Source organism: Populus trichocarpa, chromosome 13, assembly GCF_000002775.5.
Source record: "Populus trichocarpa isolate Nisqually-1 chromosome 13, P.trichocarpa_v4.1, whole genome shotgun sequence".
NCBI lineage: Eukaryota > Viridiplantae > Streptophyta > Magnoliopsida > Malpighiales > Salicaceae > Populus > Populus trichocarpa.
Window position 1 is genome coordinate 3,379,282 of NC_037297.2, and position 245,118 is coordinate 3,624,399.

Consider the following 245,118-nt stretch of genomic DNA (forward strand, 5'->3'; position numbering starts at 1 on the left):
GTTATTTGATTTTTATATTTAGATCATAAAAATTCATGATACTGAAAGAAGAAAGATAAAGATTTTGAAAAGAAAGATGAGAGAAAAAGATTTTAGCGAGTAAATTTTCAATCATAAAAAATTTGATTTTGGTGCCAATGCATTAATCTTGAAGATGAGAGTTTAATGTAGGTGGTATCATGTCAAGTGAAATGATTTTAGACTTGAAAAGATTTGTTTTATTAGATTTGATTAAAGAGTGTTTCAAGATTATAATAAGGTTATTGGTTTTCGTAGAATCTGTAGGATCTTTTTGAGATATTTTTAGATTAAAATAAATTGAAATTTAAATTTTTAGGGTTCAAATACCAACCTGAATTTCATGTCACCAAAAGTAGTTATAAATTATTGTAGCGGATAACATATACGTGCCGTCCAGATAGATAACATGTCATCTATTTATTAAAAAATTAAAATTAAAATGCAATTAATCTTTTCTAAAAACAAAACATGCAGGCCTGAACTTTTTTCACGAGCCAAGCACGGATCTTATTGTCAAGGCCTATGAACATCTAATTAACCCTGCAGACACATGCACAATTGAGTCATCCTTTCAATCTCAAGTGCCCCTAAGCTTGATTGTTTTATCCCTTCATATTTTTTTTATTCAACTATTTTTTATTATATTTTAGAATTGTTTTTTAAAAAAATATCAAGATGATTTTCAAATAACATTAGAGTTTTTTTATGGTTATATTAATAATTACTTTGTGAAGTATTGTATAGAAAACTAATATGCAAAGTTTTTAAAACAAATAAACCACATGAATATTTAATAATAATAAAATATTTATTATTTTTTCATATAACCACGTATAAATTATCAAGACATATGTTTTTTAATTGAACTCTACTTTCTAGAACATGATAACTTTTAATTTGATTTTTTTTTTAATAAAAAGACATGTTTTATGTCAAAACAAAAAAAACAAAAAAGAAATACAAGAATAAAGAAAGAGATTTTTTATTTAAAATTATAGTTTCTTTCCTCTTTAGTTTAAATCATTAAAATTCTTAAAAAATATAAATTTTAATAGTATTGAGTTTTTATTAAAAAAACTATGCAGCTAATAAAAAAGACATGTTTGTTTTTAAATAATAAAATGAGGTTTTTGATGAAAGAATACATTTCTCTTTCGAATTTAAATCATTAATTTTTTATTTATTTTTATTATTGTTGAATTAAATAGAATTAGATTTTAAAAATAATTTTATGGCATCATGACTATCTTTACTAAATAGTCAATATTCTCTTGTTATAATGATATGTTTTTTAATTTTTTTTTGTGCTGCTTTTACTTGAAATTTTAGTTATAGTTAGACTTAATAAAAATATTATGATATTGATTATTATATGCCACAAAAAAATTTCATGGATGCAGAGAGAATATATAAATTCATAAGTTTTGAAAGTAAGATGTTTTTGTTTTCGGTTAGAACCAATTATTTTATGAGAAAAGCAAATGAAAGCATCCATTAATTATTATTTTAGTATATTTATTAAATTTCATTTATTATTGATTTATGTTAAAAAAATAAAAATCAATGATATTTATTAAAGACGCTAAATAAGTGTTATTTTATATGAAAGTTTTTATAATAAATTTTAAATAAAAAAATATTATGATTAATTAGATATATTAAATGATTTTTAATAACTCTAAAGAGATTTGTTTGCAGATTGTTGTTTTTATATATAAAAAGAAATACATCCATCCATAGAAGCATAAAACAAATCATAAAAAAAATTCAAATCAATAAGAAGAAAAGTAGGGTAAAAATTATTTTAAAATTATTTTTTATTCAAAAATATATTTTTTATTTTTTAAAATTTATTATTGATACCACCACATCAAAATAATTAAAAAAACAAAAAAAAAAATTAAAACTAAAAATATAATATTTTTTAAAAGTATAATTAAACTGCAATGTCAAACAAATTTAAAATCTCTAACTTTCAATGCAACTATAAAATAATTTATAATCTTGCATCAATATAAAATGAAATCTTATAATTCTATGAACAAACAAATATAATAAATATTTATTTTCATATTAATTTCTTATCAAATCCCTCATTCTTTTCTAATATTTTTTTTACTATATAATTTTTTTTTTCTATCCATACTAGAAACACATATGATTTTTCTACATATATCTCATTTATAAAACTATTAGTAAAAAATAAATAAATCTCATTTTCACTGCTGTCCTTCAGAATGCAGTGTCAGCATCAAGCATCATTGGATCTCTCAAACAGTAACATTAGTACAACTTAACAGTGGCACAAAACCGTAAATATGTAAAACGTCAAGCCCAGTTCCGTACTCTCACTCTAAAAAACAGTACAAATAAGAGTAGAATCCAAACTACTGAAGTGACCCACCAATCAACTGATGAAAATCCAGTGAAGGACCAGGTAGCCAAGTGGAGAAAGGTAGCAATGGCATAATCGTAATATTTTAACACATCAAGGGCAATGCTGTATTATTCTCACATCCTGAAGAAAAAAATTTTGCAGATAGAGAAAAGAGAGAGAGCGCATAGAGAGACTGTTAAAAGAACCAAAGCAAAAGAAAGGAATCAGAGAGAAAGAGATCTAACTGAGTTCGTGACCGAGTAAGGGTCACGTCAAGTTACTGAGTTAACACTGTTTGGCAGAGTCGATCGTAACCTATAGATCGCATCAATATCAATCGTCCGGTTCTTCTTATCTCTCTCTCTCGCGCTTGCTCGCAGTTTCTATTTGAAAGAATTTGAAGCGAAAAGTTCTCTCTCTCTCTCTCTCTCTCTCGCTTGCTCGCTGTTTGTATTTGAAAGATTTTGAAGCGGAAAACTCAAAGAAGAGATCGGGTCGTGTTTGGCGGTTCTTCTTCTGTTGTGATTTCGAGATTTTCAGGTAATTATACTCTTTGGTTGTGAAAAGAGTGTAGTTTTACTGTTTGGTTACTGAGAAAACGAAACAAGACTGGATTTTTTAGTTTTTTGTAATTTTATTAAATTTTTTTATTATTGTTGGAAAGTGAAAATAAAATTGAGTTCGTTAAAAAACGGTTATATATTTGATTGATTGTGTTAGGTTTCAGTAAGCAAAAGAAAAAAAAAGGAATCTTTTTTTTTTTTCAAAGCCAAACACAAAGGATATTGATCTTTCACGTTTAGCAGAAATTTTTAGTTTTTTTAGCTGGTAACCTAGAAATTTTTAATTAAATTTGGGGTCTAATTATTTTATTTTAAATTATTCCAGATTTGAGCTTTTTGAAAGATTGATGACAGTATAATGGAGTTTTACTGAAGTGGGCTTTGGTGTTTTGGAAGCTAAGAAAATGGAAGACATTTGGGCAAGAAAATGAGCCAGGATTATCTTTTGTATTCTAAATTTTGATAATTTTGTTGATCTCTTTCAATTGGGTTATTTTGGTTCTCCTTGAAAGAGCTACAAGTTTATTGTTGGAGAAGAAGAAGAAGAAGGTTGAACCGTGCAAAACCCTAATTGTGCAGGGTGAAATGAAACCCTAGAATTTTTGGAAGAGAAATAGAGATTGAAATGGAACAAACTATAGCTTAGAGATTGAAAGAGAAATAGAACAGGAGAGAAAACCTATGGAAGATTTGTCCAAGTTTGCTCATAGTCCTGCCCATTTGGCAGTTGCATGCCGAGATTATGCTACCCTTAGGCAAGTTATCTCAGCCCTCCCACGTCTTGCCAAGGCTGGTGAAGTCAATACTGAAGAAGAGTCTCTTGTTGCTGAGCAACAGGCGGATTCTGTCTCTGCTGTCATTGACCGCCGGGATGTTCCTGGCAGAGAAACTCCTTTGCACCTTGCTGTCAGGCTGCGGGATCCAATCTCCGCTGAGATTTTAATGGCAGCCGGTGCTGATTGGAGTCTGCAGAATGAGAATGGCTGGAGTGCACTTCAAGAAGCAGTTTGCACGAGAGAGGAGACAATCGCCATGATAATTGCTCGGCATTACCAGCCTCTTGCTTGGGCAAAATGGTGTCGAAGGCTCCCGCGGATTGTTGCTTCAGCAGCTCGTATTCATGATTTTTATATGGAGATAACTTTTCATTTTGAGAGTTCTGTCATCCCATTTATTGGTCGTATTGCCCCGTCAGATACTTACCGCATTTGGAAGCGTGGTTCTAACCTCCGTGCTGATATGACTCTTGCTGGCTTTGATGGTTTTCGCATTCAGAGGTCAGATCAAACATTTCTATTTCTCGGGGAGGGATACTCTTCAGAGGATGGCAATATATCTTTGGCACCAGGTTCTTTGGTTGTTCTTGCCCATAAGGAAAAGGAGGTTACAAATGCTTTGGAGGGGGCTGGTGCCCAACCAACTGAAGCAGAAGTTGCCCATGAAGTGGCTTTGATGTCTCAAACTAATATGTATAGGCCAGGCATTGACGTCACTCAAGCAGAGCTTGTTCCACATTTGAATTGGAGGCGGCAAGAGAGGACAGAAATGGTTGGAAATTGGAAGGCCAAAGTTTATGACATGCTTCATGTTATGGTCAGTGTGAAGTCAAGACGGGTTCCTGGTGCTATGACTGATGAGGAGCTTTTTGCGGTGGATGATGAAGAGAGATTAGGAAATGTTGCTGAAAATGATGAGTTTGATGATGTGTTGACTGCTGAGGAGAGGAAACAGTTAGATTCTGCACTTCGTACGGGGAACTCGGATGGTGTTGGTGATGATGAGGAACCTAGTGTTGAGCACCAAGAAAATGGCCCTGGAGGAATCTTTGAAAATGGCGACTCTAATGGTTCTATTAAGGAGAAGAAGAGTTGGTTTGGTTGGAAGAACAAAGGTTCAAAGAACACTAGTGATGATCCTGAAGATTCAAAGATCTTGAAAAAATTTTCAAAATTAGCACCAGAAGGTGGCACCCAGAAACCTGTTGATCATCAAAAATCATCTGAATCTGCTAGGGAGGATATGGCTGATGCCAAGAAAGGAAAAGATAAAAGCAGCAAGAAGAAGAAGAAGAAAGGGCCCAGTAGCGAATCTAAGCATGAGAGTGAGTACAAGAAGGGTTTGAGACCTGTCTTGTGGCTCACACCAGATTTTCCTTTGAAAACTGAGGAGCTCCTGCCTTTACTTGACATATTAGCCAACAAAGTCAAGGCTATTAGGAGACTCAGAGAGCTTTTGACAACAAAACTTCCCCTGGGAACATTTCCTGTCAAGGTAAATCAGATTCCTCAAATCTCCTCTTGCTTTGTTTTATTGGTTGCACATCCTGCACCGTCATTTATATCTTTTGTTTAGTCAATTTACATTTTCTCCTCCCATATTTACACATGTTATTCTCTGCTTCCGTCATGATACTAAACAAATTAGCTTTTGTTTCAGATAGTACATGGATTTCTTTTACCCTTTGGTGCTTTCTTTCTTTGTTTCCCTTTTGTTTTGTCTGGTAGGAGGAGATGATTTGTGAGAATTTTGGGCCATAAGTTTTTTAAGATTCTTGGTTGCAATCTGCTCTTTTGTTCTGGGATTCAACAGGAATAGCACTAAACCATTGTTCAACAACTCAATTGTTGGAACTTTTCAAATGGACTTGGCATTCCTTTTGCTGAAAATCTTAGTGGATAATCACTTTTGGCTCACAGAAAAATCTCTATTGGTTTTCCTTTAAGCATTTTGGCCTTTTCTCCATGCTTTAATTTCCCTTTACTGGCTTATCTGGTTTAATTTTTTGCCAAGCTCATTCATGTTAGTTAATTGGACCAGAGTGATTTAAGCAATATCGACTACCTTTCAGGGAAGTCTCCATTTTTCCTTTTTAAAAAAAAAACTGAAATAAAAATCTTGTTAGAAGAGATGTGCTATTCCTTGTGGCTTGAGGCTGAGGAAGTACTAGTGGACTACCATAGCAAAGCTTTGTTTTTTTTGGGAGATAAAAATAAAACTTGAGGAGACTTGAGTTAGATTGTACTCAGTTAAGCTTTCAGATAGTAAAAGGGAAAGTTAGAACTAGCTGACCTGATAGAGATCTAACCTAGAATTTATGATTGAATTAGTTCTTTACATTTATGAAATCAGAAAATAGATTTCAATAGTCTTGTATTGAAGTAATCTAACAATCATTTGCCTTTATATGATTGTCTTTCTCATCGTTGCCTGTCTTATATCCTTTGTCCAGGAGTGCTTCTAGTGCTCTTACTACGCAGGTGTTCGGCTTTTAATGATCCTTTTTAGAATTAATAATTATCACAATTATGTCATTCTAATTGATGCATCTTGCACATTTTTTTTAGTTCATAATAAAATCTCTTTTTAGGCGCTTCATGTCAGATACTTTGCAAACAGGCAAAAGTGAAGTGCTTTGGTCAAAGATGGGTTATTATGCTGACTTTGACATTTCAGAAATCATCTTTTTTGCATTTGTATTTCTGATTTGGCCAGTGGATCTGCCTGATTTATTTATTGTTGTTGTGCTTTCCATTGATAAAAAAAGTGTTTTTTCTCATGATTTTTAGTCTGTCATCTCAAACCACAAGCTATGTGTAGAAGGGATTAAGTTGGCACTTAAGCTTGTGGTAATGTAATGGTGCCTTCTACATGTTAGCCGATGTTTACTGGACTTTGATACCTTTGTATTAAGTCATTGGTAAATGTTCAAGATCTAAATTACAGAATATTTTATGAGACTCAGATTCGTGTTATTGCATGGCTAAGTGCATTTATAACTGATGGCAAGCTAACAAAATGAATCTGAAATAATTTGCTTCAGAATTTTTCTCCTTTTTGTTTTTTGTTGAAAAATTTCTTTGAACTGATATGATGTGAATTATATCAGAAAGAAATTTGTGCATGCACGAAATGAATAGATCCATACCTTTTGCATTCAATTATTTAACTGTTGGGAGCATGATTAATGTTTCATTTTCTTTACTGCAGGTTGCCATCCCTATTGTCCCAACTATTCGGGTGCTTGTTACTTTTACAAAATTTGAGGAGCTACAGCCATCAGAAGAATTCTCAACACCTCTCTCCAGCCCAGCTCATTTCCAGGAGGCGAAGTCCAAGGAATCTGAAGGGGCTTCATCGTGGATTTCATGGATGAGGGGGAGTCGAGGTGGGCAATCAAGTGATAGTGATAGTCACCGGTACAAGGATGAGATTGATCCTTTCCTCATACCAGCAGACTATACTTGGGTTGATGCCACTGAGAAGAAACGCCGCATGAAAGCCAAGAAAGCCAAGAACAAGAAACACAGGAAACAAGCTGCAGCCAGAGGTGAGGAAGGGCGGGCACAACATTTGAGTGAAGATGTGGAAGAATAAATGGACCAAATAGTCCAAGGTTCTTTGCCACTTGAAAATCATTTTGCATGGGCAAGGCTCTGCTTCGCACATTGACCAATCTTCGTTTGAATGAAGCAGTGGATGAATCCCAGGATATTTGTTAGGTGATTACTTCATTAGGAAGACTGTTGTATTTTTATGTGATGTGAAATTGGAGAGGAACAAGATCTCCGTCGCCTTTAATATATAGCTCACTCTCATTCCCCTTCCCCGCTCCCCTCTTTATTTTTTCAGACATCAATCTTTGTATCTATCTAAGCCTCAGCTTATCAAGTTTACCTTTTTTGTGATTGTCAATTTGCCATCCTTTCCTCTGGGTTAATTTGATCTTTTCCTGAAGCCTATCAAGTTTACTGTGGTTCCATGTTACAGTTCCCGCATAATTCAATATTTCTTTTTTATTTGGTCATAGAAGTTTTTCATCTTAATTTAGTCTTTTTATGGTTAAATTGATTACCAATTGACTCTGATTTGTTAAACAAGTGTAGGATTGAAAGATAGAAATTCAAAGACAAGGAAAAATAGATGGCAACTTTAAAGTTTACTTTGATTCTTGTACTTTTAATATTTTTTCAGCCCTTTTGATTTTTAAAATTTTAATTTTAGTTCAAATTTTTATTTTTTTAGTTCATGATTTGAGAGACAAAAAAGTTTCAATTTACATCGATTCAATTATGATCAATGTTGATGTTAATGAATTTCATTTGATAAAAAAAATTTAACCTAGATATTCTTTAGCTTTCCCATCATCTTAGATGGCAGATCTAAGTATAGAGAGGTTTTTTATTTTGGATTTCTAGATCAGTTTTTGAGTTTTTTAAGGTCGTATATAAGTTTATTATGGTATTTAGGTGTTTAATAGATATTTTGAGTAAAAAGTTGGCTTGGAAAATGAATTTTTAGGTAAAAAAATCTTTATCCTGGTTTTCAATGTGGCTGAATTCTTGTTTTTTTTCAGAACATTAAGTGACCGACAATCATTAAAAAATAAAAAATATATATATACAAGTCAGTTTAGATGCGCGAGTCTAGGCTAAAAGGCCAACGTATATAGGTTTTTTTTAAGCCTAGTCATGTTGGACCACCCAAGCTAGCCAGACACGCGTGAGGCTTTTTTTTTAGTCTATTAATTTTTCTTTGTTTTTTTCCTTTCAATTTCATAATTCAATATTAGATTTTTATTGGATTTGTTTTTTTAATTTTCACAAATTTTTGTAATGTTTTTTTTAATAGAATATGATTTAATTTTTATTTAGTTTACGAATAAGTTTTCAATATTTTTTTTATATTAAAAGACATTCTTTTTGTGTAACTTTACTTTAAAAAAACTTTTTCCGTTGATTTTATTTGATCACTTTCCTATGCATGCCTTTTTTTTTATAAAAAAAATAAAGTTATTAGATACAATCAAGTTTATAAACTTTATTTCAAGATCATATATATACATTCACATTTATCTCTCAACTTTCTAATTTAGACTTTGGTTAAATATTATTTAGTGTTTACTTAGTTTTCACATAAAATAATAACATTTGTTTTCTAGTATCTACAACCTTACATAATTTATTTTTATTTTATTCAATTGCTTTCATGTGTATCTATTTTAATTAAAAAATTGCTTTAATGTGTGTCTATTTATGTTATCGCTTGATTAAAAAAAATATTTTTAATAAACAAAGTTATTAAACAAAATCGAGTACATAATCCATATTGCGAGATCAAATATCTTAATTTATATATATTTCTCGATTCTTTACCTTTTTTTCATTATTAGCGCAGATAATTCTTAATTATTTAATTAAATGGATGCGTAAGCCTTTTGATTTACAATTAAATCTTTTTTAAGAAAAAAACACATTGAAAAAACTTATATATTTATGTTTTTATGTTGAAAAAAATATTCCAATCCAACACGAATCATAGTTAGTAGGTATCTGTTATATATTTATGACCTTGACTTGGGGGAGATTTAGGAGGTGTTTAAGAGTGTGATGGTAGTTGCTTTTCAAAATGTTTTTTACTCGGAAATTCATCAAAATAATATTTTTTTAAAAAATATTTTTAATATCAGCACATCAAAATAATAAAAAATATTAAAAATTAATTTTAAATAAAAATAAATAAAATTTTGTGAAATACCATTTGTGCGCGTCCCAAACAGCCCTTACCAGCCAGGAATAGTTTTATAGCAACTTGGGCTTTCTAGACGGCTGCATCATCCTTTTTACAGGCTGGACTTTGGAGGGAGAAGACAAGAAAGGAGTATGCGAACCCATTCTGTCATTATATCTTCCACTAATTTTCTTCCCCTTTTCTGACGAATATACTGAAATAGTTCAGAGCACAGTTTTATCTTGATTTTTCTGAAGAATGATTATAGCTGAATCTGATGAATTCTGCATCTCAGATTGTGGATCGGTGAATATTTAAATTTCTTGTTGGGAACCTTTGCAACAAATTGCTATATCCAAAAAAAAATAATAAAAAAAATTGCCCTAGTTCAAGTGCAGAAGATCACTACTTTTGGACATGAATTACTGGCCACCCAGCTTGATAACAAAATTCCACAATCATCATTTTACGGCCACTGCCGAGGAGATGGTGTGAGAAAAGGCTGTCGTGAGCTTTCTACATGCGCCAGTCTCTTCCATGCCTCAATGTCAGCACCCTAGGTCACCATTGTGGATGCCGTTGCTATTGCCAGACAACAGTTGTAGCCTGCAGGTCCCAGGATGGCAGCAGCCTGCAGGAATTTGATTTTGTTCATGGAGTCCATGCTGGATTCTGGGTTTTAACTTGCAAGTGACTTGTCAATGCTCTAAATGACGCATGATTCAGAGTCATTTACTGTTTGTCCCTCTTCGACGGCCGGGATCCTTGTCGTTCAAGGAATATATATATGTTTTTTTTAATTTGGAAGCAGTGAGGTATTTGTGAGTTCCTTTAAATTCCCACCAGTCCTCCATTGATTGGGATGGCTACGCCCAGAAAGCTATCTTGTTTTGGTTTTCTTGTTGAGACTTCGTGTTTGGTAGCCCACAATAATTATTTACACAAGCTACAGGCTTTCCATGGGTGCCCTTGAATAGACTTCCTCGGTGTTTTTTTTTTTTTCTGTTTTTTTTTTATTAAAAATTAAAATTTTTAACCTTTTAATATGTTGATATAAAAAATAAAAATAAAAAATATTATTTTAATATATTTTTTTAAAAAAAACACACTTTCAAAAGTACAACTCTCCTAAATAAATTTAGCATTAAATGTTTTTCGCTAATACATCAAAATAATATTTTTTTAAAATTTAATTTTAACACCAACATATCCAAATAATTTAAAAATAATAATAAAAATTTAGAGTTAATTGAAGTGCAGAAATTTGCGTCCTTGTTCAGACAAACACTACATTATTTCATCACACTACTATTTGTACATCGTACAAGTGGAACATTATGGTGCAAAGATTAAAACTCATTTACAGATGAACTCATTCCATTTTTACTTACAAACCTACTTTGGATAGATAATACCTACCAGAACCGATCTTTGTTGACGCTCAAGTAACCTGCCATTACTTTCCCTCCAGTATTCCTCATGCCATCTATGAGAAAGCACCATGTTGAACCCAATGCTCCGACGAAAAAGTCAGCTTCTGCTGCCATCAAGAAATTAACAAGGGGATAGTTTGTGCTGGTTTTCCTGCCCAGACTTGCCTCATATGCGGCCATTGTCGCGTTCCCAACTTGGCGTGTTACATTCGTGTAGTAGAAATTCCAGTTCGTGTATAGCTTCGACTTGTTGATAACTTCCTGAAAATGTATCAGATCGTTGATAATGATAAGGGGAGTGTGTGTGAGAAAATAAGATACAAAAAACGCATCAAGTATCAGGCACAAACCTGCATTTCAGTTGATAGCCAAACGCTCTTGAGTTGTGGGAAACGCTGCCTGATCCGCTCAGCAAGATGCATGTAACCTTCAAACTCAACTACCTTCATCTCACATGCCTTGTCTCCCATTCTTACATGCATGCTCAACAATGGCCTAGGAATCCATGGTCTGTGATTGGACCATACAAACTCTTCAATATCTGACCTTCTCTTGTTCCCAAAATCCTATTAGAACATGTTCATTATGAGAATCATTTGGAAAAATAGTTCATTTTAGGTGATATAGTGAAGATTAACAATGCAGCTAACTGAGGTTCAAGACTTTAGATTAATGTTCTCTATAACAGGTAAATGCACGAGATTAAGATTAACAAAACCTTTGGCCATTCCTTGCCGAGACTTGTAAGAAACATCTTTGCAACTTCCTTCCCAAAAGCAGCATTTCGGGCAACATTCATCAAACCGCACATATACGGAGTTTGAAATCTCATCAAGTAGCGTATTGCCTGATGACAGCTATACAATGTCTCATTTGCAAACTTGTATAAATATAAAAGCATCTGCCTGACATTAACTGAGAGGGAGAGGGATGCTTGTTCCATGAGAGGAGTGGGTGTCAAAACTGCTGCTAAACATCATGGAAGCATATACAAGACACAAATGGCATGTTGGTTGAGGTGCCAGAACATGGAGGCCAGCGGGCTTTAATTCTAACAATCTATATGTAAAATAAAAGCAGAAGCAAGGCACCGCATACAGGAAATTTGCTCGCTGCCCATGGCCTCCATCACCCTCATACTCCCATTTCTATATGATTGTGGCTAATCATCTCTCACTGACATTTGTTGCATCTGAATTAACATCATAAACTATTTTCTCTAGCCGCAAAGTAGTAAAATGAGAATTATATAATAAGAGAAAAGTTGCAATTTGCAACTCCATGGTAACAAGATGGAATTGCTAAGGTTCCAAATTTGCATTTAAATTCTGTTGGTAAGAAAGTAAAATCTGAGAATGCTAACAATTCTAAGGAACAGCACGAAAGTGCAGGTCTCACTCCCTTCTCGGTAAATTTTAAGTATTACCTGTGCTCTCCACCATCTTCGATCCATTTTACGATGAGACGCAACCAAACTCCCATTTATTTCTGTTGTTGGTTGCAAGAACCTCCACGGTTCGCCCCATACCCTGTTATACAAATTGTGCAGTCATTTGGGAATAAAGAGCAACAATTATCTCCAAGGGTTAATTCTAATTACACATGCAATGATCACTTGCCTTGGAGTCCGTCCAGTCCATATTTCTTTTGATGTGTAATTGTCTTTTGTAGTTACCATTCCCCTTTCCAATGCTTCTTTATTACCCATTAGCTCAAAAGCATGATCTCGACATTCTTGGGATGTTTCTGGAAAAAAGTAGCAAGACCAACTGGAGCGCAAAGAACCTATAAGAACAAAGTGTTGACGGTTGTTTATCAATAACAACATTGTTGTCTTCCAACTCTTACCTTTAGTTATCTCTAAGGCTTCACACCAAATAACACATTCTTGACATGTAATAACACCAGGTAAAAACTAGGTGATTAGAACTTAGAAACAACACTTGCCCCTTGCGGCTTTGAGTTTCCTTGGGGGGAGACATTTATCATGAAACATTAAACATTGAACGGGCAAATTCATAACTTTTTATGCAAGGAACAAGTAACTCATCTGAGGATGCTTTTACACACAATCATATCCTTATCCATTTAATACAACTTGGAAATAATTATCAATTAGAACAACTTCTATTCATTAAAAAAGAATCAGAAGAAACATGAATGATTTGATTCTTCACTCCTACCTTTACAACCATCATGGTCGGCTCGATTATAGTAGCTGGTAACAAGGACTCTTTTCTCATTGATTGCAATAGCAAGAAGCCCACACATTCCAGCTAGCTGAGCTCCAATACCAAAACCAGGTAACCTCTCCCACTCAGCAACCAGAAATCTTATATTAGGATCCCTGCAGTTCTCAGGATGCTGATGGAGCCATATGTCACGCTGCACTTTCCTAGTAAGAGGATAGTTTTCTTCATCCGATCCAGTAATCTGGGAATCATAACAATAAGCAATGAAGCTAAAACCTGACAACATTATTAAGTAAAATTATGATGGAAAGAATGGAAAACTTTGAAATAGAAACAAAATATTTGTAGGATGCAATATTATAGATCACTAATCATGAACGAAGTGAGAGGAATGCAATGTGTGGACAGTTTTTATAGATCATTATTCTATGATCATCGCCTGTTTGTTTGACCATGCTATGATCCGTGTCCTTGTTTGATTATAGAACTCAAGCAGGATTTCGAAAGGTAAAATGAGATTTAGAATAATCAGTCATGTTCCAACTTGAAATCTCTCTTCTCTACTCATCAAATTATTCTCTCTACTTCGCCTCGCTCCATCTCTCTCAAATCCAAACAATGTTGAGCATGATTTACAGAATTAAATGTTCGCCAAAGATGAATGGAATTGTTCAGTTATAATGACATTCTGATCAAGTACACCAGAAACATACCCAGGGAGGATAAGCACCTTCAGGTATTGCTTGATGCCTAAAGTACCTCAGTTGCTCAGTGGGCATAGATGCAGGGTGTGCGTTTAATAATCCCTTCCAAGTTGTCCAAGGAGGAAGCCTCTCATTCTCAGCACGCTTATCAAGATGTTCATTTATTTGTTCACTCAACTTGCAGTTCTCCAAATGAGGGGCATTTGGCACGGCAGATTTCCCAAGTCCGGAACTTTGCCAGAATGCAATTTCTCCATCTACTGATTCGGATAGTAAGGCACTCCAAGCTGAATGTAATAATGAAACTCTCTCATCATCGACCCCATTTTCACTTCTCTTTGAGTCAACCCACCTCTCTGTAAAGATTTCCTTTCTTTTAAATTTGCAGTCTGCACTTGTAACTGTATCTGCAATTAAATCAATCCAAGTGCTTTTAGTTATAAAATTAAAGCTTTAAATTACATGAGATCCACAATTCATCAACAGCTCAGGGATGCAGTTGACAGCGATTGTTTAGAAGACTGACTAAAACAGAATTAAGTAAGATACTTCACTTCGTCATGAAGGCTAACTTTTGAAGAGCATAATTATTTCCAAAGCATCAAAACTTATCAATCATTACCTCAAGAACAGTAGGGTTATTGGCCTCAATTCTAAGTATACTAGAGAACGAGTGGTTGGACTAATTATGTTAAACACTAGCAAACAGTGATCTAGAAGCTCTGATCAAGGTCAAGTGGAGAAGTAACCAACAAAAGTATCTAACAAGTCACTTGAAGTTTATGTTGCTTCACATGCACCCTTTGATCATTCCTGGCTTTACTTTTCATGCATGAATTTCTGCCTTGTCTTCACCAAAAACCAATCAAAATTACTCTGATCAACTTTAACAATCAGTCAAGACTTGAGAATTCAACAGTAAAACTTTTTGGACTAAAAACCCTGTTCATAAATCCAAAACCAATTAAAACTTGCAGGAATTTTACAAATGACAGTGCCAGAAACAAACAGCAGTTGAAGAACAAACAGGGTTAACTTATACTCACTGAAAAACCCAGAACTTGAAGAATTCAAAGGAGAATTTCCCAGAGAGATGGAAGAAAATGAAATGCCACCAAACTCAAAAGTCCCCAGTGAAGTAAGAGCAGCCAAAAACAAAGAGGTGAGACAAACTCCACTAAGAAAACCCACCACACAAATTTGACATGGAAATGAACTGCCAATTTGTAAAGCTTTCTGTGACACCACTCTCTCAAGAGATTTCTGGTTCAGTGGCTCCGTATTCATTTTTTTTTTGGGTCCAAAACTAGAGAGCCCCAAAGGATACTTGAAACCTTTGCTGTGGCATACCAACCAACTACTTCAAACAAATGATTCGCATGGAAGTGTACTACTAAACCAAACTTTTCCTGCTCATGGCAAGTTTCTTTCTTCTTTCTTTTTCTTTCTTTAATTTCTTGTGCAAGAAAACTCGGGTATGGGCTTTGTCCAAAAGTCCTACAAGAAAGAACAAAGTTTAAAGAGCTGTCCCTCCCAAGTCTCAGCCATTCATATTCACAGTTTCGTAACTTTTTCTAAACTTTCCTGTCCACTTCTATACCCCTTCCAGCTGCAAAATAAATAAGAATACTGATTAGTACTCGCACAAAAATATTTGAAAAACTGAGAAAAAAACATATTTGGGCTAAAAGACAGGCATAAATTCTAAAGAATTAAAATCCAACATAACCCCATTTCAACACAAGTTCTTTCTTCTTTAAGAACATGCTGAAAAAATAGAGAAAAATGGTAGGCATCATATCAGAGCCATTAATTATTATTACTACTGTTTTGTTTCCATTCCTCTTGGTTAGCCAATGGTTTCAAGGGAGAAAAAAAAAATGAAATGCTTACATTTGGATAATAAAGGAAAAGCAGAAGAAAGTCACAAACAGCTGGGATGAGTTCCTATTAGAAAAACCATGCACACAGACACATGCCATGCTGAGATAAAACACTGCAAAAATAGTTTTCCACAAGAAAAAAAAACACTTCGCAGAAATCCCAAAACAGTATATGCAGTCTTACAAGAACAACACAAAATTCAAACAATCTGAATGATAGTAATAAAATATCAAAGAAAAGGGCCATTTTTGCTGATCAAAGCCATAAGAGGAAGAAAAGTGAGAGAATTGTCAGAGAAAGAGAGGTACAAAGTACATTGGGAAACTGACCACTAAAATTTCATTTTTCAGTTTCCCAAGAAACAAACAGACATGCCTTCCCTTCCCTTCCCTTCCCTTCCCTCACACTGACTAACTTTTTAGACCACACACGCACACAGATGGTTGTGGTTCGGTGCATGCACTCATTCTTTCTTTCAGAAGTGCTAGATTGTTGTGTCACCCTTTGGCTCAGTTTCTGCCGCCAGCCACTGTCCAAGTCTAGCAGCAGTGGTAGAAGTACCTCATGGATGGATTATCAACAGCTGTCAATATTTAAATTATTTTATATATATATATATATATATATATATATATATGTGTGAAGATATTTTTATATATATGTATAATTAGTTATTATTATTTAAAAAAAAATAAAAAAGAGAAAGGATTCATGTATCTTTCGTGATAAGAAAATAAATTAAATTCTTAATATTTATATCAATACTATTTTTATTAAGAATTGAATAGGTAATCTCTTAGTAAATACTTGAAAGACTATTACCAATGAACTACAGTGCCATTAATGGGAGAGCTTCGCATAATTATAAAATCTGGCTCAAGGTTTGACTACATTCAACACTTGATTTGCATGGATGGATCAATTTTTTAGTTGATAAGTTAATTTAATTTTCTCAAAACCAAAATGATATAATGTTAAGTTTTGGTTTTAAAAAATTAATATTGTTTTTTATCTAAAAATATATTAAAATTATTTTAATATACTAATATACTAATATTATTTTAATTAAAAAATATTTTTATAAAAATATCCTAAACCGCATTATGAAATATACATTAAAAATATTTTTGTTTTTGTATTTTAAAAATATATATTTTTAAAATATATATATATATATGATTGAGTGACTTGTCCCATCAACAAGAAGAGATTGTTGCTTTTTCATTTTATTGGCTACAAGTAATAATCATGCACATGATGATACTATTGATGTTGTGTTTTGAGCATTATTCACAGCTAATTATTTCCATGCATTTATTAGATCCAAAGAATTTGTGTTTGGTCCATTCAATATGTACGGATTGTTTTTTTATATTAAATTATGTTTTTTTCCCTGGAAATACACGAGTTTTAAGTATAGATTGATGCGATAGCATTCCAAATAATATTTTTAAAATATTTAATTTTTTTTAAATTATTTTGATGTGATAATATTAAAATAATTTTTAAAAAATAAAAAAAGTTATTTATGTTCTTGAATCTCATCTTCTCTTTCAAATATTTAAATTTAAGATTTTTCAAGATATATCAAATCTTACTCATTACTCACTAGATTTTTGGGTCAACTTAGTTAATTCAAATTAATTCTGTTTTTATAAAAATAATATTATTTTATTTTTTAAAGAAAAATCTTGGTTTTTACGCTATAAGTTTGGACTAAAATTTAATTGAGTCTCAAACCAACCTATTAAGTCATCTAAAATTTGAATGAATTAATATCAAAATTATTTTAAATTATATTTAAATCAAGTTCTGAATCATGAATTTATCAAATTAACTTATTTAACGATAAATTTAATATCTATTTTTGTATAACTTTTTGAAGTGTCAATTTTTCCTTTACATCCTCTAAATTATTTGATTTAACCTCAAATTATTTTGTCAAAAAGCTTCATGGTTTTGGATTTAGACATACTGAATTTTATTTTATTTTATTTTATCATAAAAATATCTTGAATCCAAATCATTTTTCACTCCCCCAGGGAAAAAAAAAAAAAAGCAGTAGAAATCCCTTGTCACGGGGTGTTTGTTGAGATATAGATAATGGTATCGTGGCTTGATGGTAATCTTAGAGCTTGACAAGTGTTTTGAAACACGTGGCTCTTTGCTAGAGCGAGTAGTTAAGTATTCCCACGGCTCCAAAAAGTAAATAAGATTAGTAAAGTAGCAGACAAGCAAAGCTATGAATAATTAATTAGGCACATAATTAACGAAGAAGACCATCTCGTTTGGCTTTTAATAGATCGTTATTAGCACTAAAGTAGGAACTTGTGGTGGTGCGCTTCTTAAGGCTGTGCTCTCTCTCTAATCAGAACCGTTCATTGTTCTGATCATGAATACACAATAGGGCCCCATCATATGGATTTAGATTCCAGCAATTTCCAAAGTAGTTCACGGGCCTTTACCGAGGTAGTCGGTCGGCCATCAGTAGAGATGTTCTCTCGAGTCATTCGTCTTCTCTACTTCTCTTCTCTTGGATCATGAAGAATTGGTTTTCTCATCATGAGGCAACCGAGGTTTTGTTTTCCTTTTTTTTTTTTTAATGAATTATAATCCATAATTTAATCTTGGCAATTTTATAACCATTTTGAAATAGTTGTTTTGGAAGGTGGTTTAAATTAAATTTTTATTTTTATTTTTTATATTTTTTTTTATTGTTTTGATATACGGATATTAAAAATAAATTTTTAAAAATAAAAAATATATTATTTTAATACATTTCTAAAAAAAATACTTTGAAAAACAACAACTATGATATTTCTAAATACTTCATTAAATTTTTATTAGGAAGGAAATATCTATTTAAAATGGATTATATTACCCATTTTCATAATTAAATAGTTTTTTTAAATTACGTTTGAACCAACTACAAGTCCAATCAGAATACCAAAATGCAAATTAAATTGATGGGCAGTCACAATTTTAATTATCCATTTTTAGACAATTCAAAGATGTGGGTAAGAATCAAAGAGGCTTGTGGAAGTCAATTGGGGGATTGAAATATATTTTTTTAAAAATAAAAGTAAAGTTACATTAGGTTATCAATAAAGAGGTTAAATTATTATATTCACTCTGTTTTAATCTAATAATCAACACGAGAATAAATGTTACACAACCTAGTTTTTTATGCTAGTAATTTTTTTAAAAATTATTAGTATTCGAGTTAATTTACACGTACCTCGATTAATTTTTTAAGATCCTGAAATTAACAATTATGTAAACCTTCAATGGTCTTAAAATTTATGAGATTCAAACTGATAATTTCTGAAAAGTAAATTCAGAATCTGACCATTTAAATATCACCCCAAAAATAGCTCCTTTTTATTCATGAAGAAGAGGTACATTTTGCAAGCATTGTAAGGCTAAAGGCCATTGAGACAAGGGCAATCAGATTAGCTTAGAATGAATTAAGAGTTGTTTGGTGCTGGTGTTGTGTGTGTTTTTTTAAAATAAAAATTGATTTTTTTTCTTTTTATTTTGCATTTCTAAATTGTTTTAATAAGATAATATAAAAAATACTTGAAAAATAATATATGCTAATATCTTAAGCACAGTAAGTATGTGTTAGGTTTGTAAGATTGTGGCTTTGGCTATAATTGTGGATAGAAAAAAAAGTGCATGCTAAAAGTGTACTTAGCAGTGTATTTAGCAATAAAACTACAAAAAAGAATATTAATTATTTTTATTTTTTATTTTGATAATAAGTGTATTGTTAATAACTTACATATCAATCAAAATTAAGTTCTTTCAAGCATTTAAAGAAATTTAATGAATTCTCCCAACAAAGCTCCTGTTTGGTATTGTATTTTAAATTGGATTAGGTAAAATTTGAATTTTTTTTTTAATTTAAATTATTTTTTTATGTTTTTTTTATCGTTTTGATGTGTTGATATAATTTTTTTTAAATAAAAATATATATTATATTGATGCATTTTTGAGTAAAAAACACTTTTAAAAATAACCGCAACCATACTCTCCAACACCTTTTTTTTTATTCGAGGAAACTCCACACCTTGAAAAGCGTACTTTGTGAGCTTAAGTGAGCGAGTAAAACTCCAGTTGTCACAGGTTTTTACAAGAGGTGCATATCCTAATTCGAACTCGAGATTTGCTATGCAGATCTCAAACCCTTTGCCATCACATTACGCTCCTTGAAAACCTCTCCAACACCTCCAAAGTTAAAAAAGAAAGCAAACTTTTTTACCCATTAAGTTAACCCTTCATGGTTGAAATTTTACCTTGATGATACAATATGTCTTAATAAAGTGTTCATAAATTCCATTGGATGCTAACCCTAAATTAATCCATTGGGTTTGAAATCTTACTTCGATGATACATTATGTCTTTTTTTATATATATAGTTTAGAAGATTTTGTAATTAATAAAATAATTTATTTTATCTAACATTATATATGTGATTATGCATACATGCATGTTTCTTTTCCATTTTAGATAGCATTATGAAATTTAATTCATAAAATATTTAAAGATAAATGAATTATCCTTCCTTGTTTGCAACTGAACCTTTCAGTTTGAATGGATTTATTTTGATCCCTTCCCCTGTTATTAGCAAACTACTAGATAAATGCATTATTCATCCTTTCATTTTACTATATTTATACTCCTCTCGATCCATCCTTCCATACCCTAGATTCAACATAGATGTATTTACAAAATAATTTTTTATTTTTTAATATTTTCAATATAACAAGTAATATTTCAAGACAGATTTAATGCATAAGAATAAGGATTTACTTGGGAGTGTGATTGATGTTGTTTTTTAAATTGTTTTTCACTTGTAACTGCATCAAAATAATATTTTTATTTTTATTTTTTAAATTTATTTTTAACATCAGCATTTCAAATCACTAAAAAAAATTAACTTGAAACATAAAATAAATTTAAAATTTAACAAAAAGCTGGTTAAACCGCATCCTTGAACAGAGTCTAAATGGATACATTTTCCTTCTTTTTTTCCTTGTAAAATTGTTTTTTCTGATTCAACCCTATATAGAGATTAAATTATATTTTACTATGTTTTAATTTAACAACCTATATGAGAAGAAATGTCACACGACCTTTGTTTTGATGCTAGCTCCTACTTGTTTCTCGAAGATTTTCGGAGCTTGGGCTCATCGGAGCCCCTTTCTACCTCCTAAGAGCCGAGACACCACCCCTCATTTATGACTAAATGGATTTATTTTTATTTTTATTGTCTAGATGAATTATCCATTAAATTGCTATAGCCTATATACTAGATTGGTCTCCGAATTATGTTGCGGGCTGGATCAAATTTTTTTTAATATAAAAAAAAAGATACTCAGATAATTTTTTTTAAAAAAATGAGAATCGAGTTATTGATTTTATTAGATCCAATAAGCTCGGTTAATTTAATAATATAATAAAAAAGCAACGATAATAGATAACTAAAAAATAGCAATAATTAAATATATATAAAAAAATAAGCTGTTAATATCATACCTAGAAGGAGAAGAAAGAAAAAACCATTGGAGACTTACTGTCGCTTCTCTGTGGACAGCACCTCGTCATAAAAAAAACTTACCAAGATTGTTTTATTAACACTATGAAAAGATTGCTCCTAACATCAAAAGAGGTTGCCCACCCCATCAAAGTAACAACTTAGAAAGCAAACCAAATAAAATATCATGAAATGAATATCTTATGCTTATATTTAATGAATTAATTTAATTTAATTAAAAAATAGAATTTCTTTAAAAAGCTAAATTTAACAAAGAAAAATAAAGAAAAAGATTTGAGATAACCCATAATACAAGTTTTTTTATATAAAAAAATTAGGATAAAAAAAAATCCTGGACTAGTTAAATTTTAAAGATTGTATTAATCTCAATAGGAAGTTTAATTTTTTTTTTAAAGCAATCCATATTAAAGATTGTATTAATCTCAGTAGAAAGTCTAATTTTTTTTAAAAAAGCAATCCATAATACAATAAGAGTATGTTTGGCAGTGTGATAGCGGTTGTTTTTCAAATAACTTTTCGTGCCGAAATACATGTCAATGATGTTTTTTTTGTTTTTAAAAAATCATTTTTGACATCAGCATATCAAAACGATCTAAAATATATAAACCATATTAAATTCTAATAAAAAAAAATTTAAATTTTTAGAAACGCAATTTGCACAGTGTTCCTAAACGGTTTCTAAGGCTACTTCTATGATTCACCGATACTTTTATTTTATTTTTTAATTGTATCCCATAAGCAAAGAAAAGGTGGCAATAAAATAATTAGTCTTTTTTTTTTCCTCTTTGTATATTTAAATCTATTATCATTGAAGGGAGTGACTCCCTCTTGAGTTCAGCACCACCCACCAATAATAATACGGGATGAATCCATAATTGTTTTTTAAAAAAGAGAATCCTAACGGTCAAATTTTCAAGCCCCTGGAATCAGATTCCTCAAATTTCCCTCACCGTTTTCTTCTCCACCTCCTAACCTCTTTATACAAAACATCTCTCACTCTCATGAAGACGACCTTTCTCCTTTCTTTTGAAAAACAAAAGCAAGAAACTTTTACATACAAGTCAGGTCAATAGTGCCTAATAATGGGCTGCTCCCTTTTCGCTTGTTTCACTGCTTGTAAGCATAGAAAATGTAGACATTTGGTGAATGTAACTCCATCTAAACCTCATGTGAGTCCATTTTCAAGCTTCATCCTTTATGTTTTCTTTTTTCTTTTTTTTTCAATTTTAGCATTTAGCAGTTATATAGTTTCTCGTTGACAACAGCTACTGATCCCTTGGTTTGTTGCAGGATGATGGAGCTACTGAACCTTCGAAAGTTCATGAACCCAAAAAGCAAGAGGGAGTTCCTCAGGTGCCCATTGAGCCCATTTTGGAATCAAAGTAAGCTATTCATTGTTTTTGGCTTGAGATCTTGGGTAGTTTGATTTAGTTCATTGGATTTGTGGTTTTAGTTTTTTTTTTAATTTATGCATTAATTTGTTTTATTCGTTGATGCTGTTAGAGAGAATCTTGAGGAGCAAATGAGCTGCAATGAGAAAAAGAAATTGACTTTTAATTTGAATGTCGAAACCTACGAGGGTTTATTTACTGATGAAGAAGTTATCAACAACGTAGTAGAGTACAAAGAAGAAGAGAGAGAGTCTGAAAACAAAGAAGAAGAACCATCAAACGTGAACAAATCAGTTACTAACGTGGTTGCATCAAATGTCGGATGTTATCCTCCAAATAACAGATATCAAAATCGTGTTGACGAAGAAGATTATGAAGATTTGGACTTGGAAGCTAGTGATTTGAATGATGCTGTTCAAGTATTGATTCAAGAAGAGTCATCCGAGTCTTTGTTTTCATTATCAATTGATTCAAGAAAACAGGTGTATGGAGCTGAATTGGGTGAAAAGGAGGTTACTAGTCCCATGCCAAAAGGTGAATCACCACCTAAGGAGGAGCCTAAGCTAGTGGGGTCCAATCAAAATGCTCGAGTTAGGAGTCGGCTTGATGACAACGTTCTGAATCCAGTAGAAAATCTAACTCAATGGAAAGTAGCCAAAGCAAGAGCAACCTCACCATGGCAGCATGAAGACAAGGAAAATGTCAATGTAGAGCAAGATTTTGACAAGAACATTAGTCCGGAGACTATTTTCAAGTTGTACAGAAAAGATTCAAAAGAGAATCCCAAGCAGAAGAAGCTGGTGGATCAAGAAATTGCAGTGGATACTAGCCTATCAAGTTGGTTGGCCACACCGCCCATGTCCAAGGGTAGCCCTAGTTCTGTTGGGAACTCACCATCTGCAAGGAGTTGTTCGCCAAGAAGTCATGAAGATAGGCCTATTTTAGGAGCATTGACAGTTGAGGATCTTGAACAACATTCTGCTTCTAATACTCCAAGACGGTCGAGGAGTTTGACTCCTGTCGAAACTCCTCTTACAGGGACTGTTGGAAGCTACTGGATTCATACTGGACGGGTTGTGGAATCAGATTCAGGCTCTTCCAGCAAAGGAATGCTTAGAACAAAAAAAGTAGAGGTAATATTGAATCGATGTTCATGGCTTTGTATTCTTATAGTTTTCATGAAACAATAACGATTTCTTTCCGGTTTTTGCAGGATGAGAAGATGAAATGGAATTCTATTCCATTCGAGGAAAGATTGGACAGAGCTTTGGAAGGAGCCATTGCTCAAGTGTAGGAGGCGGCGCCTCATGCAATTTTGCTTGTTGCTTTGATGTTCTGTACGTATGTGTATGCACATGTTCTGTGGATTTGTCTAGCAGGTGTGTTGGCTTTGCCCCCACTTTGGCATGCAGTATGCAATAATCTGAGATGCTTGTTAATAACAGTAGTTTTGTTGAGGAAGAGGAATTATTCAAATACTTGTTACTTCGTTTCCCATTTGAGATAAACTGAATTGAATGAATTTGAAACTTGGAATCCAATGCTTAAATTGTTTTTCGGGAGTTTTTTTTTTAATTTATTTTTTATATTAACATATTAAAATAATATAAAAAAATATTTTTTAAATATTTTTTTTTTAAATTTTCGCAAATGTCACTCCCGAACAGGTCTGACATTATGACAACTGATTGACAAAAGTACCATAGTTGGATAAGGGAGACAGGCAAGCTATTGCATTGCAGCCTAGACCACTTAGAAGTTAGAACTCGATTGTTTTTATATTTTAAAAATATTTTAAAAAAAAATTAATTTTTTTTATTTACTTTAAATTAATTTTATTTTAATGTTTTTAAATTGTTTTGATATATTTATATTTAAAATAATTTTTAAAATAAAAAATATTATTTTTATATATTTTCAAAAAAACCACACTCTGAAAAATAGGCCATTTAACAGGGAGCCTCATGTTTTTTTTTTTTAAAAAAAAACAAAGCAGCTGAAAAGGTGCTCTTTTTAGTGGTAGTTGTTGCAGTTTCTGGAGAAACAAAGCCACTTTAGCTTCCGGAGGACAGTGGACATAATACCGTGTCAAGATTATATGGATGAAGCCCAACAACACGGTTGTAAATTAATCAATAGATGCAGAATCAAACCTTGTTTAGCACGAGATTGTTGAGATACAAATCCGTGTCAAGATTATATGGATGAAGCCCAACAAGACGGTTGTAAATTAATCAATAGATGCAGAATCGAACCTTGTTTAGCACGAGATTGTTGAGATACAAGTCCAGAGTAAAAAAGAAACAAAGAATGGGAAAAAAACTTGTTAGTGTACAAATTTAAATGGGTGACATCTATGATGGGTCAAGTGCCGTCCTGGTAGGACTACGTCACACGGATTGCTGTCGAAATGAACGGGGTTCAAAACGAGTGCAAATTGTACATTATTTTGCTGCTTGTAATGGCTGTCTGCATCTATGTCTTGTTCATCGATTCTTTCGTGAAAAATACATGGATTATCTCCTATAGCATCTCTAGGTCTCTACATATCATGGAACAACCTCCTTATATGATCAACGTTTGCTGGCATCAATGTGACTGGGCAGCGGTTATACTGTGGCATCGCAACAAAATGGCATCTTGGGATTAAGAAATAGATTTTGGCCAAGTAGGGTAGGAGAATCGAGAAAAACCAAGCTTGGAGTAGATATTGATGGAGTGAAATTAGATGCCTTACCTGAGATACGTATTTGAATATGCAAGCATAACAGAAAACAAATCCCGAGATCGTAACAACAGAAGGATTTGCACGCATCTGGGAGCACAATGGGCAGATTGTTCTATCAGGTGGCAGTGGAATCCCCTCTTTGGCAACCTGTTCAATTATCAAGAGAACATTACGTAGCTTTGAACCTTTTGGTTTTTGACATCTGACAGAATCTATTGCCAAGATCATGAAAAGCTGAAATTTATTTGACAATTTGTCCAAATTTAACATTGAAGACAGTTACATGAAAAGTAAAGATTAACTTCATCTCAGTAGCAAGACAACCTTTTATTCTCTATCAGTAAAACATCATATCTCTAACATGAGTGTGTACGTTTGTGTGTTGGCAAGAGAATAATTATGAAATCCAAGATTAAAAAGCTCTTCACCTTTGGGGGTGGAGGTGGTGGGGGTGGAGGGTACACTGTTGGAGCTGACATTCTCTCCTCAGCAGATTGGTACCACCACTCCATCATCTGTGTCATTCACATTCAGAAAATGTTAAAGCTAGTCTATACTTATCATGAAGAAAGAGGAAGGATGTAAACAGAAAAATGAAAATTAATGCATGACACAACATAAACAGGGTCAATAAATCAGTTCTATTGCATGAAGCCAACTATCTTGACATGAAAATGAACATGGTATAATAAGATGTAAGCTTAGTTCTAAGAGCTTAGGATGCTGAAAACAAGAACAAAACTTGGAGACGAGTGCAATGGATCTTTAGGGAGTGTCAAATTTCATATTGTTCAGAAGAAATATGTTAAATAAGGCAGAATGCTGACGTCAAAAACATTTCAGCATTGTTTTGTAAAAAGAATCCAGTTAAAATTTGGCTATAAAGGTAAAACTTTTTGAAACAGATAGCAGTGTTGAGCAAATGATCACAAAAATCTGCAACTGTAAAGGATCCTTGAAAGTGGTAAATGTTGATCAGGGAATGGAGGGGAGAGAATTGGGCATTGCTTGCAGTTAGAAACAACAACAAGAAAAACATAGAATTAAACATCCACAGGCATTTATAGTTTTTGCAGACAATACTAATTGAGAGTGGACAACTCCTGAAGCAGGAAAACCACACTCACTTTAAAGATGAACACTGCTGCAATTAAGCCAGTTTGTGCATAGTCAAGCATTGTATATGCACAGCTCAGCAATGCACCTTGAAATGTCTGCACATTAACGATGTTGAGTCAATATTCTACAATGGAATACCAGCTATACAACTGTGCTGTCAATTTCTGCAAACAAATACTGAATAGCAAAAAGTTCCACATCAAGTCCCCAAAGCAACTAAATAATTTAAATTATTATACCTTCAGCCATGGGGGGCCACGAAGTCTATCACGTTCATTGCTTCTTATCTTAGAAATTCTAGAAGAAGTGTCCATCTGCCTTGACATCAAAAAAATTGAACAAAGCACTAGGATATGTATAATTTGTCAAGGTATTTATAGGACAATAAAATAGCAGCATGCACTATATTTGAATGGTTGAATTTGTGTCTAATGAAATACTTGTTAACAAAAATAAAATGTAAATTCTCTATTCTGGCCAAATCTAGTACCAGCTCTTGCCCAGTAGCTCGACAAACATGAATCCCAAGTGCATGTAGTCCAAACGAATAGAACCCAGTGGCATCCAGCAAATATAAGAGCTGATATGCAAATGACATTCCTGCATTGCAACGCTTTAGGTCAGATTGGACATCTTGACAAACAGAAACCACTTCCAACCAAGCATGAAGACAGAAACCAGTTTGGCACATAGCAGCAGACTATAGAAATTTCAGAATTTAGATTAATGAACAGGATCCTGCACTGTCATACTATAGATTAGATTTGAAAAGACTGCATTGTTGGTCCAGAGCTTTACTAAGGGTCCAGTAAGTAGCTAAGGGAAAGAACATTCCAATTGACCAGTAAAATAAAGAGTGACTTCAGTACCCAATACTGGAAACATGGCACAAATTTGTCAAAAGACACCGTAATTGGATTGCTTAACATCAGAATTTCCTCACAACACGAAAAAGCTACAATGGCATTCACGCTTGTAAATTTATTTAGTATCAACACATAATGAAATTATGAAACATGAGGAAATAAGCTAATGTTAACGAAATAGGTGAAACTTGAATACAACAAATTCATGATTGATGCTTATGTTCCAAGAAGAATGAAACAGACATGCAACCTTTACATCATCATGTCGAATTAACTCATCCCCACTTTCCTAAATTGCATGCTCTTACATCTGACTTAAAAGACTAAATTAATCAGTGTTATCCAAATCAAGAAAGAACCAAAACATTACCTTCACTACTAGCATGCAGCCATGGGTAGCAACTAAATACAATTTTCTGAATTTTCTTTGTCAAACGTGCTCTAATAGTTGCTTCTGCATCCAATGTTTCTCCAGAAACAAGAGAAGCATCCCCTCCACTAAAATATTCAGCATCTTCAACTGTTTCATCGCCATTTCCCCACAAACTTGCTTGGAGCCTGGCTTCCCTTTCTTTGTTATATATTGAATGCAATTTTGACTTAAAATAAGGCAACACAACCTAATCAGACACATAAATTCACAAGTCATTAACCTTCATCACAATGGGTTGAAAGCATTGTAACTTAGTATGATGCCATTCATAGAGTGAAACTAGGTAGCAGTTTGTGAACCATTGTTTATAAACTTGGTTTTCCCTACACTTTACAATCTTATTAGGAAAACTACTTCAGGGAAGAAAAATTTATCAACTAAAGGAAGCAGAGGATGGTACCAAAAATACAACTGAAAGAATTCTTTGGTGCTTTTCTAAACCAGAGTGCTGAATTCCATCCCCTGATTTTGGACGTGCATCTTCCTTCTTTACTCTTATCTTCACTGCCCTTCTTCGCAATCCATATAGAGATTCAGCAAAAGAAGCATCTGAAGAGGAATATAAAATACAAAAGAATGATCCTTATGCAACAAATATAACGGTAGTAGTCCAAATTAAAGAAACACTATACTCAGATTTAGAGATACAGCACAGCAATGAAAAAAACAAGATTAAATAAAACCATCACCACCATGCACCCAGCAAAGCCTTGTTAAAAGCTTCCACACACACACACACACACACACACACACCATCCAATGTGAACTGGAAAACACCCCTGATCCCGTTTAACCAAATGGGGATCAGCCTCATCATCTATTCTTGAAAAAAATTGAGTTTCTCTAATCTTTACTTTCTATATCTCCAAGAGAGGTTATTAACTCCAACTAATCCAGGGAGGGACAGACAAAGGAATTAAGCACGTTACCTGATATCATAGGGCACATAACATTTCAAAAAGAAAAGGAAATGGGTTTAGTTCTCGATACACGGGGACACGAAAGGCAAGTTATTAGTAACTCCAAATCATAATCCATGAGGTGTAGAGGTTCAACATTCAATGTATGACAAACAATTGAATAGAATAAAAAAGAAAATTTTGAAGTACACAAAACATGAGCATATAAACCAGAAGGCTAGAATTTCCAATCAAATAAGAAATATGAGACTACATATTCGATCACTCCCTCACCCACTCAGTAACAATGGCAACAACATTAAGAAATAAAAAAGGCAAAGTTAAAGCTAGAATGCACTTGAGTTTTTTTTTTTATATATATATAAAAAGGCAAATGGAATTATGAAAGAACAGTAAGGTCATAGGCAGAAGGAATTAAACCTATTCATAAAAAAAAGAATTAAACCTGTAGTACGCAAGCTATGAGTCTCAAGGACCAACATAAGCAACGAAAAGAATTCATCTTCACAGTCCAACACCTTATGCAGAAACGGTCTTCTTAATGCCATTACCTTCGAGACCACAATCCACAATATTAAATCACGCAGATATTCAAATTATATTATAAGCACAAGCCAATCTCTTCAATCAAAGTAAGTTAAGTAATTACATCTTACAATGCACAAAAAAAAAACCCTATTAACACTTCAAAAAAGTAAAATCAGGCTTGATTCATTTGCCAAATTCGAGACCATTAAGAAAAACCCAAATTAAAAACTCACAAAAAAATGAGCTTCCCATCCCTTAAAACCTTGAAAAATGATATGGGCAAACAATTATCATATAGAAAATGAGAGGTGTAAGTAGCTTACACCAATGGAGTAGGTAAGGGCAGCACGGAGACTGGCGGGGAGTTGTTGGGCAGCAGCCATCTCGAAGAAGGTGGGACGTGTCCCTTGTCCTCCTACTTGAAATAACATCTTCTTCTTCTTCCTCCTCCTCCTCCTCCTCCTCCTCCTTTTCGATTTCTTTGATTTGGTTTCTGTTTCCGGTTTCTCAGTTCGGGTTTTTTGAGGTTTTATTTTATTACACCATGTCTTCCTTATCCTTCAGTTTAGCCTATGCCCTTAATCATAAAATAAAAAATTAAATTATATATATATATATTTGGGGGGGGGGGGGGTGGAATTACATTTAGTTTACTATAATGTTTTTATTTGTGTCATATTTATAGAATACAAAAGTGTAATTTTTTAAAATATAAAAATAAAATGAAAAAAATCTCCATATAATTTCTTTTTATTTTTATTTTTTTATGAATGATAACAGTTGAATTTCTAACATCATGCGATTCATATTGGTCATTGGAAATTAATATATTTATTGATAAGAAAAGTAAATCTTATAAGAAGTGAATTTTATGGTTTTTGTCATTAATAAAGCAATTTTATTCCCAAAAGCAAAAATAATTGGATTACGTTTGATTATTCTTTTTAAGATAGAAAAAATAAGTACATAATTCTTAAAAAAGACACATATAAAAGTTAAAAATAATGTTTATCTCGAGATAATTCTTGAAGAGATCTATGTTTCTCTTGGACATAAATATGGCTGTTGTATTGTATCCATGGGCGGAGCCAGAGGGGGAAATTGCCTCTTTCATTTTTTTTTCAAATTTTTTTATAATAAAATATTAATATAACAGACTATATCTTGCAATAAATAAATAAATAAATAAAAATTAACGTGACTAGAAAAGGACCACAACTTGGATTTATATATGAACATTTTCTATTTTCTTGTTATTTTTTTCTCTTCTTTTTATTTTTATTTTTTTTCTTGATTTATTTGTATTGACGTGATATATGTTATATTTATTTTTTTGAATTTCATGATGTGAGTTTCTTTTTCAATTCTTTAAATAAAAAATTTAGTCGGGGTTATTTTACTTTTTCTTTCAAGAAAGTTTAAGAATTTTAGATCTAAGTTTTAATAAATAGTTAACAAAAATTAAAGTTTTAGGGTTTATATTTTTTAGCCACGAGACTAAGAGTGTGCCAAACAAAAGCTATATAGATGACTTGTTATTTTTGAGATGCAAACGCATAATGCTTTAATATGTTTTGTTAGCAATTCTAAGATTACTTAATCACTTGTTATTTCATTATTTATTAATTAGGGACTGAAAAAATAATTGTCAAGTTTATAATTATAAATAAAACTCAAATAGCTTGGATCTAATTTTTTTTTATTAATCTCTACTTTTTGTATATTATTGCTACCCATTATTTATAAAAGAAAGCTACTAATTTGAAAATATAACCTCAAAAACATAATTAATGATCTAAAAAATATTAGTTACATGCTTTAATTTACACCACTACTAATTTTATATATGAAAATAATACAACCGAATATGAAATCTGGTGTAAAAATATTACAGTAAAATATTAATTATCATAATTTTTCTATATGAACAAACTTTTCATGCAATATATTTCACAACAATAGATGAAAACAACTTCATGCTTAACACATGTTTGATTTATAATTTTGATTTAAGATTTACCTTATTATCATTAAATAAAATAAATTGTACTTAGGTAAATATATAAGGCTGATACACACACACACTTACACTTTTTGTTACTTTAGAATTAAATATAATTAGATTGTTTGATAATCAAATCAAATCCATATGATATCTTAATAATTATTGTGTAACTCAACTGATTTTTATTTAATAATAGATTATTGTGTAATTGTGTTAATTGTTTAATAATATCATTGACATGCAGCTTAATAAGTTAAGATGATCGTTTTACCAGACGAGTATGAAGTTACTTCTTTGTGTTGCATGTTTAAACCTAAGTGACTCTTTCTCTTTTTTCAACAAAGAAACACTTATTCACCTTACTCATTTTTATCCCCATAAATTCTCTATAGTGGACCTTGTAGTACTTGGTAACCAACTTGATATGTATATTTTTTATATACACAATGATGATGAGTTCTCTGGTATTGAAGGTACATATGCTTATCAAATTATCATTACTTCTATCCGTTGCAATTGTTAAAGTAAAGAGAGTTTTTTTCGTTATGCATATTATCAAGAGTAGATTACGGAATAGGATGAGAGATAAACATATAAATGACAATTTTGGTTGTATACGTTGAGAAAGATATTTTTGATGCAATTGATAATAAAATCATTATAAAACGGTTTTAAAATATGAAAACTTGAAAAGAATAATTATAATTTAAGTTTTCTTATTTTAAAAATATTTTTAAATTAATTTTATTTGATATGAATTAGTACATATGTTTCAAATTAATTTTTTTTTATAACACATGTTTATATAATGTCAAGCATTTATTAGTAATTTGCTTTTTTATTTAAAAACTTATATCTGATTAAGAAGCTGGAACTTAATTAATGAATCAACTTTCTAGTTAATGAATTAATCATAGATCACATTAATTTATCATAAATATATTATTTATGTACTTGCATCATAAGATAGGACATTGCAAATTGTCACCTTTTTTTTCTTATCGAGTTTAATTATTCAGAAGAAATCTAAAACATCTCTAATACTGTTAATCCCCTCATAAATACTGCATACTAGTATACTGACTTGTTTATTTTTTGTTCTGTTTTTTTTCGATTTAGTTTCTTGATATTGGTTATTAGAGACTAGGCTTTGTTATTTATTTTAATTTGTTTTCTGCATATTAGTATATTACTTGACATATTCTATAAAAAAGATGTTTATTTATCGGGGAGATGCTTCACTAGAGGTACTTCAATCGGAAAACTAATGAATTGGGATCAGCCATTGGAGAGATATCTGGCAAAGGTAGATTTTGAGATGCCCTTGTAAGTGATTCTGATCCAGAAAGAGATAAGGAAGCTATGAAAAGAAGTGGTATAATGCAGAACCTGTATTTTCTGAACTGGCAGAAGTAGATGATCTTCAGTGGAAAGTCAAAAGAACAAGGAAACCAAAAAACTAGCCTTGAGATAAAATATTGAAGGCAGGTGAGATTTCAACTAGTGCATCTGTAATCATTTTTAATTATGCTAGAATGTTTATTGGGATCATCATCATTACTGGGATAAAAGACTAGCATTTCTCGTCGATGTTAAGCCAAAAAATCAGAATGGACGCAGTCCAGCACTTGGGGCGGAACTCTTCCTGTGAATATCTACGAACATTTCTTGGTCTTTCACTGCTTGGCCATATGCATTATTACAAGTACAGCTTGGATGCTACAATGGATAATAACTACTCTGGTGAGGAGTTGAGATAGGTGTTGGTTCGATGTCTGTCGCTTTTCTAATTGTTTTTTGCTGGGATTGATCTGGGTGGAGTTGGTGCAAATGGATTCAAAAGTATCAATGTACCAATGGTATTTGAGTTTCTGCAGGTGAGATGTTTGGTCTGCAGAACGAGATTTTTTGGCCAAATGACATATTTCTTGCGCCGCCTTCCCATAACTAAGGTAAGTCTCTCTAGATCTCGCTCAACAGTATGCATGGTTATTGCTTTGTAACCTGTTCTTATGCAGGTCATTTGTTTTAAACATGCAGTAATATTCTTGTCTAATTATTTCAATGCCAAGAACAGTTTGCATTGCTCTTTGTTTGAAGCAAGCTAACTAAGCATGATTCAAGGTTTCTCCTCCTAGTTATTAGCCAGGACGAAAAATGTCCTTAATCGTGTTTTATAGTCATATATAATTAAAGAATTAGATTACATGGCATTGCTGTCATTGAACTAATAGAAGTGTGATAATTCTGTCTCAAGAGACCGAACTTCTTCAGCAGTGTTGATCTTTAATGGCTGAAGCCCTACTCTTTTTCCTTACAATTCAATTCTGTATTTCCATTATCACACAAACCATTCTCTATTCCTTGCTCTTTTGCATTTTCTTCAGGTGATGAGCCCTTTTCTCTTGCTTCTTCTTCAGCTTTCAATCTGGCGTCCTCTTTTGCCTTCTCAAGCCCTGCTATTAGTCCCTCCAAGCAAACCTTGCTGTCTCCAGGTAGAGTCTTTGGCATTAAATGCTCCGCAACTTCAGCGGGAGTCATTTTGGTCTCTCCCAGCAACTCTTGGATCTTGGAATACAAGTGGTGTGTTTCAAGCCGAAGGTAATTCTTAGCCAAAACCTTGAATGCTTCAAAGCTACAATAGGACAATTCTATGTGCTTGTCCATCCTTCCTTTCCTGATGAGAGCTGGATCGAGTTTCTCAAAGAAATTAGTTGTGAAAACAACCAGTCTTTCTCCTTTACAAGCTGACCAGAGTCCATCAATAAAATTCAAAAGCCCAGAGAGAGTCACCTGACTCTGTTTGCCACCTGTTTCTTCCTTTGGCAGCTTCAGCTTTGGATCCTTCTCATCTCCCCTTCCCTGTTCTTCCTTTTTCTTCTTCCTTTGACCGGTTAGATCAAGAGAACAGTCAATATCCTCGATCACAATAATGGATCTGCTCGATGTCTCGATCAGTAGCTTTCTCAGCTCAGTGTTATCTTTCACGGAAGTCAATTCGAGATCATAGATATCGTAGTTCAAAAGATTAGCCATGGCTGCGATCATAGTGGATTTACCAGTCCCTGGGGGGCCATAAAGAAGATAACCCCGCTTCCAAGCCCTTCCAATTCTTGCATAGAACTCTTCTGCCTGGCTGAATGTGATGAGATCATCCATGATTTCCTTCTTCTTATCAGCCTCCATTGCAATCGACTCAAAACTAGCCGGATGCTCAAACACTACATGCCTCCAGCATGATCCACTATTAGTGTAAAGCTTCCTTTGCCGGTTTTTCACCTTGATTGCATCACCCTCTTTCAAGACATGACTCAAGTAAGTCCCGAGTATGAGATTCCGGTGTCTTTTATGGAAAGTGAGCGTGTAGTACATTCTCTCATCCGTTACTGGATAGAAAGAAAATGGTTGTGTCTTGGAAATATGTTTCCCAGAAGCCCACCGTAGTTTGACTCCTTGGAACTCGTCAGTAACCTCTTCAAAGTCATCCATGCTAAGAACAAGGGACTGGGTGCTGTTCTTGACGACATCAGCCTTGAGCCGCTTAGCCTGCATAGATGAACTAGAACCAAGGTAGTTCTCGATAGCAGAGTAAGCTTCACTCCGCATGAAACGATCTCCAGTGAATTCATTGAACGTAATTTGAATGAAAGGGTAAACAAAAGTGAAGACGCTTTTGGAGTGTTTCTCGAAATAGTTTTGCAACTGATATGGACAATATTGCTTGAACATAGCCCAAAAAAACATGACACTCGCAATTACAGATCCTAACTGAGTAAACATATCTACTGTCTTCATTCTTTCTTTCCTTTTTTTTTTATCTGTTCCCCTCCTTCCCTTATCTTGAATGAATGTTTTGCGGCAACAATTTTATAGCCCAGGGAGCAAGGACAGAGATGATCTTTATTTTTATATTAAAATATTAATATAATAGTCTATATCTTGCCAAAAAAACAAAAACTGGCGTGGCCAGATAAATACCATAACTTGCTCAACATTTCTATTTTCTTGATATTTTTTTGTCAATTGTTTTGTGTTTTTTTGTTCAGGTAGGTTGGTCCCTTTTTTTTTTTTCTTGATTTATTTATGTCGACAGGATATATGTCACATCTACTTTTGAAATTATAGAATTACTATAGTTCTTGAATTTTCAGTGTAAGTATTTTTTCTTTAATTTTCTAAATAACAAATCTAATTGAATTTATTTTACTTTTTCTTCTTCTATCTAAATTTTAATAGATAGCTAACAAAAATCAAATTTGTAGGGCTTATGTTTTTTAGCAAGAGTCTACTAAACAAAAGCTATATGAATAACTTGTTTTATACAAAAAATTTACATATAAAAAATTTAAAAAATCTAATAAATATATCTCACCACATTAGGTGAAAATAACTTTATGCTTGGCACATGTTTGATATATAATTTTGATTTAAAATTTACTTTATATATATATATATATATATATATATATATATATATATATATATATATATATATATAATTGGGATTGTTTGATAGTCAAATCAAATCTATGTAATGTTCTAATAATTATTGTGTAACTTAATTTATTTTTGTTTAATAGTAAATTATTTTGTAGTTGTATTAATTGTTTAATAATATCGTTGACATGCAATTTAATGAGTTAGGTTCATAGTTTTAAAATATGGCCCGGCCCGGCGGGTCGACCTGGGACCCGATTGACCCGGGGCTGGAACCGAGCCGGGTTGATGAAAAAACCGGTAAGGAAATTGGCCTGGAAAAACCCGGTCGACCCGGCGGGTCAATCCGGGTAAACCCGGCTGAGACCCAGCTAGTTTATATATATAAAATGTTACCGTTTTAGTTTTTTACTATCAAGTATCAACTCATTTGTAATATAAAGACAGAATCACAAAAAACCTAATCACTTCTCTCATCTTTCTGTTCTTTCTTTCGTTCGAGTTGCTAAAAGGGGTTGTTTGTTCCGCTATCCTCATTGGTCTGAGATCTGCCGGGAAAAGAAAATCTCTTTCTTTTCTTATTTAGATTCTTAGTTTTTCTTAGATGAGAGAAAGAGTAGAAACAAAGGGTACACTCTCTAGAAAATGGGGGCTGCTAAATTAGAAAGAAGGTCTAGATGAGAATGATAATGGTCAAACAAAATGGATGTGTTATGTTAGATTCTGTCAGTGGATGTTTCCAAGTTTTTCTTTCCTTTGCACTTGGCTTTTGAGGGGAGATTTCCAGTCTCAAAAGGGATAAGAAAATAGAGAATAAGTCAGGATCTCGATCGATGAAATGGAAAACAAGTTGATTCAACTTTGAGAGTTGGGAAAAGAGAGATTTCAGATCTGCTTGAGGTAGGGTATGATCTGCTATTTGAAAAATTTATCCACCAATTGTGATTGTTTGAATCAAAGTTTGATTGTGTTTTTGGGTTAATCTTGAGTTTATGGAGACTAAGGTTGCTGCTTTGAGAGGAAATAATAGTTGTGTTTGAAAAAATCTTTTTTTTGGTTGACCCGGCTCAACCCATCTGACTCATGACCCGATCATTAGACCGGGTCGGGTTTAAAAATTATGATTAGGATGATCATTTCACTAAGGCGAGTACGAAGTTATTTATGTTTAAACTTAAGTAACTCTTTCTCTGCTTTCAACAAAGACAAGCTTATTCACCTTGCTCATTTTTATCCCGATGAGTTCTTTATAATGGACCTTATGGTACTTGGTTACCAATTTGATATGTATATTATTGATCTACACAATGATGATGATTTCTTTGGTATTAAAGGTATTGCTAGTCTTGCGGAGAAAATAGTAAAAATAAAGAATGACAGTTTAGAGAGAGTTTTTCAAATTAGTATATATGCTTGGTATATATACTTTTCAAATTGTCATTACTTCTACTAGTTGCAACTACTAAAGTGAAAAGAGTTTTTTTTTTTTTATATGCGTATTATTAAAAGTAAATTGCAGAATAAGATGAGAAATAAATGGATAGATGATAGTTTGATTATATATGCTGAGAAAAATATCTTTGATGTGATTGATAATGAAGTCATTATAAAGAGAATTTAAAATATGAAAACTCGAAGAGAACAATTATAATGTAAGTTTTTTTATTTTAAAAATATTTTAAAATTAATTTAGCTTGATATGAGTTAATACATATATTTCAAATTAATTTCTCATGTAATACATGTCTATATAATATCAAATATTTATTAATAATTTATCTTCTCGTTTAAAAAATAGAATCTGCCACTGGTTATATCTGATTAAGAAGCTGGAGTTATAAAGTTAATGAATCAACTTTCAGTTAATGGATTAATCCATAGATCACATTAATTTATCATAAATATATTATTTATGTACTTGCATCATAATATAGGACATTGCAAATTGGCACCTGTTTTATCTAATCGAGTTTAATTATTAAGAAGAAATCTAAAACATCTCTAAGACTGTTAATCCCCTCATAAATACTGCAAATTCCATGGCATTGCTGTCATTGAACTAATACAAGTGTGATAATTCTGTCTCAAGAGACCAAACTTCTTCAATCTGAAATGCTGCAGTGTTGATCTTTAGTGGCTGAAGCCCTACTCTTTTTCCTTACAATTCGTTTCTGTATTTCCATTATCACAGAAACCATTCTCTTTTCCTTGCTCTTTTGCATTTTCTTCAGGTGATGAATCCTTTTCTTTTGCTTTTTCTTCAGGTGATGAATCCTTTTCTCTTGCTTCTTCTTCAGCTTTCAATCTGGCGTCCTCTTTTGCCTTCTCAAGCCCTGCTATTAGTCCCTCCAAGCAAACCTTGTTGTCTCCAGGAAGAGTCTTTGGCATTAAATGCTCCGCCACTTCAGCGGGAGTCATTTTGGTTTCTCCCAGCAACTCTTGGATCTTGGAATACAAGTGGTGTGTTTCAAGCCGAAGGTAATTCTTAGCCAAAACCTTGAATGCTTCAAAGCTACAATATGACAATTCTATGTGCTTGTCCATCCTTCCTTTCCTGATAAGAGCTGGATCAAGTTTCTCCAAGAAATTAGTTGTGAAAACAACCAGTCTTTCTCCTTTACAAGCTGACCAGAGTCCATCAATAAAATTCAAAAGCCCAGAAAGAGTGACCTGACTCTGTTTGCTGTCTGTTTCTTCCTTTGGCAGCTTCAGCTTTGGATCCTTCTCATCTCCCCTTCCCTGTTCTTCCTTTTTCTTCTTCCTTTGACCGGTTAGATCAAGAGAACAGTCAATATCCTCGATCACAATAACGGATTTGCTCGATGTCTCGATCAGTAGCTTTCTCAGCTCAGTGTTATCTTTCACGGAAGTCAATTCGAGATCATAGATATCGTAGTTCAAAAGATTAGCCATGGCTGCGATCATAGTGGATTTACCAGTCCCTGGGGGGCCATAAAGAAGATAACCCCGCTTCCAAGCCCTTCCAATTCTTGCATAGAACTCTTCTGCCTGGCTGAATGTGATGAGATCATCCATGATTTCCTTCTTCTTATCAGCCTCCATTGCAATCGACTCAAAACTAGCCGGATGCTCAAACACTACATGCCTCCAGTATGATCCACTGTTGGTGTAAAGCTTCCTTTGCCGGTTTTTCACCTTGATTGCATCACCCTCTTTCAAGACATGACTCAAGTAAGTCCCGAGTATGAGATTCCGGTGTCTTTTATGGAAAGTGAGCGTGTAGTACATTCTCTCATCCGTTGCTGGATAGAAAGAAAATGATGGTGTCTTGGCAATATGTTTCCCGGAAGCCCACCGCAGTTTGACTCCTTGGAACTCATCAGTAACCTCTTCAAAATCATCCATGCTAAGAACAAGGGACTGGGTGCTGTTCTTGACGACATCAGCCTTGAGCCGCTTAGCCTGCATAGATGAACTAGAACCAAGGTAGTTCTCAATAGCAGAGTAAGCTTCACTACGCATGAAACGATCTCCAGTGAATTCATTGAACGTAATTTGAATGAAAGGGTAAACAAAAGTGAAGACTCTTTTGGAGTGTTTCTCGAAATAGTTTTGCAACTGATATGGACAATATTGCTTGAACATAGCCCAAATAAACATAACACTCGCAATTACAGATCCTGACTGAGTAAACATATCTACTGCCTTCATTCTTTCTTTCTTTCTTTTTTATCTGTTCCCCTCCTTCCCCTTTCTTGAATGAATGTTTTGTGCAACAATTTTATAGCCCAGGAAGCAAGGACAGAGATGATCTTATTGGCCAAGTAAGTTAGTAGTGTGATGGAAACTCAAGGAACAAGAGAGAGAATTTCAGAAAAGTTTGCGTTTGATATTTTATTTCTTTTTTTTTTTGTTTAATGAACACTCAATATTCCTTGCTATTTGTAAAGTCACAATCTAATTCAATATATAATTTAAGATGAATAATCCTAAAAAGAATTTAGAATTTCTTTCATAACTAATTTCATATTGAGCTCTGCCACATGATAGAGAATCTTTTATTTATTTATTAATTTGGATGTCTGGGTTAGTTTACGTGTACCTCAACTAATTCCATGAAGCTCTGCCACATGATAGAGAATCTTTTATTTATTTATTAATTTGGATGTCTGGGTTAGTTTACGTGTACCTCAACTAATTCCATGAATCCTGAAGTTAATGACCATGTAAGTCTTTAATGACCTTGAGGTTTGTAAGACTTAAACTGGTAATCTCTAAAAAGCAAACTTAAAACCTAATCAATTAAGTTATACCCTTCAAATTTACATAAGAAGCAATCTTGATTTCTCACATAGTATCATCAGATGTGACATATATATGTCTTCTTGTAATATTGTTTTGTCTATGAAGTCTTGGTCGTCTTTATAAAAATTAAAAAATTAAAAGGCGTCAATCATTTATTGCAGAATGAGAAAAAGATTTTGTTCCTGAGTTTTTTTTTTTTCATTTTAGTTCCTTAATTTTTTTGATTTAATCTTTTAACATTACATTGATATGGGGTTAGTTTTTATGATTTTTTTTTTATGTTATTGTATGGGGATCTCGTGGTGTCTAGGGAATGTTACTTTGCTTGGTTTGACAAATTAAATTAAATCAAATTTCATTAATTTAAAAGAATTAGAGATTCAAGGATCAAAATTGAAGATTTTAAAAATATTTAATTCCTTATGTTTGCTAACGTTATGGACTGATTTACATGGTTCAGTCAGGATTTTTTTTCCGGTAACTCAACTTTTTTCTTTTATTTTGGTTCTTTTACATTGATTTTATTTTAGATGTGACTTGGTAGTTTGATTTGGTTGTTTGGAGATGGGGTCCTCGCAATGTTGAGGAAAAAATTTGACCCTCGGTTGATGCTCGATTTGGAAAAATAAATTAAATTTATGTTCATATAAGAAAATTAAGTAGTCAAGGATCAAAATTGAATGTAAAACAAATATAGTGGGTTAGGGTAAACATGCAATGCAAAGTGGCCAGCGTATGTGTTGCAGGGGCTAACGTGTGGAGACTAGTCATCGTGTTCTAGCAGTGCATGCAGATTTTTCCGATGAGTCATTCATAGTTGTGTTGGAAATATCGCAACAAGATCTTCTTGATGGTGCAACGCATGTTATTGTTGGTGGCGCGTGACGACTCTTTTTTTTCTCTTCTCTTCTTTTTTTCTCTCTCCTCTCCCCGAGACTCGCGCTGCTTTGCCATAAAAAAATTATCTTGTCATTTTATTTTTGTTCAAATTTGGTTCTTATTCTTTTAATTTATATTCATTTTCTTTTAGGTCTTTTAGAATTGAATTTTTAGTTCAATTCCATCCTTTAACATTGGATTGATTAAGAATTGAGTTTCATGATTTTTTTGATGGAATGATCCTCATGACCTTAGTCACGAGTTTAAAATGTTAACTTGGATTGACATTGATTTTTTTCTTTAACTTTTTATACTAATTTTTTTAATTTTATATTTCAACATTAGATTTATTGAAAATTGAGTTTCGTGATTTTCTTTACTTTCTTTTCAAAAGAGTTATTCTCGAGTTAACATCATGACAACTTTCTATTTTTTAATTCGGTCCATTGTTTTTTTTTTTAATTATCATTATCATACTCCAGTCATTATATCTTACCTAAGTTACAAAATGTTTTTTATATTTTATATTTTTAAAAAAATCAGCCTACCTTGCGACATAGCACAGCGTTACGCCTCTAGTGTATTTCCTCGCCAGTTCCTACAATGAAAAAAGGCAGGGGATGCCTCTGGGACCATCCATGATTCTTGTCTGAAATACTTTTATATGTATATTTTTCTTGGAGTTGTTGGAATAGGAAGAGCACCGAGACGTGCTCTATTTCTTTTATATAAATTAATTTTGAAGAGGCAGCCAGCTGTTTGAGCACATGCATGTATGGTGTCTTCTTCGTCTTCCATTTTCATCATTTAGCGACTTCAAACAATTATTAAGTAACAGGTGTTTGGTTTTCACTGTGTAAAGCTCTGTCATTGCTTATCTAAACACAAGTCGACGTGGATGAGCTGTGCGGAAATTTTTCGTGAAAAATATATTTTGATTTTTGAATTTTAAAAATAAAAAGAAAATCATCTCTACAATGAAATGAAAAGAGAATCAAACATTGATAACGTGCTATAAGTTAAGTTTGGTGAAAAATACATTTTGGTCTTTAAACTTTAAAAATCATGCAACTTGTATAATTTCAGTACCTTAATATTTTTCAGTTTAATTTTGGTACAAAAATTTATTTTTATTATTTTTTAGTCCCTAGTTAAGAAAGGAGAGAGAGAGATCGCTCGATTTCGACAATAAAAAAAGAAAAGTATTGTTGACACTGATTTAGGCCACTAAAATGAAAGATGATTGAGCCAAATAATTTCATTTGATGAGGAGAGTTCATATTAGATGCTTTTTTTTTTTATCTTTAAAGTTCGTGAAAAAACAGATCTGAGCTCGGATTGATTTATGACTTCGAGTTTATTTTGGTGGGTTTTTGAGTTTTTTTTTAAAGCTATACTTTTGTATATATTTTTTTTGAAGAGTTTTTCTTATTCATCTATATTTTTTTATATATTTTGTATGGATGAAATTTAGTTTTGAAAAAAAAATATTTTCATATAATATTTCTAATATGTGCATCTTTGTATAGTTTTTTTCCTTTTTATTTTATTTGATCAATTTGATTTGTGTCTCTATTTCTATTATTTTTTGCTTGAATAAAAAATTATTTTAATAAATAAATTTAGCAAACACAACCGGATAAATATCTTATTTTTCGTTCAATTTTTTAAGTTTTATTTTTATGTATCATCAATAATTATTTATATATTTATTTATTCGTAAACATAATTCTCAACTTATTTAATTACGTGCGAACATTAAATTTTTAATTTGAACTTAATTTTTTTAAACTATAGAAATATATTGAAAAAACTTGTATATATAATATTTTTATAGAAAATAAAAATAATAACTACTAAAGAAATAAACCACGTTCGTCACCATTAACAGTCGTCACTGACTTGAGGATGTAACCATTGAGATCATTTTCTTTTTAACAAAATATTATTCAAGTATATAGCCCAAATGTTATCACTAAATAATTTTTATACCAGTTTTATCTTTAAATTCTTATTAAATCTTAATTAAAAACTTTCATCAATTCTCAAGGTTTTTTATCCATATTTTTATTCCAATTATACCTTAAATTATTGTGGGTGTAAAATTAATAATACTAAAAATATTTAATGATATATTTTATATTATTCCTTTTAAAATTATTAAACCTAAAAAAATAATAATAGAAGGGCTCTTCCAACCAATGCGCTCTTTCAACTAATCAGAAGCTCATTTTTTGCTTTATCTCCCCATATTTGTTGAGTTCTTTCAATGTTAGTAGTGCTCAGCTATCAATTTCTGGCTCCCTTGTCCTGCTATCAGATGATGTCTACAATTATCATCTTCTTCATTTTATGATCCTGGTAGGTTGAAAAACTTCTCACAGTAACAGATGCATTTATGAAAGAGACAAAAAACCCCTGATGGAGTTGGTCTTCTGCAATTTCTTAGCAGTTCCATAACCAACTCCATCAAGAGCTTCTATTGAATTGATGCACCAACAAGGTCACCGTTTACATGAATTACTGTTCGATTGTAAGCTACAAATTCTTTCGATAATTACAATTGCATGAGCATAAAAATAAAAGTCCATAGCACGAGCATATACAGTAAATCCCCTAAACTGAAAAATGTCACAAGTTGAGAAATCATTGTGGAGCATTTGATTCTTGGCTAGATGAGCAGAGTTAACATAAATGTTTTAAGTTCCAAAATTTCCTGGTCCTCAGTGATTGCGACTCATCTTATGGGACACGAAACTTTTATTCAGGGTTTACCACATCATCTCCAGGAGCAGCAAGCTGTCTATTGTTATAAACATGTTCAATTGGATGCAGCCCCGGTAGACAATTCAGCTGTTTCATCTCTTCTTGGTCGTTTTATTGGTGCTGGACTGGATTCCTCATCAATTTGATCAAGGACCTGATCGTTTCTTTCCTCTGGTGCCTTTTGCTTTCTGCTTATACTCTGGGAACTTTCTTCTAGTAAAGCACTCTCATTACTTGTTTTGACAAGGTCCAACTCTGAGGCTTCTAATTTGTAATTTGCAGATGACTGCTCTAACTTTGCTTGTAGAGGGGAAGGGTCGTCTTGGGAGGAGGAAGGAGCCTTGGACTTGTCATCCTCAATCTTTCTTTGTTTCTCAAACATCTCTTGAAGATGCCTCCCCTGCTCCTCGATCCTCAATTGTAAATTTCTCTGGATCTGTTAAGAGGATAAAACATAATTATCAGAACATACCGCAGAACTGTAGTTACAAAAACCATGCACACATATGTTGTATTTCCACTCCATCAATGTAATATTACAGGTTACCAACTTAACTACTGGTTAGCATTACATCTAAACAGTTCTGTCAAAAAGGTAAAAGAAATTGCCATCTAAATTCTAAACCACATACACTGAAGCTCAAATATCAATAGCATACCTCAAGTTGTTCGTGGAGTCGCTTCTGAACTTCCATTTGCAATCGCAATGCTTCTGTGATCCCCATACTCCTGTTTTTGAAGCATAGATCAGCCTAAATTCAGCTTAATAGTCCGTTATTAATAATAATAATAATAATAATAATAAAACCCACTCCAGTTCACATATGAGTGAAGGAAAAATGACGCATGCATATTCTCTGATTAGATACTAATGCATCTTAAGGAGAAGAATATCACCTTCCTTCTTCAAGGGTTCACAAAACCCAATCGACTTGAAAGGTTGACAGATCAGAGGAAAAGAGTTCAAATGGTAGTTTTTATTACTTTCTAGTTTAAACCTTCACAACTACACAGACAGCAAAGGATATAGGAGTTCTCAGTAAAACAAGAACTAAGGAAAAAGCTTTTATCTCTAATGTTCCAGACAAAAAATGTGAATTTCCTTTCCACCCAACTCCTTCTTCACCTCAGCCTATTTATATCTTCCCCTCCTCCAAGACAGTTTTGAGAGGAGAAAGGGTGTTGGGCACATCCTTTGGTTTGTTTTGCATTGTTAAGTCATAAATATTTTGATACGGGGAACTTGAGCACCAAAAATAAATAAATCTAGGCCTTCTCTGTACATTGGTCATAACCACACTATTTATTCTGCTCTCCTTTTGGAGAAAACCTAGTCATTGTACATTGTCTTATCATAAATGCAAGTGGAGATTCCACCAGCCACAGCTGAAGGAGAAATATTAGAAACCAAAGTCAGAACTTAAAAGTTAAAAGGGCTTCTAACCATCACATCATTAAAAATGTACAGAAGTAAACCACAGAGCAGTCGTATAGATGAACTGCTATGATTAAAAATTAAAATAAGGTTAGTATTGGATAAGTTTGATAACTACAAATCATTCAATATGAAGAAAGGTTGATGTCAAATTGAATTCGTGGTAGAGGATAACTTACGTCTTCAAGTCAAGAGATTTCATTTCTTCAATGGGACTCGTTTTTTTCTCTGAAGTTCATGAAAAAGCACGGTTATGTTTTGTAAACCACATAGAAAAGGGAAAAATAAATACAAATAACAACAGTACATGTTTTTCCATGCCTTTCCATAATCTAAAAATAACAAATAGAAGGTAACAAAGACACATACAACTACAAAAGGTTTTGGATAAAGTACGTATGAGAGTTTAACAAAACTTGGATAATGTCAGAAAAGAAAAGGAAGTCAGTTAGTGTTACCATCAGATGACTCTGGTTTATATCTAGCACTTCTGTACTTCTGAAATTCAGAAACGATGATACAAGCTAAATCAGTAAAATATAAAACTAGATTCTTAGGGGAAACAATACAAGGCTGAGGATTTGCATACCTGCAGGTGGCTTTTAACGTGATAGATGGTCAAGCCTTCAACATTCATGTGCTTTAAGACACCCTTCGGAGTAGCTCCTGTAATTCAAAATCAAAGTGATCAAGATTCATGACTAGATGCACTTAATTTTTGCTGACAAAAGGTACGATATAACTAGTAAGACCACTCACTTTCACTACCCCCAAGCTGATTGACAGCTTCCACAAAAGCCTCATGAAGTTCTGGTGTCCAGCGCATTCGGGGTTTTGTTGTGGGTGCAGCGGACAGTGGATTAGCAACAGCACATACTTCTCCACTATGAGCAGTTTGATGCTGATGAATTGGGGGTTGTTTCACTGAGATATTAGGAGATGGCTTCAACTCCTGGTACATTATTTAAAGTTTTAAGGAAATGAAAGTAACAACAGAATGTGAAAAAAAAAGAAAAAAGAATAATCATAAGATGGAGAAATTTACAATATGAACATTAGACACCAAGGAGACATCTTTATGCTGTGTACGCTGTTAATTACCGCATAGGAACAAAAACCATAATTATATGCGGAACAAACCTTCTGTCTGGAATCTGTCTTGTTGACATCATTCAGAATTTCACTCCAATTTGGTTCCAGTTCATCATCAACAGAGATCAACTGATCTGCCCACTCCTGCCAGTCTGTTCTCTTAGCATGATCCTCGGATGCAAAGACACCTGCACTGCTTTCCACCTGACCATTTTGGACATGGACATTTCCAGCAAAATCAAGCAAGTCCTGAAGTGGATCAACAGGCCAGGAGAGATCCTTATTTTCATCAGAGTAAGCAATGAATTCTGTGGATTGCACTTCTGAATGAGAATCATGGGTTGGTGTAAAATTTCCTCTGTCCCTTAGCGACTGAGAAATGAATGGAGAATTATGAGATTGCCTTCCTTGTGGTGAAACTGAAGAGACATGCATATCATTGGAAAATCTAGAAGATGATGAAAACAATGGCCCAACACTCCTGTTACCGGGACTCAATGACGATGCCTGCTGAGATGCAGAATTTCTCATCATTTCCCTTTCCAAAGAAACCTGAAAAGAACAAAGCAAATTGGGATGCTTTTCTTCAACAGCAGTAGGAAGAACTGGAAAAGATGAGGACATAGCCTCAGAAACCCTGAAGTTACTCAGCTGACTTACAACTAAACACTGATGAACAAAGGAAGTGAATGAAACCAGTGCCAGTAACACAAACACTAGTTACAAATTTAAACGTTTCCCATTATGGAAACAATAGAAGACAAGCTAGCAGTGAAATTGGATTCTGGCACATTAAATCCAAAATGGTGAAATTAATTCTGGTCACAGAAGCTTTTTAGCCCACAACATTTCAAAAATTATAAAGCCCACTTTCCATTACTAAAGGACATCAAGAAGGAAGTTAGTTCAGTGAGACGAGGTTGGAATGGAAACAGCCAGTCTCAGGATCTCATCAATTTAATTCAACAGGTGTTGCAAGCCATATGAAATAGCATAAGGACTTAAGAAGGGAAATTCTTTTCAGAAGATAATCTTGCATTGCGTAAACGCTTGAGAAAGAAATTATCTGCGAAAACTATGAAAAAAAGAGCAACAAAAACATAGAAACCATCCTGTACAGACACCCTAGAAGCTGTTTTCTGTAGTAAACTTAGATTTATATCAAAACCTAATAGCATCCGTACAGACACCCTAGAAGCTGTTTTCTGTAGTAAACTACCACTGTATCTTAAACCATGAAAACTCCATCCTTTGGTAGAGATATTCATCAGGTTCAACACATCAAAACCATACTTCCACCATAAAAAGAAAAACGCCAATACCAACCACCCCAATCCAATTGAATTACCACTAAAGATGAACCAAAACACACAGAAAAATTGTTAGCAACATAAAAACACCATTACCAAAACATTCAAAGTAACCCCACAACACAAAAATAGAAGAAGCTTAACAGCCCAACTCACAATCAACCAAAAAAAGAAGAAGCTTAACAGCCCTTTGGTAGAGATAATCATCAGGTTCAACACATCAAAACCATACTTCCACCATAAAAAGAAAAACGCCAATACCAACCACCCCAACCAATTGAATTACCACTAAAGATGAACCAAAACACACAGAAAAATTGTTAGCAACATAAAAACACCATTACCAAAACATTCAAAGTAACCCCACAACACAAAAAAAGAAGAAGCTTAACAGCCCAACTCACAATCAACCAAAACCTCATAAAAAAAACTCTCAAAATCACTAAAGGAAACAAAAAAAAAAGTGGGTATCAATTGTCACTAGCAAAAACAAACAATATCGTAAACAAAAAGATGAAGGTGATATCACATAAAGTTCAAAACTCTTAAACTCAAATGGGTTGATAAGAATCTAACCTATAATTGAGAGAAGATAAAGATTGAAGCTTGGTACAATTGGATAAGAACCCAATGGCTTGGAAGAAGAAGAATATTGAAAAAAGACACAAACTTTTGTCTTCTAAATTTTAACAAACTCTGATCTCTTACGATCATAGAAGAGAAAACGTAATTAGTTTGTCCAGCAAATACAAAGGCATGTCTTCAAGTTTTGTCTCATTACTTCCCAACCGTTGTTTTCTTGTGAAGTTGATTGATGGGTGGTTTGTACGGTAGAGATTGGAGAAGGCAAAGAGAAAAAAATGGGTGATGGTGTGTACGAATTTGATGGCTGCTATAAAAAAAGATGTTGGGGCCAACTCTTGTTTCCTTTGGTACTTCTCAATTCGCCAAGTCTACTCTGTTTCTCCTTTCAAAGAGTTTTTGTGAATTTTTTAATTTTTTTGTTTTAAATATTTTTTATAATTTTAAATTGTTTAATATATTAATATTAAAAATAAATTTTTTTAAAAAAAAATTAATATATTTTAAAATAAAAAAACATTAAAAAAAACCATTACCAAGTCTTAAATAATACTTTTTTTTTTAGTTTAACGTGGGTGTCCGAGCCAGCTTGCGCGCACCTCGACTAATCCCACGGGCCCTGAAATTAACGACCATGTAAGCCTCCAGTGGCCATCATATGAGCAATCACAGGACTCGAACCTGAGACCGTAGAGGGAGCAAACCTTTTGGTCCCAAGCTTTTACCATTAGACCACCACCTAGATGGTTATATTTTTTCTTTTTTAATTTTATTGGTGGCTTGGTCATTCCTTCTTAAGACAAAAACAAACCATGATTGACTATATTTTTGTAGGATAAGACATCGCTTTCAAAAAAAATAAAAAACCATGATGTTTGGTATTGGCATGTTGTTCTGCTGTAATATTAAGTAAAAACAGTGTTTGATAATTGATTTTACTTCTAAAAGTGTGTATGAAATTTTATTGCAGGTTGGTTTTTAAAAAAAATTATTTTTTTTATTTTTTACACGTATTAAAATTATCATAAAATATTAAAAAATATTAATTTAATATTTTTTTTCAAACCTAACATATTTTTAAAGGGCACTCAAACACAAAAATAAACGTTGCTTAAATATATAAAGTAATTGAGTAAATTTTATTAGTGTTTTTAAATATAAGATAATTAATAAAAATGGTAGTATATTAAAAATCTTTTATTTATATAAAGTAACTTATAAACTCTTAAACTTGCATTTATATGTGTTGATATTTTTTTTTAGGAAAGTGGTTCTTAAGTTTAAAAAATAAAAGAAAAAAGTTAAATATGATAATATATATATATATATATATGAACAAATCATTTTAATAAAATCAATGATAAGATGAAGATCTAATAGATCATAACATTCTTTTCTAATTACGGAATTATAATTTGGGTGGAAAATTCACAAATATTCCTCTATTAGTTTGTTGGTAATAATTTGGATGGTTTTTTTCACTTCAAATCCATTACAAGATCTGGATTGTTTTCAATTAATTAATAACATTACTTGGATATATCCCTCAAAGGATCTTGAATTAAAATCTAAATTTGATTTAGAAAGTGTGTAATTTATAAGATGAAAATAATTTCTAGCTTTAATTTCTTCGTAACCATCAAGCCATGACCTTGAAGTTTTAGAGTCTGTTTATTTTTTAAAAATAATATTTTTTTTAATTTTTAAAAATTAATTTTGAGTTCAACATGAATTCAAAATATATATAAAAATATAATTTTTAATAAAAACAAAAATTTAAATTTTTTGAAAGCCCACACTTAGACCACGGCAGGACCTTGGTTGGTGCACAAAGACAAATAATTGTAGAGTTGACTATAACTTAGTCCCTGTATTTATTAAAAGTAATTAACTAGTCCTTATAGTTTCATAAAATACATATTTAACTCGTATAGTCTTAAATTCATTTACAATTCAGTCCTTCTTGTCCATTTCATATCCTTTTACCGTTTTTTTTTTTAATAAGTACAAAAAAAGAAAAGATGGATAATATGAAAAGATTGATGAAAAAAAAGACATTTTTTGAAACAAAATATCACTACATTAAAATCATGATCACCTCTACCAAAGGATTATTTAATTTATTTAGATTGAAGGATAATAACCAAGTAATAATTAATTCATAAAGGCATAGTTTTTATTTATTTATTTTTATTTTTGCACGACTCTTTTTATTAAGTTTGAAATCCAAATTAAGGTTAAGATTTTATTTGTGACAGAAATGTCAAAAATTAAGGCAAATCAGGTTCTAATGAGTTACTAGCAGCATCAATATCGTTCGTATCCAGAAAAATATAATAATTAAACTCAGAATTATTCTTAATAAATAACGCCAGTAAATTACAATACACTAAACTCCCCAGAATTCTCTTAAATAAATAAACTATGCAGATGGGATATGTAAGGAAGTTCCGAAGTTTTGTTCTTTGCGGGATTACAATTTATTAATATCAATATGTATAGATATAAGGAATCCACGAGTTGCATCAGGGGATGTAGCTCAAATGGTAGAGCGCTCGCTTTGCATGCGAGAGGTACAGGGTTCGATCCCCTGCATCTCCATATTTGTTTCATTTAATATACATATAAATATTTCAAATTAACTATTTTATTTTTTATTGATTAATAAATAAGAGTGGGTAATAAATACTCATTGAATATCCAAAATACAATTAATAGTTAATGGATATCTAAATTATTTATTTAATGAATAAAATATGGATATTAAAAAATTCAACTCGCCAGTGTCTATTATTATTTTTAATATCCCATTGTTATTTTTAATATTGATGGTCGGTGAATAGCGTACCCAATACCCCTTGCCATATGTCGGTGAATAGTGTTTGGCAACGAGGATAAGGGTGGGGTGGTGGGAGGGACAGTAGCAATGGATATTTAAAAATATTATGAGTGGATTATTATGGAAATAAAATATAAGAAAATTAAACCAATGAGATCAAGACAAAAACTAGAAAATCCAAAGCTAAGGTAAACTGATGGTACATGACAGAACACTATCTATTTAATCAATAATAATTATGGGTGGAATAATACTAATTCAACGACAAAATCAGAGAATGGTAAGAAACTTTTTTGTGGATTTCCCTTGCTTCTTGCTCCATCGCATGCGTTCCTTGAGTCAACCATCATGGATCAAGATGTAGAAAACAAGATGCTGAAATTCATGGCTGAAATAACTGTGCTATCCATCTTCTCTGATAGCAACTTAGGGTTGTTAGAAGGGAAAAAACAGCGTAGATATGGTACTGTCAGAGAAAAAAGATGAATTTTATGTTCTTGTTGCTCACTGAAACCAATGACCAGAAGGTCTGCGTTATAAATTCTGTTGAAAAAATAAACGACTTCTCTGAATAATCATATCCAGCTACACCTATTTTACAAAGAGTTGTTGATGTATGTCACTTTTATAAACCAACAGGGAAGGAGCTGAGTCAGTGGATACTGCTGCAGTGTATAAGATGAAACCTGTTCTTGAGATTCCACTGCAAGAACATCTCCAGACCCAGCAGCACTAAGACTGTCTTCTGCATCGTCTGACCAGGTAGAGAGAGAAGAAACTAGCAGTCAATCTGAACAATGGCTTCCTTGCGAGACATCCCGCCTTGGAAATCTTAGGATACTCATCTGCAATCTTTCTCAGAAGCTCTTCAGCAGTGGTTTGACGCTCGAAATCTCGGAAACTATGCATCCTAGAGCCCAGGTATCAGAGGGAGCCTCCTGTACATGATCAACTACAGACTCTGGCGCCATATACAAAGCAAACCTCACGAGACAAGGAACATGATTCCTTTTGTTGTTCTTCTCAGCTTTCCTCGCCAAACCAAAATCCCCTATTTTTGTCACAGAATCAGTAATGCCAGTGCCAGCCCCTTCAGTCAACAATCTGTATTTTCTTCAAATTATGAATTGCGATGATCAAGAGATCATGAAGTCCTATATAAATGTTTAACTCAGCGAGAGAGAGAACGCAATAGTTTCACTGGTTTAAGAATAATTTCCGTTCATGTATCACAAGGTGGAAACCCATGATCCAAAATTCCCTTTCTTCGGTTTGAGGACAAGCTTCAAGAAATAGGCAATGTACAAGGAACCTGAAATGAATCCACATGCATGTGTCACTATTTAAAAATCTTCCGACACCCAGGGCAGTTGTTTGCCCTGAAAACTGACAAAGGCGGGCTCCTAGCTTCTATAACCTTGTCATTGATAAGGCCAAAAATGCTAAATAAAACTCGAACAAAAGAACTATGGTCATCTCCTGTGTTCTGTATATTCACAAACTTCCTTTTGTAAACAGGAGAACTGGTTAAAATGCTGCATCTACAGTGGGAGCAAAATTCATTAATTGACGACCTTAGTGCGGTCTTCATCATCAAACACCATAAGAAAGTATTAACAAAAGCTTATAGTTTTCTGCTCGTCATCTGTTATCTCAGAGCAATCAAGCTCCTGTATCAAAAAATACTGTTTATGTTTCCCACTGTCCTTCCGTCGTCCAATTGCAATCAAGTGCCTGCACGAAAAATATATACTAGTTATATGAACAGAGAAGACGAATATCAAAATACTTCTATTGCTGGAGTCGAGGAAGTTGAAAGCACACTGTAACCTTTACCTCTTCATGATCAAGCTAGAATGTCCTAACCTATACTATTCATGCCTCTGCAATATGCACTTCCACAAGAACATCGAAATGCCTTTATTGGATGGTCATAATCATCAAAGTCGATTCCATAATCCTGCAAAACATTTCATGTGGATTTTCTTAGCAGATATATTCAACAAAACTCAAATGCAGAGCACACTGAAACAGGGACATAAAGTATTTAATGAGACATGCGTTCTAAATTGCATAATAATGGGAAGCCCAAAACATTAGTTAGAAATGGACTGTCTGTGCTGTTAACCAGAGATGTTACAGTTTAGACTTTGGATAAAACCACAAACCATTTTTCCAATAAAGAAATTAGATGTTTTATCTGCCCAGCCAGACACTATCGACAATGAAAGCAGATCCTATCTGTTACCAGAAAATGGAAATAAGAATTAAGCAAAAGTAGCACTTTGCACATACTTCAAAAAAGCAACAAGGAAGCGAAGTTCAAATAAGCTTTACTCGAGATAATGGCTACCAGTACCAAACAAGCTTTGGACAGCTTTTTCTAGGGCTTGAAACATCATTTGAATAGGGCATCAGCATAAATAACTCAACAGTTCCAAGTATTTGTATAGAGAAGTACAAATATCTATCTATTTTAATATTTTTGAGTAAAATGGTCAAGTCTCAAGCCAGCAAGCATGGATAGTCCATAGCGTTGGTGTCAACCACCTTGTATTAAAAATAAACAAAAAGAAAATGGATGTCACATGATACCTAGAAAGTCAAAACCCTTTCATGCTTGTAGCAGCATGCTTAATGTGGAAGACAGTTTGGTGTATCTTACGAAAGTGGATGCTTTTTCTCAACCATCAAGCGAAGAATTCGTTCATAGCTCTCACCTCAAGGACAATTCCTAAACTTTATATACCATTCACCGATCATTCTGTCAAGTTCAGATGCATTGGAAATATGCTGACAAACACATCCATTCTGTAATATGGAGAGGCAACCAGTGACCACTGGCCTCCTGTTGCCTGTTGTACAAGTTTAAATTGGTTGGATATTAAGAATGGGACAGCACAAACACAAGAATTGTGCATCTATTTCACTCTTTTCCTAACATAAGTTTTCTTGCAACCCTGGGAAAATAGCCCAATCAGTCCATGTATAATGGGGTGAGTTTTCAATCTGTGTTCCTATCTTTACCTGAGTCAATTTTATCCTTAAAAATGACTGAGTTTCTAATCTATCATTTTGTTAACTTTTTCCATCCAAATTCATTGAATTGGTCATGCACATGACTTAATATTATACTGAAAATGACCTTGATCTTTATGGACGTGAATTTTTTCACACTGGACCAAACTTCTCTCCCTCTTAAAAACCTCCTTCTCCTCCCCTCTCCTTTCTCTCTTTTTTGATCCCCTCCTCCTCCACCGAGTTTTCCATTTTTAGACTGGTTATGTTAAATTGGACAGAAAAAGTAAGCATAAGAATATATTGGAAACGTGATCATTTTATATGGATAAAATTAGGACATATTGGAAACTCATACAATTAAGGATATAAGGACATAATGGAAACTCATCCAATTATGTAAGGACTGTGCCATTTCCCCTGCAAGGAGTCACAAAAAAATGCCAATCAAGAGTGTTTTGCTGAGTGTGTTGGACAGAAAGGACAATCTTCTTGGCCCAACTCTCTACCAGGAAGATTAAAATGGCAAACCTAAATGCTTATGGGCAGTTTCACTAAGATGACTATTCATTTCTGGATTTTCACACAACTTTCCCAGATTCCCAAAAGGTAGAAGGTGCAAAGTAAAATAAGTACAAGTCAGAGTCTCACTGAACTGTACCAAAGCCATATTAATCCAGTCATCTCCAAGTATGGGAAGAAGAGCTCAAGGGAAGGGAAATATTTTTTCTCAAGATGAAATTCCTGGTACTGAATTTAGCTTCTTTCAAATTCTTTTAGAAATGCCCCCCAAAAAAATCTATGTAAATAATTCTCCTGCTAATTCATCATGCTATTCATCTGTTTATATGTTTATTTATTGTGCATCAGTATGAAATGACAAGTGTCACTGATTCTTTCTTTTTTTCAAAACATAGAGACAATACAAACACATGCCCCACCATACATGTTGTTTGAAGGCTAAAAATTTGCATAAACATACTTGTGAAATAAGCAAGTATTACCAGATCAATTATTACTAGAACCCACTTACCCACGTCAGTTCTTCTGAGGCAGTTACATCCCTTGTAGTGAAAAAGGCAAGCTGCATAAGGGGAAGAGAAACAAGCTCTTCAAATGTAGCTCTTCAAAAATGGGTTGCAAAGAAACTTTTAAAAAATAAAATAAAGGAAAAGGAAAAAGCAAAAAATGTAAGAGACATGGGCAAATGATACCACTTAAATGCATACATGGTAATAATGATGATCAGGGGTCTCCACTTCAACTGGAATATCGATCAAATTTCCATCATGACATCTGCAAAAGGAGGAAACAGAGAATGATATGATAGAGAAAATGAAATGGAAAACATGGGAAGTGAGGAGCACAACTCAAACAAATTAAAGGGCAAACCTAGAGTTGCAGCAGAAAATCAGTGTTGCTCAAGTTCATGCAATATGTATCATGAAAGCAAACACTGAAGTTACTTAAGTCAATTGCATTGGGTTGGTGAAGTTTCTTAAGTTTCTTCATTCTATGACAGTTTTACAAGAATGGGGCCCCATCTATTACAAAGGTTATAGCAATAATCGAACAAGTAAAAAACATTCTCATTCCAAAGATGCATTTCACAGCAACTCAACTCAACACACATTTTGTTCGATATGCTTGGTTGGTTTTTTTATAAAAAAAAAACTTTCGACTCAAAGAAAAGTTATATATATATGTTTAATTACAAACAAATTTTGACTTGAAGTTTCTACTTTTACCTTATTGATTCTAACTTCAGCTATATCTCTATTGTTTTAAAAAATAGCTTCGGGTTATTTTTTGTTGAACATACTTTTGACCTAAATTGATTTTACAATAAGTTATTTATGAAAAATAACTTTGAATTATGATTCAAAATAAAAAGTTAAAATGTATATCAAAAGAATAAATATTAATTAAAAAGTATATTAAATTTTGTTTACCCCAACAAACAGTGGGATTCTTTATGATATTTTCCATTAAAAGTAATTAATTAAGAAAAAAAGAGGAATGAATACAATATGTCATAAAAAATACTTTTTTTTTCTATCTCATTTTTTATCTTATAGGAGGCTTGCTTCCTCCTCACCTTTGTCTTTTAAGAAATTTGTCATTGCTCTGCTTCTATTGCTGTTCATTTTAATGGAGCTTTTAGGTCTTCCTTTTATTCCATTCATATTGTCTGTTACACAAGTACTGATGCTAAATCGAGGGATTGTAACTGTTCCAAGCGTCATTTCAGGTACCAGAAGTAGTGTTTGATTAAGTAATTAATATAAAAATGTAACCCCTTCTGACATGAAATTAAAGAAATAAAATAATATTTAGAAATTAAAACAGGAATCCCTGGTATAATAAGAGGCAAGTGGGTAATGTGAAAACGAAGGGTGAAAGCAAGAAAAAATACCAGTCTACATAAATGCATGCACACAAGTGAAGTAGAAAACATCACCTATGATTAATAAATCTTGCAACATTGCCACTGAAAGTTGCATCAAGACACAATGCTTCTTCATCCCTCAGTACTTTCTCTGAGCCCCAGTCTGCATCAAGTGTAACAGGATAAGTATGCCTGTTATTGCCTCTGTTCTGAATATTTCGTTCATACAACTCTGTGTTGGTCAGTATTTCCCCAACATATTCACAGATGAAGGATCCTTTAGGCAAATCCTGAAGTGTCCTAAGACCCCAGCCTTTACCTTGAGGAGTCATGAACACCTGTGACAGGAGTAAAACATCAAGAGATCATCGACTACTCACTTTGAAAGCTATCCTCTCACAAAATTATGCAACTACAAACACACTGATACATAAATCAATTTAAAAAGTAAAATCTATTTAAAGCTAATAAAGCAAGGATGCTAATGCAAATACTGGTGATGTAACTATACCAATAAAATACAAACTTGTCTTCACTTGCCTTCGACCATGGAAGTTTCTAAAGCCAAGTTATATAAGCTAATCTGGAACCCATCTTAGAAACCATTCTAAAGTCAAACATGTCAGATCAACTAGGGCAGTGAGTAGTGTCAATAACATTTTGACCAATGTCTTGGCTAAGAGACTAAGAGTGGTGTTGAGGGATGCTATGCAAAATGCATTTTAGAGAAGGTAAATGATAGTTAAAATACTTCTAGCTAATTAAGTTGTGGATGAAGCTAGAAGGAGACAGGGGAAAAAGATCAGTGGATAGGAGACAACCACCTTCTTTATTACTTTCCCACTTCTCTACCCTTCTATTATCTTCATAGTTCCACCATCGCAAATTCCAATAATCCCAAGGAAGTGAGAATTATACCCTTCATTATATTGAAAATATAATATGATAAAGAGTCAGAAGAGTTAGCTTCTCTCACCCAAATCCTTAACTCTGTTCACATTTCCTCTAGAAGGGACAAGGGAGCATCGTAACCAGAACTTTCAGGAAACAATTTTTGCATATTCCTTGTACATGAAAATCCCAACCCACACTCCATGATCCCCTAATCTACCTCTAGAAAAGTGTATCTGGAAGGCAAAGGTAGTTTGTAAGGTTTAAAAGACATGCATGGTTCTGTAATCAAAGCAACTTTGCAGAAGCAACTGATATAGCAAATTCAGACTCTGATGAAAATGATGAAACTAGGAAACATGGTCCAAATCCTCTATATATATACAAAAAAAAAAAAAAAACCCACCAAAGCAAAGCTACTCCCCAAACCAAAAAAAACCCCAAGCTCTCCTCGCTAGCTTAATATTGACCGGCTCTTAGGAGGAGGGCATGCAGGATGGAGTTCAAAGACAAGACAAGTCAGACTACTTTTTGAGATATGATGCCATATCTAATCCCTTTCCAATTTATCCATTCATCCTTTTTCCTGCCTTTGCGGCCTTATTTTCAGTGGTAAGCAAACAGAAGAATTCACGCTTCTTGAAGCAAGATAACCCCTAACTCAGACAATGGATAGGTATCATCAGCCTGACCATTCCTTCCAGCTGCCCTTACTGGACTAGATAACTGCTGGTCCCCCCCCCCCCCCCTGACCAATAGATCTTGGCGGGTCCTTCATTATCTTGTGTTCCATGGTCCTTGTATGGGAAGCAGAGAGTGGAGACTCCTGCAGAAAGCCAGATGAAGGGAGACATGAACTGGACAGCTAAACCTTGGTCCACAGTCCTTGACCCCAAAAGGTTTTATCTCCAAACATATATGTGATGTGTTTTTTTGGCTTCATGAAACCCTGAGCCATCCATGCCTCCACTGTTCAATGGCATGGAGGATTTGTGTTGGCTTTTCTCTATTTTTCAAAAGGTTTTGTCTCTGCCCTGATAGCCTGGAAGAAGTACTTTTACAGAGGGATTTTGAGAGGTTCAAAGGATGGATGCTGCTGCAGAAATGTGATGTATGCTATTACAAGTGTGCTTGGTACCAGCGCAATTCAAGAATTTTCCATGATGAGAATCTTCTATTCCTAGTAATTACATTGCTTTTTTTTACCCTACTGCTGTGCTGCAGGTTTTTCAGGAGCATTTCAAAAATACAAAAGGATTAGAAAGCTTTGTTGCACTAGTTTTATCCTGTTATTTTTTAAGGCTAGGGTTGCAGAAGGATGTCCAGTCTCGTTATGTCATCCTTCTCCTTCTATATGATGAGTATTTCTTCTTCTGTATTAAAAAAGAAAGATGGTATAATGCCATTCTAACAGAAGTTGCTTCCAAATGTCCAAACATCAAATGGGCAAGTAAAGATATAATGGAAAGCCAATTTGCCATCAAAACCACTATCAGAGATGTCAAAGTGTATCTTACCTGCAAGTCGCATGTAATACCACGTTGAACCACTCGATTTCCACAAGTCATGTGACATCCACATTTTCTCCAGCATTCTTTAATAAACTTTCTGAGCAGGTGACCCTTGCATGGTTCATTCTTTGATCTCTCTAATGGACAGTCTTGACAATAAACAAAATGGTCTTTTTTAGGGGTCCGTCTCATGCACACACATGCAGTTAGAAAATCATCTTTCAAAAGGCCTTTTGGAGTGTAAGCAAATTCTCCACCAGTTTCACGAGCACATGCACAGGGTATCTGAGAAGAAAGGCAATCACCTGAACAACTTGAACAGCAATCTACATCCGCTATCCGAGCCAGTGAGATTAGCAAGTAAGCATTTTGATATATTATATTATGTGGTATATAAGTGAACTTTGGGAAATCCTCATTGCCAGATTCATCTACCAATGAAATTTTGACATTTTCTGCACCCTTTGTTATATCATTGAGACTACGAACAGACCTCTTCTTATCACAAGCAGTTGCTTTGTGCTTAGCCTTTGGTAAATTCTTAGAAGAATGTGGCAATCTGAAAGAACTTGAAGCCTTCTTGTCCACGACCATATCGGAATTGTCAATTCTCAAAGCTTTGTTGTTTGGCAGTGGATCATGAAGTTGACCCACTTGCACATAACATTCACACAAATCTTTGAATAAAGTCTTCATAGAAAATTCAGGTGTGACAAGTTTGTGTGTCTTGAGATATTTATCCTCCAAATACTTGAGAACTGAATTGAAATCTGGAACTTTGAAGTTTTGACATCTAACTGCAGAATCACAGTTCAGTGAAATTTTTACTTCTCCAGAGGTCGATGAAGCAATAAGAACATTGCTATTACAGTACATCCTATCCTTGGAACTTGAAGCATCACATTGAGATCCCAGGAGAGTTACCAAATTATTCCCATTTGTTGAACCAACAAAAGAACCTCGAAAAACTAGCAAGCAAAGATAGGTCAGGAAAATAAAATAAAAAAAGAACAGTTATTGACAGGTGCAGAAGGTGAAAATTAGTAGGAAGAAAGCATTAATACTATAAGAGCATGAAAGTAGAAAAGATGCCATTAATTACCAAGCATCAGATTTTAACAGTAAGGATCCAAAATAAAAAGGGCTATACGTTAAATGAATCTAAACAATCACACCAAACTAACACCAATGAGCTTTTTACATAACATGGACATCTACAATCACCATATCTAAAAAAAAATTTAAAAAAATGGAGAGCATAGTAATTTTTCTCCAGGTGAATGACAGCCACCTCTATAGAAGATATTGCCCATCCTCGAGTTGCATTTCTTGATTTAAAAGTTTATATAGAGGATGACAGAACAAGGCTTAAACTCTAAGATGTCATCCAAATATGTTGACTGTTGAACAGGATATTGGATCAATAAAAGAAAATAGACCTGATGCTTATCACCACCATTTCCAACTCTTATCCCAAAAAGGTACATGCAAGTAATTCGTATTTAGGTTTTACATTGCAAAATGCACACCATCATCCATGGAACACTGAATGAATGAAGGAGACAATCATATTCTAATACAGGCATTATCAAAAGTAGAGAGTTACCATTACCTGGATGGACCGCTGCTGGGGGTTCTGCAAAATCTGCCTCATCACTGACACTTTGCTTAGTTCTCGGCTTAATAAGCTCTCTGGTGTGACAATTACTAGACATTTTTTCTTTCTGAGGATGAGAACAGCGAGGTTCAACAGCCAGTCGTTCAGAAGAAAATGCGCATGATGCCCTCTTACAAGTTGAGTCTTTAGGAGCCATCGAAGAGAAAATCACTTTTTCAACTGGGCTCAGGCTATCTGTTGAAGAAGAAATCTGATCTTTCTGTTGTTCAAGATGTGGTCTCTTGGAGGGTCTTTCATACACAGAATGTTCCATGAGACTTTTCTCGTCTGATACCCTCTATTCATAGAAAAAAAAAATCATAGAATGAGGATTTTAATCATCTGCAAAACAAAGCTACCAACACTGTAAATCATGTCTTCGCAGGCATGACAAACTGACAGGCTTCCCAGAGAAATTTATCGGTAAAAAAAACGACAATGAGAGTAGAGGAAAGATTGAGCAAAATCTACCTCACTTTCCTTCGACTCAAAATACGCATCTATGAGTGCCCGATAATCTTCTGCTTCAATAAGTTCCCAGTTCTTATCAAACAGCTTCAAGAGATTTAACAGCACTGGCTTCACCTCTTCATCTCGAATTCCCAGAGCTCTTGTTGCCTTGAAGGCACAGCTAGCTCTCTCTCTGGTGGCCATAAATAACTATTAAAAGGAATGAGCAACTCTTCAGTTCTATAACTACTCAAAGACCACCTATTTATTCTAAAGATGGCTCAACTCTCAAAGTCAAATCTTCAAATCACACATTCTCAAACCCTAACAAAATACAAACTCCATAGCACTTTGGTTGTACATGATAAGTCTTGCTAGTTTATGGTGTCTCTAAAAATAATCATGCACATAGTCAAAAACAAAAATACAATTTCATTTGTGGATGGGTGGCGTAAAAGAAACAGGTTAACTAGAATAGAAACAACAAAGCGATCCCCTTTATGCATAATTCAAAACTATAATCTTTTGAGTAGGATTCTACAACTGAAACTCGAAATGTAATGGCACTTGTGTAAATTGCTCAACACTATACAACACAACATTAATTTCTATTCTTATGGTTATTATTGGTAATTATTTAATTTTCTTTAAAAAAAAAAACCCTACAAGATGGACACATCTACTAACAAGGAACAACAAACTTTCCACTTGGTTCAAGTCACAAATTTCCAAATCAAAACTTTCAAAAAATAAAAATAAAAAAGAACAAAAAGACGGAGCAGAGACAGCCAAGTAAATCATCTATGTAAAACCACCTCAAAGTAAACTCCACGGGCCTACTTAAGCATAAATTCAGGTTTTCTATCAACCTCGCACTATCATAGGCCTCATACGATATCGTTTCACAAATTTTAAATTACAACCTTCAACACAGTTTGGTAACCAAGATGTGAAACGAGACTCGAACCAATTATTACCTTCTATTTCCTTCAAATTCCCAGCAACCGAAAAAACAATTAAATTACACCAAACACAGTTTCACAATCCAATTCCATCCCACCACTAAAATGAATCTATTCCGCTTTCCATAACCCACTGTTTGGTTGCTAAGCAAAATAAAAGCAAATTTGAACCTTTGGAGTTTGGATTTTTGTGAAACCAGAGAATGAAAAATTAAACCCTTCACCTCAACTAAGCCTTTGAATCCAACCACTCAAAAGCTTCAATTAATGTGAGACTTCCATTTTTCACAAACCAAGGGCAAAAAAACCCAACCCCAGAGTCAAAATTTTCCCACATTTTACTCTGTTTTCTCAGCAACCAAACAACACCCTTTTCTATTCACTAAAATACCCAGAATTTCTCACTTTATAACCCAAAAAATAAAAATAAAAATAAAAATAAAAACAAAAACATGGCCATATTTTTTTTCCAGTATTTATTAAAACCCGAAAATCGAAGCATCATGTTTGTTTAACAAAAAGCACGGAAAAAAAAAAGCACGAAGCATGCAAAAGTTGGTGTTGAAGTGAGTTTTCTCCGCAACAAGACAGAATATAAATTTCCTTAGCAACCAAGCAAAACACAAATACCCGGAACGACCAAACAAGCCGAAATAAAACGAATAACGAAATTCGACGGGGAAAAAAAACACAATATTCGAGATTTCTATATGGTCATCGAAAAAGGAAAACTTGCATGCATTATCTCGGTAACCAAACCCAAGAAATGAGAACAACAATTATTATAAACCTTAAAACCCATTAAAAAAAAGGAGAAAAGAAAGAAAGAAATTACAGAGTCGATAATAATATTAAATTTAACATGCAAATACGTGAAAATGAACAAGTAATTTCTATTTTTAACTTACTAAACTGAGCTTTCGATTCTAAAATGTCTTTTCTACTTCGTGGATTTTGGTTTTCTTTTTCTTTTTCCTTTTTCTTTTCGAGATTTCAAAATTCTTTTGGAGTTGTCTAGTAGACCTTGTGAAATACAGATAGATTATTCTGGCAACTAGGGCGTGTATATTTATAAATATTCTTGAAATGTTGGGCTTAAATAGTAAGTGGGCTTATGATGCTGATGGAAAAAATAGGAAAAAAAAATACATACATAATTACCGTAAAATTCTAATTTAAAATTTCCTCGTTAAAATATTTTTCTCTTTTATTAATTTGTCTCTTTCCAGGGTCTATTTAAAAATGTGCTAAAATTTTATTTTTAAAAAAATATTTATTTAAAAATATATTAAAATAATATATATTTTTTATTTTTTAAAATTTATTTTTAATTACAGCACATTAAAATAATTAAAAAACATAAAAAAAATTAAAAACACAATTGTATCACAATATCATACGAGCTTATAGTTCTTTAAATAAATAATAAAAAAAGTAAAGATATAAAGTACTATAGTAGTACAATCAATTATAATAAATGAGGATTTATTTCTTTTTAGAGCTCGTTTGATATTGTGCTAGCGATTGTTTTTCAAAATACTTTTTGCTTGGAAATAAATCGAAATAATTTTTTTATATTTTAAAATTTATTTTTTACTTCAGCGCATCAAAACGATCTAAAAACACCAAAAAATAATTTAAAGCAAAGAAAAAATAATTTTTTTTCAAAAGCACTGTCACACGTGGACGTGTGGCATCGAGAGGTCGTTGGAGCCGTCACCTAGTTGTTTGATTCAGAGTCGCTAAGAAACTCAGGTATATTGGCTTTATCAGAGATTTAAGGGTAAGAGACTAGTTGTGGCAAGGAAAGCTATTAGCACCCCTAGCGTACCCTGCCTGATGTAAGCTGCTTTGTGTGGTTTGACGTGGTTTAGAGGTTTTAATAGTTTTATGATTGATGGTCTATTTGTGGTTTAGGATTGAGATTTATTCGTAAGAATAAATCCGGTGTTAAGAATTTATTATAGACTTTTGTACCTAAATAAATTCTTATGAAAACGTTTTTTGTAATTGGTGTATTACAGTGAAAAATACCCCCAATTAAAATTGATGAATATTTATAATAATTCTGAGACTTTGTTGGTCAACCCCTGATATTTCAAAATACTAGTTTCACTTGTAGGTCCAACGTTCTATGCCAAAATATTAACTATTAATTCTAATGAATTAAAATACAGTGATTATTGAAATATTGGTCAAATTCTCATGGATTTAATAAATTAATTATTCAATCTTAAAATGCATGCCAAAATACAACCGAGACCCAATAAGAATTTATGAATAGCCTCTAGTCTTTGACATCAAAAAAGAAGGCTGTAATAACGAAATGGACATGTGAAAATTTGGTCCCTCTTCACAAGGAGGGGAGTCTAGTTTCTTTTTCAATCCGAAAGAATTGTCTTTCTTTTCAATTGAGCTGCATTTCCAATCCGTTTAGTCGGTCTCGTACCCAAGTTCCCTTATTTGTTTGCGTAACACTCTTGATATTAAAACCAGCACCCCTATCATCTAAGTTTTGTATGAAGTTCCCGACCTCCTTTATATTTTTAAATTTTCATATAGAAATACTAAACGATATGATTTATTCATATTTTTTAGAGATTTGATCGCATGTAATTAAAAATATTTAATTTTTTTTCTTTTTATCTTTCTCTTTTTTTTATCATTCATTTAACACAAAGTAAAAAAAGAAAATAAACACACATACACACATATTTTTTTTTTACTATATTTTACTCGCACACCCACAATTATCAATTTACAAATCACCAAAATTCAAAATGATCAAAACAACACATTAAATATTTACAAAAATTCACAAATCAATCCGGAGAAATTGCTGAGAATTCAAGAACAGTGTTGGGAAGCTTCTGAGTTGCAAGAACAGTAGTGCGCGTGGGTCTCACGCACCACCTCCACTGGAGGCGCGTGAGCCCACGTGCCGTCGCTGGTGAAGACAAGAAAATTGATTGACCGGGAGTGATTTCTTCTCTTATTTCTTCCTATGCTAGAGGTGAGAGATACCGCCACCTAAAAAACCCAAAAAATCACACAAATAAATCTATCGGGTTTAATTTTTTTCTTAGATTCACCTCTCTCTTTCTGTACTGTAACTTATATTCTTCTGTTTTCATATATACTCCTCTCTATTATCTATAAATTAGGGTTGTTGTGGATGGAGGGAGGCTAATGACGCTGCCACAAGAAAGAGAGAAGAAAAGGGAAACGGCTATATTGTCTTGACTAACAACGGGGGAGGAAGTGATGATGGATTGCATATTGCTTGCGATGCGGCTACGATTATGGCCTATACTTGTCGCGGGTACGTTGATAATGAGTCGATAATGGGTTGGTTTGGTAGAGAGAGAGCTATTTTTTTCTTTATATGGGTAAGGCTGGATGGGAGCTGTTTTTGGACAAATAAGGAGTTGCAGGAGATAGTGATGGAATCTATTGGTGGGGTGCTAGTTTTAGGGAAACTATAGGAGAGTTTGAGGTCTATGGTTGGGTATGACAGTCGATGATTTTGAACTTATTTGATTAATGGTGGAGAGAGATTGATTGACTCATGGTGAAATTTTTAGTTGTGACCGAGAGAGGGAGAGGAGGGGTTGTCAATGTGAGGATGGTTATTGAGGTTTCTATTGATTATGTTGGTTATGGTCTCTAGCTAGGAGAGTGGTAGTTGGCCTGATTGGTTTTGTGAGAAAGGGATCGATGACGAAATGGAAAGCTGGGTTTGGCGTTGTTGCTTTTGTGAGACTATCAAGGGGGGCTAGAATGACAGTTCTAGTGGTGGATTTCTGGATTGGTATAGGTTGAATGGTTTGCTAAGATATTGACAATGGTGGATGATCCAAGGCTGAGGAGGGGATCCGTGGTTGTCTATGGCTAGTTTTGTATTTTTTTTCTTTGCCTTTCCGGCTGATAAGGGTATAAAAGGTTTTAGGTTTTCTTTTGTGTTGTGTGGGTGTAGGGAGAGAATGTGTGAGTGATTTTTCTTTAACCCCCTCCCCCCAAGCATCATTGGATTTCAAGAATAACTCACAATCATTCATTTCTTAACTTGGAGATAAGGCAAAGAAAAATGGACTCTTGAATTAAAAGAATTGATTGTAGATCATTTGATTAAAAAAAAATGGGTTGCTTGGTGAGAAGGTTTTTAATTTTTAAATTGGTTCTCTTCCTTCCGCAATTAAAATTAGATTATTAAAAAAATAAATGCATTTTTTCTTTTTTCTTTTTCTTTTTCTTTCTTTTTTTTTTAATTATTTGAAAAAGGTGCCGCAAACGACGTAAATACATCAAAAATATATTTTTGAGTTTTTTTTGTTGTTTATTTGGTTTTTTTCAAACATTTATCAAAAATTAAATAGAAACAAGTACTTTTAAAACGTAAAAATAAACAAGTATTTAGAGAATGGGTACATGAGGAATTATCCCTTTATCCAAACATAGTTGAGTGGAAGAGGAAAAAAGAAAAGAAACTAGGGTCCCATATATTCCCTCAAGAACATGAATCTGTTCTTTTTTTTACAGAGAAAAGGAAGGTGATGATCGAGGGAATCCATCTTATTATTTTTATTTTCTTATCTTTGAATGGATCATGGGAGATATTTTGTTGTTTTGAAAGCAAAAGTTCTGATATTGGCATCATCAACATGAATGAATGAATCATGCATATATATATATATGATACAGAAGGTTAATTCTTGGTTCTCATTAATTAATAATTGCAGAACGACAAAATCTGGTTGGGTGTTTCTCTCATGGAACGCTAGGTTTTCCATGAATATTGCTATGATGTTCCCTCTCCCGAAAAATTATTTTCTAAATCTTGCTTTTCCGAATTTTTAAACTTAATTTTTACTGTAAACATAAGGTTAATGATGCTTATAATTGAATCATAAGCCTTAGAAAAACATGATTGCCACAATGTTTTTCTAAGGCTATTTAGCTTTTTTTAATTATTAAATTATAATTGATTTTTCTAATAAACTTACATGACTAGTAAAGACTATATAATGGCTAGTAATGCTTATATATAATAATTATTAATAATAATTAAAATTATTTAATATAATATTCATTGATTATGAGAATATTATTGTAACTACTCTTCCATTTAATATAAAAAGAGAATATTAAAAGCCAATTATCATTATATTTGACATGGTATTTTAACTAGGCAAATGTTTATTTTCTATTATCTATCAATATTTACCTATATTTGTCTCCTAAAGACATAGTTAATCCGGGATATCTCGTTAAATCCAGGATCCAGATAATAGAATTGAAATGACCTGATAAATAAAAAAATTATAAAGATCTTTTTAAAAAAAATTACGACCTAATCATTAGACCTAAAGTACCCTATCTAGAAAAACTATGAAATTCAATTCTCAATCAATCAAATATTGAAGGATAAAATTGAAAAAAAAATTCAATTATACAAAAGAATTTTTTAAAAGTAATAATTAAAAAATCAAAATCAAAATAAAAATATAAAATAAATTTATATTTGATTGAACGACAAAATTGAAATGAAAAATATGTTGAATGTTAATTAATCACAAACTAATTGAAACTAAGAATAAATTGAAGAAGAAAACAATAATTAAAACATCAATAAAAACTAACAATTAATTGAATCAAATGAAAAAAAAAAGGACAGCAAAATAAACTATTACAATTCGATGGAATAATAACAAACAACAACAAAAATATATTTATTATTTAAAGTCATTTTAACTCATTTTTATTATAAATTATTTATAAAAATAACTCTTAAATCATAACTCAAAGTTAAAAACTACTTTTTATAAGTTACACCAAACATTTCTCTCATCAAAAGTCACTGAATCATCAAGCCATGCACAATTAATTTTTTTTAAAAAAAAAGAAGAAGAAGAAGGAGATAATATACTAAGAGAAGGACATAGAACAATACCATATCAAGATTCCATGAATTTAAATCTCTAGATACTCCACAACAAATCTTATTTCTCAAAGAAATAGTCTTCTTCAAACCAGTTTAAGGACTCATCTAACCATTGAATCCCCACCGGCGCACGCAAGTTAATCTTCCTCCACCTTCTCTTTTCAAGTTCAACCACCCTGACATATGTTTTCCTCTTAGATTGAAAAGGCAGAAAAGATAGCTCGATAGCCCATCCTTCAAGAAATCAAAGTTGATCTTCATCTAGATAATTTCTGCACAAGGAAATTGAACTGCTCTGGATCATCATAGCAATAGAAATAAAATAGTTAATTACTTAGATTTACTGTGATTTGATCTTACTATATATCCTCTTTCTTGCCACAAGATTTGAAGAACTTCAACAAGATGAATCCAACTCCCAAGACTACTGCCCCTCCCACAACGATTGCTACTGTCCTCCCTGTACTTTTTCCATAATTGCTCTCTTTTCCTGGCCAAATTATCTTTAGTTTAGCATATATTCATACTATAATTCGAAAATTAATTAACATGAACATTTTTGTCTTAATTTTATACTCTATTCTACCAAGTTTACCTGGGTATGAGTTGCCTGGTATCCCATCTGGATAGTAAGTATAGCTCATAAAGCACTTGTCCATATAAACTTGGCTAGAAATTGAGGCGCCACATTTCTCTTCAGCTACTTGTATTGCAGAACTTATACATTCACCACAATCACAACCCTTTAAATCACCCTGACACTGTGCCATAACATGCAAAGACTCATAATTTGTCTCATAGAACCCTCCTTCACTCACCACCCCGCTCTCCATTGCTGCGAAGGCTGCATTCTTCAACTCTTCGAAACCATGACCCACCACCTTTTTTTCGCTGCATGTTTGATGAAGCAATTCATGCGTAGAGGTCTCCTCGACAAGCCCATCGGTTTCATACTTGAAATAGCACCCATCAAGGTGAACCCTAGCTGCTAGAGCTTGTTTACATAGGCTGTTTGATACCTTGGGAAGTGTGTTTACACAGTTATAGCACTCGTCGTTTCTCAAATCATTTCTGCATTGAAAGAAAGCAGAAATGCCAACATTTTCGTCGCCGGCTGTGGTTTTAAAGAACTTGGAAGTAGAGGACTGTGGTAAGAGTTCTTGGAAAAGGGAAGAAAGGGTTTGTGAGTGAGACTCGGTGGAACCATTGTATGTTTGGTTCGAGCATTTCTTGTACACCAAGGTGCTAAAATCCGAACTACATTTAACACATGGTAGTAAAAGCCCTAAACTGGCTGAGAGAACTAGCATATGAGATACAAGAGAGAATGATATGGAGGTTGAATCCATTGAGGAAGGTGTTTGTCAATGTTGATCCTGTTTGATTAGGTGTTATTGGTTTTGATGGAAATATTAAGGAAAATAAAACATTGATTAAGACTACCATATTACAGTTAGGCTACAATGAATCAACATGGCAGTTGGGAATATTTGAGCTTATTTTCCAACCTAACTTATCTAATTGCCCACTAGGTGAGGCAATCAACCAAAATCTCAACCCTCGACAATACCAATCAAAAGTGATATATTCTGATTTAGATGAACTTAGTCGCTCTCAGTTTGTCCAAGATAGCACCTAATAATATGCATGATTGGCTAACAAGTGTTGGTGTAATTTGTGAATAAATACTGAAGAAAAAGATGTTGATTCCATGTTGGAAAGAAAAACTCTCGTCTAAGTGTTTATAAAGATGAGTTTTTATTGTGTAGTAAATTAAATAAAACTCATGGTGGATGAGCTTTTTTAATAGGCTTTATAATGCTATTATATGAATATTTATAATATCTAAAAATTATACTTGGAATTTAATATGTCAATGAGATTAATTTATGTTTTGAATTTATTTCTTTAATTTTTATAATTAATTTAAAATATAATTGTTTCATTAATAGTTATACTGTTTCATTAATGATCATAATATTAACACTTACACAAAAAAAATATAATTTCTTTCATTTATCTTATCTTTTTATTTTTTCAAGGTTTAGAGGGCTTAGTTTTTGTATGCATATTAACACCTGGAGGTGTTAGTTATATCTATGTTATATAAATAAACACATTTAAAAACAGTATTTTCATACCCCCTCTAAACCAATTCTTCATCTGTTTCCATTTATGAACAGTTATATCTACAATAATTACCATAATTTTGTATGTGCATGTTTGTGCATGTATATATCATCATATATGCGAAGCAAAATTTCTTGTTTTATATTCTAATAGGAGGAGGTGACTTTTCTCCCCAACTCCACCTTTCCCTCGAGGGCAAGTGAAAATGTTGATTTCAGATTCGTTGAAGCAAATAAATACCCAACAAATAACCTTTTCTATTTTGTAGTTTACAATAACTTTCAGCAGCAGATGTATCCTGTGCTTGGATCATATGAACTAATCCATGCCCCAAAGGTGATATACCTATATAATAATAGACTTGAGTCCTTGACACTTTGCTACTTTTCACCTGGAGGATCCAGGTTGAAGTTCCAGAAGGGATGTTGAATGGATATATATAGGGAGAGAAGAAGAAGAAGCAGCCTGGGATCACTTGCATTTATTTATAATTAAGGTCTGGATATGGAAGATCACAGTCAAATTTAATGGGGCTTACAACATAGAGTTCGGAGCTTGTAATTTTGATAAAGCCAAATAATATGCATGGATGAGCTAGCAGTCTAGCATTTGCAGGTTATGCACAATTTGATATTGATAATCATGGAGAACCACAAGCCCTAAATCAAAGAAAAGAAAGAGGCCTAATTCAGAACAGTTCAGGCCCTCCCTGTACCTGACCAGGAAATGGGCATGAGCCATATCCCATTGTACAAAACAGATCTTGAGATCAGAGAAACGGGCTCACCGGCCACCGGGAAACCGAGTTCGGTAACAATATCACGAACCATTTTTTATCTTCCAATTTGTGTGTGTTCTTGTATGTGTGTTGATCTAATAATTGTTTGTTACCTACAAAAAAAAAATTATTAACTCAAGGGTGTTTTTGTTTGGATTTGGGTTGTGGTTGGATTTAAAAAAAAAAAAATTTGTTTTAGCTTTAAATTAATTTATATTTTATGTTTCTGAAGCATTTTGATATGCTAATATTAAAAATAAATTTTAAAAAATAAAAACAAATATTATTTTAATAAATTTTCAAGTAAAAAATATTTTAAAAAACCATTATTATTAAAAAAAATTAAATATGTAGAAAAAAAATTAGTTTCAATTAACATATAAATCTATTCAAAAATACTTTTTATTATCAAATAAAAAAGAAAAATTGATTTCTTGTGCAGTAAATTACTCTGACCAATCAAATTCAGTCTCTATTTAAGATTACGGTCAAAAGTTGACTAAAATTCAAAAACAAAATTAATTTTTTATATTTTTAAATCATTTTAATATATTAATATTAAAAATAAATAAATAAATAAATATTATTACACTATATTTTTAAATAAAAAATATTTTTAAATAAAAAAACAATCACTACTATATTTTTATTAAAAAATAACTGTCAAATTATATTTAATGTGCTTGTGCTTGTGCTTTTGCTTTTGCTTACGCTTTCATTTTGATTTGTAGCTCTAAAAAAGATGCCGTGTTTTCAAGCCGTCCAAATGGAAGGCTGAATGTTGAATGATTAAAAGTGGGAAAAGTCTGATGGGGCGGCTATGTGTCTTAGTTTGGGCCAACCAACCCCACAAAACTAGGACACTTGACAACGACACTCGCGTCATCCGATGGATTTTCCCTCCTACTGCTTCAGATAACGTGGAAGTATTGTAGCCTGTGTGACCCAAGCAAACAACCACTTGGAGCACCAATCATTTTCACTCTCCTGTAGTGTTTAAATTAATTATTATTATTTTTATACAAATACTATAAAAATGGTATAATTGAATTTATTTTTTTTAGTAAATCTGTAATTTTTTGGGTTTTATAGAAAAATAATTTTCTTAGATTTTTTTTTTTATTCTTGATATATTTATCACTTTGCACTTCATCTATTTATCACCCTTTTTTTATCTTCATTCTTATGTAATTTATTTTAGTTTTTCCCTTTTTTTCTTTATTTTTTTAGAAAAAAAATATTGTTTTTAATCTTTACACTTTGAATATTTATTACTCTACACTTGGATTATTTATATCATTCTTTTTATTCTTGTCTTCATTCTTTTAAAATTTCTCTTTTTTTTCATTACATTTTTTTTAAAAAAATTATTATACAAAACTAAAAGTAAATGATATTTCACTGTAACATTGTCTCGTTTTGTACCATATTTCAAAAAAAAATTAGATCTTATATATTTTTATTAATACATGTAATTTTTATTTTATTTTATTTTATATAAACATTGACTTTTTTATTCACTATTGTATTTTTTATCTTATGCAAAAAAAGTTTGTTAATAACACTTATTCATTCATTCTTTTGCATTAGAAAAAAATTATTTAATCCGCAACAAGACAAGTCAAATAGAAGTATCGACACTTATTCTCCTATTTATTAGCACAAATGGTTATTGATTTATTTAATTAAATGCATATATAGGTTTTTCAATTTATAATTATGATTTTTTTTTTGTAAAACAAATGTTGGAAAAGGTTGTATGTTTTTTTTTTTTGGTAAAAAATATTATCTGATTTGCGGTGAAGCACAAGTTACATAACTAGTACATATACTAAAAGGAAACTCTCTTCCACCGTAAAAGAATGATATAATTGAATTTTTTTATATAATTTTATTATTATAGCAGGTAGTGTAGTGGTGGTAAATTTATAATTTTTTGTTTTTTTTTAAAAAAAAACATTTTTCTTACTTTCTTTATCTATACTTAGCATATTTATCACTTTATATTTGGCCTATTTGTCACCAATTTTTTTATCTTTATTTTTTGTAATATTTTTTTTTAGTTTTTCCTTATCTTCTCTTTACACTTTGTTTTGGAAAAGAATATTTTATTTTATTTTTTACACTTGGAATATTTATCATTATACACTTGACCTATTATATCATTTATTTTGTTATTAGCTTTGTTCTTTTGTAATTTTTCCTTTTTTCTTTTTAAATTATTATTCAAAACTAAAAATAAATAATGTTACACTATATTAATTGCAAAACTAAAAATTATTTTTTTATGAAAAATCAGTGCAATCGCAGCCCCAAACAAACAATATAGTAGAAAGAAGGATTGTGTTGTTTGCTTGTGTAGCCTTGAGTGGGCTTGAGTTCCATGATCCATTACCCGGACTTGTTCTTGTGTGGTGTTATAGTCTATTTTTAATCAATTTAATTATTTAATAACTTGATGTATTTATATTTCTGGGTCACATGAGTTTATCTCATAAAAAATAAAATAGCAATGATAATTAAGGAGTCGGGTTGAGGGAGATAATTATTGATGAAAACGGTAGCGTAGCATTGATAATTAATATGTAAGCATGGGAGAGTACGGTGTGATACCGATTTTTAGGAAGCTGATGGGTAATTCTAGGCATGTAGGGTGGATCTTAATTAGGGTGAGTAAAAAAATAAAAAAAACTGAATTATAAAAAAAACTTGGTTAAATTAATTAGAATATTTTAAAAAATATTCAGTTCGGTTCGATTTCGGTTTCATAAACTTAAAACCAAAAAAATAAAAAAACCAAATCAAGCTGAAACCAACCCGATTAAGAAAGTAAAAAAAAAAACCTCAAAAAACAATGTAGTTCTTAGTTTTTAATATAAAATAACTGAATTGAACCGAACAAAACCAAAACTGGTCGGCTGGGTTTTGGTTTTTAATATAAAATAACCGAACCAAAACCGGTCGGTTTGATCCGATTTTAGTTTTTTTTTGTATTTCATAAAATTTTTAAATAATTATTTTTATAAATAAAAAACAAACCGAAATAAAAATATTCACCTATAATCCTAATCCAGCTGTGACCGGTGATTTATCAAAAGGTACACTCTGACAGCATGAAATATCTTCATATCACCAGTCGGTGATTTTTCTGGGTAGTCTACTTGAACAAGTTTTCCATGCTATATACAATAACGAATTATTCTCCGAAATAGCTTGAGGGTGAAATTCTAGCTGTTTTGGTAACGAAAATTCCCTTACAAAACCCATTAATTATTGCAGGATCAACTATCTTTTTCTCTCTCTTTTTTTTAATTGTAAATCCTTGAAATAGCTTGCATGTAATTTGATTAATCCTGTAAAATTTTAAAATTAACAACCTAGTAAGTTAAATTTTTTTCTTTTTATTAGTCATGAGTTTGTGAAACAGCTTGCGTGCAATTTGACTAGTCTCATAAGGTTTTAAAATTAACAACGGAATAAATCAATTTTTTTTATTAATTATAAGTTTTTTAGACCACTTACGTCTAATTTAACTAATTCCATAAAATATTAAAATTAAAAACTGAGTAAATCTCCAATTACTTTAAAAAAAAACCTTAAAATAATAATTTTTAAATAACAAACTAAAAATCTCGCCGACTGATCAACCCTCGGTATTTGAACAGCCATCTTGTATCCAAAATCCGAATCTCGTAAAACCCCACACCAACCTTTGATATTTGCACTGATGGTAATAGCCTCGTCTCTTCCTCCTGTTTGCACCAAGTCCAACCTCTTGAGGTTTTGGGCGAGGTATCCAGTCAACTTTGCACATAAAATGAATTAGAAGTAAACATTTGGTCGCAGTGCAAGTGGTGGAATATGCTTTTTGGATGAGAGCATATCGGCGGACTAGATATTCATGGCAACCACTAGTAAAACTAGAAATCTTTATTTTTTTTAACTTTGAAATATAACTTAACTAGTCAGATTTTAGATTTACTATTTAATGATTACTAGTTCAAAAAATCCATAAAATTAATCGAAATACATACAAACTGATCAAATATCAACATTAATAATTTTTTTTTTCAGAGAAATATTTTAAGTGTTTGAAAAGGCATTAATCCATAGTAAAGATGGAGTAGCTGGGTATTTATGTAATAGTTTTTTTAAAAGTGTGTTTTTATAAATATATTAAAATAATATTTTTTATTTTAAAAAAATTATTTTTGATATCAACAACTTTAAATCAATCTAAAAATATAAAAATATAATTTTTTTTTAAAAAAAATTGACCTAATAACATAATTCCAAACAGGAGATGAAGAAGGCAATGATTTGAAGGTTTACAAGAGACAGAAAAAACCTAGCAAGGACACCTAACTTTGTGCAGGACACGAGAAGGAATGTTGGATCATCAGACAATCATCGACTACCATTTGCCTGAATAATCTATTTTCAAGCATCATTATAGGCAGGCGGTCCCTTTCTACTTAGTAGAGAATATGTTATTATATCCTTCTATTAAAATAATATCGCATTTTAACTCTATACATCAAAATTCTTATTTAATTCCAGCCCTTCATATATTGATGATGTTCGGATTTAAAAGTTGATGAATGATAACCAATTTTGTTTTTTACTAGAATTTTTTTTTAATTAATGTAGGTGTCCGGGTCAGCTTGCGCGCACCTCAACTAATCCCACGAGCCTTGAAATTAACGATCATATAAGTCTCCAGTGGCCCTTAGATTTACGAGACTCGAACCAGTGACCTCTAGGAAGTAAATCTAGAACCTGACCAGTTGAGTTACACCCTTCAAGGTTATAATTTTATTTTTTCAACATATCAATAAAGTATTTTGGACAAAATATATCTAAAATTTCCTTTTATTATTATAATTATAAGAAAATATAAAAGGTGTGGCATAAACAATGTAACTTTTGCATTGTGGAATTATAATAAATATTTCACTATGAATTAATTTTTAGATTGTTTGAAGGAATAAGTAATTTTTATAAGCATGTAAGTTGTTTTGTATGTATTTTGGGTAAAAAAAACAATTAAAATAAATTTTTGATCATGAGAAAACAGTCGACGCATAGCTCGTCTCATAAAAAAATAAACAGACCTAGAGATGTGAGTTGCCCTAGACTTAGCGCCTAGCCCTTTTTCTGTTTTTTTTTATTAAAAAAAATTCAATTTAATTCTTCACAACTAAATATTTATTGGTTTTCATTGCTTGATTTTTTTTTCCAAATTTCATCTCATTTTTGTGCCCCTCGAAATTTCAAGAGACTTCTTCACTGTGTTAAATAATATACAAAGGGACAAATAGGAGTCACTGCTACGTGGATAGGGAAAGATGTAGCACCATAGTTATGATACACGTAGCTCTCTCTAATTTCTCTCCGAGGCATATTTTTTTGGTGTGCAAAAGATGCGAAGAACACACGTTAAAGTGTACATCCACGCATCCTAAGCGCGTGCGTAACACGTAGCATACCCTTGCTGGCCTGCTTGAAACACGCGCCTAAAGTGTAGCAGTGTATTAATGTGGATTATCCATATTATTTAAGGATCTCATGGCCTCAATAGTATGATCAAGTACAATTAATTGAATGAATTAAAGTATAATTATTTAATTTAATTTTTTTAATTGTATAATGATTTTTATTGTAAATTTCTTAATGTGTTTGTTGTAATCAATTTTTGACCCTTCATTTTATAACATATTTTTAAAAAATAAAAAAAATAAAAAAAATAAAAAATAAAGAACATAACAAAATGCAAGTTAACAAATAGATAATAAAATAAATATAAGAGTTTGAATGTATCATTAGAATAACTTTGAGATATCTTTGCGCGGTTTGTTTTTGTATTTCAAAAGCGTTTTTAAAAAAATTTAAAATTTTTATATTTTTTCTTTACTTTAAATTAATATTTTTTGGTGTTTTTAGATCATTTTGATGCACTAATATCAAAAATAATTTTTAAAAAATAAAAAAATATATTATTTTGATACATTTTTTAGTGAAAAACATTTTGAAAAACAATCGCAACTACACTCCCAAACAAGCTATTCAAAAATAAAAAATAAGAAAATGTGAAGAAGATAAATAGACTAGATGCAAAAAAGATAGAATTAAGTTCATAAAATTTATATGTTTTCTAGGTTTTTATTGAATTAGGAAACTTGAAAAAGTAAAGCAATATTACTTGTAATATATGACTTGCAATGTAGTAGATATTAAAATAAAAATAAATTAAGGAGGAAAGGAGGCAATAGACTAAACATCACGCTCTAAAGAAGGAGAGTAGGAGAGCAAGCACTACTACTCCGTATTCTTCAAAGTTTAGGGACCGTGCTCTGTTCGAAGATAAGGAAAGGGGAAGAGAGAGTAAAGTACAACCCAGTCCTCATTGTTTAGTAAAACCGATCGATTAGTCCTCATTTTATCAATTTTATATTTTTTAAATTTATTTATTGAAAAATGAAATAAGAAAAGAGATGTAAGTAAGATGAAAAACTTTGACAACAAAGTGTTCTGAAAAATATAAAAAAAACCAATTAAGAAAACACATTTGTTTCACGTGAAAGAATTTTTAAGAGGATATTTTTCATGATTTTTTAGTGTTTTTATTGTAAAATATTTCAGTTACTCTCTAAACTCAATTTATTTATTGAAAAATATTTTTAACTTATAAAATTATGGAAATTATTTAATAAATAATAATTTATTTACAATATTATCCTACTATTTTAATCATTATCACTATAACGTCACAACCAATTTCTTGAGGTCGAAACATAAATTTTACAAGTTTTGGCCTTAAAATTTTAAATTGTTCAAGGAAAAATTTGAATTATCTTTTTTTTTTGCACGGGCTCAGGTCCTATCAGCCTCCCCTACTCATTTCCATCATCATTATCTTCGCTACTATTATTAATCCATTTTTATTATCATCACAACTCAGTTATTATCACAATCACCACTATCATTATATTTATCTTTAATATCACGATTATTAAGATATCATAATAAATACATCGTTATCATTAATTTATTATCACTAATTTTTTTAAATCATTACTTATTCTAATATATTTTTCATGTAAGACAATTTTTATATATTAAATGTTTTACTCAAAACAACCACGTTCTAACGAGGACAATTAACATTGGTTCGGTCAAAAGGACTATTAATTATTTTTTATATTATAAGGACTAATTAATTATTTTTAATAAACTATAAGGACTAAGTTACAGTTAACTAAAACGAAAAGAAACAGAAATGCTACCCTCCAAAAAAATAGAAAAGGGAACCTAACCCAAAACCCAACAAACAAAGGTTAGGAGGCAAGACCACGAACATAATCAAGACATCAACTTCCTCTCCTTTCACTCAACTCAACCGCTCTCCTCCTCTTCTCCAAGACGAATTAAAGACTCTCTCTCTCTCTCGCTTTAATAAATTCAATCACGGGTCAGTTTTTTAAATGCTTCTTTGAGGGTGAGAGAGAGTTTTCGAAGGCCCCAGACCCTGCCTCTCTTTCTTTCTCTGTTTTCTCTTGGATACACAAGCACAGTGGTTTTTAGAAAGAGAGACTACTGGATCAAGAGGCGAAAGATCAAAACAAATTGTGGGTGTTGGTGGGTTTTTGAGAATCTTGTTGGAGAAAGAGCTGTTGGTTTAGTTGTAAGAAGTTGAACAAGACTACTTGAAAAAGGAAACAAGATATGTTTGGTGGGTACTGTGAGTGCTTTTGTTGGAGCAACCAAGATTTTTATGATGATGATTTCTACTTGCCAGACCCTCAACCTTTCTCTTTGCCTGCACCTCTTCCTATATGGCCTCAAGGTATCAATACTTCCATACACAAGCTACTTTCTTTTCTTGTTCTTTTTTTAAAAAAAGATGAGCTATTCGTTTGACTATGTTTCTCTAGGAAGCGATATCAACTCTTCATTTCTATTTTTTTGGCTAATTAATTATGGTTTTGGGTGTTAAACTGTTAATTGATGATCGGAATATGCTTTGTATATGCCTTACTCTCCCTGTTTTTTTTTTTTTTTGGTGATCCTTTCTTTCTTCTGATTTTTGACTCAGTTTGCAGTCTTTCATTGTTTCACCAGTGGTCAACTTTGTGTGCTAAATGCCTAAACCTTTTGTAAACCTCTGAAGTTTCCTCTTTTTTTTTTTCTTCCTTCCAGTCAGAACTCAGAAGTTTCCCTTTTGTTTTCCTCTCAATTGTTTCTTTTTATATCTAGCCAGTTACATGTATCAAACAATTACCTAGCAACTTGATTACCATGTGAAGGAATGTAATTATACTTAGTCTAAGGATTATAAGGATTAGAGCTAGAATCGTGATCTGACATTATTATTCTTTTGTTATTATGGATAAGTTTATCTGGCACATGCTTGAACTTGGGTCAAAGCTTTGATAACCTGGAATGCCTTGAAAGTTGAAGCTTGCTCGAAACTTTCAAAACATGGAATTGCTAGATTCTTTTTTTATTGAATTAATTATGAATGGATAGCTATTCTTTTTCTAAACTTTTTATTATTATTTTAAAAAAGAGGTAAGTTGAAGTGTTGTTGCATGTTTTCTCAACTCATTTAAATTGAAATAAACAATTCTTGTAGGTTTAATCAATGCATAAATTCGTAATTCATATTTACTGCAGCTATGCTAAATATTGTTTTACTCTACATACTTTCTGGAATCTTAGAATATCTGTTTGTAAGTAGAAATGATAACGCATTCATTTTCTCAGGTCAAGGATTCGCTGCTGGAAGAATAAATTTAGGAGAAATAGAAGTCGCCAAGATTACCAAATTTGAGAGTGTTTGGAGCTGTGGTCTACTACGTGGAAAATCAAAAGGGGTATCATTTTATCGGCCTGTTGGGATCCCTGAAGGTTTTCACTGCCTTGGTTACTATTGTCAGTCCAATGACCAGCCTCTGAGAGGATACGTTCTTGTAGGTTGTGACTCCAATGCCCACAAGCCTGAAGTTGGCCATATCCATGACTCAGAGGTAGACTCTCCTCTTAGAAAGCCGCTTAACTACTCCTTGATTTGGGGTTCGAATTCAGAGAAGAATGGTGGTGGTGGTTACTTTTGGCTGCCAAATCCCCCAGAAGGTTACAAGGCTATGGGCATTGTGGTCACTAAAAATCCAGAGGAGCCTAAAGTTGAAGAAGTTAGATGTGTTCGAGCTGATCTTACTGAAAGATGTGAAACCAGCGATCAAATAATTTCCTCGGATTCAAAATCTTCCAATCCGTTTGAGGTCTGGAACACAAGACCCCACAGAAGGGGAATGTTTGCTAAAGGTGTTTCTGTTGGGACATTCTACTGCAATGCTTACTTGAGTTCTGATGAGGTACTAATAGATATTGCATGCTTGAAGAATCTTGACCACTCTCAGCCTGCAATGCCAAATCTGGACCAGGTTCATGCACTAATTAAGCATTATGGCCCTACTGTGTTTTTCCATCCGGACGAAGATTGCTTGCCCTCGTCAGTGCAATGGTTCTTCAAAAATGGAGCTCTTCTGTACCAAGATTGCGGGCAGAAGTGTGAACCTATTGATCTTAGGGGCTCAAACTTGCCCAGTGGAGGGGAAAATGATGGTGAATTTTGGATAGATTTGCCAGTTGATGATGCTGCCAGAAATGATGTCATAGCCGGAGATTTAGAGAGTGCTGAGCTTTATGTTCATGCAAAGCCAGCATTTGGGGGGACTTTTACTGACATTGCTATGTGGATATTTTGTCCTTTCAATGGACCAGCCACCCTTAAAATTGGTCTTATGACTATACCAATGACCAAGATAGGACAACATGTGGGTGACTGGGAGCACTACACCCTTCGTGTAAGCAACTTCACTGGAGAACTATGGCAAGTCTTCTTCTCAGAACACAGTGGGGGTCGATGGGTGGATGCTTCAGATTTGGAATTCATTGAAGGTAACAGGCCAGTTGTTTACTCCTCAAAACATGGTCATGCTAGTTTCCCACACCCTGGGACTTACCTTCAAGGATCAACAAAGCTTGGAATTGGAGTGAGAAATGATGTTGCTCGGAGCAAATATTATGTGGATTCGAGCTTAAAGTATCAACTTGTTGCAGCTGAATATCTTGGCGATGGAGTTGTTACAGAACCATGCTGGTTGCAGTATATGAGAGAATGGGGCCCAACCATTGTGTATGATTCGCGATCTGAAATAGATAAGATACTTGATCATCTCCCATTTTTTGTTCGATTTTCAGTGGAGAACCTCGTTGACTTGTTTCCAACAGAGCTTTATGGCGAGGAGGGGCCATCTGGACCGAAGGAAAAATATAACTGGGTGGGAGATGAAATATGCTAGCCAAGGGCCATACAAAGACTTGTTGGCTTACTAGCCTTCCTGCTATTCTTTGTCTATACTTGTTGATAGAGGGTTCGCAGAGGGATAGCGTTTGCATTTGCAGAATGCGTCACCTGGCGACGTTTTCCACAGCACTTCACTATTAGCACGCTTTGCTTGTGACAAAGGCAAGAAAGATTTAGTTTTTGCCTTCAATGTAATGAAGTCCACTCATTACCTTCCAGTGTGTGATTTACCTTCTGATGGCAACTTGCTACCTGTAGGGTATTCTTTGTAAAATGTAGAGGCAGCAAAAAATGTGTTGAGGTGCAGCCAGGTTTGATCATGGAGTGTCATTTTCCACGAAATGTGAAGAATTTGTCAATCCCTATGTGAAAGGGGTCCGGGGAGTGGGGACCAGTAAATTTAGTGATACCGTGCTATGCACTTGTTAGTTATGATTGTGAAGATGATGGATGTATTTTATCACATTAACCTTGCCATGTCTATGAAAAGAAAGGTTTACCACACTGAAGTTTGAAAGGTAACCCCACCTCAATCATAAGCCAGTCTAAACTTTACTACATCGGATGAATGTATTTGGGAAGGGAAAGTGTTGAGACTTGTTTTTCGACAGGATTAGTGTTAGAAATTCGTGGAATATTTTACTAAAATAACTTTCATAACAATTACATCACAAAGGGTCGTGTCATGACCTCAGATTTACACAACCCTACTTCTCTCTGGTATAACCACCACTACCACAGGAGTCAAAAACATTAGTCAATGGGCAGGAACGTGGCGACAAACATTACCGCCAAAAGGAAAGAATTTGAGCTAGCTGCTGCTTCTCTTTAGAAGCAAACTCGATTACATCAGATGTTCAAAACATGAACAGAAACGTGGGGCAATGTTCTTTAGCTTTCCTTGCAATGCCTTCGGAAGTAGCAAGGTAGGAAGTTTCAGATATGGGGGATGCTTGACACAGGTAGCCAGTCTGCTGTTATCAGCCCGTCTAGAGCAAAATGGGCCCCATTTGATATGGGTGGTTTTCACTCAAATTTAGACTCATGAGGGAAACACACTGCTCTTCTTCCCATCCTAATGATCTCTTATATACTTCCCAAGCCATGTCTTGCACCAAGTAAAAGGTTCTGCTAAACAAGGACCTGCATGATGAGTATAAAATAGAAATGATCACATGCTTCAAATCAGGTTTTATCTTAGATTTGTTAAATATGGAGTTTTAATGTCCATCAAATGGTCCAGAAGATTGAAAATTAAGCTGAACTGTCATTGACTCAGATGAGCAACGGACAGATAGTTTTCTTTGGTGATAAATATGGCACCTCTTGTTTTAACTTTTCGTTAAATATGGGGGGGTTAGAAAGTTCTGAGCACTTCAGGCTGAATTATTTTACTGTTTTTAGCTATTCATCATTGACTGATAAAAAATGGTCAGAATTGTTGTCTAAATGTTTTGGAGAGGGAGCCAAACTCGCAAGCATTTCTTAGTCACAGTGTAACACAATCAAGGTCTAAAAATAGACTTACACAACCACATTCCCCTTTCATTTCGCTGCATCCCATGAATCTCAACCCAACAAAACTCCTTCAATTGTTTCTCCAATTTCATCCATGATCATTGTGTCCCTTCTAATCTGGCGCAGAGCAAGTTTAGAGAAGAGGCCACCGTTGCTGCCCCCAGCCAACACTAGCCCCACGATCGCCATAGTAATCAAGCAACATGACTTATAATGCGCATCCTTTTCAGCTTTTAGAAATCAATGTTATATCAGGCCAAGATCTGGCTCCTGTATCCAAATCTATGCGTACCTATGCAATAGTTTGGGTGCATCCAGGAAGGAAACTGTCTACCAAGGTTGACCAAAATGGCCACACCAATCCTCAATGGAATGAAAAGTTTGTGTTCCGCGTTGATGACACATTCATAAATGCTGAAAACTCTTCTATCATGATTGAAGTCTACGCTGCAGCATGGCTACGCGATGTTCAGATTGGATCTGTAAATGTTCTGATAAGCAACTTGTTTCCTTCCCATAACAACAACAACAAAATGCGCTTCGTTGCGCTTCAGGTTCGTCGCCCATCAGGACGGCCTCAAGGTATCCTCAACTTGGGGGTGCAGCTGCTGGACACTACAATGCGCAGCATGCCTTTATACACTGAACTTAGTGTGTCAGCAGTAGGCTTCGATGACCTCATTGATGCGAAAACCATCGGTCAAAGCCTTGAAGAAAAGAGTGCAAAGTTGCGTCGCACGCAGAGTGACCAAACTGACCAGACCATCTCTGATAAATCTGGCATAAAAGAGAGTGGTGTCAGGTCACTTGGTGGCTCGTTGATTAATTCTTCGGTGGTGAAACGAGATAATGGCAATGGCAATGGCAATGGCAATGGCAATGGAAATGGAAATGGAAATGGCGCCAATGGTAGCATGATCAATGGATCACTTTGCTCTGATGTGGGGCCTTCCGCATCTGTTGTAGCAGCAGCAATTGCTAAAGGATTGATTAAAACACCAGCAAATGCTGTTCAACACGATACAGATGGCGCAAGGAGCTCAGTTGTTGAGGATTGGACCGAAAATGATAGTATCGAAGGCCTAAGAACAAAACTCGAGAGATGGAGAACTGAACTTCCTCCAATTCATGATAGTGATCTTCGAAAGATGCAATCGAAAAGTAGACGTAAGAAGCATAGACGGAGGACAGAAGGTGGGGGGTTGTTTACATGTTTCGGTTTCGGATGTGAAATTTCCATTACTTGGGGTGGGCGTAATAACAAGAAGAAGAATGGCAATGGCAAAGTCTGCCATCTTAGCTCTGTGGACAGTCAATCATATTTATGAGATGATAATGAGAGCGTGTCCATCTCTTCTTAGCCAAAACAAATGTTGGAAATAACTTGAAACAAGTCATGGTGCTTGTAAGGTTTTTTCTAATTGTCCATGCTTGTTATTATATATATTTGCAAACCTGTTTGCTGCAATGGATAAAGATGAGGATCGCAGCCTATTAGTATATATATTTGGAAATATCTTTATTGCTGTGTTTTGGCAGGATAGATAATCGCAGCCTGTTGTTGAACTTGAACATCATTTCCAGTATTCTCTGCTTGGCTTGTTTTGCTTCTCCTAAGAACCCTTGCATGCTCGAGTATAAATTGATTTACAGTGACAGATTGCTGCATTGTCAAAGAAAGCCTTAATGAGAGGGAAATAAATGCACCAATGCTGGGTGGTGTTTATAAATTTAACACCGCAAGTTGATGATCCCTTCTAACAGCTTGCAAAATTAAACCAAAGAAATTTTCAAAAGCTATCTCTCAATGATCTTGACAGATGCATCTTGATTCCTTTGTCCCTCACCAAACCTTCCCCTTTTCTAAACCATGCAGCCAGTAGCACCAACCACACATAATGTAGACAAATGAAAGCAAGTACACTCTACAACTATAAGTTATGACAGTTTGCAAGTAACGTAGAAAAAAGCTAACATATTAACACAGCTAGCTGCCCCTCCAGCCCTCCTCCCTCCAAACTCTCTCTTATGGCTAATGCTGATTCAAAATCCAGGCCACCCAATGAAGAATCAAGAACAATCACCGAGTATAGAGAGTGTTGGCGTAACCATGCCATGTTGACTGGTGGCTCTGCTGTTGATGGTTGTGGAGAGTTCACTCCGAAAGGTGATCAAGGTACTAAAGAAGCTTTCATCTGTGAAGCTTGTGGTTGTCATAGAAATTTTCATAGAAAACAGTTGATCAAGAATGGTATAATCATTCTTGATACTCACCTTTCACCTCCTCCATGTAGACTATATGGTGCTTCTATGTGGGTAGAAAAGAATGCTTCAGGGTTTCATCCATTGTCTTCCCTTCCACTCACTTCACCTCCTCCTTCCTGTTATCTACGTACCTCAGTCAGTGATCAAGAGTCTCTGGTCTACGTACCGCCTCCTCCTCCTCCTCCACGCAAGCCTGAGAAGAAAACGAAGGCAAGAAAAGGGCCTAAAAGAGGCACCTTAATGCACAACAAGAAATGAGGTGAGGCCATTTTTTCTCATCCACCAAAATAATTTGGGCTTTATGGTAGCTTCAAGGCTATAGGCTGTAATGTCCCCCCGCATATAAAAAGGTCAATAATTCTCTCCCTCATCATGATTTTGTTAAATAAATTTTGCCAAAAGAGAAGGCAGCACCACCATAAACTATCCATTTCTTGTTTTGTTTGAGAGTTTGATTGTCTAGAAAACATAAAATAATCCAAGCCATGCTGATCTAGTCATTTCAAGCACTTCAATGTGTTTTGGTTGGTAAATTTTGAAGCTTGGGATCAGAAAAGTGTCTTATCCCATCTCTTCATTTATGATGCTGATGACTCTTAACACCAATTATATGTTAATTAAGGCATTGATTGCCTAGATAATTTCTTATGGGAGATTTATGCTTAGAATTAAGCTATGTTTTTCATAAATATATACAAAATTAAACCTCCAATACCAAGATCACTAAGGTCTGAGCTGAATGTTAATGAAGTTTATTGCAAAGTTTAACCTCTAAACCAAATCTAATACAAGCCTAATTTTCTTCTTCTTTTCTTTATTTGGCCCAACTTTTATATATATATATATATATAAACAACTATTGCCGAAATATTTATTCTCAAGAAATTTAACATATATTTACTATTCATTCTCCACAATCTAATATATAATTTTTTTTTTCAAAATAAAAACTTGAAACAATATTATTTTAATAAAAAAAAATTTAAAATAAAACTCAGGTCAAGAATTTGATGTTTCAACTCCTACACACCTTAGTTTTTTTTTACGGGGTTCCTAGCCTAGAAGCAATTTTTTAATTTAAAATAAATTCTTCTTTAAATTAACAATTACAATACTATTTAAACAATCACTCAATTATGCCATGCTTTTAAATAATATTAGATATTTTTATGATTATATTTGTAATAACTTTATTAATAATTATATATAAGCATAATATTCAACAAATTATAAAACAAATTTGCATATGAATATTTAATGAAAATAAAATAGATATTAGTTCTCACGAATTAAATGTTCTTTTTATTTTTTTATACAAACATATAAAAAAATGAAGAAGTGATTTTTTTGTTTAAAACAAATATGCTAAGAATAAATAAAAAAAATATGTTTTTATCAAAACAAATTAATAAAGAAATGAGATTTTTATGTAAAAAACATTTTGTCCTCAATTTAAATTATTGAGATTATTATGATTATTTATTTTTAACTACCGTGGGTTCTTATTAAAAAAGAAGAAGAAGAAATTCCCATCAAAACAAGAAAAATACATAAATAAAGAAGGGAGACTTTGACTTAAAAAAATATATTTTTTCCTTTAAACTCTTACGGATATTTATCTTAATTATCATAGAGCTAAATAAAAACTATTTTTGAAATTTTCTCCAGGTATCACGCAAGCATAAAACCTAGTTATAGTTCAATTAGAATAACTAACAAATATATATATATATATATACACACACACACACTAGTTTAGATGTGGGTGGCCTGTTTAAGAACTGATTAGAAAGGAATTTAGTCTTAATAAGATACATTTACGAATTAAAAATAAATAAAGAAGGTCAAAAAACCAAATCTATATCTAACAATCTATCCTTAATGGAGTAAGATATATCCTTATAAAATAATCTATAATTTTGTTTTAATTCAAATAAAATGGAATCAGTCTTGAATATGACTTAATATTGTGCTGAAAATGACTTTAAGCTATGAACATGTCAATTAAATGCTAAATATTTTTTTTGTCTTAATTCACACAGGATCAAACATCTCTCCCTCTTCTCCCTTCTCCTCTCTCTCACCGATGAACCTCTCATGCATTCTCTACCAAAACTTTTTTTTAGGATCTACCGTTAGGGTTCCCCACATCAATGTTGATATTATTCATGAAAGGTGTTGATTTTGAAAAGAATAACAATATTCAAGAAATCGTATATACAAGCTCAATCAAGTCTACATTAAAAATTTGGTAGTGAAATATCGTCAGTTCTATTCATAAATATACAAACATTTCAACGAGATCAAAGCAAAATACACTTCTCTAATTGTCAAAACTCAAAACACTAGAAGAAAAGTAGTGCGTGGGAACCCAAGAAAAAATCACAATTACCCAACTCTTGAATCAACCTAACCTAATTCAACTAGTTGACCTCCAAGACGGTGAATCAACCCAAGCTATGATTTTTTTTATATACATATAAAAAGAACCAGTTCTAACATGCCTTGAGTCGACGAGTTACTAGCTTGACCCATCATGCTAAACTCTAGATTGACAGATGTTTTTCATCACATGCATGTCGTGAATAACCATGATCAAGAAAACAAGCTAATCCTAATACTGAGATGTAATCAGTGCATGGTTACCGAGGCCCTTGCACAGTAATCTAAGTTGCGCATTTGAAAAGAACACAAAGGAACATGTATCTCCATATCTTGAAAGGATTAGTAGAATTACATCTTGACGATAACAGCTTCCGTAACAATAACTACATCAAAAAGGGATCATATGAGTTGAGATTTACACTTTCCCTCCAATTTATCTACAACCATCCCAAAATCCCATTATCTCTGTACAACCCCCTCCCTTCAATAACAAAAACAGACAGGAAAGATTAGCCAGAATGAGCCCGCCAATATTACTACCAAAACAAATGAATTTAAACTTTCAGCTGCTTCCCTTTACTATCAAAATAGATTACACTAGATATAGTGTATATGAACAAAATACAGGGGATGGTGTCTTTACCGTGCTGCCTTACCCTCCCGTTTCAGATCTTCCCAGCTTATCTCCTGGGCACATTCCCCACATATAGTAGTGCACCCAGCTTTCGTTCCCTGACTTCTAAGGGTCAGCAAATGAGAGAGATTAGTACATTTCCGCTGCACCATACGACTCCTTAAAATGCTCTGGGAAGGTGCTCCATTGGAAGCCTCAGATGCAGGACGGGCCATGCTTGGCACAGGTATGCTGCTTGCATCTGGGGCAGAAGATGCACCATTTGACATGGGTGGCTTTCGCTCAAAAGTGGAATCATCAAGGGAAACTCGCTGCACTTCTTCCCATTCTAATGATCTCTTATATACTTCCCAAGCCATGTCTTGCTCCTCCTTTGTTAGTTTTTCCTCTTCATTCTCTTGCAAAAGAGTCTCATGTTCATGGTAATCGAAAATCCACCTAAAGACGAGGAAGCACATCAGACACTATGCTTTAATTAAGCGAAATATATATATGATTGAGAATACCACTAGAAAGGAAAAGTTACTATTTTATCGAGTGATTCAAAAATCCACTCCAATTGCTGAAAGAATTAAGACAATGGCATGTTAACATACAGATTGCACATAAAAAATCAGTTACAAATATACTCAATCAGACAGTCCTAGATCCTTGTTCCATATTCCAGAGTTGAAGGTAAGCATCCAAAAAGGATTGAAGCTAAGAAATTATTAGTTCTTTTTATATAAAAAATAAAATAATAACCCCACCTCTGACGGTGCTTGCCAACCAAGCTTTCCATCACCTTATCAGAAGCACAGCTTCCATGAGAACGAGACGCATTCTGTTTCAAAGAATTTGCGGTTTGGCTAGAAATATTCCTGGTATCTGCCTGTCTATACTCTTGGCCAATGTCAATTAGTGTGTCTGAGTTTTCATCATCACCAAATTCAAAAAGATGCAACATTTCTTCTCTGGAGATAGTCCTATATACTTGTTGTCTATCAACCACCCTTGCAGCAAGTCCCTCCTTTGTTACCTGATTAAATCATTCTCTTCATTAAAATTGCTTTCAGAGATCAGGCCAATTTAACACTACAAGATGTTATTCTATCACCTGACGCTTATAGATTTTTTCTTCCATGGTTCCATGTGCCATTAATCTGTAAGCAAACACTGGCTTAGTCTGGCCATACCTGAAAAATGGTAAATGTTAGGTTCAATCAAGACATAAGAGGACATGTTTCAGTAGAATTAAAAAAAATTAGCGGAACCCACCTCCAAGCCCGATATATGGCCTGAAGATCATACGTTGGATTCCAAGAGCCATCAACAATAACCACCCGGTTAGCAGCATAGAGATTAATCCCAAGAGAACCAGCCCTGGTAGAAATCAAAGTACACTTGACCCGTTTATTCTTGGGATCATTGAACCTCTCAACCAACCTCTGTCTTTCAGAGCTCTCTGTTCTTCCATCTAGCCTGTTGAGGACAGAAGAGAGGAAGTAAACTATGATTCTTCTTGTTGCAATTATGAAGGCATTTCAAGTCCAAATCAAGAACTTCAAATCTATATCATGAAAAAGCAGAAAACCCATGAGTGAAAGCAGTTGACAGCTATATATGCGCACCTATACCAGTCTTTTCCTTTTCTCCAAAACTTTCCCTTTTTTCCAAGTCGAGGTAATCTTGAAAGATAAAGCTCTATCAGATCTAAAGTGGGTATGCTCTGGGTAAAAACCAACGTCTTATCACCCACATCAGAAGACATGACTAAAATGTCAAGCAGCAATACCATTTTGCCGCTGTAATCAACCTCTTTATAATTATTTTCAAGTAGAAGATCATTCCACCAATCCTGGAAAGGGGGAAACAAAGAAAAACATGTTACATATCAACAAGATGGTGGGAATTCAGTAATTTCAGAAAATTTGAGTAAAGAATAATAATCATTCAGCATTTGTTTATGTTCGTACCTTTTGAAAGAATCCATCATCGTTTTTCCCTTGAATAAAATCATTTGGATTCCTTGACTTCTCTGCAAGCACAAAAAGCAATCAATAATAGACTCATCACAAGCATAACTAACATGGGTCCAGGTGGAGAAGAAGAACGATATCCATGCATTCTTAACACAAGCATGAAGTATCAACAAAAGTACCATGTTAGAACAATGTCTTGAGAATATCTATGCAGCTATACAAAATAACGACTGCAGAAGCATTTAGATCTCCCAAGTGCTAGTTAGTTCTGCATGTTTTGTATCTCTTTGCTTAACCTTATGAAGGTGGTGATTCAGGCCAACGGGCATTGTTTTGGGAATTTAATAACCATAAAAAATTGATTTCAATCTGCTCCCACAACAATGTTACCCGCTAATAACATAATAATGGACTAACATTTTGACATGAGGAAATTTTTTTCATATTCTTGGCATGGTAATATTTATTGTATTATTTCATTAGTGGTTAAGATTTTTAGGTTTTGTGGAGTTTAAAAAGCGTTCAAGACACAGTTTGGTAAAATCAAGCAAGCTTTTAATCCGACCGTTTGATCGAGCTGCAATTTTAACAAAAGATTTTGAAGGCCTTGTTTCTTATTGAGTTTAAATTTCATGATAATTGGAGATCGAGAAGACCTTCAAATAAGACTCAAGATTTAGCTTAGAATTTTTAGTTTAATTAGTATTTTACTATTTAGGAATCATAATGCTAAATGGATTCTATTAATTAGTATTGATTAGAAATCCTTTCCGATAAATTATTTTAGTTTTAATTAGAAATCATTTCCCATAAAAAATCTCTAAGGACTGATATAAATAAAAGTGTCTAGTTTATTTTGAGAAGAATATTATTATTAAGACTTTTAATAAAACATCAAAGAGTTTTCTCTAAATTTTTCTACAATTTAAGTCTATAACCTTAGGGCTTGAGAACCCTAGCTTTTAACCACACTATATGCCACGTCAATTGGTATCAGAGTAGATTGGCCTCTTTGATGGACGGAAACGATAGCAACCCACTCCTCGATGCAGGAGTGAAGGCCCTCTGAGGCGTTGCGCGGGCTCAGGAGCAAAAACTAGATCGTTTGGAACATAGGTTTAAAGCAAACCACATCAGATCTAGCTCGACTAATGGGTAAAGCAAACAATAATCGTGAAAAGGTGAGGAATTTGCTTAGACACTTACCTTGAGGCAGGCAAAACCCCAGATCTATACCTAAATTAGATAAGATTCTATTCTATGATGGGAGATTTTCGAAGAAAAGATTTATCAAGTGGTTGGCAAAGTTAGAAACTTATTTTTATTTCAACAAGGTTCCTTGTCATCAAAAAGTAAGACTTGTCGTAAACAAACTTTCTTATGGTGCTGAAGAATGGTGATTCGAATATTTAAACTTTAGTGCTCATATTGGTATGCCTTTAATTTTATCTTGGCAAGGTTTAAAACAATCATTAATTTTGGAACTTATACGAGATTATGAAGATATTTGACATTGAGGACATAAGCAAATTAATTATTATTATTTGCTTTATATTCAACCTTCTCAAAAGACGAGGAAAAACAGGGAGAAGTTTGGTGAAAGCAAAATTTCAATGTTATCAAATCATATTGAAGATAATGTGACCAAAAGGGTGCTGACAAATACTTTCAGTCGTTTGACCTTAAATTAGAGAAGCCAATGGCATATGATGACCTTTCAATCATGGATGAAAATCTTGCAAACAAGGACATTATAATTCCTGATAATTCTTCCAGAGATATTATGGAAGATTATCTTGGTGTTCCTTTGCATACAACAGTTAAAGTATTGGAAGTCAAAGATGATAATGAACTCAAGTTTTAAGTAAAAGAATGTGGGAAGGAACTATAAGTGGACTTCGTAGAAACAAAAAATATAACATTAGATATGGATTTTTCTTTCGCGTGTATACATCATAAATTAAATTTTGAAGTTCAGATGTCAAAGACATGCAACTTCGTGAATAGACTAGCTACAATGTTATATTCGAAATATCTTTTTCTTTGGAGTGATCAGGTTCAATTTTTGACAAATAACTCGAGGACAAGTTTTTCAGAAGTAAAGGGGAATAGCGTGGGGAAATTTTTTATATATTCTTGGCATAAAAATATTTATTGCATTATTTTATTAGTTGTTAAGATTTTTAAGTTTTAAGGAGTTTAAGAAAAGTCCAATATATAGTTTGGTAGACCAAACATAACTTTTAATTCAATCGTTGAATTGAACTGCAATTTTAACAAAAGATTGTAAAGGCACTATTTCCTATTGAGTTAAAATTTCATGATGTTTGAAGATTAGGAAGACCTTCAAATAAAGCTCGGAATTTATTGTGCGGTATTGCCTTTATTTACCTTATTGTATTTGGATTATTTTTCCTATTTAACTTAGAACTTTTAATGTAATTAATATTTTACTATTTAAAAATCCTAATGCTAGATGGATTATATTAATTAGGTAAGTTTTCACGAAAAATCATTTCTCCTAAAGGATTTTAGGACTAATATAAATAGCGATGCTAGTTTATTTTGAGAAGAAGATTATTATTAAGATTTAAGACTTCTAATAAAACACTAGGGAGTTTTCTCTAAATTTCTCTACATCTTAGATCTGTAACCTTAGAGCTTGAGAACCCTAACTTTTAACCACGCTATACGCCGCATCACATTTCAACATCAAAGTAGCAATCCAGGCCAGTACATCTCACCCTAAAATTGCAGAGAATGAATTTCCCAATTTAATTGTCCAAGTTAGTGTGCAAGCAGCTCAGCCATGCATGAAGGCTAAAAGGACATTAGAGAAATTTCATGGTGAAAGAGATTTGCCACTGCTAATGTCGTATCATATTTTTTTTATGTGTAATCAGATTATACACACTTATGTATGATCTGAATAGGTGGTTACAGGTTTGATTCTGCAATTCTTGAAATGCATTATTTGTGCTTTGCACTGGTGGTTTCTAGTGTCTAGAAACTCCGTATACTGCAGCCTACGAGGTTAATCTTCAAGAAACAATGAGAAGAAGATGGACAGTTGAAGTGCCTTTTGAATATGTAATATGACCCTAAACATTAAATTTTGAAATTATCTTTTATGAATCATTGCATCCTTTTGAACACTGTAATAGTTCAGCATATAGCAAATAAGACACAGCATATTGAAAATAAAAAATCTGTATGATGAATTGCCTCATTCTGAACACAGTAATAGTTTGGGATAATAGCAAACATGACACTGAACTCCAAGATTAACTTTCCATCAAAGATGGGGAAAAAAAACCCTTCAAGGTTAACTGATGAAATTTACTGTCTTCTAGACCATTTTGACCACGACCACAATCAATCAATACATCCATCATATATCTAGCATGCACAACTACTGATGGGTCAAACTGGCAAGCAATATGGATAAAATGGTGAAATGGAGTACCTTCGACAATTGTATTGTAGTCCACATTTTCATCACTAGAGCAGTCATCTGCAAGAAAGTTTTCAACATTGCCAACATATTCTCTCCCTTTCCTCAATTGCAAAATTCCAGGATGGTTCCATATCTACTATGAACAATTAAAAGTTCATTAAAACCAGCGAACAAAAAGATTAATTAATTTACACATGCATCATTGAAAACTTATTCGGCCTTCCCTTTTGACATTAAAGCTACAAACAAATACAATGACAAAAGGTACCGGATTATAATTATCTGAATATAAGTATATTTTGTTGCTGGAATCATTAGATGATAATTTTTTTCAAGTAAAAGAACCAACTATTCACGAAATCTTTCAGGAGTCAAAATGAGCTCGCAACAACAATAATCATGGCAATGTAGCAAATTTCTATCAAGGGAATGTAGCAAATAATACAACATACTATTCTTATCACCCATGAATCCTATTCACTTAAACCTTCCACAAACTCTGTTGCATTAATAACCATCGCAACGTAGCAAATTTCTATTTCACCTGTTTTAAACCTTGCAGGAAAATACAAAAAATGCACCCTGTATTTTCTAAATGCTCACTGCAATCTTCTTCCCAGTGTTACCAGATTCACAAAATCAATCATGTTTTATGTTTCGGAATGCACGGTCCAGATCATGGTACATTCATGGATGAGGGTGGTGCAAGATCTGGAACATAAGATTTGATGACTTTTTATATCAATATCTTACATGCAAGAAACTAACAAGAATCTTTGCTTATTTTTGCAGAAAAATATAGTAACAGAGACATGCAAAGGGTTCACAATGTGCATTGAGTTAAGATCTTCAAGGAAAGAGTTATGCCCATCAACAATATTAACAGATTCCTGGAACATTTAGGTCATGGTACGGGATTCGAGAATATAATTAGCACATATGACATTCGTGGTACATGGGGGTACATTTAGGGACTCTTCCTAATGTTTAGAAAAAAGAAAAATAATTTTTCCCCTACTGCTTTTTTTTCTTTCTAAACATCAAGTTAAGGCCCCACTTTGAGAAGAGACTGTTTCCAATTTTGTAAAATAGAGAATTGAAGGGGAAACGGTAGAAATAGCAAGCAAAGATTGTGAAAAACTATTACAATCCTAATCCATGGGCAAGATATTAAATCCTTTTTTTGGTTTCATTACTCCTATAATTTACTTATAACTTGTTTACTCATTTTCCAAATTTTAATAAAGACCCAAAACATTCCAGAAAAAGGTAAAAGAATACTGCATTGCTTTTTTTAGAAAGAAAAAAAAACAATTAAGGATGATATTTTTTTAAGACAGAAGAATTTAATAAGGTAATTGGTCAAAAAATAACAACTAATTGGCTACTACTAACCATGAATTAGCATACTACCTACCCTATGTATCACGAATGCATAAATGTGTGCATTACATTACCAAACCATGTATCACGATCCAAACATCCCATTAACATTGCTTCTACCTATCATAAGCTGATCGTTATTTTTTCCTAGTAGTTAACACAAAGTTGCATATTAAAATTGAACAAGAGCCAATTTTGGTTTTCTAAGTTTTCTTTTACAATGAAAAACTATTTACTGTGCCAAAAAAACTTCAACAAATATTCTTCAACAGAAACGAATGGAGAGGAAAAACTTGGTAATTTGGTTTTGACTGTGTAAAAGATAACTGTGAAATAATAGACAAAATTTCCAAAATTTAAGGAATCAAAGTCTAGATAAATCAAATCAATTTTACAGACTTTCAGACAAGGGCATTGCTTTTAAGTTGCATTAATGAGTGTTACATGCACATGGTCAAGTTTCACAATCTCTATTTGCATGTTCAAAAAACATCAAACAGAGTGTAAAAGACATGATATCATTATTTGTAAGTGCACACCCATTCTTACAACAAGCACGACAGACATAATAATCAATAACAAACCTGAGCCAGTGCCTGGTAACCAGCAAAAAAGCTCTTACTCGTCTTTTCATTTGAAGCCCTACCATTTGTGAACCCATGCACATCAAGGAATCTCTTGTACAATTTCCTCTGTAATGGCGAGAGCTTTACAGCCACTACAAATACAGTTTTAGGTGGCAGGTCTTTCTTCACCACACTCATGTCCATTCTTTGAACAAACCCTTTCAATTGTTCATAGAGAATATGAGATCTTTGGTTCATTATCTTTACATCATCAACCGTTGAATTAGTATGTTGTCCATTTTCTATAGGATTTTGGAAGCTGCGAGCATGAGAAAACCCAATTAAGATGTACTGGAACCAGTGGAAAGGAGAAACCAGCCAGAAAAATGCCAGAGACAATCTTACCGGTTCCGAAACTCGTGGCTGCTGCCAAGAAAACCTTCTCTTACAAAATCAACCATCTATTTCAGATATATAAATCCTATTAGAAGCACACCAGTGGATAGAAAAAATCTGAATTTTTAATCATCTCAACCAACTTACACAATAATACTCCATTAGATTGTTCTGAAGAGGTGATCCAGTTAATGCTATCCTTCTCTGGCACTTAACGAGTTTCAGTGCCTGGGTTGTTTCAGCTCTGGTGTTCTTGATGATGTGGGCTTCATCACAAACAAGTATATCAGGTCCATCCTGATATTAGAAAAGCAAATTTCATCAATGCAAAGTTTAAGTGTCCATGTCACGATCCATGGTTAGTCTTGAGTGATTCAAAGCACAGATTGAGTTGAATGGTTAAGGCAAAAATACCTGCAAGGCACTACACATTTCTCTAGCCATATTTCGTTCCTTCACATTCTTTCCGAGAGATAAGTTCCTAAAGGCAGAGTAGCCTATCAAGAAAACACCACCTTTAGCTCTCCACTTTGCAAGCAATTCCACTCTTCTCTCCCTGATGCCAGCAAACCCAACAGTGAATTAAAAAGTTCAGAATGGAAGATCCCCACAGCAAGAGAGAAAGATAGATAATCTTTATGTAATAATATACTGGATATAATGACACTGTCTTGATCAAACCCTTTTTCTAAGTAACATATTCAGGATATTTTGTTGAATAACTAACCTATCAAAAGTTCACAAGAGCCACACCTAGATTAATTAAATGTCAGTCTTTCCATTTTTGTATTTCTTCTGACGAATGAGCAACCAAAATTGAATTTCTTTCTCCAATTGCCCTCAAACTCTAAGAAAACAAAATGGATCCTGACAAGTTAAACCTTATAAAACAAACATGAAAAGTAAAGTACTCAACTCACAGATTCGAAAATAGGTAAAGAATACATGGCATTGCCTGATCACTTGCTAGACGCTATACAGATATTAGCAATCTTGGCTTTGTTTCTTATATTTGGACATCAGGTACATTTTCTATTCATTTTACAAAATCAAATAATCTTGTCTTTCAATGAAAATACCCAAAAGTCATGATTTCTGCTGCTAGTTCATTGACAATAATGTCCACATTCTTTCCAAGGGATAAATTCCGAACTGAAGTTATCATTGATAATTCATATAAAAGGAGTTACACTGTAGCTTAGTTAAAAACAAATATTCTGATAATACTGCACTTGAAATTTAATGAGTAAAATCAATTTGACAATTTCTTTTGCTATACAATCAAAGAAAAAAAAGGGGAAAAGTATACAACAAAACCTCGACACATCCTCCAGCATGAAAACACGGATCGGCTTTACTTCTGAAGGTGTCCACTTCATGAACTCCTTGCGCCAGTTATGCAGCACATTCACAGGAGTCACAATTAGTGCTGTTCTTAAACCCAGATCAACACCTCTCATGGCAGTGTACAGAAAAGCTATGACCTGTAACGCAAATCGTTAAATCAAGCAAAGTAACTATCCAACCAGATTAAATGAGTATAACACTATGCCGTACAATTAAATTATGGCATGACAGTTAGCAATAAAAGGTTCCTACTATTACTAACACTGCCACTAAAACTACAACCAGTAAACTGATTGTTCACTATGCTCTAATTTAGAACAAAATTCTATAATTTAGAATAGATAGAGTTAACATTTAATTGCAAACATCAGGACTAAAGCAAATAACTTACCTAGAAAGTTGAAATAAATTGGCAAGAACTCACCAATTAACACTTACCAGATTTAGTGACAAGCATTCTTAATACAACTCACAATACACGCCCTCATGTATTACCAATGAGAAGTGGAATATTCAAAAGAGAAGCTGAACAGAATACCTGAAAAGTTTTACCAAGGCCCATTGTATGCGCTAAAATACAACCAAGACCATTATCCCCAGACTTCACTTTTCTAATTGACTGTATAATATTTTCCCATAGAAATCTTATCCCTGCCACCTGCAATGTCAAATCAACTTAGGTAAGCAAATATATGGATACATTTATAATAAGATAGAAATAAAAACGAAAAATCAGTATCAGTGATGACATGTAACTATTAATACGAAAGCACATTCAAATAAGACCCCTATCCAGGTCCTCACTTCCTACACTTTAAAGTTAAACACACCTATTTAACACCAGCTGGTGTCAAATGTTCTGGGTGTCATAATCACTAGAATAATAAGAAAGCAAGTTGGGAACTGAATATTAATTTCTAGTAAGGTGGTGGGCAAAGAACCCTAAAGGGTTGTGAGCTAGGTTTGAAGCAATGTCATTACACTTTGGATACAAGAAACAGAATGCTGCAACCAACTAACAAGACAACTAGACTGAAGTATGGGAAACTGCACAGGGATAGAATGGAACCTGATGAGCTTTCAATTTAGATGATAAGCTTGGAGGAATCCTCACAGCTTCTTCACCTTTTTCCCTCGCAACATTCACAATATAACCAGTTGTGGCATCACCAATCACTTCAACACTAGCACCTTCGGGTAAGTTTCCGCTACAGCTTGCAAAATTCATCATCTTGGATTTGTCAGAAAACTTGACTTTCAGGGATTTCAAGCGTTCTTGACGTTCCTGCATAAGATCGTAAACAATGGATAATCAGTACTGACATAACAGATTTGACCATATCAAGCATTCAAAACACAGAGCACCTTTTCAATAGCAATTTTTCTCTTGGTCTCTTCTCCTAATTCAGCATCATCAATGATTCTTCTAATCTTCTTTTGCTTCTTTCTCTTAGAGCTGTCACAATACAGCGTAATTTGAGAATTATGCTTGGGATAAAACATAACAAATTTTGGATAGAATAGGATATGGGAAACAAAAATTACCAAACTAAAAGAATGAGAAAATCTAGTGAATAATTCAGAAAACTACAGCCAAAGATCTGTCTCATAATGAACACTATACCTGATTGTAACACCGTCATTTGTATCTGAAGAGTCTGAATCACTATCAGAACTTGAAACCATTATATCTCCAGACCCCATGGCTTTCTCTAACTGTGATGTAAGTCTTTGTAGCAGACTTGGAGAGCAGCAACAACATTGCCAACCAGAAACTGGAACCTTATACAAGTACTCTTCACCGATGTTCCTTTTTATACAAGCAGTGCAGAATAATGTTCTGCATGACCTACAACTTACCAAGTCATTGTTTTTTCCACACCATCCACAGTAACACTCAGAACAGTCAGGATCCTGCAACAAGTTCAGCACAGGAATGAAATTTTGTGGAAAACTTAATAGGATAAAAAGCATTAAAAACAACAAAAGCAACAAACAATGATGTGCTAGAAATTTTTCACTTTTTGCAAAATCAATATGATCCTAGTAAGTTGTAACAGTCTACAGAATGAAATTCAATACTTTAGAAATTTTCAGACTCCAAGCAATAAAAGTTCTAATTTGTTGTTGTTTTTGTTAAGCATGCTAGAAAAGAGACAAATACTAGGCTTTGTCACAACCAATTGTAAGAACCAGCAGTCTTACAATCATCAGACTTCTATGGCATGTAAAGATGGAGGTAAATGTTTTTTTGCATATCTTGAGTTTTTATTATCACTTGGCAAATGAATTCAAGGAACTAGGGATAAAGTTACACCTATAATTCCGTAAAGGTTAAAATTATTTAGCTTTCATTGTTTTCTGACGGAAACTCTGTTTTGTTTTATCCATATATCACATCATCAAACACAACTAAGAGAAAGAATCTAAGTACGTTATGTATGTAAAAAGAGAATCCTTGTAAGTTGATCCACTCATTAACATTATTATGATGACTGACAAGAAAAACACCTGGTTACGACAATAATCCTAGGTAACTGCTTACATACATATCTATGAAGGAAATGATATACTTGAGCATTTTATAACCTATTTGAAGCAACTTGGGTGAATGCATAGGCATTATTAAAATTCATACCTTCACATGCATTTTTTCCTCCATTAAGAATTTACAATCTTTGCAAACAATTACTTTCAAAAGTGGATGTGAGTGCACTTCAACAGCAACTTTATCACAGGCAGTGCACTGAAACTTCTCACTTGAACCCTGTGAAGGATTGCAGCCAGCAGAAGGGTCCCCAATGTTTTCTAGCAAAGTTGATTGGTCTTCAACTTTAATGCCGTGTACTGATTTATCCTCCAAAATGTCTGCTTCATTGTCACTGTCTATGATAACAGTCCGAATCTTCTTATTATTGATGCTTAGGTCCTCACTCTCATTTGGACGCTTGGACCTTCTGGGTTCAGAGGCATCAGATTCTGGGAAAACTGAATTGCTCTCACTCATCAACTGTTCCATATCAAGGTCTCCAGAATTTTCACACACGTCTTTCTTCAAATCTTGGCATGTGACCTCATGATGATTGTCATCCAGAGGCAATGACTCAGCCATGTTTGTTCCCATTTCCTGGACGACTGAGCTGACACCCTAATTAAATAAGAGTACAAGAAAAAGGAACATGACTAGTCTATTTCAAGAAACATATAGTTTTACACTAATAACCATGACTTCACATATAGAAGGATTGCCTAGAGAGTATATACTCTGTAGCATCCCTGCAAAAAAACAGTTGAGCTATTGAAGACATAATAGCTGAAGCATACACTGCACAACCAATTAAATTTCCAACACCTAATTCAAACAATAATACTTTAATTAGAAACAGTTCAACTTTAAGAACATGATAGCATCGACATACGCAATCAATTAAATTTCCAAGACCTAGTTTGATATGGAACAATTTCAAACTCTGAACAACCAAAATTTGATAGCCTCCCGTACTTCAAAGTTCATGTCAAGAGTCCCATCATTCAACAACAAAACATAGAATCCATGGCTTAGATAACATGGAAATGACAGACAAATCAAACAAGAAAACAAAGAATGGAAAATCTCACCTGTTTACATCTCTTAAGACGTCTCCTTTGTTTCAAACGAAGTTGAAGTTTCTGATCAATTTTTGCATCATCTTCCTCTTTGACCTTTTGAAGTACAAATATAAGAACCATACAATTTATTATCATCTGAGCATAGAATCAAAGAAACTTGACAATCACTATAATCTATAGTACATACAAATTTGCATGATGAACTACCAATACTTTTTTAGATAAAAGAAAATTATATTAACTGACTGAAAAGAATTGCAAAAGCATGTTGGACAAAATTCATCCTCCAAAACATGAAAGTAAAAGGAATATCATAGAAGAGCAGCCCAATCCCACTAAACCTCAGCAAAACTCACGCGAAAGCAACTGAAGCATGACATCTCAAAGAAGAAAGCAAAATTATCCTATGATAATCCCAAGATACCATGAAGGTTTGGATTTTCCGGATTAAGCACAAAAGATTACATTCACAAAGTTCTAAACATAAAAAAAGGATCCAATCACCAACGCAAAAAATTCAACAAATCCCTAAAGCACCAGTAGAAACACTGCAGCTTAACCACCAATGGGGATGACAATTAATGTAAACAAAAAGAATCCCAATCACCAAAAAAAAAAAATTCAACAAATCCATCAAGCACCAGTAGAAACACTGCAGCTTAACCACCAATGGGGATGACAATTAATGGGAACTTTAATCGCAACTATCCACGGACACTCTGATCACCTCATCAGATTGCATAGAGTTTGGTGAGAGCAGCATTTTGACCTATCTGGCTTTAAAATGTAAGTTCATAATGTCCTAATGAACTAGCTAATCAAGTTAATACCACCACAAATAAGGCTCCAAAGAAACTAAAACAAGTAATTCAATGTCCAGAATATTAATCTGAAAACTTAAGGAAATAAAAATTGTAATATTCAATACAACAATATCGACTAACCTTTCTGTAATTTTTTCTCTGTTCCTCTGAAAGAACTAATTCCTTTTCATTTGCTATGGCCTCTGCAACAAATGGATCAGTGGAATTCCCATCAATGTCTTCAATCTCCTCAACCTGAAATAAGGTAAATCTCAAAGCTATTGCAAGTTTCTACAAAAGAGGACATTGTTAAGTTTGAACTTTAGCATAATGGAGACAAAGGAAGGCCAGCTGAAACAGATAGAACAAGACCACAAAACAAAAGTCCAACCAATCCTGACAGTCAAGTAATTGTGAGTCAATTAGTAACTTGAAAATGTCAGAGTCTGTTTCTACCCTACCCTAAGAAGGTTTGCTGAGTGGGTGAGGCGATATGCTTCTTGAAACTTGATTCAATGTTTAGATTGCTTCCTTTTGAATTTTAAGAGCAGAGAAACAGAATTGGAAAAGAAATGCCCATAAAATAAAAAAAGACATCCTAAAAGTACAGATGGTTTATACTAAGCTTGGAAAATCTGCATCAAGACAAAACATAATGAACCAATACATCAGATCAGCCAAAATAAGATGAAAACAATTAGCCCTTGTTCAGTAATATTGTGAATCGATTTTCATTCCAAATGACACAGCATGAAATTGCTGAGAGGTTGGAAAATGCTTAAGACAGAAGTAACAAAGCAGAAATGTCATAAGGTAGCAAATTATCCACGCAAACTAAAAATGTCACCTCATTGACTCCAGGAAATTTAAGTCCCATAAGTGCAGCTTCCTGGGGAGTGTTGGCAAGGTAAACAGAAGCCCAATGCTTGCTGCCAAATGAAGCAACATCCTCAGAACTGCTAGTTGAGAATAGTTTCTTCATAGAGGCCCAATCTACTTCTCTATTTTCTGCAATAGCCTCGCTTCCATCCATTGCAAGTTTTTTCTGCAGGAATCCACTTGCACCCTCCTCCAATAATTTACCATGTTTTCTGAGCCCAGAAAGTATATTATTTAAATGGAATTCAAACCTTGCACAATTCACCATGCTGAAAAATCAAAACCTTACCGTCTAACAGGCCTATGGATTTGAAGATATTTCTCAGCATCAGCTACTGTATCAGTCGTTTCCTTGGTCATCTGAGTTCCCACCCAGTGTGCCCTTCTTTTCCAAGCTTCAGTGCAGCAACTGTTTGGAGCCTGGCTCTCAATCCACTTATAAAGGTTTGGCAGCTCAATACCAGTCCCATCAAGTTGTTCCTGTTAGGCAAAGAAAGTGAATTAGGGGCAGAAAATGGAAATATAACATGACAACTTCATTTCCTATGGGAAATGATCAAAGATGGGCAGAAAACTTCACTTCACAAAAACAAAAACAAAAAAAAATGGCCCAGTTTATGCTAGCAACCATATGTTGCCTGAACAGTCAGGTTCACCATAAATATTCTTATTAAACCAGAACGCAATAATTGTTATGCTCCCTTAACAATTCAAAACCTAATGGTTCCATTAATATATGAATTTTGAAGAACTGCCCATACTTCATGGATTAATGGATCAGTTTAATAAAATGATTAAGACCTGGTAGCTCTTCTACAACTGATGCTGCATCTCTGGCTTGCTTAATAAGGAACATCCATCCTAAACTCAAAAGTTTAAATTTGTTTTCTTGGAATAGGCCTTGGTTATATCCTAATAAGGCCTAAGTTGGGTTTCTTTTGTTCCTTTACTAGGTCCCATTTGTTTAAGCTTCTAAACTGGCTTTTTGGACAAAAAGCAGGTTGAAAAGCACGGAAAGGGATGATTTGAGAAGCTTAAACAAACAGGCACTAAGTCTTGTGGTCAAGTATTTTAACTATCTACTTTCCAAAATTCTAATCCTAGAGATGCTTCAAAGCTGCTTTAAGGTACAGGGTGTGCAGGGATCGAGCAGTCTCCATGTCCATGCAACATTCCTAAAACAGCTGATTTGAGAATTCAACTGTGTTTAAAAAAATTTGGAAGCTGCCTTTTGATTTGTGGTTACTTTCTCCATGCTTTTTTTTACATCTTTTGGCCTCCTCCTCCTTCACTCCAACACTCCTAAAACAGCACTTCTAGGTAACTATGCAATCATACCTCATTTGCATACACTACAACCGTAAATGTACTGTTCTTAAAACCATATCTGTTTTCACATCCCATCAGATCACAAACAACAGATTCAGACCTGCTTGCTACTGATTAAAATGCTCAGTTTTTCTATTTTGGTGACTCTGTTCAACATATTTATTGCTTGTATGGATGATCTCAAAACCATAGCAAAATGGTAAAAAAACATGCGTTGAACCATGCACATGCTGCTACCAGCCAAATGGAATCTGCTAGAGCCACATAAACAATAATAGCACCCATATCCCGATGCATAAAGTTCAAAATCTGATGAAGAAACAACAAGGGAATGCATTTAAGTTCCTCCTGAGTAAGCTTCATAAACAATGGGATCGCATCATGGATATTGAAGGATAAGAAACCAGTGAGAAATGCAGCAAGGTGTTATGTATCAAAGAAGCTTTTTGCTAAAAAAATGTTATGGGAGATATAGCAAATTATGACCTTCTCTGGTTTGCCTCGAGATACATTCACTGAAAAAATGCATTAAGAACAATAAATTTTACTCAAATTGAAGAAAGAAGCAGACCAACAAATGATAACTCTCAGTCTCGAGCTCATCGAGCACATTTTCCCACTCTTCCCTGAAAGTAGCCATCTCATCTTCAACAGCTGCCTCCAGCTAGACATAGACAAGAAAGAAATGCATAAATGATAGGCAAAGTTGATATAACAAAAACTCCGGAAACAATTAGAAAGCAGCATAACTAACATCATCACCCTGGAGACTTCGTGCCAACTCCTCTCTCACATCACTCTCTACTTTTGCAAGAGACTCCTTTTCCAGTGCTTCTTGAGCCTCTGCAGCCTAAAGTAAGCTTTAGTAAACCTTCTAAAATAAAATTGAAAAAAAAGAGAGCAGAATGGTAAAGTAAAGCAAAAAAAAAATTGGATACCTTACTCTCAACTTCCAGGAACTCAGCAACCAACTCCTCTACTTCTTGGTCGGTCAAAGGTTCCTGCACCATGAAAGTAAAAATGAAACCGTTTGCTCTAGAAGATTGGCAGGTTTTAAACTTACAAGAGTTCAAATGGCCTTTTCTAATGGATGTGCTCCACCTATTACATTAACGTGGTGTCATGGCCTACCATGGTAAACCACTATTGTTACTCTTTCCAGGCCCATTGTTAACCTAAACCCATTCGTTCTTCTTCTTCGTGCCTTTCTATCAAGCATGTTCATTTAGGCTTCCGCTCAATGGAATGTTCATTAATTCAAGATTGGTCATTTGAACACTCCATGCCCACGAGACTCTTTTTTCACAAGTTCGAACTTCTGAGTTCGAACCTATAATACTAGTATCCAAAAATAGTAACATTCATATAAACAAATAGCATCCTCTAAAAACTATCAATCAACAGCAGTGTAATTAACACTTAACAGTAATAAGAAAACAGAAAAAAAAAAAAGAGAGAAACCTGAATACGGGTCCCATCATCTTGTCCAGATGTAGAAGGTTCGTTATCATCATCATTATTAGAATCTTCGTCGTCGTCGTCAATAAATGAATCACTTAAACCACTCTCAATGTCCTCAACTTCCTCGTGTTTATCCTCCATTTTCACTCACATAGACCCTCCAAAAATAGTAATGCCAAGAAATGAAAGAGAGAATTAGCTTCATAAACAAGTCAAGCAAAACCCAGAAACAGAAACGGCAAAACAGCTCAAACAAAACAAAATCCAGAAAGGAATTATGCTTATAATGCTGGTTATTGCTTCAAAATTTCATGTTTTATTACAAAACCCAGTAATGCTCGTTGTTTTTACAATAAAAGGTAAGCAATTTTTAATTCGAGACTGAATCAGAATCGATGAATAACAAAAACCTAAGAGAAGATTTTTGCAGGTAAGTGATTTACTTGAGAGAATTAGGGCTCGAATAATCGAATGTGGTGTTTGATATTCTGCGAATTTGGGGAGAGAATTTGGGTCTCCTTTTCAATTAGGTGTTGGGGTAGGGTTTTTATGATTTTGAGTTTTGGTGAGAGTTGGTTTTAAGTTTTGAATTAGTTTTAATTTCTCTTTTAAAATTATTAGTGATGTTTTATCCTTGTACTTATATTATGTTACAAAATAGCTCCCAATTAAAATAAAATTACAAATATAGGACTGCAATAAAATAAAATTACAAAAAAGTGTCATACTTGTAAATCATGATACAAATTCATAAAAGTTAAACTTAGAGACTATTTGTTTTTGTATTTTTAAAATATTTTAAAAAAATTAAAAAAATTAATTTTTTTTGGTATTTTTAAATCATTTTGATACGCTGATGTCAAAAATAATTTTTTAAAAATAAAAAAATATTATTTTAATATATTTTCAAATAAAAAATATTTTAAAAAATAACCACAATTATATTCTTGAAGACGCTTGTGGATCAAGCATAGGATCAAGTTTAATGTCTATGACTAAAACATGTGTATGGTCTAGTAAAAAATCTAGATAAAATTAAAATCAACCTAAGACCCAAGTTTCTTTTTTAAGCATTACTATTTTCTCTTTTTATTTTTGTTTTTTGTTTTTAATAATCTCATATTTGGTGATTTATCATAAGATTTGATTTTTTGGAGTCTAAATAATTATAAATCTAGATGATTTTAATCTTAAATTTGTTGATATGTATTATATGTTTGAATAGAAATTCAGTAATGATGATGATAGTTATAACAATAACTTTGATAATAAAACGGTATAATTGGTGTTAATAATGGTATGTTAGTGGCTATAACGGTTTGATATAATTTTAAGATAATTATAATGTTGTTAAAATATAAGCGATAATGACGATGAGAATAGTGATTGCGATATAATGTTAACATAACGATGCTTTCAATTAGTATAATAATTTAAAATTATTTTATGATTTTTAAGTAAAATTATAAAATTATGGAATCACTCTATAACAATGATTGAGAAAACTATCATTGTTTTCAAGAAGCTCTTAAGTTAGATAGAATATTTATAGACTTTTAATGCAAGGTCCTGATGTAATAAGTCTTGGATGGGAGGATTAGTATGTCCACCAATGAATCTAATGCTAGTGATTGAAAAGTGCGTATTTTAGGGGAGCTAGATTGCATATTGTTTTCCAAATATAATGACTTTAAAAGCCTTGATGTAGCAGTTTTTTAGGAAAAATTATTTTTCCTGTTTAAGAATTTTATTTTTAATAGTTTGTTTTGGATTTTTGCTACCTTTAATTTATTTTTAAATTTTTTAGTTTTTCTAGGTTGATTATTTTTGTTGTATTATTTTTATCTGTGTCAAAATCTAATAATTCTTAGTGGTTAGTTGTTATATCGTATTAAATAACCATGGTTTATAAAGATAGTCATGTAATAAGACATGCTCGTGTAGGGAAAAATAAGAAATATTGAATAACCATTATTTATAAAAATAGTCATGTAATAAGATATACTCGTGTAGGAAAAGATGAGAATGTTTCTCCTCATTGAATAAATATTTAGAAACAAATAGTAGAAGACATGCAAAAAGAGCAAATTATTTTATTAAATAATATTATTTTGTATTTTTTATTAAATATTTTTTTTAGTATTGACCTGATAAGATTTATATTGAGTTTAATCGATTAATTAAATTACTAAAAACTTTTAAAATTAATTAAATTTAACTCGAGATAATATTTATTTTTAAGTCAACTTAAAACCTAAGGCAAATTAAATCGTAAATTACACTTTTCAAGGTTAATTCGTCAAGGGCAGAGGGATTAAATGATTTTATTAATCAAGAATAAATCTCAAGGAAAACATTCTGATTTACTGTTTTACCCTCCGTTTTAAAATGAAAACCGGAAGCCAATGAACCGGACTCTCTTCTTCTTCCTATCTCCCTCATCACTCTCACTTCTTTTTTGCAGACATCCTCATCTTCTAAAACCCTGCCAGAAAATACACTAAGTGCCAAATGACCCTCCATCTCTTTCTAATCTTTTCAACTACACTCCTCTTTTAATTCTCATGGCTTCCTTCATCTCTCCGTCTCTCTCTCATCTCTTTCCATTACACAAAGACCCTCCATCACCAATCAAATACAGAATCAGAACCACAAAATTACAACGAAACAGACACAAAGCTCTCCCTTTTGTCCATAGTTTATGTGTCTTTGGGTTTCAAGGAGCTTCAAAGTGCTCTAAGAGCAGTCAAGACCTGCCTTTGGATTCACCCAGAAGGTTAAAACAAGAAAAAGAATTAGTTTTCTCAAATGGGTTCCTGTCAAAACCTGAAAAAGGTGTATTTCAATGCATTACAAGGCCTATAGTGCTCACATTGTTTTGTATTGCAATTGGGTTTTATCCACTCGGTGCTTTGCCACCTCTTGCTGTGGCTGATGTCGCGGTGGCTAGTGAAGTTGCAGTTAAAAAGAAAGAGAAAAAATTGAATAAAGAATCAAACTTGAAGGAGCATGAGTTTTCAAATTATACTAAAAGTTTGCTGGAGGAGGTTTCGAGGTTGTTGAAGCGTATAGAGGAGGTTAGGAAAGGAAATGGCAGTGTAGAGGAGGTGAAGTTGGTGTTAAAAGCGGTAAAAGGAAGGAAAGAGGAGTTGCAGAGGGAAATTATGGAGGGGATGTATTTGGAAGTGAGGCAGTTGAGGAAGGAAAAGGGGAAGATGGAAAATCGCTCAGAGGAGATTGTGGAAGAGGTGGAAAAGGAAAAGAAAGAGTTTGATAATTTGAGGGAAGAGGGTGATAAAGAAAGAATGGAGGCGTTGGAGGAGAGAATGAGAGTGATGGATGAGGAGTACACTAGTGTATGGGAGAGAATTGGAGAGATTGGGGGTGAGATTTTGAGGAGGGAGACGATGGCATTGAGTGTTGGGGTTAGGGAACTTTGCTTTATTGAGAGAGAGTGTGAGGAATTGGTGAAGAGGTTTAGCCAGGAAATGAGGCAAAAGAGTACAGACAGGTAACTCTATAAATAGATGCATTTTGAGTTTTGCTATTATTAAAATTGATTTTATTCTAGGAAGAATCAAGACAGCAAGAATAAGTGCCATATTAATGTTCTGATTGAATGATAATAGTATTCTGCTCTATGTTTTGGTGTTCCATTCCTTTTGTCTTAAGTTAATGGTTCTCTCTTGGAATGCTGCAGGTATGGTCACTAGAATGTGATTGTAGTAATCATAAGATGTAAAATCTACCAACCAACTTGTACTGTAAATAGTGACAAGCTTATATTTTGCTACCAACAGGCTTAGGGGGGAAGTTAGATGAAAGACTATGCAATCTTTAATGCGGTTAGGAAGATGTTAAATTGCGTACTTGGATGTATAATGCACTTAGATATACTATGGTCATATGGATTTTGGAAAGAATGATGAAAGGGAAATTGATATCTTGTTCATGATTTTTAAAAATTAAGTTGGTTTGAGCATTATGGTTTGTTAATGTTTTATTCAGCAATCGTATTGGTGCATGACCAGAAGAAACTGTAGTAATCTCCATGCATGAACTCTGTTGACTGAGCATTCTTTAACCTATCTTCTGATATGTTATGCTGCATCCCTTATCACACATTATCTTGGTTTGTTATTTTAGAGCTGGAAATAGATATTTCAACTTACAAGTTAATGCAAGTGTGCAACTAGATTCTCCCTCTCTGTCCTTCCTCTTTTACATTCTGGGACTAGTGTGTTTTCACGGGCTTCATATCACGTGTTTGTTAAATTCTCTGTCCATAATTATGTTATAAAGTTAATTACTTCTTTGAGCAATGTTTAACTTGCTTGCAGTCAGAAAAAGAGCTCTATTACCAAGCTTCCAAGATCTGACATTCAGAAAGAACTGGAAACTGCACAAAGAAAATTATTGGAGCAAATGATTCTGCCTAATGTTGTAGAAGTTGAAGGCCTTGGGCTATTATTTGATCAAGATTCGATTGATTTTGCTGCACGTATAAGACAAGGCCTTAAGGATTCACAGAAGCTGCAGAAAGATACTGAGGCTCTTATTAGAAAAAAGATGAAGAGGTTCGGTGATGAAAAGCATTTGGTTGTGAAGACATCAGCAGATGAGATTGTGAAGGGCTATCCAGAAGTTGAATTGAAGTGGATGTTTGGGGATAAGGAGGTTGTAGTTCCTAAAGCAATTCACCTTCACCTGTACCATAGCTGGAAAAAATGGCGTGAAGAAGCTAAGGCAGAACTGAAAAGAAAATTGTTGGAAGATGCGGATTTTGGTAAAGAATATGTGGCCCAAAAACAGGTAGTTTGTCATCAACCAAGTAGTGTGTAATATATATTGAGATAGACCTGGATCATATGGCACATCCAACTAAAGATAATTGAAGAAAGCAATTGAGTTTACTGAAAGACTCTGTAATTCTCTTGTCCTCACAATATTGTAGGTCACTGACATGGTTGAGACTTTAGAGAGTAAAAGATATTTATAATTCTATAGAACCTTGTATTTGTATTGAGAGCTTTCATTTGAATAGTATGGAGTAGGAAATTGACTTGTTTCATGTTTTCCTCACTATGTCAATTGTGTCATTGACAACTGGTTCTCTCATGCTTTAAGATCTGAAATATGATGTTGGTGTTAGGTTTGAACCTTATCAATAGAGCGTTTTAGATGATAAAAATTCTCTATTTTTTTCCCTTGGTAGCAGAAAACTGTACTTCATCGATAGTCTGTGTTTTATGTAAAGCTATATGTACTAAATTTTTCCATTTACATTTTGTCACTTGTTTTGGATTAACGTTGTAGATTGTTGCTTTATCTAAAACTGGATGCATTTCTTTTTATTAGTTTGTGTTATGAACCATTCACTAAATATTATTGCAGGAACAAGTTCTTCTGGGTCGCGATAGAGTAGTATCAAAGACATGGTACAGTGAAGAAAAAAACAGGTGGGAAATGGAACCAATAGCTGTTCCATATGCTGTCTCCAAGAAATTAGTGGAGCATGCTCGAATTAGGCATGACTGGGGTGCCATGTACATTGCACTGAAGGGGGATGACAAGGAATATTTTGTTGATATTAAGGTTATTTCTGTTTATTCTCTATGCCATTTATTCCTTGTGACCCACTATTGAAATACATTTAACCCTCTTTGTTTTTGTTCCAGGAATTTGAAATTCTCTATGAAGATTTTGGAGGGTTTGATGGGCTGTACATGAAAATGCTTGCCAGTGGCATTCCAACTAGTGTTCATCTGATGTGGATCCCTTTATCAGAGTTGGATTTGGGTCAACAGTTTCTCATGGCATTAAGGCTGACTGGTCAATGCTTAAATGGATTATGGAAGAGTAGAATTGTTTCATATGGGAGAGATTGGGTTGTAGAGAAAGTTAGAAATATAAATGATGACATAATGATGGTGATCGTGTTCCCCATGCTGGAGCTCATCGTTCCATTCCCGGTATCAATTATATGAACTCATCACTTGCCACCTTTTGTTTGTATTTATCCAGTGCTGTTATTCTCTTGATAGTTTTATAGTTACTGTCCTATCACAGGTGAGGATGCAGTTGGGGATGGCATGGCCAGAGGAAATAGATCAAACTGTTGGCTCAACGTGGTACTTGAAATGGCAATCTGAGGCAGAAATAAATTTTAAGTCCAGAAAAACTGATGATATGCAATGGTTTTTTTGGTTTGCCATTAGATTGTTTATATATGGATATATTTTGTTCCATGCCTTCCGGTTTCTGAAGAGAAAAGTTCCAAGACTTTTAGGTTTTGGACCTTTACGTAGCAGAGATCCAAACTTCCTGAAGTTACGCAGAGTGGTATTGCTTAGACCCTTACCTGGTTCTTATAATTGTTTAGGATTTTTAGGTTCTTAAATTAACATCTGCACTGGCAATCTTCTAATTTCTGTTTATTAAGTAATGTTAGTTGTGATGATTTTAACTACACTCATGGTCAATACCAATGGACGTTTTATCCCTGTTAGTGAAATACTTTTTCCTGGTCTCTCTTCTATTGAAAGAAGGGAATGGTATGGAAATTATTGGTTGATTTTGGATGACCTTTGGAACTTAGTTGCTCCATAGCACATCTACTCTTGATTAAAAGTCTAGATGTGAGCTGACTGAATAGCATTACTGTTTTATGTTAACTCGCAGAAATACTATGTTAAGTACAAGTTGAGGACCATCAAACGTAAGAAAAAAGCCGGGATTGATCCTATAAGCACTGCATTTGATGGAATGAAGGTTTATACATGCCACTTAAACAATCTTTTTTTTTTTTTAAATTAATTTAATTATAGAGAACTATTTTCCCTGACAAATTTTATATCCATGTTTGTTTTACAGAGGGTAAAGAATCCTCCTATACCATTGAAGGATTTTTCTAGTGTTGAGTCTATGAGAGAGGAAATCAATGAAGTTGTTGCATTTCTACAAAATCCTAGTGCTTTTCAAGAAATGGGTGCCCGTGCACCTCGAGTATGTTATTCTCAAGATATTACTGACATTCTGTTGTTTTTTATTTTATTTTTGGTATTATGAATGCCTTGGTCAGCTATGCATCATTAATATGTTTCTAGTTTTGTTTGTTGCCCAACACTTGAGCAATATAAATTGAAGCTAAAACAGAAGTACACAAGCAATAAAAAACATGATGCCTTGACTCATAGGTTTAAAAAAGAATGGCACTGATGTTCATGAGTCAATCAAACAAGATTCATTAAAACTGGACTTTAAGTATTTTGATTTTGCACAAGATAGCGATTACAGGTTCATGGAGACATTTACTTCTCACATCAATATTAGATGTAGGTCTATAGTTTGATAAGTGGAATTCATGGGAAATGACTACAAAAATTTAATTTCTTTCCTCTTCTGATTCTTGTACTTTTCAGCTGAGCTACTTACCAGAATACAAGATCTGAAACATTCATAATAACTATTTCAGCACACTTGCATGTTCAACTTCCATTTGTTTGCCTGTTCAACATGTAATGTAATCTGTTCAGCATACACAATATTTCAAATTACTAATTTGTGCTGCAAGGTAGATGTTCATGTGTAATGTGGTTATACCAGCTTGTGAGGTAGTTCATTGTTGCAGGGAGTTCTTATTGTAGGTGAGAGGGGAACGGGAAAAACATCTCTAGCACTGGCTATCGCTGCAGAAGCTAGGGTACCGGTTGTAAAAGTTGAAGCCCAGCAATTGGAGGCTGGGCTATGGGTTGGCCAAAGTGCATCCAATGTCAGGGAACTGTTCCAGACAGCTAGGGATTTGGTTTGTCCTATAAGCCTTCCTGGTTATCTTCTTTGACTAATTTTTGTTTAATTGGGGAATCACAGATCAATTGTATTTCTCAGAGCATGTTGATTTATTCAATGAATGCTTGGTTCAAAACTGAACTGTTGTTAAAAGTTACATTATTTGCTATTGCCATATTGATTTCCCTATCAAAGATAAATTTTATTTGGACCGGTCAATTCCAATTTATACTCTGGGCTTAACCAAATTTAGGGGATTACTCTCTCTCATTACCTACTTTAGCATGAAGATTATATGCATGTCTGGAAATTTGACAAATTACATCTCTTTCACTACTTTATTAATCCTTCTTAGTTTTGTTTTAATTGTAGGGAAAGGTAGTTGGTTATCCTTTAATACCTTTTGAATCAATAAAGCTTTTACTTGTTGAGTGTGCCTTTGCAAAGGATGGACAGGTTTTTGAATCCTTGATGTTTTTTGAAAATAAAAAACTGATTTATAAACAAGTCTTGAAGAGAAAATTTAGATGCAAATTAACACAATAACTTTCTCCTTTCCCTTTTCTTTTCCTGTGGCTTCTGTGTCTTTATCATGCAGTAAATATTCTTCATAAATTGCTCAAGATTTTGCTGATCTTGTAAGTCTTGCAAATCTTGGATGTGCTATTTTCTATCAAAAAATTTAGGTGATACTTCATAACAAGCAAAATATGGGTTTTGCTTCATATCTACTTGAGTTTTCCCGTGTTAGATATTTGATTTCCAGTTTTTAGTTCTTGAATGATACAGAGAAATGTGTTTTGCTGATTATATAATGTCATTTGTAGGCCCCTGTAATAATTTTTGTGGAGGATTTTGACCTTTTTGCCGGTGTCCGTGGTAAGTTCATACATACTAAAAAGCAGGATCATGAGGCTTTCATTAATCAACTTCTGGTGGAGCTTGATGGGTAATTTTCAGCTTCTCACTCTATTTGAGAAAAACTCTGCAGTATGCTTTGAATTAGTATTTTCTTATGTAAAGCAAGCTCTTCCATACAGCACTCAGTGATAGATTTCAAACATCTCTTCCATTTCCTATTTTGTTGGTGTGATCTCATGCCTTTTAATATGCCTAATTGCTGCATCTTTTTCTCTGCACGTGTAAGGAGGCAAATGGTCATGGACACCTGTGCTTTGCATCTTTAATTGAATGACTGGCAACCTGCAAGAAACTTTGAACATGTGCAGCTCTTTTTATTTCCTTCCTGGCTCAGGAGCCACGAGGGAGGGTGGTCTTGGCTTTGTATTTGCGCAACTTCATTGAACATGAAATTTCCTCTACCAAGTAGCAAGAAAAAATGTCATTATGGTTTTAATCGTAGCTGTATATTGAATGGCTCTTGAATCTATCCCTTTTACAGAGCATTTCATTTCTGTTCTTATTTTGTGATTTTGGCCGTTTCTTGTCCTGGAAGCAATTGATGCAGAGATATCTGTGACTGACATATTTTGGTGGTAACCATGAACTGAAAAACAACTGCAATGAGTTTAATGAGAATTTGATGGAATCACTGTTAGGTGTAGGAAATCTCTTTTGCAAGGATGTCCATTTTTAAAAATTTTAGTTTTGCTTCTGAACTTGAGGACTCAGAATGCTCACTATCCTCTCGAGCACCCAGCTTCTTCTTTCTTCAATTGATCCTGCAAGCCTTTTTCTCTAGTTGATTTGCTTGAGTTAGTCTTTCTTGCATAATTTCACATCAATTTAGTCCTTTAGCTTTGGTAACCTTTCCATTTAAGAATAAGATCTGCTGGCCAATTTCCGCTTGGTGTAATGGTGAAATTCTTGAGTTTGCAACCACAATGCAAATATGCTGAAGGCAAGACTGCCTTTAATAGGTTCTGGAAGATTGTAATTGGTAATGGCCTTTAGTTATTATCAACACATCAGAACACGGTATCTGCTATCACATATGTTAATGATCATCTCTTGTTTCTCCTCGTACCAGCATTTCCCATCTCATTGTTAGGATACCAATATTTAGATGCATCTTCATATATCTTCTCCATGTTCATCAATAGGATTCTATCACATTTTAGTCTCTCATTCCTGTTAATGGCCTATAGTTGGTGCATTTTGCTTTGCATATTGCAACATAACTATGATTTGATTTAGACGGGTGTGGAATGCTATCATAGTTATACCATCTATTTGTATATTCATGCTACCTTTAAGCACATTACAACTTTTAACCTGGATACTCTGATTTTTTTTTTGGTTCAACAAGAGGCCCAGTGATCCCTGGGATAAACAGTTGGGGGTAGCCCTCCCCCATCCATAAATCCCACCCCAGCCTTCCAGGGTTAGAATCTGAGATCTCCAAGTGGAAATCCTACTCTATGTGATTTTGCAAGATGATGATTCTATTTTTTTTTGGGCCATTAAAAAGATAGCCAAGTTTTATATTGTCAGCATCTTTGTTACATCAAAGTATGCGTTGTACTCTTCCAGGTTTCAGAAACAAGATGGCGTTGTTCTGATGGCTACAACTAGAAATATAAATCAAATTGATGAAGCCTTGCAGCGACCTGGACGGATGGATAGAGTATTTTATCTTCAACAGCCAACACAAGCAGAGAGGGAGAAGATTTTACACTTATCTGCTAAAGAAACCATGGATGAAGACCTTATTGATTTTGTAGACTGGAGAAAGGTCATTCCTGATCAGTGTTGTGTGTGTGTGTGCTTGCTTGCTTGCTAATGCATATAAGCAGTTATTGTGATGGATAAAGAAGTGCAGTGGGAGTCCACTAATTTGCTTATGGATTTTATTGTGGTTGATTTGCTTGGCCTTTGAAGTTCTCATAATTTGTCCCTGTTCCGGAGAACTTTTTTTCTCACCATGAGTCTTTTGGATACATGTATTCATGTTTGGACCCTCTGCATGAGGAATGTTTTTTTTTTTTGTTTGAATTATGACCTTTTGCTTCACTTTTAATCATCAATCCTAATTTATAGTGTTACAGAAAGTTGCCTTCTTGAAAACCAGTTTGTTTGATGAATTTTGCACTTCTCAGTACTTACTTTTCCTTCTTTCATTTGAATTCTACTGAGCTTGTCTTAAATATCAACTTTTACCTTTTTCAGGTTGCTGAGAAGACAGCTCTTTTAAGACCAGTAGAATTAAAACTTGTTCCTGTTGCTTTGGAAGGTAGTGCCTTCAAGAGCAAGTTTCTTGACACAGATGAACTCATGAGCTATTGCAGTTGGTTTGCGGTAAAGAAATAATCTCCATTATTTCATCTTTATACATATGTATAATCCTGTCACTAGAGATTATTAATTTGTTTGCTCCCGTTTATTATTGAGTCACATATAGTTCCAGTATATGAAGAAATTCATGTTTTGTTTGGTTCTCTTCACATATTAGTAACTTGTTTTTCCTCTTTTTTTCCCCTTCAAGTTTGATATTTATTTAATTTGCCTTATAAACATTTTTAGTTAACAGGTTTGTAATGTGGTCTTTGCTCGGTTTTTTTTTAATGATTTTCTCACTGATATGGGGATGGTACTTGATACTTTTTGTAGACTTTCAGCTGTTTGGTTCCAGATTGGGTTCGGAAAACAAAAATTGCAAAGAAGATGAGCAGGATGATGGTGAATCATTTGGGACTAACATTGAGTAAAGAGGATTTGCAGAACGTGGTTGATCTAATGGAGCCATATGGTCAGATAAGCAATGGAATAGAACTTCTGAATCCTCCACTTGATGTAAGTAATTTTGTTGGCTTTTGAAGGTTAAGCTTTTGATAAGCAACTGTCTTTCCTTTGGTAATGTCTTTTCCTCGTCCATGAATTTAGTCAATAAATACCTCCTTTGCTTTTTGCCACGCACCAGCAATTTATTTTGCCTTTTGATCTGAAATTTCCTGAATCCATTTAAATATATTTTTAAAGTAAACTATTGAATAACTGGTGATTTCCTGTTTTCCATTTCTTTGCTCCCTGCTTACCTTTACTGTTCCACATGCATTAGGCAACTTATCCCATGTCCTAACCTGATTGTGCAAAAGACATTATGAAAGAATCAATAATTTCTGAATGCATTTTATATTTTCATAAATTAAGCTTAAAACTTGTGCTATAAACAGAGTTCAATCCCTGTGATATTTCTATTAGATGAACAGTAAGGAATTTCAGTTCGTTCCATGAAAAAGATACTGATGATTTTTCTAAACTTCTGTTAAGTAGTTGCATCTCCAATCAGCAGTGAATGAAGTTTTGTACGACTTATGTGGTGTATAAGCCTCAACACTTCCTGGCAGTTTATAAGCTTGCATGGCCATGTACAGTATAGGGGCTTTCAGTTTACTAGATTAGGCTTTCTTCTGTGAATGGTTCAACACCTCAAACTTTAAAAGTATAACCAGTCTGTTTTAGAGAAGTTATCCATGTTATAAACAAGGGGGTGCTTCTTACCCTGCTATGTCAAAACTCAAAAGCAACTTGATGGTATCACAAAGAGAGCAGCTTGGTCTTAATAAAAGAAGAAAAGATCAACAAGTATTCCCTTCTTTTTCTTCTTGCTTTTGATTTTGTAGGAAACAAGAAACACATGAATTTTACTATAAATTTTGCTTGAGATAAGTCAGTATCTCTTGTTTTGGGTCATGCTTACAACCATGTAGAAATGTTGTTTCTTTATACTGCCATGAAGGTTTGAATTAATTGGATATGGTACATGGCAGTGGACAAGGGAGACCAAATTTCCACATGCTGTTTGGGCTGCTGGCCGTGGTCTGATTGCCCTTCTTTTACCCAACTTTGATGTGGTTGATAATCTATGGCTGGAGCCATGTTCTTGGCAGGTGAGTCATTTCATATCTTCGTGTGACTGAGTGCATGTTAACTCCGATAATCAATGTCAATTGATTTGAAGCAACAATGTCATTCTCCTTATAAATTAAAATGATGAAAGGTCATGAATTTTAAGCCTAAGCCAAGTTTGTACAATGTCTCCAAGAAATGTACAACACATCTTGCCTAAGCTAAGGCTGTACACGGTCTTTGATTGCATGGCAATTTGCCTGGTTCTTTATCCCTATGATCCTTCCACATTCAATTTATTTGTTGTCTTAAGAAGCTGAAAATTGTACTAGCTGTTCCATGCTTGGGTATGGTTCAGATGAATGCTAGCAGTGAAACTCTTTCGACTTATGAATAGAGAAGCTGTGAAAAAATTTTCCTGTTCTTTTTGCAGGGTATTGGATGTACAAAGATTAGCAAGGCAAAAAATGAAGGTTCCTTGAATGGGAATTCAGAATCAAGATCATACCTTGAAAAGAAGCTTGTATTTTGTTTTGGTTCATATATATCATCCCAACTACTACTTCCGTTTGGGGAAGAAAATTTTCTTTGTTCTTCAGAATTGAAACAGGCTCAGGAGGTCAGTATTCATCAGTTAATAGTATCAACAGATTTTATAATTCCATCTGAGTAAAGCATGCATCATTGTCTATTTGCTAATTGCAACAGATAGCTACAAGGATGGTGATTCAGTATGGGTGGGGGCCTGATGACAGTCCTGCAATTTACTACAGTAACAAAGGGGTATTCCCTATTCTACAACCATGAATATATTGGTGGACAGAAATTTAAGTTGTTGCTCAAATTAATCACTGCTGACCTTGTTTTGTTACTAGAGTAATGTATTTGCCATGTTACCCTGGGATAAGAGGCACGAACAAACAAACATGGCTTGTGCTCCCACGATGTCACCTTTATGTTTGCTTGTACATATGATTGCCTCTCACAATGCAAAAAAGAAAAAGAAAAAAAGAGAGGACAGCGTTCATATTATTCTTGGCTGATCTAGAAGCATCTAGTTTGTATGGTACTACTATTAGAAAAAAGGTTGCCATAGTGCTATTTCCTTGTTGGATTTATTTTTTTTGCCATTGGTGTAGGTTACATTTTTAAGCGCGGGGAACAGCCATGAGTATGAGATGGCAGCTAAAGTTGAAAAGGTATGTTTGTCATGCTTCCTGTGGTGAATGCTTATACTTTTTTCCTTTACATGGCAGCAGTGTAAACATCATTTACTGAAGTAGTTGTGGTTTGGATTGAGATATTCTGCAGCTTTACGATTTAGCATATCTTAAAGCAAAGGGTATGCTTCAGAAAAATCGACGAGTTCTTGAAAAGATTGTTGAAGAATTGCTTGAATTTGAGATTTTATCTGGCAAGGTAAAAGATGTTACCCTAAAACAGTTTAAGGTTCTCTACTTACTATAGACAGCATTGTTTCCTTGTTCAGTCTCCAACTATCAATCATTTAAATCTCTGCCTTGCCCTTCTTGAGTTGAAAAATTTGAGAATTCTAATATCAAAGCATTTATATCAGGCTGCCATTTCGGATAATTATTAACCAAAAAACTAAAAGAACTGGGGTTTAATATGGCTCTTCACTGTTCACCTTTTTTGTCATATATATTTTCGTCCCTTTATTTTTTCAACTTTTGTCCTCGAACTCTAATTCTTTCAATTGAAGTACAATCTAATTAGATGAGATTAAGTTTGATATTGTGGTATAAAGACCAAATTAAAAGACAGAGGATTGAAATGTAAAACACAGAGAAAATATATGGTTAATCTCAAATTCACGGCAATTTTTATTTTGATTCAAAATTTTATTGTTTATTTTTCAATATTTGAGTTTGAGAGAGGAGAGAGAAAGTTGGTAGAAAACAACGAAAGAAAGAGTTATTGGCTGCCATAGTTTTGACAACCAAAACGACCAAGATTGGTGTTAAAGGGCTTCATTTAATGAGAAAAGGTCAATGGTGGTGGTTTTTGGCCTTCATCTTTCTTGAAAAAGTAGATTGAGGTTCGTTTGGATTTTTTGGATTAAATTGATTTTTTATTTTTAAGTGATTTTAGGGTGTTTCGGAGATGGTAGGTGGTTTATGGAGATTTCTATGGTGTTTTGAGGTTTTTTCTAGTAAAAATGACTTCTAAATTGGGTTTTTGAGGTCTAAAAATTAGAACCCTGATTTTCTAGTCACTAGGTAACTAGGAAAGACCTGTCGCTTGATTAAAAAAAAAGAAAAATAAAAAAAACAAGGAGGGCTTGAGCTTTTGTATATTAGCGCTTGGCCTCGTTCTTTTCTTTTGTTTTTGTTTTTATTTATTCTTTTCATTAATGTTTTCCATTTAAATAGCAATTTATGCCCTAACTCTCATTTTTGAAATAAATTGAATTAATTTTATTTTTAAATAGTGATTGCTTTTTAATTTTTATTTTTTTTAGTTGCATGATACTTTGAAGAGATTAGTTTAATTTCACGGATTGTTTTCTATTTATATTTTATATGAATTAGTTATATTTGGATGATGTTTTTATAAAAATAAAAATGATTTGTTATTAGCAACTACAATGACCCGCTAAGATAAAATGAATAAAAACGTTTAAAATAAAAGAGTAGTGAGTGTAAAACATTTGCATATGCATCAATCTTTTATTTCTATTATGAAGATTATCTTCTTGCTTTAATATTAAATCAATGTTAATTTTTTTTGGATTTATTAGTTCATATATTTTTTAATTTATTATTTAAAGAATAAACAATATTTTTTCGTTGCTCAATTAAAAAAAATTATGATACATAAAAAACATATTCATAACATAATTATTTTGTTCCTTTTACATTAAAAATCAACTTAAAATCCTACTCGTAGTGAAGCGCAAGTTGATCATCTCACTAAACTTCATCTGTTAAACTAAAAATTTTACCTAATTTTTCTATGTTAATTTTTCAAGTTATTCTGATTAAAAATAATTGGATCATCTCAGCAAACCTTTGTATGTTACTGCTTTGCAGTGTAGGTTTTATTGGTGTCACTTGAGCCTTTTAATATAAAAGTTGATTCTGTTTGTTGTTATCACTGTATTTTTAATGCTAATTAAGATAAAACTTCATTTTCTTTCAGGATTTAGAAAGGATGGTTGATGATAATGGTGGCATTCGGGAGAAAGAGCCCTTTTCCCTTTCCAAAGCTAATTATACAGAGGTAGGGTTCAACTCCCCCCCTTGTTTCTCCTTGAGGGGAGGGGAGGATTGCAAATGTAAGAATGTGTGACTAAAATTATTTACTTTGAAGATGCTCTGTTGTTTCCACATTAGAGCTGCTCCAGGGTATAGATAGGTATTTCTTCGAGATGCAGAATGATTTGGAAAAATTACTTAATTTCCATAGAAATCCCCAACTCCTTGAAAATAGCATAGAAAGAAAGCCTCGAGTTTCAGCAGTCTGCATTAAGACACATTAATCCTGGGATTGAAATAATCTGGAATTCCGAGGTTAAAAGTAAACATATAAAAGTTTGATGGTCGCTGCATGAAACAGAAAAGTGATGCATGCTTCTTTAGAAGTTGGTTAGACTCATAGACTTCTAGATTTGCACCTGTTATAAAAATTGGTTATTTTCATTTCATTTTTGCAACGAAATGATTTTCTTTATTGTCCGTGCTTTCAGTTTACTGCCTGCATTTGTGTATATATGGACTTATCCTATCCTTAATATTTTCAGGCATTGTCTAGCAGCTTTCTAGATCAAGGCAATGGAGCAGGACCTGCTCTTTTAGGTGCATCTACCTAGGATGAAGGGCCAATTTTTATTACGAGTTTAGTTTACTTGTTCGAGTATGAAATGTAGGCTTCCGCTCCAATTAATAACTTCATTTAACAGTGTCTTTCTGACATTTGAAATATCACAGGAAGCAGGCTAGGGTTGAGAAGATGACCTGCTATTTTCTCCCTTCTCAACTGTTAGCGATCTCAATCTTTTAGGTTAGAGGACTTTTGGCTCCTCGCCTTCTTTGAATTGTAACTTTGATTTTTCAGCAACAGGCAACATATTAGAATGGTTAACTTTTTGCTTCACCTCATTCCCCTTCCATGTGATTGTAAGCATAAAAGCCAGTGCTACGAATACGGGATGAGCTTGAAGAGTTGCAAAAATTTTATAGACATGTAGTCTTTCACCATTGAAATTTTAGTTTAGGCTTGTAAAGAACATTTTAATGCAAATATCAATGATTGCAGAATAAGCTTATGATGGGATTTGAATTCTGGATTTACATGATACACCGGAATGGATCTATTTTGAAGGCATAAGAAAGAATCTGAGCAGTTCATAACAATTTGCAGTGATTTGACATCTGCTTATTTTATTCCTTAAAGACCAAATGAAAGTATGAACATTCATGTAGATTATATCTGCAACTAAACTCATGGAACAAATTTTGGAGTGGAAGTAAAAAGATTTACATAAAAAGAAAAGGGAGTTGCACAAGAGCAGAAGCCTGAGGATATTCTTATTCTTCCTACAGAAGGCCTATTACAGGTGAGGTGCTAAAGATTGGCCTCTCTTCTCTAGGATTTTGTACGTTGTTATGACAAGTGCTCTTCCTTCGAGGCTTTGCCTCTCCAAGCATTGTTATGACATCCCTCATAGATGGTCTGTCCTTGGGTAGTTTAGCGGTGCAGAGAATCGCGATGCGGAGAACAAGAAGCATCTCTTCCTGCACATGTTTGTATTGTCCTGCTATGCTGTGGTCCAGTGCTTCTTCTAATGCTCTATTGTTTCTGATCTTTCTTCGAGCCCATTCAACAATATCAACAGATTCTTCAAATGCAGGGTCTAGTGGCATTTTTCCTGTCAGAAGCTCCAAAAGCACAACCCCAAAACTATATATATCGCTCTTTTCATCAACCTTCAGAGTATATCCATATTCTGTCATGAGAAAATAAAAACATCAGTAGCAGTCCAGATTGGCAATATGCAATTTGAGTTTTTCTTACTCTTGGTCTTGCAACCCTAGGCCTAGCATGTGAATGGATGGATATGAGATGAGTGTATGGCAAGCTTCTTTGATGAAATAATTTATGGTTCATGCTCAGACAGGATGTCTGAAGAATAGACAAGCAACTTACCAGGTGCGATATAACCATAAGATCCAGCCACCATTGATACTGTCTCATTCTTATGACTCATCATCCTTGCCAAACCGAAATCCGCTATCCTTGCCTCTAGGTTTGCATCAAGCAGGATGTTGTTGGACTTGATATCACGGTGGATGACTGGTGGGTGACAATCATGGTGGAGGTAGTTCAGCCCCTGTGCAACTCCAACTGCTATGTTGTAGCGTGAGACCCAGTCCACCAACAAATTTCCAGCTTCTTTACCGTGTAAAGCTGTTCCAAGGTTTCCATTAGGCATGTACTCATAAACCATCATTACATCTGTTTCATTATGAAGATACCCTAATAGCCGAACAATGTTTCTATGCCGAAGCCTCCCTAAGAGACTCACTTCTCTGAATAGATCATCGCCATTCTCGAGGTCTGTTTCTGTTCTCCAAAGCTTCTTCACGGCTACAATTGCATGTGGCCGATGAGCCTCAGCCTTGTAAACAATGCCCGTCCCTCCCATGCCGATGATATTGGATTCCTTAATGGAAGCTAGTATATCACTACTGGTGAAACTTATTCGCTGGAATGCTACTAATGTCCAAGGCCATTCCTTGTTGCTCTTGTTATGCCAGTCATCAAAGAAACTGTTGTACAAATACCATCTTTTATAAAGCCATCTCCCAGTGAAAAATGCGATTCCTAGAGTTAAGATGATTGAGACTCCGATGATGAATCCTGTTATGACATGCTTGACGCGCAGATTCTCTTGTTGCTTTGATGCAGAGGAAGTAGTAGAGCAGGGTGGAAGTACGCCGCCACAAAGACCAGCATTGCCAATAAGATCATTAGGATTTATGGTCGTCAGCATTCCATTGGAGGGAACCGGACCCTCAAGTTTATTGAATGACAAGTTTACCATTTCCAAGGCTGGTGAGGTCCCAAAGTTCGCTGGGATCCGACCAACAAGAGAATTGTTGGACAGGTCAAGAATGGCCAATGTGGGCATTGTTGAGATTGCTTTTGGGATCTCCCCAGTAAATTGATTGTTTTGCAGGTTCAGATTCACCAGCTTTTCACATGAAGCAATGCTCTCTGGGATTTTTCCAGAGAAATGGTTGCTTGAAAGTTCAAGAAGTGAAAGTGATGGGCAATCTTGGAATTGGTCTGGGATTTGGCCTTCAAAGTTGTTGTTGGAGGCCATGAATATCTGAAGGTTAGGAACGGAGAGAATGCCATATGGGAGAGATGATTCAAGGTGGTTTCCAGAGACATCAATGAAAGAAAGTGATGTAGACAAAGCAATGTCGTCTGGTATTTGGCCAGTTAGATTGTTGTTAGCCAATTCCAGCCTTTGAAGTAATGGAAGACTTCCAAGACCAACTGGAATTGTCCCAGAAATAAGATTATTCTGCATGCGAACACGTACTAATGACTTACAGGTTGAGAGACTTGTGGGGATTGGGCCAGAGAAGGAGTTGTTGAAGAGAATGAGTTTAGTGAGATTGCCAGAATGACACAAACCTGGTGGAATCTCACCTGACAATGAATTTGATGACACATCTAACCATTGCAAGGGTGAGTTCTGTCCTAGATTCTCAGGCAAAGGACCAGTCAGAAAATTCTTCCATAGCTCAAGCACCTCCAATTTGGTTAATTCACCAAGCTTGGTAGGAATTGTACCCTTCAGTTGATTGCTCATCAAATTCAAGAGCTGCAGATTCTTCAGTTCTGCTACCTCCACTGGGATCTCTCCTGAAATCTGATTATCCGAAAGATCCAGGAATACAAGGGATGTAGCATTACCAAGTTCTGGTGGAATCTTTCCTGTGAAATTGTTCTTGTACAGATAAACTGTTGCAAGTTGCTTTAGCCTACCCAATTCAGCAGGAATCTGGCCACTGAGTCTGCCGACTGCCAAGTCAAGATACTGAAGACTGGTGAGGTTTCCAATCTCTGCTGGGATTTCTCCTTCGAACTCATTGTATCCAAGAATGATGGTCTCTAGAGAAGCAAGTTGGCCTATCTCTCTTGGAATCCTTCCGGTCAGATTATTACCAGAAAGGCCGAGAAACTTCAGTTTCTGCAGATACTTGAAAGAACTAGGAATTGAGCCTACGAAGAAGCTCCCTCGAAAATCTAAGCTTTCGAGTGATGTTGCATTGCCAAGATCTTCAGGAAGATAGCCTGAGAAGTTGTTGCTTGATGCATTGACTGAAGTCAATCCAGAGGCCATTCCTAGACCAGTGGGGAAGCTGCCAATGAAGTTGTTCTGACTTACATCAATGGTCTTCAATGAGGTGAGAGTTCCTAGTGATTTTGGCAACGAAGAATCAAACCCATTACAAGAGATGTTGAGAAAAGAAAGACTACGCAACTCCTGAATATGATATGATACAATGCCACTGAGATTCATGTTGGAAAGGTCAAGCCTCTCTACAAACCCCTTGGTGCTGCACCGTACTCCAGTCCAGTTACAATGGGGAGACCGATTCCCAGCTGCATTGCCTGGCATTTTCCAACCCATAAGTTTATTTGACGGATCAATCAGGCTAGATTTGATCAACAACAAAGTTGACAATTCATCATACTGTACACTTTGAACTCCCTCAACAAAAACAAGAGAGAAAGCAATGCAAATGTCGAAGAACAGTAAAAGGGTTTGCATTTTTTCGTTCTTTGGAGTTTGTTTCCTTCTAGTTGTGTGACATTTCTGGCTCTGTGGAACAGAGAGGAGTAGTGTGGCAAGAGGATGTTATATGAGAGAGGAAGAAGTTAACCAGCCAGCTTGCCATAATTAATGAACAATGATTATTAGTTTAATCTGTTTACGTGGGATCTTGGGATCAGAACCAGCTAATTATCTCATTATCTGCACTTAATGAGTGTGAAGGTTTGGACTCATTGGAAATCCACCAGACACTAAAACATGGAAAGAATGTGCCTTCAGTGATAGTAGCTGGTTATTCTTTGCCTGTTGATTATATTATCGATTCATCTTCATGGTCAACCCAGCTAGGTAATTAATAACCTAGTAAGTAATGATGATTTATTTCATTGGACATTTAACTGAAACTGAATTGTACTTATCTTCTGTTAATCTGAAATATGGTATATTTTAAGATTGTACTTTATGCTCTGAGCTAGATTGCTTATCATGACCTTTGACTACTGCAGGCAAGGTGAGCATTTCACTGTTTACTGAGCACACTCGGTTATTGTTCTTCAGAAATTCACAAATAAAAATAGAAAAGGTAGGAAAAATATGTTTAGTTTATAAACATGTAATTTAATGATAATATGACTACTTACTATCATAATAAACATGTAATGTAATAATATATTTAGTTCAACAATATTATCTTATTTAGATATACTCTTAAATAAAATCTAATAAACTTGAAGAAATTATACTCAATATCTCTTTATAAATATCAAACTTTAGCTCTAGAGTTAAAAAAAATGAGTATAAGAACAATGAAAGAAAAAACTCAGGAAATTTTATGGATTCTTTTTAACCTATCCAAGACATCCATTTATGACTTGAAAACCAAAACAGTAATACCCTTAATTTATGAATTTTTTATAACTCATTAATGTTTATTAATTATGATGAATATTCATAATCCACGAATTACTCGTATTTCATAAATATTCATAATTCATGAATATTTATGGTTCATGAATTTGGTTATTGTTTATAATTTGTAAATGTTAATGAAAATTACTTATAAATAAGAAGATGAATATTGCATCATCATCAAATTCGTACTTCTGTGCTCCCACCCCTTTTTTTCCCTGCTAAAACTCAGGGAAAACAGCAGGTGATGGATGTGGTATACGAACAATTCAAGTTAATCCACTCTGGCCATTCTAGAGCTGGTTCTCCATGCATCGTTACAGAGTCAAGCAAACTTCAAATTCAATTATTTTTGCTTATATTACTAGGGTATTATCATTCTATTTACCTCATCAGGATTTATTTGGCACAGGAGAATCTCTCCCCCATGTTACAAGGTCGAGGGAAGAAGAAAATGGAACTTCTCTACGATGGTGGGTCTCATGGGGGAAATGTTTCTCTGCAAAGGTGATAGCCTCGACAATCATTGCCTTCGCCTACCAAATGCCAAAACATGATTGCTGCCTCTTTCCATGTCTGCACATGCACCTACCTGGCTCCTAGCCATTATTACATGATTTAGAATATTAGCCTCCAAAGCGGAGGAAGGTCCTAAAGTTCTAGCAATTAAAAGGTAATAATTCAATTCAATATGCCCCACAAACACATGGTGGAGGGGCTGGAGGCCATGTGCCAAGGGCAGCTTCCTAGGGAAAGGGCTCGAAGTTCCCCCATTATTATTGCCATGGGACATTCTCTCACATTACCTTACAAGCATATGTATACTGGTTCATCTTTTTTGCAATATATTTTTGCCCACTTCAGAATCAATTAGAGGGTGCAAGATTAGGTGCCCCACATGGCTTTATGCCAAAGCAGCCGCCACCACCACTACAGATCATTTTTTTCATCATGGGAAAATCGGTGCCTCACCAAGAACAAAAAGAAGAGGAGGAATCATGGGGATGGATGGGATGTTAAATTTAGGATTGCATGTATGAAAAATAACTAGGTTGATGTTTAGTATTTGTTTGATATTACTTTTGGTTTTTCTATTTTTTGTGGCCAAAGTTTTGTTAAGAGCCCTTTGGTATTCATAGTAACGGTTGTTTTTTGAAATGATTTTCGTTTGGAAACGTATCGAACCATGTTTTTTTGTTTTTAAAAAATTATTTTTAATATTATCACATCAAAATGATCTTAAAATACAAAAATAATAATTTAAAGCAAATAAAAAAATAAAAATAAAATCAAATTGTTTTAAAAATATTTTTAAAATGAAAAAAGAAATGGGTTCGAAAAGCAACATCCAGTTTTTCATGTATTGCTGCGGTTCTAAACTTTGGATTAACATTTGATGCCATTTAGCTAAAGAGTGGTGCTAAGTGCTTACAGCGCCACTGCTCAAACTCACGCCTTTAGGCCCATCATCACTAAACTGCACATGGATGGTGGGCTTTGGGCTCTAATCCTAACACAGCCCAAACAAAAAAAATACAGAAGCAAAATAATATTCTTCAATACAGACCAAGTCCAACTTTCTTGGACCAAAAACGAGCATTTTTCTTTTTTATAAAAACAATCATAGATAAATTATACATACCTTTTTAAAAAATAAAAACACCCAATATTATTAAAAATAACACCACAAATGAATTAAAACATAAATTCTACATTTATTCGAAAACAAAATATCAACTAATGCATTATTTTTTAAAATCAAAATTAAAAACAAAAGAATTAGGCCTAGCGCCGAGCCTAATCAAGCAATAGCTCATGCGCGGTCCTATATTTTAAAAAAAAATGTTTAATGGGACGGATGATGCATCGTTCTCCCCATGTATCAGAAAAAAAAAGGACATGTCACCTATATCAGCAGATAGGGGTGTTCACGGTTCGGTTCGGTTCGGTTTTTATCAAAAAAAGTAACCAAACCGAATTTATTTTTTAAAAAAAAAAAAACCGAAACCGGTTCAAACCGACCGGTTTCGGTTCGGTTTGGTTTTTTAGAGAAAAAACCGGTTCAAACCGGTTTGGCTCGGTTTTTTCGGTTTGGCTCGGTTTTTTTCGGTTTTTTTTCGGTTCGGTTCGGTTCGGTTTTTCCGGTTCCAGGCTTAAAAAACCGAAACCGAACCGGTCGGTTTTTTCAAAATTTTAATTGGTTTTTTTTTACGGTTCGGTTTTTTTAAACACCCCTATCAGCAGATGACACGTTAGTTCATCCTTAGAATTCGGCCACTGTGATGACCAAAAAAACAAAGTTTTTTTTTTTTACTCAAAAAATCATTTTCAATCCATTTTGACCCAAAAAACCTAGAAAACACCACAGAGACCTTATTAAACCAATTAAAGGCCACATAAAAAATAAAATAAAAACCGCCTTAAAACCTGAAAATCACCTCAAACAAAAACATTTCTAAGTTTAGATCTGATTTTTTAGGTGTTTTTAAGGTAAAAAAAAAACATGTAATCTTAGCTCATATCATCACATGGAATCATTTGACACAAACACTGATCATTTTGGTGCCCGAATTCCTTACCATCAGACACTTTCTCTCTTCAAGCTGGAATCTGACGATCTCTTCTCTCTCCTTCAACAAAAAAAAACTAAAAATGAGTAAAATGAATTTCAATACCAAAGTTAAATTTTGTAAAATTCAAGGAACTGGTTACCTAATAGCTAAAATACATGAGGGACTCAAATGATTTTTGGACCAAAATTTTCAATATGCCACCTATGTTACTCAGTTTTTTTACTTGAGTCTCTTTTCTTTCAATTCAACCCTCCTTTAAAAAACAAATACAATTGAACTCTAATTTGGTCTAAAAAAGGTTCAGCTATGCAAAAACACAAATTCAAGAACCAGATTAAATTTTTTAAAAAATTACACTATTATAATCCACATTAAAATATAAAAATATTAATGATGTTTTTGTAAGCAGTAAAAATACCACACATTTTAGCTTTATACATATTGTTAATTAAGAATAGTTAATTTTTAGAGTAATCTTAAGGATACATCCTTCTGTCTTATTGTAAGTATTTAAAGAAATTTAATAAAAATTTTAGGTGATGGTCTTAACATTTAAATTTAAAAATTAAGAAAAGAAACAAACCTATTTAACTATCGATTGAATCTTGTATTGGTCTTTCAAAATTAGAATTAGGTTCATAAATGTTTTGGGGTGTTATTTAATATCATTTTGAAGTTTTTTAGTTTTTTTAAAAATTAACGTGAAACAAAAAATTTATTTATTTTAGTTTCTCATTTTCAAAAAATTATAGAAACCAGCAAACAATTACCAAAATTTTAGGAAATAAAAAAATGGTCTGCCTATTTTTACGATTAGAAAATAATAAATCAAGATTAGCAAGTTTTTTTTTTGTCTTAAAATTTTTGAAAAATAAAATAAAACTTGTGATACGAAATAATTATTCATTTAGCTTACTTACTGAAAGCATGTGTTATGTGCTATCGCTGATCATTTTGTTGACGTTCTTTGGGGCCTAGATATATTTTCGAAGGTGGTTTAAGAAAACTTTTTAATATGCAAGAGATTAGATATAGTATCCGTATTATTTCAATTGTATTATACCCGATTATGGAATTAACTATGATTGAACTATCATTATCATAGTTTTAAAACCCGGTCCGGCCCGACGGGTCGATCCGGGACCCGGCCGACCCGGGTTGAAGAAACTCGGCCCGGCCCGATGGGTCGATCCTGGACCCGGCCGACCCGGGTTGAAGAAAAAACAGGGGAAGAAAAAACCCGGTGTGACCTGGTGACCCGGTTAAAAATCTGGCTGCAACCCGTTGACTTTTGTTTTTTTTACTAAAAAGACGTCGTTTTGATTTTAAAAAAATTGAACCGGGCGACCTGGTGACCCGGTTAAAACCCGAAACCCGGGCCTTAGACCGGACCGGGTCTAAAAACTATGATCATTATTCTTTTCAACAGATCTTTCATTAGTTTTTCATACAATATAACTCTATAAAAAAGTATAATTTTATTAAAAATAAATTAAAATAAATTATAAAATTTAATTCTCAATCAATTTAATATTAAATAAAAAATTAAAAAAAAATCTCAATTAAAAAAAAAAACGATCCTAATCAACTCGAGTTAACACACTAAATATTGTTTCTAGATCGTAAAGCTGAGATAACCTAATAAAAAAAATACTAAAATATTTTATGAAGTTTAATTTTCAATCAATTCAATATAAAAAAATAAAATTGAAAAACAAAACAAATTAAAAAAAAAAAGCTTGAGTTAAGTTAACTTGTCAAATTCATAATCCATATTATAAGAGTAGGATAAATTAATAAAAAAATTTAATTTTAAATAATAAAATAAAAAAAATTATTTCAATAAATAATAAATAATTATGAAGGAGATGTATAATAAAAAAAACTCTAAAATTATGGCAACGCCTTATATTTCAATATTGGTTGGATCCCTTTATTATGAGGACTCTTCCATTTTTTAGGCCTACGCAATACTGGCCTTCATAGTTTCCTTCCTCAAGTAATTGGGCCCTAAGCCCTTTTACATCATAGCCCAAGAATTGTTCTTAAGTCTCCAATGGCGTCTCTCCTAAACGGACAGTTTGGTCAAATCAAATTTACAACGGCTCTTAAAGAAAAAGTAGCCGTTGCAAAACCCTATTCTCTATATTCTTCCCCATTTCTTTACTTGTTCATCATCTTTGAAAAATCGCACTCTAATCACTATATAAACCCATCAACTCCGTTTGAAAATTCCCAATCAAGTCAATATCTCTTTAAAGATCAACAACACATCGCCCTTCTTTTCTCTCTCTGGCATTACTTTTTATTATTATTTTGTTGGGTCTCTTTGATCACTAACATCTCTGTTTTGCAGAAGGAAAAATCTTGTTGGGTTCCTTTATTTTTGATTAATTTTACAGTTTCTCTGTCTATTATTTGTTTTTGGTTGTTGTTAACATTATGGATGCAGGGTCTATTAACTCTTCTTCAAGCTTGAAAGCACAATCTCGTTTCCCTCTTCAACAGCAGTTTCTTCCCAGAATGAACTCTAAAGAAAACGTAAGATTTTGCATTCGGTTTTCTTGATATCTTATAATGATTCAATTATGAATTGGGTTCTTATAATTTGTCTCGTGCATTGGATTCTTTAACAGCTGGATAGATTTATTCCAAACCGGTCAGCCATGGATATGGATTATGCCCATTTCATGTTAACAGAAGGGAGAAAAGGGAAAGAGAATCCAACAGTGAACTCACCGTCAAGAGAGGCTTACAGGAAGCAACTTGCTGAATCCTTGAACATGAACCGAACTCGAATTCTAGCTTTCAAGAACAAGCCTCCTGCACCTGTCGAGTTGATGCCTCAAGACCACTCTCATCACCACCACCAGCCCAAAACCGCCAAGCCTCGCCGACATATTCCTCAGACTTCTGAGAGGACACTGGATGCACCGGATCTTGTGGATGATTTCTACCTCAACTTATTGGATTGGGGCAGCAGCAATGTTTTAGCCATAGCTCTTGGAAGCACTGTTTATTTGTGGGATGCTTCAGACGGTTCCACCTCAGAATTGGTCACGGTTGATGATGAAGATGGACCCATTACCAGTGTCAATTGGGCTCCTGATGGACGCCATATTGCCATAGGCTTGAACAATTCTCACATACAGTTATGGGATTCTGCTTCCAATAGACAGGTAATAAGCATACCTCTTTTAATGCTGTCCTTTTTTGGTAAAGTTTCTCTTGTTACTGTTTGCTTATAGTATTTGTTTTGGTGTTTTTCCTACAGCTAAGAACATTGAAAGGAGGCCACAGATCGCGAGTGGGGTCATTGGCATGGAACAATCACATCCTGACAACAGGAGGAATGGATGGTCAAATCATTAACAATGACGTGAGAATTAGATCACACATTGTTGAGACTTACAGAGGTCATACACAGGAGGTTTGTGGGCTTAAATGGTCCGCTTCAGGTCAACAATTAGCAAGTGGAGGCAATGATAATCTAATTCATATATGGGATAGATCTACAGCATTATCAAACTCAGCAACACAGTGGCTTCACAGGCTTGAGGACCATACTTCAGCAGTGAAAGCCCTGGCATGGTGTCCTTTCCAAGGGAATTTGCTAGCCTCTGGAGGAGGTGGAGGAGATAAGAGTATTAAGTTTTGGAATACACATACAGGTGCCTGCTTGAACTCGATTGATACCGGATCTCAGGTTTGTTCTCTTTTGTGGAACAAGAATGAAAGGGAACTACTTAGCTCTCATGGGTTTACTCAGAATCAACTCACTGTTTGGAAATATCCATCAATGGTGAAAATGGCAGAGCTCACTGGCCATACTTCTAGAGTCCTTTACATGGCTCAGGTACTAATAAATAATTTGAGGATTGAAATTGATTTCTTAATGATCTTTGTTTTTTGGCTTTAATTTACCAACTCTGTTGTTTTACCTACAGAGTCCGGATGGTTGCACAGTGGCAACAGCAGCAGGAGATGAAACGTTAAGATTTTGGAATGTTTTTGGAGTTCCAGAAGTGGCTGCTAAAGCTGCTCCTAAAGCAAATCCCGAGCCATTTTCTCACTTGAATCGCCTTCGCTGAAGCTGAAATGAAAACAGAACAACAAGGCAATAAATCTCGCAGAAGATGTGCCAAGGAACATTTTCTGCCCTGTTAGTTTCTGAAACGTCGTCTCCGTCTGATATTCTGTTCTGGGTTACAGGGAAAACAACAATTTGTTGTCAGGATGGAGAAGGCAAATCAATCACAATCGATATCCATGCTTTGCTGCAAATTGAGACAACTGCTAGCATCAAAATCATAAATGAAAAGGCATATAGCCCCCCTCAAGTTTGGTTGCATCACCCCTTCCCTCCTCCCTCAATTGCTGTACAGATCAAAGAATGATTTTGAAGGAGGAGGGGTTGGTAGATGTGTACTGTAACATCAAATATCTCCATAGTGGAAGCTTTCAGAATGTTTTCCCCCGTGGAGTAGTCACTCATGTGGCGAACCACGTAAATTTCCGTCTTCTCTCTTTGATGCCGTTTTTCATACTGTGACAAATGAATTATTCTATACATTCAGCGAAACACTTAGGCAGGAATACAGGAGGGAAATAACATCGATAGAATATCCTCATCATCCCATGCTCTAGAATGGGAAAAACTTGAAGTGAAAGAACAGAAAAATCAGTAAAACATGCACAATTATTCTTGATAAATTTAAATGTCTTATTAAATTTTTAATTGAGAAGACAAACATTATTATATTTATTTTCAGAAAATAAAATTATAAATTTAAAACAATTATTTTTCCTCATCAAATCTCTTGTGCTTGCTGCCGTCCTTATAGCTTCCGTCTGCAATATTACCAGGCTTCTTAATGGACGAACACTCACTTGGACTAACTTGAAATGTTTAAAGACATTAATCCCCTAGCCATAGCCTTATTAATCATTACTCGATTAATGGCCATGCCTGCCCTCGAGGTTTTCTCTCCTTCATTCCATGCATCTGCTTCGATTTTCCATTTTTCCTTAACCGCAGGAGAATGTGATAATTATTAAACAAGAGACCGTTGGACTTCTCGTGTTGGGCTCCTCTTGAATTATGGATAACACGACTCTTCATGCTACAAAAATCCTCGTGAGTTAGTGGGTTGTTATTTTTTAATTATTATTATTTTTACTCGGTCAATGTTTATTTGTACGAGAAAAATTTTTAAAATAACGTTCGATAGTCTAATAACGACTTAAAATATTTTTTTCTTGAAAAAAAATAAAATAATATTTTTTATTTTTTAAAAATTATTTTTAACAACATAATCTTGAAAACACTAAATTTTTTTAATTTAAACCGAAAAAAAATTTTAAAAATTAAATTTTTTTAAAAATATTTTTAAAATACAAAATCAATCGTACTCTAGAGTTATTAATTTATTTATTGGCAGTTAATTTTTTTGTATAAAAAAAATACTCCTTTCACTCTCTTCTCCTTGTGCCTTTATAAACAAGACAAAGAGTTACGGTTACGAAGCCACTCGATCGATCGTTTCTTTATATTTTTCACTGCAACAATGGATACGTTTCTTATTCCTATGACCGATGGCAATGATCTATCCACAACGCTGGTGTCTGAAAAGGATGACATAGATCTTAGCTTCAACCTGCTATTTCGTGATGCGGCGGGTGACAAGGTTGTGGGGTTCGACACGGAGTACTCTCTGGAGCCAAAATTTAGCAGAGATTTAAATGCACATGTTGTTGAGAAAAGAATTGCTCTAGTGAAACTGTGCACTCAATACAGATGCATATTGTTCAGGCTTGACAGAGATAACGTCGATTACGTGCATCTGCTGAAGAAACTGTCAGCGTTGCTGGCTAACAAGGACATTGTTTTCGTCGGCGTTCGAAAGAGAGATGACCTTGTAAAACTTCGGAACGAATATGGGCTAGAAATCTCCAATTTAGTGGAGTTGAGTGAGTTGGTAGTGAGTCTTCGTGGCGAGCCTGCTCTTGGCACGTACGGGGCCAGGGATTTGGCTAGTAATCTTGAGGTTCTTCGGTATCTTGAACCGAGAAATTCCATCCTTTCTTTGATCAACTGGCTGGATAATTCGCTAAATAGGCAACAGGTTATGTGTGCAGTTATTGATACGTATGCTGCCTACAAAATTGGCAAGAAGTTACTGGATGATCGGCCAAGGAAGTATATTTACTAGATGTATTGCTTCAACAGCATATTAGTTCCTTTTTTCCGTGTTGAACTGGGTTACTTTGGTCGTTGAAACCTCATGTTCTCTTGCTGTGTCTTTTTCTTTTTGTTTACTGGACAGATTGGATGATCTGCGCTTGACTAGGGAACAAATGCTGGTGATCTCATTGCTATAATTTTCTTCTTTTTGTTTCTTTCAAGCTAGATGTAATAAATGTAATTGCACCAGGAAAATCCCAGAACAACTGTCCAAAGCTTCTCTTTTGCAAGAACTTCTTAGCGAACTCGAACTCGAAATCCCAATTGGCTTTCTTCTTCTTGTTTCTTTCAAGCTAGATGTAATAAATGTAATAGCACCAGGAAAATCCCAGAACAACTGATCCAAAGCTTCTCTTGTGCAAGAACTTCTTAGCGAACTCGAACTCGAAATCCCAATTGGCTACCGATCTTTGAACACTAATCAACTGTAGTATGGAAATTCCAGATCTCTTTGGTAGCACCACAGGAGAAGAACAAGTGATTTTACTCCATTCTTCCAAAAAACATAATTTGGATCAATCATGCTCCTCATCTTTGAGATGCATTTAATTATAAATGGTGGTACAGCATGATATAGGCCTGGAATCTGTGACTTTGTGAGCGTTTTAAACTCTTGGAATCAAATAATAGATGTGATAATTACCACAGAGCAACTTCCAGTGTGGAAAAAGTTTACAATAGCCTCAGTCACTTCTTCAAGCTAGTATCCCCCAAGAAGCCTTAAAAAAGTACAGCACTCTATCCATCTAGGTTAGCGGCTTTGCTTCCATTTAAAGAAAGATTACTGATTTTACTAATGAAGTCTTTTGAGTTTAATAACATTCAATAGTGAAGTCTTGCTTTCATTTTTCTGTAAATTGGAGAACTTGGTTTTAGGTAGGTTCTAATCCTATGTTAGTATTTTGAACCAACCATCAAGTCATTAAGCTCTCGTTCGATATTGCATTCCGAACAGATTATTTAAAATTTATTTTATATATATATTTTTTGATCGTTTTGATGTGCTGATATCAAAAATATTTTTTTTTTTAAAAGAATGATTTTAATATATTTTCAAGTGAAAAACACTTTGTCAAAAGAGAAATTGTATGAAAAGAAACTCACGAATTACTGCATTTATACGAGTGACCAAACAATTGCTACGTATCATACTCCCGAACACCCCATATATTTATATATATAAAAAAGATACTACAACAGTATTAATTAAGCCAAGGAAACCAACATACAATCTAGAATATAAAATTCAACCAACCATGTGAAAAGAATAACCTTAAGAACACCAAATCTAATATCATCAAGACAATTGCTACATCCAAGTAAATTCTGGGAATCAATCATAAAGATAACTTACCTTTACAGAAAATTTCCTTCTGTCGAATATAACTAGCTCACCCTATCTTTCTCTTATTGAACACAAGCCCAAAAGTTACGTGCTTATAACAAAATACTTCCTGTTGTTCTTATAATTGTTCATTTACACTCATCCACTTTTTTTTTCCGATGAATGAATTAAAATTTCATCAAAGAAAGAGCAGCAGCCAAGAGAAGATGTGCAAATTATCTTTGAACACAAAATAGTCTTCAAAGATCGAATATAACTCACCCTCATAGTGTGATATTTGCACCAAGTCCTTGTTATAACATGCAGAAAAAATATGGATGCTAAGTAGCTGACATACCGATGATGGTAATTTGAACACTATTTTGTGTTCGATCCTTAACAAATCACAGGGATGTGATTAATTTGTTATCATTATTCCTCATTTATATTAGGGACTAATCTATATTGTATATAGTAAAACTATATTAATTCACATGAAATGCTCCATACACTGCAAGAAAATTAACAAATACAAACAGAAATATCGACGGAATTTTTCCGTTAGTAGATTATGGTGAACTTTATCGACAAACTATTTATTTGTTGTATTCATCAGTAACCACCGACGGATATTTTACTAATGTTAAGAAGCTCATGCAAAATCAAGAAAGCTCAAGTCAACATGTTTACGAAGACTTGAGATAAGTTGTCAATTGGTTTGCTTTGTTTGGATTTGAGAGAAAATTAAGAAAAATACAAAGGCTAAATATACACGAGTCCTAAAGATATATTTTATCTAACAAACACAAACTTATTAAAATCACATGAAAAAAATGCTAACTCGATATTTTTTTAATTAAAAAACACTTTAAAAAACAATGAAAATATATCATCAAAACACACTCGCCTCTTTCTCTCACTATGACAAACATTCATAAACATTACGATAATAAAGTAAACATGCCCGAAGACTTACCTTGAGATCGACCTAACCCTATACCTATTCTTGAAGATCCACATAGACAAGACAACCACTTGTCTATTTGGGAGATGTTGGTGAAAACAAAATTTCAAAGCTCGCTCATCATGTTGAAGATAACGTTATCAAAAAGGGGAGCTGAATAACAGTTTCCATCTTTTGACATTAAGTTGAAGAAGACAATGGTAAAATGTGATCTTTCAGTCATGGAAAAGGACCTTGCAAATAAAGACATAAAAGACATGAAAATTCTTAACATGTATTCTGAAGATATTATAGAAGATTATATTGGAGTTCTTTTATATACAAAGGTTGAGCACTATGAGTAGTAGATGATAATGAGGTGAAGTTTAAATTAGAAAAATTTATGAAGGAACTACAAGTGAACTTCATAAAAATAAAAAAGTATAATATTAAATATGGATTTTTCTTTAGCATGTAAACACCATAAATTAAAATTTGAAGTTTACAGGTCAAAGATATGCTACTTCATGACTAAGTTGGCTACATTGTTATATGTATCAATTCCTTTGGTATGGTCGAATTTAATTTCCAACAATTAACTTGAGAATGAGGTTTTTAAAAGTATAGGAGACTGAAGTGGGACACTTTCTTCTTTATTTTTGGCACAATTATTTTTATTGTTCTATTTCCTTAATTACTAAGATTTTTTTTAGGTTTTGAGGAGTTTTAGAAAAGCCTAGCTTGCATTCTAGTAAAACAAACATAACTTTTGATTTAATATCAAAATGATATTTTGACAATAGATTTTAAAAATTTTGTTTTCTATAAAATTAAAATTTTATAATCATCAGAGGTCGAGAAGGCCTTTAAATAAGGCATAGAAGTTACTATTTGGGATTTTTATTTATTTTTCTAGTTATATTTGGATTTTTTAATTCTATTTAACTTTGAACTTTTAACTTAATTATGATTTTGCTAATTAGAATATTTTTCTTTTATTTAAACAACTTAGTAGGCTATTTTATGGAATTAGAGATTTTTTTTCTAAACATATCAAAGTTTTCTATGTAATGTTTAGGGCTGTACTCTTATAGTGTGTTTAGGAACGTGGTGCAAATCACGTTCTTAAAAATTTTGAATTTTTTTTGCTTAAAATGATTTTTTTTATATATTTTTAGTTTGTTTTGATGTGTTGATGTCAAAAATAATTTTTAAAAAATAAAATAATTTTATTTTGATGCATTTCTAAATGAAAAACACTTTGAACCGTCACCGTTACTACAATTCTAAACAAATCTTAAAGTTTAAGAATCCTGAATTTTACTCATGCTATATGCCTCATATTAAAAAAAAAAAAAAAATTCTTGCAACGCATATGTTTTCAACTTGATATCTAATTATAAAACTTGGTTCGGATTTCCATTGTTGATCCGAGATCTAAATTATACAAGGTTAATAAAAATTATATTTTTTTAAAACAATAACATATATCTTTTTAAATTCAAATTAATTCAATTTAATTCCCCAGATCCATGACGCGAACTGTATTGCAGGCTAACCTGACTCAAATCCGGTAACCATGCTTTAACATCAACAGCAAACATGGGCAGATATCTATGCATCATGCCACATCGTGTAAGAACCCATCGCTTTTAGAGACCGCCAGGACCAATCAAATAATAATAATAAAAAGTCAAAAACGACGCCGATAAAATTAAACCAAAAAGAAAAATAATTCAAAACCCTTTTAAATTTATCTGATCACTCCTTTTTCTTCCTCGTAAAAATCCCAGATTTTTCAAAACTTTCTGGAGAGAGAAGAAAATCCCCAATCCAAGCACACACAAAATCGTAAATTATCAATGAAGTTATTAAAACTAGTTGCTCTATTTACACTATTCTCGTTGAATCTAATAAGCTATACATGTCTCGCTGCTTCGATTCAGAGATCGCAGAGAACAGAGGAGGCTTACGTTACGTTGTTATACGGAGATGAGTTTTTATTGGGAGTTAGGGTTTTGGGGAAATCAATTAGAGATACTGGATCCACCAAAGATATTGTCGTTTTAGTCTCTGATGGTGTCTCTGATTATGCCAAGAAGCTTTTACTGGTAATTTTTCTTTATTTATTTTTTTATATTTGTTTGGTTTCTGAGAAAATTCAGCTTTGAAAATGGGATTTTGGTGAATTAATTAAGTAAAGAGTGGATCCATTCCTGGTGGAGAAAGTGAATAAAATAAAGGAAATCGTTTTTTAGTTAATATATTTGATTTGGTGAGTAATAAGGAAAAACGATTTAAATAAGGTAGAGTATGAAGTTTTTAGCTTTACGTTGTTATAACTCTGTTTTGATTAATAAAGTTGATTACTTCAAGAAAAAAAGATGATGGGATTTGTTTTTTATTTATCTTTTAGAATTCTTGGTTGCGTTAGATTTAGGTTTTGCTTCTTTTTTTTTGAAGTTGTTTAATTTATTTATTTTTGTTCTGTTTTGGGGTTTCGAATGAATATTGTTGTGCAGGCTGATGGGTGGATAGTGGAGAAAATCAGCTTATTGGCGAATCCTAATCAAGTTCGGCCGAAGAGGTTTTGGGGTGTATATACTAAACTAAAAATCTTTAACATGACTAACTACAAAAAAGGTATAATTTCTACCCTTTTTGTTTTTAAGTTTCGACTCCAATCATAATATTGTTGATTGCTTAGATTGTACTTGCATTTGTTGTTTGGGGTTTATATTTTTATAATGTTAAGTTTTTCCAATGAAAGTAGGGATAAAAGAAGAGTTTTTCCCCATCCATCTAAAACGGTGGTGGATTGTGATGGGATCTTTTCAAGTTTGTGTTTTACCACCATTTGTGTGTTCTTGGAGAATAAATGCTAAACATTTTTTCTGAGTGTTATCTATTATAAACGTAAAGTTTCACAATCTCTCAGGTCCGCTCATCTCCGAAAAGAGAGAAGCATAATTATATGGTCATGTTGTTTTAGTTGTCTCAGGTTTTGTTAAAATTTAAAAATCTCAAATCTGATTTTGTTGCATGGTAAGAAATCTCAGGCTTTATACTTATGCTTTTCTGTGGGCTCTGAGAACTCAAAATTGTGGTTCTGGTTTTCCCCATTTCTTTTCTTTTAGATTGACATGAGCCGAACAACATATATTTTAGTAATTGTGCTGATTACCTCCTGGTGACTTTTTCATGCAGTTGTATATCTTGATGCGGATACTATTGTGGTCAAAAGCATTGAGGATCTTTTCAAGTGTGCGAAATTCTGTGCCAATCTGAAGCATTCAGAAAGGTTAAATTCAGGAGTCATGGTGGTGGAACCATCTGAAACAGTTTTCAATAACATGATGAGCAAAGTAACCACTTTGCCCTCTTACACGGGAGGTGAAGTGTCTCTTTCTTATCATTTGTAACTATAATCAAGTGCCTACTTTTCATCAATGCCTGCTTCTTTCATGTAAATATAATTGTGTTCATTGTTGTTGGTTGGGTGTTAAAACTTGGATTATTGTGATTTTTTTATCAAAGAATACACTCAATTGCTGTATTTGATCTAATGATTTTGAAGGAAACTTAGCTCTGTCTAACAATGTTGATACCACTAAGTTAGGCGGTCTTTGATAATTCCACTAAGTTAGGCGGTCTTTGATAATTTATGTGCCTAGTTATGCTTTCTCATCAGTTAATAAATATTACTCATAACTCTTACAATTCTCTTTCAATCAAGGCTTGAGCTAATTTTAGTGAAATTAAATTTAGTAGTTAAATTATACATTACCTCGCATTGACTTCTACTAGAAAATTATCTTGCAGTCTAGTTGATTTTATTACCTTTACCAAATTCTCTATCCTCTTTCTTTCATTCTGTATGGATATTGTCATCCAGCTGTTTATTTTTCTGATATTCTGTCTCATATGTTTTTTTCCAATAACAGGAGATCAGGGGTTTCTCAACTCCTATTATGAAGAATTTCCAAATGCACATGTTTTCCAACCTGGTTTACCTGAGGAAGTACGGAAAAGTAGACCTGTACCTGATATGGAGCGGCTCTCTACTTTATATAATGCAGATGTTGGTCTTTACATGCTTGCTAACAAGGTACTATGTGAACAGAGAATAAGATGATTCTTATTTATGCTGATAGTGCAGATTGACTGCCTCTATAACTGCTGATGCTTCTTTCTTTTGCTTTTTCTCTAATAAGGGGAGCAGAGTATCATATGCTCAACCTCTGCTTTCTTGTCAATTTTTGTAAATCTAACAATTTCAACATGCTAGTTCACATCAAATCTGCCTGGTTTAACTAACTTTGAATGGGACTTTAAGTCTTTTGACTAGCTGTAAGCATGAACAGATATTGAGCTACAAAGTCCTTGGTTCACGGTTTGCAATTCGATTGTGGTGTGTGCTGTGCTTCTGATAAATTTTTCATTCCATATCCTCAATTGCTAGGGTCCTTTGTTCAAAACAATAAATTGATAATTCTTGGGTAATGTTTAATTTATATTTGCTCGTCATTTGATTGTTAAATGGTGTTAACTTCTATATTTCAATGCAGTGGATGGTAGATGAGAATGAACTCCGTGTTATTCACTATACACTTGGGCCCCTCAAACCTTGGGACTGGTGGACATCTTGGCTTTTAAAACCTGTTGATGTCTGGCAGGTATTAACTATTTCTTTAATCAAATTAGCTGCAGCTTTATGACCTTCATGATCTATTTCTCCAACCCCCCCCTCAAAAAAAAAAAAAAAAAAAAAGTTTTCTGAGAAGGCCTGGGTTATTTCCTTTCCTTGGTGGATGTGGGTGTCTTGGGGGTTGGCATTCAGTTTTGCTTGTGGGCAAGCTTTTGCATTTGTATTTCTTGGGTGTAGCAGTTGGCATTTTGTTTTATTTGCAGGCAAGCTTGTATTTCTCTTGCTGCTTTTTCAAAACCGTGACTATGAAAACTCAATTCCAACCACACTCTTGGAGTGTAAATAATTGCAGATTAAATAACTCTGGTAATGTTGCAGAGAGTCAGGGAACAGCTTGATGAGTCCCTTCCTGGAACTGGAGGTGGAAAAAATCCAAAAGATGAACTTCTTGTCAAAGTTCTTTTCTTGTTACCATTATGTCTTGTACTTCTCTGTTACTACCGCTCTTTTCTTCAGGTAAGCTGTTCTACAATTGTTTTCCTCAAATGGTAATTGAGGGGATCTATTTTCATCTCTAATGCAATCATTGGTACAGACAAGGGCATTCTGTAGAGGTTCATTATGTGATCATATTAGACACCTCTATTACAAAATAAGATCAAACGGACCACTTGCTTACACTGGTATTTCTTCATCATCTGCTGGCAATTCCACCTATCAAGTTAGTTCCCTCCTACCTTTCTTCTAAGTTTGATGGTCAATAGTGAAATGGCCATATGTAGCTGCACTACTTGTTGACTTGATTGGCGCAAGTTACAGTTTTTTTTGTGATGCTAAACAGTTCTCCAATGACGCACAGTCCAAGGTGCCAGCGTATTTGGGTGGAGTTTCCATCTTCATGTGTTTTATGGCTCTTTTGATCGCCCTCGGGTTTGGTCTTTCAATTGTGCCTCGGCAAGTGATGCCCTGGACTGGTTTGCTCTTGATGTATGAGTGGACATTCACAATCTTCTTCCTTTTATTTGGAGGCTTTCTCCACTTGATCTATATATGGGGAAAGAGGATGGCAACTCAAGCTGCATCACTTTCTCCTCATTCTGAATCTTTGGCATATGATTCTAGAAAAGGTTTGTAGACTTTGGTTGCATATCCGTGCTAAGTGCTTTCTTTTTTAATTTAAAATTAGTTTATAATTCCTGTTTCTGCCGCAGGTCATCGGCAGGGGTCAACTTGCGATGTTGCTGCATGGTACTATGGTTTAGGGATGGCTTTGTTGGCTGTTGGTGCCCCTTCATTACCTTGTATTTTTGGTGTTACTGCTCTATTTTTGAGGTAATTTGCATTATCAGGTTTTATATTGAGATGTCAGTTAGTAGCCCTCCATGTGAAGGGAGTGAAATTAACAAGTAGTATGTGATTTCTTTGCAGGTTAGGGTTGATGGTTGCTGGAGGCCTGGTTTTAGCATCTTTCATGACGTATGCTTCAGAACATCTTGCAATCAGATCATTTTTGAAAGGCTTTGAAGACCGGGACACAGCACGAGCTAGGAACGAATGTTTCTTATTTTGACCGGTGGCTTAAAATGTTGATGTAAGTGTACGTTCCCTTTGATTTGTAATCTACTCAACATTGCAATTGATTTGTAACTGTATAGAGATTTTCCTCTTCCCAGGTCTTGTAATATTCTTTCAGGAACAGTTTGATTGGACTTGACAGTAAGGCACACACCCAATTTTGTATGATCCAACTAATGAAATTTGGTGATGTAAATGGTTGAATTATTCACCTTCTCAAGGTAATAATATGTTAGAAGTACCAAGATTTTTCTATTGATTTTGAATGATAAAACATTTTATTAGTTGACTTAAATTTGTAACTTCTTGTTCTGCAATGAATCATGTACACTTAGCTCTGCCTTTGTGCTGAGCTCTTCTCTTTCATGGTATTTCTACCTTTTTTCTCGTCAAAGCGTTTTTTCTAAAAAGAAGAAACTGCTACAGAGTGTTTCATTGAAGTGGTCCAAAATTTGTGACAATTATTATGTCTGTATGTATGTATTTAGTATTGAAAAATTATAATTATGTTATTGATTATGAATAATTAGTAATTTATTCTATGTTTTAAGAAAGCTTAACTTTTACCATGACATTGAGATTTGTTTCATATTAGGATGGTGCTTGTGACTATTGCTATGAATGGATGTTGTGTGGTTTAAGGATGTTTTTAAGTACAAAACCTATTTAATTATTATTATATTCTTCTATTATTTATGTTCTTGTTAATATGTGATTACTTAAATTAATCCTTTTACATAGGTTTCTTTTTCTTTAAAAGTAAAATAGATGGTTAATAATGAGTCAAATAATTATGTTTATAAAAGACTCACAGCTAATAATTATGTTTATGGTCGAGCCCTAAACCGTAACCATTTGGTCAGCTCTGTTTATGGTCGAGCCCTAAACCGGACTGTTTAATGTGCACAGATGCATTTGCCTTTTGAAGCAAATAATTAAAATAAAATAAAAATAAAAACAAAATTCTGTAACATGCTTTTTAAAGGGAAACCCTTTGGGTCTTTCGAACCAACCACAGTTTCTGAACGTATACCAAGCTTTTTGATTCTGCAGACATGGCGACAAGCCAATCCACCATAGAAATCTGAGTATGATATCATCTTTGGCACTAGAGAATGGAGGAGGTTATTGGAAAAGGCAGAAACAAGATCGTAATTAATTGATAGTGGAAGGTTTCTAGTGTTGCGTTTGCTTATTTGATGTTTGAATCTTCTTCAATTTTAGTGAACTGTCGTTGAACTAACCCACCATTATTAATGATTATATTTACTTTTCCTTGAGTCCTTGATGACTCATTAACCAATAGAAAAATGCTAATTGATATAGAATTACTTTTTGGTTGTCATTTCCCACTAATCAAGACACATGGCGACTTGCCCAGAAAAATTAAAAATTAAAGATTAAAAAAAGGAAAAGCAGATTTTGAAAGGTGGGACTTTGTTGAATCATCATCCTTATCCTAAAGGCTGTATAGTTCATGACAACTCCTGTTAATTTAACTTTAAAGTTGCAGAAAGCTACAAACTTTGTTTGTGCCGCTATAATGTGACTTTTTTCATCGAAAGAAAGGTGGCTGCAAAGATTGCATGGTCCATTGAAGGGACATGGATATCTTCAATATGAAGTTACCTTACCACCTGTGTGAGCATCATTATTTGAGGTTAAGATCGTGAAAAGATGGAAAGCAACACTTCGTCTAATTAACCACAAGCAAGCTGATCATAGTCTGAAAGGTAAATCTTGAGATTAATTCCTCTTAGTTTAGTTCACAGGGACATGGATTGGGCATGTATATATGAGGTTGCTTGTTTGCTAGTTACAGTACAAACTTGGAGAATATGCATTTCTGATGCCTAACGTCTGCAATTTCAGGAAGTTCTCATATTTTAGAGTATTTTACTACATTATCTTCTTTCTCATGTATTTGGAACAAATTCTGCTTCTCCTCCGGCCAGTACTCCAGCTTTGCAGGCACGAAGAGCTTGCCTCACTTGTGTTTGGAATGGATCACAGTTTAGATCTCCATCAAGATTGTGAGATTTATGATTTGTTTGGTGAGTAAATTTGACTGGACAGGATAAGAGAAGATGAAAGTAGATGCAACCGAATAAGATGAGCATTTCCCATGATAGGAGATGGGAAAAAAATTCGGCTATGGGTGGCATGTACGCTCACCAAATATTATAGCACAATTAGTACTGAAATTGAGTGAAAACTATCTCAACGTACATTCTCAGAAGTAACATAACATGATATTTGACATGATCGTGTGTGTTCCATAGCTTTATTTGAAACTTTCCTAGATTTGCATGCACTAATTAAGACTTCTTCGAGGTAGACAGGCTACAATGTTGCGTGAGCATGGTGGATAAGTCACTGTGTCACTATAAATGCTTTGACATTTCCCTTGTACCTGTAATTCCACGCTGGTGACAATCATGAAGGACAGCTAATGTCTGGCAATTTAAATTCTGAAAGCACCATATATATGGTGACATGGTCCGTGCCAATAATGTCTACCTACAATAATCAATCATGTGCTATTGTTCCTTCATGACTTCTTTAACTGAAACTTTGTTCCTTGTGATGAACCCTAGCTAGCATTTTCATAACCTATTTAACTCGTATAGGTTTGGAGTTTTAACTGCTGTTCGCTAACTCGTTTGAGACAATTTCTATGCAGTAATCGGTTTGTTGCTAGCTTCTGATAACAACAGTAGATGAACAGGTGCAAACACATAAAGTAATAGATGGGTGATTGAACGACAAAAACCAAGCTGAGCTGCGAAGTCTGCAATTTTAAATATTGTAAACGACCACAGCGATTAAGAAATAAGGTAAAGATCTATGTTCTAAAATGACTAATTAATGGTTCCCTTTTCGGTGTTTAAGGATACAGAAGCGCTGAGAAAGTGGGAGAAAATTTGGTTGGTCGCCCGAAAGACGTAAGATAACAACTTCAAGAAATGAAATACTGGAATCTAATCGGGAGTTAAGATTCCATATATGTTTTATTATTTGTACTCTCTTCCATTTTCTTGGCAACCAAACATGGAAAAAACAAGAAGAAACGAAAAAGGAGAGGATAATTCAAAGCCAAGAATTAGACTTGCCTAGAGGTTCCATTCCCTCTGGTCATCATCTCTCTTTTGTATCTCAAGGCCACGGCTCCAAGGCTACTCCATTGTTATCAGCAAGTAATCCTTCAAACAATCTCCTCCTCTTCCTCCTCCTCAAAACTACCATGATGATCTCCTCCTTCGATAATGATAAACCCTGATGGGAGAAAAAACTGAAAAGGTAATTTGATCAAGAAAAAGAAGATGCCAGCATTTTCATCAAGTTCTTAGTTATTATATACACCAAGGCTAAGGTGATGAGGTTTCTTGGCTCTTGGGTTTAAGGCGGATGATACAAGAAATAAAATAGAAGTAAAAGAAATTTATGTAGGCCACGTACGAGTGAGGGACAACTATGATATAATATTATAGTGAATGGAATATCTCATAAAGCAAATGAACCTATAGTTATACCATGGTGGGAATCTAGGTGAACCATCTAATTGTGGGGTCATCAAGGGAAAAGAAAAGAAAAAAACTCAACCATCATTAATTAATAAAGAAAGAAAAAATAAATAAAAGTGATTAAAGATGAATTTAGAACTCAGCAATTAAGCCTAGTTTGAGAGTTAAAAGGTTTGGTTCTTCTAATTCCCACTCTTAAGTTAGGGTTTTGGAATAATATTAAAAAAAATATTACTTAGAATATATTAAATTGACATGAGATGTATATTTTAAGATTGTTCAGAAAAATAAAAAGTTGATCTAAAAATATTTTTTTATCATGAAAATAATAATAAAAAAACCAAATTTGAGGCTAGAATATTAGCCACCATTAACTTAATCAATTTTCTTCAAGTTTAGCGCTATTAATTAAATGAAGTTGGATTAAGTGAGGTAGACGCAATTAGTATACAAGTATAATTATAGATGAAATCTCTAGTAGATTTTGATATGAACCAAGACAGGTCAAATTTTTTTAAAGTAAAAAAAATATTCAGGCAATGATAACCCAAATCAACCCGGGTTAATTTAACTAACATGTTACCTAAGATATAAGATTGGAATATCCTTGCAAAAAAAAAAATTCATAAAGCTCAAGGCCTAATAACATAATATCAAATGATGAAATTAAAAATAATTAATTTAAAAAAAAAAACTCGAGTCAATCTGAGTTCACTATACTAAACCATAACTTGCGATATGAGAATGAGATAAAAAAATGTTTTTTTAAAAAAACCTAGAAAAGGGACCAAATTTAAATAAATAAATAAAAAACATTGAAAGAAACTCGAGTCAACCTAGGTTAACTTGACTAACCCGCGACTTGGGTCATTGAAAAAAGAATCCGGAAAGCTTAAGGTCTTATAATCTAATGTCAAAGATGAAATTGAAAAAAAAAATAATTTCTTAAAAAGGACCTGAAAAAAGAAAAACAAAGATAAATAAAGCTAATCTTCAAAACCAGTGATCCGGGTTATGAAATCAAGATGATTCCATAGAAGATAAAAAAAAATAAGTATCATATTTGATATAAAAATCAAATAATAAGGGATGCAATTAAAATAAAAACCAATCAAAAAATTAATTCAAAATAAAAAAATACCCATAAAAAAATAAAAATAAAAATTGAAAGACAATAAATAGATTGACAAAGACAACTATAAATTATTGAAGAACCAATGCGGATTTCGAGGAGATGAAAAAGAGAAGAAGGGGAAGGAGAAAAATATATAATCACTGCTGAATCATCATGATTATCGCTACACGTGCCACTTCATGAGCTGCACCACCATTTTATGCATCAACAAACATGGTTTTTTAACTTTTTTATTTTAAGAAAAATAAAGTTATTTTACTATTTAAAAATAAATAAACCTCACTTACCCTTTTGGTTTCTAAGGGCATTTATATTTATATTTATATTTATATTATTTAACTGCGCCAAAAAACTTGACAGGTCATTATAACTCCGACCAGTTTTGTAATAATAAATGAATCACATTGTAAAGACCATGAGTCTCTCTAGCCCTACATTAAAACAATGACGGGCTTTGCTGTATTTTTTATTTATTTTTAATTTAATTTAATTTTAATATTGATTTAATTTCAACGCGAAATGGCTTCATATACACGTATTGGTTTTGACGTTGAAAACTAAGGCATCGAGCTGTAACAATACCTGTGGTCGGGTCCGAACTTTCTGATCATGATTTGACCGGATTTCTTAAAAATCCGGTTCAGGTCAACCATAATTTAATTCCCAAAAAAAAAATAATCAAATTTCAACATCATTCCAAAATTTTATGTCCCATTGAAGATATTATAGAAGACGTTTCGAGATCCTGGATGTCTATTTATTTATTTATTTAACTTAATATATTTTTTATTATTATTACAAAGATTATAAAAATCCTGGATCCTGGTTTTGAGGGTGAGATTGGCCTTTGGAGTTTTTTACTTTTTAACCCCAAAAAAGGAACTTGAGTTAGAGTGTTGTCGGGTAGAAGTGAGGCCTGGACAGGTCCTGCATCTAAAATGTCAAATCTAGCTTTTGATGCTAATTGAAATGTAGTGCTGAACTCGACATATTTACAAGTGGCTGGCTCATTGAATCAAGAGTTTTCTTTTAGCACGTTAAGAAAATAATAAAGTAATATAGTCGAAAATATAATTAGAAAATTAAGATATTTTCATGGTTCGGAGATAATATATGCCACTTATATTTCACAATGATATATGAACACGAGAGTAGAAGATGACATTTATGATTTCATAGAATCAAGACCCTTTCTTTTCTCCTCTTTCTCCTCCTCTCTTTCTCACGAAAGCCACCGCCCATCTCTCTCTATCTCTACCTCTACCCGCGGCAACATCTCTCTACCAACAACATGTTCTCACTTTTCCGGCCAAAACAGCCGCCACTACAAAGAACCATCTCAACCCAATAGCTTAAGCTGTTAGGTGAGGTTCCAGGATATGATTTATATTATTCTCTAACACACCCCCTCAAGTGAAAGCCCTTTGGGCTTGAAATTTGCACAGGCCCACATTACCTTGTGCTTAATTTTTATCAAATAAATGGGGATGGTGAGATTCGAACTCGAGACCACTTGGTCATCAAGGCTCTGATACCATGTCAAAGAACCATCTCAACCCAATAGCTTAAGCTGTTAGGTGAGGTTCCAGGATATGATTTATATTATTCTCTAACAATCACCTTCACCAATCCACATTTCATATTTAGAGGTATATTGAAAATTTCCTCTCGACTGGTGTTAATTTAATTTAATTGAATGTTAGGGTTTTGAATTAAGAATTAGGTTAATTAGATGTAATATAAGTTGTTAATTAGATATAATTATGTTATTTTGTTAAATAATCAATTATTTTAGGTTGTTGTTGATTGTTAATTAACAAAATTATGTGTTTGAAATATTAATGTTGATTTAAGTTAAATTATAGATTATGTTAATTACATATATTTTTAGTTCGTGGTAGGTTATTTTGTTAAATAATCAATGTTTTATTTTTTTGTTGTTGATTGTGAATTAACAAAATTATATAATGGAAAAGTTAGCGTTGATTTAAGTTAATTTATGAATTATACCGAATTACATATAAAATAATAATACTAACTATGAAATACATGAATTTAATTGATAATTTTGTTATGGTAGCAGAATTTGATGAATATAAGTGTTCGCTGATTAATTTAGGTTTTTTTTATATAATTGAAGCACTTTAATTAACCCAAAGATTTTAATAAATTAGAATCGTGTTGTGTTGTTTGACAGAATATCTAATAATTTAAGGATGTTATGCTTCCATGATGGTATCATTGTCAATACCAACAATGATATCACTTATAATGGAGGAAGCTATGATTTCCTAATTGTTACGTCAGACATGTCCCTTAACGAATTATCGAGAATGTTATGTGATCAACTTGCTTGGAATGATATTGGTTCTCCTCACATCTACATGGATATTACAGACCCGTCCTCGAGTTGGACAAGTTGTGGTGATACCCCAGATAATAATTAGATATAGTTCCATGTTATTATATGTTATAAGAATTATAAATAGATGTATAGTTAATTTAATTTTTAGTAAAACATTGTGTTGTGTTAATCGTCAGTCTAAATTTTTTATTTATGATTAAATATGTTATGTGTTGTTTATGTGAATTGTGTTTTGATGCTGAAAACTGGTTATTTAAATTGTGCGAATTACTGTTTTTTTGGGCAGGGAGTTGATGACAGAATAAATTGCCCCATGATGAGTCTGTTATAGGAATCACATATACCATTTGTGACACTCTCAACTATGTTAGATCCCTAAATATTTTCTGTCTGTGTTACTTTACAAAATACTTTTTTTTAACTATGATAACTTACCAAAACACTCTTCAATCAAGATAGTTTTTTCATATGTTAATCATTATTATTAAACTCGATCCAGTCTCAAAGATTATTCAGAACTCGACTGACTCGTCTCTTAATCGAGACCTGGAGTAAAAAAAAAAAAAACTTGAGTTAAATGTATATGTCAACTTTGAGCATAAATTAAAAATGGTCCCTTCACAAATTACAATTACATTAAAATACATAAGTCAATTAGTAACTTAGATTATAAAATTAAGAAACCCACATGAATCCTTAGTATGATAATAAAAATAAATAATCTTTTTTTATTTCATTAACCTGGAAAACCGTTGGCAACACTAGTCATCTAGAATCCATCTTTGTCAAATTATAATGACATTAAAATACATAATTTTATTTACAAAAATTTGTCACTAATCAGAAGTGGGTGCTGACTAAGTTACATCTACTAGTCGAGAAGTCAGCAATGAATTCATTGGATGGCATAGATTATAATTAAAATTTAACTAATAAATTAAGAGGGAATTAGCTTTGCATAATTCAGGTCTGATTCCAAGTGGAAATCCAACCAAGTTTTGATGCATACATTCAGTGGTTGATGTGGGCATTAAAGTACTGTGTGTTCCATATCTCAAAAGTATGGAAAATTGGGAGAAATGTGCTCTAAGATGGATTTTGGTAATCATTAAGAAAATAATCAAATGATCTCATGTGTTGCCTGTTGTGGTAAAATAATAATAATAATAATAATACAGGAGAATTTATTAAATATAAAATGAGGTATTGATAAATTGCACAAATTAAGTACACTCTCTTAAATTATTAATTTCTTTTATCGGTATCTCTTTGTTGATTATGGTGTTTTGATTGATATCCAGCTTCCTCTTAAATCAGTCCATTTTAATAATCAAATATTACTTGTAAGTCATGTGTTTAATTTCCTTAAAAAAGAAAAAAAACGTCATAATTAAAAAAGCCATATATATATTATCATTTTCAATGATTTTTGAACATTTTATTGGGAATTAAATGTACAGTTAAATGTTATTCAACGTATTAATATGTTTAATTTTGCATGGATTTTCCCGTCTAAGATTTCATTTGACATTACATTCCAAACGGCAGTTGGATAAACTTAATTTTTTATGTTTTTTTTTACCGTTTTAATATATTAATATAAAAAATAATTATTTTTTAAAAAATATTATTTTAATATATTTTTGAGCAAAAAACCCTTTGAAAAATAACCGCTACCACATTTTCCAATACACCGCAAAACCTAATAGAATTTGTGCAAGTATGCAAATGCCTATCAAATGCATGCATGTATACTTCTATTTTTTATTTTATTTTTTAGTTTAACATGGGTGTCCGGGCCAGCTTGCGCGCACTTCGACTAATCCCACGAACCCTAAAGTTAACGACCATGTAAGCCTCCAGTGGTCATCATATGAGCAACCACATGGCTTAAACCTGAAATTACAGAGGGAGCAAACCTCTTGGTCTCAAACTCTTACTACTAGGCCACCACCTAGATGGTTATGTATACTTCTATTTTGTTTGTAGCCATTATAGCTGCGTATGAATCCAAATTTGCTTCGAAATTAAGGTAAGTTGCATAACTTTAATTTGTGATTACTTCTAGCTATCAAGATGCACTCAAATTATACGAGTCAATTGAAAGAAATTTGGTTCATAAATTCAGTTATGGGTTATAATTGTTATGGTGAAGGGAGATAATCTAGATTATTTTCTGTGTTTTTTTTAGATTTTTTTTAACATATAGTTGATTAAATCTGAATTTCCTTTATATTTTTTTCTCATTTTTTGTCGATTTCTAATTTTCATATGTAATTCTGTCGGAAGTTGACGTGGAGATTTGTGTCACACAACATTTAATCTAATGTAATCACACATGAAGACAAAAACCTTAACCCAAAGAAGTTGAATCTGTGAAAGAGATATTTAAATATACTTTTCGGATTTTGAAACTCTTATTAATAATGTGTAAATCATGCAAGCTCATTGATAAGAGGAATCTTAATTAAACACCAACCCCACTTAGAACAAAGATTTATTAAGGCTAATAATGATCTAAACTACACTAAACTACAGTAATTAACACATTATTGTATTAACAATGGATCCTAGAGCCTGTTTGGTATATATTATGATAGCGGTTATTTTTTAAAGAATTTTTTTTTGAAATACTTTGAAATAATATTTTTTTTATTTTTTAAAATTTATTTTTGACATCAGCATATCTAAACAATTTAAAAATATAAAGAAATATTAATTTAAAACAAAAAAAATCTTAATTTTTTTAAAATATTTTTAAGACGCAGAAACAATCATGATATATTCTCGTAATGTAAACATACAATATCATAAATACAGATAAGATTTATATATTTTACTAAGAACTTACCTCTCATTAAATTATTTTTTCAAGCTTTTTGTTGGAACCTAATTAACCTTCTAATCTATAAAGCTAAGCAACATATCATTTTGATGTGCTGATATCAAAAATAATTTTAAAAAAATAAAAAAACTTTATTTTGATGCATTTTGAAGCGAAAAACACTTTTAACCACCACCGCTACCACAATCTCAAACAGACCATCAACCTAACTCGTTAATTATAATTTTTTTATGGAATTAATTTTAAATTTTAGAAATAAATTTAAATCCTTCATCTAGACAATTTGGTGTTAATAGTTTTTTTTAAAAATAAAAATAAAGAAGAGATTTAAAGGTTACTAGTGTTTTTGGAGACAAAGAAGAGGATGCTTTTTGGTGGTTGTCAAATTGACTTTCTTTCTCTTAATTTTTGTTGAAGCACATCTCCAAGTACGATGTATTTATTTATATATTATAAAGGAACAAATTTGTGAGTAGATTTTATTTCATATCACCTTTTTTAGTATTTATTTGCTTGCTCTTAATATTTTACTTTAGTTTCTGAAGGCAACAGAAGTAAGATTCTCTAATAAAGTCCTCCACTCTCTCTTTTAATATATGATGACGACGACGACGATGTGGTGTTTGCATTAACTCTTTCCATGGCAACTCTTGGTGATTCTGAATGAGATTCAATTTATATTTCTTTATTTCAATATGTATTGGAAATTGGAATAATTTGTAATGGATCCATGAAGGAAATGCATCTTTAGATTAGTTATTGTCTTGTGGTTTTCACGGGTTAAGCACTGGATGGTCCCTTGGACAGGCATTGAATCAACGCCACTAACCACCACCACCACCACCACCACATGTGATTGAATGATTGCAAGATTAATGCTGTACCTGTTTGAGGAAAGTAACATGAAATAACAGCCAAGCAACATGTTTTGGGAGTTCTTGCACTCATTGTAATTTGGCAGGCCAAGAGAACAGAATCAATAAAAAGAGAGGCATGCATATAAGATGCCTCATCATTGAATAGAGGGGTAAACCAAATTGGTCTTGTAAATACAGACCCTTGCCAATACAGAACAATGATGATCTATGAAAAGCAAAAGATACCTGCAATGTATAGACTTAGGTACCGTATGAACAAGCTGGAAAAAATAATCATATGAAACTTAGGTATAGAACCAGTACCAACTACAAGGGGCAACGAAAGAATTGGTGAGGTTGGCAACAAAAGTACAGGAGATTCTAAACACCAAGTTCACAGCATTATCCACCCAAAAGAATCCATTGCATTTCTGAACGGAAGACTCTGTGGAGAACAAAAAAAAAAAAAAAAAAAACAAACAGCAGCAGATCTGTGGCCCCTAATAAAATTGGCCATCATCTTGTATTGGTGTTCCATTATGTAACAAATATTTCCTTGATTTGCCCTAACTAACACGCAGGAGTGTGCGAACAAAAATGATTCTACCACCCCAAAATGAAGGCATGTATTTCAGCCCAACTAGAGACTGTATACAGTATGCCCGATAGCCCTTTCCAATTAGGAGAGCTTTCTCCGTCAGATTCTTTCTGTTTTCTCACCAAGCCAGGGAACAGTGGTACAAAAGAAACACCAAATTGACTTCCCACTTTCCTTAAACTTGCACTTGATCCAACTACAATACCAATATCTGCTTTAAGTAGACAAAGCAAGTCACCAACTGAATCTCCAATGTAAACAGTCAAGTTCTTTCTGTCATTGCTGTAATTCTTTAAAATATCATTGAAAGCTTGAGCTTTGTCCAAGGGAGATTCCACCTTCTTAACAATCTCCCCTGTGGAGATTGATTCATCGAAAATTAACTCGTTCGCATGTACATTCACATCCAAACCCCCTGTACAACAACAAAGCAAACTATAACTGAGTATGGGGCAAATTTTCCTTTAGTCTTAAAAAGAAACAGGGAAAAATACTACACTTTATCTAAAAAGAGAAATGTAAAGAAAAGGCGCAGAGAGAGAGGAAGGGATGGAGCTGTATAAGAGTTTCAACACCCAAAATGCATTAGTAATGAATTTCAGAATCAATCACCACATCCAAAAACCCAATATTGTAATGAAAAATAAAAAATTGCAGCCTTTGGCCCTAAGAAAACATTTTTCCAGTTCAAGGAATACAAGGGACTGTGAGATCAGAAGATAAGAACACATAACCAGTATGACAACAGATCCTGTGAGGCAGCTTCAGTAGTTAATAGCAAGTCATGATTAGTCTTGCATCAGTCTGTGTGTATGCATGCATAACTGTCATGAGTGTCATGTAAATGTGCGACCAAGTAACTATGGAGGCACCCCACATCTTTTTATCCTGAAAGAGATCTTGTGGGAAAATCATGGCTATGCATGTCAGAGCCATGCTAAGCCGCAGAAAGGCATGTTGTAACTGTGCTAAGCCTTGGCAACTTGGGGTATGGCATGGCTTGGCCACAGGTTTGCCCCCAAAATAATATTTATGAACTCCCAGATAGGTTTATGGCACAAGAGATCGAGTTAGAAGCAATGGTTTATCTATTGTAATCAAGGTTTTCTGAAAGACAATTCTCCTAGATAATAGTAACTTTTCCATCAACTTAACGGAGAGTTTATGCTAACCAAGTGTAGCAATACCCAGTAATCTTTCACACATGTTGTGTTGCAAACCTTTATCTCTAAAGCATATTTAAAAGAGGATGTTTCTGGGAAAATCATCACTAATATACAAGGACTGACTTCTGTATCCAGCTATTATAGTTTGATTAGTGCCATCAAATTCTTTGTTCCAATTAAACAATTTTGTGCACACATTTTAGATGCATATTTGATCTAATTGCTACACAATTTTTTTCACAGTAACATCATTTCAATGCATAAAATCTTAAGTGAAGAAGATAAACCATTGTAGTAAAGGATTGTTACAAAGGCTGTCTCTCCAGTTCTACATGGTTACCTATGAATGAAGTTCATTGCAATACACCATTCTGGAGCAGATCTCCCCCAGTAAAAATACATCCTTAAAAAGTTGGATTTGCAAAATAGGAAAACAAGAAACAAAATCCAGCACACCAACCCATTTTAAAGGAAGATACTTGACCAATTTCGCACAGAGGAAATGTAGACTATGCAACTAAGGATTAAGCTATCCTGTATCACATACTACTTTGACATCTAAAGTTAGGCGTCATCGATGGAGGGTAAAATATGGTGGGACAATAAGAATGTAAAGTGATTAAGAGGTCATTGTTCAAGTAAGTAATGTGAAAAGTAGAAAACTAGATACTCTAATGGAGAATATATACATATATGCATGTGTGTGCATATTTGATGCTACAGTGCACTGTATCAGTTCGAGTTTTCAGAGCAGCCACTTCATTGCAAAAAATACTGAAGGGTGGAACACCTCCAAATTCTTTACTCAAGGTTCTGACCTGGCCGGAACATACCTGAAGAAAAAGCTGATCTGATGAGATCACCACACCAGCAGTATGAGAGCACATGGACATTAGTGTTCAAATTTTCATTATTCACAATTTTCTGAAAGAAACTAGTGCAGCCATCCTGAAGAATCAAACGTTCACCAGCTCGTTTTACATCTTCAAGATTCAAACCCTTAAGAACTTCAGACTCAATCACTCTAGAATTTACCCTTCTCTCAAAGTCTAAAAGTTGTTCAAGAGCTTTACAAAGAGCTTCATAGTTGAACTCCACTGCAAAAACACAGAAAGTCAAAACCAACCTGAGGATTTAATATTATACTAAGATCTTCAGCAACAGACCATTTCCCATCCCCAAACAGTTAACAGATTCCAACTTCTATCTTGCAAGAATTTTCATAAGGAATTATACCTTTTTTAGATGGCATAATGCTTTCAATACATTGCTCGTACTCTTCAGTGTACTGTCCAGAAAGAAGATCCCATGTGTTTCTCAGATCAGCTGATGACATCCGAGCAATTTGAGCCTCACTTTGAACCACATCAGATTTTGGTGCTGTTACTATTGCAATCTCTGCCAAAATGGCAGAAGAGTCAACGACAGTGCATGTCAAATCAAAATCAGAAAATATGACAAGCCGATCTTCTGCAGGGTTATGCCCTTTTGTAAGGGGAGCTACAGTTGGCTGAGCAAGTGGCTGCGCAAGGAAGAAATCTATTTCAAGTTTCATGGCTTGGTGATAAAGCTTTTCAATGATGTCAAGCTCCTCGCTTGTCAAGGAGACACTAAGTTTATCCAGCAAGTCTTCGGTTTGCAGAGCTGATGCCTAGATTTCAAAGAGTACAATAATTGAGATGTTGGGGGTAAAGTAGGCCATTTATGTAATACAGTTTCCTCTCAGACTGCAGTCAATAAAATGTAATCAGGTGGACCATTAAAAACACAATGCAAAATACCACTGGCAAAACTGTAAATTACCTGAAAACTCTCAGATGAATAACTGTCAATCCACTTCTTGTAAGGGTGCCTGTCATCCTCTGGATCTAGAAGTGCCTGGAGCTCCTTGCCAAGAAACGAATACAGCCGCATGCAAGGTGTCATGGCAGCCAGAGTATAGGCTGCAACTTTTGTTCTTTCAAATGGAGTTGCAAGTTTACCAGGACCTTTCACTCCTTCAACCTTCCCAGAGGCTGTAGCCAACAAGAAATCTGTGTATTTAACCGTTGCAGAATTGACAGTCCTCTCTTTACCTGGGTCTGTACCCCATTCCTGGATAATTCAAACATTCAGAGCACTGAAAGAACTATTTCATGTAAGACACAGAAATCCACATGCTTACAGGATTATAAATTAAATATTAGATAGCTGTGTAAAGCTGATTTATAATTACAGAATTTTACATTAAAACAAATTTTACAGCTGATCTATGATAGTAGCTCTGAAGAGTTAAGAGGATGAATCTTCAAGACACAAGAAGTGGTGACTAAGATAAGGTGTCATTTCCATCAAACTCATCAGCACTTTAGTTTGCTGCAAAAGTTGCACTGTAACCTCTTTATTTCTCCTTGCTATATCTAATATAATTATATAAAGTCAAATAATATGATTTTAGTAGCATTAGTATGACAAATGGACACCACAAGGGTTAAAGCAGAACAGTGTTCCTTAAGATTCCATTGTTGAAGATTTTTTCTCCTCCTAGGCCCTGCTGATGGAAATGAGCTTCCTGGAAGGAGCAAGCAGAAGTAAAGCTACAAAATGCATGCTGACAGAACCACATTGCAGCAAGATAGATTCAACAAAAATTCTTATAGTCACTTAAATTTCTTGGCTATAAATCACAAGTCCACAACCAATAAATAGAATCAACTACATATTTCTCATTAAAAAACATTTTGCCAGACTAGAGAATCACTGGCTAAACTGTAAGATCTCATGACAATTAATGGTGTGGAATGAAACATTATGGCACAACGTAACTTTATACTCTAGTGATAGCTAAGAAAGGGGTAAAACATTTGGAATTAGGTTTATTTATTGATCTCCCAAAAAATACATTTTCTTGACAAGGTTAGAAAACCATTTAAGCAACATTTTCACTGAGTTCGATAATCAGGAATAATTATAAAATAGTATATGCATATCCAAGTGATACCTTTGCGGAGAAACCCATTTTAACCTGTGTGCATTGCCTAGCTTGATTATGCAACATTTCATAGCAGCATAATGATTTTATCAGTGTAGCAATTTCGGAAATACCATTCATGATAACAGTCATTGACACATTATATATGCCACCAACAATAAGTTTTTGATATAAACATAGCACATAGGTAAGCAACCATTTTGTACATTTCAATCTAGCATGTTGAATGTTCCCAGGTTTATTTTTCATTCCCTTTATATTTCAACAGTAATGTCAACATCCTAGGTTATTAAAGTTGGGATTTTAACTAGGATCATTGTAGGGTTCAAAAATTGTATTGTAAGATCGGAACCTATAAAGTCTTTAGATTTAACAAACCATAAGTAGTCTCAAATACAAATAAAAAACATAAAAAAAAAACATATTTTTAAATAATAATTACAAAAAACATTCTTTAAGGTGAAATCCAATTGATAATAGAGTGAAAAGCACATAGATAAGGAAAAAAAAATCATTGTTTTTGGATAATCAAGCTTATGTGAATAGAATTAGGAAGTAATAAATCATGTAATTAATAAAAATGTGAAAGTCTTTAAGAACTCGTATATAAATCATTCATAGTGACACTAAGTTTGACAAGCACTGGAAATAATTGATACAATTTGAGCATGTAGATCAAAATATACTTTTGCATCAGCTTTTATAATCAAGAAAATAATTTTAGCATTCAACATTAGCAAGCCTATCAATTAAGGATGGTTTAACCCATCCATTCTAGAAAATAAAAGGGAGTTGTTAAGGCATTAAAAAGTATTTAGAATCTAATTAATTAATATCCTAGTAATTAATAACAAATATCAAATCCACAGTAAAGGTATCAAATCCCATAAATTAAATAACAATGAAGAAAGATTCCAACTTCTCCCAAAAAAAATTAAAAAACATAAAAAAAAAAAACACTAAAGTACCAAATTCCAACAAAGCCTCCAAGATTGAAATCAAACACAAAATAAAACAAGAAAAACAAAAAGGAAACCTCATTACAAGAAAGAAGCCCAATCATTTCAGCAGGCTTAAAATCCTACAAAAATCCCATAAGATCCCTATTTTATGATTTTGACAACTTAAATCCTGATTTCACTACAGTCTTATGCATAAACAATTTTTTCATGAGATTTAAATCATTGATGGTTGTTTGCATGGTAAAATTGTAGAATTTTACAATTTGAATGGGAGTTTCATATCAACATCAATCATAAAATTACTGTAAAAAATCCTCTCTGCAATTCCAATAGACTGCCGGACTAGTTTTAGACAGAAAATGATCAATTACCACAAACATTGAACAGAAGAACTCCAAGTCCATATTATCATAGTTCTTTTTTTTTTCCTTTTTACCCATTTTGAGTTTGGGTTTAAAATATGCTTTGAAAGCTTTGAACATATTTTCCACCTAAATTTGGTTTTTGAGGGGCTCTATCATCCAATAAACATGATAAAACCCACTCACGTACAAAACTTAATACCGAATAAGCATAGTCATTTATTATCCATTCATTTCACATCATTTATGATGCTCAACAATCAAGTGTATAAAGAAGGGAAAAAAACAATAAGTTCATGTATGAAAAGATTCATTTAAAATCAACTAAATCAAGTCCCATGTCAACTATTTTATAATATGACATAAAATATCCAAATTAAAGTCAGGAATGTCAGAACACCAGGAAAAAAAATGAAACAGCCTCCCCAAGAAAGCTCTTTTAAGCAAGGCTGATCAAGGCAGCAGGCAAATGATCCTTACTTGTTCTCAGATATCAACAGAAGGAAAAGACTCTTAAAGCATTTCACTAGGAGGAGCCCAGAGGAAGAGAATTTGAAAAAAAAAAAAAATTGCTCAATCAAAGGTTAAAAAACACATTGTTGACCCTTTTTTTTTTCTCAACCAAAATAAAATAACCAAACAGTAAGTAGAAAGGAAAAGTTCTTCTTATGCATTTATCTAAACCTGAACGAATGAATTTTGCATCTTTAGCTCCTCTAAGACACCCTTCCTCAACTCAGAGGTTGCTAGCTTTGCTTCATCATCATCAGCACACTCTTCTGCCAATTCAAACCTAAATCCAATGATGAAAAATAAAAAAAAAATCAAATGCCTAAAAAGTAACAACTCTATTGGTGCAGTCAAAACTTGAAAGCGGAAAATAAAACAGTGTCCATAACTCAATTGTGTAACTCACCTCAGGTGATGTAACTAGTAATTCTTTTCTTTCTTTTCCAAACAATAACAATTTAAACCTCAAATTAGTAGCTGAGCACTGACACAAGAAAAGATGGAAGGACTTTTATTTATATATTTTATGCTGCTCTTGTTTCCACAGAAAATTAATATAATTCATCAAGCATGGCAATAGTTCTAATTAACTTAGAAAAGTGCTGGAATTAGCAGCTCTGTTTCCAATAAAAGAAAACAAGTTTTACATGGTTGCTTTTTTCCCTCCACCGTTCTCAGCAACCAAATAGAGGCTTAAGATTTAAATTAGGTTCTTCATATTATATGCGAAGATCATCATAAGTCATTTCCTTGGTAAGGCTTACTCCAATCATTTTATTTTGCCAAATTTTCTAATAAAAATGCTAAGAAAATTAACACACACAGAACGTAAAACAAAAACCGAAACATTCAAATATGATTCCAGAACCATATAAAAATCACATTCCACTTCATCGAAAAACCAGTTGCTTCATTTCCTTTCACAGATAACACATCTAAATTAGTACAAGCCACTACCTTTTTCATCCTTTCTACTACTCCATAACAAGGACATTCAAGGAATCCAAATCAAGCAACAAAAGATAACATTATCCCTGCATAATCAAACCAAAATTTCTCCCTTTTCCCGCACTTTCTCAGCTACCAAACAAATAGCTTAATTGCAGAAACAATAAAAAAGAAACCATATTACTAAATAAACAATCTCTCTTCTCCCTCCTAATGACCTAAACTTAACCATAAATCATCTTCTCTTCACTTCACTATTTAACCAACCAAGAAACCCTATTTGATACTTCAATAAACTCTTTCATTAAGATCTCCAAAACTCACTAATCTCTTCTCTTAGTTAGCTAAATACTTACTATAAATTATAAATCATTAACCCACTCTTCCACCAACCAACCAAGAACCCTCATAAGAGTAGGAATGAAAAAAATGTATATTTCAATCTCTATATCACATAAATAAAAACCTCCAAAAAAAGACAACAATCAAAATAGCTTAAAAACCAAGAAAAGGAGAAAAGGGTACTCACGCATGAGCAAAAGATTTGAGAAAGTGAGAATCTTGAGAGAGATATTGCCTAAAAGAATCAATCTTGAGAGTGCCAGAAGCCAAAGAGATGATAAAAGGGGTGTACATAGAAAAAACAGATTCTCTCCTAAACTTGATCCAGAATTTACTAGCAAGACCCTCTTCAATGTGAATGCTACTGTTGTTGGTTGATGTTGTAGTGCAAGATGATGATGATGATGCTATCAATCTCGGAGGGATTGCCATTCTTGAAGGAAAGAAAGATCTCCGAGTTGGTAAGGTGAGCTTGGTTGAGTTGGATCGGAGCGAGTTGAGGAAATATAGCGATGAAGAGGTTTTGATTGGGTTTGGAGTAAACAAGAGTAGGCGGGCGCATTAAAAAACAAATAAATAGAGAGAGAGAGAGAGAGAGATGAAAGTTTTTGTGCGTGTCTGAGTTGGCAATATGGGTATGTTTTTGTGTGTGAAAAGGGACCTAAGGGGAAGGACTAGGTAGTTGTGTGGGTGTGTTTTATGATCTTGGGTGAATTTTTCTAATTTTAATAATGGATGGTGGACTTTGGTGGTGGTGATGGTGGTGGCGGGAGGGTGATACTGATGTTGGTGGTGGTGATAGCAAAAGAGGGGCGGGCGGGTTTGATTTGGTGTTCTAGTAGGTCATGGGGTGGTGGGAAATTTTGGTTGGATTTTGAGCACATTTCAAGAAGTTAATGCCAAAATTTAATGTGTCATAGATGAATATTAGTTTTTTAACTCATGATATGCAACGCAATGGATTTTTTTTTTTAACCTTAAGAAATATGTAAAAATGTTAGGAAGTAAAAAAATTAATGGAAACTGGCCGAAACACTTTTTAAATACTTAATTGTTTACATATTAGACAAAAGATTTTTAAAAAAAATATTGAAACATTGACATATCTGATTGATCCGAGTCAACCATAGATAACCTGTGATATGAGATATGAGATATGAGATAATGATAAAACTATGGAACACATACTGAAACAAATTAGAAATCCAATTATAATGAACCAAATATTGAAAGCCGAAAGCAAATAAAAATATAGAATTAAAAAAAAATGACTTTAGTAAACCTACATCAATGGCTGACAGAACAATGCGGGCTAAGGAAACTTTTTTTTGGAGGCAAGAAGAAAATTAATAGAAGTTAGAGATAAGTTTAGTTAATTTAATAGTATAAAAGAGGCAACTCTAATTTAATAGCATAAAAACAAAGAAAACACGAATGAATCTCCTAAATTTGAGTTAATATTCTAAAATTTCAACCCGTGAATCTCATACTCATGCTTATTAGAGAAGGTCGATTATTAACCAATTTAATGTTAAAGGATGAAATCGTAAAGAAAAATATCACAAGCCATGAAATCTCATACCCAGACTTAATCAAGAAGGTCAATCTTCAACCAATTTAATATTGAATGATAAAATTAAAAACAAATCAATCTAAAAAACTTATCAAAGCATAAAATTAGCAATTAAAAAAATGATGATCAAGCTTGATAGAAAAAAGGAAGTTGAAAGATGATGAAATTGCAAAAAAAAAAATTAATTTTAGAAATAACCTAAAAAAATAGTAATCAAAAGAATATGGACCAAATCTAAGAGATGAAAAAAAAATTAAAAATAATGAAATTGAAAATAATCTTCAAATTGAAATAATTTTTTCAAATTTAAAAATTACACCTAAAAGAAGAGGGACTAAATCTAAAAGGGAAACAATTTGAAGGGATGGTGTGATTTTTTCAAAGGATAGCACGCAATTCAAGGTAACAGAAGCAAGGTGAGAGAGAAAAGAAGGGGAAAAAACAAACAAATATGTGTCAAACCAAACAGAACCACCATACACACGTCATCTAGAGAGGAGAAGGACGTCGAAATGAATCAAATAATATGACAAAAGCAAGACTAAGACAACTGGAGTTAACCGCACACGCCGACCAAAAGCAATGGAGTGGCTGACGCATGCTCGACATGCATTAACAGCTTTTTTTATTTGTACAAATATTAAAATGCCCTTATGAATAAATAATAATAACAAAAAATATATTATGAAATTACTATAAAGCTCCTGAAATCAAGGTTAAAAAATTTGGATGGTAAGGGGCAATCGAGTAATTACATTGTCGTTGAAAAATCAAATTCCTATAAAACCCCTAAACCAAATGTTCTAGTTTTTAACTTTTTAAAGATAATATAGTAATTTTATTATTAGTAAAAAAATAAAGAAGACAATATTGTTCTCAAATAAATAAAAATTAACAAATTAATCTTGTGAAAAGACTTAGCCTAGGCCATTTCATCTAATTTTTTAGTCAATGGTAAAATTATAATTTTACTATTAAAATTAACAAATTAATCTAATGTATATGTACAGTGTTTTGATTTCAATTTTTTCTACCCAAATCTACGAAGTACATGTGAAAGTTGGAGAGAAAAGGGATAAACTATATTCTGAGCTTTATAGATTAAGTAATTTTCCTTGTAGTTTAAACTTTTCCAAAATCAGTATTCGAATTTCAAAAAAGTTTAAATGCCGTGTTTTATTTTTAGCTACGAGCATTTATTTCGTGTAAAACATTTTTGTTTTTTTTGGGTAGCCAACCATGTAAAATTACAAAAATTAAATAAACGAGCTTAGTTTTATTATAGCTTAAAACTATAGATTCGAATAGTAAAAATAATTGAATAAGCTTGCAATTAGAGTTAGAAATATCTTTTTCATGTGATACATTCATTATTGCCAAATTGATTAGGGACAAAATGGTCCGAAAATATTTTTTTTATTATAATGTAATGATTATTTTGCCCTCAAAAGCAAAAACAAAATAGATGGGCATCCTTTTCTTTTCCTTTTTTTTAAAACAGTAAAATGAGGGAATTAATCTTGCAATTTAAAAAACCAAAGGCTATTTGTGAGGGTGTTTTGGTCTTTTTTGACTGGTTTTGTTGTTGTTTTTAGGTTTAGCAGGGGCGGCTTGGTAATTTTAAATGTTATTAAAAAAGGCTACTGATGCGGGCAACGCACGCATCAACGCGTCATGGCCTCTGCATCATTCAGGTGACACTGAGGTACTGTGCGGTTGCCAAAATCCTGCTTTCACCGCTACGTTGGGAGGGGCGCGTCGTCCTCTTTTTGACGGTGCGTCGCGTGTTCACGAAAGATGCCCAGTTGAGCTACGGTGGATTTTTTTTTCTTCTCTCTTTTCTCTCTCATTTCTTAGAAAAACACACATGAACTTTCAAAAAAGCAATTGTCTTCTCCGATTTGTAATCTTATTGATTTTGATTCTCCTTCTTTTAATTACTCTTTATTTGGCTTTTGATACCTTTTGAAGTTTGGATTTTTTTTTTCAATTTTTTTCTTAGGTATTTTATTCAATTTGATTTTTATCTTATTTGGTCCCTCTACTTGTAATTTCTCTATTTGTGGGCTTTATATTTTTCTTTTTTCTTTTTTCTTTTTTGCAATTTCATCCTTTTTAATTTTATTGTCTTTGTCTTTTTAATTCATTTTTTTCTTATTCTTTTAAATGCTATATTCTTATCATTTTCTTGATTTATCTTTTTTTCAATTTTGTCCCTCAAAATTTAATTTCATTTAGTTTTTTTTATCTAGTTTTGGTCCTTGTTCTTTCAATAACCTTTTTTAAATCTTTTTCTTAGTTTTTTTTTTCAATTTAGCCCTTGATTATTTTCTTTCATTTGTTTTATACCATATTTTGTCTGCATTGTTTAAGTTTTAAATTGTTTTACAATTCAATATTTAACTTTACAATTTTTTCGTGGTTTCCTTCCAATAAGGTAGTCCTTTATTGAAAATTGATTTTTTTTTTCAAATTCATTATTTGATATTTGGTTATTGTTTTTTGTGTTTTTCTTTTTGTTGAGTTATCATGATCTCATATCCTGAGTAATAGATTAGTCAAGTTAATCATGGTTGTCTCAGATTTTTTTCCATAATTTTTTATGTAATTGATTCTTTCTAACAATTTCATACTTTGACGTTAAATTATTGGCCCTTAAGCTATGTGACTTTTTCACTTTTCTTTATGTTGGGTTATCTCAAGTACAAGTAAATCAAGTTAACCCCGGTTAGCTTGCATTTTCTTACTCAATTTTTTTTATTTAACTTCGGTCTTTTTTTCTAAGTTTTTTTTGGAAGTCTAATTTTTTTTTATCCAGATCTCATGTCATGAGTGGCGGATCAATTGAGTTAACTCAAGTTGACTTGGTTTTTTTATCAATTTTTTTATGACTTTATTTTTTTTAATTTCATTATTTTCATTAAATTATTTACCCTTGAGCTTTGTTATTTTTTTGCTTCTCTTTCTATTTTGTTATTTTAAAAACGAGTTGGTCAAGCAAACCTAGGTTAACTTGCATTTTCATTCACGATGTTTTTTATATTTAACTTGGTCCTTTTTTTGTTGGGCTCTTCTTTTAGAGGTCTATTTTTATTTATCACAATCTCATGTTACGTGTGATGGGTTAGTCGAGTTAACTTGAGTTGACTCAGATTTTTTCCCTCGATTTTTTTATGACATTTTTTTTCAATTTTATTATTTTGCATTAAGTTATTCCCCTTGAACTTTGTTATTTTTCACTTCTCTTACTATTTGGTTATTTTGAGAGCAGGTTGGTAAAATTAAGCCAGATTGGCTTAGGGGGTTTTTGATGTTTTTTCTATTGAACTTTGGTTTTTTTACTAGGTCATCTTTTTGAAATTCTTTTTTTTTATCCCAATCTCATATTGCGGGTTGTTGGTTTGTCAAGTTACCCTGAGCTAACTCAGGTTTTCTTCTTCGACATTGTATTTTTTAAAGTTTTTTTTTCATTTTTGATATTAGGTTATTAGGTCATCCTTTTGTTTTTCTTTTTGCGGGTTATTTGGCCAAGTTGTAATTAATTTAACTTGGGTTGTCTTGAATTATCGTCGCTTGAATATCTATTTTTAGCATGAAAAAAGTTTGGTCTGGCCCGCAACATAGCACGGCCACCTATCTAGTATATTCCAAGACTTAATTGCTAAAGTAGCTTAAAGAAGAATTCTTACTTCTTTTATAAGAAACACCGATTCAAATCCTGAACTAGTAAAGCAAATATCAAATATCAAAGCTTTAATCTCCACTTTCAAGTTACTCATTCCCTCATATTTTCTCATTTATGGATCTTATATCTTATCTTCAATACCATACAAAAAAGAATATAAAGATATTCCAATTTCAATTAGCTTATTTATTTCTCACTTCTCTCCAATTACCCAAGAAAGAAGAAGGGAAATACAGGGTAGTTCTGGTTTCTTTATGGATCTGGACAATCGATGCAAGAGATTCTCATGGATCAACTTAGCATTCCTTCATGTATTAGAAGACCAATATCTATCTTGATACCAAGCAGCTTATGGATGTTCCATGGTGGATTTGATTTTATCAAGATTATGAGAACGTGAACTCTCACCCGCATTTATGTATTGGAGAGATAGTTTGATGTGAACCTCATAGATAGTTCTGGTTTCTTTATGGATCTGGACAATCGATGCAAGGGATTCTCATAGATCAACTTAGCATTCCTTCATGTATTAGAAGACCAATATCTATCTTGATACCAAACAGCTTATGGATGTTCCATGGTGGACTTGATTTTATCAAGATTATGAGAACGTGAACTCTCACCCGCATTTATGTATTGGAGAGATAGTTTGATGTGAACCTCATAGACATAAATATCCAGAAATCCACAGTTAAATCAATATTTTTCAAGAAATCTAAATTTAGGCTTGTGATTGAGTTTGACATAATGATAATCTGTATCGGGACAACAAGACTATAGAAATCAAACCCTCACTCAACACCTATGAAAAGATATGAATGAGAGGTATAGAAGATACTACGAAACTTGGTTAATTATTCGATGAGTCATAATAGTTCAATGAAGAATTAAATTAAGAATTTCCTCTCACACACGCAATAGATTATTCTTAAATCAAATTCTAGCAAAACCTAAATACAAGATAAATAACCATATTTATAATAATTAAAAACTTCCTAAATAAATCTAAAAAAATAATAAAAGAGTTTTAAATAAAATAGAAAAAAAAATCATAAATCAACTAGGAAACTAATACAAAATCTCGCATAGTAGTTTCTAGACCTTATCATAAGGTCTTCCTGATGTCCGATCATTGTGAGATTTTAACCATATATAAAACAAGGCCTTTGAAATCTTTTGATAAAATTTCAGACCGATCCAAAGGTCAAATTGTAAATTATACTTATTAGCGTAAAAATATACATTAGAAAAAAAATTCTTAAAACCTCTTATAATGTCCATGAATGCTAAAGAAACCTTGCCAAACCTCTTCTAATGTTCTTAAATAATAAGGAAACCTTGTCAATGAGAAGATCCATGGAACAAAATGAAATTCAAATTGATGACATTGAAACCCTTGTCAAAATAATCCTAATTGTTGTCACTTATGATTTTCTTATACAAAAAAAATCCTTACTAAATAAGAAATCTATAAATCATAAGGAAACAAATAGCAATACTTGTACAACAACTTCTAGCCTGACTTCAAACACATCATTCTTTTTTATTTGGATGAATTATTAGGCCAATCATATATGGATGGAAAACTTTAGATACCTAATTTTCAATTCAATTGAAATTGCAGCAAAAATCCTCATATAGCTCTAGATATGGACCAAATAGTACATAAAAGTCAAATATGATATTTTTGCAACTTGTTAACTTAAATATCCAAAATTATTTCAATCAATTCTTCTTGGATCCTCTTAGTTTCAGACCTTGTAATAGAGCCTTTTGTGATCCTCGTTGATTAGCATTGTCATTTCTTATTTTATGTCGAAACACTTTATAAAATAAAGCATAAAATAAAGATATTAAAAATTTTTTAGTCTAATTACAAAACAAAAATGTACAATTCATAAAAAAATTCAATTTTAGCAACCCAATTCAAGGTTTGGATTCTAAAAAGGAGTATTATATATAAAAAAAAAAACTAAAGGGCATTAGTAAAACACCTTGGAGCAAGACTTAATTCAATATGGATTGCTATAATGAATTATTGTTTACTCTCTCCACGGTGCAAGCCAGTTGAGAGCAACATAAAGGGAAATATGGTTTTTTCAAGGGGTTTAATTGACATTTACATTTTGAATGGGGTAAATTGGTCTCTTTGCTTTTTTGCATAGTAGAATTACTAATTTACCTTTAGAATGCAAACAAAAAGTTTGGCTAGCAGGGACTTCATGGTCTTTTCTCTTTTTTCAAAATAGTTAAAATACTGAACTAGAATAACTAATTTACCCTTAGAATGCAAACAAAAAGTTTGGCTAGCAGGGACTTCATGGTCTTTTCTCTTTTTTCAAAATAGTTAAAAGACTGAACTACTATTGAAAGAGAAAAAACATAACATGTTGTTAAGGCTTTTTTTTGTCTTTTTCTCAAGTTTATTTTTCATGATTCTTAGTTTGTATGAGCATTAAATCAATCTTTTGACAAATAATAAATATTATTAAAAATAAAAAGTTGTTGGCGTGTGCTACGCACAATTCTTCGAGTTAATTGCAGTCTCATGACTCATGTCACTAGTTTCAAATATTACTAGATTTTACAAATTGATTTTTTTTTTCAATTTCATCATTTGACATTAGGTTAATAGGCCTTGAGTTTCGTGATTTGTTCCGCTTTCCTTTTGTATGGTTATCCTGATCTCATATCTTGAGTGATGTGTTATTCAAGTTGACTCGAGTTTTTTTCTTGATATTTTTTTAAATTGATTTGTTTTTTATTTTTTTCTGCAAGGTTATCCTAATTTTATATTTCGAATCACGTATTAATGAAATTACCCCATGTTAATTCAAGTTATTATTACTGAAAATGATTTTTATATATTGAAAAAAGTTTGGAAACCCGTGGTGCAACACTGAATCACGACTAGCTAGGAAGGAGTAAACAAAAATATCAAGACTCTATAAAGGTGAAAACTACTCTTCTTCTTCTTTTCTTTTTCCAACGTTATCGACTTTGAAGTCTTTGATCGAAGCAATAGTTATTTTTACCAAAAACAATCCAGATACACTTCATCACATGAGCTTTCAAGGGCCTCTCTAGTCTCTACCAAGCCAAGCCAAACTCTTGATGGCTAACAAGATTTTTCCAAATTTCCCATCAGACATGTTTGTACGTATGCATGCCGTATGAAACTTGCTTTTTTTATTCTTCAGTCTGATGATTTTTCTTCTCTTAATTTCCACTCACTCTTCTTTGCCTTTTTGTCTAATGATTTTCTTTTATTTTTTTTATCGGGAGTAATGCGTGATTGATTTCCAAACTAAGTATTTTGACCTTTCTTTAAAAAAATGGGAAAAAGAAGGGCAATAAATATAAACATAGTAGGCTCGACATAAGTGAAGAAGAATATCACAGCACAATGTTCTCTCTCTCTTTTTTAATAACCCGGGGTGTCTAGGTCAACTTACACGTACCACGACTAATTTCTAGACCCACTAAACACCCTACAAGCCCAGTAAGCAAGTAAGTCATCGCGGGGATGACAAGCGTGCACACAAATATTCGAACCTAGGGTGCACAATGTTCTCTCTTCTTCTTCCATGAAATGATGATAGAGAGCACTTTCTTTTTGGATCAAATAGAAGTCAACCTGCAAAAAGAGCTCAGCTCTTATTTCTCTAATTAATGTAAACATTTTATTTTATTTTGGGTTTCTACTACTTGGGGTGTTTGATATAATGATAATAGTTGTTTTTCAAAGTGTTTTTTGCTCAAAAATAAATTAAAATAATTTTTTTTGTTTTTTTAAAATTATTTTTTACATCAGCATATCAAAACAATCAAAAAAACAAAAAAAAAATTAATTAAAAAAAATCATTTTTTAAAAAAATATTTTTAAAACATAAAAATAAAAAATCTCTTAATTATCTATTAAATTACAATGGGTGGACACTCGATCACTCGGAGCTCTAAACATACACATACATAGATATATAGACACGTACTCCTAGCTTCTTGATGTAGGAAGTTTACCTAATCGTCGTGCATGGAGCTTACGATGGCCATCGACATGGGCACAAGGGGCTCCTCCTCCTCCTCCTCCTCCTCCTCCCCCTCCCCCTCCCCCTCCCCCTCCAGAAAAAGAAAAAAATAGTGATTTTGGAAGATGCGTTATACTCCATATATATAAACAAACGTACACGATGTAATTAACTCTTAGATCGATGTGGAAAACATGGCATATATGCTTAATCCGAATGAGGATTGGTCCTAGTCCTACCCTTTAATTATTAATTATCGTACCTTAAAGGCTTAATTAAAATCACTTTTTCAGGGAATATATATGGACATGCTAACCCCACAAACATGAAAAGCACAGGGATTAAGGGTTAATTTAAACCCTAAGATAAGATAAATGATGACTTTAGTGATGGCTGACTCGAAAGCCAAATGACTCTCGCTGTGCACCCCCTCTCCATAACACACAAGTACGTACCATAATGATTTATCATGAAGTACACACATTATTTTTTATTTTTTATTTTTTATTTTATTTATTTTGGGGTGGGAGCATTATTTTTTTGAGGCTTGTCCACACTACACTTCAAATTCCCACTGGTGGGATTCTCCTGCTAGTTTTTTTTTTTTTTTCAGTTTTAAATGTAATTCTACTTTTTATATATGAAGGTTTAATACTTTGAATTTTTGCAAAAAAATATTGAATTTAGAATTTGACATGTTGAGAAAACATGTTGGCAAGCAATGAGCATTGCACAGATTGTTTTGCAATATAATAAGAGATTAAGTGGGTTCAATAATTAATATTTAAAGTGCAAATTTACTTTCTAGCTCAAAAAGAAATTAATAAAACACATATTACATAATTAGAAATAAAAAATAACGTGATTTATTACAAGTTAAAAATCTAAAAAACAAATAATATTTATTATAATTTAAAATCTTCAAAGACTAAAAATGTGAGACGTACAAAATATTTAATAATACCGAATAAAAAAACTAGAATAGAAAAACTAGAAACATATAATAATATTGAATAGAAAAATAAAAAAAATCATTCCTTTTAATTAAGATTCTTTCCTAAACTGAATAAATAAATATTTATTTTTTCAAAAAAAACATACATCAACATATTATAAATAGCTATTTGGGGATTTGATATCGTGGAGTTTTAAATAATCAGCTTAAATGATTATATTCGCCACAATAAAAAAAATCGTTCAGCAGTACTTTAAAACTAATGACTTGGATCGATGGTAGATTCAGGTTTTTTTTTAATATTTTTAATATATCATAATAAAAAATAATTTTTTAATATATTTTTAAAAAATAACTGTTATTATAATATTAAACTGGGAGTGAAACTCTCGTTATGTACCTCCTTCAAGAAACAAAAGTGCCATAATCATTGATCTACAGCACACTTTATACTTTTCTCTGTTTTTTCTTAAAAAAAAGAAGAAGAAAAGAAAATAGATTATTTCATCAATAATTCAAACTAATACAGCTCATCAATATTTTTAGATATTTTTTTATACAGTTCATCAATATTCTTTAAAAGACAACTTTTTTCTTGCACAAAATAATTGAATTGAACAGAACTTTGACAGACATGAAGAGAACGAACGAAATTCACAAACGTCAATTGATATAATTTTTTGTTTTGGCATAAAATTGAAAATTGCGTATTATATTAAGGGGAAGATTGAGGCTTTTTTTTTTTTTTTTTATTAACACGGTGTCCGGGCCAACTTGCACGCACCTCGACTAATCCCACGAGCCTTGAAGTTAAAGACCATGTAAACCTTTAGTGACCATTATATTAGCAACCACAAGACTCAAATCTAAGACCATAAAAAAAACAAACCTCTTAATTCCAAGCTTTTACCATTAAACCACTTATTAGATAGTTGATTGAGGCTTCCCTTATTCTTACAAGGTTTGTACAAAGAGCAGGCATGTGAAAACTCCCACCACATTCTTTTTTTTTTCTTGAAAAAAAAACATTATATTTGAGTTTTAAATAATGGAGATTTCCCATCTATATATATAGTTTGTTTTTGTTTTAAATCCAAGCATTGTTGGAGCACATTTGATATTCTTGTAACAGTTGTTTTTCAAAGTATTTTTCACTTGAAATTATATTAAAATAGTATTTTTTTAATTTATTTTTAACATAAATATATTAAAACGATTTGAAAATACAAAAAAAATCAAAGCAAAGAAAAAAATAAAAAATTTAAAACACAAAAATAAACAATCATTTATTTAGTTAAAGGTAAGGGAATAATTTAGCAAGTCACCTTAGGATCTCATTGTGATGCTTGAAGTTCCATATTGGACAAAATGCAGTGTGTAGCTCTACCCATCAACCTTCGAACAAAAAACAAAATCATTAAATTTTGTTTGGTTTAAAGGTTGCGTTGTGGTAATAATCGTGATTGTGGATACAAATGCAGCTTTATCTTTTATGATTATAGTTATTCTTGTGGTTAGGAACGAAAGATGTTTGATTTAATATATATAAAATAACTCTTCGAAAATTTAAAAAATATGATAGCAATTGTTTTTAAAATTATTTAAAAAATATATATATTAAAATAATATTTTTTTAATTTTTAAAAATTATTTTTGATATTATATATTAAAATGATTTAAAAATATAAAATATTATTAATTTTAAATAAAATTTAATTTAATTTTTTTTAAAATACGAAAATAAACAAGCTAAAATTATTGGAAAAAAGCTATTGTCGGAGAATATCACTATGATATCTCTCATTGAAAAGCCAAAACCAAAATTCCTTAGAAGCAAAGCAAAATGAACAGCTGGACAGAAAGACTTTGCATTTCAACGCAGCTCTTAAATATTGGAGGATAAAGTGTATCTTAAGGCACAAAGTTGTCGCCCTTGCATTGTCTAAGAAATGGGTCAAAGGCTACAAATCATAGTTATTAAACCCGGCCCGGGGATTCGGACCGGGTCCCGGTTTTCATGGGTCAACCCGGAAAAATTAAAAAGAAATTAAAATTTTAATATTTCATATGAAAAAATCCATATAAATATAGATTATACATATTATGAAGTTTAAAAGAATATTTTAAAAAAAAATTATTCCACGTTAAAAAGATATTATGTTAAGTTTTTAAGTTAAAGTATTTAAACTAAAAAAGTTTTTTATCCCACATTGAAAAAACATAACTTTTTCCTTGGAAACATAGAGTATATATACTAATGGGTTTCAAATCCCACATTGAAAAAACATAACTTTTTTCATGGGAACATAGAGTATATATATGAAAGGGTTTCAAATCCCACATTGAAAAGATAATATGTTATCTTTTTAAGTTGAAGTATTTAAACTCAAAGGTTTTTTATCCAACATTGACAAAACATGATGTTTTTCTTGGGAACATAGAGTATATATACTAATGGGTTTCAAATCCCACATTGAAAAAACATAACTTTTTTCATGGGAACATAGAGTATATATATGAAAGGGTTTCAAATCCCACATTGAAAAGATACTATGTTATCTTTTAAGTTGAAGTATTTAAACCAAAAGGTTTTTTATCCCACATTGAAAAAACATATAGCATATATACTAATGGATTTCAAATCTCACATTTAAAAGAAAAAAAAAATCGGGTCTTGTTCGGGTTCGCCCAGGTCCCGGGTCGACCCGTCGGGTCGCCGGGGTTTGGCTGGGTTGTTGCCACAGCCGATCTTTTATTAAACCCGGACCGGTCCAGCCACCGGGTCGACCCGCCGGGCCGGGTTTAATAACAGTGCTACAAACAAAGGACTAAAGCCACGGCCTAGCAGGACCTCAATCACCTGCTACGCCTACGCTGTTATGATACGGGTTAAATTATTATTTTTTTAAATATAAAAAAATATTTAAAATTTATTAATATATTTTCTAGTAAAATAAATTATATATAAATTGACTTGATATAATGTAGTTAACTTGATAAATTCAAATACAACTTAAATAACAGCTAAAAATATGGTTTGATTAAAAAAATTAAAATGACATATTTTTTTATAAATATTGAGACGATAATATAGTTGATCAATCTAGATCAACCCGAGTTAATTTACAAAATCCACAACATTAATCATGAGACCGCGATAAACTCAATATAAAGCAAATAAAAATAAATTATAAAGGTTAATTCTTAATTAACTCAATATTAAAGGATGTAGTTAAGAAAAAAGTTTAATTAAAAAAAGAATAAAAAGCTAATTACTTGAGTCGGTCCAGATTAATCTGCCAAATTTGCAACCCTGGTCATGAAACCAGGATAACATCATAGAAAACAAATTGAAAAAAATTAAGAAATTCAATTCTCAGTCAGCCCAATATTAAAGGATGAAATTGAACAAAAAAAAACTCAATAATAAAAGGACAAAAAAAAAATCAACCCGAGTCAACTCGGATTAACCTATCATTCTCGTGACTTAGGTCATGAAACTAAGATAACCTCATAAAAAGCAAATCAAAATACAAGCCGAGTTAAAATTCTAAACTCTCGACCTGAGTCATGAGGATAAGATCTTCATATATCAAGCAAATTAAAATAAATTATGAAGCATAATTTCTGAACAATTCAATGAATTGAAAAAAAAAATTAAAGAAATGATCTGAGTTAACCTGTCAAATATGTGATTTAGATCATAAGACCATAATAACCTCATAGAAAGCAAATCAAAATAAATTATGAAACCTATTTTCCAATGAATAAAATGTTGAATGATGAAATAAGAAGAAAATTTGATTAAAAAAAAGCAGAAAACCCAAGTCAATCGGGTTAATCCGACAAACTCGTGACCTAGATCATAAGATTGCGATAATCTTATAGATAGTAAATCAAAACAAATTATAAAGTTTAATCCTTAACAAACCAACTATTGAAAGATGAAATTAAAAAAAAAAACACACACACTAATGAAACAAATAGTATTATGTTAGGTGATGTATAATAAAAGCACCATCTATGATTATCAAGTTTAAATATAATAATTTAATCTGAACGGATAAATATTATGATGTCACCCAAATGAGTGAATATATATATATATATATATATATATATATATATATATATATATATATATATATATATATATATATATATCTTTTATTGTTGAACAAATACAGTATAGTACTCTAATTACAATATCAACCTGGTTGTAATCTTAATTTTCAAAATATTAATATAGAAACTTTTGAAAATTCATGGATTAATTTTAAGAATGCATTTGAATGATTAAAAATTTTTTGTGCAATATTATAAAATTTGTGTACATTTAAAACGAACATGGAAATATGTTTTCTCTTCTCTGATTCTATTGTCTTCATCTCTTCCATTTAACCAAACAATACCTTACAGTTCAAAGGAGTCATCATCTTGCAATATTTGTTCTGCAGCGAGCTCTTCCTCTTCATCAATCACCAAGTATGGGTTCCTTTCCGTGGGCTGAAAATTGTAGAATATGAACACATAGAAAGCCAGGCTTGCACCTTCAGAAAGAACATACGTAAACCCTTCATATCTATAATCCAAAATACCCTCCATAGAAGAAACGACAACTCTTGTGAAATACAAATACATCACCAGACAAATGTAGAAATTCTTGAAAAGGGTTAACTTTTCCAGGTTCCGAGCAGCCTTTCCATCCGATTTTGATGCCTCTTTCAGATTTCGAATCGACCAAACGATCGGGAAAAACACAGCGCAGCAGCATATGACATCGATCAACAAGAAGATTTGGTTCCAGGTCCACCAATCCTTGGTTGCTGGCCCAGTTTCACTGATAACAACATAAGCTATGTTTTCAAGAACTTGCAAGGGAATTACTATCATCAAAACATTCTTTTCGCGTTCTTGAAGGTATGGTTTCAAGAATGACCAACCAGTGCCTATAAGGATGATCACAGTGAATAACATTATGCCCTTGAAGAATCCAAAAATATAGAACGCTACATCCCAGCCATGAGGAGTACCAGTTTTGCTCACATACATTTCGTCCTCAGACGCACATATCATTTTAAGTGCCTTGACAAAAAGCAACGCCCCCATTATTAGGTGGATCATGTCAACTGTTGGTCTCTGTTTGAAGCAAACAAAACTCCATATCCCAAAAAAGCAAGTATAAATGAGAAACATTGAGAGAAAAAATTTTGGCAGAAAGGTTTGTCCTATAGGAAGGAAATTTTTTGCACCATCTTGTAAGTTATACATCTCGGTATGTACATACATTGACACTTCAAATTCTGGCTGGCAATTTCCAAATACCAAGCTATATTCATCAGCCTCATCAATAAATGCAGAGCCATTATAAGCTGACGTATTCATGCTAAGGTCATTGAAATTGAACAAGAGCTTTACATACCGGCTAGACAGAACACAAAAGCTTTCATCTTTACTTTGCAGTGAGTCATTCGTGAATATTGTTGAGAAGGAAGAGTCTCTAGCCAGGAAAAATCCCATGGAAGAAGGGTTAAGTTCTGCCTTTCGACTTCTTGATTTCCAAGAGACGTCTTTTATGGAAATGGCTACCCGACCACCTTCTGTGAAACCAAATTGCTCAAACATGATAATGGGACGAGAATCATCAAAAATATATGTGTCTTTGATTTCGGATGAAGCAAATGGGATGCTTGAAGTTAAGAACAACGCGTACAAGATCAGTAATAGTGTGGGGGGATGATGATGAAGATTTTTAGAGGAATTATAAAATCTCATTTTGTAACAAAAATCAGGGTTAAATTCTTGAGAAAGGGATAAAATGAAAGTGGGAATTTAGACCATAATTTGGTGTTGATGGAACTGGTAAGGAAGAAACTAGGACATTGCTTCGGGCTTCTCCTCTTATAGAATATTGTTAGGTGATCACATATTGTTGGTAAAATTAGCAAGAGAGGAACGATTTGAGTGCCAGAGATTTGGGAAAGAGAGGGAATAGACTTAGGACATGTGTAGGATTGACATTCATGCATGTCTGCAAAATAATATATAGCTTTATATGATGGAAAAAAGCATGCATCTCCGTGTATATATCAATTTTTTTCGTACTTTCAGAAGCATCTACTAGTCATCTGATATTTCTTTACAAGGATTGCATAATTTTCTGCAGAATGGTTTAGAATGCTTAATATCTTGTCACTCTCATTAACAACAAAAATGGAGTTTTAAAAGCAAATAGTAAGAAGCAGCATTAGCACAAGAAGAAGAAGAAGCAGCAGCAGCAGCAGCTTGCAAATATTAGAGCATCTGATTGAACTGTTTTTAGAGAAAAGATGAACGTTAAGAGATTAGTCCATAATCAACAAAGGCTTGTCTACGCGTAGCCCAACACTTCTACAAGCTTAACAAAATTCCAAGCAGGCCATCCCAATAAATCTCAACATGGTAGTGGGGTATTAGTTACATCGTAAGGCCTCCCTTGAAGGGGGGGAAAAAATAGATGGAGAGAGAGAGAAGTTCTAAATAAAGATATGCTTATAATTTTTTTTGAGTCATAAGTTTTATTTTTTATTAATATTTAGAATTTTTTTTTTCTTATTTATATCTATTTTTTCTTCAAGATGGATCTCGTAAGATGTTATTAATTACTTATTGAACACCATATAATTTCTCAACTAAAAACAAAATGCAACAATTATGTGTAAAGGAGGAGACTAAAAATACCCCACGAGTGAATAAAAAGAAGAAAAATATAAATAAAAAGGTATCAACCATCAAATAACTTGTGTCCCTTGTATCTAAATATTATTTTTTAAAAAAAATAAAAGCCATGGAAAATTCATTATGTCCTTAGATAAAGATAGATAAAGACCATTATTCACTGTAATAGTATAATTAATATTTCATCATTTCAATAAAAAATCAATAAACTTGTTATTGGAGTAAAAAAAATATTTTTTTACACCGATCATTAGTCATTATGAGATTATTTATAAACAATTCAATTTTTTAATCTTTTAAATACACAATGTAAAGACTCTATTACCTTTAAAAGCAAGATTTTTCAAAAGATTAATTAGGGGTAATTCATTCATTTTACATTTTTAAAGCCCAATGAAAGACTAAACTACCCATAAAAGTAAATATTTTTAAATTGTCATTTATGGGCTTTTTTTTGTCATTTAAAATTGGATTTCTTAGTAATTATCAAGTTAACTTTGGTCTTTTAATAATTATAAATATTATTTAAAAATAAAGAGTAGATGACGCATGTAATGCACATACCAGTGAGTGAATGATACCTAGCCATTCAGGCGGCGTGTAAAGTGTTGTCATGCCTTTTGCGATGAAGTTGAAAACCTCATACCATTTTTTTTTCTAGTGGTGTGGCGCATGCACACGACGATGAAATTGTTTGGCTCCAGTATACTTTTTTTTTCTCCTCCCTCTTTTCTTTGCCAAAATATAAAGGTACCATTTTTTTTATTTCCAATTTGATTCTCATTCTTTTAATTGCTATTTTTTTTTAATTGATTTTTTTCTTTAATTTCATTCCTCGTCATTTGGGTTTCATTTAATTTTTATATCAAATTTGATCCTCATTCTTTTGATTGTTGTTTGTTTTTTTTATTCTTTTCCTAATTGATTTTTTTAATTTCATCCCTTAACATTTGATTTCAAATTATTTTTATATCATATTTAGTTCCCGTCATTTTTAATTTTTATTTCTTTTTTTATCCTTTTCTTATTGTATTTTTTTTTTAAATTTCATTCATTAATATTTTATTGATTTAGAATTTTGCTTTGTTATTTTTTAGGGTTTACCTTATATGAAGTTAGTCTTGAGCTTATGACCAGGGTCACGAGTTACGAAGGTTAACACGAGTTGATTTTAGTGTTTTTTTAAGGTCCTCATTTATTTTTATTTTTATTTTTTTCCTTTAACATTTGATTTATTGAGGAAGTCCGGGCTCATAACCAGGGTTACTAATTTCAAAGGTTAACACAAGTTGACTTTGATACAGCTGAGGGAAATTTTTATTTTTTCTTATTTTTCAGACAATTTTTTTGTTCTTTTGTGAAATTGTTTTTCTTTTTAATTTCACCATTCAATCAAAGATAAAATACTTTTTATATTTCAATTTTGATCCTTATTATTTTAATTTTAATTTTTTGTTTATAATCTTTTTGTTTAATTGATTATTTTCTTCAATTTTATTCTTCAACATTCGATTGATTATGAATTGAGTTTTCATGGTTTTGTTATGTATGATGCTTTTACAGTTTCATGACTTAGGTCATTGGTTTGAAAAGTTAAACATGGGCTGACATTGATTTTTTTATATATATAAAAAAATAAACTTTGTGATTTTCTTCATTTTTGTTTTTATCGCCTTATCTCGGTCTCATGACCTAAGTCGAGGATTTGATAGAATTATCAAAGTTACAAATTTATCATATTAACTTGATTTAACTCAACATGATTTTTTTAGTGCCCCTTTTTTACCCAACTTTGTTTTTCTGTATTTAATGGGCTGAGAATTGAGTTATATCGTTTATCTTCTTTTGAAAAAATACTTTTTTTCCCAAGTGAAAACTTTTGTTTAAAAAATTTGGTTAATTTGTTATCATATCTTTTTTATCGTTTAATTAAAATAAAATCAATTAACTTGACATAGTGAGATCTATACCCAAGTCGCGGAAAAAAGATCGGACCCACGATATAACACGAGTAAACGGCTAATATATACTATTAGCCTAGAGAAAATCTAGAGACAATAGGTCTCCCATATAAGGGGCTACACAAAGAGGGGTATCTTTTCCGGATGTGTTTGAAAGTGTGGTAGTGATTGTTTTTTAAAGTGCTTTTCATTCCAAAATACATTAAAATAATATATTTTTTTTATTTTTTTAAAATTATTTTTGATATCAGCACATCAAAATAATTTAAAAATATTAAAAAATATTAATTTGAAGAAAAAAAAAATTTAAAATTTTTTCAAAAACACTTCCAAAATGCAATACCAAACACACATAATATTATTTAATCTCTTCAACTGGTTGGGACAAAAACACAGCAACTATCACTTTTCTACCATGAAAAACGTTGTGCTTTCTTGCAATTCCATCATCCCTACCAATTAACTTGAATATTAAGATTTCTAAAACTAAGTCGCTACTCATCTACTATGAGACAATTGCTTAATTTCTACCCTCTTGTTTGTTCAATTTCCCAGCTTCTTCTTCTTTTTTGCTGTCTCTTTCAAGCAACCCTTGCTGCAGCCTCTTTTTAGCCAAGCTATTAACATGTGATTTTGAAGGTGATATGTCCGGCATCGTCCTTCTCTTCTCTGCTGTTTCAGCATCCCGTCCTTCTAATCTCCTAGCTGCCCATTCTTTCTCGGCCTTCTTAACATGGAAGCTCACAAATTCTGCCACGATCTTTTCCGTTAGCAAATCTTCTGTCTTTGTTTCATCCCAGTCGGCAGCTTCTCTTATTTCTTCCACAAGTTGTTCAAAAGAGGCGCCATCAGCACCTTCCAGGTCTTCAATTCTTCCCATCTTAACGTAAATCCCACACTATGTATGCTCCAAGCTGAGCAAAGTATGATATGGAAGATGAAGCCTGGCTACAAAAACAAGGCTTTAGAATTCATCAGATCTGGAACAACGAGGCAACAGCACCATGCATTTATACATCGCACGATGTTACACCGTCAATAAAGAAAGGAGAACGACGTAGTGGAAACAAATAATAATACTCAAGAAGTCATAAACAAGTAATAACATTCTTTTCATGGTAGAGTTCTAATGAATAGGAAACAAAAAAGAGCCTATCAAGGGAGCCCAAGGAGCCAGGGCTGCTGAAGACAATCCTTGCTGCGGAGCCTGGCCTATTGGACCCCGGTCCATAAAAATAGGAAAAATAGCAAAGGAAGAGAAAGAAAGAAGAATGGTAGAGGACAGAAACAGAGAATTTTGACAGAAAAGAATATGTTCATAAAAGTCGTCGTCGTTATTGCTATTAAAAATTGCTTCCATCTCTAGAAATCTATAGATACAAAAATTATATAATTTATATAGACATGTTTAAAATAAATTAATCTGACATGAATCAGTATCTATATCTTATATGTTGTGTAATCAGTTTTTTTATATTTGATCAACATTAAATTGGATTTTTCCTCAACAAAATGCAATAATTGGCAAACATGAATCATGTATCCATATCTTATAATATATAATATTTTATTCAATCCGGTCTAACATAATAAGTTGATTTAGAGTTTGATTTAATTTAAATTTTAATTTTAATTTAAATTGATTTTGATATTGATCTATCAAACATAGATAACATGATAGGTTGACTTTATACATGTGGGTGGGTGTGTGTGTTCGGGCCAGCTTGCGTGTATCTCGACTAATCCTACGGATCCTAAAGTTAACGACCATATAAGCATTCAATGACCCTAAAGTTTGTGGAACTCGAATCGGTGATCTTTAGAAAATAAATTTAAAACCTGATCAGTTGAGTTTCACCCCTCATAATTATATATATATATTTGTTTTAATTAGATGACTTGTGAACCCAAGCTCTTTACCGAGTCATACCGTGAGGCAGCTTGATAACTATACTCTTACAAACTGATAATTAAAACCAGTGAAAGATGATAACACAAAATTTATCAGGACTGGACACATTTTACCTAAGATTTGGCAGCACCCAACATGGCTGGCTGGCTGGCTCATCAGCATAAACTCTACGGTGACAAGTGAACGAAGGCTCATTATATAATTTTAAAAACAGTCATTTATTTATGTATCATGTTTAGAGATCTATCCGCGGTGTATATAAAAAATAGTACACTAAAAGAAATTAAACCTCATTTTATATAGACAGTGTTTGGCATTGCGTTTTGAAATTGTTTTTGAAAAAATTAAAAAACATTTATTTTTTATTATGCTTTAAATTAATATATTTTTTATATTTTCATATCATTTTGATGTGTTAATATCAAAAATAATTTTAAAAAAATTAAAAAAATATATTATTTTAATATATATTAAAATAAAAAACATTTTTAAAAACCACCGCTAAGACACTTCTAAATATTATCCAGTAAAACTCCTCACATTCTCTTTCACTGGAAATCAGCCACAACACTCTAATGCCACCACCCATTCATATCACTCCTATGGGCAGTCCAATTATTTTTTCTAATTCACCCAAAAATAGAAGAACACTCCCTTCTATTATATCTAGATGAACTCTCTCTTTTTTATATCTCTTTCTGGAAATTGTAATTGTAATACATAAATTTTGGTCACGCACTAATGGGTGGTGAGTTTCGATGAGGTGTGTTTTCACCAGTAGGCTCAACTCTTCTCATTATAAAGGAAGAAGGCTTCCCTGATTGATCATCATCATCATGGTATGCATACGCAAAGCCACCATGCCTTGTCAAATCCATGCCTGCCATCTCATCCTCGCTTGAGATCCTTAACAAATTCAGCTTCTTTAGCCCGTAGAACAATGGACCCATTGTCATCGTGACCCACCCGGATATCACCAGGATCTGGATAATCTGGGCCGCCAATAGCTTCCCACCACCGCCCATGAACAGCCCGTATGGCCGCCCCGCCCTGTTCGGATACACCTCATTTACAAACGCCTCCTTCGCGAACAACCCGGTGAACAGTAACCCCCACGCGCCACATCCGCCGTGCAATTGAGCCGCCTCTAACGGGTCGTCATACTTTAGTTTCTCTGCCAGCTTATTACACCCAATCAAAACCCAAGATGCAACAAAGCCACAGATGATTGCAGCCCATGGTTCTACCACTGAACACTGATGAAGGTGTTTGATGAATGTGTAACGGGTGAAGAGAATTCACAGAATGAGAAGCTAAGGGAAGAATTGAGAAGCTGAGAGAAGAGAACAGAATTGTATTCTTGCTATTTCACGTGTAGATTGTTTGTTACAACTGCCTCTTAATATAGGCATTATGGAAATGAGTTGAATTCTCGTGTATTCTGTTTACATTATTGAAACGGTGCGTATTAAAAGACAAGCGTGAGTAATGCATGTAAATGAAACGGTGCGTGTTGTTGTAACAGAATTCTAATTTGTTGGTAACGGCTTTTCCCTCCTTTACTTTCTTAAGCTGAATCTTCTTGTATCAAGTCTCCATCCTTCAAAGTCACCTTGTCCTCAAGGTTGAAAGTTGGAAACCTTAACTGAACATCATCTATGAACTCCCATGTTGCTTCTGCAGGCGATAACCCCTTCCAATGAATTAAAACCTGTGTAGCAGCTTGTGTTTCCCTTTTGACCATCCTTCTATCCATGATAACTTGAGGCTGTAGCAGAGGCTCGTGTGGGCTGTCAGGTAAACTGTGGTGTACCATTCGATTTCCCCTGCTTCTTTTCAATAGAGATACATGAAAAACGGGATGGATGGTGGAAGAAGATGGAAGGTTGAGTTTGTATGCTACTTCCCCAATCTTTTTGATGACAGTGTAGGGGCCATAGTATTTGGCAGCTAATTTGTGGTGTGGGTGAAGTATGGATCTCTGTTTGTAAGTTTGTAATTTTAAATAGACTGAATCGCCTACCTCCAAGACCCTGTCACTTCTCTTTTTGTTAGCCAGTTGTCGCATTCGATTCTGTGCTTTGGTGAGGTTGAGCTTGACTGTCTGCAGCAATTGTTCCCTAGTAGTGAGGTAATGATCGACTGCTTCCAAAGCTGAATCTTTTGGGAAATAAGGGATGTGTATGGGTGGATTAAAACCATATAATATGTTGTAGGGTGTAGTTTTTGTAGCGGTATGGAAGTTTGTATTATACAACCATTCACACAAAGCCAACCATTTGCACCATTGCGAGGGATTGTCGCCAGTCATGCACCTGAGGTAGCCTTCTATGCACCGGTTGACCACTTCTGTTTGTCCGTCAGATTGGGGATGGTAGGCGGTGGAGTAATGGAGATTAACTCCTTGCAAGGCGAATAACTCTTTCCAAAATTTACTAAGGAAAATGGTATCTCGATCACTTACTATGGTTGTTGGCATCCCATGCAATTTGTAGACTGAGTTCATGAAGGTTTTTGCCACGGTGGTAGCTGAATAGGGATGTGAAAGTGCCATAAAGTGGACATACTTGCTAAACCGATCCACCACTACAAAGATAACTTCCTTGCCTTCTGATTTCGGGAGGTTTGTTATGAAATCCATACTGATATCTGTGAAGGGTGCTGTCGGTACTGGAAGTGGTTGCAACAACCCTGGGCTAGCCACATTTTCTGTTTTGTAACGTTGACAGGTGGGGCACTCTCTAACATACTGCCTAACCTGTTTCTGCTGTTTTCTCCAGTAAAACATGCTGGCAAGCCTTGCGGTAGTGACTGTAGAACCCGAATGTCCGCCTAAGGAAGTATCATGATACATGGAAATGAGTTGATGCTGAAGAGTTGGATTGTGTCCCACCACCAATTTGCCTTTTCTGAAAAGGTAGTTGTTGCTCCATTTATAGTGAGGGTGTGTAGCCGGGTCCTTTATGAGATCCTGGATGATAGCTTGAATCTTGTTATCTTCTTGCCATGATTGTTTGATGTTGTCCAGTACTGGAGCCTCTATTGTTGATAGAGTGAGGGTATGGAGTTCATTGCTACTTATTCTGGAAAGAGCATCAGCTGCAATATTCTCCCTTCCACTACGAAATTCAATTTCGTAATCAAACCCCAATAGTTTGGTGAGCCACAAATGCTGAGAAGGAAAAGATAGTTTTTGATCTAGTAAGTATTTCAAGCTAACATGATCGGTTCTGATCTTGAAGGATCTGCCCCACAAATACTGCTTCCACTTGTGTACTGCCATTATGATAGCTAGCATTTCCCTCTCATATGTAGATAACGACTGTTGTCTTGGTCCCAATGCCTTGCTAATAAATGCAATTGGATGTCCTTCCTGCATGAGTACTGCTCCAATACCAGCACCTGAAGCGTCAGTCTCCACAATAAAAATTTTGCTCAAATCGGGTAGTGCTAGGACTGGAGGGTTCATCATTTCCTTTTTAAGAGCTTCAAAGGCCACCGTTGCCTCTTGGTCCCAACCCACTGCATCCTTCTTTAAAAGCCTGGTCAGAGGGCGACAAATAATGCCATAACTTCTTATAAATTTGCGATAGTACCCCGTGAGTCCCAAGAATCCCCTCAATTGTTTGATGCTCTGAGGCAGTGGCCAATTCTTGATGGCCTGTAGCTTTTCTGGATCAGTTGCTACCCCCTCCTTAGATATAATATGGCCGAGGTATTCCACCCTATCATCACAAAAAACACACTTGCTCTCTTTGGCTACCAATTGATGTGATCTGAGCAGCTCAAAAATAGTCTGCAGATGTGCTTGATGCTGCGTGTAGGACTTACTGTAAATCAAAATATCGTCAAAAAACACAAGAACAAACTTCCTTAAATAAGCTCGAAACACCTCATTCATCAAGCTTTGAAAGGTGGCCGGCGCATTCGTAAGACCGAAAGGCATCACTAAGAATTCGTAATGGCCATTGTGTGTTCTGAAGGCTGTTTTGTGGATGTCTCCTGAGTTCATTCGAATTTGATGGTAACCCGAACGTAGGTCAATCTTGGAGAAGACTGATGCTCCTGTCAGCTCTTCCAGCAGCTCTTCAATCAGGGGAATGGGAAATTTGTTTTTGATAGTCAGTCTGTTAAGAGCCCTGTAGTCAATACACAATCGCCAGGAAAGATCCTTTTTCTTAACCAATACAACCGGTGATGCAAATGGGCTATGGCTTGGTTGGACTGTGCCTGCTTCCAACATTTCAGAGATTAGCCCTTCCACTGTATCCTTTTGTAGGCTGGAATACCTGTAAGGACGTAGGTTGACTGGTTGTGCTCCTTCTTTTAAGGGAATGGTGTGGTCATGAGACCGACTAGGTGGTAGTCCAACCAAAGGAATGAAGACATCCTGGTAGAGATGAAGTAGTTGTTGTAGGGCTGCCTTTTCTTCTTTGTTAAGATTCTTTGCAGAGGTGGATGTTGCAGTATCAGGTGTGTCCTGAATCATCCTCAAGCTGCAGAGATTGATACCTGCAATGCTAGTCCTGTTGCTCAGTAGACCACTCATCTGACCGAATTGAACCGATTGTAATTTCACTGGTTCTTCTCCCCTTAAGGTGGTTTGTTGCCCTTGCCATTCAAAACTCATCCACATGCTTTTGTAATTGCACACAATGTCTCCCAGGGTGGCTAACCACTGGACCCCTAGGACCATGTCACAGGCCTCCAATTCCATGACAAATACATCAGCCTCACAATGTATTCCTTGCATCTTCCATCTAAAACCCCTGCAAATAGAAGAACATAACATTTTTCCCTCATTGGCAGCCTTGACCGTTACTGGGTTGATGGGGCTTAGGACGCACTGAAGTTGGCTAGCAACCCAAGTATTCATGAAATTATGAGTGCTACCCGAGTCTATCAATATAAAGATTGGTAGTTTGTCTACCCTACCTGTCACCTTGAGGGTGTAGCATCCTGGAACCCCTTCTAATGCATTCATGAAAATGTGGGGGTCTGTGTCTATCAACACTCCTGATTCCTACCCCGATTCTACCATATTGTCTGTCTCACCTTCATCATCACCCACTAAGCATATGGAATAAAGTTTTCGTGTTCTGCATTTGTGCCCTGGTGCAAACTTATCATCACACCAAAAACATAAGCCCTTCACTCTTCTTTCTTCCATCTCAGTGCTTCGAACATTTCGGGTAGGCCTTCTCATTGGCTGGATTCCATTGTGTGTTTGAGGGGTAGGCAGCAACCCTGGTTGAGTAGAGTGTTGGGAAGTGGATTCAAGGAATTTATTTGGTTTGTATGGAGATTGTTGCTGGTTGGAAGTCTGATTGTTGCTAAAAGGTGAGGTTGGTTGCTTGATTGGTTGGTTGTGAGAACTTTTGTAGAGGTTTGTGTTTTCTTGTAAACGGGACAGATTATAGGCTTGATTAAGGGATTTTGGTTCAAATATTTTTACCAAGTTCTTAATTTCTGTCTCAAGTCCACCAAGGAAGAAAATCAAAGCGTACCTTTCATCAATCTCAGCTCTATTCCACAGGATATCGAAATTCCTGATGTAAGTCTCCAAATCGCCTTCTTGCTTCAGATCTTTTAATTCTTCCAAAGGTTCTTTATGGCCACCAAACCTGCCACATAAGCCTTCCACATATTCCTTCCAAGTTACTAGCTGGCCAACCTTGCTTCGCATGAAATTTTGGTGCCAATATAAAGCCACACCATCCAAGTAATATGAGGCCAGTTTAAGCTTCTCTGTTTCAGGGACTTCTTCCATTTCAAAAAACTGATTGCACTTGTATAACCATTTGTGTACATCTTCCCCTTCAAATGATGGAAAATCTCGCCTAGGTTTATGGAACTTGTAAGATCCACTCTGCTGCCAGTCATTCTTGTATAACATTCCTTCTTGGCTGCTGCGGTGATACTCCTGGTTGGAGCTGGTTGCTCCTGTAGGTAACTGTAGTTTTTTAAGTAAGGTATTCTGCTGAAGTGAAATACCTGAAATGAGCTCCTCCAACCTCAAGAGGCGTGTATCGCTAGACAGCTGCTGTTGTCCTTGTTGTTCTAGCAGTTTGGCCATCTTGTCATTCCACAGACCTTGCTCCTTGTTAGTTGTTGCTATTGCCCCTTCCAATTTCTTAATATCTTGAGACCTAGTTTCATGAGTCATTGTTCAGGGTCTGAAGATAGAAGCTCTGATACCACTTGATGAAGGTGTTTGATGAATGTGTAACGGGTGAAGAGAATTCACAGAATGAGAAGCTAAGGGAAGAATTGAGAAGCTGAGAGAAGAGAACAGAATTGTATTCTTGCTATTTCACGTGTAGATTGTTTGTTACAACTGCCTCTTAATATAGGCATTATGGAAATAAGTTGAATTCTCGTGTATTCTGTTTACATTATTGAAACGGTGCGTATTAAAAGACAAGCATGAGTAATGCATGTAAATGAAACGGTGCGTGTTGTTGTAACAGAATTCTAATTTGTTGGTAACGGCTTTTCCCTCCTTTACTTTCTTAAGCTGAATCTTCTTGTATCAAACACCCTGCGATGATTGCAGCGAAACCTCCTAATAAACCATTGCAAACATCGAGGACATTCCAATGACCAACTAATAATCTTTTGCCAAACAAGGTAGTAAGGGCTGCTGTGCACCCGGCCAGTGTTGTAGTGACAGCTGTCCTTCCTACAGCACTCTACTGACCGTAATACCCTCCACTATCACCATAACTCTTCAAAATTGTCAAAAACGAACCGGGGTTGAACCCGTACCACCCGAACCACAACAAAAACGAACCGAGCACCACGAGCGAAACACTATGACCGCGTAATACCACGGACCGACCGCTCCTATCAAACCGGCCAATACGTGGGCCTTCGATGAGAGCACCCCACAAACCAGCTATTCCTCCAACCATGTGAACCACACCTGAACCGGCAAAGTCAATTGCACCCGAACCGAATAGGAGATTATTATCAGATTTAACCGGACTGGCCCAACGAATTGGGTTCTCTCAGCGATGGAGAGAACCAATGGGAAACAACCGGGTAAACAAAGCCAGTTAAAAAGGAGGAGTATATGAGGTAAGCAACGAATTGGGTTCTCTCAGCGATGGAGCCACTAGTGATGCCAGCAGCAGCTATAGCAAAAGCCCATTGATAAAGGAAGAAACTATAGTCGGCTTGAGAAGAAGGAAACTCTCTCAAACCAAAGAAATGGCGGCCAATGAAACCATTGCTAGGAGAGCCGAAGGAAAAAGCATAGCCAAAGAGATAGTAAGAAAGGCCACCAGCAGCAGCATCAAGAACATTAGTGAGCATTATGTTCATGGTGTTCTTGGCCCTCACAGAGCCAGCACAAAGCATTGCAAAGCCAAGTTGCATAGCAAAGACCAGGTAGGCAGAGAAAAGGAGATAAGTGTTGTTGACTGCATAGGTTGTGTCTGAGAGCTGGTTGGCTATGCTGCCGAACTGGGAGCATAAGTAGGTGGCAGCTTCTGTGGAGTTCACAGTGGTGGAGAGGAGAGGAGCTAGGTCTGAGGCTGAGCAGGCCATGGTGGAAGTGGAGAGAGAGATGAGCCAAAGGTTATGGAAGAGAGGAGGGTTGGGTATGAGAACATATATACAGAGAGCAAAGAGGGTAGTGTAAATCATGCAAGACTTTACACCAAAAAAAAAAAATCATGACCTTTTCCCCCCCTTTTTTTTTTGAGAAAATGAAAAGGGATATTTTTTTTCTTTCTGAAAATTTTCCCAATCATGTAAATTGTGAGGTTCATAAAAAGATATGAACTAGGTAAATGTCATAGGATATATACAGGGGCATATCCATGGTTGATTTGGAATTTGGGGTCAATTGACCTCCCCGAATCGAAAAAAAAAAACTATGGACAGTGTAGTAAATTTAGCTAGAATGTAAATCACTCTTTAATCAAGCTCACACCACTATTTTTTTTTCTTTATTTCCATTTTCTTTCCAAATGAATTAGTCTAAGATGTTTTTTTTTTTAAAAAAAATGCATTAATTAAGGTTTTTTTTTAATAGAATTGTAACTAGATAATTCCCCTACACTAGAGTGGGACTAAAATTTTTTCAAATGTAAGAAAATATTGCTCTAAATAAAAAAAATTCTTTAACAATGTCATTAAATTCAACTCTGCGAGTTGAACCAGAAACCTCATGATCATACTCTCTACATAACTCTGCATAACTCGAGCTTTAAATTAAACTGTATAGAAGTTATCCTGACGTGATCTAGTTGTCTTGGTGAGTTACAGAAAACTAGCTAAAAAATGAGTATATGAGTTAAATGTAAACCCCCAATAGAGTAGAAAAAGGGGTAGTAATTAGTATACCATTAGGGGAAACAATGATTATTGAGCATGTCTATATAGGTTGTCGGGTAGAAATAGGAGATCTTGAAATGAGGGTAGATTTGTTACCAATGGAATTGTACGATTTTGACTTGATTTTATGAATGGATTGGCTAGTAGCATATAGAGCTTAAATAGATTGTTTTAAAACTCGGACGACTGATAAAAATATGGTTTAATTTTAAAATATTTTCAAGATAACATCTTTTCGTAAAAAAAAAATATTGAGACGATGAGACATTATTTCAACTTGGGTCAACCTAGATTAACCTGTCAAACTCGCAACCTAGGTCATGAATTCCATTGAGTTTAATAACTTTGTGTTTTTTTTAAACTAATTTTATTTAATTATATGATAAAAAAACGCATGCTTACAAAACTGAGCACCAAATCAATATGGAGTCATTTTTTAAAAAACTACGATAACCCCATAAAAAATAAATCGAAATAAATCATGAACCATAATTTTCAACAATTATTTTTTTTCTGGAATCATTTTTTATTTAATAAAATGATAAAAAAAAATAGATGCTCAAAAAAATATTCTATATAATTTTTTAAAAACAAACATAATTGTCCACTCGTTTAGATGCAACTGGCTCGGACCCAGCTGGTAATAACTAAACACATCCCTCATGAATCCTTAGAGAGGAAAGGAGTATCACATTGCATACATGCAAATAAGGATGATAATTTTGAAATAAACTTAGAAGGTGCCTAGGGTCAGTTGGCTGATGCACTCATTAGGGTGAGGCATTTTGTCCACATACTCGTCAGGTTGGTGACGAGTCATGAATTTCACATTTGCAACACATATATTTCTAGGGACATCGTCCTTAGCAGTCTGATGTAACCTTTCTCTCTCTCTCTTAAAAGTTTTTGAAAAAGGTAGAAGATGGACTTCTATGATGGAATCTTCTCTCCTCCTCACCAGAGAAGGCTACCAATGTGACATCTTCTCTCACCCTAGGTCCGAATCTAAAGGACTCATGTCTCCTATCACTTCTTTCATGTTCTGGTTGAAACTTGAACTCATCGTTAGGGGATGAAGCACTTCTCTTTTCAGAGAAAACTTTGATGATTTTGGGGTCCATTTTTGTTTCAAGTAAAAAAAAGATAAGGAAAAAGGTTCCAATAAAAAAGATATCTGAAATAGTTTTTCCCCTTTTGGATCAAGAATAAAGGTGGCAAAGATAATTTGAGGTCTTTCTGCGGGAGCAAATTTTCAAAAAGCACAAAGAATGAAAGTAAAAGAAAAGTCACAAGCAAGAACGACCGAGGTTAAAAAAAATCTTTTTACTTCCATCGTCGATGAATGATTTTTCATATAATCACAGATCTCTAGAAATTCATTTAATTATCATATTTAATGCGAGCCACCATTTTATTTTCCTAGGAACACCTTATCCTAGTAAACACAAGCCACGTAGGCATGAAGATCCCAACAATCATGTATGGGACACACAAAGTCTTTTAGAGAAGGTAAAATGACTCATGAGATTTTCAAAATCTGTGCATATAATACACATATTTGGGGGTTATTAATGGATTAACACTTTTTTTTCCCAAGTCCTCTTTTCTGAACAAATAAACAAATTTTAGGGTGATAACTCATCATTTCTAGGCTCAACCAAGTGTTGAACCCAAATATATGTGGGTCTGACAAGCTTCCAGACCCACCATCTCCCGGGTCAACCAAATACTAAGCCTAAACTTGTGTGGGTCTAACGAACCACCAAACCTATTATCCCTAAGCTGAACCAAGCATTGAGCCCAAACATTTTGGTGAACCGCTAGACCTACCATCTCCAAGCTCAACCAAGCATTGGGCCCAAGCTTATGTGGGTCTAGCGAACCGCTAAACCCACAATCGCTTTGCTGAGCCCAAACATGTGTGGCTCTAGTGAGCCAAACGCTGAGCCTAAGCTTGTGCGGGTCTAGCGAGCTGTCAGACCCACAGTTGGAGATATTTCACTTTAATGAGTCCAATATATTTTATCTTAACGAGACAAATATTTGGTTGAGATGTGAACCTCTTCTATAAAAGAGGGGGAACTCAAGAGCTATAAAAGGAACCCTCTACAACGAATGACATGTTCTAGGGCTTTCTTTTAAAAGAGGATTGTCTTTTTTTATTATATAATATTGATTTAATTATCAGAAAATCCCAAAATTCTAAGGAAAAGATTTTTTATAGGTATTGAGTATAATTTATCAGTCATTTCACCAAAAACAAATTAAAACTAGAAGATTAATAAGCTTATCCTAGATTGGCATAACTTTCAAGCCCTGGGATAAAATTGGAATTCATCAAATTACCTTTTCTTTTTGTTCATTCTTGTCCTTGATAGTACAAGGTACAGAAACCCAATTATCAAGGATAACATTTGAATCAAGAAGTCCATTCTTTCTTGAGTTTAATGTAACCAAAGAAAAGAGTTTTATCACTCCATACCTTAAGTCAAACGTGAATGTCATATTGTGCATTAATGTTGAGCCAAGTTGTGTCTATAATTTGCATCTATAAATAATGAACTTGATTGAAATAATAAACTATATAATATAGCACACACCACTAGAACAATCAAGCATTTCAGATTTGGAGGAGATTCATGTACGTAGTGGACAGCAGGTACAATTACTTACCTTAATTTATTGAATTGCTTGTAGTAGTTAATCTGTTTATTTATTGTCAAGGATTTTTAAAAGCTTATATATTTCGTGAGGCTGCAGCAAATCGATCAAGTTACTGTGGTCCTCAGTGACGTGAGAGATGATGCATAGACAAGGAAAGGTTTTGTTAATTGTCAGCACTTAAAGACAATATTGTCTTTGGTTTTTGGCTAAATTATTCGAGTCAAGATCTAGAACAGATCACATAATTGTACTTGAAAGCATTTCATGCAGCAGTTTATAGTTTGGATAGTAGCTATTTTTCCAAGAATTAATTGCATGAATCTTCAGTGCATATATCCACTTAGAACATAACATTGAAACAACAAAACTGCAACCAATCACTAATCTCAGCCTAATAGAGTGCAGAAGATTTTCCACTGTTTCTTCTCGACAGAAAATAACTATTATAGTTTTTTTTTCTCTGTCTATGAATTATGTTTTAGATACATGATCTGTACACTCAAAGTGTATCTCATACAAATCATCACAGTAGTGGTTGTGTGAAAAGAAGCTTATGATTACAAATATACCAAATAATATTTTCAGCCAACATACATTTAAAAGATTCTAAATACAGATTGATTTTCTAAATCAAAATAGTAGAATATGATGATTTATGAAGATTTAAAGAATATCAAGAAATTTCTTACATAAGATGGGCCATTTATCAATACAGGGAAACAAAACTAAAAGATGTAACATATCTCGCAGATATGTTGAAGTCATGTCCTTCAATTGAATGGTTTTCTTCCTCTTAGTGCTCATCACTTTGGATTTTGAATTTATAACAGAAATGATCAAGCTGTAGTGCTAACTAAAACATGTTGGAATAATATGCATATCTTCATATATTGAGATAGATTCTCAATACTAAGTGGATCTCAATGAAGATTCAACAAGTTTAGCATAAGATGACAAATGGTTTAAGAGCTGCAAACATAGCTAGTAGACAACGAAATATTTGACAAATGGAAATCAGAACAATGCAAGGTCAATGGCAAGGAAAGTACATGGCTACTCAATGAAGTTGGGGCCAACTCAAGAAAATAAATTATGCGATTAACCCTTCCCTCTTTTAATATTGGATCAGCAAGACTGTAGCAGAAATAATCAATTGGCAACTATAACTCCAGATTACTAAAAAAAACTCTTACCTCAAGGTTACACCTAATCAGCCTGTGACAGCATGCCTTTTGGTGATCTGAAGAATCTGAATTTTACATGATAAACAAATGCAGGGAGTCCAAAGAATCTGTGAGTAGCCAATTTGACAAGAAATGTCCTGGATGCAAGTTTATGCCTGGTCAGATTGAAACAACATTATTCCATAATTCTTCCCGCAAATGGTCTCTTCAAAATCTTAAGCCTATTTAATAAATTTACAAAAAACAAGAACCACATGAAGTCTAAGGCTTGAAATGTCAGCCAACTCACACAGCTTCTTATTTGTCTCTGTCAATACATTAAGAACAATAATGCAAACTAAGCATGTTCACTATGGTCATAAAGAGAAGATTAGGTTAACTAACATGGATCTTTCGGGTCCTGTAGATTTCAGGGACTAATCAATTCAATGTAAAAAAAAAAAAAAATTTAACGTTTCATGGAACATAGTTCTTTAATTTTACCCCATACACTCCTTGATTTCAACTTCTGCAAATTAATTTCCTGTCATTTTCCTGGATGGCTTTCTGCAAATGCATTATTCTAAGCATTAGCCAGCTAATTGCCGCATCTATTAGAGTAATAACTTCCTTAACTGCCATTGAAGTTCATAATCAATATGATAAAAGAGAATTGGAACATTTAAAAATTATACTTGTCATTTCTAAACCATCTGTCTATCTTACAGACGTGACCTCATGCATGCTCATCTATCCATCAGATACTTAAGTATAGAGACGGAGAATTTGCTGCACTCAGCCTCAATTATGGGGAAATTTCAGGATCTGATGTTTAGCTCAAGAGAGCATAAATGCTTTAATTTGTAAAACTACCGTGTCACGGCCTTGCCAATATCTGGCAAGGACCTGGTACTTGAGAGATTAAAATTATTCTGCAAACCAACAGTCATTCACTTGCTAATGTTCAGGCCTGTAACAAAAATTAAAACTAAGGATCAATTCGATAAATGAAAAAAAAAAAATTCCTTGCACAAGTTCTACATCCCAACCATCCATCCCTCTATAACTTTGAGTTGAAGCAATGAAGTTCCAAAAACAAAAAGAAAATTGACTAGAAATTCAGACCAAAGAGAATTGTTTGATGATGAAAGAGAACACAACGCATGTATCAATTACAAAAATAAAAGGCAGGTGTGAACATATAAATAATGGCTGTACAGCTATATTGTAAACCTGTATATCAAAGTCCTTGAAACTTCTACATAACAAAAGCAAACAATAAAACTTCTTTAACTCATGACCTAGTACAGTTTCCAAAGGTAGGTCATAAAAAATAAAAATAAAAAAGGATTAGGCAATTATGACATCATACTTGAGCAGTTCTGTACTTTCATTGTTAGACAAAATACTAAAACCTTGATGTAATCACTTTAGGTGGAACTGATGACTTCTAGCCACTTCAATACAAGAACTGTTGAAGATTTTGAAGCTGATTTGTAGGGAGTAAAAACAGAAAGTCCGATATTCTTTTCAATAAATCAGAACCTAGCAATAATACCTATTTATGTGTAGTTAATAGCTGTCCTAATATAGATCTGAAGATGTTGTATATATTCAAGAATTCAGAATTTAACAACTCTCCATAAGAACATTAAAAGGCGAGGTAAAATAATCCAAAAAGCCTCAATCTTCCTTTGACTTGAGTTGTCTTGCAAGTAAGAAAAGTGCCACAGTGGTACAAGCAGACAGAAAGGCTGATGAGTAGCAAAGGGCAAGTAGAGCTCCTCTTAGAGACTGCATCCAGAAAATTTCAGGTTTTAGCACGCCTTGATTATTAATAGGTTCTAAGAGGAACAGAGGGAATTAAAATCCATGGTGCATTTTTCTAACACCTTAGCCAGAAGTAAAGCATTGTCGTTTGCATACTCCAATGAACTTTCTGGAATGTTTTGAATGCCTTGAGCTAGTTCCCATGAAACAATCCTACATTTCAAAATTGGATGTTTAAAAAATGTTTCTCCTCTTTGTTGTAAAATAAAATGTTGAAAAATGGAAATGACAATTTATATGGAATATTTACCCAAATACAAGTCCAATGACAGCCCCAATATTAGCTTTCTGTGGTGTTATTTCAACCTGTAGTTCTCCAAACTGCAGATGGGATTAAAATTGCTAATTATATATTTCATGTGTACTACATCTCTTTGAGGTAACATCTCAATAAACAGGGGGTTATCAGCTACCTTGAAGACTTTTGTTTCTTTCTTCAATTCCTCATCAGTTTCCATTGGTATTGAACTTGCAGAAAGAAGCTTTCCCGTTGTAATCATTGTTTGTGCAATCTATAATGGTTGAGTGGTAATAAATCAATTGCCTTGCTTCAGAAACAGTCTCCAGTGTAACTAATGTCACATGTAGAAAGGAATGACATTGTTGATGAGCTTGCAACGTATAGATGATACATCTGAGATGCGGTATACTACAATTGACATAAACCAATTCCTAGTTCTTTTAACAAAGATTTCCAACAGCAACTAGAATATTACTATTTTTCTTTCATCAAGGGACTCCAGATGGAGCAAAAGATTGAACTCAGACAAGCAATTTACCAAGTGAAAGTATCTAAGTCCATTCGGACTAAGAAAAAAATAGTGCAGTTAATATGGCAGGTGATTGTTATCCCACATACTGTATCCACAACAAAAGGATTTTCAATATACATTTTGCGTAGTAATAATATGATAACAATAATGAAAGCACAAGATGAGCTTTAAAGTTCGATGAAGTACCTTCTGCAGTTCACCCTGACCATACTGTCCCATGGATTGGAACCTCCTTCCAGCAGATACCAAACGTTTGCCAAATGCTAAACAAGCATAAAATGAGGCACAAGCTTCAGATTCTGAAAACAACTCTAAACCATGCAACCAATGTCAGTTATGAATGCTCCTATTCTTGCCTGATTTAGCATTGTTTGTTAAAGAGCTCTCCAGCATAGGCAAATTGCTCGCTAAAGCTTGGGAAGTTGATGTGTCACCCAGCTCCCATGCTCGAGAGAGATTTAACAAGAGTTCTCCCAGCTCTTTACCGCACTAAAAAGTTACATCCAGAAGTAGTTTCAGCGAAAAATTCTTTTCATTGTAGTCAACAACATTACAAACATAGGCAAACATAGAGGACGCCTGAAATGAGAATTAGGTGACAGCAAAATGGTGATATACACCTGCAGTTCTTATTGCAACAAACTGGTAGAAAAAAAACGATAGGAACTACGAAAGTCAAATGAATTATACAAATCACACTAGGCAACCTCTAAACTTTTACACTCTACTAATATTAGCACTCTATCCCAGCATACCAGATCATCCTAAATATAACCATGGAAGCTTTACTATGTACCCATAATGGTTTTTATAAAGATTCTTTGAGCTCAATGGCCTAGTAGATTGGAGTCCTGCCATTTGGCATGCTGTGCTTACTCATTTCTAATTAAAAAGAAAATGTGTGAAAACAAAACAACTAACCTCATCAAGAACCGGTCCATTCGAAAGATCAAAAGCTGCATCATTTAACTACAAACACAAATAAAACACCAACACAAATTCTCTCAATTGACCAATAAAACAACATCTAACAAACAAAAAAGACAACTAAAGAACGTTAAAAAAGAAAATCACAAATTCAACTCACATCTAATCGAAGATCACGTGGTAATTGTTGGAAATAATCTGGAGGAAGATCAAAGCAGTCCTGCAACCCCACAAGACAAAAACACAACAAAAATCACTAGAACAATATACAATTTCGGAAAATGTAAAACATGACAGTACATGCAAAATATATATAAATGCGTATGTGGGTGCTTACAGAGAGCTCTTGAAGGAGGGGTTGTGGAGAAGGGTCAATAGATTGAGGAGAGTCTGATGATTCTGTGAGGGCAAAAGGTGGGATTTTAAGAGGTTTTGAGCGGAGAATCTTCTTGGGTTTTTTAAGAGAGGTTACAGAAGGGACGTGGTGTGGATTTTGGAGAAAGAGAAGGGTAGGGGAGGAAGAAGAGAGAGTTGGCAGTGGTTGAAGGAGGAGGGGAAGACAAGGCATTGTGTTTTAGTTCAGTTATAAATGTGTCAGCAGCAACTGATGTTCTGGTTGGTCCTTTTTAGAGAGGGAAAAACTCGAGCTTGTTAAGGACTGACACTGTGTGTCTCAAAATGTGGTGTAAATAAAAGAAGAAAATCATGATGATATTTGTGAAGTTTATATATGTGATTTTGGATTGGGTGGGTTCTTGTTTTGTTCCATTTTAAAGCAGATATATCCTCTCTTTTTCAAATTTTCTAAGGTGGACTGCTTGTAGTGGTTTCCTTCTTTCTTTTTCCAAGGTAGAATGAAATATTAGTTTCCAAATGTTCGAACTTGTGTCTCTCAATTGAGTCTTTATATTGACCCATCAAATTGCGTCTCTCTATCCAAATCCATTATCATTTTTTCCATCGAAAGGATCCAAACACTACTGCATCATTACCCCTCACTCCTATACTTGCATGGTATCGTCATACCAATGATTTCATCGTCTGAAACATATCATTCGACAATCAGTTACATTCATTTGCCATCTCAAACACCATATAGCGGGGTAATAAAACTTGCAAGTTCCCTTGGAGAAAAGAATGGAGCAAATTGTGCCAAATTTGCTTCCAAGCAAGGGATGCATCTCCTTTGCTTTGGCAGCTAAGAGAAGCATGAGACGCATTTTACCTTTCATGTTCAACCTGTTTGCCTTGTATATTATTTCTTCTGTTCCTTTCTCCACAGAATACTGCCTGATTCCTTCCTTCATGCGGTCTAAGGCTCTAAGCAGAAGCTTGTTTTTTTATTCTTTTGGTAACTGTACCTCGAATCGAACAGCATAAAAAGCTCAAGCTTACATCATGATATAAGTCTAAAATTCAGCTGTTTGCAGAATACAGGGTTTGAATTTCAGATGGAAGAAGCCAGTTGCATCAGAAGCTGAGAAAAATTCATGATTTAACAAGTCCTTGTGGATTGAAAGATCATCTCTGCTAAATTAAAAACAAGTTATTTTATACGAAATAAACGGATATTATCAAAAAAATTGCAAGATTTTCATCTGCATTGAGGAGACAACAAAAGCATAGAGCAACATAATATAAAAGAAAAATGAAGACTGGTTTGGTGAATTGTTACATTGATAACAATGGCTCGGCGTAAGGAGATCTGGCAAATTGTCTTTTCTTCTAACTGTCAACACCACACCATGTGATTTGGCAGATGGGGCACTCCCTAAACCAGAACAATATATCTTGAACCAAACACAAAAATCACTGCTGTCTCACTAGTTGCAAATTCTAATCGCACTTCCTCTATGAGAAAAATTCAGTAGAAGTTACATTTAACGCTATTTGATTACTCAGTGTATTCAACTTCCAACCTTGGCGACTTTTCTTTGCTCAATTTGGCCTGTCAATGGGCATTGCATCTCTGTCCAACTTATGGGAACCATTGTTGCACCTACAAAAATCACCAAAACATCAAAGAAAATCAATGCATTAACCTATCTGATTTGTTTCTTAAGAAGGTAAAAAACCCAAAGCCATGCTAGAAGAATATGCAACATAAAACATACAAGTAGTTAAGCAGTGAGTTCGATCATGAATGTTTTTGTATTTTCTGGTCAACAGAGATGGCATTGGCAGCCCAACTATTATTATCAATGTCATAGACATGGCACCCTATTATTACCAATGCCATAGATATTACTAGCTTGACTTGAAGGCGACACTTTACAGTAACTGTATTACGTATTACGATTATCTCTTATTCTGGTAAAAAGTAGAATAACATTACCAGAGTAGTATAAAAATGGCACTTTTTTTATCCAAATATAAAAGTGAACTGGCTGTATTTTATGTGATTTTAAGCCACTTCAAGACATCGGACGCCACCAAAACTTGAGATTGGAGTTCAAAGAATTTTGTTTTCATTAGATAATTAGCACCCTTGTCCTGTTCCATACCAGATAATTTACAGTAGAACAATCTCAAAACCAAATTAACCTGGCCTGGGCTCACTTCCAAGGAATATGTCAAAAAAACAAAAGTTAAAGCATCTCTACAGTTGCTAAGATAGAATTTAATAGTGAATCAAAGGTGTTTGATGCATGCATCTAAGGTGGAAACACAGGAGTAAACAAGAAGAACTTGAAGTAAGCCCTGGTTACACAGAAAGGATTTGGTGAAGGAACGGCATCTTACCCATCCATAATATCACAAGAAGGCAAAAATGGCATCTCAATCAGAGTGCAATGGCATCAAAATCTAAAACACACATCAGTACAAGCTGATATGATAACCCCAAGAGAACGCTAAACAACAACCATCAGAGTCCACTTATTCATGCTAACAGGGTTGAAGAGTGGTTTATCACTTATCTTCTCACATGATGGTAACTTTGTTTGATTGATATACCCATAAACTATGAATTCAGCAAGAGGGGAAAGAAACTGGAATATAGAGAAATACAATAGAAATAGGGAGAAAAATGACTAGATGTTCACATTAATGGAATACAGGTACACAAGCACCACTGAGTTTTGAAAAGCAGAAGCGTGTACTGGGTAGCACAGACAGTTAAATGCAACAGTCAGGAATATGTCTCATTTGTACTTCAAACGCCTAAATATGAATACTTTCTAGAACAATAAATCTAGTAGAAGCTTACCAGCTGCGCTCTCTGCAGACACAACACCTAATTCATTCTTCGCAGTTGAAAGATAATAAGCTCGTGCATCTCCAAGTGATAGCTTGTTAACAGCATTGCATCAAGGAAAAACTTCTTATTTTGTTACATCAAGCTTATTGGGAATTGGTATACAAAATTGTGGCATTTAACACCAAAATTCATGTGAATACAATGAACTTTATAGCAGAAAAGTATAAGAACTTCAAGCATAAAGGATACAACAAGAGCTCTGACGATGTCACCAGGCCGAAATGATAAATGCATATCCACTTTGTCAATCTCAGTTGCTCTTACATCTTGTTGTCTGTTAAGAGAAGAAGTTATCCTCAATTTTTATGTACTATTAACTTCTCAGTATAGCATGCTAAGCTAACACAAATAAAGGAGGCAACTAAGCAAAATAAGATAACAAACCACAATGTCATCTTACCTAATTATGCCAGTAAACTTCTCTTGCACAGACTTAGGACCAACACACATAATATCAGCCGAAGCTGTTTTTGCCATCACTTTAGTAACCTATCAAAATCACAATTCAAAAAATTAAACAAAGATAACAAAGCTTAATAAATAAAAAATAAGAGGATAAATGAGTAAGTTTTACTCTGGCAATAACAACAGATCCAGGCTCCGGAACAGCACCATGTGCCTTGTGTCCAGTTACTTCAACAGTTGGTCTCTGCAACGATTCCAATTCTCAACAACAATACCAAACATACCAAGATTACCATATGCTTAATTACAACATTCGAGAACTAGAGAAATTGCATCGGTTGACATAGCATGCCAGTACATCGTAAGACATTACAATTTACAATTTTGCTCCTTGCATCAATCGTTACACATTTCCAGTACTAGAAATTAGTCAATTAGATAACCTCTTTCACAGAATATTGAGCTTTATATGGACATAGAGAAGAAAAAAAGTTTCTAAAACAGATATCTAGGCTCCTTTCTTTTGCATTTTAGTGATTTCCTTTCGTTGCATTGCATAACTCAGATAATTTATCCCCTTATCCCCCTTTCTCCCTTCTGGGCAACCAAAGTAAGCATAAAGAACCAAATTTTTTTTATTCATCCCTAACAACTAAAGCCCAGCACTTTCAACATCTTACATTCCCTAGCCTCACACCACTAAAAATTTTTAAAAAAATACCGCAAACTTCATGAAACTAGCAAAAACCCAAAAAGAAAAATGGAGAGAACCTAATACCCAATACACCGAAACATCTAAAATTCTCAAATTCCCTCAAAAAAAGCAACAAAAAAAAGGCAACCCCAATACACAGTAGCCATATAGAAAAAAAAAAGTTGCAATTTTTTTGTTTTCTAATTTCAAGAACCAACTATCTATAATCAAAATGATAGTAAAGCTTAGAACTTTAACAAAACAAAAGGGGGAAAAGAAGTACCTGGTCAGGAGAGTCAGGAGAAGGAGATAGAGTGCGGCGGAGACCAGTGAGAGAAGAGAAGACGTATTGTATATCAGTGTCGCGATATGATCCTATGTAGGCTCCTTTTCCTGCTTTTAGTTCTGTTGCTTTGCCTAATACTTCTCCTGGTGTCGCCATCTCTCCTTCTTCTTGCATTCCGGCTATTTTTTTTTTTTTTTTGGTTTACTGAGAGAAAAGGGAGGCAGTGGATTGTGGCTGAGGAGACATGAATTTCATGCTTTTGTAGTAAACAAACACGCTCTTGGGTAAAATATTTTTATTTTTTATAATATATATATATATAAAAGTTTTTTCAATATGGTTTTATAGTTATAATTCAGGAATTGCAAATTAAAAAGTTTATATATACATGTAATTAAATGAATAAAAATTTATATGTGCTAATAAATAAATATAAAAATTATTATTAATATCTAAAATAAAACTTGAAAAATCGAGAGACAGATATAAATCAAGATATTTAATCTCATAAAACGGGACATTTACTCGATTATATTTGCTAATTTTTATTTATTGAAATATTTTTTATTTAATCAAACAATAATAAAAATAGACAGATATATTGAATTGATTGAATAAAATAAATAAATAAATAAATAATATACAAGGCTATATATATTAAAAATATTATCTGAAAATAAATATTTTTTTATTTTAAAAAATATAGCTCATCTATACAAAAAATATAAAAAAAAATCATAAACGAAACAGAAAAACCTTTTGGAAAATTAAAAGCTTAACTAAAAAATCATCATCATTTAAAAGAAGTTCTCTAAAAGAGAAAGGGTATTAATGTAAATAAAAGAGAGAAGGTATTACATTAATTGAAATAAAAAATAGGAAAAAAAGGGCTAGGCGTTGTTGGGTTTGGCCCACCTGGCTCATTTCATTATGGTCCGCGCGATTGGGCCCCTTTTTTTACTGCACCTAGGGCGGACAACATATCGTCCACCCAATTTTTCTCTTAAAAAAAACAAGTGATGAGTCACCTATCGAGGCAGACAACGCGTCATTTGTTTTGCTCAGATTCCGACCACTGCGATGGGTTGGAAAATCAGGCTCAAGGGTTTTTTAATCCTAAAAACCCATTTTCAACCTTTTTTTTTACCAAAAAACTTATAAAAACACCTTAGAAACCATGATAAACCTATCCATGGCCTCAAAAAATCGTTCCAAAAACCGACCTCAACCCAAAACCAAAAATCGACTTGAGTTCAGATCTGTTTTTCATGAACTTTCAAGGAACAAAAACACTTAATATGAACTCCCCTCATCAAATGAAATAATTTGACATAAAATTGCAATTTTTGGTGGCTTAAATTGATATCAACGACATGTTTCTCTCTTCACCGCTGAAATCCGATAATTTCTCTCTTTCTCCTCTCTTAACCAAGGATAAAAAAATAACAAAAATAAACCTTTCTGCCAAAATGGAATTGAAAAAAATGTTGAAGGATGAAATTATATAATTTGCGTGTTTGTTTAAGTTGGAGGACCAAAGTGCATCTTTTTGAAAACACATGGCACGTCGCTCATGTTTACTGTGTTTTTCATTTCGGTCTCCCCTCTTTCAATCTCACCATTTCATAAGAATTCGAAATCAATAATTCTTTAATTAGGACTAAATTGCCACAAAAAAAAATTTGAAAACCAAATAAAAAAAATACAAAAATTTGCACAATCCATCCACAGTAAAATATGAGAGAATGAACAGTGAAAACACCATACCATTTAGATTATAGGTAATTAGCTCATCGGCTTGTGCTATTTAGTGAAAACCTTAAGCCTAAAAAATTAATTAAGTATTGGTAATATGATTTTTTTTTTAAAATGACCAAATGATATTTTTATTTAATATTAAAATTAAAAAAAATACTTGATCTGCTGGAGTTGATTCGTGAAATTTATGGGGATAATCTAGAAAAAAAAAGTAAATTAGAAAGTTTGATCATGAATTAACTAAATGTTGAAGGATTAAATTGGTATAAAACAACATTTATTTTTTTCTTAAAAATAAACTAAATGAACTCGAGTCAACAAAACAAATTTATGATGCAAGTTATGCACATCATCAGATTCAATAAATTTGTTTATCCTGGAGATTATTTTTTATTTAATTATAAGATGATAAAGTGCATGGTAATTTTTTGTATGAATTTTCTTATAAGAAAAAAAACTGTGATAGGCATGTGTGGTCGAGAGAACAAAAGTAAATCATAATAATAAATGATGAAAATTTTATTTTTTAGGTTTAAATTAAATAAATAAATAGTAATCGATAACAAAGGGTAAAATGTATTTTTTTTTAATTGAGAAATAGAAAACGTATTAAAAAAAATAATAGCTCAGATATTATGGGTTAAGTTGTTAAACTTGCAACCTGACTCATAAAATCAATTTGATTAAACAATAATTATTATTTTTTATTATTTTCTTTAACTCAAATATAAGATAGAAAAATTTTAAAAACAAAACTAAAAGTAGCCCAAATATGTGGACCTGATAGCCCAACTTGTCTAAACATTAAAAAAATAGCCCGAACATTCCAGCCCTCCTATGAGTCTGTATTGATCTAATTGGGTTTACATTACATCATTTAATATAACTTTTTTGAGGGCCTTTAGGCCCTCATTATGAGGGGAAAAAAAGTGGCTAGGCTCATTTTCCTATATTTTTCGCATACAATTCTTTAAATTCTATTGCCTTCATTATTATTTTTTTTAGTTAGTATTACGGTTATAGTTATTTTTTAAAGTATTTTTTATATTAAAATATATTAAAATAATATTTTTTTATTTTTTAAAAATTATTTTTAAAATTAATATATCAAAACAATTCAATTTTCACTGTATTTTCAAATATGTAGATAAACAAACTCCAAGACGTCACTAGGGGTCAAGCTTATCTTCCTCGAGAACTGGCAACCAGTGTCGTCACTCGCAAAGAAAACCTGATAAGCATCACAGCTACAATTCTTCCAGCATCAAGCGTGACGATCACTGAGAGCCAACCTTGTATTGGGTTGGGTTTCCCTTCTATTTAAAGGATTACATTTTTATATTTAGTTTGATCCATGTAAGATCATTAAACCGTTTAATTTAGTCCACTTTTTAGGGTTCTTTAAACCCTATTTTACTTTTTATTCAAAGAGAAAAAAAAGAGAGATAACTTTCCAAAACAGTGATTTGCAGATCCATCTAGTTTTAATCAAATACTTTGACATGAGTTATTTGTAGTCTGATTGAGTTGAACTTTACAGGTCTGCTCACAACACAAGACTATATAATTTGAACAACGGAGATCAGTCCTGCAGATTAATGTTTTTTCTTACATAAGTGAATGATTGCTATTAAGCAGGATCGAGGAGACTGAGGAATTATTTTCATATGAAAGGTATGCTATTGTGTACAGCTAGCTAACACTTAGCAGCAAGTTGGAAGTTGGAACAATGGAATTAGCATGCCCCAGTTTGAATCTTCTGCAACTTGAATGCAGGCTTTCATGAGCTCAGGGTATCAGTACATTTTAATTCTTCAGTTAAATATTTAGTGCAACCACAGCTTCTCCAGTTGTGTTGCTTAATTTTATGCCAAATGCTTAACCTGTAGCCTTCAAGAGGATGATCTGTGCCTTGATTGTCAGATTCTGTGTGCATTCGCGTGGTACGTTGATTGATGGTTGCATGCAGTACTTCTAACCTCCATGTTCTTGGGGAGAAGGCTGAACCACGCCTGTTACTGCAAAATTACCAATGAAATTTTTTCGTCCGAGATTATTATTCTATTAGTAAAAAATTTACTAATTAATTCACTAATAAAATATGTCTGTAGAAATAATATTTATTGGTAATTTTATCATTTATCGCTAATTTTATCAGTAAAGAAAATAAAAAACTGATAGTTTTACACATAGAAAATACACGTCAAAAAAATCTCTGCTTCATTCCGTCAGTATTTCTCTTGGAAAAATTGTCATATAAAAAAAAAAATACCATATGCAATTTTGTCGGTGATTATTTAAAAATATTTTTAAAAAATCTATTTAATAAAACTAGAAAATAATTAAATTAATATAAATCAACACTCCATAATACTTAGAATTGAGTTGATTGGGAAAAAAATATCAACTGAAAAAATTAATTTGTAACAAATAAATAACACAAAAAAATAAAACAACAACAACATTGATCTTATATGAAAAAAAAAAATCCTACAACAATATTTATACAATTATTAAGAATAAAAAAAAATTAAAAATAAAATAAAATATAAAATATAAAAAAATAAGAAAAAGAAAAAAATATCTTATCTTTATATATCTGCGAGAATTGTTAACATCAACTCCAAGTTTGAATTGTTCTGGCTTCTTTGAATGTATCGGACACTGCCATCAATCCCTTTCATTTGTTCAAATGAAAGCCATGCTTAGCTAAGTAATTGCCATTAGTTTGGTTTTTATATATATATAAAAAATAATAATAATCAAATTGAATTATTTTATAAAAAACCAAAATCGGTTCAAACCGACCGGTTTCAGTTCGGTTCGGTTTTTTATGATAAAAACTGGTTCAAACTGATTTGGCTCGATTTTTTCGGTTTGGCTTGGTTTTTTTGCGGTTTTTTCCGGTTTGGGTTCGGTTTTAGACTTATAAAACCGAAACCGAACTGAACCGGTTGATTTTTTTAAAATTTTAATCAGTTTAATCGATTTTTTTTATAATTTAATACATACAAATATTATTTATAAAAAAATTATCGATGCATGTCTCGGTGCCCCCAAGCTCTTAGGACAGTGTGTGGAAAGTCGCTTAGTGGTTAAACATTGTCTTTTATTAGGATGTTTGAATTGTATTGAAGTCTCATTCTCAAAGAGGTGACACTTGTGATCGAAGGGCACTCGGTTTGGTGTAGCAATCTTTTCTCTTTTTCTCTCTCTTCTCTTTTTTCTTTATTTTTCTTGCATGTCTCTTCAAAATCTCAAAGAAATCCTTCTATTTTTTTTAAAAAAATTTGATCCCCGTTCTTTTGATTACTATTTGTTTTATCTGGAATAATTTATAAAATTAAAATTTCTTTTCAATCTCACAACCTTCAATTTTTTCGTCTTTCAAATTTAGTCTTTATTTTTTATTATTACTTATTTTGTCTAAGATAATTTTTAAAAGTGATTATTTTTCATCATTTCATCCTTCTTAGAATTTTTTTTGTGTGTTTTTTCCTCCAAACTGTACTTTAGACGATTCTATATATTAATTAAAGCAGTTACATTATTGATTGAAAGGTAAAATACCGTAGAAAAAAGAATCATGCACTTGATGGTCTCAAAGAGCCAAATGCAGATATTATGATAACCAAGAAAGAAAATCAGTTCATTGGAAAATGTTTCTCACAACGAAAAATAGCAAGAGAATTTCCATCACTATCTCATTATCAGTTGTGGACAGTACATATATTAATCTTCATCTCTCTTAGAACACATTCGATGATCAAGAGACATTACTACTAGTTATTTATCTATATATATTTGTATATAGAAACCAAGAAAAACAAAAACGGGATTGGAAAATGAAAAACCATTCTGTATATTAAGTACTCAATGTTGAGAAGGGTCATTTTCTGAAATCCCTGCAAGTCTCAACAGCCTCCTTTATTTCTGTGTATCTTTTTCCTTCTTTTCCACAGATATAATCCCTTAAACTGTGATACCTTCTTCGTTGCTTTCATTAGTAAGAAGGTAAACAAACTGAAGTCGTCACGAGGGATGAAGCTTGATGCGTTGCTCCAAAAATGGCAACCGATGCCATCACTGGGACTTAAAGCCTGATACGCAGAACAGGTGCAATTTTTCCAGCATCGGGCGTGACAATCACGTACTGAGAGCCAAGTTTGTGTCAGTATCATACCATATCTCTGACACATCGATATACCCTCTCTTCGGCACAAAAGATTGAGTACCATTCCTGCACTTAGTTGGCTTTTCAGTTAGGCAAACTGAAGTTGAATTCTTGAAACCATTATGGCATGCACCAGAAGTCTCAAATGTCCAGCGATTATTACCATCTCGTCTGTCCACAGTCAACAGTGTAACTTCACCCAAAGTGTCCAAGTCCCACCTAGATAAAATAGACCTCTCCTTAATAGAATAGGAGAAATACGTTTCCTCCTCATTTGCCACAAATCTGAAATCATATATATTATATCCTTTTGTCAATTGAGTTAGCTCAGGTGCTGATTGAAAACTTCCGTTCAGGCACACACCACTTGACCAGTGAATCTCATCTCGCCGCCAAACAAGTAACTGATTAGCACCACTTGGATCCAGGCCTAGCCTGAACGCACCAGGAGCAGGAACTTTTTCACTCAACCATGAAGTAAGTGTCCAGTCTTGTGATTCATACCTAGTTTCATTCCAGGCAGTAAAATGTTGTGTGGATAATCAAAACTCTGCCACAAAACAGTTCCTGGTGGCTGGTGTGCCATCAGAATCAACCTGTCGCACGACAAGGTTTCCGGAATCAAGCAGGGTGGCAATAATACCGCCACTTGATTTTTTTGCTGATTCAACATTTGAGTTTATAACTATCGGTGGGCCTCCTGGTATGTGATCTTCAATTTTCCATCACCACCTATGGTTAACACACCAGAGGAATCAGGGACTGGGATGTCTCGGTCGGTTGGCCACCCATACTGAATAAACTGGTAAATGTTCAAACCATATTCCCAGGTACCTTGCACCAGCAGTACCGATCAAGCCTGCATTCGGGTTGGGGCTAAAGAATCCCAACCTGAAGACCCCTCCAGCAGAAATTAGCTGCTCATAGTCCCGGAGCTGCTGGCCTTGTTTGAGGGTATCATTTTGTGCATAAGCAACATATATAGTTGGAGCTTAAGAAAGAGAAAATGGTGACGAGGAGAATGAAGATTGCACAAGCCATTAGCAAAGCTTGTAACAAAAGGGATGTGTTGATGGTGTGTTAGAATGCATCTTACGTGATTGTATTTATAACCAAAAGTTCTTGAAGCAGGACAGAATTGATAGGCCAATTATTTCCTTTTGACTTTGAAAATTTCCTGAGGAGATAAATCAGATGTGCATGTTTATGCTGATGATTTTTCTTGCATCATTGAATGATTGCTACCAAAATGTTTTCAGAAGACTGAAGAATTTTATTCATCTGAAAATCTAAGAATGGCCCTCCATTGACTTTGAAGAATAGTTGTGACATTATTTTCTTATTTTTTTTTTTTTAAAAAAGAAACAAATAGGGGTGTGAATTCAAATAGCATATTAACTCTTTTATTTTTCTAAAAAAAAAACAAATTAATGAGCTATTTATATCCCAGAGGTATTGATTCTGTATGGGACAAATAAACACCTTAAAAACAGTATTTTCACGCTTTTAAATCAATTTCATATTTATTTTCATCCAAAAATATTTCTAACACATTATATACAAGCCTTCGAAGAAGCCTCCTGTGCGCATTTCCTTACACTATTAGTTCACATATAGGGCAATCTTCATGCTGTGATGCAGCTACGTAACTCTTGATTAGCTTAATTTGTTCTAATTCATTCATCGGAACCAGTCTTGGTGACTCATGGCAGGGAAAGGCTGGTCCAGTGACTGGAGTTGATTCTGGGATAGGAAGATCTGTACATGCTACCAGTTTGCATCAGTGGCCGCTGTTGAGCTCCGAGTGTGAGTGGAGAATCCACATATTTTAGAAATAAGAAATTTGATCAAATCCAAAACCCATTACTTTTCGTTTTTTAGTAATAAGTGGTGTCCAACGCTGTGTGGAAGCCATCGAGAGTGATGAGACCATTAATAGTGGTGGTAAGTATTAGCGATCAGTATGATTGCTTAGTGCTTGACTTCCGGCCCGATATGATCAAAAACATGAAATCAAGAAATTACTTGTAGCCCTGAGCTTGTTTTGCCACCAAAACCTAGTTAATTTAATGAGGGGATATGACTAAGATTCTTGAAACTTTAAAGAACACCAATATTGAGAAAAAAAAGCTTTTGATTACACAGAATTAAAAAAAATTTACGTTTAGCTTATAAACTTAGATTTGTGTGATTGCCCTACGCTGCTGCGGGCTAGAATATTTTTTATTAAAAAAAATCATACAACAAAAGTGTGCTATGAACAAAAATATGACTTGGAATAGAGATATGGACAAGTAAAAAAGAATGATATATAGACCAACCTAAAAAAAACAAGAAACCTACAAAAAAAAAAAATAACGGTTAAAAAATCATATAGAAAGCATAAAAAAGAGCCTAATCATTGATATAAATATTAAATGATAAAATTAAAAAAATATCAGCATAAAAATAAAAGAAAAGTAAACTCGGGTGAACATTTTAAACCCAGGTACATAAAGGTCTTACACTCACAACTCATTAAATCCTAGACTCGGACTGAAACAAAAAGATCAATTACCAATCAATTTAATATTGATTAGCTAAAGTAAATCCAGCAAAGAACAACAAATAAAAGATTGGAGAAACCCGAGTCATTTTCAAAATTGAAAAATCTTAGATAAAACAAATAAATAAAAGTAAATTTAAAAATTTATCTCAAACAAATTAAGATAATGAGAACTAAATTTAAAAGATTAAAAAATTAAAGGGTGATGAAATAAAAAAGAATTCTAATATTATAAATTATTTTAGAAAATCATTTCAAATATTGAATGATTGAATCAGAAAAAAAAATCAATTTAAATCTATATTTAACTTAAATATAAAATTAAAATATTAAAAAAAAGCCTAGGAATGCATCCTTATGGCCCAACGCGCCCGAGCCATTTAAGGAAGAGCCTAGGCACGTGGGTCTTTTAGCCTAGGCCCGCGTGCGATGATACATGGCATGCCGAGACAGACGATGTGTTAATTACGAGCTCATATTTCAACCATCATGGTGGTGACCGAAAAATTGAGCTAATGTTTTTCTTGCCCAAAAAACCCAATTTTTAAGTTATTTCAATCCAAAAATACCCCACCAACATCCTTAGAACATTTACAAACTAATCTATCAACCCAAAACATGCAAAAAAAAAAGGGTTAAAAAACCAAAATCAAACCGGGTTAGATTTTTCTTTCTTGATTTAGACTTATTTTTTTAAGTAACATTGATGCTCTAAACAACTAGTATTAAACTCTTTATATCACATAGAACCCATAGACATCAAGAACAATCATTTTGGTGTTTAGAATTGGCAGAAATGATGATTTTTTCTCTCATTGCTATACTCCATCAATCTTTTTATTATCTCTCTAACTAGGAACTAAAAATAATAAAATAATCTTTTATATCAAAATTAAATTTCTGAAATTTAAAAGAATTTAAATTATATAAATTGAGTTATTTTTTAAAATAGAGAAACTAAATGTATTTTGTATGTAAACTTTGGACATGTCACCCATATTTGGCACATTTTTAATCTTGATTTTTTTTTTTTAATTCTATTTAAGAAATTAAAAGTAATTAATTTTTAATATGGAGAAATTAAGTGACCAAAATAAAAGGTTGATATCCAAATTGAAAAAAAAGAGTCTTAAGTTTTCTCTGCAAGGAAAAATTCTTCGCCTTTTAAGTGTTTTACTTAATAATTAATTAATAAAGCAGAGGTGACGTACTTGCTGCATTAAGTTTTAAATATATGCTATTATTATAATTTCAAAAAATAAAAATAATCTCAGAAAATCGTTTTAGCTTATAAATAAAGCAGATGTGGCGTCGAATATACGCCCCTTGAACTCCCTATATAAAACCAAACACAAACCGTGAAGTTTCGCAACTGTTCTGGTCCCATCCTCAGGATCAGTTAATCATAAAAAGAATGCCGGAGGATATTTGCACCGACCGCCCTCTCTACGGCGGCTCAATTTCCAGCACCTTCCCTGTCAGATTCCAGGTTAGTTTCTTTCATATATATATATATATATATACATTTCTTTTCTCTGTCAAAAAACTAAATGTTTTTGTTTTTGTAGGATGTGAGCAACATTCGACAAGTTCCTGATCATCAAGAGGCATTTGTGGATCCAAGTCGTGATGAAAGCTTGATTTTCGAGCTCTTAGATTTGAAGCCTGATGTGAATGATAATGGAAGTGCCGTTTGGTTTCTTCAAGACCTTGCGAATGAGCAAGACGCTCAAGGGTTTACTCTAGTTGAGCAGTCAGGCGTGGTTGAGGTTCCAATTGGGAATGTTTCAGTTGTTGTTACAACAGCAATTGGGCAGATGGGGATTTCTAAAGCACGACAAGGAAGGGAAGCCCAGAATGTTGTGCAGGTTTATTTGGCCAATCTTCGACTTAAGAATGTTGGCACTGATGTTCTCGTTGTTGCCTATGAACCCATTTTGATAAGTCCTTTGAGTGAAAGTGCTGCGACTGTTGGTGCTGGTTTACCTGCCCCGGCTGCGCAATCTGGGTTCTTGCCAATGGCTGAGGTTTTTAAGCTTGCTGTTTCTAATTTCAAAGTTAATGACTGGAATCTTTTTGGTAATTGAACCACAGGGAAAGATATTGTTTGGGAAACTTTTCGATTTTTTTTGGTTTATTTAGTATTTGAGGAGTTGTGATAAATATTTGTATGAAGTTTGGTTTACTTTCTTTAAAGAAATGTTCTAATTTCAATGGTTTCATACATCTTTGCTGAAGAGTTTACAAGTAGGGAAAAAAAGAATTTTGAAAACCTATAGGTGCAACTTGGAAACACTAATTTGGGCCACTTGTGCAGTTCTGTTTTCTAAGCTCAAGACAAGATAAACAATGTTAGCTGCATAATTGCATTGATAGGCTTACACAATTATGCGGTCTGATGGTCTCTGAATGTTGATTTATGATTCAGTATTGTTACACGCCTGCTACATATTCCATGCATATGATGCGTGTGGTTCATTTTATTCCCTGCTTATCGAACATACACTCAAGTTTTGATGGACTTCGTCTGTTTTCAGTCAATTGATTCTATGAAACACGAACTGAACGATGCACAATGCAGAAAGCGAAAGGACACAGCTCATGAAAACAGTGCCCCTGTCCCTAACACCCTTATCCCCGTTGCATAAAATGCTCTGGTTAGATTGTTTTAAATTTTGCCAATCTGAATTTAGAAATTGTTTTTCTATTGTGTTCACCTAAATACTATTGACTCTTTTTCTTTTTTGCCCGCTTATGCTGTTGCTAGGTTCCCTTGATTTCTTTGATGAACTTGCTCTGGGAAGTACATTTTGATGCATGTTGAGTTGTGTTCCTGTGATTTTAATTCATGTTGTCCCCTACTTCCATGTTTACATGCATTTGAGATTTATGGAACAGCATGTATTGCAGCTTATGCAATGTAAATATGTTGGAGATTCTGCTATACAGAAATAACTTTTGACTTTTACTGTACCTGAACCATTTTGAACAAGCTTCGTTGTTAAAGTATCAAAATAGTCTTTAAGCACAATTTTCCTGTTGCTCAGCAGAGTCAAATCATTATTCTCAATGGATCAGATAACAGAGTCTAATGGAAGCTGTCATTTATAGTGATGTGTCCTAATTTTTATCTCCCAAGGCTGCTGGTACTTGGATGTTGGCCGCACAAAGTTTGCAGCCTCTGTTTCAAGACTGAAGTTTCTCACATTTCCCTGTACTGTTATCTGTTTTCCCACCTTAGGCTTAACACTTTTTAGACTAGAACAAGTATCCAATGACAGTGGCAAAGGATGACAACTAACGAGGAGCAGTTTCAGTTTTCATCACAGACTCAATGACAACAGACAGGCAAAGAATATCTCATGCACTGACTTCCACAACACATATACCCTGAATACATCAACCCTTCTAACAAACTTATGTGCACCATTTTTCTTCTCCTTTTTCATTTTATTCGTCATTGGCTTTTAATCCATTTATTTTTTTTCCAATCGAACAACAAATTAAAACCTAATATATATCTCAATTTTTTGGCAGGGAAAGGTTGCTATGATAACAGGAGGTGATTCCATAATAGGAAGATTTGTATGCTATCATTTTGCATTAGAGGGTGCAACTGTGGCGTTTACGGATGTAGAAAGCATAGAGGATTGAAACAAGAATGATGCCCTGAAGATGATACTGAAGGCAAAGACAAGTGATGCAAAAGACCTATTGCCATAGCTACTGATGTTAGCAATGAAGATAATTTACAAGAGAGTTGTTGATCAAGTTATGAGCAAATATGGGCAGATAGATATTCTGGTGAGCAGCACAGTCGTGCAACATTATAGTACAACACTAGAAAAGGTTACCGAGGTTTGGCTTGAGAGGCTGTTAAGAACCAACATTTATGGTCACTTCTTCTGGACCAAGTAAGAAAAACTGCTTTGAGTAATTCTTCCATCCAGCGAGGAAGTTCTAATAATGAAGATGCAGGTATTTGAGAGTAATTAACCAGTCAAGAAATCTTAATTCTTTTGATCTTATTCCCAATTGGTATGCAGGGATTGTTTGAAGCACATGAAAGAAGGAAGCTGTATTATCAAAACGACCGTGGAGTGAGTGCAGGGTTGCTTGATTATAGCTCTACTAAGAGTGCCATTGTATCTATTACAAGAGCTCTGGCTCTGAAGCTTATAAACGAAGGGATTGGAGTAAATGCTGAGGCCCCAGGTCCACTTTGGACGCCATTGCAACCAGCTTCTTTGCCTGTTTAGAAGGTTCAAAGCTTTGGGTCTGGGATTCCAATGGGCAGGGCAGGGCAGGGCAGCCATATGAGATTGCACCCTCTTTTGTCTTCCTGACATCTGATGATTGTTCCTCATACCTAACTAGTTAAGTTCTGCATCCTAATGGTAAGTATTTTAGAGATAAACCTGTGATTATTTTTTAATTTCTAAGGTTATTTACAAATATTGGAATTTGTTTACCTTGCAGGTGGTGTCATTGTCAATACTTCATGTTGCTAGAACATAATATTAGATGGCTGCTCCGTAACATCTCGAACATGTTTTAAACTTTTTTTCTCTCTCTAAAAACACTTAGAAAAGAGGGTGGTTGTCGCTATCACAAGGTTGAAAATCCCTTTGCACGATATCACTTGTATTTTTGTGTCCGTTTCATCCGTTTATATACATATTATCTTTCATCCATCCAAGACTCCACTTATCTGTGTTTTGATCATGAATTATTTTTTCATAAGACATTTGACTTGTTTGTGTAGATGGTCTTCATATGTGGAAGATGGAAAAGTAAAACTTCTAAATGTAGAGGAAGCTCCATTCATTCCACCTTAACCTGTAACATACATTCAGAAATTACGTGCTTCTTGAATATATATTTGCTAGCTGCCATGAATCATACCACGAAACATACTTGTACTAAGGATTTGAAATTTATCTTTGAGCCTTGTTGCTTTGCATACATAAAGTTCCTCTGCACTTTTGAACGTTATCCATCTGCAGAGTTAGACCTTAGCTAGAGCCTCTACGCAAGAGTTTTGACAGTTTCATCCAGGCGGAAATTCTTGTGCCAATGGAGGTCTCTTTTCTTGTGTTCTACCTTTTGTCTATGCGTTGCATCTCTTTTTTTATAACTTTAATATTTTTTATGTAATAAAAAATGGAAAGAAAAAATAAGTAAAAAAAAAAATTTGTATTTAATTATGCAATTTATTTCATATCGTTGATGGAATTACTAACAAAGAGCTTTCTCTTATCAAACAAATTAATTCTGCGTAGGAACTCAATGAACATTTAAGTTGATACGAAAATCTAGTCAATCAAGGTGGCTAAGGGAAACAATGAGCTGTACTCTTATTAAATTTGACTAATACAATTCAATTGAAACTCAGCTGTGGAACTGCGGAAGCATCAATGTTTTTAGCCCAAACAGCTTCAGAGGTGGCCGGCCGGCAGGGATGATGATAAATTGAGTTGTAAGAACAAACGTTACCTTTTAGCTATTGAACCCACAAAAAATGACAGTACACTGTTTTCAATTTCATACAAGAAAACTAAAGATTGACATAAGAGATACCTAGCCAGCCAAAATACTGCTATTTCCGTGCCTGTTTATGCTATAAACTTCTGCCTATTCGACGACTACACACCTTCCTTCCTCACAAGACAAACAAAAACATAGGAGATATAGCAGAAACAAAAACGGAAATAGCACAACCATACTTACATATTCAAAGAATTTGATAGGACGAGAGATTTACGTGAGCCTAGAGAAATATATTTTCAATTCAAGAAGACGATGACAAGGACAAGCATAATCATGGGCACAGTGGATTGCTCCCAGGGCCTCCATAGTAGAAGTGTGTGCCCCATTCATTGCTGTAAGAGCTCTTGATGTTGTAACAATTGGTGTTTTCAGCTAACGTTGAGATGCTCTGGACTGCGGTGAGGCTGTTATCAGAGTCCACGATCTCTAGGTTCCGAAAATAACTTGCCTTTCCGAACCCATCTTCTGCAAAGTTGCCGGAGCCCATCTGGGTCGATGTGTGCTCGCCGTTAGCCCTTGAGTTCACCACTTCACCACCCCACTCCACCATGGTGGCATGGTTTGCTAGGTGTGTAAAAAGCTCTGCTGGCCAGTATCCTACTAGGGTGTTGTCACCAAAACCCATCCACCAATTACCTAGCTTCGGGTCCTATTCTCGGAAAAAAAAAAAAAAAAGCTACTTAGAAATGAAGTCTGTGCAATAAGTTATAAATATTAGGTTCTATTTTTATTATTTCAATGATTTAAAAATAATATATGAATATGCTTTTCTACCTTCCAAATGAGGATGCTGATATCATATTGGTTTCCTGTGTACGATGATACAGGAGAAATGGCAGCTCCAATGGCTACTCTGCTATTCGTTTGCACAAATCCTGAGCAGAGAAGGTTGTAGCATCCTGTTGCCTGGTATGAATCACTCTGTAAAATGCAATTAAAAAGAGTAAATATCATATCCAATCAGAAAATATCTTCAACTACATTCTGACGAACACCAATATTAATTGCACAGCCTTGAAATCATTAATTCTCGTAGAAAAGTCTCAATTATACCATTATTAAAATTAATGTATGAGAACTTGGAAGCACCTTGTTTTTTTTTTAAAGAATTTTATATTTAAAAATTTTATTTTTAAAAAATTATTTTTAATATTAATATATCAACATGATCTAAAAACATTAAAAACAAATTAATATAAAAAAAATTAATTTTTTAAAAAACTATTTTTAAAACATAAAAATTAGAATAGCAAGCTGTTTATGGTTGAGGAAATAGTTAGGAGGATGTCCAATCCACCAAAAAGGGTTGCTGTCTCTTCATTATTATCAAGGCCTAACTCGAAGTGTTTAGTACTTCTCTTTTCTTTTAACAGCTCATGTTTTGTTGATTCCAATTATGGCCATGTTTGATATTTATTACATGTTAATCTTGTTTTTTTTAAAAAATTTAGTTTCAAATTAATTTAATTTTTTATTTTTTGAATCAGTTTAATTAATATGTTAATATTAAGAATAAATATTAAAAAACTAAAAAAATATTATTTTGATGTATTTTTTTTTAAAAAAATCCCAAACAGATTTTTAATTGATATTATCTCAAAGTACCTGGTATTTATAGCATCATTAATTTTATTTTATTGGAGAGATTATTATTTTATAAAAAAGTATATCATAAATGAAGACTTTGATCCAACTAGTGTATAATATTTGCAAACATTTTCCAAGAGGAAACCTTATAGATTCAAAGCAGATTTTCCAGCTCAAGATGATGAGGTTGACTTCAAAGTTTATGAACCCAATTTTGTTCATTGTTTTAGGGGACGTGCACATGGTTAATTAATTATTCCAAAGAATGATTCCATGATGTTTGAATATTCATTTAATAATAATAACAACAAAAAAAAATATATTAATTAATTGCTAATTGAGGATTAGAGTGCTAGAAATCTTACTGTCCAGTACGTAAACAGTCTAGGCCTGCTGTCACCATAAAGCTCCGGACTGACCTGACTAGTAGAATAAATCATAAATTCAAAAAATCCCACTGATAAAACATATAATATATTAATTTTCCTAGGAAATACAATACTATTAAGAACAATAAGGTTTTTAATCGAAATATTATAGTGTGGGATAGTGTGCAGCGAGGGACAGGAAATGGAAGGAGTACCTGCCACCCAGCTTCTATGCTGTTGAGATCTGAGCCGTCGAATGATCCCGAGAGCACCCATATCTGGGATAGACTAAACTCGTTGACCACTTGGATTGATGGGTCCCACACGTTAATTGTTGCCTTCGCTCCATACACCTCTTGCGAGGATCCAGTGTAGGCAATTGCATGCTGGGAGCGATGGCGCACATGCAGCAGCAGCAGAGAGAAAAGGATCGATCAAAGTTCAGATTAGAAAATAAATGCAGCACCATCTTCAAGGTAAATCTTGTGGGTCCCTTGGAAGGGAAACTATCTTCCATCATCAAATGGCTAGAATTTGGTTCATTCTAAGGGGAGACCCTGTTGCCTCAGATGCAATAAATTTCCCGTTTGAAAAAGGAAAATGATTGAATCAAGTATGAATCTTGTATCTTTGTGTGTGCATTCAGAGTATGGATCCATTTTTTATGGTGCGAGTAAATGCTATTTATACATTAAAAACTTGATAATTAATATATATAAACTTTCAAGCCAAAATAGCATAATTTTTCTTGTCATCAAGCCATGCAGGAGAAGGTTTGATGGAAGGGCACCATAAGATCATCCTACTTACGTAGTGAAAATATATCCTTTGTATGTACTTGAACACAACAAATTGAGATAATTATGTATGGTAACTAAAAAAAAATCAAAATTAAAGCAATTTGTTTCAAGGGGGGGGAAGAGATAGGATACCTCATGTCCATTGGCGCTAACTACATCGGGTGCATCTTTGCGTCTAGCAAGAGAGATTGGTGCTTGTTTCTTGCCAAAGTCGAACAAAGACTTGGATCTCAACACATCATGAGCCGTGCTCCGCCGTATCGGAACAGTTCCTTTAGGGCACCTTGTTCCATTCCTATGCCACATTTGCCATGAACCTCTTATCACACCTTCTTCGACATTACTCTTCTTCGTTTTGTCATCCTCTTTCAACATTTTCACTCTAGGCCTTTCTGGTGGATCTCTCTGTTAATTACATTAGCATAATTAGCATAATCCTTGATGCTATTGTTGTTGTTGTTAGCATAAATCTAAGTAATTAACAGTACATGTAAAATAAAGTTATAAATTCTTTTTAGGAGAGAAGGAAAGATCACGACAAAGTACATGGAGCCAAGAAATGCCTTTTCACAAACAAGATTTAGGGTTAGAAACTCCAGAACTTTCAGCTTTTTCGCGTAGAAAACTATAAGATATATAGTAAATAATAAATGTTAGAGGAAAAAGGTTAGCAAATGTGAGATACTCATTAATTAAATGGATAGGGGAAGAGAGGGAATTAAGGAGGTGCTTTTTCAGGTTAGTTACCTGGATCTTGTGATTCCTTAAGAGAGGGTGATCTAGAGCAGGCTGTTTTCTCTTATGAACACAATCTATAATATCTCCATCTGGGCTCTGTAAGCATGCCAAAGCAAGAAACCCCACATGAGATGAAATCAAAACATGAACAAATTTGTTGTAAATTTAAGAAGACGGGTTTGTAATATTACCTCTATGGTCATGACAGGAGGCTTGTTAATCTTGTCCAAGTGCCTTTGAATCCTTTCAAGTCTCATGCTACTGACTTGCCTGTAACTTGTGTAATTTAGGGCCGATACAACAGCACTCAACCTTTGGACAAGAAGAAGAGCTAGAAGGAGAGGCGCTAGAAACCCTCTTTTCCTTACTAGAAAACCCATGTTTCTGTCTTTCAGTGCCAAGAATGAAACAAAGATAGAAACTGAGGGAACTAACAAACCATTACTAGAGCTATCACAATAACAAATCTGACTTTTTCTTTAGATATCACTTGCATCAAACCCCCCCGCAGAAACCAGAGCAGATAATAGAAAATGACTTATCTCTTAGGGTCTTTATGGTGAGGAGGAAGGTTGGTGAAGATGGTTAATTAACCTGCAAATTAAGAGGCCCCCTCTCTTACACACTCACTATCAAGATCATCATTCCCTACATACATTGGATTCAGATACGTGTGTGTTGACAAAGAAGAGGAGTGATAGTTAGTGTTTAATTCTTGTGTTGCTTTGGAGTTGCACCAAAGACAGAGAGAAAGAGAGAGAGAAGGAACAAAGACTTGAAAGCACTATAAAAACCCAGACCTACCCAACTACATAAGCAGGCCTCTTTTTATTGCACTACTTGAATGTGTATCTGCCACCATAAAACTTTTCATTAATGTTTTCACTTTAAGTTCTTCACAGCCATAGCTTTCTTTCCTTCGCAGTCTTCTCTCCATCCCTTGCTTCTACCTTCTTTTAAACTCCAAGTAGCACTCAATTGGTGTGTTCTCTATGCTTTGTTGATGCCACATGGCTTGTATTTTATATTTCTTCACCTAATCTAGGTATAATATGATCCGAATGTGAATATGATCTGTTACCCTCTAAAACATATATACACCGAAATCTATCAATTTTTTTTCTTTTTTGAAAAATGAAATTATAATTTGCAATCCCTTTGATTCCGCCTCTTTTTTTGCCTATTAATTATGGGTATACAAGGCGAAAAAAATATAAGATACGTGACTATTTTAATACAAGTTCAAATCTCCTAACAAGCACCAACAAAAATAAAATTCTTTCCGTATAAACTTAGTATAGCTTCATTTTCTCTCACAAAAAAAATGCAAATATTTATGTTTGGGCTTTGAGGTGTTGAAACCCAAGGAAAGAGGGTGTTTTACTATTGATGTTTGAAATTTCAAAGTGTTAGGGAGCTGTAATTTGTTTTCATTTGATTCTGTGTATTGGGTTCCAAGCAATCCCTTGATGTGTGCTTCAATGCACTCCTATCCATGTGGTTATATGTTTTATAAATAAATGTTTACGTGAGAATTGATTTGAAGCAACCATAGGATAATAAATGAAGAACAGGAAATTATTAAATTAAATTTCGTAAACTTCTATTCTCGAATCTTGAATGCCTCAGTGCGCGCGTTCGTTCAAGATAAAAAATTGTTTGTCAGCATCTATTACGACTCCCCACCATGGAACTTTGGTGTTTGACTGAGATTATTAAATAATCGAAATCTCTTCGATGCCCTTTTATGCATATCCATCCAATTAATTCACTACTACTTTATGATTCTCAACAAAGTAAAATTACACAATTTTAGTAAATCCTGATGTAGGCCCGTCATTTTTTGGTGTAAGCAAAAAGGGCAGCATTATGTGTTTGATGAACACCTTGCTGTCAACCCAGCAATCTTCCTAGCGCTGAAAAAGAGAAAGAAAGAGAAGACATAAATAGTTGAAAGTTGATTAACACAAGGGGCAAGTAAATCCCTAGCTAGAAAGACGTGTCTTCTGCAAGTTGCTAATCACATAATTTCCTTGCGTTTTCAAGATGAAGGAGGAAGAACAGTTAAGCAGAGGTGACTGCTAATTTATTTAATTAAAGTGCCTTTTAATTGATGCATATAGCAAGGGGACGTGCAGAAATTCAAGGTTAAATAAATAGCCACTTGATTCAAAAAAGAGAAATCAAAACGTAATTAGTTAATTTGCAACGCCCCTTTTTCAAGGTATAATAAAGAGACCCCAGTTGAGTTGATGATGCTCACCAATCACAAACACATAAAGAAACCCTAATTTGCCTGCAAGATTTATATCTAGTTAGTACATCATTTTGTGATTCCTTGGAGCATTTGAGAACAGGCAGCGTTTAAGATTGACCAGGTATTTTCTACTTCTCATTAAAGAATACGCCCTGTAGCCATTCAAGCCTCAGAATTTATGGCTTAATTTTCAACAGTGTTGATAAGTACTCTTGCAGAGTTATATCCATAGTGATGGCTAGGTTGTTCGTCACAGTTACTGAGCAGCTGACACCACAAATGCTTACATGAACTTTAAAGAGAACACAATAAGAAAACAAACGAGCTAATGTAAGTTTTGACATATACGTTTAATTAGTAGCTACAGATTTTCGTTAACCCAGATTCCTAACCATCCGATTTCTTCACCAATCCTTGTTAACTTTAAGACTTTCGCTATCTGTTACCAACAAAATATTGTGTTCTTTTGAATTATATATAAATGCAGAGAAGAGTGTTTTAGTAATGAAATATATAATACCACAAGGAACTTTCTTTTCCTTTTTTTTTTTTTTTTCTCGATGGCAAGTTTTGATGCAAAAATATATTAGAGAATAATATAAATTATATCTTGAAATTTTTTTTAATAGTTTAAGTTTTGAAATTAAATTGGTTATTTGGCATCATATTAGAATCTTGATGATCAAATGGTTACGAATTCAAATTTCATCATTCCTGTTTATTTGATAAAAATTAAATATAAGGGACGTAGTGCATGTCTATGTGAGTTTTAAATTTAAAGGATTTTCACTTGAAATAATATATTAAAAAATAATATAAATTATATATTAAAATAATATTAATATGATTAAATTACTAATTAAGCTCTCAAATGAAAAATAAAATAGAAATGTGTAACACATCTGACATCTAACGGCACAGTCCTCGCTTTCAAGGCAAGAATGTTGACTTGCTCTTCAATTATTTATTTTCCTCTCTGTCTCTCTACCTACTTGCCGTGAGGTACCAAGCACGGCAGAACTTGAGAAAACTGATTTCTTTTTCTTATATTTCTTCTGGAAAAGGGAAACTACAACAGGTTGATTGACTAGGAAATATCAAAGTAAACGAACCACAATATGGGGTTAGAAATTTGAACCTTTTGGAAAAAGAAACAAGACAACATTGCCAAACGAGACCTTATATTGTAGCTTCTTAAATAATCAAAATTGAACCCTTTATTTGTAATTTGATCAAATTAAATTAACTTTTTATTTCTTGATCTTGATTTTCTTAAACAGTTTTTCCATGTTTTCCAATTGATTTATTATGATATCAAAGGTAACAAATGTCACGGTAACACTTGTTTTCTTGATTCCACCGCACTCACCATTAAAATTGAAGTTCAGAATTAAAATAAAAACATTAAGGAAAAACTTAAACCTTAAAAACATTAATTGTGGAGTATCTCAAGAAAATAATAAAAAAAGAAAAAATTGAAAAAAAAGAGAAGAGAACAAAACAAAGTCACATTCAAATCTTTTTTAATATATGGAGGAAGATATTAAGGATATAGACATGAATAATAATTTTAATCCACCTTTTGACCAAGGAGTCCTTTTCAATATTAATAGAGTGTCAAAAAGGTATAAATCATTTTCTCTAAAGAATTAGAGATCGATAACATAAAAAGAAATATAATCAAGGTCCTTATAAAAAATAACAAAGGTTCAATTTAATAATGTATTGAGTTTAGATGTAATTTTATTATATTTGCATTTTAATTACATATGGTATGTGTCCTAACCTATTTTTGGGTTATTCCCCAAATTCACTTTTTCTCTTCCAAAAAATCAAAAAAATATTCGAACTAAAAACAAAAAAATCCAAAAAAATAATAGCAATGAGAAGAAGATGTCGGAGCGCCCTGAAAATGGCTAGAATTTGGTTAAGGAGGTTCAAAAATACAAAGATTGAAATTTGATAGTAATTTGTTGACTAATGAGAGCCCTGGTGATAAAGAAAATTCAATTTGAGAAAGAAAAGTTCAAAATCAGATGTTTATGGACTCAATTAAATTTTATTGAAGGTTTAATTGAATTTATAGAGGGTTTGATTGCAAGAAAAATTAATTTTTAAGTCAATTTGGGCTTTAATTGGAAGAAATTAAAGTTATAGGGTCAAATTATAATTTCTGAGAGTTGTTTTGGTTAAATTAGAGGCTTAATTGCATAAATATTGAAGTTTGATGGCCAATTAGGGACTTAATTAAAGAAATCCGAAACCAAGGACCAAACAAAAAAAAGTGCGCAAATAGAGGGACTGATTTGAAACTTAATGTTTTGGCACCTTTTCTCTTTTAAATGAAATGACGTGTTTTGTCTGAAACGACGCCGTTTCATCCACTATTTTTTTTTTAAAAAAAGAGAAGCCCAAATGGTGTCGTTTTGAACGGCACTGTGGGTCTTCTTCTTCCCCTGGACGTGCGAGGCAGGGGAAGAAGAATTTTCTCCCTTGCTTTTCTACTCTCCTTTTTTCTTAGAAAGCTTCAAAAAGACGTCGACACCACTCCCCACTTGCTGAAGTTCTGACCCGTGGTTTACCACGTGGTGAAGAAGCATAAAGGACGTACCCCTTGAGCGGTTATGGGGCAGTTGCACAGTGGCTGCCTCGACCACCCTACCCTTGCGCCATGACTGGGCAGGGGTAGGAGGCCTCTCCCCCCTGTTTTTTTCCCTATAAATACAAGGGAAGAGAGAGCACAAAAAAAGGGCAGTTGGAAAAGACCAAAAAAAAGAAGAAGAGAAAAAACAGAGGCGAAAAAAGAAGAAGAAGTAGAGAGCAGAACAGGGGCGGTCTGCCACCCACACCGCCATGCCACCGTCCGCAGCCACAGCAACACCATCATCGACAGGAATAGAAGAAGAAATAGAGAAGCGACAGAACAGAAGCAAAAGAAGAAGAAACGCAGATAAACATAGGAGAAAAGAGAAGGAACCGCTGGTTGGAAACGCCGCAACTGCCACCACCACTGCCACCAGCAGCTGCGTTCTGCCACCGTGAGTCGCCGCCAGGTCTGCTTCCCTACCCTTCTCTTCTTCCTTCTTCTTCTTCTGCTCCCCGTCTCCACTGTTCACGTTGAATATGAACAGTAGAGAGCTACTCCACTGTTCACAGGGCCGGGCAGCACCGGCCCAATTAAAAAAAATAAAAAATTCTTTTGAAAGAATTGTGATTTTCCCGCGTATTTTTCTACTAAAATTTTCTTAATATTGGTTTGTATTTTTATACTGTAAAAATACAAATCCGGTATTAAAATACCCAGTTTTTCATAAAAAAAATTATTTTTGTTTTCATGCATACGACCAAGTCTCTCAAAAGCTAAAAATCATATTGTATTTTCATACAACAAAGAAAACTTCAAAAAATATGTTTTAACATGCATTTTGGCTTTAATAACCAGTTTATTAAAGTCACGAGAATTTGACCAATATTTCAAACATTCCAAAAAAATATTTTGTTTTGTTTTAGTATCAGGGATTACGAATTTACACGTAAAACGTATTCCCGATATTAAAAAGATATTTCTTTTGACGACATAGAACAATTAGGCTTTTACCCGATAAAATAAGAATTTCTTTACAGAGGAGGACTTTTCTTAAATCATAAACAGACCGACAATTAGAAACCACAACAAGACCTTAGATTTTATCAGACAACAAAACAATGCAGCTTATCTTATGTAGGGCGTAGTTGGAGCGCTAATACCTTCCCTTTACGCAACCAGTCTCTGTACTCGATCTCTGAGACCAGTTAGGGATCCTAGTGACCAGAATACTAGGTGATGACTCCCATTTAAATTTTCGATTGATAAAAGTCAAGAATGACTTGTCTACCTATATTTTCCAGATAGACTTACATATACCTTGAGGGTAGACGATTCGTCGCGATGCCGGATACGTGCGACAATCTGTATAAAAAAATTAAAATCATGGCGATGAACAGAAATTTTATGAATATTTTTGTGTAGAGGAGTTTTTTTTTAATATTAATAGTGATTGTAAAAAGGAATAAAAAAAACATGAATATTTTTATCTAGAGTAAATGATAAACTCTCTCTTTCTCTCTCTCTCTCTCACACACACACACACACACACACAAAATTGATTATTGGCATAGAGTTTTAATAGTCAGAATAAATTATCAATAAGGTTTCATGTAGGTTAGAAGTTGGTTACGAAGCTTATTTTTATATTATTTAAGATTTTATTTGAAGTATAAATAGGCATATAAACTAGATTATTAAAAATTATATTAATTTATATTGTGAAATACAATAAAGTAGTGAATAACTTTCCTTTTATATATTGTAGAGGTCCTTTTAATCTTGACATATTTATGGTAATTTAATCTATATAATATTTACTAATAAAGTTCTCTTAATACATATTATAATTATTGAAATAAGAGTATTTTTATCAAAACAAATGTTTTAACGCAGTTACAAAGGGGTTGGTTTGAATAGAAAATCAGAAGGTATTAGATTATGGACTAATCATGCCAGGAAATGGTCGGGTTTTCATCTTCGATCGATATCTATAATTTTCTTTACCTTCTTGTCTTGTACTTCATCTTGTTAGTCAGCATTGACTACGTTTCTTCAATTAATAATAATCCCTCTGATACACACACACACACACATCACCTTCTCTTTATTTTTGTTACCTTGTTAATTTTCGTTTTTCTACTTAGACCTACTTATTCTTATTTACTTTTGAAAAACAAGTGATCCGAAAATTATCGAATATATTACTGCTTTGACTTTAAACCAATGTTAATATAAATATATATGCAAAAAAAATAATCCATAGCCAACTCAATACGAAAGGATAAAATTGAAAGAAAAAAAAACGATACGAGTCAACCCGAGTCATGAGACTGAGATAACTCAATAAAAAAATAAAAACAAAATTGCAAAGTCCAATTTCTAACAAACTCAATGTTGATTGGTGAAATCGAGGGAAAAAATTAATTAAAATAAACACATGTAAGCTCGGGCAAGGCCACCAAACCTCGTTGATATGGTTTAGCTTTGTGATACGATCCAAACAAGGTCAAATTCGGATTTTGGTGTAAAATTCTTTGCTGTCTAGTTTTACTCTATTGAGCATAACTTCAAATCCAACAGTCGGATTGAGAATTATGATTGTTGCCATAAACCTGGACTATTGCATATTTTACACCAAAATCCGAATTTGACCTTACTTGAGTTGTATCACAAGGCTGAACCATATCAATCGTTACTTAGATTATACAAATCAGACAACCCAATAGAAAGCAAAACAAATAATAAAAATAATATGAAGCTCAAATCTAAATACAACATAATGTTGAAGGATGAAACCAAAAGAAAATTAAATTAAAAAAATAACCCGAGTTAATTTGGGATAGCTCGCCAAACTCGTGTTTTAGGTCATGAAATTGAAATAACCCTATAGAAGGAAAACAAAAGCAAGTCGTGAAGTTCAATTTTAAAAAAAACTCAACATTAAAGGATGAAATTGAAAAAAAATCAACCCTAAAAAAGGACCAATGTCAACTTGGGTTAACTTTTCATACATGTGACCTTGGTTTTAAGACCAGAATTTCTCCATCAAGAAAAACACCAAAGCTCAATTCCCAACTAAACTAATATTAAAGGATGAAATTGAAAAAAAAATTCAATTTAATAAAAAAATAGCAATAAAAAAAATAAAAATCAAATTTAAAATAAAAAAATTTAAAAGGACAACTTATAATTTTAGATTGATTGATGAAATTAAATAAAAAAATTTACTTTACAAAAGTACCTAAAGCAAAAATTAACCTCAAATTTGAAATGATAACAAAAAAGAAAGAATGAAGGAAACTTGGAATTGTGGATAGATCACATTATTATCGATGACAGTAAAGAGATAAAATAAGAAAGAATAAAGAAAGTGTTATTGGCTACACATTGTCGCGATTACAATAGCTATATGTGCTGCCATAGATGGAAGAAGATGTTGCAAAGCTTCAAATGCAATCACAAAATACTAATTTTTTGCCACTAGAGAAAGTAACATGCCCTGCCATAGAGTTGTGGTTTTTGTCACTTGCTAGCGTGTGCACTACAGGATCCAATCAATCTTCACAATGTTGGGTAACCAACAAAAAATAACCTCCATATTTCCTATGCCCGAGCAACCAATGTTGGTCTCTAATGGAAGAGAATTAAAGGGGCTTAATATTTGCCAATGCTTAAAATTTGGTCCCCAAGCCTTTAATTACTATAAATTAATAAAATTAAATTTTATTTTTTCAAACCAAGTATCAACTGAGAAACAAAATAATTTTTCGACACTTTGATATTTATATTAGTTAACAAACGAGCATAACCCGCCAATCTCAAACCAACATTATCACAATATCAAAAGACCAAAAATGTAAAATACCAAAGGAAGAAAAATTCATTTGCGATTACGAAGGTAATCCATAATGTTTATTAAGAGGGACTCATTAATTTCGCTAGGTGTCTTAGGTTTTTTTTAAATTTAATTTCTAAACATTTTGTGTTAATTATATCCAACATATATACAGATTGAAATGGGAAAGTTAAAAGATCTGGGATCAAAATTGATAATGGTCTTATAGTTGAGTGAGGATGTATTTAAGGTTAGTCCTATAAAGCAAAATAGCAGGAGTTTGACCTTTTGTTTGCCAGTGTGCATAATTTTCTAGTGTCATTAAAATTGAAAATAAAACAAATTCCAGGTGTCACATGAGCTCAATTGTTATTGGATCCTATAGCTTTTGGGACGCAATTACCTAACGTGGAAGCTGCGGATCTGTTGCAGCTTATGTGTTCACCGCCTAACGAAAGTCTACTGTTTTCTAACACAGCCTTCAATAATCTTCAAAAGCGGCGCAATATTAGGCCGCAGTCCGCACAATCTTCAGAGACGGCAACTATACCCGACGGTACTAAACGCAATAACAATAGGAATATATCTGCTACAAATAGGGCTCCACCGACCCATTTAGTCAGCCCGATATTCTACTCTCTTTAAAAATACCCTTCCATACTTATTTTACATCTCAGTCCCTAAACTTTTCAAAATATTTATTTGTATCCTTAAATATAATTTTAAGAAAATCGCTCAAACACAAGTTCCTTTTGGAACTTTTATTTTATAAAAAGAGTCTACTCCTCAAGTTAGAGTTTTTGCAATGAGGTAAATCCTAACATTTTAAATATAAAGTAAACAAAATGATTAGCAAATGATTTTTGACATTTTTGTCAAACCCTAACGAATAATCATAAACTGATTATGATATCCATTTTACATTTTCAAACATGAAAAAGATGTAATTTTTTTTAATGAAAATGCTTGGAAAACTTTTAGGATTTGGTCGTAAGCATGAAAAAAAATATTTTTGTTTTTTCGTAAAGAGGAAATTAATTTAATTTTTTTTAAGTTTCAAACTTTTTAAAGAAAAGTTTCGGACAAAACTGGGTATTTTAATACCGGATCTGTATATTAAAATATAAATATACAGCCTGATATTATACAAAATTATTGGAAAAACTTGCGAAGAAAATCACAAATATTTGAAATGACCATTGGAATTTTTTGTTTTTATAATAATAATAATATTATTATTAAATATAAATTGGGCTGACCAAGTCCAGCCCGACTCAGTTAGGTTGGGCCGACTGGCGACCCAACATACCTTTTTTTAGGGCTAGGCTAGATCGAAACGGGTCCACCTATGGACCATATGGTTACTGGTCCGGCCCATCAACCATGTTAATTAATTTAACCTCTGCATACAGAACAAACTCATGTTCTGCATTCCGTGGTTATTGCTGTAAAAGAGGAGGAGGGGATCACTTGATGTTAGGAAGCATGACTGGTGGTCTGGGAGGCCGACGTGAGGCTAGTGGCGCTAATGGAGAAATTGGTGGCTGGTGTTGGTTGTTGTAAGAGAAAAGAAAAGAAAAGCTAGTTGTAAAGCGGCGACTGGTGTTAATTGTTGGAGGAGAAGAGGGTGAGTTGGTGGAGGATGTTCCTGACTATTGGTGGAGGAAAGTGCCTTCTGTGAAGTCGTCGAGGCTGAAGGCACAATGGAGAGAGGTAAAGAGGAAGTTAGTCAAGAGAGCACTAATGGCAGAAAGAAAAAATAGAGAGGGAGGCTAGTTTTTTTGTCAACTTTTCACCCCATTTTCTTCCTTCTCAGACCATTAAATTCACCCATATTTATAAAGGGTGGAAGAAGAACATTTTGTTTTTAATAGTGTCCAATCTTGACCCTTGAATCAGCCATGAAAGATCTCAATCATTGGCTCATAGTGGCCATCATGATCTGTTAAATTTGTCGGTTGAAGACTGCTTGAGTTGACTTCTTTGGGCTGGTTCCACGACCATTGTGGTGTCAATTGGCCAGAAAAAGCCATATCGGCATGTAATCGAATGTTAGGTGATCATTTTTCTCAAAGTTTTGTCAAATTTTATAGAGACAAGAAGCATTAAATGTCCTTGAAAAGTAGCCCCCTGAGCATTCTTTTTGGTGAATGTTGAAGAAAATGATGAATAATAATCAAAATGGCGTTGTTTTGGTAAAGTTTAATTTAGTTCTCTGATTTGTAATTTCTTTCAATTACACCCCTCATTGGCTACAAACTTTTAATTTTGAGCAATTTTGCCTCTTACAAACTTTAATTTCAGCTATGGATTTCAACGTCTTTTTCATTTTGGTCCTCAAGCTTAGATTTCTATAATTTAACCCCTATTTAACCATTAAACTTTCAATTCTCTTCAATTTCACCCCTGATTTCATCCAATTGGGTCCCCAGAGTTCAACACCATTTTCAAAATGGTCATTGGCTACAAATTTCATCAATTTAACCCTTAATTGACTATTAAACTTTCAAATCTTTTCAATGTCACCCCTAATTTTGATTCATTTTTATCCCAGAGTTCGGCTCTTGTCAAAATGGTCATTGACTTTGAATTTTTTTAATTTAGCCCTTAATTGACCCCAAAACTTTAATTTTCTTGTGATTTTACCCCTGATTTGAACCAATTGACTTTGTAAAAATTAATTCCAAGGAAACTTAATTCTTGAAGTCAATTTAGGCTTTAATTAAAATAAATTAAAATGTTGGAGCTGGATTGCAAATTTTAAAAGTTTATTTGGTCGAATCAAGGGCTTAACTGCACAAATATTGAAGTTTAATGAGCAATTAGAGCCTTTATTGAAGGAATTCAAAATCAAGGACTAAGTTGTAAGAAGCGCGAGATTTTAGGGTTCGAAATCATTAAAATTAGGGATAAAATTGAAGAAATTTGAAAGTTTAGTGGTTAATTGAGATCCAATTGAACAAATTAAAAACCAATAATCAAATTGTAAAGGCTCTCAAATCAATGGATGGCAATGGAGTTTGGTAGGAGTGAAATTATATGAAATTAAGAGTTACTTCAGAGGGAAATCATGGGTAAAATTAAAAGAAATAGGAAAAATAAGGATTTAATTGAAGTTTGTCAAATCCTAATTTGTAGGGTTTAGCCAAAACGACGTCGTTCAGCTACTATGCACCTTCTTTTTCAACAATTTTAGCTGATCAAGTAGGCACTTTCATGTAAGTGAATGTGGCATTTATGACCACCTTTGAGGCTGTAACGACCACCATTTTATTGAGAAGCGCCCCTTCTATAACCCTATTTCCATGAAATCACCCATTTGTTCTAATGATCTCAGCAACATGTCCATGATTAGCCACCCTGCATTTTCAGATTATATGCTGATTAGGTTGACACTTTCAAATAAATAAATGTGGAGTTACAGACCTTCAAATTGAGCAAGTTTGGATCCAATGTAAAAGTATACACCCCCTCTACCATGATCAGATAATCTCATGCGATGTTTACGTTAGTGTTGCTCCAGCGAAGCCATGAAAATAGTCAACCCAATCAGCCTTAACTGAAACTCATTTGCACAAAACAACCCAACTCTTTTATGCTTTCACATTTAAAAACTCCATGAGGGTTTTTATAAAGGGTTTAAAACCTTTTTTCAAGATTAAAAGGTTAGAAACACTTTATATTGGCCTCCAAGTTTGTTACAAAACTATTTAAATAAAAAACCATTGATCAGTGGTGAAACCAGCCTAATTTTAGTTTGCTAGAACCATAACAAACTCATTTGGAAGCTCTGAATATGCCTATAAAATGAAAGGAAATCAGAGGAGGAAGGAGGAGAGAGAAAAAGGGTAAAGAAATTTTGATTAAGTTTCAAGTGATTCAATCAAGTTTATGATCTCAGGAAAGGATTCAGCTTGCTTTTTCTGAGTTTGGAGAAAAGAAAAAAGAAGGTAGTATCAGAAATCAATTCCTATTTGAAGATTTCAAGCTTGGAAGGTATATTTTTGCAAGCCTTGAAAGTGAAGTCCATGAGGCATATTAGATTGATTTTTATTCTTTAAATGCAATGTTTTGAATGTATTGACATGTTGATGATTACTTTAATATGTTATGTTTGCATCTAAGTTTGATTTGGAATTTTCCAAATATGTTAGCTAGGTTATGATGTTCTTCTGTTAGTCCTTACATGTTTCTCGGTTGCCGGGTTTTATTTGGTTCTGGTTAAGGGTTTAGGAAGACGTTTTGAATTCAAATTGCATAAAAATATATGTTTTTTTAGGTTGGCAGTTTTGGAATTTGGATGATTTTGCATGTTGATGATGATCTGTTGTTTTTTTGCATTGTTGATAGTACGTTTTATTTTTTTAGCATGCATTTTGAATTTAATAACCAGTTTACTAAATCTATGAGAATTTGACCAATATTCCAATAACTTACAAATTTTTAATTCATGAAAATTAATGGTCAATATCATGGTATAAATATTGAAACTACAAGTAGACTGATATCTAAATATCAGAAGTTGACCAGAAAATTCTCAAAATTATTCTAAATATTCATTATTTTTAATTGAAAGTATTTTTCACCACAACACTCGAGTTGTGGAAAACACTTACGCTTTCCAGGATAAGTGAACTTTGTCAGGGCACTTGCATGAATCATTTCCATAACAATTGTTTTGGGCACACGAGCCCATAATAAATTCGAAAAGCCAGATTTAGGCCCACGAATGAATCTTCACCCTAAGCCATAGATTGACTACTATTTAAAAACTCATCAAAAACCTTAAACCGCATTTAGACCACATATTACCAGAAAGTTGACAAATACAAACGGAAACACTAACGAAATATTTCTGTCGGTAAATAGCAGTGAATTTCACCGACATAAATATTCCTTTATTATATACCGAGGGGATTACAGTAGGAAAAGAAGAAATTAAAACAAATCCAAAAAGTATGATGACATGTCATTTATACCGACATAATTACCGACGGTATTAATATCGCCAATAAAATCTGTTCGTAAACTTGTTGGTAAACTGTTTACTTATCCCGGGCACTGTTTATCATGTCAATTACAAAGGGAATCACTGATGGATTAATTTCATCGGTATTTTTCAGAAAGCTTTGGAACTGTTCACTTCTTAATTACACTATTAATTAATGTTCTTTATAGACGAAATCACCGACGAATTGAAATATTGTCAGTGTTATTCGGCCGGTTTTTGAAAAATTTTTATTAAATTGAAAATTTAAATTAAATATTACAAAAAGAATCACCGAAGGATTGGAAAGTCATTAGTCATATTTGGCGGTTTCTGAAAATTTTCAATTAAATTGAAAATTTAAATTAAATATAATAGACGAAATCATTGATGGAATGATTAAAAATATTAATTTTTAATTCTCTATCGGTAAAACTGTTGGTAAAATGCCCCACTAAAAAGATTAGAATCTCTCATTTCACAACTGACGCACGTATTCTTCGCACGTTCTTTTCCTTATGTAAAAAACACCAAAATCCCTTTCTTTCTTTCTCCTCTCTCCTCTCCTCAACTCCTTCTCTTCTCCTCCAGGCTAAGGTTTGTTTTCTCCTCTTCTTCTATTTTCTCTTCTCAGTTTTTCTTTTAATTAACATATTTTATGAATTTTTTTTCTTTTATCTTTTTAGCTTCACTCGCAACTACATTAAAGTAAGATTTTTTTCTTCCTTTTTTTGTATTATATTTTTTTTATCTTATTTTTAATTTTCTTAGTTCTTAATAATTGTGTGAATGTTAAAAGATTTTTTTTTCATATGAGATCAATTTTGTTGGAATTTTTTTTCAATTTTATTGTTCAATTTCAATTAAAGTTTTTTTATGTGTTGCTAGATTATGGGTTCTGAAATACGTCTTCTCAGGTTTATATTTTTTTGTGTTATTTATTTGTTGCAAATTTGTTTGATTTGATTTTCTTCTCTCTCTTTTTCCAAGCAACTCAGTTCCTGAGTGTTATGAAGTGTTGATTTATATTAATTTAATTATTTTCTAGTTTTGTTAAATAGATTTTTTTTAAAAATATTTTTATATAATCACCGACGGAATTGCATACAATATTTTTGTTGGTTATATGACAAGCTTCTCAAGGGAAATATCGACGAAATGAAGCGGATAAATTTTATTTAGTGTGCTTTTCCTGTCAGTAAATCCATCGATAATAATAAAAAAATTATTATCGACATACCAAATACTACCAACGAGAGTTTTATTGACAAAACATTTTCGTCTATAATTTCGTCGGTAAAATAATTGCCGATAGAATGATAGTACAAATACCGACAAGAAATTCCGTCGAAAATATATGAATTCCGGTAGTGACAAAGCAGTTTACCTTAAGTAGGATGCACTAAGGGTGCTAATACCTTTCCTAACCACCATTAGTCCATTACCTTTGAAATCTCTAATAAAACCAGTATACTTGAGTTTCTAGTGATCATAAACCAAATAATTAGGCGGCGACTTCTATGACTCCTTGCCGTCGTAAGCTCACGTGTAACATATATCTATACGTGAGGTTGTACATGTGATAATTTACCTATATAAAAGAACAATTTTTTTTAATTTAAAAGTCTAAATTAATTAGTTATGGATCCAGTTTTACATATATATAAATAATCTATTTTTAATAGCTGATAAAGCTTCTTACTAGTGTTATCTTAGCATCATATCCACCATGCTTAGACCTTTTTTTATGGTGCCTTTTCATTTTGATTAATTCGGGTGGGATAATGTGGGAGAGGTAGATAAAATCATCCCCACCCTATTAATGTTTGTCACATGGCTCCTTCATCACTGGATATTGATATGTTCCCTAGTTATGGCCCTAACAAATTGCAATAAAAAGAGAACAACAATAATATTAATGTCAATTAATGGCTTATTGGATCGGAAAGCCACATTTCCTGGAAAAACCCGTGTCTGAGGTGTGGTTTCCTTCTAATATTAATTAGTTATATAACATTTTCTAGGCCTACGGGGCACTGTATGTTGCCAGGAAAAAAGAGAGCAAATAATTAAGGATTGAAGCCATCTTTTCTTTTCTAGCTACCGACTCTAAACAATATTTCATTTCCCCACAATTTAATTAGCTGATGCTAGTTGTAGTGTATATGATGGATTTAGCCCTACTAACGTACTGGCTGTGTGGATGGTGTTTATCGACCAAAGCCGGATCACATTTAATCCATCACCATCAAGTTGCCTTGAATATTGTAAGCTGGTTAACACATGGATACGCTTTCAGTTCTGACCGAAAAGGAGAAACAAAGCTTTCAGAGATAATGCAGATCACAAATTAATGTCATATACGCTGCTTCTCAAGCCTTTGCTGATATTGTTTTTGTATTTGTTATAGGAGTAGGAGGAGTCTTCACTCTCTCTCTCTTTTGATGTACGTTTTCTCTTTTTTTTCCTTTAATTTGTATTTGTTTTTCTCCGAGATCTCCAGAGAGGTCATAGAAGTTTTTGGAATTTATTCATTCATATAAATTTCTGCATTTGTTTTTAAATGTTTTTTAAAAAAATTGAAGTGCTTAATTACATGTACTATTGATATATAGTTGTATATTTATTGAGCATCCAAACTCTAATTACCATTGCCAGCTCAACTGTGTTGTCACTACAATATGAAAATTAATTGACTGCAGTAGCAAGTTGTCAAGCACAAGTGCAAGGCATGGTGGATAATTCTATCGCTCTGCTATATAGCAGACTGAAACACCTTGGACGTGCTGGCTTCGGTTTTTACAGCCGCCCTTATCTATCAGACGCTTGGTGGTTGAGCACGTCATTAATGTAGCATCGATCAAAGGCTCATAACATGAAGCGATGAACACTATTTATACCTGCTTCATTCATCATTTACTTGCGCATCACAATAGTGTCAGTGCACCCATAAGAGCTGTGCTAGGGTTGCTTGGAAAAATGTCCAAGGATACCTCGCCATGTTTCATTTCTTTGCTAATTTTAGGGCTGGTGGTAACACTAGCAGGTGTTATTCCTCAAGTTGAGGCTAGGGCTTTCTTTGTTTTTGGTGATTCGTTAGTCGATAATGGAAACAATAATTACCTTGCAACCACTGCCCGAGCTGACGCACCACCGTATGGCGTCGATTATCCAACTCGTCGTGCTACTGGACGTTTCTCCAATGGCCTTAACATCCCTGACCTCATTAGTAGGGGTTTTTTTTTTTTTTTATCAATCTGATTTTTTATTGGATTGCGCGCATGCATATCATGTTATTAATCTCTTGCACTCTAGTTTAATGTCAATACTGTATATTACTAGGTGAGGCAATTGGCTCGGAACCCACATTGCCATACTTAGCTCCCGAGCTCAATGGAGAAAAACTACTTGTCGGAGCCAACTTTGCCTCTGCTGGAATTGGAATTCTCAATGATACTGGAGTTCAGTTTGTAAGTCCATTTTCAATTCGGATTCTTGATGTATCACGTAATTTCCAATACCTATTTAATATTGTTTACTTTCTAGATTTTATTGAATGTCCTTTTCCATCAATTCAAGAAGGAAGACCGTGACTTCTAAACTGAAGCACGCCTGATATTAATTTAGTTTATATTGTGGGAATGGGAAAAAAAAAGTTCATATATCAAGCTTATTTGATCAATTATCCTACATTGCAGCTCAACATCATCCGAATCGGCCAGCAATTGCAATTCTTTCAACAATACCAGCAAAGGGTTAGTGCACTTATTGGACCTGAGCAAGCTCAGCGACTGGTTAATGAAGCACTTGTCCTGATGACCCTAGGTGGCAATGACTTTGTTAACAACTACTACTTGGTGCCCTTTTCTGCAAGATCTCGCCAATTCGCCCTCCCTGATTATGTTGTCTATCTCATCTCCGAGTACCGCAAAATCCTAGTGGTAATTAATATATATGTTTTATATCCTTTTCTGGCCATATTGATTATACTTTAAATATCTCATTTACTTTTTTTTTTTTTTTCAAATTTATGGTGCAAAAATCAAACACTATAAAGAGATCATGAGGTAGGCTATAGCAACAAGTTCAAATAGAAGTACGTGGGAGCAAAATTTAAGTACCATATAGTTTTATAGAAACTAGTGTCTAATGTACAGAATGATTAGGCCCAAGCATTCAGCAGTGAAATATTAGAGGGCCTCATCTGTGGGTTTTTTGTGGCTTAAATTCACCCACCAAGTGCATTAATTTTCCCTTTCATGAAGCAAGATAAGTTTTTCAAGACTTTGTGAAGCCGACAATGAGTTAGTTTATTGGTTAATTTGAGTAATGTTCTGCGGGCCAATATTTAGCATTTGATGCTTTCTGACATGTTATTTAAAGCCTTTAAGGGCATTTTCATTGATAGATGATTTTCTCATTAAAGCCTTTTGGTCAGATCCATCTATACAGAATATATCTCTTACTCTCACGTTTACAGTCCAATTTAATTACTTGCTAGATAGCCATGAACACTGCAACATTGCATAAATTGTTTCACCTACTGTAGAAAAGTTTCTTTGATAATGCTCTTATTTTGCATTGAAATTATTTCTAACTACTAATATGAATTAATGTTTCACAATGCAGAGGGTATATGAATTGGGAGCACGTAGGATTTTGGTGACGGGGACCGGACCATTAGGTTGTGTTCCAGCTGAGAGGGCAACAAGGAGCAGAAATGGAGAATGTGCCGTTGAACTGCAGAGAGCAGCTGCCTTGTTCAACCCACAGCTTGTGCAAATGATAACTGAACTCAATATGGAAATTGGATCGGATGTTTTTATTGCTGCCAATGCTTATGAAATGAACATGGATTTCGTTACTAATCCTCAGGCATATGGTAAGTCATCAGAATAAATATTACTCAAAAGCACATGTTCATATACATAAATAATTGCAGATGCAACAAACTTGTAGCAATAAGTTTAGGAGACCAAAAGGAAAAAAAAACATTAATGGAAGGATCTGTTTATACTTTACACACATAAATAAAAATCAAGATATGCAATATCCTCTCAGAAGACAACATTACTCGGACTAGCCACAGTTTGGTCCCTTGCTCTGCACACAATTTATCGATACTGCAGAGAAGGAAATGGTTCACATTACATTTATTTTTAACCATTTATTGTCGTGCATGGTTTGTCCATATATATAGTGTCGGACCAACTTCGTAAGCAATTAATATGTGTATATATACACACACATTATTTTTCATGAAACAATATAATTACAATAGAAATTAGTTAACAAATTATTTCATTTCACTGGTCAAATTAATGAGTTGTGGCTCAATTGCATGTATTAGTATATTTCTTTCTCTTAAAAGGACTTGAGTTCAGAGCTTTATCTAAATACAAAGAAGAAAAGGAATAATTCATTTTACTGCTTAGTAATTGGATTTTAAAGAGGTTTGACTTGTAAGACTAAACCAATAAACATTGCTGATGTTGGTTGGCATACATATACGCAGGATTTGTGACATCGCAGGTTGCATGCTGTGGACAAGGACGTTTTAATGGGATCGGATTGTGCACAATAGCTTCCAACTTGTGCCCTAACAGAGATATCTTTGCATTTTGGGATCCATTCCACCCAACTGAGAGAGCTAACAGAATCATCGTCAGCACTATCGTGACTGGCGACACCAAGTACATGAACCCAATGAATCTCAGCACCATCATGGCTTTGGATTCTAGGGTTTAATTATCTATACCACTACTGGCTAGTCCAGTGCTTATAATTGAACATTATGAACAATTATATTCTTCATTAATATTGTTTGCACCTTGATTAGGTGAGGTTGGTGGGTTTGTTCGGAGTATTAATTAAGTGTTAGCTGATGGGGTTGCGCATGTACTGGCTAGATCCCTCGTTAATAATAGTACGATGGTGGAAAAATGATTTGCGATTTTGTATTGGTGTCAGAAACGTTTTGTGAGAAAGTAAACCACTAGTAATCTTGTGTTTCTCCCTGTTAATTGCACTAGAGCCATTGATAACTACTACCTACTACCACCCCACCCCTAAACTACACAGTACTGTGCAAGCTAAACCCAGCTCGTCTAGAAGTTCCAAGTTCAAAACTCCATTTGGGAGATTCTACTGTCTAAAAACACTTAACGTTTTTGAGATAGCAGTATAGTCTTTCAACTTTTCATGAATTTGACAGTGTAGCCTTATTCGGCTCTTTCAAACAGCCGGAGAAAGAGGTCTCGTGTCCTTGGACTTTAGAACACCAGCCATACTCAACATTCTTCAGTATGTTTTTGTTAAGAATGACTATAGAAGTTAGTAATCAAGAAAGTGAAGGGCCAATACCTCGATATATCCCCTTGATTATTTTTTTATGGTACAAGGGTGCCCTCTTTATATGAAAGTTTGTAAATATATTTCAGTAAATAAAAATGTTCAGTTTATCTAGCATTAAAAACATAAAAAATTATTTAAAAAAAGCCTAAAGTGATGCATGTCTAAATCTATAAACATGTAAAAATAAAACTCAAGATAAACATGTTTTTAATACAAATATAATAAAATAATACTAGCATATATTAAGCATATATTCAAACTTACAATTGATATAAAATTAAAATCCTAGCATGCATACTAATAATAAAATTAATCATGCTTAAATTAAAACAAAAAAATATTTTCTGTGAAAACAAAAAAAATTAAAAAAATAAATTAAAAAACAACCCAAAAATGAATCAAATTAACTCGACTCAATTTGTGAAATCTCTGACTTGGGTCATTCGATCAGGATAACACCATTGAAAGCAAGTAAAAAAAATTACAAAGTCGAATTAAAAAAGGAGCTACAAAATTAATATAATCAACTTGTCAAACTCACAACTTGAATGATAAAACTAAGATAATCCTATAAAAAATAAATTGAAAAAATTATAAAGTTTTAATCCAACCTAATGTTTTTGCAATTGAGTCGGTCACCTATCAGTTCTTGCAATTGAGTCCTCTACCTATTTTGATATTGCTCGATTAACCTCCTTTGTTATTTACAATTGATAGGCCCAAATATTTTGCACGCGTCTCACACTTGCTTTCAATTTTAGCCTAATTTTAGTGTTAAAAATCACAAGCGCATGCGTAAAAGGAGTTGCAATTTCTCTTTATATTAGATCATGTGTCGTTTTGATCACCAAAAGATCTGTATCAAATAATTTAGTGCAAAAAGAAAGAATATATATATATATTTGAGAGCAACAGTTTTGAGCCAAGACTGCTAAAATTGAAGACATCTATGAGTAACATGAAAATTTTCAAAGTAATATTTTTGCTCCAACGTCCCTGTTTATTTTTCTATTTTAAAATCGATTTTAAAAAAAAAAATTAAATTAAATTTTTTTTTTTTAAATTAATAATTTTTTAGTGTTTTCAGATTTTTTTAAAAATAAAAAAAATATTATTTTAATGAATTTTTAAATAAAAAATATTTTAAAAAACAATCATGAGTAGAAATACATTTTGTTAGTTGGATATTAATTTGTCCGTTATTTGATGATGGGGCAGTTTGACTTAATTTGAACATCTGACACTATGGAAGAATTTTTTCCTTTCCCTTTTTTTTTCGCCCTAGGTTTCCTCCTAACTTACATTAAACCATGTTAATAGTTTTATTATTATAATTTCCTTGCAACTTTTAAAAGATTTTTTCAATAAAAAAAATAATAGTAATGTTTTACGATCAATATATTAGTAATTTATTAGTTTACAGTGCAATACAATACTATGTCGTGGCTTGAATAAAAAACAATTTCAGCATGAAAAAAATCTCGAGACATAAAAATTATTTAATATTATTATAAAATTCGATCTAGTAATTAACTTAAAAACTACTTGACTTGACCCGAACCCATCTAACCCGACTTTTTATCTAACCCGAGTTTAAGATTAAATCATACAAGAGTTATCATGATATAATCCATAGACTTAGCGGATCCTAAGACAATTTAGACGACGTCCGGTAAAAAACATGGTTTAACTTTAAAAAATTTTATTTAAGAACTTGCCAATGTTTAACCCATACGATATATATTTTGCGGCTTAACCCGTCAAATTCATGATCCGGATGAAGGACTCCACTATGTTTAAGAACTTTTTTTAAAAAAATTATTTTCTACTTAATTATAGATAATAAAACATATGCTCGTAAAATTGAACACAAATCAAATTTTATGATGTTTGTTTGAGACTACATAACTCATGAAAAACAAATCGATATAATTTATAAAGATAAATTCAAAATTAAAAAATATTAAAAAAAATTAAAAAATAAAAATAGAGAGGGAATGCAAAACACACAAACAAACAGAGAGTGGTAGTCTTGACTACTCAAGCCAGTATATAGAATTTCACCATTCAAGAACCCTTTGGTATTAACCAACAGTGATGGAGGCCTTTTAAATTTTGTTAGTGTAAAGAGTTCTCTAGTGAATACTCGACGTCTCTCTTTTCTTTCTAGTACATGGAACTTAGATATAAAATTAAATCGTGTACTCTAGTTTTCTATATAACTAAGAAAAACTTATTTTCTCAATTAATAAGAAAATTGAATCCAACAATAGTAGTTGAATCACCGACATCAATACTCGCTCCACTAAAAGAAAAAGGACACAAAGGTGTTTATAAAAACACGATGGAAGGATATTTTTGAAGACTGAGAGACCTCGCATGCACTGCCGGATGAATGCCAGGGCCTCCCACGCATCCTCGGGTGCTGTATATGCACACCCACCTTTTAATTTTTATTTTTTTAATTAGCCAAATACATAATTAATTGCGAAAAAACCATTGCGAAAAACTAAAAATGCCTCTTGACCTTGTACATAAATTTTTTGACTTTAAATGTATTTTCTTCGTTTTACTATAATTTTTAATTGTTTATTATTTTTTATATTTGATCAAATACTAAATTACTCGTCATCTTAAATTATAATAATGAGAAAAATCATTGTGAGAATGGGAAAATACTCCTTCACATCAAACTGTGCATTTAATATGAAAACAGTCTTATTTTTTCCCTATTAACTTGAAAATGATAAATGAGCCACGTTAAGTCTTTTAACGTTATTGAAAGCAAATATTAAGTTTTTTTGTAGAAGAAAAAAAACAAAATTTATTGAGGGCAAGTTCTTGTATGTCGTAAAAATATTCCAACCCTACATTTTTACGCTCCTCACGTGACAGTTTCATCTAAGATGTCTGATTGCTTATTTCCTTTTCTTTTTCTTTTTTTCTTGGAGAAAAACATAAAAAAAAAAAAAAGAGCAAAGACGAAAGGAATAGAAAAGAAGTTGCCTCTTCGAGAGCTGAATAGTATTACTTTATCAGCACCAACAAAAGGGAGGCTACAATTATTGCCGCTATAATTGAAGGAATGAAAAGCTCACAAATTCTACAAGAAATAACAAGAAAATATTTTCTAAATTGGCGAGACATGCATTAGTTCGATGCAAGTTATTAGAAAATTGGTTAGTTAAATCTATTCAGAATCGATTAATCCTGACAGTACCTTCAGAATAGTGAAAATCCAAACACCAGTTAGTTAATGGGACCTTAATTCCCAGTTTCTGATGATAAAATGATGTCTATAGAGCATGTTAATAAGAAAAATGCAAGGCATAATTGAAGACCAGAAAAGAGCACACTAGCTTTGGCAGCAAATAACTCTGAGCATGGGATCATTCAATATGAAATTAAGTGGTATCTATAGAGTAGTTGCGTCTTATGATCCAAGCATTATCTTTAGTTAAGCGGAGTCAGGAGTGGACATTAAGACATGAAGATCAGACAAATCCAGATCCTCTCATCATTAGTATGACTAGCTTCATTTCCAGAAAATAAGACTAAACCAGCTTTGTTGAAACAATCAACATGAGCTCAAAAAGACCTCCCTCTTGGCAAGTCATCGTGTCTGACTTCGTTGTATCAGTAGTTGCTCCCACACTGTACTTACCAGATCCGGCTTAAGCTAATAACCACTTGTGCAATGGCCGAAGATCCCACTTAATAAAAGATTTCAAGAATAAATAAAATATGTTTGTTAATTATATTTTATAAAATGAAGATTGTCTTTCCTTAAGAAAAGACTATAATTACAAAATGAAGATTATCCAAGATCTTATTTGTCAAATATGCATAAAAAATTAAAATAAAATATTTCATAACGTCATCTCATTTATAGTTTTTCTCAAAGCTTTCATGATTCACCTTAAGACTCTGATACTTACTTCAAGGAAATACAGGATTAGGCAATTCTGCCCATTTCTGGAGCTTACCTTATTATTATGGAAAGAGGAAGTGCTTTTTTTTATTATTGTTTTTAAGAGGTTGATTAGGTGGGGGGCGGTGCTTGAGGCTTCTCAGCCGCAGCAGCTAGTCCATTCTCATAAATTTCAGGTATTAAACTTGAGAACTAGAAAGAAAAAGGCAATTTTTTTGTTTTTTGTTTTTTTTTTTTGAAGTGGAAGTTGAAGACAGCGTGTGACTTCCATTCTAAAGCAGTACTGTTTAGATATTAAGAGCCTGAAAAATTTAGATCACATTGAATTT

The 245,118-nt window shown here is 33.5% G+C and overlaps 24 protein-coding genes, 1 non-coding gene and 2 pseudogenes across 45 annotated transcripts; 12 read left to right on the forward strand and 15 right to left on the reverse strand.

The window, feature by feature from the left end:
• Positions 1-2,535: 2,535 nt before the first annotated feature.
• LOC7487709 (uncharacterized) lies at positions 2,536-7,653 on the forward strand. Its single transcript, XM_002319076.4, has 3 exons — positions 2,536-2,938; positions 3,287-5,232; positions 6,949-7,653. Exons 2-3 carry the CDS (start codon positions 3,643-3,645, stop codon positions 7,333-7,335), a joined length of 1,977 nt encoding a protein of 658 aa, XP_002319112.2. The 5' UTR covers positions 2,536-2,938; positions 3,287-3,642; the 3' UTR covers positions 7,336-7,653.
• Positions 7,654-10,717: 3,064 nt separating this feature from the next.
• Positions 10,718-16,253, reverse strand: LOC7474627 (uncharacterized). Of its 3 annotated transcripts, none has more exons than XM_006375794.3 (9): positions 16,011-16,252; positions 14,844-15,406; positions 13,807-14,204; positions 13,085-13,334; positions 12,521-12,686; positions 12,328-12,430; positions 11,620-11,748; positions 11,252-11,467; positions 10,718-11,162 (listed from the first exon to the last, which is right to left on the reverse strand). In XM_006375794.3, exons 2-9 carry the CDS (start codon positions 15,082-15,084, stop codon positions 10,884-10,886), a joined length of 1,782 nt encoding a protein of 593 aa, XP_006375856.1. In that variant the 5' UTR covers positions 15,085-15,406; positions 16,011-16,252; the 3' UTR covers positions 10,718-10,883. The 3 variants fall into 3 exon arrangements, with proteins under 3 accessions (XP_006375856.1, XP_024439966.1, XP_024439967.1); XM_024584198.2 differs by lacking the exon at positions 16,011-16,252 and adding an exon at positions 15,691-15,882; XM_024584199.2 differs by lacking the exon at positions 11,620-11,748 and having other exon boundaries at positions 16,011-16,253.
• A 5,876-nt stretch (positions 16,254-22,129) lies between these two features.
• Positions 22,130-24,093, forward strand: LOC7474628 (uncharacterized). 2 transcript variants are annotated; one of them, XM_052446287.1, is made up of 4 exons: positions 22,130-22,410; positions 22,532-22,623; positions 22,745-23,759; positions 23,846-24,093. In XM_052446287.1, exons 1-4 carry the CDS (start codon positions 22,324-22,326, stop codon positions 23,924-23,926), a joined length of 1,275 nt encoding a protein of 424 aa, XP_052302247.1. In that variant the 5' UTR covers positions 22,130-22,323; the 3' UTR covers positions 23,927-24,093. The 2 variants fall into 2 exon arrangements, with proteins under 2 accessions (XP_052302247.1, XP_002319113.3); XM_002319077.4 differs by having other exon boundaries at positions 22,133-22,410; positions 22,745-23,765.
• Positions 24,094-24,735: 642 nt separating this feature from the next.
• LOC7487711 (peroxisome biogenesis protein 12-like) lies at positions 24,736-35,109 on the reverse strand. Of its 3 annotated transcripts, XR_008057051.1 has the most exons (11): positions 29,550-29,785; positions 29,144-29,249; positions 28,179-28,327; positions 27,716-27,965; positions 26,970-27,079; positions 26,719-26,793; positions 26,488-26,574; positions 25,789-25,875; positions 25,370-25,507; positions 24,888-25,246; positions 24,736-24,785 (listed from the first exon to the last, which is right to left on the reverse strand). XR_008057051.1 is itself a non-coding variant. In XM_052446281.1 (10 exons), exons 1-10 carry the CDS (start codon positions 29,655-29,657, stop codon positions 25,175-25,177), a joined length of 1,182 nt encoding a protein of 393 aa, XP_052302241.1. In that variant the 5' UTR covers positions 29,658-29,788; the 3' UTR covers positions 24,736-25,174. The 3 variants fall into 3 exon arrangements, 2 of the variants coding, with proteins under 2 accessions (XP_052302241.1, XP_052302242.1); XM_052446281.1 differs by having other exon boundaries at positions 24,736-25,246; positions 29,550-29,788; XM_052446282.1 differs by lacking the exons at positions 24,736-24,785; positions 29,144-29,249 and adding an exon at positions 33,628-35,109 and having other exon boundaries at positions 24,838-25,246; positions 29,550-29,732.
• Positions 35,110-37,548: 2,439 nt separating this feature from the next.
• On the reverse strand, positions 37,549-39,530 carry LOC7474629 (AAA-ATPase At3g28580-like). Its single transcript, XM_024583151.2, has one exon. The coding sequence runs from the start codon at positions 39,338-39,340 to the stop codon at positions 37,814-37,816; it is 1,527 nt and encodes a 508-aa protein (XP_024438919.1). The 5' UTR covers positions 39,341-39,530; the 3' UTR covers positions 37,549-37,813.
• Positions 39,531-43,208: 3,678 nt separating this feature from the next.
• Positions 43,209-48,304, reverse strand: LOC7474630 (protein PHR1-LIKE 1). Of its 3 annotated transcripts, XM_052446544.1 has the most exons (8): positions 47,993-48,304; positions 46,155-46,658; positions 45,774-45,966; positions 45,604-45,680; positions 45,472-45,512; positions 45,194-45,250; positions 44,239-44,308; positions 43,209-44,015 (listed from the first exon to the last, which is right to left on the reverse strand). In XM_052446544.1, exons 2-8 carry the CDS (start codon positions 46,638-46,640, stop codon positions 43,635-43,637), a joined length of 1,305 nt encoding a protein of 434 aa, XP_052302504.1. In that variant the 5' UTR covers positions 46,641-46,658; positions 47,993-48,304; the 3' UTR covers positions 43,209-43,634. The 3 variants fall into 3 exon arrangements, with proteins under 3 accessions (XP_052302504.1, XP_052302503.1, XP_024439692.1); XM_052446543.1 differs by lacking the exon at positions 47,993-48,304 and having other exon boundaries at positions 46,155-47,959; XM_024583924.2 differs by lacking the exon at positions 47,993-48,304 and having other exon boundaries at positions 45,194-45,242; positions 45,473-45,512; positions 46,155-47,958.
• A 2,222-nt stretch (positions 48,305-50,526) lies between these two features.
• Positions 50,527-50,599, forward strand: TRNAA-UGC (transfer RNA alanine (anticodon UGC)). The gene has a single exon. It is a non-coding gene; the product is annotated as a tRNA-Ala (tRNA).
• A 705-nt stretch (positions 50,600-51,304) lies between these two features.
• LOC18104094 (histone-lysine N-methyltransferase SUVR4) lies at positions 51,305-62,761 on the reverse strand. Of its 10 annotated transcripts, none has more exons than XR_008057103.1 (9): positions 60,775-62,600; positions 60,253-60,601; positions 58,653-59,614; positions 56,317-56,582; positions 55,085-55,151; positions 54,889-54,939; positions 52,674-52,797; positions 52,255-52,571; positions 51,305-52,149 (listed from the first exon to the last, which is right to left on the reverse strand). XR_008057103.1 is itself a non-coding variant. In XM_024583729.2 (9 exons), exons 2-8 carry the CDS (start codon positions 60,955-60,957, stop codon positions 52,699-52,701), a joined length of 1,977 nt encoding a protein of 658 aa, XP_024439497.1. In that variant the 5' UTR covers positions 60,958-60,963; positions 62,624-62,761; the 3' UTR covers positions 51,305-52,571; positions 52,674-52,698. The 10 variants fall into 10 exon arrangements, 9 of the variants coding, with proteins under 9 accessions (XP_024439497.1, XP_024439503.1, XP_024439504.1 ...); XM_024583729.2 differs by adding an exon at positions 62,624-62,761 and having other exon boundaries at positions 51,305-52,571; positions 60,775-60,963; XM_024583735.2 differs by adding an exon at positions 62,624-62,752 and having other exon boundaries at positions 51,305-52,571; positions 60,775-60,946.
• A 4,872-nt stretch (positions 62,762-67,633) lies between these two features.
• LOC7474631 (plasmodesmata-located protein 2) lies at positions 67,634-69,095 on the reverse strand. The gene is made up of 3 exons (XM_024583532.2): positions 68,252-69,095; positions 68,017-68,146; positions 67,634-67,928 (listed from the first exon to the last, which is right to left on the reverse strand). Coding segments are annotated over exons 1-3 (885 nt in total). The 5' UTR covers positions 69,006-69,095; the 3' UTR covers positions 67,634-67,927.
• Positions 69,096-77,878: 8,783 nt separating this feature from the next.
• On the forward strand, positions 77,879-81,438 carry LOC7474632 (hypothetical protein At1g04090). Its single transcript, XM_002319078.4, has 2 exons — positions 77,879-78,410; positions 79,331-81,438. The coding sequence occupies exons 1-2, from the start codon at positions 78,290-78,292 to the stop codon at positions 80,929-80,931; spliced, it is 1,722 nt and encodes a 573-aa protein (XP_002319114.1). The 5' UTR covers positions 77,879-78,289; the 3' UTR covers positions 80,932-81,438.
• A 126-nt stretch (positions 81,439-81,564) lies between these two features.
• Positions 81,565-83,956, forward strand: LOC7487712 (uncharacterized). The gene has a single exon (XM_024583566.2). It carries the CDS (start codon positions 82,658-82,660, stop codon positions 83,780-83,782), a length of 1,125 nt encoding a protein of 374 aa, XP_024439334.1. The 5' UTR covers positions 81,565-82,657; the 3' UTR covers positions 83,783-83,956.
• A 219-nt stretch (positions 83,957-84,175) lies between these two features.
• On the forward strand, positions 84,176-85,367 carry LOC112323858 (zinc-finger homeodomain protein 3-like). The gene has a single exon (XM_024583567.2). The coding sequence runs from the start codon at positions 84,483-84,485 to the stop codon at positions 84,975-84,977; it is 495 nt and encodes a 164-aa protein (XP_024439335.1). The 5' UTR covers positions 84,176-84,482; the 3' UTR covers positions 84,978-85,367.
• Positions 85,368-87,397: 2,030 nt separating this feature from the next.
• LOC7487714 (protein CHROMATIN REMODELING 20-like) lies at positions 87,398-105,524 on the reverse strand. The gene is made up of 26 exons (XM_024583590.2): positions 105,373-105,524; positions 104,930-105,087; positions 104,407-104,469; positions 104,223-104,318; positions 104,040-104,132; positions 102,429-102,619; positions 102,108-102,351; positions 101,402-101,515; positions 100,467-100,550; positions 99,487-99,996; positions 98,473-98,762; positions 98,214-98,304; positions 97,918-98,133; positions 97,387-97,506; positions 96,819-96,985; positions 95,916-96,057; positions 95,649-95,798; positions 95,511-95,566; positions 95,124-95,424; positions 93,166-93,289; positions 89,694-89,755; positions 89,349-89,575; positions 88,996-89,199; positions 88,835-88,913; positions 88,488-88,756; positions 87,398-88,176 (listed from the first exon to the last, which is right to left on the reverse strand). The coding sequence occupies exons 2-26, from the start codon at positions 105,068-105,070 to the stop codon at positions 87,744-87,746; spliced, it is 4,467 nt and encodes a 1,488-aa protein (XP_024439358.2). The 5' UTR covers positions 105,071-105,087; positions 105,373-105,524; the 3' UTR covers positions 87,398-87,743.
• Positions 105,525-107,351: 1,827 nt separating this feature from the next.
• Positions 107,352-121,828, forward strand: LOC7487715 (probable inactive ATP-dependent zinc metalloprotease FTSHI 5, chloroplastic). Of its 2 annotated transcripts, XM_002319082.4 has the most exons (19): positions 107,353-108,440; positions 109,270-109,741; positions 110,324-110,524; positions 110,608-110,901; positions 110,999-111,271; positions 111,611-111,700; positions 111,803-111,934; positions 112,560-112,733; positions 113,545-113,666; positions 115,211-115,412; positions 115,847-115,975; positions 116,288-116,470; positions 117,448-117,567; positions 117,960-118,145; positions 118,235-118,309; positions 118,666-118,725; positions 118,838-118,945; positions 120,689-120,769; positions 121,290-121,828. In XM_002319082.4, the coding sequence occupies exons 1-19, from the start codon at positions 107,494-107,496 to the stop codon at positions 121,356-121,358; spliced, it is 3,918 nt and encodes a 1,305-aa protein (XP_002319118.2). In that variant the 5' UTR covers positions 107,353-107,493; the 3' UTR covers positions 121,359-121,828. The 2 variants fall into 2 exon arrangements, 1 of the variants encoding a protein (XP_002319118.2); XR_002977286.2 differs by lacking the exon at positions 121,290-121,828 and having other exon boundaries at positions 107,352-108,440; positions 118,827-118,945.
• Positions 121,829-121,892: 64 nt separating this feature from the next.
• On the reverse strand, positions 121,893-125,589 carry LOC7487717 (leucine-rich repeat receptor-like protein kinase PXL1). Its single transcript, XM_002319628.4, has 2 exons — positions 122,696-125,589; positions 121,893-122,495 (listed from the first exon to the last, which is right to left on the reverse strand). The coding sequence occupies exons 1-2, from the start codon at positions 125,337-125,339 to the stop codon at positions 122,086-122,088; spliced, it is 3,054 nt and encodes a 1,017-aa protein (XP_002319664.1). The 5' UTR covers positions 125,340-125,589; the 3' UTR covers positions 121,893-122,085.
• A 5,419-nt stretch (positions 125,590-131,008) lies between these two features.
• LOC7474634 (cell division cycle 20.2, cofactor of APC complex) lies at positions 131,009-133,420 on the forward strand. Its single transcript, XM_002319084.4, has 4 exons — positions 131,009-131,365; positions 131,461-132,003; positions 132,099-132,680; positions 132,772-133,420. The coding sequence occupies exons 1-4, from the start codon at positions 131,267-131,269 to the stop codon at positions 132,913-132,915; spliced, it is 1,368 nt and encodes a 455-aa protein (XP_002319120.1). The 5' UTR covers positions 131,009-131,266; the 3' UTR covers positions 132,916-133,420.
• Positions 133,421-139,057: 5,637 nt separating this feature from the next.
• LOC7487719 (inositol phosphorylceramide glucuronosyltransferase 1) lies at positions 139,058-143,922 on the forward strand. 2 transcript variants are annotated; one of them, XM_006375799.3, is made up of 11 exons: positions 139,058-139,446; positions 139,858-139,978; positions 140,543-140,728; positions 141,280-141,443; positions 141,904-142,011; positions 142,362-142,499; positions 142,579-142,704; positions 142,825-143,110; positions 143,195-143,315; positions 143,412-143,574; positions 143,657-143,922. In XM_006375799.3, exons 1-10 carry the CDS (start codon positions 139,198-139,200, stop codon positions 143,551-143,553), a joined length of 1,641 nt encoding a protein of 546 aa, XP_006375861.1. In that variant the 5' UTR covers positions 139,058-139,197; the 3' UTR covers positions 143,554-143,574; positions 143,657-143,922. The 2 variants fall into 2 exon arrangements, with proteins under 2 accessions (XP_006375861.1, XP_002319122.1); XM_002319086.4 differs by having other exon boundaries at positions 143,412-143,922.
• A 10,483-nt stretch (positions 143,923-154,405) lies between these two features.
• On the reverse strand, positions 154,406-162,871 carry LOC18104096 (bifunctional TH2 protein, mitochondrial). Its single transcript, XM_006375800.3, has 6 exons — positions 162,331-162,871; positions 161,028-161,136; positions 157,852-158,142; positions 157,285-157,699; positions 156,882-157,145; positions 154,406-155,297 (listed from the first exon to the last, which is right to left on the reverse strand). Exons 1-6 carry the CDS (start codon positions 162,573-162,575, stop codon positions 154,888-154,890), a joined length of 1,734 nt encoding a protein of 577 aa, XP_006375862.2. The 5' UTR covers positions 162,576-162,871; the 3' UTR covers positions 154,406-154,887.
• A 10,647-nt stretch (positions 162,872-173,518) lies between these two features.
• On the reverse strand, positions 173,519-178,273 carry LOC7474636 (protein CANDIDATE G-PROTEIN COUPLED RECEPTOR 7). The gene is made up of 2 exons (XM_002319631.4): positions 176,797-178,273; positions 173,519-173,779 (listed from the first exon to the last, which is right to left on the reverse strand). Exon 1 carries the CDS (start codon positions 178,157-178,159, stop codon positions 176,798-176,800), a length of 1,362 nt encoding a protein of 453 aa, XP_002319667.3. The 5' UTR covers positions 178,160-178,273; the 3' UTR covers positions 173,519-173,779; position 176,797.
• A 5,426-nt stretch (positions 178,274-183,699) lies between these two features.
• On the reverse strand, positions 183,700-190,565 carry LOC18104098 (ammonium transporter 1 member 2-like; annotated as a pseudogene).
• Positions 190,566-196,316: 5,751 nt separating this feature from the next.
• On the reverse strand, positions 196,317-199,374 carry LOC7474638 (uncharacterized). Its single transcript, XM_052446629.1, has 10 exons — positions 199,012-199,374; positions 198,835-198,894; positions 198,669-198,716; positions 198,104-198,236; positions 197,934-198,010; positions 197,388-197,486; positions 197,225-197,295; positions 197,037-197,127; positions 196,789-196,938; positions 196,317-196,610 (listed from the first exon to the last, which is right to left on the reverse strand). Exons 1-9 carry the CDS (start codon positions 199,240-199,242, stop codon positions 196,828-196,830), a joined length of 921 nt encoding a protein of 306 aa, XP_052302589.1. The 5' UTR covers positions 199,243-199,374; the 3' UTR covers positions 196,317-196,610; positions 196,789-196,827.
• Positions 199,375-200,284: 910 nt separating this feature from the next.
• LOC18104099 (uncharacterized) lies at positions 200,285-203,564 on the reverse strand. Its single transcript, XM_024583953.2, has 6 exons — positions 203,316-203,564; positions 202,508-202,582; positions 202,334-202,422; positions 202,123-202,207; positions 201,883-201,964; positions 200,285-200,673 (listed from the first exon to the last, which is right to left on the reverse strand). The coding sequence occupies exons 1-6, from the start codon at positions 203,490-203,492 to the stop codon at positions 200,582-200,584; spliced, it is 600 nt and encodes a 199-aa protein (XP_024439721.1). The 5' UTR covers positions 203,493-203,564; the 3' UTR covers positions 200,285-200,581.
• A 5,658-nt stretch (positions 203,565-209,222) lies between these two features.
• Positions 209,223-210,840, reverse strand: LOC18104100 (G-type lectin S-receptor-like serine/threonine-protein kinase SD1-1). Its single transcript, XM_024583832.1, has 3 exons — positions 210,816-210,840; positions 210,085-210,241; positions 209,223-209,754 (listed from the first exon to the last, which is right to left on the reverse strand). Exons 1-3 carry the CDS (start codon positions 210,838-210,840, stop codon positions 209,223-209,225), a joined length of 714 nt encoding a protein of 237 aa, XP_024439600.1.
• Positions 210,841-213,114: 2,274 nt separating this feature from the next.
• On the forward strand, positions 213,115-215,326 carry LOC112323899 (uncharacterized). 3 transcript variants are annotated; one of them, XM_024583950.2, is made up of 3 exons: positions 213,115-213,284; positions 213,364-213,822; positions 214,846-215,326. In XM_024583950.2, the coding sequence occupies exons 1-3, from the start codon at positions 213,210-213,212 to the stop codon at positions 214,885-214,887; spliced, it is 576 nt and encodes a 191-aa protein (XP_024439718.1). In that variant the 5' UTR covers positions 213,115-213,209; the 3' UTR covers positions 214,888-215,326. The 3 variants fall into 3 exon arrangements, with proteins under 3 accessions (XP_024439718.1, XP_024439716.1, XP_024439717.1); XM_024583948.2 differs by lacking the exon at positions 214,846-215,326 and adding an exon at positions 214,333-214,839; XM_024583949.2 differs by lacking the exon at positions 214,846-215,326 and having other exon boundaries at positions 213,364-214,019.
• A 6-nt stretch (positions 215,327-215,332) lies between these two features.
• LOC18104101 (glucose and ribitol dehydrogenase-like) lies at positions 215,333-216,559 on the forward strand (annotated as a pseudogene).
• A 569-nt stretch (positions 216,560-217,128) lies between these two features.
• On the reverse strand, positions 217,129-221,770 carry LOC7487722 (uncharacterized). The gene is made up of 7 exons (XM_024583946.2): positions 221,030-221,770; positions 220,848-220,934; positions 220,233-220,505; positions 219,516-219,686; positions 219,298-219,351; positions 218,120-218,266; positions 217,129-217,994 (listed from the first exon to the last, which is right to left on the reverse strand). Exons 1-7 carry the CDS (start codon positions 221,216-221,218, stop codon positions 217,617-217,619), a joined length of 1,299 nt encoding a protein of 432 aa, XP_024439714.2. The 5' UTR covers positions 221,219-221,770; the 3' UTR covers positions 217,129-217,616.
• A 15,555-nt stretch (positions 221,771-237,325) lies between these two features.
• On the forward strand, positions 237,326-240,460 carry LOC7474641 (GDSL esterase/lipase LTL1). Its single transcript, XM_024583467.2, has 5 exons — positions 237,326-237,733; positions 237,847-237,974; positions 238,203-238,445; positions 239,134-239,386; positions 240,020-240,460. The coding sequence occupies exons 1-5, from the start codon at positions 237,388-237,390 to the stop codon at positions 240,250-240,252; spliced, it is 1,203 nt and encodes a 400-aa protein (XP_024439235.1). The 5' UTR covers positions 237,326-237,387; the 3' UTR covers positions 240,253-240,460.
• Positions 240,461-245,118: the final 4,658 nt, after the last annotated feature.

What these genes read in the sequence shown, in the direction of transcription:
- LOC7487709 (XM_002319076.4), top strand. Translation starts at nt 3,643, where the DNA reads ATGGAAGATTTGTCCAAGTTTGCTCATAGTCCTGCCCATTTGGCAGTT. An exon ending in TGGGAACATTTCCTGTCAAG is followed by an intron (nt 5,233 to 6,948) that starts GTAAATCAGATT and finishes TCTTTACTGCAG; the next exon opens with GTTGCCATCCCTATTGTCCC.
- LOC7474627 (XM_006375794.3), bottom strand. Translation starts at nt 15,084, where the DNA reads ATGAATACGGAGCCACTGAACCAGAAATCTCTTGAGAGAGTGGTGTCA. An exon ending in GAAGATGGTGGAGAGCACAG is followed by an intron (nt 11,749 to 12,327) that starts GTAATACTTAAA and finishes AGCTGTCATCAG; the next exon opens with GCAATACGCTACTTGATGAG. An exon ending in TCGGCAAGGAATGGCCAAAG is followed by an intron (nt 11,468 to 11,619) that starts GTTTTGTTAATC and finishes ATGTTCTAATAG; the next exon opens with GATTTTGGGAACAAGAGAAG.
- LOC7474628 (XM_002319077.4), top strand. Translation starts at nt 22,324, where the DNA reads ATGGGCTGCTCCCTTTTCGCTTGTTTCACTGCTTGTAAGCATAGAAAA. An exon ending in GAGCCCATTTTGGAATCAAA is followed by an intron (nt 22,624 to 22,744) that starts GTAAGCTATTCA and finishes TGATGCTGTTAG; the next exon opens with AGAGAATCTTGAGGAGCAAA. An exon ending in TTAGAACAAAAAAAGTAGAG is followed by an intron (nt 23,766 to 23,845) that starts GTAATATTGAAT and finishes CGGTTTTTGCAG; the next exon opens with GATGAGAAGATGAAATGGAA.
- LOC7487711 (XM_052446282.1), bottom strand. Translation starts at nt 35,026, where the DNA reads ATGAAGACAGTAGATATGTTTACTCAGTTAGGATCTGTAATTGCGAGT. An exon ending in AGAAGAAGCAAGAGAAAAGG is followed by an intron (nt 29,733 to 33,627) that starts GCTCATCACCTG and finishes ACCCGAACTGAG; the next exon opens with AAACCGGAAACAGAAACCAA. An exon ending in TTCTTTCAGTTGTATTTTTG is followed by an intron (nt 27,966 to 28,178) that starts GTACCATCCTCT and finishes GTGTCTGATTAG; the next exon opens with GTTGTGTTGCCTTATTTTAA.
- LOC7474629 (XM_024583151.2), bottom strand. Translation starts at nt 39,340, where the DNA reads ATGAAGGCAGTAGATATGTTTACTCAGTCAGGATCTGTAATTGCGAGT.
- LOC7474630 (XM_052446543.1), bottom strand. Translation starts at nt 46,730, where the DNA reads ATGTCCTCATCTTTTCCAGTTCTTCCTACTGCTGTTGAAGAAAAGCAT. An exon ending in AGACAGATTCCAGACAGAAG is followed by an intron (nt 45,967 to 46,154) that starts GTTTGTTCCGCA and finishes ATAATGTACCAG; the next exon opens with GAGTTGAAGCCATCTCCTAA. An exon ending in TCAGCTTGGGGGTAGTGAAA is followed by an intron (nt 45,681 to 45,773) that starts GTGAGTGGTCTT and finishes TTTGAATTACAG; the next exon opens with GAGCTACTCCGAAGGGTGTC.
- LOC18104094 (XM_024583729.2), bottom strand. Translation starts at nt 60,957, where the DNA reads ATGGCCACCAGAGAGAGAGCTAGCTGTGCCTTCAAGGCAACAAGAGCT. An exon ending in TTGAGTCGAAGGAAAGTGAG is followed by an intron (nt 60,602 to 60,774) that starts GTAGATTTTGCT and finishes TTCTATGAATAG; the next exon opens with AGGGTATCAGACGAGAAAAG. An exon ending in CTGATCATCATTATTACCAT is followed by an intron (nt 54,940 to 55,084) that starts GTATGCATTTAA and finishes CCCCTTATGCAG; the next exon opens with CTTGCCTTTTTCACTACAAG.
- LOC7474631 (XM_024583532.2), bottom strand. Translation starts at nt 69,005, where the DNA reads ATGGATTCAACCTCCATATCATTCTCTCTTGTATCTCATATGCTAGTT. An exon ending in ACCAGGCAACTCATACCCAG is followed by an intron (nt 68,147 to 68,251) that starts GTAAACTTGGTA and finishes TAATTTGGCCAG; the next exon opens with GAAAAGAGAGCAATTATGGA.
- LOC7474632 (XM_002319078.4), top strand. Translation starts at nt 78,290, where the DNA reads ATGTTTGGTGGGTACTGTGAGTGCTTTTGTTGGAGCAACCAAGATTTT. An exon ending in TCTTCCTATATGGCCTCAAG is followed by an intron (nt 78,411 to 79,330) that starts GTATCAATACTT and finishes TCATTTTCTCAG; the next exon opens with GTCAAGGATTCGCTGCTGGA.
- LOC7487712 (XM_024583566.2), top strand. Translation starts at nt 82,658, where the DNA reads ATGACTTATAATGCGCATCCTTTTCAGCTTTTAGAAATCAATGTTATA.
- LOC112323858 (XM_024583567.2), top strand. Translation starts at nt 84,483, where the DNA reads ATGGCTAATGCTGATTCAAAATCCAGGCCACCCAATGAAGAATCAAGA.
- LOC7487714 (XM_024583590.2), bottom strand. Translation starts at nt 105,070, where the DNA reads ATGGAGGATAAACACGAGGAAGTTGAGGACATTGAGAGTGGTTTAAGT. An exon ending in ATGCTGGAGGATGTGTCGAG is followed by an intron (nt 96,058 to 96,818) that starts GTTTTGTTGTAT and finishes TGCTGGCATCAG; the next exon opens with GGAGAGAAGAGTGGAATTGC. An exon ending in AAAAAATCTATAAGCGTCAG is followed by an intron (nt 88,757 to 88,834) that starts GTGATAGAATAA and finishes TGATTTAATCAG; the next exon opens with GTAACAAAGGAGGGACTTGC.
- LOC7487715 (XM_002319082.4), top strand. Translation starts at nt 107,494, where the DNA reads ATGGCTTCCTTCATCTCTCCGTCTCTCTCTCATCTCTTTCCATTACAC. An exon ending in AGCTCATCGTTCCATTCCCG is followed by an intron (nt 110,902 to 110,998) that starts GTATCAATTATA and finishes GTCCTATCACAG; the next exon opens with GTGAGGATGCAGTTGGGGAT. An exon ending in CTTCTGGTGGAGCTTGATGG is followed by an intron (nt 113,667 to 115,210) that starts GTAATTTTCAGC and finishes GTACTCTTCCAG; the next exon opens with GTTTCAGAAACAAGATGGCG.
- LOC7487717 (XM_002319628.4), bottom strand. Translation starts at nt 125,339, where the DNA reads ATGCAAACCCTTTTACTGTTCTTCGACATTTGCATTGCTTTCTCTCTT. An exon ending in TTATGGTTATATCGCACCTG is followed by an intron (nt 122,496 to 122,695) that starts GTAAGTTGCTTG and finishes TTCTCATGACAG; the next exon opens with AATATGGATATACTCTGAAG.
- LOC7474634 (XM_002319084.4), top strand. Translation starts at nt 131,267, where the DNA reads ATGGATGCAGGGTCTATTAACTCTTCTTCAAGCTTGAAAGCACAATCT. An exon ending in ATTCTGCTTCCAATAGACAG is followed by an intron (nt 132,004 to 132,098) that starts GTAATAAGCATA and finishes TTTTTCCTACAG; the next exon opens with CTAAGAACATTGAAAGGAGG. An exon ending in GAGTCCTTTACATGGCTCAG is followed by an intron (nt 132,681 to 132,771) that starts GTACTAATAAAT and finishes TTTTACCTACAG; the next exon opens with AGTCCGGATGGTTGCACAGT.
- LOC7487719 (XM_002319086.4), top strand. Translation starts at nt 139,198, where the DNA reads ATGAAGTTATTAAAACTAGTTGCTCTATTTACACTATTCTCGTTGAAT. An exon ending in ACTACCGCTCTTTTCTTCAG is followed by an intron (nt 142,500 to 142,578) that starts GTAAGCTGTTCT and finishes TCATTGGTACAG; the next exon opens with ACAAGGGCATTCTGTAGAGG. An exon ending in GGCATATGATTCTAGAAAAG is followed by an intron (nt 143,111 to 143,194) that starts GTTTGTAGACTT and finishes TTTCTGCCGCAG; the next exon opens with GTCATCGGCAGGGGTCAACT.
- LOC18104096 (XM_006375800.3), bottom strand. Translation starts at nt 162,575, where the DNA reads ATGGCAATCCCTCCGAGATTGATAGCATCATCATCATCATCTTGCACT. An exon ending in ATTCATCTGAGAGTTTTCAG is followed by an intron (nt 157,700 to 157,851) that starts GTAATTTACAGT and finishes TTTGAAATCTAG; the next exon opens with GCATCAGCTCTGCAAACCGA. An exon ending in CAGATCAGCTTTTTCTTCAG is followed by an intron (nt 155,298 to 156,881) that starts GTATGTTCCGGC and finishes GTTGTTGTACAG; the next exon opens with GGGGTTTGGATGTGAATGTA.
- LOC7474636 (XM_002319631.4), bottom strand. Translation starts at nt 178,159, where the DNA reads ATGAGATTTTATAATTCCTCTAAAAATCTTCATCATCATCCCCCCACA.
- LOC7474638 (XM_052446629.1), bottom strand. Translation starts at nt 199,242, where the DNA reads ATGCCTTGTCTTCCCCTCCTCCTTCAACCACTGCCAACTCTCTCTTCT. An exon ending in CCCTCCTTCAAGAGCTCTCT is followed by an intron (nt 198,895 to 199,011) that starts GTAAGCACCCAC and finishes GTGGGGTTGCAG; the next exon opens with GACTGCTTTGATCTTCCTCC. An exon ending in ATGCTTTACTTCTGGCTAAG is followed by an intron (nt 196,939 to 197,036) that starts GTGTTAGAAAAA and finishes TTCTGGATGCAG; the next exon opens with TCTCTAAGAGGAGCTCTACT.
- LOC18104099 (XM_024583953.2), bottom strand. Translation starts at nt 203,492, where the DNA reads ATGCAAGAAGAAGGAGAGATGGCGACACCAGGAGAAGTATTAGGCAAA. An exon ending in AAGTTTACTGGCATAATTAG is followed by an intron (nt 202,208 to 202,333) that starts GTAAGATGACAT and finishes TTCTCTTAACAG; the next exon opens with ACAACAAGATGTAAGAGCAA. An exon ending in ACATCGTCAGAGCTCTTGTT is followed by an intron (nt 201,965 to 202,122) that starts GTATCCTTTATG and finishes GCTGTTAACAAG; the next exon opens with CTATCACTTGGAGATGCACG.
- LOC18104100 (XM_024583832.1), bottom strand. Translation starts at nt 210,840, where the DNA reads ATGCGCACAGGAGGCTTCTTCGAAG. An exon ending in CACAGGAGGCTTCTTCGAAG is followed by an intron (nt 210,242 to 210,815) that starts GCTTGTATATAA and finishes CTCTTTCTTAAG; the next exon opens with CTCCAACTATATATGTTGCT. An exon ending in ATCGGTACTGCTGGTGCAAG is followed by an intron (nt 209,755 to 210,084) that starts GTACCTGGGAAT and finishes GAATGAAACTAG; the next exon opens with GTATGAATCACAAGACTGGA.
- LOC112323899 (XM_024583948.2), top strand. Translation starts at nt 213,210, where the DNA reads ATGCCGGAGGATATTTGCACCGACCGCCCTCTCTACGGCGGCTCAATT. An exon ending in CCTTCCCTGTCAGATTCCAG is followed by an intron (nt 213,285 to 213,363) that starts GTTAGTTTCTTT and finishes TTGTTTTTGTAG; the next exon opens with GATGTGAGCAACATTCGACA. An exon ending in GGTTCTTGCCAATGGCTGAG is followed by an intron (nt 213,823 to 214,332) that starts GTTTTTAAGCTT and finishes GTCTGTTTTCAG; the next exon opens with TCAATTGATTCTATGAAACA.
- LOC7487722 (XM_024583946.2), bottom strand. Translation starts at nt 221,218, where the DNA reads ATGGGTTTTCTAGTAAGGAAAAGAGGGTTTCTAGCGCCTCTCCTTCTA. An exon ending in TTAGCGCCAATGGACATGAG is followed by an intron (nt 219,687 to 220,232) that starts GTATCCTATCTC and finishes CATCGCTCCCAG; the next exon opens with CATGCAATTGCCTACACTGG. An exon ending in GCATAGAAGCTGGGTGGCAG is followed by an intron (nt 219,352 to 219,515) that starts GTACTCCTTCCA and finishes TCTACTAGTCAG; the next exon opens with GTCAGTCCGGAGCTTTATGG.
- LOC7474641 (XM_024583467.2), top strand. Translation starts at nt 237,388, where the DNA reads ATGAACACTATTTATACCTGCTTCATTCATCATTTACTTGCGCATCAC. An exon ending in ATGATACTGGAGTTCAGTTT is followed by an intron (nt 237,975 to 238,202) that starts GTAAGTCCATTT and finishes CCTACATTGCAG; the next exon opens with CTCAACATCATCCGAATCGG. An exon ending in AGTACCGCAAAATCCTAGTG is followed by an intron (nt 238,446 to 239,133) that starts GTAATTAATATA and finishes TTCACAATGCAG; the next exon opens with AGGGTATATGAATTGGGAGC.